At 56.8% G+C, this 265,625-nt stretch overlaps 85 protein-coding genes across 85 annotated transcripts in view; 41 read left to right on the forward strand and 44 right to left on the reverse strand.

Annotated features, from left to right (window-relative positions):
• The window catches only part of PHYSODRAFT_330607 (hypothetical protein), a gene marked incomplete at both ends in the record, with an annotated part of 3,068 nt that extends 1,968 nt beyond the window's left edge, over positions 1-1,100 (forward strand). Inside the window, 2 exons of the mRNA XM_009527305.1 lie at positions 1-438; positions 510-1,100. The exon at positions 1-438 is cut by the window's left edge and continues 267 nt beyond it. Coding sequence (XP_009525600.1) covers positions 1-438; positions 510-1,100 — 1,029 coding nt within the window. The remainder of the gene's footprint in view (positions 439-509) is intronic.
• Positions 1,101-8,548: 7,448 nt separating this feature from the next.
• Positions 8,549-10,939, reverse strand: PHYSODRAFT_262546 (hypothetical protein; the record flags this gene model as incomplete). The annotated part of the gene is made up of 4 exons (XM_009527306.1): positions 8,549-10,200; positions 10,221-10,353; positions 10,426-10,545; positions 10,568-10,939. The coding sequence occupies 4 exons, from the start codon at positions 10,937-10,939 to the stop codon at positions 8,549-8,551; spliced, it is 2,277 nt and encodes a 758-aa protein (XP_009525601.1).
• Positions 10,940-20,157: 9,218 nt separating this feature from the next.
• On the forward strand, positions 20,158-20,481 carry PHYSODRAFT_330609 (hypothetical protein; the record flags this gene model as incomplete). Its single annotated transcript, XM_009527307.1, has 1 exon — positions 20,158-20,481. One exon carries the CDS (start codon positions 20,158-20,160, stop codon positions 20,479-20,481), a length of 324 nt encoding a protein of 107 aa, XP_009525602.1.
• Positions 20,482-28,748: 8,267 nt separating this feature from the next.
• On the reverse strand, positions 28,749-29,078 carry PHYSODRAFT_503652 (hypothetical protein; the record flags this gene model as incomplete). Its single annotated transcript, XM_009527308.1, has 1 exon — positions 28,749-29,078. A coding segment is annotated over one exon (330 nt), but the record flags the coding sequence as incomplete, so codon positions are not given.
• A 1,576-nt stretch (positions 29,079-30,654) lies between these two features.
• Positions 30,655-32,518, reverse strand: PHYSODRAFT_350997 (hypothetical protein; the record flags this gene model as incomplete). The annotated part of the gene is made up of 1 exon (XM_009527309.1): positions 30,655-32,518. One exon carries the CDS (start codon positions 32,516-32,518, stop codon positions 30,800-30,802), a length of 1,719 nt encoding a protein of 572 aa, XP_009525604.1. The 3' UTR covers positions 30,655-30,799.
• Positions 32,519-34,395: 1,877 nt separating this feature from the next.
• PHYSODRAFT_299966 (hypothetical protein) lies at positions 34,396-36,813 on the forward strand (the record flags this gene model as incomplete). The annotated part of the gene is made up of 1 exon (XM_009527310.1): positions 34,396-36,813. The coding sequence occupies one exon, from the start codon at positions 34,396-34,398 to the stop codon at positions 36,811-36,813; it is 2,418 nt and encodes an 805-aa protein (XP_009525605.1).
• Positions 36,814-37,457: 644 nt separating this feature from the next.
• Positions 37,458-37,793, reverse strand: PHYSODRAFT_415493 (hypothetical protein; the record flags this gene model as incomplete). Its single annotated transcript, XM_009527311.1, has 1 exon — positions 37,458-37,793. A coding segment is annotated over one exon (336 nt), but the record flags the coding sequence as incomplete, so codon positions are not given.
• Positions 37,794-39,851: 2,058 nt separating this feature from the next.
• PHYSODRAFT_345951 (hypothetical protein) lies at positions 39,852-42,430 on the forward strand (the record flags this gene model as incomplete). Its single annotated transcript, XM_009527312.1, has 3 exons — positions 39,852-40,401; positions 40,484-40,652; positions 40,723-42,430. 3 exons carry the CDS (start codon positions 39,852-39,854, stop codon positions 42,428-42,430), a joined length of 2,427 nt encoding a protein of 808 aa, XP_009525607.1.
• Positions 42,431-42,592: 162 nt separating this feature from the next.
• Positions 42,593-44,409, forward strand: PHYSODRAFT_254571 (hypothetical protein; the record flags this gene model as incomplete). The annotated part of the gene is made up of 5 exons (XM_009527313.1): positions 42,593-42,631; positions 42,733-43,055; positions 43,159-43,304; positions 43,378-43,550; positions 43,621-44,409. The coding sequence occupies 5 exons, from the start codon at positions 42,593-42,595 to the stop codon at positions 44,407-44,409; spliced, it is 1,470 nt and encodes a 489-aa protein (XP_009525608.1).
• Positions 44,410-44,915: 506 nt separating this feature from the next.
• PHYSODRAFT_502527 (hypothetical protein) lies at positions 44,916-45,701 on the forward strand (the record flags this gene model as incomplete). The annotated part of the gene is made up of 1 exon (XM_009527314.1): positions 44,916-45,701. One exon carries the CDS (start codon positions 44,916-44,918, stop codon positions 45,699-45,701), a length of 786 nt encoding a protein of 261 aa, XP_009525609.1.
• A 1,286-nt stretch (positions 45,702-46,987) lies between these two features.
• Positions 46,988-48,781, forward strand: PHYSODRAFT_498898 (hypothetical protein; the record flags this gene model as incomplete). Its single annotated transcript, XM_009527315.1, has 1 exon — positions 46,988-48,781. One exon carries the CDS (start codon positions 46,988-46,990, stop codon positions 48,779-48,781), a length of 1,794 nt encoding a protein of 597 aa, XP_009525610.1.
• A 1,120-nt stretch (positions 48,782-49,901) lies between these two features.
• On the forward strand, positions 49,902-50,870 carry PHYSODRAFT_501566 (hypothetical protein; the record flags this gene model as incomplete). Its single annotated transcript, XM_009527316.1, has 1 exon — positions 49,902-50,870. One exon carries the CDS (start codon positions 49,902-49,904, stop codon positions 50,868-50,870), a length of 969 nt encoding a protein of 322 aa, XP_009525611.1.
• Positions 50,871-51,334: 464 nt separating this feature from the next.
• Positions 51,335-52,714, reverse strand: PHYSODRAFT_360329 (hypothetical protein; the record flags this gene model as incomplete). Its single annotated transcript, XM_009527317.1, has 4 exons — positions 52,442-52,714; positions 52,276-52,365; positions 51,603-52,195; positions 51,335-51,527 (listed from the first exon to the last, which is right to left on the reverse strand). Exons 1-4 carry the CDS (start codon positions 52,688-52,690, stop codon positions 51,335-51,337), a joined length of 1,125 nt encoding a protein of 374 aa, XP_009525612.1. The 5' UTR covers positions 52,691-52,714.
• Positions 52,715-52,866: 152 nt separating this feature from the next.
• On the reverse strand, positions 52,867-55,386 carry PHYSODRAFT_504275 (hypothetical protein; the record flags this gene model as incomplete). The annotated part of the gene is made up of 1 exon (XM_009527318.1): positions 52,867-55,386. One exon carries the CDS (start codon positions 55,384-55,386, stop codon positions 52,867-52,869), a length of 2,520 nt encoding a protein of 839 aa, XP_009525613.1.
• Positions 55,387-56,260: 874 nt separating this feature from the next.
• On the reverse strand, positions 56,261-58,828 carry PHYSODRAFT_330624 (hypothetical protein; the record flags this gene model as incomplete). The annotated part of the gene is made up of 4 exons (XM_009527319.1): positions 56,261-56,635; positions 56,725-57,490; positions 57,543-57,690; positions 57,766-58,828. 4 exons carry the CDS (start codon positions 58,826-58,828, stop codon positions 56,261-56,263), a joined length of 2,352 nt encoding a protein of 783 aa, XP_009525614.1.
• Positions 58,829-59,060: 232 nt separating this feature from the next.
• PHYSODRAFT_502044 (hypothetical protein) lies at positions 59,061-59,981 on the forward strand (the record flags this gene model as incomplete). The annotated part of the gene is made up of 3 exons (XM_009527320.1): positions 59,061-59,457; positions 59,587-59,678; positions 59,793-59,981. The coding sequence occupies 3 exons, from the start codon at positions 59,061-59,063 to the stop codon at positions 59,979-59,981; spliced, it is 678 nt and encodes a 225-aa protein (XP_009525615.1).
• A 173-nt stretch (positions 59,982-60,154) lies between these two features.
• Positions 60,155-61,386, reverse strand: PHYSODRAFT_559103 (hypothetical protein; the record flags this gene model as incomplete). Its single annotated transcript, XM_009527321.1, has 1 exon — positions 60,155-61,386. One exon carries the CDS (start codon positions 61,384-61,386, stop codon positions 60,205-60,207), a length of 1,182 nt encoding a protein of 393 aa, XP_009525616.1. The 3' UTR covers positions 60,155-60,204.
• Positions 61,387-61,831: 445 nt separating this feature from the next.
• PHYSODRAFT_544024 (hypothetical protein) lies at positions 61,832-64,135 on the forward strand (the record flags this gene model as incomplete). The annotated part of the gene is made up of 3 exons (XM_009527322.1): positions 61,832-61,934; positions 62,014-63,035; positions 63,096-64,135. 3 exons carry the CDS (start codon positions 61,832-61,834, stop codon positions 64,065-64,067), a joined length of 2,097 nt encoding a protein of 698 aa, XP_009525617.1. The 3' UTR covers positions 64,068-64,135.
• On the reverse strand, positions 64,129-67,380 carry PHYSODRAFT_314310 (hypothetical protein; the record flags this gene model as incomplete). The annotated part of the gene is made up of 4 exons (XM_009527323.1): positions 64,129-66,753; positions 66,843-67,057; positions 67,134-67,290; positions 67,321-67,380. 4 exons carry the CDS (start codon positions 67,378-67,380, stop codon positions 64,129-64,131), a joined length of 3,057 nt encoding a protein of 1,018 aa, XP_009525618.1.
• A 347-nt stretch (positions 67,381-67,727) lies between these two features.
• On the forward strand, positions 67,728-67,889 carry PHYSODRAFT_497982 (hypothetical protein; the record flags this gene model as incomplete). Its single annotated transcript, XM_009527324.1, has 1 exon — positions 67,728-67,889. The coding sequence occupies one exon, from the start codon at positions 67,728-67,730 to the stop codon at positions 67,887-67,889; it is 162 nt and encodes a 53-aa protein (XP_009525619.1).
• A 375-nt stretch (positions 67,890-68,264) lies between these two features.
• PHYSODRAFT_413881 (hypothetical protein) lies at positions 68,265-68,588 on the forward strand (the record flags this gene model as incomplete). The annotated part of the gene is made up of 1 exon (XM_009527325.1): positions 68,265-68,588. A coding segment is annotated over one exon (324 nt), but the record flags the coding sequence as incomplete, so codon positions are not given.
• Positions 68,589-70,227: 1,639 nt separating this feature from the next.
• Positions 70,228-70,533, reverse strand: PHYSODRAFT_419098 (hypothetical protein; the record flags this gene model as incomplete). The annotated part of the gene is made up of 1 exon (XM_009527326.1): positions 70,228-70,533. A coding segment is annotated over one exon (306 nt), but the record flags the coding sequence as incomplete, so codon positions are not given.
• A 1,195-nt stretch (positions 70,534-71,728) lies between these two features.
• Positions 71,729-75,481, forward strand: PHYSODRAFT_354494 (hypothetical protein). Its single transcript, XM_009527327.1, has one exon. It carries the CDS (start codon positions 71,745-71,747, stop codon positions 74,202-74,204), a length of 2,460 nt encoding a protein of 819 aa, XP_009525622.1. The 5' UTR covers positions 71,729-71,744; the 3' UTR covers positions 74,205-75,481.
• Positions 75,482-75,735: 254 nt separating this feature from the next.
• Positions 75,736-76,121, forward strand: PHYSODRAFT_314314 (hypothetical protein; the record flags this gene model as incomplete). The annotated part of the gene is made up of 3 exons (XM_009527328.1): positions 75,736-75,838; positions 75,939-75,982; positions 76,050-76,121. 3 exons carry the CDS (start codon positions 75,736-75,738, stop codon positions 76,119-76,121), a joined length of 219 nt encoding a protein of 72 aa, XP_009525623.1.
• A 1,545-nt stretch (positions 76,122-77,666) lies between these two features.
• PHYSODRAFT_500569 (hypothetical protein) lies at positions 77,667-78,011 on the forward strand (the record flags this gene model as incomplete). The annotated part of the gene is made up of 1 exon (XM_009527329.1): positions 77,667-78,011. A coding segment is annotated over one exon (345 nt), but the record flags the coding sequence as incomplete, so codon positions are not given.
• Positions 78,012-78,697: 686 nt separating this feature from the next.
• PHYSODRAFT_499952 (hypothetical protein) lies at positions 78,698-80,113 on the reverse strand (the record flags this gene model as incomplete). The annotated part of the gene is made up of 5 exons (XM_009527330.1): positions 78,698-78,880; positions 79,003-79,168; positions 79,302-79,372; positions 79,434-79,953; positions 80,025-80,113. The coding sequence occupies 5 exons, from the start codon at positions 80,111-80,113 to the stop codon at positions 78,698-78,700; spliced, it is 1,029 nt and encodes a 342-aa protein (XP_009525625.1).
• Positions 80,114-80,307: 194 nt separating this feature from the next.
• PHYSODRAFT_351006 (hypothetical protein) lies at positions 80,308-82,201 on the reverse strand (the record flags this gene model as incomplete). Its single annotated transcript, XM_009527331.1, has 3 exons — positions 80,308-80,801; positions 80,884-81,823; positions 81,896-82,201. 3 exons carry the CDS (start codon positions 82,199-82,201, stop codon positions 80,482-80,484), a joined length of 1,566 nt encoding a protein of 521 aa, XP_009525626.1. The 3' UTR covers positions 80,308-80,481.
• A 1,992-nt stretch (positions 82,202-84,193) lies between these two features.
• On the reverse strand, positions 84,194-86,497 carry PHYSODRAFT_498697 (hypothetical protein; the record flags this gene model as incomplete). The annotated part of the gene is made up of 5 exons (XM_009527332.1): positions 84,194-85,505; positions 85,588-85,772; positions 85,856-86,070; positions 86,139-86,196; positions 86,276-86,497. Coding segments are annotated over 5 exons (1,992 nt in total), but the record flags the coding sequence as incomplete, so codon positions are not given.
• A 253-nt stretch (positions 86,498-86,750) lies between these two features.
• Positions 86,751-87,858, forward strand: PHYSODRAFT_254554 (hypothetical protein; the record flags this gene model as incomplete). The annotated part of the gene is made up of 2 exons (XM_009527333.1): positions 86,751-87,796; positions 87,828-87,858. 2 exons carry the CDS (start codon positions 86,751-86,753, stop codon positions 87,856-87,858), a joined length of 1,077 nt encoding a protein of 358 aa, XP_009525628.1.
• A 149-nt stretch (positions 87,859-88,007) lies between these two features.
• Positions 88,008-88,769, forward strand: PHYSODRAFT_500752 (hypothetical protein; the record flags this gene model as incomplete). Its single annotated transcript, XM_009527334.1, has 2 exons — positions 88,008-88,437; positions 88,504-88,769. 2 exons carry the CDS (start codon positions 88,008-88,010, stop codon positions 88,767-88,769), a joined length of 696 nt encoding a protein of 231 aa, XP_009525629.1.
• A 79-nt stretch (positions 88,770-88,848) lies between these two features.
• Positions 88,849-91,240, reverse strand: PHYSODRAFT_502117 (phosphatidylinositol 3 and 4-kinase-like protein; the record flags this gene model as incomplete). The annotated part of the gene is made up of 4 exons (XM_009527335.1): positions 88,849-90,225; positions 90,312-90,383; positions 90,465-90,635; positions 90,713-91,240. 4 exons carry the CDS (start codon positions 91,238-91,240, stop codon positions 88,849-88,851), a joined length of 2,148 nt encoding a protein of 715 aa, XP_009525630.1.
• A 5,272-nt stretch (positions 91,241-96,512) lies between these two features.
• On the forward strand, positions 96,513-108,535 carry PHYSODRAFT_330639 (hypothetical protein; the record flags this gene model as incomplete). The annotated part of the gene is made up of 24 exons (XM_009527336.1): positions 96,513-96,762; positions 97,498-97,508; positions 97,605-97,860; positions 98,596-98,606; positions 98,703-98,958; positions 99,653-99,663; positions 99,760-100,015; positions 100,202-100,426; positions 101,111-101,121; positions 101,218-101,473; positions 102,168-102,178; positions 102,275-102,530; positions 103,225-103,235; positions 103,332-103,587; positions 104,282-104,292; positions 104,389-104,644; positions 104,894-104,904; positions 105,001-105,256; positions 105,992-106,002; positions 106,099-106,354; positions 107,090-107,100; positions 107,197-107,452; positions 108,147-108,157; positions 108,254-108,535. The coding sequence occupies 24 exons, from the start codon at positions 96,513-96,515 to the stop codon at positions 108,533-108,535; spliced, it is 3,438 nt and encodes a 1,145-aa protein (XP_009525631.1).
• A 750-nt stretch (positions 108,536-109,285) lies between these two features.
• Positions 109,286-117,416, reverse strand: PHYSODRAFT_330640 (hypothetical protein; the record flags this gene model as incomplete). The annotated part of the gene is made up of 11 exons (XM_009527337.1): positions 109,286-109,447; positions 110,315-110,538; positions 110,858-111,113; positions 111,210-111,220; positions 111,915-112,170; positions 112,267-112,277; positions 112,972-113,227; positions 113,989-114,243; positions 115,005-115,259; positions 116,152-116,406; positions 117,168-117,416. 11 exons carry the CDS (start codon positions 117,414-117,416, stop codon positions 109,286-109,288), a joined length of 2,190 nt encoding a protein of 729 aa, XP_009525632.1.
• Positions 117,417-117,855: 439 nt separating this feature from the next.
• On the reverse strand, positions 117,856-118,971 carry PHYSODRAFT_330641 (hypothetical protein; the record flags this gene model as incomplete). Its single annotated transcript, XM_009527338.1, has 1 exon — positions 117,856-118,971. One exon carries the CDS (start codon positions 118,969-118,971, stop codon positions 117,856-117,858), a length of 1,116 nt encoding a protein of 371 aa, XP_009525633.1.
• A 4,530-nt stretch (positions 118,972-123,501) lies between these two features.
• On the forward strand, positions 123,502-125,086 carry PHYSODRAFT_314320 (hypothetical protein; the record flags this gene model as incomplete). The annotated part of the gene is given in 6 exon segments (XM_009527339.1): positions 123,502-123,552; positions 123,812-123,898; positions 123,956-124,123; positions 124,143-124,229; positions 124,299-124,748; positions 124,922-125,086. The coding sequence occupies 6 exon segments, from the start codon at positions 123,502-123,504 to the stop codon at positions 125,084-125,086; spliced, it is 1,008 nt and encodes a 335-aa protein (XP_009525634.1).
• Positions 125,087-128,234: 3,148 nt separating this feature from the next.
• PHYSODRAFT_501344 (hypothetical protein) lies at positions 128,235-128,609 on the forward strand (the record flags this gene model as incomplete). Its single annotated transcript, XM_009527340.1, has 2 exons — positions 128,235-128,258; positions 128,289-128,609. The coding sequence occupies 2 exons, from the start codon at positions 128,235-128,237 to the stop codon at positions 128,607-128,609; spliced, it is 345 nt and encodes a 114-aa protein (XP_009525635.1).
• A 109-nt stretch (positions 128,610-128,718) lies between these two features.
• PHYSODRAFT_500678 (pleiotropic drug resistance protein ABC superfamily) lies at positions 128,719-132,957 on the reverse strand (the record flags this gene model as incomplete). Its single annotated transcript, XM_009527341.1, has 1 exon — positions 128,719-132,957. One exon carries the CDS (start codon positions 132,955-132,957, stop codon positions 128,719-128,721), a length of 4,239 nt encoding a protein of 1,412 aa, XP_009525636.1.
• Positions 132,958-133,674: 717 nt separating this feature from the next.
• On the reverse strand, positions 133,675-137,979 carry PHYSODRAFT_247974 (pleiotropic drug resistance protein ABC superfamily; the record flags this gene model as incomplete). The annotated part of the gene is made up of 1 exon (XM_009527342.1): positions 133,675-137,979. The coding sequence occupies one exon, from the start codon at positions 137,977-137,979 to the stop codon at positions 133,675-133,677; it is 4,305 nt and encodes a 1,434-aa protein (XP_009525637.1).
• Positions 137,980-139,703: 1,724 nt separating this feature from the next.
• On the reverse strand, positions 139,704-142,298 carry PHYSODRAFT_502566 (hypothetical protein; the record flags this gene model as incomplete). The annotated part of the gene is made up of 4 exons (XM_009527343.1): positions 139,704-139,823; positions 139,974-140,662; positions 140,708-140,789; positions 140,850-142,298. 4 exons carry the CDS (start codon positions 142,296-142,298, stop codon positions 139,704-139,706), a joined length of 2,340 nt encoding a protein of 779 aa, XP_009525638.1.
• Positions 142,299-143,195: 897 nt separating this feature from the next.
• PHYSODRAFT_314323 (hypothetical protein) lies at positions 143,196-144,288 on the forward strand (the record flags this gene model as incomplete). Its single annotated transcript, XM_009527344.1, has 3 exons — positions 143,196-143,422; positions 143,493-143,626; positions 143,705-144,288. The coding sequence occupies 3 exons, from the start codon at positions 143,196-143,198 to the stop codon at positions 144,286-144,288; spliced, it is 945 nt and encodes a 314-aa protein (XP_009525639.1).
• A 1,610-nt stretch (positions 144,289-145,898) lies between these two features.
• Positions 145,899-150,107, forward strand: PHYSODRAFT_248007 (hypothetical protein; the record flags this gene model as incomplete). The annotated part of the gene is made up of 7 exons (XM_009527345.1): positions 145,899-146,414; positions 146,505-147,043; positions 147,131-147,245; positions 147,308-147,731; positions 148,141-149,016; positions 149,526-149,903; positions 150,100-150,107. The coding sequence occupies 7 exons, from the start codon at positions 145,899-145,901 to the stop codon at positions 150,105-150,107; spliced, it is 2,856 nt and encodes a 951-aa protein (XP_009525640.1).
• A 527-nt stretch (positions 150,108-150,634) lies between these two features.
• Positions 150,635-150,853, forward strand: PHYSODRAFT_285803 (hypothetical protein; the record flags this gene model as incomplete). Its single annotated transcript, XM_009527346.1, has 1 exon — positions 150,635-150,853. One exon carries the CDS (start codon positions 150,635-150,637, stop codon positions 150,851-150,853), a length of 219 nt encoding a protein of 72 aa, XP_009525641.1.
• Positions 150,854-152,787: 1,934 nt separating this feature from the next.
• On the forward strand, positions 152,788-155,679 carry PHYSODRAFT_351007 (hypothetical protein; the record flags this gene model as incomplete). The annotated part of the gene is made up of 2 exons (XM_009527347.1): positions 152,788-152,824; positions 153,077-155,679. 2 exons carry the CDS (start codon positions 152,788-152,790, stop codon positions 155,677-155,679), a joined length of 2,640 nt encoding a protein of 879 aa, XP_009525642.1.
• A 63-nt stretch (positions 155,680-155,742) lies between these two features.
• PHYSODRAFT_502616 (hypothetical protein) lies at positions 155,743-157,149 on the reverse strand (the record flags this gene model as incomplete). The annotated part of the gene is made up of 1 exon (XM_009527348.1): positions 155,743-157,149. One exon carries the CDS (start codon positions 157,147-157,149, stop codon positions 155,743-155,745), a length of 1,407 nt encoding a protein of 468 aa, XP_009525643.1.
• Positions 157,150-157,816: 667 nt separating this feature from the next.
• PHYSODRAFT_299990 (hypothetical protein) lies at positions 157,817-158,992 on the forward strand (the record flags this gene model as incomplete). The annotated part of the gene is made up of 1 exon (XM_009527349.1): positions 157,817-158,992. One exon carries the CDS (start codon positions 157,817-157,819, stop codon positions 158,990-158,992), a length of 1,176 nt encoding a protein of 391 aa, XP_009525644.1.
• Positions 158,993-159,239: 247 nt separating this feature from the next.
• Positions 159,240-159,827, forward strand: PHYSODRAFT_299991 (hypothetical protein; the record flags this gene model as incomplete). Its single annotated transcript, XM_009527350.1, has 1 exon — positions 159,240-159,827. The coding sequence occupies one exon, from the start codon at positions 159,240-159,242 to the stop codon at positions 159,825-159,827; it is 588 nt and encodes a 195-aa protein (XP_009525645.1).
• Positions 159,828-159,866: 39 nt separating this feature from the next.
• PHYSODRAFT_500602 (hypothetical protein) lies at positions 159,867-161,864 on the reverse strand (the record flags this gene model as incomplete). The annotated part of the gene is made up of 3 exons (XM_009527351.1): positions 159,867-161,140; positions 161,208-161,406; positions 161,490-161,864. The coding sequence occupies 3 exons, from the start codon at positions 161,862-161,864 to the stop codon at positions 159,867-159,869; spliced, it is 1,848 nt and encodes a 615-aa protein (XP_009525646.1).
• Positions 161,865-162,282: 418 nt separating this feature from the next.
• Positions 162,283-162,507, reverse strand: PHYSODRAFT_429688 (hypothetical protein; the record flags this gene model as incomplete). The annotated part of the gene is made up of 1 exon (XM_009527352.1): positions 162,283-162,507. A coding segment is annotated over one exon (225 nt), but the record flags the coding sequence as incomplete, so codon positions are not given.
• Positions 162,508-163,145: 638 nt separating this feature from the next.
• Positions 163,146-167,308, reverse strand: PHYSODRAFT_330654 (pleiotropic drug resistance protein ABC superfamily; the record flags this gene model as incomplete). The annotated part of the gene is made up of 8 exons (XM_009527353.1): positions 163,146-163,776; positions 163,818-164,211; positions 164,274-165,478; positions 165,573-165,895; positions 165,958-166,072; positions 166,160-166,344; positions 166,416-166,736; positions 166,787-167,308. 8 exons carry the CDS (start codon positions 167,306-167,308, stop codon positions 163,146-163,148), a joined length of 3,696 nt encoding a protein of 1,231 aa, XP_009525648.1.
• A 542-nt stretch (positions 167,309-167,850) lies between these two features.
• Positions 167,851-169,268, reverse strand: PHYSODRAFT_345961 (hypothetical protein; the record flags this gene model as incomplete). The annotated part of the gene is made up of 5 exons (XM_009527354.1): positions 169,033-169,268; positions 168,840-168,964; positions 168,684-168,751; positions 168,539-168,605; positions 167,851-168,459 (listed from the first exon to the last, which is right to left on the reverse strand). Exons 1-5 carry the CDS (start codon positions 169,250-169,252, stop codon positions 167,851-167,853), a joined length of 1,089 nt encoding a protein of 362 aa, XP_009525649.1. The 5' UTR covers positions 169,253-169,268.
• Positions 169,269-169,463: 195 nt separating this feature from the next.
• PHYSODRAFT_502845 (hypothetical protein) lies at positions 169,464-170,500 on the forward strand (the record flags this gene model as incomplete). The annotated part of the gene is made up of 2 exons (XM_009527355.1): positions 169,464-170,063; positions 170,174-170,500. 2 exons carry the CDS (start codon positions 169,464-169,466, stop codon positions 170,498-170,500), a joined length of 927 nt encoding a protein of 308 aa, XP_009525650.1.
• Positions 170,501-170,814: 314 nt separating this feature from the next.
• Positions 170,815-171,744, reverse strand: PHYSODRAFT_500955 (hypothetical protein; the record flags this gene model as incomplete). Its single annotated transcript, XM_009527356.1, has 1 exon — positions 170,815-171,744. The coding sequence occupies one exon, from the start codon at positions 171,742-171,744 to the stop codon at positions 170,815-170,817; it is 930 nt and encodes a 309-aa protein (XP_009525651.1).
• A 656-nt stretch (positions 171,745-172,400) lies between these two features.
• On the forward strand, positions 172,401-174,395 carry PHYSODRAFT_544052 (hypothetical protein; the record flags this gene model as incomplete). Its single annotated transcript, XM_009527357.1, has 3 exons — positions 172,401-172,553; positions 172,680-172,687; positions 174,174-174,395. The coding sequence occupies 3 exons, from the start codon at positions 172,401-172,403 to the stop codon at positions 174,334-174,336; spliced, it is 324 nt and encodes a 107-aa protein (XP_009525652.1). The 3' UTR covers positions 174,337-174,395.
• A 439-nt stretch (positions 174,396-174,834) lies between these two features.
• On the forward strand, positions 174,835-176,604 carry PHYSODRAFT_497929 (hypothetical protein; the record flags this gene model as incomplete). Its single annotated transcript, XM_009527358.1, has 1 exon — positions 174,835-176,604. The coding sequence occupies one exon, from the start codon at positions 174,835-174,837 to the stop codon at positions 176,602-176,604; it is 1,770 nt and encodes a 589-aa protein (XP_009525653.1).
• Positions 176,605-176,693: 89 nt separating this feature from the next.
• PHYSODRAFT_285806 (hypothetical protein) lies at positions 176,694-177,157 on the reverse strand. The gene has a single exon (XM_009527359.1). It carries the CDS (start codon positions 177,099-177,101, stop codon positions 176,781-176,783), a length of 321 nt encoding a protein of 106 aa, XP_009525654.1. The 5' UTR covers positions 177,102-177,157; the 3' UTR covers positions 176,694-176,780.
• A 1,629-nt stretch (positions 177,158-178,786) lies between these two features.
• On the forward strand, positions 178,787-179,275 carry PHYSODRAFT_285807 (hypothetical protein). The gene has a single exon (XM_009527360.1). The coding sequence runs from the start codon at positions 178,845-178,847 to the stop codon at positions 179,163-179,165; it is 321 nt and encodes a 106-aa protein (XP_009525655.1). The 5' UTR covers positions 178,787-178,844; the 3' UTR covers positions 179,166-179,275.
• Positions 179,276-179,384: 109 nt separating this feature from the next.
• Positions 179,385-180,842, reverse strand: PHYSODRAFT_500991 (hypothetical protein; the record flags this gene model as incomplete). Its single annotated transcript, XM_009527361.1, has 1 exon — positions 179,385-180,842. The coding sequence occupies one exon, from the start codon at positions 180,840-180,842 to the stop codon at positions 179,385-179,387; it is 1,458 nt and encodes a 485-aa protein (XP_009525656.1).
• Positions 180,843-181,199: 357 nt separating this feature from the next.
• PHYSODRAFT_285809 (hypothetical protein) lies at positions 181,200-181,685 on the reverse strand. The gene has a single exon (XM_009527362.1). It carries the CDS (start codon positions 181,627-181,629, stop codon positions 181,309-181,311), a length of 321 nt encoding a protein of 106 aa, XP_009525657.1. The 5' UTR covers positions 181,630-181,685; the 3' UTR covers positions 181,200-181,308.
• A 1,687-nt stretch (positions 181,686-183,372) lies between these two features.
• On the forward strand, positions 183,373-183,693 carry PHYSODRAFT_502260 (hypothetical protein; the record flags this gene model as incomplete). Its single annotated transcript, XM_009527363.1, has 1 exon — positions 183,373-183,693. The coding sequence occupies one exon, from the start codon at positions 183,373-183,375 to the stop codon at positions 183,691-183,693; it is 321 nt and encodes a 106-aa protein (XP_009525658.1).
• A 361-nt stretch (positions 183,694-184,054) lies between these two features.
• Positions 184,055-186,439, reverse strand: PHYSODRAFT_499526 (putative endo-1,3-beta-glucanase; the record flags this gene model as incomplete). The annotated part of the gene is made up of 1 exon (XM_009527364.1): positions 184,055-186,439. One exon carries the CDS (start codon positions 186,437-186,439, stop codon positions 184,055-184,057), a length of 2,385 nt encoding a protein of 794 aa, XP_009525659.1.
• A 1,463-nt stretch (positions 186,440-187,902) lies between these two features.
• On the reverse strand, positions 187,903-188,490 carry PHYSODRAFT_330667 (hypothetical protein; the record flags this gene model as incomplete). Its single annotated transcript, XM_009527365.1, has 1 exon — positions 187,903-188,490. One exon carries the CDS (start codon positions 188,488-188,490, stop codon positions 187,903-187,905), a length of 588 nt encoding a protein of 195 aa, XP_009525660.1.
• Positions 188,491-188,899: 409 nt separating this feature from the next.
• On the forward strand, positions 188,900-189,922 carry PHYSODRAFT_502568 (hypothetical protein; the record flags this gene model as incomplete). The annotated part of the gene is made up of 2 exons (XM_009527366.1): positions 188,900-189,356; positions 189,474-189,922. 2 exons carry the CDS (start codon positions 188,900-188,902, stop codon positions 189,920-189,922), a joined length of 906 nt encoding a protein of 301 aa, XP_009525661.1.
• Positions 189,923-190,110: 188 nt separating this feature from the next.
• PHYSODRAFT_443322 (hypothetical protein) lies at positions 190,111-190,380 on the reverse strand (the record flags this gene model as incomplete). The annotated part of the gene is made up of 1 exon (XM_009527367.1): positions 190,111-190,380. A coding segment is annotated over one exon (270 nt), but the record flags the coding sequence as incomplete, so codon positions are not given.
• Positions 190,381-193,998: 3,618 nt separating this feature from the next.
• Positions 193,999-195,447, reverse strand: PHYSODRAFT_300002 (hypothetical protein; the record flags this gene model as incomplete). Its single annotated transcript, XM_009527368.1, has 2 exons — positions 193,999-195,029; positions 195,105-195,447. 2 exons carry the CDS (start codon positions 195,445-195,447, stop codon positions 193,999-194,001), a joined length of 1,374 nt encoding a protein of 457 aa, XP_009525663.1.
• Positions 195,448-195,723: 276 nt separating this feature from the next.
• On the reverse strand, positions 195,724-197,181 carry PHYSODRAFT_501147 (hypothetical protein; the record flags this gene model as incomplete). The annotated part of the gene is made up of 1 exon (XM_009527369.1): positions 195,724-197,181. The coding sequence occupies one exon, from the start codon at positions 197,179-197,181 to the stop codon at positions 195,724-195,726; it is 1,458 nt and encodes a 485-aa protein (XP_009525664.1).
• A 321-nt stretch (positions 197,182-197,502) lies between these two features.
• On the reverse strand, positions 197,503-199,092 carry PHYSODRAFT_500204 (hypothetical protein; the record flags this gene model as incomplete). The annotated part of the gene is made up of 2 exons (XM_009527370.1): positions 197,503-198,184; positions 198,251-199,092. 2 exons carry the CDS (start codon positions 199,090-199,092, stop codon positions 197,503-197,505), a joined length of 1,524 nt encoding a protein of 507 aa, XP_009525665.1.
• A 293-nt stretch (positions 199,093-199,385) lies between these two features.
• On the reverse strand, positions 199,386-199,664 carry PHYSODRAFT_498081 (hypothetical protein; the record flags this gene model as incomplete). Its single annotated transcript, XM_009527371.1, has 1 exon — positions 199,386-199,664. The coding sequence occupies one exon, from the start codon at positions 199,662-199,664 to the stop codon at positions 199,386-199,388; it is 279 nt and encodes a 92-aa protein (XP_009525666.1).
• A 288-nt stretch (positions 199,665-199,952) lies between these two features.
• On the reverse strand, positions 199,953-203,938 carry PHYSODRAFT_345966 (hypothetical protein; the record flags this gene model as incomplete). The annotated part of the gene is made up of 2 exons (XM_009527372.1): positions 199,953-200,256; positions 200,328-203,938. 2 exons carry the CDS (start codon positions 203,936-203,938, stop codon positions 199,953-199,955), a joined length of 3,915 nt encoding a protein of 1,304 aa, XP_009525667.1.
• Positions 203,939-204,461: 523 nt separating this feature from the next.
• Positions 204,462-206,445, forward strand: PHYSODRAFT_559143 (hypothetical protein). Its single transcript, XM_009527373.1, has 3 exons — positions 204,462-205,252; positions 205,325-205,819; positions 205,904-206,445. Exons 1-3 carry the CDS (start codon positions 204,524-204,526, stop codon positions 206,390-206,392), a joined length of 1,713 nt encoding a protein of 570 aa, XP_009525668.1. The 5' UTR covers positions 204,462-204,523; the 3' UTR covers positions 206,393-206,445.
• On the reverse strand, positions 206,417-207,704 carry PHYSODRAFT_285812 (hypothetical protein; the record flags this gene model as incomplete). Its single annotated transcript, XM_009527374.1, has 1 exon — positions 206,417-207,704. One exon carries the CDS (start codon positions 207,699-207,701, stop codon positions 206,685-206,687), a length of 1,017 nt encoding a protein of 338 aa, XP_009525669.1. The 3' UTR covers positions 206,417-206,684.
• A 1,350-nt stretch (positions 207,705-209,054) lies between these two features.
• PHYSODRAFT_500600 (hypothetical protein) lies at positions 209,055-210,448 on the forward strand (the record flags this gene model as incomplete). Its single annotated transcript, XM_009527375.1, has 5 exons — positions 209,055-209,270; positions 209,362-209,433; positions 209,504-209,739; positions 209,830-209,875; positions 209,969-210,448. The coding sequence occupies 5 exons, from the start codon at positions 209,055-209,057 to the stop codon at positions 210,446-210,448; spliced, it is 1,050 nt and encodes a 349-aa protein (XP_009525670.1).
• Positions 210,449-210,559: 111 nt separating this feature from the next.
• Positions 210,560-212,886, reverse strand: PHYSODRAFT_314340 (hypothetical protein; the record flags this gene model as incomplete). Its single annotated transcript, XM_009527376.1, has 2 exons — positions 210,560-210,818; positions 210,884-212,886. 2 exons carry the CDS (start codon positions 212,884-212,886, stop codon positions 210,560-210,562), a joined length of 2,262 nt encoding a protein of 753 aa, XP_009525671.1.
• A 1,313-nt stretch (positions 212,887-214,199) lies between these two features.
• PHYSODRAFT_559151 (hypothetical protein) lies at positions 214,200-215,120 on the forward strand (the record flags this gene model as incomplete). The annotated part of the gene is made up of 1 exon (XM_009527377.1): positions 214,200-215,120. The coding sequence occupies one exon, from the start codon at positions 214,200-214,202 to the stop codon at positions 215,118-215,120; it is 921 nt and encodes a 306-aa protein (XP_009525672.1).
• A 25-nt stretch (positions 215,121-215,145) lies between these two features.
• On the reverse strand, positions 215,146-217,446 carry PHYSODRAFT_544074 (hypothetical protein). The gene is made up of 2 exons (XM_009527378.1): positions 217,207-217,446; positions 215,146-217,127 (listed from the first exon to the last, which is right to left on the reverse strand). The coding sequence occupies exons 1-2, from the start codon at positions 217,360-217,362 to the stop codon at positions 215,265-215,267; spliced, it is 2,019 nt and encodes a 672-aa protein (XP_009525673.1). The 5' UTR covers positions 217,363-217,446; the 3' UTR covers positions 215,146-215,264.
• A 562-nt stretch (positions 217,447-218,008) lies between these two features.
• Positions 218,009-219,019, forward strand: PHYSODRAFT_285813 (hypothetical protein). The gene is made up of 2 exons (XM_009527379.1): positions 218,009-218,031; positions 218,396-219,019. Exons 1-2 carry the CDS (start codon positions 218,029-218,031, stop codon positions 218,726-218,728), a joined length of 336 nt encoding a protein of 111 aa, XP_009525674.1. The 5' UTR covers positions 218,009-218,028; the 3' UTR covers positions 218,729-219,019.
• A 59-nt stretch (positions 219,020-219,078) lies between these two features.
• Positions 219,079-220,029, reverse strand: PHYSODRAFT_504174 (hypothetical protein; the record flags this gene model as incomplete). Its single annotated transcript, XM_009527380.1, has 2 exons — positions 219,079-219,607; positions 219,680-220,029. 2 exons carry the CDS (start codon positions 220,027-220,029, stop codon positions 219,079-219,081), a joined length of 879 nt encoding a protein of 292 aa, XP_009525675.1.
• Positions 220,030-220,106: 77 nt separating this feature from the next.
• On the reverse strand, positions 220,107-220,613 carry PHYSODRAFT_314345 (hypothetical protein; the record flags this gene model as incomplete). The annotated part of the gene is made up of 2 exons (XM_009527381.1): positions 220,107-220,132; positions 220,178-220,613. 2 exons carry the CDS (start codon positions 220,611-220,613, stop codon positions 220,107-220,109), a joined length of 462 nt encoding a protein of 153 aa, XP_009525676.1.
• A 239-nt stretch (positions 220,614-220,852) lies between these two features.
• On the forward strand, positions 220,853-222,203 carry PHYSODRAFT_559159 (hypothetical protein; the record flags this gene model as incomplete). Its single annotated transcript, XM_009527382.1, has 4 exons — positions 220,853-221,086; positions 221,185-221,661; positions 221,736-221,831; positions 221,892-222,203. Exons 1-4 carry the CDS (start codon positions 220,859-220,861, stop codon positions 222,201-222,203), a joined length of 1,113 nt encoding a protein of 370 aa, XP_009525677.1. The 5' UTR covers positions 220,853-220,858.
• An 880-nt stretch (positions 222,204-223,083) lies between these two features.
• Positions 223,084-223,554, reverse strand: PHYSODRAFT_330682 (hypothetical protein; the record flags this gene model as incomplete). The annotated part of the gene is made up of 3 exons (XM_009527383.1): positions 223,084-223,213; positions 223,257-223,315; positions 223,354-223,554. The coding sequence occupies 3 exons, from the start codon at positions 223,552-223,554 to the stop codon at positions 223,084-223,086; spliced, it is 390 nt and encodes a 129-aa protein (XP_009525678.1).
• A 33,144-nt stretch (positions 223,555-256,698) lies between these two features.
• Positions 256,699-257,424, reverse strand: PHYSODRAFT_433731 (hypothetical protein; the record flags this gene model as incomplete). The annotated part of the gene is made up of 1 exon (XM_009527384.1): positions 256,699-257,424. A coding segment is annotated over one exon (726 nt), but the record flags the coding sequence as incomplete, so codon positions are not given.
• A 381-nt stretch (positions 257,425-257,805) lies between these two features.
• Positions 257,806-258,498, forward strand: PHYSODRAFT_354502 (hypothetical protein). The gene has a single exon (XM_009527385.1). The coding sequence runs from the start codon at positions 257,834-257,836 to the stop codon at positions 258,419-258,421; it is 588 nt and encodes a 195-aa protein (XP_009525680.1). The 5' UTR covers positions 257,806-257,833; the 3' UTR covers positions 258,422-258,498.
• A 122-nt stretch (positions 258,499-258,620) lies between these two features.
• PHYSODRAFT_285815 (hypothetical protein) lies at positions 258,621-258,926 on the reverse strand (the record flags this gene model as incomplete). The annotated part of the gene is made up of 1 exon (XM_009527386.1): positions 258,621-258,926. One exon carries the CDS (start codon positions 258,924-258,926, stop codon positions 258,621-258,623), a length of 306 nt encoding a protein of 101 aa, XP_009525681.1.
• Positions 258,927-259,740: 814 nt separating this feature from the next.
• On the forward strand, positions 259,741-260,601 carry PHYSODRAFT_330687 (hypothetical protein; the record flags this gene model as incomplete). Its single annotated transcript, XM_009527387.1, has 3 exons — positions 259,741-259,845; positions 259,917-260,390; positions 260,425-260,601. 3 exons carry the CDS (start codon positions 259,741-259,743, stop codon positions 260,599-260,601), a joined length of 756 nt encoding a protein of 251 aa, XP_009525682.1.
• Positions 260,602-263,799: 3,198 nt separating this feature from the next.
• PHYSODRAFT_498345 (hypothetical protein) lies at positions 263,800-264,699 on the forward strand (the record flags this gene model as incomplete). Its single annotated transcript, XM_009527388.1, has 1 exon — positions 263,800-264,699. The coding sequence occupies one exon, from the start codon at positions 263,800-263,802 to the stop codon at positions 264,697-264,699; it is 900 nt and encodes a 299-aa protein (XP_009525683.1).
• Positions 264,700-265,145: 446 nt separating this feature from the next.
• The window catches only part of PHYSODRAFT_544496 (hypothetical protein), a gene marked incomplete at its 5' end in the record, with an annotated part of 1,765 nt that continues 1,285 nt past the window's right edge, over positions 265,146-265,625 (forward strand). Inside the window, 3 exons of the mRNA XM_009527389.1 lie at positions 265,146-265,336; positions 265,405-265,451; positions 265,503-265,625. The exon at positions 265,503-265,625 is cut by the window's right edge and continues 1,285 nt beyond it. Of these exons, the coding sequence (XP_009525684.1) occupies positions 265,146-265,336; positions 265,405-265,451; positions 265,503-265,625 (361 nt within the window). The remainder of the gene's footprint in view (positions 265,337-265,404; positions 265,452-265,502) is intronic.

Here is a 265,625-nt window from a genome sequence, read left to right on the forward strand (position 1 = left end):
GGTACAGCCGGCGTCGGCCGTGCCCCTCGAGAATCGGCTGCTGGGGTCACCGAGGGCTCTGGCGGCCCGCCAGACCGTCCACCTAGCGGTGAGTCGCCTCATGAGTCCGAGACTTCCGAGGACCGCGCAGCGTTGTTCCTGGAGATGTTCGGCCCCGACGAAAGAGAGGAAACCTCGGTGGCGCAACCTGTCGCTCCTTCGGAGGCTCCTTCTCCTCTGGTTGCCGCGACCGGGGTTCCTGTAGCTTCACAAGCGGCCACCGTGCCAATCCCGAGTCGACTCCACACTCGGTCGGCCTCTGTTCACGCTCGGGCGATGGTAACAGCAACGGTGACAGCTTCACCGAGAGCTGGACCTGCGTCGATTGCCCCAGCAGTCGTTGACGCTTCCGACGTAGCTCCTGGATCGCGTAAGCTCAGTGGTCTTGCTACCCGCCGGGTTTCACGGCACCCGGAGCGTCGGAATGCTGGCATCTCATCCAAAACGCCAGTGTCCCCCTCGTCTTCGAGGACGACTTGGTCGCCCCCAGTTCAGTGGATGGAATCGTGGAGTTTGGCTTGTGGACGGATCCTGCTCACCCCTTCCAAGTGTTGCGCCAGCTTTTCCCAGACGAGCCTTGTTTGATCGATACGACGGGTTTTCCATCCTCGGTGGCTATATCCCGTCGTGCAACTGGTCGGACTCTTCTCGTTCGCCTATGGCGGCAGTTCCAGGGGTACTCCTACCACTCCACCGAGAGGGGCGACCTTGGTTTCACCTTGTGGGAGCGTCGCCACTGGATTAGGGGTAATGCTGTCAAGGCGTATATCGACAACCTCGCCAGCACCCTCGGTCAGCGCAACGTGCAAGTCCTAGCGCTTCGACAAGCGTGGTCCAAGTACCACCGAGAGCGCAGTTATCGTGCAGATCGCTTGCGAGACCAGATGCTCCACAAGGTGTGGAATGGGGCCAATACGTACGACGGACAACCTCCACAGCACCGCACCGAGGTTTTGCTGGAGCCGTCGTACCTGCAATACTCGTTCAAGGTGATGGAGTGGGTCCCCACTACCGACGACTGGGTCTCCGAGGTGGCGGACGTGGATGCCCGCGAGCCGTGACGTAACTGTTGGTTCCAAGCGCCAGCAGACCACCCCTACAACACGGCTTTCGCCCCTTGCAACGACGTCCCGTTGTTTGTCCCCAACGGATCGACTCGGGAAACCGTGGCGTCGTCGGTCGTGGTCGAATCTTCTCTGCGGACTTCGATGGTGGTCGCTCCATGGGTGGCCAAATTCGCAAACGCTCGTCGTTCTCGCTCTCCAAGCCCCGATGAGGAGACGAAGGAGTCGGGTGAAGCTTCTTCCGCCGCCGGGTCAAGTCTGGGCGTGTTGGCTCAGGCTGTGATGGAGATTTAGCCTCGTCAGGCCCCGCTCCAGCTTCACCGTTTCGTTCACGTTCTTTTCCAATGTCGACCGAGTTCCGTGGCGCTTTAGGCGACGCTGCATGTGCTATCCCAATCCAAAATAACGTCATGTTGTTCGTTCCATTTCATAATCTTTTCTCGCGTCAACGCACATCGCATTCAATACTCGGTCGCGGTTCCCAGAGCTTCTTCTCTGCCCTCGACCGCTGTGGCTGCCTCAAACCAGGCTTGGATCGTAGCTGCGGCAGCCGGGCTTCGTCTTGTCTCCCTGCAAGAAGATCGGGCTTATGCTCGTTGAAGACCGGACTTGATTCGCGGGAGACCGGGCGTACTTACGCTAGCTCCGTTGCGGGTATGTTTTCGCATGACAGCCCAATTTTGACAACTGTACACCCGGTCTGCTGCGGGTATCCGGTGTCGACAGCTTGCATACCCATTTCATCATCAACTCCATACTCAACCACGAAGTCGAGCGCACTTGTTCGTGCTACTTCCATGGCAATCACTGCGTCTGAAGCCTCGGTCGCCCTCCCATTTGCTTCATCATCACTTGTTTCGTCTGTTGAGGGTTTGACCGAGGCTTGATTGCGTCTTCCGTTGTCCCTGGCTCCATTTCGATATCTCCATTCCATCGTGACTCGTTCACTTAACACGTAACATGCAGATTCCAGTAACTTTCTTCGTCTGTCACTGCGAGCTGGATAGCCCTCGCAGGCAGTTCAATCATCATCTCCAGTAGCCTCGTTCGTCTGACATCGCGGGCTGGATTGCCCCCGCGAGCAGTTCAATCCTCGTTGGGGCGCAGAATTACTCCTCGTCGGCCACCTGGACCATTTGCAAACGTCGGTCGCTTCGCTTCCGGCTTAGGTAATCGTACAGGAGTCCACCGCACGAGAGATTGGACGCTGGTTCCCACGTCGGCTCGTCATAGCCGACCCACTTCACCTTGAACTCTCGGACGGCCCGGTGAGTGCTCGTTGACAACGGTGTCCGGTCATCGAGGATAGCCTCGACTTCATACTCGCCGTCCAGGCGGTCCGGCTCAAAACTGTCCTCAGGCAGTAATTCCTCGTCGATGTCCAGACGAGTGTCTTCGGTGACCTCACGAGCCAAACGAACCCTCGGTCGGCCTTCGAACTCGTCCACTGACTTGAGTCGTGAAACATGTACCACCGGGTAGAACCGGTATCCACTTCGGTTGGGTAATTCCAACTCATACGCAAATTCGTCGACCTTCTTCTTCACGCGAAACGGTCCGTGCCACCGATGGGCTAGTGTCTTGGTCAGTCCTGGTCGAACCCGCTCCATGTACAGCCACACTCTGCTCCCGGGCTGCAAAGAAAACCTCGTCCTCGTCACTGCAGCTCTACTATGGTCAGGGGAACTCGGTGCCCGGTCGACCGAGGTTCTATTCTCGTTGACGCCTGCCATGGCTTCCTTCTCCTTCCTGCCAAGCGACGCATTGTGCTCTTCAGCTCTCCGAGCCTTTTCCGCGGCTTGGTACTCCTTGGCCATCCTCAGGGCGATTTCCTGCTATCGGTTGACCTCTCGGCGCCATGCTAGCGCGTCAGTTTGGCTACCGAAGCCTCGTTTGAGCGACGAGGACATTGCCTTGAGCGTCAACTGTGCATCGCACCCATGAACGAGGTAAAACGGAGTTTCCTTCCTCGTCGTATCACGGGAGCTATTGATGGCGAAGAGCAGTCTTTCGGCGATCTCGTCCCGATCCTGCTGTAGTGGGTCTTCAGCGTATACGCGGACTGACTGCATGATCGTCTTCACCGATCTCTCCTGCTGGCCGTTGGCCTGCGGGCGGTAGCTCAGGGTCGCTCTCGACCGAGACTGCATCATTTCCGCGAAGGCTTGGAAGACCTCGCTCATAAATCGAGGATCTCGGTCATGACCGATCAAGGACGGTGCTCCAAAACGTCGGTAGACACACTCCTCGAAAGCTTGCGCAACGAGTAAGGCGGTAGTGTCAGACATGGCTTTGCCCATCACGAATCCCGTGAACGAGCATTTGAAGAGCAGGATAGCCGTGTTGCCACGGCGACTCTTCGGTAGCGGTATCACGAAGTCCATAGAGACTAGTTGGAAGGGTCTCTCGGCTAGGATGTTCCCTGGCGAGTACCCGCGGAACTGAGGTCGGCTCTTACTTGAACTGCAGTCAGGGCACGACTTAACGTGTTTCTCCACATCGGCATACTGGCCGATCCAGTAATAGTCTCTCGCCGCTCGATGTAGCGTACGGGTAATACCTTGATGACCGCCTTCAAGTGAGTCATGACAGCATTGCAGGACCTCTTGGATCATCGTTGTGGGCACCACGAGTCTCATCTTCAACTCGGCTTGCTCGCCGTCACTTGAACGACGGCTCGTTCTTGCGTAATATAACACATCGTCCTCGCTCAACACAAATTGGTCCGCCATTTTCCATGCATCTCGTGCTGCTCTGTATCCAATCTTCGCATCATCTCCCGGAGCACTGCCTTCAGATTCGACCACCGTAACTCTTCATCTTGAGCGGAGGCGATTCTCCTTCGGCGTTCTTCCTGTACTACCAGCGGGTCAATGTCTTCTGCGTTCGGTTGGGCTGGTGACGTCTCGGCACGCAGCGGTGAAGCTTCTGCTTCATTCTGAGACTCGTTCGGCACACCATTGGCTTCTACTCGGTGAGATGCGTCTCCCTGATCGGTGACCGAGACTTCATCTGCAAACCGGACGTGTTTCTCCTTTGCTCTCGTTTGACGTCTGGTCATCACAGCTACGTGTCCGGGTTCAGTCTCGTTCTGCCGTCTGCGGTCGGTTTCTCTTCGCACAAAATCGACAAAATTCTTGCTACGAGGTTTGGCAGAAGCTACCACGGCCCATACTGTGTTGGCCGAGGGTATGTCCTCGACGACGCAACCGTCAGCAGCCTCGTAGATGACTTCAGCGATATCATCAGCTCTAATACTCGGTCGTCCGAGGATACTACCGTAGACTCCTTGCACTCGAGAGTCTCGCTTGCCAGAGAGTCGGCCGCAGCGTTAAACTCTCTCACCACATGCAGGTACTTCACCGACCGAAGCTTGGCCGTGAGTTCTTGGTGGTGGCTGAGTTGTTGCAGCAATGACTCCTTCCGACAGGCTATCACCCCTAGGGCTTGCTGGATCGCGAGCCTCGAGTCGCCAACGACAACTAGATCGTCGGCTCCATGCTGTAATGCAGCAGAGACGCCGTTGTTCATCCCGGTGTACTCAGCGAGGTTGACCGTGGTGTTCTCGAGGTAAGCGCTCGCAGCAAGCACTACTGTCCACTCTGGTAGCTTCCATAGTATCCACGAGCAACTGCCGTATCCACCGTTCTTCTCGGTCTTCGCAGACCCGTCAAACGACATAACGACGCCTCGGTAGGACCGCGGTAGGCGTGCGTAGAGCAGATGCGGGTCCAAACGAGCAGTTGGTGGCCCTCGTGTCCGGGGTGTGACCAACGCCAGTGACTTATCCAAGTCAACGAAGTTCGTCAAGCCGGCTTGAAGTAGCTGAGCAAACGAACAGTCGGTTTCTTTGACTCGTTCGACCAACAGGTGCCACGGCGACAGCAAGACGGCGAACTGGGTAGCCCGACCGAACAATGTCTTGGACTTGTGGACCCAGTCGAGTGTCGAAAACCGAGTGTAGACCCGGATTCGCTGTCCAACGAGTTGAGTATAACACACCTTCAGTATCAGCAAAAGCGCGAGGACCTCTTTCTCGGCCGGGTGATAATTCATCTCAGCATCCTTCAAAACACGTCCGCAGAAGCGAACGGGGTGTAGTTTGCCCTCGTGCTCTTGCATCAACGTGGAACTTAGAGCCCACGCGTTGGCGAACAACATGACATGCACCTCCTTCTTCCGGTCGAAGTGTCGTAGTATCGGTGCTGCCGAAACCTTCTGTTGGAGCATCGCGAAGCTGTGCTTGGCCGCGGTGAGGTCACCCCCGGGCTGGAAGTCCTCGTCCTTAAGCTGGTACAGCGCTGCTCCATAGACCGCGAAGTCTTGGATGAAGCGACTGAAATAGTTGAGTGCCCCAAGGAAGGACTGCATTCCTTTCCTCGTTGACGGGAACGGAAGCTCGGCCACCCCAGCCAGCTTCTTAGCGTCCGGTCGGATACCTTCTGTCGAGACTTCGTGGGACAGGAAGTCTACCTTGGACTGCACAAAGATGCTCTTCGTGAAGCTGATACTAATACGGCACTCTTCAAACCGTGCCAGCAATCGGCCTAGCGTCGCCAAGCACGACTCGAAAGTCTCGGCACCGAAACAGATATCATCCACGAATGACCGGCGACTGAATACTGGTGTCAACGAGGAGTCATCGGGCTCCCCGTTGGCGAACATGTCGGTGATAGGGCTGTTGACCAGTTCGGCTACAGCTCCCTTACCAAGCGAGTTGTCTCGGTCGGCCTCGAACTTGGTCCGGAATGGCTTTGCCGTGCCAGTCGAAGCCTCGTTCACCCCAGCATGAGCTTCCTTGTCATGTTCTTCAGCTAGACGCATGCGCTCCGAGAATTTAAACCATCCTCCCGTCGGTTGGACGAAGCCCCAAAGCGCGTTGTCAATCATGCATTGATAGATCATCGGTGCGTTCTTCAGGCCGAAAGGCATACGCAACCATTCGAAGTGCCCCAGTGCGCAGACGAAAGCAGAGATCTTCCGAGCTCGTTCGGTAATCATAATGGCCCAGAAGCCGCTAGCGGCGTCAAGCGAGCAAAACCACAAGTACGCCTCCATGTCCGTCAGCAAGTCATCCACCAGGGGCATGGCGTACTCCATAATCTCGGTGATCGCATTAACGAGTTTGTAGTCGATACACAGGCGGATATCCACCCCATTCTTCTTCAGGACGATGACGATTGGCGACGCCCATGGGCTGTCCGAGAAGGAGATAAGCCCGGCCTTCAACAGACCCTTCAGCAATTCGTACAGCTTACCGAGGAAGCGAAGCGGGGTCCGCCGAGCCTTCTGCTTGATTGGCGCGTGCCCCTGTACATTTATGTCACACACGACCCCGTAGGCTGGAGGCGGCAGGGCGTTACCGCTCGCAATCATGATCTTCTCGTGGCTCTTCAGCACATCGACCAGGGCCGTCTGCTGCTTCACGCTGAGTTCGTCACTCTGGACGTTTTGCCCCGAGTAGTCCAGCGTCGTCTCCGACGCTTCGGTTAGGTCCGGCAAGAACGCCAGCTCTTGCGCGTAGTCGGTAAGCTCAATCTCGTTCGCGACGTGCTCCGAAACATCGTTCACGGTGTCGTCACCTTCGCCAGACCCTTCTGCAACCATGGCATGCATGACCGATATATAGGTCGCCTCCAGTAGCTGCTCGGGGTCGTCGATCGCACTTAGATCCGAATCATGGAATTCAGTGTCGGCGTCAGCGGTGGAGGTTCCGGCTTCAGTAGGAACGTCGTTAGGCCCTGGGTCGTGTTCACCCCAGTCGACTTCGCTACTACACACCGCAGCCGTCGTTTCCTCTGGCTCCAGGCTGGACGCAGCGGTCCCTGTTGGCAGGACATCCCATGTAGTTGTCTCGGCCACTGCTACCACGTCGCGGTCATCCTCCGAACCGTCGTTCTTCACGCTGTCACCATCACTCAGCTCATCACTGGCTTCCGATGCCTCAACCGAGGCGGATGTCGCTCCCTGGCCGGTGGAGTCAGCACCACTGTTCGGATTCACGGGCAGGCAACCCGCTCGGCTAGGCGGCGAGTCTCCGGGTACGTCCGAGTCATACGACGCGCTGGCCTCGTCGTCCGAACCATCGTTCGACTCACCAGCACGATCCACATCGGTTGTATCAGCTCGAGCGACATCGACCGAGCCTTCACTGACCCTGGGGTCGTCGTCGTAGCCATGTACATCGGGTGACGAGTACTCATCATCCAACGGAGCTTGTTGATGTCCTTCTGGCCATGGCGGTGCATCCGGTGGCCTCGGCAGGATCTTTCGCGGCGTCGGGTAAGTTCGGCGCTCGACCGCAGGCGGCTGTTCAGCCAACCATTGCTCGTAGAGACGACGTTCTCGTCCTTGCAGAGTCTCATCACGACTCGTTGAATAGGCCAACACCTGCCACTCTTTGTACTTGTTAGAGTCCAACCTCGCGTAGCCGGTTTCTCGCGGTGGTTCACTATGCGGTACCCACAGCACCACGGAGTCATGCTTGGCGCAGTGTCGTAATATTGGTGAGCCGTATCCACGTCGGCTGCCCCCGTCGAAACCTCGTTATGGTCGGCACGAGCTTGCCCGTGCGTCGTACCCACACATCGTACTCCGAACGAGGTAGCCGCTGGCGCGGCAGTCGAAACTCTCGCCACTCGCGACCGGGTACGTATAAATCCTCGATCGGCCCACACGAAGGCTGCGTGCCGTAAGGTTCGTCATCTTCAGCACTCTGCGACTTTAGCAGTGGTACCATGACCTCGTCCGGAAGGCGTGCGGTGCCATGAAATAGATCCAGCCGGATTCCAGCCGGGATCATGAAGTCCATCCCAAGGATCACATCCACCCCGGCACTGTGATCCATTATCCACATTTCAAATTCGTAGACCTGCTCCCACCCGAGGGTGATCTTGACGAGCGCCCGTCGCCGGGTCTCCATCACCCCTGGGTTGATGCAGCGGACTTCGAGACTTCGTCCGTGGTCCCGGACTTCTCGCACACGTAGCCGCTTGGCGAAGCTGGCAGAAATCACACTAACATTCGCTCCAGTGTCAAGGAGTATCCTCGTTCGCGCGTCGTCCACTGCACCATTGACCAAAGCCCTCATTCGCTTCCTCTTGTCGTATCGTTGGGACGACCACCACCCCGTCTCTCACCGGGCAGTAATTTCACCGCCCAAACGAGGTTCCGAGGTGGCCCCCTTATCTGGGCTAAACTTGTGATCAAAGCCTCGGTCGGGTGTCCATCACGTTCATCATCATCATCTTCATCAATACCAATCGCAACGAGACTTGCGTCCCGGTTCTCTCCATTTTCCGTCGGTTTCACACGTTCATTGTTCTTCAGGGCGTCAGGCCGTTTGCTTTCGCCCGTGAACGCGAACAGATAGTCCGCATCAACAGCAGGCTCAGCTAACTGTGGCAGCCCGATTGGGACCAACCCAGTTTCAGTTGGCGGGCTGTCTAGTTTAAATGGCTTCCATCCACCAGGCTTTGCAGCTCTGGTGACAGATCCTTCTTGTCGACCTTGGACTTCAGGAGCTTGGTGAGCTCGTGGAGTGCTTCACACTTCCCAGCGTCGTGCACCTGTTTGCACAGTTTGCACCGCCGGCAGCAGAAGTGCACCGAGTGGGACGGGCTTCCGCACGCGGCACACGGCCCATAGCGTCGACCATCTCGTCCACGGTTGGACGGGCCTCCTTCGTTCCTGAAGCGTCGGTTATCAGACCGAGCGAACGTTCCTTCGGCTGCGGCCCTGCGCTCAGCATCGTTAGCAGCAGCGACATGTCCGGTAGACCCATCCGAGTCGTAATCAGCGTCTGAATCCTGGTCCGAGCGTTGGTCGGCCGAGTATTGGCGCTCATCCTCGAAGTAATCCTCGTTCGCCTCAGCATCACGTCGGGGGGCGTATGGAGCCTCGTTGCGTGCACCGACCGAGCCTCCGACGTTCCATTCCGCCATCACATCGGCCAGCGCGTCAACCAAAGTGACTCGGGACTGGTACGGCGATCCATCGCGTCGGTCACGGCGACGGTCGTCTTCACTGTGGTCGTTGCTGCGGTCGCTGTCACGGCGACGTCGTTCGCTACGGTCTTCGTCGTGGTAGCGTTGTTCGCGGCGGTAGCCACCACGAGAATCCTCGTTCGACCTCGCATCGCGTCGACGTCCATCATCTTGACTCCGAGAGCGGCGGAACGACTCTCGGTTCGATTTGCGGTCACGGTGACGCAGGATGTCGTTGATCATGTCTTCGAGGTCATGGATGCTCTTGACCCGGACGTGGCACAGACGGTCTTCTAAGTTTCGGTCGTCACACGTGACCAAGAAGTGGTCCACGTGGTCCTTCGCGTCACGACCACCGTCGTTGCGAGCGTAGCCGTTGAGCCGGTTGAGGTAGTCACAAACGTGTTCATTGTCTTCCCGCTTGGCCGAGTAGTACCGAGCCTTCGCGGACTGGGAAAACTTCGAGCAATAGTACTTGATGAACGCCTCGCTCAGCAACTTCCACGTGCGTCTTGTCTTGCGTGGGAGCTGGCGACACCCGTGCATGGCTCCATCCCTGAGCTTAAGTTCGATCGGCATACACCACCCGTTGGGTGGTGCATGCGTTCCCTTCATCTCATAGATGAACGTTCGGAGCCACTGCATGGAGTGCTCGCTCTTGTCGCGCGTTCCGTAGAACGGCTTGATGTTGGCGAGAGGCAAATGCGTGGCGATCTCGAGCGTTGGGGTTGAGCTCTGGTTGTCGGTCGCCCTTAGCTCGCGCACCTGACGTGCCCATTCGCTCGGTAGGTCCCCTTCGTAGTAGTCGGGCCCGTGGTCGTCGTCGCTGTCCGACGAATCATCTTGGAGGTCGTAACGTCGGCCGGACCGACGACCGGTCGCTCCGCGCGTGCCAGGCGTGGCGAATGAAGCCTCGTTCTCCCTAGCCAGACGTTCACTACGGTCCGTAGATCGTGGAGTTACCATGTGCGCGTCTTGCATGTACGGCGAAGCCTCGCCCTTGACTGCGAAGACTCCGTCATCCGTGGCTGCCTTCCGAGGGGTCGCTGGTAGCGGGACCTTGGCGGGGTCAACCGCTCCCGGGACCGAACGAAGCTTCGTTGAGCCTCGGTCTGCCACCCCAAGGCCTCACTTAACTTCTTCCTCCACTTGGTAAGAGCCTTAGCGCCGGTGGTTGGCGTCCAGCTCGCGAGAGCAGCTTCCGTCGGGAGGATCTGAGGTTCGCACCCCATCGCCCGCAGGAGGTCCACAGTGTTCTGAGCGACCTGCCGAGTACTCGTTGAGTAGATCGGTGTTGCCAAAGCCCCTCCGAGGTCCATTCAGATGGCCTGGCGGACCTGCTTCGGGGAGAACAACTGCATCCACTCGCTCTTGGTCTTCATCAGCTCCAGGCATCGGCCTAGAACCTTGTTGGCCGCCGGGGTATCGCCGTTGATGGGAGGACGAGTGCCAACCGGCTTGGAGGTTGCCTATCGTCACCGAGGCTCTGAAACCCTCGGTCGCACCGTCATCCGCGTCATAGGCGGGCTCGGGGCCCGGCATGTCGTTGAACGTTTCGGAGAGGTCGCGGGTGATCGACCTCGATCCTCCACTGCGGCACGCCGACACAACCGCAGCTTCCGAAGTCTCGGACGTCACAGTCCTGACATCCCAGTCATCGTCTTCATCATCTTCCTTGGCGTCCGAGGAATCAATCGCCGTGTCGTAGCTCACCGAGCGCTCGTCGATCGACTCAATCCGATCCGTCGCTGGGGTCGAGAACGAACTCCCGGAGAACATCGAAGCCTCGTTGCGCGTTCCACTCGACTTCACCGGCGTCGCTGGTACCGCTGACTTGACTCCTTTCGCCATCTTCACACGTCTTCTTCATCTCTTCTCTTCTCTTCTTCTTCTCCTCTTTGCTTGTTGGGGTAAGACCTACAACAACCCAGACACACCGAAGGTCGCACCAATCCCGGGTCGCGGCACCAGTTGTGGTGTGGTAATTCCACTAAAATTCTCCTCTACCAAAAGGCATTAGAGACACCAACAACACGCTAACCCGCAAAGGTAAGCGCTTATTGGATCAAAACCTGAAGACCAGGACCGATCCCTTACACCGGGTCGGTTGCAAGCGCCTCTGTGCACCTTAGGTTGTCTTCGGTCAACCCAAAAAAACCTGTACCACTAGCCACGAGCTTAGGCTAGGATACTATGTAGCGCTTTCGCGCAACCCCACTACAGTCCCTCAGAAAGGAAGGGTACCGGCGTGTTAGGCCTTAAACAGGGGGACCAAGGTAAAACCTCGGTAGGTAGGCTAATACACTCAGGGACACTCTAATCCCACAAATATATACTGAACGATACTCTAATACCGTTCCTGCCTCTCCGGCCACGCCAACTCTTGGCGCTGCCAAGGAAACTCTCGGTCAATGCACGATAAGCTCATCCACACGCAGCCGAGCGTGTCCAGGCACTACAATATGCTAGCTACACTTACCAAAGTCGGACTTGACCCTTGTTGGCTTTGGGGGAAGACTGTCTTTTTATTACTGAGTTTTCTGAGGCCCTGGGGGCCTCGTTCTGGCCATCCTATGATGAGTCCTATGTCCCTATACAAATATCTAGTGTGAACGATCGCAATAAGGCGATTCCGGACACATCAAATGACGACCGCGGCTACACTAATAAGTGCGGCCGAAGTACGTAACTAAATGCATCTGTACCTAAAAGTGGGTACCATGAAGCCTCGTTCGGGGTTCTATTAGGACCCGACGAGGCTTCGGCCACTGCCTGTCACTCTACCGAGGATAATGTCATCATCCAATCAGATGCAGCCATCTCCGTCTCTCGCCTTGATCGCCCCTTGATTGAACTTGATTGTCGGGCTGGCGGGTCAACGGCATTGGAAACTGCCACTTTCCAAATACCACATTCCGTCAAACATCCTTCGCGAACGAGTCAATCCACATCGCATGGACTTCTCTGAGAACTCACATGATCTCACGCCATAAAGCGTTTTGGTTTTTCGGCCGCAAACAGCCTCCCGCACGATCCGCCTCGGAGCTTCGCTCTTCTGCACTGCGTGCCTCTGACTGCTCGCGAGCGCCGGCGCCCGCGCGCACACCCTCGACGCCTTCCAGGCTCCCGGTGTCTGAGTACTTCGCGGCACATCGCCTGAAGCACAGGGAGAAAGTGCATCATAAAGATTGCGAAAAATCAACAAGCGAGATACCCCCATCCCCATCCAAACCACTATCATCTGCATGTGTGTGCACATTCTGAGTGACATGAAACTAGCACATAAGCACTGTGGTTTCAGGTAGCACAGCAGCACACGCGCTTGTCAGCATTTATTATGACAAAGTCAGGCTTGAAGCGGACCTGAAACTCGCTAAAAATCACACGCTTCAGAAACCCTAGACACCACCAGATGTCGACGCATCTACGCTGAGATGCGCAGTAGTAAACAATTGATAAGAATCGACCAGCACAATCCGAGATACCCGCAACAAAAAACAGGATACTTCTGCTTCACCGCACCATGCGTACTATCCAAATGAACCAAAGCAGTGAGATCATAATCATTAGCCAATACGAAAAGAATCCACCTCCGATCCTGTCCCCAACAATGGTAGCCTAATGCCGTCCTCATCATTCGAATCACAAAACACGAGCACATACACAGGGGATCAACTTAAACCTTCACGATCGTACATTGAGCGCATACAAATCTCCATGACTGGAGCCATGCTGTCCGGCTTGTTTACGCACACCACGACTTCACATTGTTTTGCACCTTCTCGAGATCTGGAGCTGACCCTGCGATTCGGTGCTTACAAACCTCGCGTGACACAAAGCAGTATGCTAATTGAGCCACCATAGATGGCATTTCCTCAAGCTTAGCATTTAAATACTCCTTCATAGCCGTAGAAAACTTGGTGCTAACCGGAGACGGTGGCGCATCGTCAGCCATTGTATGCTCCTATTGCAAAAATAAAATCTTAAAATCCACGACCTGGACCTCTGGAATTCCCTGGCATTCGAGGGCCTTGTAGCAGCAGGAACAGGCTTCACCGGACGTCTCACTGCGCTTGGATTTCAGTTGGTCATCCAGCACCACATATCATGGCGTGTTAAAGCCAGCGAGCCTTCATCACGGTCGACTGGTTCATCGTACAGCGCACTAGATTTTTTTTTGGTAAACGTTGGTAAGCCCGCCTCAAACTCTTCGTAGGGGGTGGCGGCCCCTGTACGCCGGAGCTCGAGCTCGAGCCAAGGACACTGCTCTCGCCGGCCCTGTGTACTCTTTGCCATGGTGGTGGCAAAAAAGCGGCGGATATCGAGATACTTAGCCCTATCTTATTTATTATTGGAATCTTATTGATATGGCATTAGTGATACGTTAATTTCAGTATTGTTGTAATCCACGGCTTTGGTGACAAGTGAAGTATAATATAATAACAGTGCCCACCGCCTATTTTTATGTAAGCGTACTGTATCTCGGGATTGGTGCAAACTACCCTAATTATTAGTGCGTGCTTCCATCAGAAATTACTCCACTCCCATATGCCCGGCGTTTTGTGAGGTCCTCAGGGTGGGTTAAGTCGTCACTAAACTTCGCAAGCGATTGTTAGCAGAGCTCCAATCTGTCGGGTCTCTGCTCATGGACCACGCGTTTGTATCTAGTGTTATTAGCGATTGCAGGCTCGAAAGTATTCCGCGTCAAGCTCGATCCCTGTTTTTTATCTTTGGGCTCTTTCGGAGTGCACGCGGAGAAGATACATGGGCAGATTTTTTTCTACTATCGGTCAGTGGGTCGTGAATCTTGGAAATGACCCAGCACCCTTCGAATGTGCTGGGGTTGGATTTACGGGTGATTCGTTTGTCAAACGGCCCATGGATGTCGTCTTCAAAATGAAGGGGTCCGGATTCACGACGCAGAAAATGATAGTTCATCTCAAGGGAATCCTAGCCGGTGTGCCTCACGACAAAACCAAGCTTTCACACGCAGATACGGTTTTGCAAAATGGTTTCGCGACTTCTAAGCTTCGCGTTTACTGCCACGTGGACCCGAATTGCAAGAAGGATCCTAGGTCTTATTCCTCTGATACGTTGGAGTTCAGACAGCTTGCCACGTGAAAACAAACAACCGACATGTCTGTTTCAAGGCGGAGGATACGTGGAATGCGAAGAATGGCCTTACTCGCTTGACGGGGTCAGAACGCAGTGTACGAGTCCAGCGAACGGAGCGTGCAGTGGAGAAAATGCGAAAAAAATCGCTCCAGTAAACGCGTCGGTACAAAAAGGGTAAAGAATGAGAGAATTCGTGTTCTCGAGATGATGATGGGCGCGAGCGCAGCCTCTGCTTGTTGCCCTATGATCGCTGAACGACGCGTCTACTCCTTATTAGACAAAAGCCAAGGCAAAACTCACCCCTCTTTTTATGCCCCCCCCCCCCCTCAAGCATATCACCAGTTAGGCACCTACATACTTGATTCTTTTTCCTTATTGGCATAATGCAACATTCCAGCAGAGCTTGTTGAGACCTCTTTTAGAAACTTACGGAATCATTTTGACATGTCTCATGAGACAAGTCAACTATGGTGATTTGTAAGAGGCCCTGCAGTGCACATCACTTCATATTGGTAGGTTAAATTATAACATGATGACTACTCGATGTACTTTTATTTAGTACACATGAACGTACATTCTATGTTGAACCTATGTGAAAGAGCGCTGAGAACATTTTTTCAGGTGAGATGCACCCATAGTGTTTTGTAAAAAGCAAAAAAAGTGTCTCTACAGCACAAGGTAACCAGATCCTCTCTTTCCTGGAGCGGGAAAGAGCGGGTCGCGCGTACAACGATGTCAGCGTGTATGGTTCGGACTTGTGAGCATAAAATGACTTTAAACGCAACAAACCCTCTGCTCCATTGACAACAACGACTGTTAATCATGCAGTTTATTACTACGCCAGGAAGGATCGATATCTCAACGTAAAAGCTACCACTGTGCTTTCTCACTTTCTAGGGTTGATCCATTCTACCGTTGATACTGAAAGTAGAGGAGCTCCTCTTCAGCTTCGACGTCTGCCGTCTTGCTTCTCCTCTGCGTCTTGATCCACTGTCATAGAGCTAGGATTGAGGATGGAAGTGATGATATCCTTACCGATCGATTTGCGAAGCTCCACAGTTGCCCACGCGGCTATGTAGTTGGGGATACCTCATTCTTCTATCGAGTAGAACCCGCACCTCCCATGATGAAAGTATCGTCATGCGCTTGCGATGATAAATTTGAATTGGCTGACTGGATCTGATGACGTAACCCAGACTGAGCGATGTTGAAAACCATAGCGTAGTCGATTTACCGCAGGCAACCTTGAACCTGTTATGACTAATGAACTGCCACGGCACCGCCGACACCAACTGCGGCACCGACTCTAACCAAGCACCAACATAGTTCTAACCGCTAGCACCACCCTTGATGATGCACCTGATTACAGTGGAAGGCTCTCGACCAGGCTACGTGACATCATAGCAGACCACAAGGAACGCCGGTTGAACAAGGTAGCTCGAGTAAAGTTGCGATTCCAGCGAGGTGCATCTTCTCCGGGCAGTGTGGCGGTGAAAATGGCGATGAAGCTTCGCAAGACCATGAATGGAAGTTCAAGAGGTGTTTTGCGGAGAAGATTGCGAATGCCATGGTGGAGCCGATCGCGAGAAAGCTTCGCAACAGAATCAAGAGCAATCTTCAGAGGCGATTCTCGCATAAGAACGGCTGTGTTAAGTCGTCACTAAACTTCGCAAGCGATTGTTAGCAGAGCTCCAATCTGTCGGGTCTCTGCTCATGGACCACGCGTTTGTGGTGTTGCTGCATCTAGTGTTATTAGCGATTGCAGGCTCGAAAGTATTCCGCGTCAAGCTCGATCCCTGTTTTTTATCTTTGGGCTCTTTCGGAGTGCACGCGGAGAAGATACATGGGCAGATTTTTTTCTACTATCGGTCAGTGGGTCGTGAATCTTGGAAATGACCCAGCACCCTTCGAATGTGCTGGGGTTGGATTTACGGGTGATTCGTTTGTCAAACAGCCCATGGATGTCGTCTTCAAAATGAAGGGGTCCGGCTTCACGACGCAGAAAATGATAGTTCATCTCAAGGGAATCCTAGCCGGTGTGCCTCACGACAAAACCAAGCTTTCACACGCAGATACGGTTTTGCAAAATGGTTTCGCGACTTCTAAGCTTCGCGTTTACTGCCACGTGGACCCGAATTGCAAGAAGGATCCTAGGTCTTATTCCTCTGATACGTTGGAGTTCAGACAGCTTGCCACGTGAAAACAAACAACCGACATGTCTGTTTCAAGGCGGAGGATACGTGGAATGCGAAGAATGGCCTTACTCGCTTGACGGGGTCAGAACGCAGTGTACGAGTCCAGCGAACGGAGCGTGCAGTGGAGAAAATGCGAAAAAAATCGCTCCAGTAAACGCGTCGGTACAAAAAGGGTAAAGAATGAGAGAATTCGTGTTCTCGAGATGATGATGGGCGCGAGCGCAGCCTCTGCTTGCTGCCCTATGATCGCTGAACGACGCGTCTACTCCTTATTAGACAAAGGCCAAGGCAAAACTCACCCCTCTTTTTATGTCAGAAATCCAGCCCTGTTTATTTTCGATACGACATCCATGAGCCGTTTGACGAAAGACTCGCATAGGCTTGGTACCCTTGATAAGCACTAGGCTATCTCACGACACCAACCCGCGAAAGAACGGCTGCGTCGGCATGACGAACAGGACCGTTCGCCAAACGCTGCTCGCATTATGGGGGTCGGCGAAATACAGGTCCGTCTTGAAGCTCATAACATTGTCTATCTTGTTTCGCTTCTTAATCTAAAATTTCAAATAGAAATAACGTTAATAGGCACGATCTTAGTGGTTTCTGCGGCCGGACTCATTTCTTGTACCAGTACAATCATGCAAAGCCAACATGTCCTTACATCTTCCTTATTTTGTTGAACGCCAGCGAATTGCCATTCTTTGTCTGCTTAGCACAAGGCGCTCGAAATTACTCCTCTACTTTCAGTATCAACGGTAGAATGGATCAACCCTAGAAAGTGAGAAAGCACAGTGGTAGCTTTTACGTTGAGATATCGATCCTTCCTGGCGTAGTAATAAACTGCATGATTAACAGCCGTTGTTGTCAATGGAGCAGAGGGTTTGTTGCGTTTAAAGTCATTTTATGCTCACAAGTCCGAACCATACACGCTGACATCGTTGTACGCGCGACCCGCTCTTTCCCGCTCCAGGAAAGAGAGGATCTGGTTACCTTGTGCTGTAGAGACACTTTTTTTGCTTTTTACAAAACACTATGGGTGCATCTCACCTGAAAAAATGTTCTCAGCGCTCTTTCACATAGGTTCAACATAGAATGTACGTTCATGTGTACTAAATAAAAGTACATCGAGTAGTCATATATAATAATAAATTCGAAGTCCGTGAGTGTGTCACGCTTTTTAGCTCTTTGATTTGATTTGTATCACATATCAGGACTAACCTAAATTTCCGAAAATAATAATCCGGGCACTACTTAATAGTATCCTCCCATTTTGAAACAATATCAGATACTTTATGGATATTACACAGTTTTTCATGTGTAAATACGCTTTCGTAGTCGGAGTGCTGGCTGACGACGTGGCTAATGAGGTTCGTATAGCTACGTTTGGCATCTTGCTTGCGCTGGACACCGCACCGGAACCGGTAGTAGCCCACGACAAAATCATAAAATACATACTTGATATTTGTATTGATGTAACCATGTAACCCTGGAAGGCACCTATGGTTACGTTTTAGAGGGTACTATACGGGTAAGCGGTATTATTCAGGAATTCCCGTTAGTTAGTCATTTTTGGCCGCCCCAAATTATGTTTTCGGCTGGCTCCGCCGATGTACATGTCGCATCGTGATTTTACGAGAAAAAGTAGATATAGAGTGGAAGTATGGCATTCCTGGCCAGTTCGTAATAATTTCACGTGTTTCGACTTGTGCTCTGGATTTGCATGCAGTCAGCGCTTTTAGTTATCCGGTTAGTTAGAAGTTAGGTTAATGTTCTCTGGATTTTATCCAGAGTCCATGGGCCACTGAGGTGCCATTATTCTGACATCAAATACCTGGTCAATATGATTTTGATTTGGGCTCACATATGCAGTTGAAGTGCCTGCTTTACTAAACTAGGGCGCCGGGGATAGCTGGATTTTGGTATAAACCTCCTCTTTATTTTTATTAATTACTTTTCATATTAGCTACCGTCATCTCCTGCGCCTGCTTCGCAGCCGCAGCATCTGCCCGGAAATTGGTCTTAAAACTGTAGATGCCAGATATCAACCGGGAATGCTTTACAAAATTAAAAATGCGAACCTTGGCTGAGATCTGTTTGCTGCTTGAAGAAAATTTCGACTTGAAAATGCAAATACTTATCTCTAGTGCTATTACAGTCCGCTTCAAGCGTTCTCTCTACTTCGATTCGTCTCTCCGTACCTTGCTCAATATATGTACTGATTCATACCAGTATCGTCGGTAGTACACCGGTTCAGTCTGCTCACGCATATACTTAAGTAAACCTTTTGGAGGACCCAGTGCGGCACCAGAATCGTACCGGTTTCAAGAAAATGTACCGGTTAGATGATAAGACGGGTCATCGTTTGACTTGATGTACCACGGATATAATCCTATTTGGTCTGCGATAGCAGCACTAACATTGCTTCCTATCCCAGTATAACCGGTTACCTAATCAATTTATGCTGCTATGCTGACCCATCCGGTTGAGATTAAGACAAATTACCTATTATATTTGATACTCCCTAATCAAGTATATATACCTGCGACATCTAATTTGTCTGCCACTCAAGCAACATCCGTTGGATTTTTTTCGCTCGGTCAACATGCTGACGGGATCCCGCCTTGAAGGCGATGATTTCGACATCGCTTCAGACTAAGTGTAGTTGATCGAGGATTTACAGACAGAACACCAGCGTGGGCGCTGGAACGCCCAAAGCCACCAACTTTTACTATGATAGTGGAGTTTATGCTCTTCTGTGTGAATCTAATATTGAGCTCTCCTCTGAGCCTTGCCTGCCATGTATTGGGCAGTCCAGGAAGACTGGGGAGCCAGTGAAGCTTGAGAACTAGGGTAAGGGCCATAGGGCCGAAACCCACTACATTGTCCCCAAAGCTTCACATGGCGACGTTGTGGCTCGCAAGTCGCCTTGTCGCTCGCGCGTTTGGTCGCCTTGCTCCTCGATCAGCGAAGCAGCGTACTCCCAGTGTCGGCTCGCCGCTCTCCGGGAGCTGCGCGGCGAAAACGTGATGGAGGTGCTGGTCGCGGCGCTCCATAATCTGATAATGGTGATCAAGCCCTCTTTCTGCGAGCTAAAACCGCAAGCGTGCGAAGACAAGAGTCGCAGAGGCTGGACAGTCTCCAAGTGGCGGTCAATGACGTTCTCGCCGTTCAAATCATTCTCGTAAGGACCGTGGTCAGCACGACTAGCTTTCTTGCGGAGAAATGCAGTCGCTGTCGGTGACCGAGACGACATGAGCGGTGATACAAGCTTCGGGGGCAGTGTAGTGAATTATAGGTCCAGCTTGATGTCACCGCAGCATTACCCAACCTACGATCACCCAAGTGAGTCAGCAGCATTGACTGATGACAATGGATGATCTCTTCGAATGATTACTCTCGACGCTGAGGTGTCTTACGGCGTAAACAGGTCGAGCAGTTGCGTGGCTCGCTGGACTGAAGTGTCCAGTCAAGCTACACGAGGATTTAGTAGGCTCAAGTACAAGTTTATTCTGTGTATCCACTTCTTCGAGCAGCAGCTGCCTTCTAGACGCTTCTAGAAGCTAGATTCTCTCGTTAGAAGACTGGTGAGACCACGGGCTATTATCATCAGACCCAGTGCCTCACCCACTTCATCAACCCCCTCTCCAAGCGCAAAGACCCAAGTTCCTCACAATAACCAGGCTGTTGGACCTGGTTATTGTCGGAGTGCGCGGGCCTCCAATTAGATCTCGCATCCGCTTCACGCACGTCCTAGCTGCCATGGACCCGAAGCTGATGTTCAAGCTGGTCGTCGAGAAGGCGAACGAACACGAGCGGCAGCTCATCCGCCTCAAGCAGAAGAAGCCAGAGCCCGCTGAACGAGACCAAGACAAGTCAAAGAAAACCCAGCCAGCCAAGCCGAAGAAAGACTGGAACTACAACCACCTCGCAAAGCAGACTGAGGCTGTTAGCGCTAAAGCGAGATCTAATTGGAGGCCCGCGCACTCCGACAATAACCAGGTCCAACAGCCTGGTTATTGTGAGGAACTTGGGTCTTTGCGCTTGGAGAGGGGGTTGATGAAGTGGGTGAGGCACTGGGTCTGATGATAATAGCCCGTGGTCTCGCCAGTCTTCTAACGAGAGAATCTAGCTTCTAGAAGCGTCTAGAAGGCAGCTGCTGCTCGAAGAAGTGGATACACAGAATAAACTTGTACTTGAGCCTACTAAATCCTCGTGTAGCTTGACTGGACACTTCAGTCCAGCGAGCCACGCAACTGCTCGACCTGTTTACGCCGTAAGACACCTCAGCGTCGAGAGTAATCATTCGAAGAGATCATCCATTGTCATCAGTCAATGCTGCTGACTCACTTGGGTGATCGTAGGTTGGGTAATGCTGCGGTGACATCAAGCTGGACCTATAATTCACTACACTGCCCCCGAAGCTTGTATCACCGCTCATGTCGTCTCGGTCACCGACAGCGACTGCATTTCTCCGCAAGAAAGCTAGTCGTGCTGACCACGGTCCTTACGAGAATGATTTGAACGGCGAGAACGTCATTGACCGCCACTTGGAGACTGTCCAGCCTCTGCGACTCTTGTCTTCGCACGCTTGCGGTTTTAGCTCGCAGAAAGAGGGCTTGATCACCATTATCAGATTATGGAGCGCCGCGACCAGCACCTCCATCACGTTTTCGCCGCGCAGCTCCCGGAGAGCGGCGAGCCGACACTGGGAGTACGCTGCTTCGCTGATCGAGGAGCAAGGCGACCAAACGCGCGAGCGACAAGGCGACTTGCGAGCCACAACGTCGCCATGTGAAGCTTTGGGGACAATGTAGTGGGTTTCGGCCCTATGGCCCTTACCCTAGTTCTCAAGCTTCACTGGCTCCCCAGTCTTCCTGGACTGCCCAATACATGGCAGGCAAGGCTCAGAGGAGAGCTCAATATTAGATTCACACAGAAGAGCATAAACTCCACTATCATAGTAAAAGTTGGTGGCTTTGGGCGTTCCAGCGCCCACGCTGGTGTTCTGTCTGTAAATCCTCGATCAACTACACTTAGTCTGAAGCGATGTCGAAATCATCGCCTTCAAGGCGGGATCCCGTCAGCATGTTGACCGAGCGAAAAAAATCCAACGGATGTTGCTTGAGTGGCAGACAAATTAGATGTCGCAGGTATATATACTTGATTAGGGAGTATCAAATATAATAGGTAATTTGTCTTAATCTCAACCGGATGGGTCAGCATAGCAGCATAAATTGATTAGGTAACCGGTTATACTGGGATAGGAAGCAATGTTAGTGCTGCTATCGCAGACCAAATAGGATTATATCCGTGGTACATCAAGTCAAACGATGACCCGTCTTATCATCTAACCGGTACATTTTCTTGAAACCGGTACGATTCTGGTGCCGCACTGGGTCCTCCAAAAGGTTTACTTAAGTATATGCGTGAGCAGACTGAACCGGTGTACTACCGACGATACTGGTATGAATCAGTACATATATTGAGCAAGGTACGGAGAGACGAATCGAAGTAGAGAGAACGCTTGAAGCGGACTGTAATAGCACTAGAGATAAGTATTTGCATTTTCAAGTCGAAATTTTCTTCAAGCAGCAAACAGATCTCAGCCAAGGTTCGCATTTTTAATTTTGTAAAGCATTCCCGGTTGATATCTGGCATCTACAGTTTTAAGACCAATTTCCGGGCAGATGCTGCGGCTGCGAAGCAGGCGCAGGAGATGACGGTAGCTAATATGAAAAGTAATTAATAAAAATAAAGAGGAGGTTTATACCAAAATCCAGCTATCCCCGGCGCCCTAGTTTAGTAAAGCAGGCACTTCAACTGCATATGTGAGCCCAAATCAAAATCATATTGACCAGGTATTTGATGTCAGAATAATGGCACCTCAGTGGCCCATGGACTCTGGATAAAATCCAGAGAACATTAACCTAACTTCTAACTAACTTACTAAGACCCATTTTGTTATCAGCCTCACTTTGCCGGCCTCCGCTACCGAGGTCCGAATTTACCCGATTTGGGCTGCCTAGCAGCATGACCAATAGGTCACTGTCATCCCAGTATAATACCAGCGCAAGTTTACAATGTAAGATATGGTTCTCGTATACTTACCGGTGACTACAAGACAAAACGATGAACACGTGTGTTCGCTTTGTACCCTTATGTATTTGATGAAGCCGGTTTCTGTAGTTTTTGTCATCTTTGGCGGTAAGGCCCCTTGCGATGAGTCCGTTTTCACTATTGTGGCGGACATTTCACTCAAATGCATGCACCTGAACGAGGTACGGTACCCTGCCACCGAATCGTTCGGTCTAAACAGACCCCAAATGTAACTTTCGAAGCTAGACGAAATTTCATTTAACTGTAAGGCTGCAAAACTATCATTTCTACTTGGTCACCGCGATTAAAGCATGATTACGGTAAATGACACTTTGTTCGACCTTAAGCCGTTTAGCAACCGCATTGGTGCACTGCTGTCACTTCAGCGGTGCAGATTATAATCCAGTCTTGAAGGTGAGAGTGTTGGAATCTTGGTTGTGATGGAGAGAGCTCAAATAATTTGGTCAATACAGGATACTGCGATATCATCTGTATTAACACTTTGGTGCAGGTTGACATTCAATACAGTTAGGTTGTCGTTCTGCTGGCTACCTTGCATTCGGTGCGGCTAACTTTGTGTAAAACTTGATCAATCCATTTTGGGCCACGGAGGGGTCTCGATCGAGTGCATTCCGAAATCATGGCTGGGGCTGAGCGCGCGGTCCTGGTGCTTGCGGTGTCTCTTCCTCGCGTACAGCGCCACCCCAGCAATGCCGACGACTGCCACGACGCAGGCGATGACTACTAACAGCACCCCCTCCGTCCCAGTAGAGGAGCTCGTACTCTGAGAGCTGGCAAGAGACACTGCCTCGGTGCTATCCTCCGCACTGTACGACGTTGCTTCACTCGTACCTGCGGCGGCAGTTTGCGCAACCTGCTGGGCTTGTCCGTACGGTCCTTGCTGGCCTTGGTTGTACAGAGGCCTCGTCGTTGTTGGCGTTGGCGTCTTCGGCTTCCTAGTCGTCGGCGTTGGCGTCGGCGTCTTTGGCTTTTTCGTAGTAGGGGTTGGCGTGGGCGGCTTTGGCTGTTTGCGCAACCTGCTGGGCTTGTCCGTACGGTCCTTGCTGGCCTTGGTTGTACAGAGGCCTCGTCGTTGTTGGCGTTGGCGTCTTCGGCTTCCTAGTCGTCGGCGTTGGCGTCGGCGTCTTTGGCTTTTTCGTAGTAGGGGTTGGCGTGGGCGGCTTTGGCTTTTTTGTGGTAGGTGTCGGCGTGGGTGGTTTCGGCTTCTTTGTTGTTGGTGCGGGGGTCGGCTCGGGAGTGACGGGCTCCGCGGTCGTAGGCTGCGGCGTCACGGGCTCAGGGCTCGTAGGCTGCGGCGTCACGGGCTCAGCCGTGGTCGGCTCGGGCGTGACGGGCTCAGGAGTCGTAGGCTGCGGCGTCACGGGCTCAGCCGTGGTCGGCTCGGGCGTGACGGGCTCCGCGGTCGTAGGCTGCGGCGTCACAGGCTCAGCCGTGGTCGGCTCGGGCGTGACGGGCTCCGCGGTCGTAGGCTGCGGCGTCACGGGCTCAGCCGTGGTCGGCTCGGGCGTGACGGGCTCAGCCGTGGTCGGGTCGGGCGTGACGGGCTCAGGAGTCGTAGGCTGCGGCGTCACGGGCTCAGCCGTGGTCGGCTCGGGCGTGACGGGCTCCGCGGTCGTAGGCTGCGGCGTCACAGGGTCAGCCGTGGTCGGCTCGGGCGTGACGGGCTCAGAAGTCGTAGGCTGCGGCGTCACGGGCTCAGCCGTGGTCGGCTCGGGCGTGACGGGCTCCGCGGTCGTAGGCTGCGGCGTCACAGGCTCAGCCGTGGTCGGGTCGGGCGTCACGGGCTCCGCAGTCGTAGGCTGCGGCGTCACAGGCTCAGCCGTGGTCGGCTCGGGCGTGACGGGCTCCGCGGTCGTAGGCTGCGGCGTCACGGGCTCAGCCGTGGTCGGCTCGGGCGTGACGGGCTCAGCCGTGGTCGGGTCGGGCGTGACGGGCTCAGGAGTCGTAGGCTGCGGCGTCACGGGCTCAGCCGTGGTCGGCTCGGGCGTGACGGGCTCCGCGGTCGTAGGCTGCGGCGTCACAGGGTCAGCCGTGGTCGGCTCGGGCGTGACGGGCTCCGCGGTCGTAGGCTGCGGCGTCACAGGCTCAGGAGTCGTAGGCTGCGGCGTCACGGGCTCAGCCGTGGTCGGCTCGGGCGTGACGGGCTCAGCCGTGGTCGGCTCGGGCGTGACGGGCTCCGCGGTCGTAGGCTGCGGCGTCACAGGCTCAGCCGTGGTCGGCTCGGGCGTGACGGGCTCAGCCGTCGTCGGCTCGGGCGTGACGGGCTCCGCGGTCGTAGGCTGCGGCGTCACGGGCTCAGCTGTGGTCGGCTCGGGCGTGACGGGCTCAGCCGTGGTCGGGTCGGGCGTGACGGGCTCAGCCGTCGTCGGCTCGGGCGTGACGGGCTCCGCGGTCGTAGGCTGCGGCGTCACGGGCTCAGCTGTGGTCGGCTCGGGCGTGACGGGCTCCGCGGTCGTAGGCTGCGGCGTCACGGGCTCAGCCGTGGTCGGCTCGGGCGTGACGGGCTCCGCGGTCGTAGGCTGCGGCGTCACAGGCTCAGCCGTGGTCGGCTCGGGCGTGACGGGCTCAGGAGTCGTAGGCTGCGGCGTCACGGGCTCAGCCGTGGTCGGCTCGGGCGTGACGGGCTCAGCCGTGGTCGGGTCGGGCGTCACGGGCTCCGCAGTCGTAGGCTGCGGCGTCACGGGCTCAGCCGTGGTCGGCTCGGGCGTGACGGGCTCCGCGGTCGTAGGCTGCGGCGTCACAGGCTCAGCCGTGGTCGGCTCGGGCGTGACGGGCTCCGCGGTCGTAGGCTGCGGCGTCACGGGCTCAGCCGTGGTCGGCTCGGGCGTGACGGGCTCAGCCGTGGTCGGGTCGGGCGTGACGGGCTCAGGAGTCGTAGGCTGCGGCGTCACGGGCTCAGCTGTGGTCGGCTCGGGCGTGACGGGCTCCGCGGTCGTAGGCTGCGGCGTCACGGGCTCAGCCGTGGTCGGCTCGGGCGTGACGGGCTCAGCCGTGGTCGGGTCGGGCGTGACGGGCTCAGGAGTCGTAGGCTGCGGCGTCACGGGCTCAGCCGTGGTCGGCTCGGGCGTGACGGGCTCCGCGGTCGTAGGCTGCGGCGTCACAGGCTCAGCCGTGGTCGGCTCGGGCGTGACGGGCTCAGGAGTCGTAGGCTGCGGCGTCACGGGCTCAGCCGTGGTCGGCTCGGGCGTGACGGGCTCAGCCGTGGTCGGGTCGGGCGTCACGGGCTCCGCAGTCGTAGGCTGCGGCGTCACGGGCTCAGCCGTGGTCGGCTCGGGCGTGACGGGCTCCGCGGTCGTAGGCTGCGGCGTCACAGGCTCAGCCGTGGTCGGCTCGGGCGTGACGGGCTCCGCGGTCGTAGGCTGCGGCGTCACGGGCTCAGCCGTGGTCGGCTCGGGCGTGACGGGCTCAGCCGTGGTCGGGTCGGGCGTGACGGGCTCAGGAGTCGTAGGCTGCGGCGTCACGGGCTCAGCCGTGGTCGGCTCGGGCGTGACGGGCTCCGCGGTCGTAGGCTGCGGCGTCACGGGCTCAGCCGTGGTCGGCTCGGGCGTGACGGGCTCCGCGGTCGTAGGCTGCGGCGTCACAGGCTCAGCCGTGGTCGGCTCGGGCGTGACGGGCTCAGGAGTCGTAGGCTGCGGCGTCACAGGCTCAGCCGTGGTCGGCTCGGGCGTGACGGGCTCAGGAGTCGTAGGCTGCGGCGTCACGGGCTCAGCCGTGGTCGGCTCGGGCGTGACGGGCTCAGCCGTGGTCGGGTCGGGCGTCACGGGCTCCGCAGTCGTAGGCTGCGGCGTCACGGGCTCAGCCGTGGTCGGCTCGGGCGTGACGGGCTCCGCGGTCGTAGGCTGCGGCGTCACAGGCTCAGCCGTGGTCGGCTCGGGCGTGACGGGCTCCGCGGTCGTAGGCTGCGGCGTCACGGGCTCAGCCGTGGTCGGCTCGGGCGTGACGGGCTCAGCCGTGGTCGGGTCGGGCGTGACGGGCTCAGGAGTCGTAGGCTGCGGCGTCACGGGCTCAGCTGTGGTCGGCTCGGGCGTGACGGGCTCCGCGGTCGTAGGCTGCGGCGTCACGGGCTCAGCCGTGGTCGGCTCGGGCGTGACGGGCTCAGCCGTGGTCGGGTCGGGCGTGACGGGCTCAGGAGTCGTAGGCTGCGGCGTCACGGGCTCAGCCGTGGTCGGCTCGGGCGTGACGGGCTCCGCGGTCGTAGGCTGCGGCGTCACAGGCTCAGCCGTGGTCGGCTCGGGCGTGACGGGCTCAGGAGTCGTAGGCTGCGGCGTCACGGGCTCAGCCGTGGTCGGCTCGGGCGTGACGGGCTCAGCCGTGGTCGGGTCGGGCGTCACGGGCTCCGCAGTCGTAGGCTGCGGCGTCACGGGCTCAGCCGTGGTCGGCTCGGGCGTGACGGGCTCCGCGGTCGTAGGCTGCGGCGTCACAGGCTCAGCCGTGGTCGGCTCGGGCGTGACGGGCTCCGCGGTCGTAGGCTGCGGCGTCACGGGCTCAGCCGTGGTCGGCTCGGGCGTGACGGGCTCAGCCGTGGTCGGGTCGGGCGTGACGGGCTCAGGAGTCGTAGGCTGCGGCGTCACGGGCTCAGCCGTGGTCGGCTCGGGCGTGACGGGCTCCGCGGTCGTAGGCTGCGGCGTCACGGGCTCAGCCGTGGTCGGCTCGGGCGTGACGGGCTCCGCGGTCGTAGGCTGCGGCGTCACAGGCTCAGCCGTGGTCGGCTCGGGCGTGACGGGCTCAGGAGTCGTAGGCTGCGGCGTCACGGGCTCAGCCGTGGTCGGCTCGGGCGTGACGGGCTCAGCCGTGGTCGGGTCGGGCGTCACGGGCTCCGCAGTCGTAGGCTGCGGCGTGACGGGCTCAGCCGTGGTCGGGTCGGGCGTGACGGGCTCAGAAGTCGTAGGCTGCGGCGTCACGGGCTCAGCCGTGGTCGGCTCGGGCGTGACGGGCTCCGCGGTCGTAGGCTGCGGCGTCACAGGCTCAGCCGTGGTCGGCTCGGGCGTGACGGGCTCCGCGGTCGTAGGCTGCGGCGTCACGGGCTCCGCAGTCGTAGGCTGCGGCGTGACGGGCTCAGCCGTGGTCGGGTCGGGCGTGACGGGCTCAGAAGTCGTAGGCTGCGGCGTCACGGGCTCAGCCGTGGTCGGCTCGGGCGTGACGGGCTCCGCGGTCGTAGGCTGCGGCGTCACAGGCTCAGCCGTGGTCGGCTCGGGCGTGACGGGCTCCGCGGTCGTAGGCTGCGGCGTCACGGGCTCAGCCGTGGTCGGCTCGGGCGTGACGGGCTCAGCCGTGGTCGGGTCGGGCGTGACGGGCTCAGAAGTCGTAGGCTGCGGCGTCACGGGCTCAGCCGTGGTCGGCTCGGGCGTCACGGGCTCAGGAGTAGTAGGCTCGGGCGTGGTTGTAGCTGGCGTCGTCGTGGAAGGCATCGTCGTGGAAGGCGTGGTCGTGGAAGGCGTCGTCGTGGAAGGCGTCGTCGTGGAAGGCGTTGTCGTAGCTGGCGTGGTTGTAGATGGCGTCGTCGTAGCTGGCGTGGTTGTAGCTGGCGTCGTCGGGGAAGGCGTCGTCGTGGAAGGCGTCGTCGTGGAAGGCGTTGTCGTAGCTGGCGTCGTTGTAGCTGGCGTCGTCGTAGCTGGCGTGGTTGTAGCAGGCGTCGTCGTGGAAGGCGTCGTCGTAGTTGGCGTGGTTGTAGCTGGCGTGGTTGTAGCTGGCGTCGTCGTAGCCGGCGTGGTTGTAGCTGGCGTCGTCGTTGAAGGCGACTCCGTCACCGGCGACTCAGTTACCGGGGTCTCAGTCGTCGGTGATTCGGTCACTGGGGAATCCGTCGTAGGGGCTTCCGTCGTCGGAGTCTCCGTTGCAGGTGACAGTGTCACCGGAGACCCGGTCGCCGGACTCTCTGTTGCCGGCGATTCGGTCACCTCCGGGGATTCGGTAGCCGGATTCTCGGTCGTGGGGGCTTCCGTTGAGGGAGACTGCGTTGTCGCGGGGGGCTGTGTAGCAGGAGACGCTGTTGTCGGTGACTCGGTCTGCGGTGCATTGGTTGTCGGCGCCTCCGTCGTGGCCGGCACCTCTCCGCAATCGTACAGCTCCGTCAGCGTCGTGGTCTGCGAGAACCAGCTCTCGTCATAGTCCTCGTTGCCGTCGAACGCGGAGCTCGTGTCGATGCTCTCCACGACGTCGTCCTCTCCGTCGTACTCCCATGTCGGGCAGGTATTGTCGTCCTCCTCCGTCGGCACGGTAGCTGCCGGGGTCGCTGCCGGCGTGCCGCTGCCGCTGTCACCGCAGCCAATAGACGGCAACACACAACCCCAGGTGGATCCTGTGACGATCCGGCACTCGGCGTCCTCGGGCGCCACGCAGGAGGACCCTTCTACGAAGGACGGGAGGTAGTCGTGGCAGTCGGCCACCGCTACGTCGCCCCGCAGGGGGCAGGCCGTGCCCTCCGGCGCGGCGCCCGCGCCAGAGCACAGTGCGCCGCGGGCCTCCGACAGCGAGTAGGTGGCATCGCCGCACACGCTCACGTCCGCAGCGGTGGCGCATGCTGCGCCCAGCGCCGCGAGGCTGAGCACGAGCGCGAGTCGCATGCCGCCGGATTTCGAGGATTCCGCGGCCGAGTGGCAGCTACGCGTCTGAAAGGGAAGTGGTGGCGTCGAAGCGACTGGCACGCTTCCATCACGACGAACATGTGGGCATCGTTTACTGTGACTGCAAAAAAGGGAGATGAGCGCTCGAACGGCCAGCTGACCTGAGACCTTATACTGCTGAGTCGGGCCTTGAAACGTGGAAGTACGGGCTTAGGCTTTTGAGACTTGATATCGTGTCGTTATAGATATCAAGGTATTGCACCATTTTAGACAGGTATGTAGAGGCGACTACGTTATGCGCATAATGCGGTAAACTTTGCAGCGACATAGCGGGGTCGAAGCGGAGCTCCATGCTGGCCCAGGAAGATCGCGACCATTTTCGGGGCTTGCCGAGTGACCCGACCGCTAATTACGTGGTTGCACCGGGAAGCTGCCGCGCTTGTTGACCCAACAATGTTGGGTCGGTATCGGGCAGCCATGGCCACGGAAATCTGGCAATTGCACGGGCCGTGCTCGGCACGGGTGTGATATCTGAGTTTCTGTCGGCATGATCAGTCCGATCAGTCAGTCAATTGACGGGGCACTTGACAGGCATGACAGGGAGGTGTCTATGGGTACAGTCTAGCAATACTGCCACGCTGGACCACGGCAAGATCCAGCCAAGTTGAGCAGGAACTCGTCTCTGATCGGATGCATCGGTTCGGAGGCGCTGGACGGGAAGCGTTGGGACAAATGCCCCCCAGCTGGACGCCTTGGCCACAAGGTGAGACTGTCCTTTTGATGAAATGACTGGCCCCGCCGCGACAACGAAATGGTCACTTGCCGACCCGGCAGTAATGAGACCAATGGCTAAAGTAGCCTTCAACGAATGATGAAAGATAAGCCATTCGTGATGCCCCCCCCCCCACACACACACTCTTGAATGCAACTTCAACTCGAGTTGTGGGGGTCCACCTTGTCCTTCAATGAAGGACCTCCTTCATGCATCGCGTGTGAATCTGTCACCGTGCGTGTTATGCTGCTCATCAGTAGTGGGCGCACATTTGTGGTGCGGCAGCTTCTCGATTCATATCGACAGTCTCTTACTTGAACACAGGTGTGCCAATTCCGCTTTCAACCCTCGAAGCTTTCCAGCCTGGAATACAGGAAGGCGATTGTAGGCTATAAATTGAAGCAAAAGACTCGGGGCGTCCAAGCTGGTCTCAACGATTCGAGATGTTGGTACGTGTCCAGGACCAAATCTTGAGCCCGTAGTGAAGGCCGTCCCTTTCATCCGTCCGCGTTTTCATTATTGCGTGCGTGCCGAACTCGGGATATCGTACGTATCGTCTTCGCTTACGACGCCACCGACAACTGCAACAAGACTACACAATCCGCACCTCTTCCTTCCGATTGAATTGGTAGTGCTTCGGGACTGGCGAGGAAGTCCCCGCTACACCGTGTAATTCTAGGTAAGTACTTATTGTACTTCGAAGTACACCCGAATGGTGCTGCAAGGCAATTTGTTTCGCTTGGTGTCAATAGTAATGCAGAACAATCAAACAGTTCCGGGTCAAGATATGCAAAGTGGTTTTCTATCATGGACCAAACGTAGCGGATGTGTATTGTATATACGATAAAGGACTCTTGTCTGAACTCTTAGTTGAACGGCTTCTTACAGGTACCAGCTCAAATGCCCCAACGCATGAGCAAGATGAGCCGGTGGGTGCTCCGACTTCCGCTTACTCAGGAATATCGTTCAAGATGGACGAGATGGAGCCGCGCCTACCGTTGCGGTGGGTAGTGGTCGACGGTCTTACGCATGCGACCCCAGCGCCCGTATCTCGTCCCCGTCCGTATCGTCGATCCCCACGCAAACGTCTCTCAGGCACGCTTTGGCTGCGCAGGCGGCTCATGGACGGCAGCTCCTCGTGGCGAGGGATCTTAATGGGAGGCGGTTGGTGTGCGTGCAGCCCGAATGACGGCTTGCGCTTCTTTGACCGAGAGCTCTGCTTCGCGCCAGACACCTCGTCCTCTGGGTCTTTTGCAGCTTCGGTCTTGGCAGCGGCCTTGGATTTCTTGGACCTCGTCTTTCTGGTGGTGGTGGTAGTGGTAGTAGTGGTGGCCCGAACTTCGTTTGAAGCGGCGTCAACAACGTCGTCAGCAGAATCGTTATCCTTGGCGTCTTTTTTGCCATGGTCACTGATCTTGTCATTGTCGGACGGTATCTCGGCCGGCCCCACCATCGTATCGGTGATCTGAGCAATGGGGAACTCGTCCCTGACGCCGTTGAGCATCAGCGGCTCCATCTTGATGGGGATCTTGGTGTCCGTCTGAGCCTTGCGACTCTTCTCGTTCGGGTTCTGGATCACAGCCGATAGCTCCTCACGCAAACCGGCAATCTGCGCTTGGAAGCGCTTGCGCTCAGCTCCAGCTGCGTTCCCCACTAGAACTTGGAGCGACGTGATGCGGTTTACCAGACTGCGAATGCGTCGGTGCGGCCACCGCACGAGTCCATTGCGGCGGCAGATCTTCTTCATCAGAGTAATGCATACTCCCAATTCCTTGGCCACCACCGCCATCGGCTTATTGAAGTGCGGACGCAGCTCATTGAGCGTCAGCTCCTTCACGTTCACAACACCCCCGGTGTGCGGCATCGGCGGCATCATGTGCTGCTTCACCAGGCTCGTCGGACTACCGCTCGGCGCCAGGTACAGACTCGGATCTCCCGAGATCATAAGGTCACTGAGACTCACTGCTGTGGGCGTCGTGGGGTAGCCACCAGCGCCGTTTGGGGACTGCTGCATCATCATCTGATGAGGACTTATCGCCATGGGCGCTCCCGACATGTACAGCGACGACAGTCCGGCGCCGTGGATGGGGGACATTTGCAGGGGGAGGCCGTGCTCCAGTTGTTGCTCCAGTTGCTGTTGTTGCTGCTGCAAGTGGAGGTGCTGCTGATGCTGCGCTTGGAGCTGCATGTACGGCGTCACGAGCCCCGTCGCGCCGCCGCCCAGAGGGTCCAGCTGGCTCGTCGGCTGCGTCAGCAGCGCGTACATGTTCTGCGGGGCTTCGTAGGACCAGGCGTCCGAGATGAACCGTGAGTCGAACTGCAGGTCCTTCATGACGGTGGGCGACACGGGCGAGACCGAGTCGCAGCTCATGTTGGGCATGGGCAGGCCGTCGCTGGGCTTGGGCAGCCCGGCGTCCTCGAGGCCCGCGCCGAGGCTGCTGGTCTGCACCACGGTGGGCGCCGTCTCCACCTTGAGGCTGGAGCCGCCGGGCGTCGTGGGCTTGGTCCGCAGCGGCTGCATACTCGGGTCCGGCCACGGTCTCGAGACGTCCACGGGCGCGGGCTTGCTCTCCTCCGGGGCCTTGGACGCCGACTCGACGCGCGGGCTGCTCTCGGGCTCGGGCACCTCCAGCTCGGGCGCGCGCTGCTGCTGCATCTGGGCCGCCATGGGGCTTCTGGTCTCTGTCTACCTCCTCGCACGTAGCAGTGGACGCGATGAATGGCGCATTTCCATCGCTAGCCTGCGCCGCAATAGGAGAGAAGAGGAGAAAATAGAAGGAAATCTTTTTCCGGCCGATGTCGGTGGCAGCAGTCCGATTGTGGTTGCTATCCCCGAAAGCGAACTCGCCCCTTTCATTTGACTTGGTGTTTGTACTGCGCATTGCATAGATGCGCCGGTCGGGTCCGTGTACAAACAAGGTCACAGACTGCACACAGGTTGAACCTGCGACCCTTCAGGGCACGCAAGCTGATTGGCCGACGACGGTCCAGAGATCTTTTCAAAGATCGCGGCGGCCAGATGGCTTCACCCGCTCGCATCGCCTCGAGGCACGCTTGGCTATGGCGGCGTGCACGACCGCCATAGCGCTATTATACCGTGCCTGCAAAGCTGCGCGCCGCACGCTGCACGCAGACGCCGCCGTTCGTCTGCAGTCTCGGGGCGCGTTCATAGATCGTGCGCGGCGGGGCTGTCCTTCAAAGATATATGGCTTCAAGCCGACGACGACTAGCTAGAGCGCGCTCCATGGCGACTGGAGCTCTGAAACGCTCGGCTCTCTTGGTGAACGGCGCAGTGGCGAATGCCGCATCGGATAAGTGCGTACAGTCCGCCTGTACTCTGCTGCCATTGCGAGCGCTACAGCTTTCGTCGTAGGTCAATCGTGTCTGAACCAGCTCGTAGGTGGAGGAGGACCACCAGAACTGTGGAGAAGCTCGGATTCGAGTTGGCCGTGGGCACAGCAGGCGCAGTCTCCGCTTCTGCGGTTCACGATGGTCCGCTGGAAGCAGCTGTGGCCGCACAATATGGCGTCACGTGCCAGACATGGACTCCATGGTCGAGGGCTGGATTTTGGTCCGCTCCCGTCCTCGGGCCTGGGCGCCCCGAGTTCCGCGCGCTACGTGGGAACAGAGTATCGACAAGCGGGGCGTGGATATTGGCCGGCATCAGTTCAGCGGTCTGCTTCTTGCAAGCCCAAGGGTTCGTGGCCACGGGATCCCCTGGCCAAAGTTTCAAATGCTGCTGCTCAGCTGAGGGCGGACCGACTCGGTCCGCCGTGCAGTTGACCTGCATCTGCAAGGCTGTGCTCCGAACGTGCTCGGCGCTGCCATGTTTGTCCTCGGCGCGGGGGCACGCCGGGGCATTTGACCCATTAGTTTGCAACGGCCGCTTGAGAAAATCGGCCATGCGATGGCTACGAACTCCCGAGACCGGATGGCGGTGTCGTCTACAGAGCGGTCTCCAAGTGTCCACAGTGGCACGCTGGTTCAGTGGAGCCATCCACGTCAATGTGGACTCGGAGCAACGGAGATCTCAGCGAGTGCCGGGCTCCGCAACGCGGTAGATGCAACAACTTGTAGCAGGAGACCAAAGTGGGAACGTTCTTGACTTTGTGGGGAAGTTATACACTGCGACACGCTCGCCGCGAGCAAGCTCGCTCAAATCACCTCTGGCGACAGTTCAGCACCAATGGTGTGCACTGCGCGGCTCGCTCCGGGCGGAGCCGCGGCCTTCCCCCTTCGCCCACGGCCGAGTCGCGCGTGGCGCTTGGCGGCCAAGCTCTCGACTCGAGGCGGCGCTTCCTTCCAGAAAACTTTGATGTCGTGGCTGGGCAGGAGCTCCAACTTCGGAGCTCGGAGCGAGCTGCACTTGTCGTAGCAGAAACGAGTCGCCACCTGCTCGCTCTATGCCGATGTACATACATCTGATTGACCCCGTCCCCGCCGGCGCGGCAGTTGGGGCTCGGCTCGGAGCGGTAGCCACTGACTCCTTGCCGGCCCTCAACTCAATTGCCAACCTGCTCCGTGCACCACACGGAGGCCCATGCCATGCCCAGCGGCGTCAGTGCAGGCAGCTCCTCCTTGCCCTCGTCCTTCTCGTCCAGCGAGCACAAGAGCGACTCGAGCTCCGTCAACAGCCAAGTGCTGCTGCCGCAACCGTCGAGCGCAATCCCGCCGGCGACAGCCGACCAAGTGATCGAGCTCTCCGTGTCGTCCGAGGAGCTCGCGAACTGGAGACGCAGACACCAGCAAGCTCAAGCGGAACCCATGCCATGGCCCGGTCGCACGCGCAGCGTCTTGCGTCGGTACTCGCCGTTGGTCCCACCTGCGGCGTTGCTCATCGCGTTGGTGGTGCTGCTGGTGCAAGACCTCGCGAACGCTGACTCATCGGATTTGCCTCGTGATAGCTCCACCGTAACGGTGATGCACTGGAGCACGTGCGAGCTGGACAACGTCGTCGCCAATGCCTACAACCTATCGGCGCAGTGCGCAACAGTGACGCTGCCGCTGTGCTACGAGGGCGTCTGCGAGACTGAAGACAGCAACGCCAACATCAGCGTGTCCTTCAAGCGGATTCCTGCTATCGGAGCTAGCGCCACCAGCGTTAGCGCGCAAACCGTTTGGTATCTCGCTGATCGACCGGACCTGCAAACCCGCGAAGAGGCCGAGTTGCAGATGACGCTCCTGTACGAGGAGCTCCGCGGCGAGGTGGACATTTACACGCTGTACTTACGGGGAACAGGGAACAGCACTGCGTTGAGTTGCAACGCATCGGATGGATTGCCGTTGCAGTCGGCCATTTTTGCGAGGAATGGCGGCGTCTTGGATTCCAGCGACGTCCAGGACTGCGTCAGTCGGCTACAAGAACTAGGGTACACAGTTCTCGGCGCGTTTTCGCTTGCCTGTGCTTCTCGAGATGTCGAGGAGATCATCACCCAGTTTCAGCCCGATGCAGAAGCCGTGGTCTACGCTCTTGGTTATGGCACACTTGTAGCCCAGCAGCTCATGCAACGTGGAGTCTCGCAGATCGTTGGCTACGCTGTAGACGGAGCACTAGGAACATCCGCAGCAACTTCGCCATCTTACCAAGTGTCCAGAAGTGATGAAGCCTTTGGAGAGGTGGCCGCCGATTTCATCACATGGTGTCAATCTGACGCAAATTGCTCCAGTATGTTTTCCGACGTAAGCGCTACCACGACGCTCGACACCACACTTGTAGAGGTGTATACTCGCCTTGACGCTGATCCCGCCTCCCTGTGCTCCAGAGTTCTACTGGATGCGGATACAAGTGGAAACACAAACTCCGCTACGAACAGCACGACGCCGCCATCTTTACTGCTGCGCCAATTGCTCGGACTGATGATGGAAAGCACGACTCTATGGCCGTTTATACCAGTAATGGCATACCGCTTCCACCGGTGCGGATCTGAAGACCTCGCAGTGCTTACGGAGTTTGTAAACAACACATTTGAGACCGACGACGGCAACGAAGACACACCAGATCTGCTATATGCCATCCAGGCTTTCAGCGAGCTGTGGGAAGCACCGTCACCGAACCAGGGAGAGCTCACGGAGCGGTTCGCTGGCGCAACGATCAGTTCCGGTCGGGTGTATACGCAATTGCAGGCCTACTGCTTATTCACCGGTGATAATTCATCCGATGCCTGCTCAAACGCCTTAGCTTCAGCGTCGAATTCCTCGGTGGTCGGAGACACGCTCTCGTACACGACGACTAACTTGACGAACGCCAGCGCAACCGCGATTTCCCCCGACTCAAGTGTACTTATACTCAGCGGAGGGCTTGACGTGATTTCACCTCCCAAGTACGCAACTGCGGTTTTTGATGCGCTTCAGACAGATAGCAAGGCCCTGCTTGTGGTCCCCAATGGCACGCATGACGTGATCCAGACGGCCCTGCTATCGAACGGCACTGCATGCGCCCGCCGCGTATTGGCATCCTACGTGCGGAGTTCGGGTAACTTAAGCGCATACGATGCGTCTTGCATGGCCGACCTGCCCGTGTCGAGCCTGGCGATCTCCAACACGTCGAGTCTGCTGGTGCTCGGCGTGGAGGACGCGTACGATGGCGTTCTCGTGGCCACAAACAGCAGCAGCAGTAGTACCAGTGGCGGAAGCAACGGCAGCAGCGGAAGTTTGGAAAGTGCCGGATCCTCGGGCTCAGCTCTTGATGAGCTAAACCGACGTATCTCGGCGCTGGAAAGCTCCCGAGATCGCTACAAGATGACGCTTATCGTGGTGGCGAGTGTGCTGGGGGCTTTGATCATCGGCAGTGCGGTTACTATGATTTGCCGGCGTCACCGCAAGCAACAGCTCGCCAGTGAGGAGGCCATGCTGAGACGTATGCGTGGCGACGAGGAGGACGAGGTGGAGCTGATGCGCAGTATTTACCTGCTCTCCAGCTCCCCCAGCAGCGGCAGACGGACGGAGGCCGCGCTACCACAATGAGGTACGACCCGGACGCGGACTCTTGACTGTACGAAGGTACTAGTATTTAACATAGAGATAGAGACTGGAACAGTAGTTTAGCCTTAGTAGTGTACAATATGCAATACATTTGCGAGGAAGGTTTTTGCCAGTTGCAGGTTAGCCGCTTGGTCATGGACCCTGCAAATCTACTCAACACGCACGATTACGCACTAAAACTTCAGAATTGAAGTGCGCTAATTGAGGCCCTTGTTCAGGTGCCAGTACACGTTCTTAGTGTTTCCCGGGCTAGGGTTTCTAGTTTGGACCAAGCATTTTCAGGACGTGTGCTACGGCTTGTCCAAGTGGGTCGTCTCCTGGACTAACGCCGCAATAGCGAGATTCGGGCACCTTGGAGATGGTAATCCACCGCTCCCGCAGCACACGTACCGTATTTCGCATGTAGAAAGCTGCACATGATGTTCACAACAGAAAACATACCTTTAAAAAACGATGTGCATCAAAATATGTATTGTAGAAGAAAGCTACACCACAGCTTCGTCAAGAATGACATTGCGGTCGAAGTCTTGAGTTTGGTCGACCGCCTTGGCCACTGGCCCTACTAGCGATAGGTTCTGCAGCTCTGCCACCAGCGACGCGGCGGCGAGGCACTCCTCGTTGAGGTGTAAGTCGCATTTCTTGTATCCATTCGCGATGGTGTCGGAGCTCAGGCTCTCCCAACTAGCGCGAATCCAATGGCACATCCCGGCGCGGCCTGGTGGAGTCAGCTTAAACTTGGCTTCCGCGTCGCGCGGCTGCATCAGTTGCCGCTGGATGTCCTCGAGCCAAAACCTGCGCAGCCAAGTCTTGAACGGATGATTCCATGCTACGTCTGCAGGCTGGCAAATAGACGTAGCATGGGGAGGCACCTTCAGCAGCACCACCCTGATAGATGCAGCGTAGACCAGCACTTCAGCGGTCCAGTGGCCGCTGAAGTCATCCCAGAGGAGCAGCACGGGCTCTGCATGCGACGTGCGGTGACCAACGTGAAAATGTAGGAACCTTAGCGAAAGATCACTGTTCCACCAGCCTAAAAAGAAAAACAATAATAATACAAGAAAATGAGATAAATCCTTTTGAGCAAGTAAAAAAAAGAATGGTAGTTATCAAAGTGCATCTCATATGCCGGTGCAGCTTTCTACATGCGAATACGGTATCCTGCCAAGCATTGATTGGCCAGGGCAGAAGGAAATCGCCTCGTCCTTGCTCATTGATTCCTAGCACAAATGTGCCAGCGCTGGAACACCAGATTTTAGTGTTCTGAAAAGTGGTGTTCTTGGAACAAAAGGGTACATTGTACCGGTTTTTGTTAGCCAATCAAATGCCTCAGCAATTGGAGCTTAGTACATGTGCCAGCACTTGAACCAGGGCCTGAAGGTCCAGGATACAGTTCGGCGCATTGTGCCCGGTGTCGGTCGGGCAAGACGCACGCACGTGCCGGCAATACCCGACTCGGCATGCTGTCTGCCTGCTTCGCTGACAGCACTTTCGAGTTGGGCGTCCGCCAAACGCGTGGCGATGATTGAGATTACTGGAGGTACAGTAGAAGGATCTTTACTGCGGGTTGAGTTGAATGGCGCAACTCTAATCGTGTGCACGGATACTCTCCCTCTCCGATTGCATGATGCAAGGCCTGCATGCATCAGCGCCGTCGAGCGATGTTCCATGTGCTGCATTCAGCTCGAGGACTGGAATTGGGTCGCTGCATCACCAGAAAAACACGCCGACCAGAGATCATCCCCGTCGCGTTACTGCAGGGATCGACAAGCCATCCCCACAGATCGGCAGCGCGAATAACTGCACATGAAACTCATCAAAATGCGAACATGAGTCTCAAAGTCGCGTTGGTGGCGGAGGGCAGCAACGGCGGCTTGCCCGCGAGCGAGCCGCGGGGAAATGTTCGGTGATCCCCGACGTTGACGGTCTCCTTTGGCACATCTGGCGCGGGAACACACTTGGCTTTCGTATGGAGCGTTCCCTCCTGGCTGTTTTACAGGGGCCCATAGACTGGCAGTCTGCCACCGCCCCCATCACAATGGTGGGCACGCCCGGGAGGGAGCGAGCATGCTGCTCACACTGAGCGAGCTCTTCAGGCTGAAGTCCGAACCATCAACTGCCGCTTGTCGAGGCTAGGCCCAGCGCGTTCTGTGAGTGCAGTGAGGCTCCATGCTGGCAGTGATCCCGCTGGAAAATCGCAAAACTGAAGCCATGTATGGTACGCGCATACACCTGTCATATCCGATATGAGAATGGGTACTGTAGCCATGTCGAAAAAGTGCAGGGCTTGACTCCCTTTACTTTTTTCCGGTGTAGGCGCGCGAGCCTCGACTAGGGCTACAACCGACAGCTGCAACACGTAGTGGGTGCATTTTACCGCTCAATGGTTAAGCTCCTTGATACTGTTCCTTTAAGAAGTTAAACGGGAATTCTGCCTAATAGTTTCTCTTCGTTTTATCAGCTCCGAAACTAAGCGGAAGTACAATTCGATGCAACCAAAGACTTGTCGTCCACCACTCACGACTTCCGCGAGTATTACTTGCATATGTTAAGTTAATATACCAGTGAAAGTGATCCCCTTTCGGCGCAGACTGGCGCGTAGCGGAGATCTTAGCTGTTCAGTTAACATGAGGCCTTAAAATTAAACCAAAAACTGCGCAGTTTATTGAGACCCGATGGATAGCGGAGACTTTGGCCAAGCAGCTCAGTTCGGCGGCAAAATGCCGTGCACCTGGTAAGGCCTAACGCACCGGAAACGCGCTGTCCCCAGCTCAAGTCAAAAGGCAAAAACCGGCTGGCAGATTTAGGGTCTCAATTTTTGGGTCGTGCGCCTGGCCGTGTGCGCCCCTTTCTCCGCTTGATACAGATCGCCTCGGCGAATTACTTTGCCTCCCCAATCACTTCAGAAACTACGAGGAGAGCAGCAAGCGCCGGCTTCCGTGAGCCCATCGCCGCGCCGACCCCTGCATCCTCCTCCTGCTCCTTCTCCTCCTCGCTCCCTCCCATCCGCCCTTCCGCCCACCATGATGGCCTGGCCGGAAGAGCCGCAGCCGCGCAACGGCAACGGCGGCGGCGACTGGCCCGACGCCGAGCTGCTCGAGTCCGCCAACTTCTACCCGGTGGACGGCGGCGACGAGCGCGCGCAGCACGGCGCCAACAACTTCCTGAGCGCTGCCCAGGGCCAAGGCGTTCCGCAGGCCGGACTCACGTACTCGGCGTCCTGTCCGTCCTTCTCGGGGCTGGACGACGCCGACGACCTCATGGGCGGCGCGAACGCCGGCAACGGGCTCATGTCCTTCCCCTTCGGCTCGCAGGAGCCGCTCATGGATGCCATGGGGCCCGTGGAAGACGCGCCGTTCCCCGGGGACAAGAGCTTCGACATGCTGCTGCAGTTCCAACAGGACTACCAGGACGCGTCGCAGCGCCAGTTCCCGCACCAGCAAGTGATGGGGCCGCCCATGGACATGGTGCAGCAGCAGCCGCAGCCCATGGCCGGAGGACGACGCGGATTCCACGGCTCCCAGTCGTTCACCAGCTTGTCCAGTATGGAGTCCGAGTACAACCGCATGAACGGTGCGTGTACATCTACTGTGCACTGAGATGCAATGCCACTGTTGATGCAGAGCTAATAATTTTGTATTTGTGGTGGATGCAGCCAATAGTAAGCGGAAGAAGGGCTCCGAGCGCTGGATGAAGCTGCAACGCCACAAGTCGTTTGACTCCACCACGCCCATTTCCGAGCCTTTCAACTTCGACCCGAATGCGACCTTTGGTGCCGCTGCTTTGAGCTCGTCGAACCCCACACCTGACCAGCTTCTGCAAGAGTGCGCTCAAGTGATAAACTATATTCTAGGTGATGTTGCCGCTTTACTAACGCTGTTATTATGCTTGCAGACCGCCCGACAGCGACATGATCGGATTCTCTATCGACGAATTCTCAATGCCATCCGATGACCCGAACTGGCCCCCGGTCGCTTACGGCTCGGCGCCGAGCGCAATCGGTGGGAGCTACATGCAGCAGGCCCACCAGAAACGTCACCAGCAGCAACAGCAGCAGCAGCTTCAACAAGCTTCATTGCAGTCGATTACTGACACCAGTGCCGATAACTCGGTCTCCTCGTCGGCGGAGGTTGAACCGGCATCTGAGCTGGACATGCTCCTATCAGAGAACGAGCGCGCGAATCTGTTCGATGCTATCCGTGATTTCGAGTCGCCTGGTGCTACGATTGACCCCATCGACGCGCAGCCTTCGCCCGAGCAACCACCTCAGCAACCAAACCAGGTGCCGCCACCGATCGAAACGAAGGGACAGAGCGGTACTCCATCGATCAGCAAGAAGAAGACGACGGCTAGCCCTCCACTATATCCTGGCACCCAGAAGAAAAGCCCGCATGGAGCACCGCGGCAGCTCTCATTGGACTCGTCATCTTCAGCTCCTCCCGCGGGTATGCCGCCGTCTGGATGCGTCCCCATGCGAACACGTTTGCACCAGATTTTGATTCATTCCGTGCAAAACTCGGACGCCGGATCGTCGCTATCGTCTTACGAGCGTAACTACCTGATGCAGTCGCCGTTGTTTTTCCCAGCCAAAGCTCCCGAAACCGCGGGATCACTGTGGCTGCTGCTGCATTCTGCGCAGTGCGAAAGCGGATGTGAGATTAATGGTTGCAGCGTTATGCGTCGCGTCTTGAATCACTGTCTGGGATGCGAGTTGATGGTGGGCAAGTGCAAGCAGCCGTGCAACGACGCGAAGGCGATGCTACTGCACTACGGCTCCTGCAACAGCAAGGGCAGTATGCACGGCCGGTCATGCTCAGTGTGCTGGAACCTGTTGGAGATTGATTATTCCCACCAAGCGCTTAACAACGGCAATGGCGGACGCTCCGGTGGACACACTCCGATGAACACGCCGTCTTCGTTCGTGTCGACGTCGCCCTCCCCGCACATGGGTACTTCGCCACTCGTGCCGATGCCCATGAGCGGATCCCCCGCGTATCGGTCGCCATCGAGACGGTCGACAAGTAGCTCTGGCTCATCGACCAAGCACGTGCCCATCCAGCCCAACCCGCTCCCGACGGCATCGAACCCGATGGGACTCATGGGCGCCCTGCCTCCCCACTTCGGGTACTCGCTTTCGTTGTACTTGGAGCAGACGTCGGCCCCGTTCCGCGCGGAGGTCAAGTCCCGTGTCGAGAAGCGCGTGACGGCTGCTGCAGGCCAAGACTTGCTGCAGCACATGCAGAAGAAGACGCGGCTGCGTAGTCTGGACGACCTCCGCTCGGAGGCGCGGACGATCGTGCTGGGCGAGATGGAGCGGGAGCTGCACCTCCACATGCAGGCGTACAACTGGGCCAACTCAACCGCCGGCGGCAGCTTGCCCGAGGGGGCCTCGCAACTCCCTCCGTACCTGCTCAACTTCTCGGTGGCAGGATTCGGCGCGTTCCAAGCGCAGCAGGCGGCGTTCCAGGCAGCCGTGGCCTCGGGGTCGTCGCTGCCACCTGCTGCGCCTTCAACTTCGCCGCCGGTGGCAGCTCGGCGATCCGGGTCCTCGAAGCTGGCGCCAAGCGGTAGTCCGCCCAAGGTTCCTGCGTGCGACAAGTAACTGAGTGACGGGGTTTTAGAACTGCCATTGTTGTTGCTGTGATGTAAGAGGTAGGTAGGTAGGTAAGGTGGGGGTGACCATTTTTTAACGGAGTCCATGCAGCTAATTTATTCCGATCTAAAAAGTTTTTTCTCGCTCATTGGATTAAAAACCTATTCTCTCATGCCCCCATTGGAAGAAAATAGTCTTCAGCCAGATACCGTATCGCTCGCTATCTGCGGCAGTTCAAGATGCTGCGGACAAAGCTGATCTCGCATGCGCCTCGCCTGGCGCGCGCCCTGAGCGCCTCCCGCGCGCTGCAGACGGAGTACGACTACCTGGTGATTGGTGCCGGCAGTGGTGGAATGGCCAGCGCGCGTCGTGCTGCCAGCTACCCGGGAACGCGCGTGGCAGTTGTGGAGCAGTCGCGGCTGGGCGGCACCTGCGTCAACGTGGGCTGCGTGCCCAAGAAGCTCATGTTCATCGCCGCGGACATGAGCCACAAACTGCACCACGACTTTTTGCACTATGGATTCGAGGACGAGGAGACCGGGGGCCACTTGGGGCAGCGGACGCACTTCGACTGGCCCAAGCTCAAGGCTCGTCGTGACGCCTACGTGCTGCGCCTAAATGGAATTTACGAAAGGTGGGGAGCAGCACCGAGGGGTTGCTGAAGTAGCAAAGGCTATGGACAAACCGTGTTGATGGAGTGGGGGACTCATGATAAGTTTCTTTTTGCTTGGTTGCAGGAACCTGGCGAATTCCAAGGTGGCCCTGATCCGCGGCTCGGCCAAGTTCAACGACAAGGGGAATGTGGAGGTGGACGGCAAGGAAATCCTGGCAAAGAATGTGATGATTGCTGTTGGAGGCAAGCCGCTGATCCCCGACATTCCAGGTGCGTGGTTACTCGAGAGGCTGGGGATTTATTTAGTCGTCAGTTGGTTAACGTGGACATGGTGCTTGGACAGGCAAGGAGCTGTGCATCGACTCGGACGGGTTCTTTGAGCTGGAGACGCTGCCGAAAAAGGTGGCAGTCGTGGGCGCTGGTTACATTGCTGTTGAGCTGGCTGGCGTGCTCAACGCGCTCGGCTCGGACACGTCTATCTTTTGTCGCAAGGAGGGCGTGCTTCGCTCGTTTGATGTAAGTTCAATGCACGCGTGCGTGGCGCAATCGTGCACCCCAGGCTTCTTACCTTCCTTCGTGATTCTAGGACATTGTGCGCACCACGCTGGAAGACGCCATGGCAAAGGATGGTGTTCACTTGCGGCCTCACAGCAATATTGCCCGGGTCGAGAAGGCGGACGATGGCACCAAGACCTTGGTGTTGGCCGACGGTTCGGAGTACAGCGGTTATGATGTTGTGATCTACGCTGCTGGTCGTGTGCCGCTGACGTCGAACCTGCAGCTCGACAAGGCAGGCGTCGACACGGACAAGAATGGTTTCATCCAAGTGAACGAATTTCAGGAGACGTCCAACAGCAAGGTGCTCGCCGTGGGTGACGTCTGCGGCACTCCTGCGCTGACCCCCGTCGCCATCGCCGCTGGACGGAGGCTCTCCGACCGCCTGTTTGGCGGCATGAAGGACGCCAAGGTCTCGTACGAGAACATCCCGACGGTCGTGTTCAGCCACCCTCCCATCGGCACGATCGGCCTGACCGAGGAGCAGGCTCGGCGCAAGTACGGTGACGATGAGATCAAGGTGTACACGAGCCGCTTCGTGAACATGTACTATGGCCTGATCAACGAGATGGACGAGGCGACGGGCGAGCCGAAGGACAAGCCCAAGACGGCCATGAAGCTCGTCTGCGCCGGCAAGGAGGAGAAGGTCGTGGGCCTGCACATGATTGGCATGGCCGCCGACGAGATCCTGCAGGGCTTCGGCGTGGCTGTCAAGATGGGCGCCACCAAGGCCGACTTCGACAACTGCGTCGCGATCCACCCCACGGCCGGCGAGGAGCTCGTGACCCTGGCGCCTTGGGGCCTCAGCGGGCGCGGCTGACGTTGAAGCAAGCTGCTTCAAGCGACCGACCGCCTAAGCAAACTGCGACGCGGATAGAGGACCGGAAACTGTGAATCTAACTCGGCCGAGAGATTCCGCTGACGTGTTGTAGTTGAAGTGTCCGGTCGTTTTTTTGGAGTTGCATTCGTGAATCTCTTTTTCTTTCGGCTCGCTACTACAGTAGTTATTATGAGGCGGGTCGTGCGGGGCGATGACCAAAGGATGGCACCTGCAGCAGGGAGCAGGGCAGGGTGCAGCCATGTCGTTACGCGGTCGTGGTGACGTCGCCTGCAGCGACATACCATATTGCGATCGCCGACGGCGGTTTGGCCCCTACCCCAGAGAACGATTCTCAGATGATACTTTCGGTTCGTACACTTGGTTTTTGTATGTGCGCTTCAACTTGCATGCACCCGACACGTCACTGCATCTGACTCCTCGGACTCCATCGTCATTCCCCCATTGAGCTCCTCCCCCGCAGCCCCCAGCACTTCGACCCCGCCGCCATGGCAAGCGACAAGCGCCCGATCCTCTCCGGCAAGCGCGCGCGCAGCCGCAGGAAACGCGCGGCGCTGCGGGCCGCCAACCGCGCCACCATGTCGCCCACGCCTGAGTGCGACAGCGACGAGGACGCCAAGCGCAAGCTCCAGGAGCGCAGAGACTCCAGCAGGAGCAGCAGCAGTGGCAAGGCCACCTCGCAGAGCGAGACCGAGGACGACGGTCTCGTGTTCGTGTGCCGCCCCACGATGCCCGACTTCTGCTCCGTCTTCCTGCCGCGAGGCGAGGAGCCGGCCCACAGCCGCGCGCGCAAGCTGCAGCTGCAGCCGTCGGACTGCAAGACGTTCACGGTGCACATCCCGACCTTCCAGGAGACGTGCGAGGGGTTTGTCACTTACACGCTGGAACTGACGACGTGCGACCAGCCGCACCACACTTTCCAGCTCGAGCGCCGCTTCTCCGAGTTCGTGGCGTGCGCGGCGGAGGTCAACGCGCAGCTCGCGAGTGGCTTTGGAGTGCGCTGCTGCGCCGAGCTGGAAGATGACGAAGAGAGCAAGGACGCAGACGACGCCTTCCAGTGGGAGCTGCCGGCCAAGACGTGGTTCCGCGTGACCCAGCACAGCGCTCTAGAAGAGCGGCATGCACAACTCGAGCGGTCGCTGGAGACGCTGCTGCTGCAGCGAAATCGTCGCATCTGCAACCTGCCCGTGCTGCGCGACTTCCTCATGCTCGACATCTTTGGCGTGCAGGTGGCGGAGCAGAAGAACCTCGAAGCGGCGGCCCAGTTCGAGTGATGAAGCCGACCGCTGCAATGAACGCTAGTCACCAACACAAATTCAAGCGCAAGCGCTACCAGAACGACAAGAAGCGAACCAGCGAGCATTGCGAGTCGGACGCAGCCAGCCAGCCAACCTGCTTGGTCTTTTCATATTTTATTCACGCCGGTCCGGTCCAGGCCGAGACGACCGAGACCAACTCTCAACTCCTAGACGAGAAAAATAGCATACACACGTAGAAACTCACCCCCAGCGTGCTCACGAGGCATCAGAGTTTGCCAGCGGGGCACCCATTATAAAAAAATGTTCACCAAATACAATACAGCAGGGTAGGCTTTTGAAGTATCCTGTACTGCAGTGCAAAGCAAATAGCTCGACGAGATACGAAAGCATTTTGCAGCTTAAACGGAGCATGAACATGAGGAGTACTGTACGCCTCTGCTGACATCACGTCAAGCACACGTGATTGTTTTCATTTTCAAGCGGTCTGTGTCGCTCGGCAATTTCTATTCACGAGTGCATTTTGTTTTTCTCGCCTACATGTTCCTATAATACTCCAGGGTATGAAAGCCACTGCTTGCAGAAGATGAATACATCGCCGCGCACAACTCTTAGGGACAAGTATCGTCACCCTCTTGTGCGAACGCCGACGCTTGCCATTCACGCAAACCGCCATCAACTACCGATCCAGAATCCTTATCAACTGTGTAGGTTGGTGTCTGCAACTTGCAGCCTGCAGGACGAAAAGACTAATCGATTACATGTAACCGCGTGACGAATTCGAACTGCATCTCTACCTGATGGCCGAAGCCACTTGCCGCGTGGATACTCCCGAGCACCAACCATTGTCGATCCTGTAGCTGATCCCCAACATCAACCATCGTATCGTGGATATCCTGTAGGTGATCCTCACATTCCGAATCCGGTTTTTCGGGCAGTTCCTGCTTGAAGCTGCATCCGGCTGTCCAACGAATTGGCACAAGACAGTCGCGACGATCGCGTGCAGCACGACCAGGACCATCAAGTGAAAAGTGAAGCTACCCAGCCAGCAAGTGCATTGCATGCAATTGTGCAGCGGTAAACTATTGTTTAGATGCCTTTCAACACGCCCATGAGAAAATTCCGGTGTCCGGCGCCAAGTGTCTCCCTTTTCTGATCTTCATATGGATACGAGTATGGAATCGCGTCTTCCGTCCGGAAGCAACCGCCCCATGAAACAGCAACACGCGATTTGTTTGCCCGCGGTTTTCACTGGATGCCAAGTGCGTCATTCCCCAATTCCTCGCCCAAGCAGCCGCGCACTAATGGCCTCGACGTCGTCCCCGTGGGTGGTGCTCAAGTTCGGCGGCACGAGCGTGTCCACCGCCGCGCGCTGGCGCTGCATCTGCGAGCAGATCCGCTCGCACCTCGAGGCGCCGTCGGCCCCGCGCGTGTGGGTCACCATCTCGGCGCTGTCCCAGATCACCAACAAGCTCACGCGCGCGCTGGCGCTGGCCAGTGAGCGCGGCAGCGACCACATGGAGCTGGCCACCAACATCGCGCTGCAGCACTTCGCGCTGGCCTACGAGGTGGGGCTCCTGCCGGCGCTGGAGGGCGTCGAGGGCAGCGTGGAGCTGCACGACCGCTGGCAGCAGCTCTGGCTGGACAGCGTGCTGAGCCACGGCGACGACGGCTCGAGCTTCTCCACGTCCCCCATCGACCCGCTGCTGCCCAAGGAGCTGCACCCGCTGCTGGAGGAGCTCAAGAACCTCGTGCGCGTGCTGGAGGGCATCAAGCTCACGGAGGAGGCATCGCCCCGCATCCAGGCGCGCGTGCTGGCCTTCGGAGAGCTGCTGTCGACCCACCTGGGCCGCTGCATCATGGCCCACAACGGCCTCACGTCCGTGGAGAGGGTGGACGCCAGAGACCTGCTCGTGAGCGATCCCTCCAGCGCCAAGTCCGAGGAGGACCGGTACCTGCAGGCCGAGGTAAACCCCCGTCTGGACCGCGAACAGGCCGAGAACGCCGCGCACGGCAAGCGCGTGGTGCTCACGCAGGGATTTATTGCCAGCACGAGCACGGGAGCCACCTGCGTGCTCGGCCGCGGAGGCAGCGACACGTCGGGCTCGCTCTTCGCGGCGCTGCTGGGCGCCGAGAAGTACGAGATCTGGACGGACGTGCACGGCATGTTCACGACCGACCCGCGCTACGTGCCCAACGCGCGGCTGATCAAGAGCCTGGATTACCGTGAGGCGCAGGAGCTGGCGGCCATGGGTGCCAAGGTGCTGCACCCGCGCTGCATCATCCCGGCGCAGTGGGGTAAGGTGCCGCTTGAGATCCGCAATACGAACGACCCGACCGGCGCCAAGACGGTGATCCACCCGGCCACTGAGTCCGACAAGGCCCAGCACGGCAGCCCCAAAATCCTGGCTGTGGTCAAGCGCCAGAACATGACGACGCTCAGCATCACGGCCTTCGACATGTACAACACGTCGGGCTTCCTGGCCAAGGTGTTCACGCCGTTCGAGGCGTGCGGCATCTCCGTTGACCTTATCGCGACGTCGCAGTTTTCCGTGACGGTGACGCTGGACCACATCCCCGGCGGCGTCGAGGGCGCTCCGTTCCAGCAGCTTCTGGAGGCATTGAACGAGCACTCGAAGGTGCGCGTGTTCGAGGACTGCTCGGTCGTCTCGATCGTGGGTCGCGGACTGCGCAAGGCCCTCGCGGAGCTCGGCTGCGTCTTCAACGTGCTCGAGAACTACGACGTGTTGCTGCTTAGCGAGTCTGCGGAAGACTTGAACCTGTCCTTCGTGCTGCAGCAGAAGGAGGCGGACGAGGTCGTCGCTCGCATGCACGGCTTCTTCTTCCCCGGCGACGACCAGGTGTCGCCTACTGCTGCGAAGGCTACATCGACGGCAGGAGGTCTGCCGCCGCTTCCTCCTCACCCGACCACACCTACTGCTGCGTCTAATGGCGAGGCAAGTGCTGCTGTGCCGCCTGCTCCGATCAACACCGTTTTCCAGCAGGCAACCATCCGTCGGTCGCCTTCGCGCGACTTGCTGTTCGGCCCCACGTGGCAGAACTTGCTCGATGCTACACAGTCGAACAAATCAGCTTAAGCAAAGGCTGGCCGGTGGACCCGCAACGTATACCTGGTCGGTTGTATTTCATGTACGTAGATAGAAGCCCCTCGACTGCTCTCGAAAGCACCATTCGCGTGGCAATAGAAAACATACACAATGCATCTCAATATGTTTCCTCTCTCACGATTCGCAAGTAAGCTTAACACTCTACGCGTCACTGTCGCTCTCGTCGTAGTCATCGTCCTCTTCAACCTGTAATGCCTGCGCGTTCAGTGTTGTTGGCATTGGCTTGTCTTCGCTACGGCTTTCAGCTTCGGCGCCGTCGTTTTGTATCCGTCCCTTATCAGCGAGCTCCGTTTTCTTAGTTGTAGAAGACGCTGTTGCTGTTGCCTTTGTTGCTTTAGTTGTCCTCGCTTTCTTGGTCGTTGGCCTGGACACAGCAAAGAATTATCAGCAACAACTTCCGACGATGCACTTGCAATTGACGCAACTCACTTTTTGGCTGCTGTCTTCTGTGTCCGCCTCTTGCCGCGAGCGGGTTTGTGGTACTTCGCGTCGCTCTCGTCAATTGCATTCACCTTTTCGTGCAAGAAGTTGAGCTCTCCGCTCGCCAGCACGCTCTTCTTCCTGTTGTATGCAAGTCATTGAGCAAAAGCCACCTCTCCACTTCAACAACAAACACACGCGCACACGTACAGCTCCACAGGAGTGAGCCCGACTCCGTCCACCGCGTGTTTCTGCATCTTGCTCGCCAAGTCCCGCACGAAAACTTGCACGGCCGAAGCTGTTCGCACCAAGAAGTACACCATGAGTGCATCGAATTCCGTCCGACATGGCTACATTCCCGACAACTCACTGCAGCTGAGCACGGCGGCGTCCGCCACTTGGCCCATGTCCTTCTGGTCTTTCAGCAGCCGCTTCACGCGGCCCTACAATATCATATACGTAGTAGGTCAGCGCAATGTATCCACCCGCCCATCGCCCACGTCCGCTGTGCTGTCGCCACCTTCATCGGATCGCGCTGCTTCATCTTGTGCCGCTACGGAATGTGAACTGTTGGTCCCAACTGTCTGCAGCAACGACTAAACGGTACACCGTACCATTTGTTCAGGTTCGTCATTTCAGCCGCAGACGTCCATCCTGGTCAAGTCAAACGATGCTTCCAAGAAGCTCGTGGCGACAGCAGATCCGCGCGCTGCAGCGCCACGCCCAGCGCCGCCACGCGCGCGCGCCATTGGCCACGTCTCGCGCGTTGTCCTCCGCCCCTTCGGGTGCTAGCGGTGACGCGGAGTTCGCGCTGGGCGTCAAGTACCTGCTGGGCAAAGCCGACGGCGCGGGCGAAGTGGGCAGCGCCGCGTCGGTGCACGGCGCCGTGCTGCACTGGACGAATGCGGCGGAGCTGGGCCACGTGCGCGCGCAGGGCGCGCTGGGCAGCCTGTACCTCAAGGGCCACGCCGGCATCCCGCGCAACGTGGCGCTGGCCACGCAGTTCCTGCAGCAGGCGGCCGACGCCGGCCACGACGGCAGCTGCCACGAGATCGGCAAGCTGCTGTTCCAGGGCAGCGACGAGGTGCCGCAGGACTTGGAGCGCGCGCTGCACTACTGGACGCGCGCGGCGGAGAGCGGCCACATGGCGGCCAGCTACGACCTGGGCTACATGTACGCGCAGGGGCTGCACGTGGGCCAGGACGACGAGAAGGCCGTGCAGCTCTACCGCCAGGCGGCCAAGCAAAACATGCCCGAGGCGCACCGCGCGCTCGGCGCTGCTTGTCTGCACGGACGCGGCGTGGAGCAGAGCGCGGAGCAGGCCGTGACGCACTTCCGTCGCGCGGCGGAGGCTGGCAACGCGCTGGCGCAGTTCGACCTGGGCGCGTGCTACATGCTGGGACGCGGTATCGAGCAGGACCACTCCAAGGCGGCGCAGTTCTTCTTCCTCGCTGCCGAGGGCGGCGTCCCGCAGGCACAGCTGTGCTTGGCGCAGTTGTTCGAGAACGGCCAGGGGATCCCGGCCGATCGCGAGAAGGCGGTGCAGTACTACCAGTTGGCGGCGCAGGGCGGACTGCAGGAAGCCACGCAGGCTCTGGATCGTCTTGGAGCACCTCACGAGCCGGAGAAGGAGATGTAGACACATGCACACCGTAAAACATATTCACGAACACAATACCGACCACGTACGTTGCAGCTAAACTCGCTTGACAACAAGACCCATAGACACTGGTTTGGAGTGTGCTGTTGAATTGAACGATATCGTGGTCTTCGTCCGAACCCCGTTGGCTCCTGTGTGCCTCGCAAAAAAAATCTGCCAGGCCCAGGCCCGCGCGAATAACGAAACGTCGGGTGCAGCAGGCGTCGAGTGCAGGTGCGCTGAGCAGAGGTCGAGTTGGGGCGGTGGCGTGGACGGCGAACGGCGCGGCTGGTCAATACTTTATCTAGAGGCTGGTAAAATATAACACAACAAGACAAGCAAACGTGTTGTAAGTTGAGGAACAGTCACAGAAGCAGCAACAGCAGCCGCGAGACACACGCACACAGATAAAGCCACGCCCCAACGGGAGCGCTGCTAGAGCCCGCGGCTTGTGGCTTACGCTTTTAGAACGAATTCCGCGACCCAGTACCTGGCTTTTTCTTCTGCTTGATTTCCGCCTCGGCCACGCTGTGCAGCCGAATGACGCTCGGCTGGCTCTGGTTGTACTTCTCCGCGCCCATGGACCAGTCGTAAGACAACGTGTAGGCGAAGATATCTCCGCGCGCATTGAACTTGCCCGTCGTGATCGACTGGTTGCTGCAATTACACAGCATCTTGGTTAGCAACGCAGCCTTCACATAACATCACCCAACAATTATTACCACAGCGTACCATTTGTTGAAAGTTTTGAGCTTCTGGCGAGCGTCCTTGTCCCAGAAGCAGAACGTGCCGTCTCCGCCCGTGGTGGCGAATGTACCGAACGGGTGGAACGCGATGCTGCTCACCGGGTAAATATCCGATCCGTCGCGGTGGCACTTGAATGCGAAGTCGTTCCTGAGATCGCAACACAAAGCGATGTTAGTATCACCAACTGATAACAAATAAAAAGTTGCCGCAGGAAAGAACCTCTTGTCCTTGTCTTCAACGTGCTGGATGGCACAGCGTCCCTCGATCGATCCGATAGCGAAACCCGAAGCATCCGGGAAGCACGCAATCGTCCGCGTCAGGAACTTGAGGTTCGACTGGATGGACTTGTAGATCTGCGAAGGTTTGCGGATGTCGAACACGTGCACCTGGCGGTCGGCCGTCGCCACGACCAGCAGCGGGTGCTTGACGTCCATGGCGTAGCAGCGCTCCGAGAGCTGCACCGAGGCCATGGGCGTGGGCGACCGGGTGTCCCAGTATTTGATCGTCTTATCCCAACTGCCCGTGGCCACGCAGTTGGCCTCCTGAATCGCTGCAATGCTGCGGATCGGCGCGTCGTGCTGCAGCAATAATAATAACATCAACAGACAGTGTCAGGTCCTGTCACCTCGTGCATCAACGCCCCAATTGATCTCCGTACCGCGGCGATCTGCTGGCCCTGCGCGGGGCCGTTCAGCGTCCACATCTTGGCCGTCTTGTCACATGATCCAGAGAACACCGTGCTGCCGTCCTAATAATTGGGATAAAACATCACGTAAGTTGCTGTGGACCATAATAATATAGTAAAGTTATTGCCGCGCGCGCACCCCGCTGAAGGCCGTGCAGAGCACCGGCCCCTCGTGCGCGATCTGCGCCTTGGCGACTGCGTTGAACTGCGTGCCTTGCTGCTGCACCTCCCAGCAGCGCACGTAGTTGTCCCAGCTGCCGGACACCAGCACGTTGCTCGTGGGGCTCCACGCCAGGTCCTGGATGCCGTCGTTGATGGTCTCGCCGATGGTGTAGTCATTGTTCGGGTTCAGGTACCCGCCGGCCTGCGCGGGCTGGCCGAACGACATGCTGGACGCTGCTCTCCCTGCTGCGGCTCAAGTGGAATGCGTGGGTGGCTTCGCGCGCGGCAATCAGCGTTGTCTATTGGCTGAAAATACATTGGTTAAACCACCAATCCAAATCCAACTAATTTCACATGAAATATTGCGGTTGGATTGTATTGTGATATTGTTACGCTAACGTATTATTGTTCGTTGCAGTTGACTGCAAGCAGACATTTGCCATCCCACCGCTGTAAGTAGTAGCGGCTGATGTCTCGGCCGATGTCTCTCCACGCGAGCCACTCCATCTGCTCGTCCGTCGTGAGATTCGGGAACAGATCCACTTGCATGTCGTGGTCGGCGTCAATGTGGTGCAGCAGCAGCGAGTCGCTCACCCTGTCGTACTGCAGTCGCTGGTGGCCGCGCACGACCGACATCTTGCGCGCCGGGTTGTTGCTGAACACGACGTGCTGGCCGAACGGGACCTTGCGCTTGAGCGACCGACCGACGCCGTCCTGCACGAAGCCGCCCTCGGGCACGCCCGTGATGTCGGCCAGAGTGTTGAGGAAGTCGTAGTGCTCCGCGACGTCGTCGATCATGAGCCCCACGGAATCCCCGAGTCGCCCCTCGGCGATGATCGTCGTGGGCACGCGCGTGACCGACACGTCCCGCAGGTCGCTGTTGTAGACCTCGGGTCCGCGTCCGTGGTCGCCGAAGATGACGACGATGGTGTCGTTCAGGACCCCCTCGGCCTCCATTCGGTCCATGAACTTGCCCAGCTCCACGTCGGTGAAGTAGCGCATCTCGAGGTAGTCTTTGACCTTGTCGGCGCGATCGAGGCCTTCGTAGAGTGGGGAGAAGTCGGGCTTCTCGGCCTCGTCGTACCAGGTTGGACGCGCGTAGAACGGCTCGTGGCTCGAGGTGCTGTACTCCATGAGGAACATGGGCTTCTTGGGCTCGCCCCGAGCCAAACGCTCGCGCTGCTCCCTGGTCCGATTGATCATGAGGTCGCCGAGAAGCAGGAAGTTGACGTCGTCGTGGACACCCCACGGGTAGCTGCGCTTCTCCTCGTTGTACCATTGGTCGTGGGTGAAGCCGTAGTCGCGCTCGGCCAAGGTCATGACGTCGTAGCAGCTGAACACCGTGTCGAACCCGTGCGTGGGGAGGAACTCGTCCCAGCTATCGTAGTTGAGCAGGGAGCCCGTGTGGAAGTACGTCTCGTACCCCTTGGCCGAGAAGAGGTGCGGGACTCCGAAGAGTTTCGTGTCGTTCCTGCCCCCTGCGATCCCGGTCTTGGCCACGTTGTCGTACGGGACCTGCGCGAACAGGACGCTCTCCAGCGAGCGGCTCGAGGGGCTGCTCGACCACATGTTGCGGAAACTCACGCCGCGCTTGGCCCAGCGGTCGAAGTTCGGCGTGACTGTGATGTTGGACCCGTTGAACAGGTTGGACGGGTCCTCCTCTCCGACGATGTAGCGCGAGTCGTGGTGCCGGAAGGACTCAACCGAGAAGAAGATGACGTTGGGAGGGTTCTCCGGGTCGATGTCCACGTCGAAGGCGAGCTCTCCGCGGAAGCCCTTGGTGAGTCGGTAGAGCGAATTGGCGTCGAATAGCTCGTGGTCCTCGGTCTGATAATGGATGTACGTTTCCGCCCACGCCTCGAGGAATTTTGAGTCGAACTCCTGCCGAGTGATCACTTCCGGTGCGGGTACCAAGGCTTGAGTGAATAGCTGGTCGAGAGCTGCGTTCAGAGCCGAGTACGCGACGAGAGCCGAGCACGAGCTGCTAATTCCCAGCACGAACATGGGGAAGACGATCAGCGCCGTGATCACTACGCCAGTCTGTGACAGTCGCAGGTAGACGTCGGGTTCGTTGTCGAAGCTTGCGTCCAGCGACTTGGCCACATCCGAGCAGTCAGGGACTTCTTCCTTAGCAAGTTTGTCGTATGCAGATCGGTCTCCGGACGCAATTCCTCGTGACACGGCGAAGTTGACCACCAAGTGTGTGGGGTTCCAGCTCGCTACGTCGGCCCAACGAGCTCTCGCGCGCACCGTAGCAAAGAACGCAGCGACGATGACCATGATAGCTCCGTGGAGGTAGCCCTCGTGGAACTCCTCGGCCGATATCGGGGCCGCGCTGATGTACTGGATGTTGTTGTAGGCCAAGATGAAGATCTCGACTGTGAACCGCAGCTCGCGGAGGCGGACGAGGAGCATGTCGGAGACAAACGGCCCCATCATGAGCACGAAGAGAGTCCACGATACCAAGAACGTTGCGATCTTGCTGACCAGGCGGGCGATGCGCTTCCGCTTCACGAAGTCCGCGTGCTGTCTGCCACCCTGGTGTCGGCACTGCTCGCTGGCTGCTTGCTTGACGATGTCGAACAACCACAGCGCGCAGACGAAGTACGTGGCGCACACGCAGTCTTCAAGTAGCCCGAGTGCGAGTACACTAGCCTTGACTTCGAGAGTGCAGTCGGCGGAGGTGCCGTACATCGTGATCAGAGCGTCGAGCGTCTTGAACCGGTAGATGGAGAAGAAGAGCAGCACGACGGCGTAGGCGAACAGCCACCCGAACCACGGCCTGGCCCATCCGGTCACGGGGCGTTTGGTCTTGGACAGAACGTGCTTCTCCTCCGGCTCGACTTCTTCGCAGTCCGCGATAGCCACCTCGAGGAGGTTGCTCTGCTCTTCGGCATCTTGGATCAAGTCACGCCTCTTCATCTCCCAGTCTCCACTCTCCACCGGAAGCTTGGGTCGTTGGAAGGGGATTGGGAAGTGACCTTAGCGACTTGCCTGCTGCGTTGGATTCCCTAGCCGTTTTACGGAAATTGTTATGGTTGTATGGTTTCCATGCTTTGGTCCGAGGGTTGTCCATAGAGTTGGTAACGGTGCGGGCGTCGTTTGCCTGTCGCGCCCGTTTGCTTGGCGTCGGCTCCCTAGATCACACCTTCTGTCTACTTCAAAAGTGGGCTCCCCCTAAAACGAGAGCCAAAAGTCGCACAAAATGGGCTCCCTCATGGTAAGTACGAGATCAAGGAGCCCTCCCCATTGGCTCCCCTCCAGGGCTCCCCAAATCGATGCGCCACGCTAGAAGATCGAGCTCAAAGATCGCCACACTAGCCCTTAACGAGGGCTCACAGTTCTGGAGGGCTCCTTTCACTTAACCTATTGAACTCAAGAGCCCAGGAGCCCGAGCTCGCGACTTTTTGGGTTCACCCAAGAGCCCAGGAGCCCGAGCTCGCGACTTTTTGGGTTCACCCAAGAGCCCAGGAGCCCCAGGGCTCGTAGAAGGTGTGCCCTAGATCATTGCGGGGTGGCAGCTCTGGCGATTCTGGGTCAAGCCGTCGCTCCAAAGCGGCTAAGCCGACCCTATCGCCAACGACCGTCTCCACAAGCCTCGGTCGCAAGCTCACACACTGGACTTTAGAGCTCACGTAGGATCAAGTGTTGCCACTGCAGGAAGTGCGCACTTCCCGCAGTGAAACGGTTTCGCCTTTCGCTGAGTGAAGCTTTTGGGGCCCCCACTAGTGCTTTGTACAGGGTCATTACCATTGTTCTTGAGGGTCAAACAAACTGGAGTGCGTGCCGTAGTCCACTAGCTGTCCGTGCGGTCGACGGCAAGCAGGCACTTGCCATCCCACCGCTGCACGTAGTATCGACTAACATCACGGCCGATGTCTCGCCACGCCAGCCACTGCGTCTGCTCGTCGGTCGTCAAGTTCGGAAACAGATCCACTTGCATGTCGTGGTCCGAGTTGGCATTGTGCAGCAGCACGGAGTCGCCCACGCGGTCGTACTGCAACCGCTGGTGGCCGCGCACGACCGACATCTTGCGAGTCGGGTTGTTGCCGAATACCACGCGCTCACCGAACGGGATCTTGCGCTTGAGCGATCGTCCAACGCCGTCCTGTAGGAAACCTCTGTCTGGCACGCCGGTGATGTCGGCCAGGGTGTTGAGCAGGTCGTAGTGCTCGACGGCGTCGTCAATCATAAGGCCAACAGAGTCCCCCAGTCGACCTTCGGCAATGATTATCGCCGGTACTCGCGTGATGGATACACCTCGAGTGTCGCTGTTGGGAACCTCGGGACCCCGGCCGTGGTCGCCACGATAACGACGATGGTGTCGTTGAGAACACCCCCCGCCTCCATGCGGTCCAAGAACTTCCCCAGCTCCATGTCCGTGAAGTACCGCATCTCCAGGTAATTCTTAACGACATTGGCGCGCTCCAGACCTTCATAAAGAGCAGAGAAGTCTGGCTTCTCGGACTCGGCGTACCAAGTTGGACGAGCGTAGAACGGCTCGTGGCTGGAGATGGTGTAGTGCGTGATGAACGTTGGCTGCTTGCGCTCTCCTCGAGCCACGCGCTCATTTTGTTGCCTTGTCTTGTTCAGCAGTAGATCTCCCACGAGCTGGAAACTCACGTCGTCGTGCACTCCCCAGCCAAACCGGCGCTTCTCGGGGCCATCCCATTGATCGGGTTTAATCCCCATGTCCGTCTCCGCTAGATCCCACATCTGCACACGCCCCCAAACGTTATCGTAGCCGTGCGAAGAGAAGAATACGTCCCATCCGTCGTAGTTCAACGCGCAGCCAGTGGTGAAGTACGTCTCGTATCCCTTCGCCGCGAAGAACTGCGGCATCCCAGAGAGCTCCGTGTTCTCCTTGCCGCCCGCTATGCCCGTCGTCACGCTGTCGTACGGGACCTGAGCGAACAGGATGCTCTCCAACGAGCGGCTCGTGGGAGTACTTGACCACATATTGCGGAAACTCACGCCTCGCTTCGCCCACCGGTCGAAGTTGGGCGTGACAGTGATGTTGGAGCCCCTGAACAGGTTTGATGGGTCTTCTTGTCCGACGAGGTAGCGTGAGTAACGACTCGACCGCCAGCACCATAACGTTGGGCGGGTTTACCGGGTCTACAGCGACGTCGAAGGCGAGATCTCCATGAAAACCCGTGGTGCGTCGGAAGAGAGAGTTGTCGTCGAAGAGCTGGTGGTCTTCAGTCTGGTAGTGGATAAACGTCTCTGCTCAAGCCTTAGGACGTGTGGCGTCGAACTCGGCTCGCTTGAATTCTTCGTGGGAAGGCAACAGGATCCGACTGAATAGCTGATCAAGTGTTGCGTTTAGAGCAGAGTACGCGACGAGAGCGGAGCTTGAGCTGATCACTCCGACGACGAACATAGGGAAAACCACGAGACCCATGAGAAGGACGGCGGATTGAGACACACCGCGATAGAGCATCGCCTCGACGGGCGCGTTGGTGTTCAGGGATTTCAACCCTTCCGTTGTGGTTCGGCCTTCATCTAGAGTGAGTTTGTCGTACTTATATCCGCGGCGTGAGCCTTTATCACCGCTCGGTCGACGCGGTGCTGTTGAGATCAGCTGGAACGCGGCATCAACCACCGCGTTTGTTGGATCCCAGCGAGCCAAGTCAGTCCACCGCAGTTGCGCCCGCGCGGTTGCGAACAAGGTGGCCACAATGATGACGATCCCTGCATTTACGTAGCCCGCGTTGAACTCCTCGGTGGCGATCGGAGCAGCACTGATGTACTCACTCTCGTTGATGGCCATGACAACGAGGTCGAGCGAGAACCGCATTTGTCGGAGTCGCACCAGCAGCATATCAGCGACGAACGGCACCACCGCCGCGACGAAAAGCAGCCACGACGCCAAGAACGTAGCGATTTTGGTGCTGATTCGAGCAATGTGCCGTCGCTTCTGGATGGCAGCGCGCTGGTTGCCGCCTGGGCGTCTGCAGCGTACAGTGACAGCTTGCCTCACAAGGTCGAAGATCCACAGCGCGCACACGAAGTACGTGGTGCACACGACGTCTTCCATGACGCCAAACAGCAGCACCTTTACCCGCAGACCGAGAGTCAAGTCCTTGGCACTTCCGTACATGGCAATGAGATCCTCCAGCGCCGACCACCGATAGACGGAGAAGAAGAGGAGCATGAGCGCGCAGGTGAAGCTCCACCCCATCCACGGCTTCGTCCAGAAGTCGGCATCGACCACGAGGTGCAGGAGCTTGAACTTTGTCTGGAGCTGGACAGGGTCCTCCTCCGGGTCCACTTCTCCATTGGCGATGATGGAGACCTCCAGGAGCTCGCTCCGTTCGTCCGCAGCCTCCTCTTGAAAGGAGTCACCATCCACTGCCCTCATGTTCCCAAGAAGACTCGATCGTGGCAAAGGAAGTTGAAGAATGAGCACTAGGAGCTTGCACCTAGATTCCCAAGCGCACGTCCATTGAGAGGAGCACGTATCTGGGGCGGAGGAGGCGCGCACCGGAGACGCAGCACCCGTAGGGTACCTGCAGTTACATGTCCACTGGTGCTTGCTTAGTCTTTTAGCAATTAATTGGCCGAAAATAGGTTTCATTCCAGTATTGACGACCATGGCGGAGGAGCCCAAGCGCAAGGACACCCGGACGCACCTGACGCTGCAGCAGAAGGCCCAGCTGCGCGCCTTCCTGGCGGCCAACCCCAAGCTGCCGCGCTTCGCCGTGGCCGACTGGGTGCGCGAGCACTTCCACGTGCGGCTGGGGCGCACCACGCTCTACCGCATCCAGCACACGCCCGAGGCGGCGTTCGCGACGGGCAACCTCAGCCGCAAGAAGCTGCGGCGCGTCAAGTTCCCGGACTTCGAGCGCCGCCTGCTCGCCTTCTACGAGGACAGGCGCCAGCGCCGGGAGGACGTGTCCGACGACGAGCTGCTGCGCCAGGCGGCCGAGTGCCGCGCCGCGTGCGGCATCAGCGACACGGAGCTCAAGCTCTCGAACGGCTGGCTCTACCGTTTCAAGATCCGGCACCAGCTCACGAACACGCCCCCGCAGCTTCGAGAGACCGAGGCGGGGGTGACGGAGGACAGGCCGGTGCAACTAGAGCTGCCTCAAGTGGACGCACAGGTCGCTATGGCTGCAGAGGACGTGACGCTGTCGGCGCGAGCGCTGACGACGGTGCAAGCCCCCGGGTTCTTCAACTGGGAGCCCGTGGGGGACGTTCCGCAGGACGAGGTTGCAATCGTCGAGGACGGCGTGTTGCTCCTGCAGCCAGGAGTGTTCGAGCTCAGTGTACACGTACGACACAGCGCGCCGCCGACGGGAGTGCCGGCAACCCGCATCTTCAAGGTCTATTGCGGCGACCGCGTGGCGGGGCAGTGCGATACGCCGACACAAGTAGAGAGCGACGTGGCTAGTAGTATCTGGGTGGGGGCTAATTTGCTGGCAGGGGCTCAGGAGATGCTGAAGGTGGAGTTCCTCGCTCAAGGCTACGCCTTCTCCGATAGCAGCCTCGTGCTGCGGCGCAGGATACAGTGAGCGAAGGGATCTAAGCAAGTGATAATATATTTGGTATGCGTACCGTTGCGTTTCAAATCTCCAACATGCTCGTGAACGTGGGTCCTCATCGCTGTTCATTCTTCAACTGTTACCTCAAGATACCTGGAGCTAGCTGAAGCTGGAAAGCCGATGGCGAACAACCTACGACCACGAAACGTCCACGTGCGAGGATAATGCTTGCAAGCGTGGCAATGGGACTGAGTTACTCATTTAACAACCGGAGCACTAGCCGACTACCGCTATGAACGACACCTGCCCCATGATACTCGACTCGAATCACTGTCTGCGCCGGTAACGTGCACCCAAGCTGCAGCACGCTCAAGGCTTGGTCGTCTGCCCATCGAATAGAGGATTCACACTGACCCAGTAACTCGACCCCAGCCCACACTTTGAAGATGATTGGCGAGCTGTCGCTCGGAAGCGCACTATGCTGCAGCTCTACATTGAGCTGAACCATCGCGTTGGTTAAAACGGCAACACCGTCGTCGTCCACTGAGAAATACTCGGCGTGAGCCATCCCGCTGTTCAGTTTCCACCTAACAAACCCCACCGCCGTGGCGGGGTCTACTGAGACTGCTGACAGGTATGTAAGTGGTCGAATGACAGCAGGAACGCTAGCTGGTTCAGATATCACGGATGCCTCCAGCGTAGTAGCTGAGATGTCGCTATTAGCCTCGAGGGCCTCCTGAATGGCGACGCTCGCTTCCACAACGCTATCTTCATCTTCTTCATCATCATCTCCAGTTTCAGAACCGTCAGAGACGTCATTGGTCTCCACTGCGTCAACTGCATCGGCCATAACAACGCCGGCGTCAACCTTCCGTTGAGTAGCTCTTGGCTTCCGCTTGGGCTTCCCGCTGTCCATAGCATCGGACGCGGCCTGCGTTGCATCTCCATTATCAGTCGATGTCTGTGCGGACTCCACCTCTTCCCCTGCTGCTGCCTGCGGGGTGACACGCAGCGCGTGCCTCTCCTTGAACCGATGCAGCCAGCCGTTGCTCAGCTTGAGCTCCGTCTCGGAGATGCCGTGGCGCGCGCGGAGCTCCGCGGCCGCGCGCAGCAGCGCGTCGTCGGACAGCGCGGCCCCGCTGCTCTCATTGGCCCGGCGGCTCTCCTCGCAGAAGGCCAGGATGTCCCTCTCCAGCTCCGGGAACTTGACGCGCCGGCCCTTCTTCTGCTGCGCGTTGCCCGCGAAGGCGTCGGCGGGCGCGTGGTAGATGCGGTAGAGCGTGGCGCGGCCCACGGACACGCCGAAGCGCTCGCGCACCCAGTCCACGACGGCCAGCAGCTGCAGGTCCGGGTGCTCGCTCCAGAAGGCCTTGAGCTCCAGCTTCTGCGCGTTGGTGAGGAACGTCCGCTGCGGCGGCGGCCGCTTGGGCGGCATTGTTCGAGGCGGTTGGTTGATTTGCCAAAAAGCGGCCGGAACGTTGGGGATCAGATTTCGGCCGTTACGCTAAAACGCTAAAAGCTGACCGCGCCGAAATCGCCTTGTGCTGGTTATAGAGCGTGTATATTCGTGGGCGGAAACGCTGGGCTTTGCATCAGCGAGTTGAAGGCGAGCCCTAATGTCGCTGACGCCTTGAAGGAGTGACGTGGCCACTTTTACGCATGGGATTCTATCCATTTATAACCTTCCGTATTGGTTCTATCGATAGTAAGAGGGCTATCCATTCACACTATCTAAAGATGCGTAATCGCATACCTGTGAATATCGATATTATTAAGTAGATCAGCTTTAGTCGCTGCCTCCACTTCAGAAACCAACTCGCGGAGTAGGCGAGCGCACTTGGGAGCTGCCCTCCGCCTCGCTCTTCCTCCTCTTCGCGGGCATGCGCCGCTCCTTCCATCGCGCGCTGGCGGCCGCCGTGCTGGCGGTCGCGCTCTCCTGCGCCCCCGCGGCGAGCTCCGACGTCTCCGAGGCGCGCGCGTCCGGTACAGCCCCCGCTTCATCTCCATCTTCGTCTTCGCTCATTCCCTCGCTCTCTCTGACCCCACTCTCCCCTGTCTGCAGACTCCATTGCGCCGCCGTCTCCTCTCGCGGAGGCGCTGCGACGCGTGCAGACCGACAACGCGGCGGTGCGCGGCCTGAGCGACGCCGCGCTGTCCCCGCTCGTGCCCCGCGCCGAGCGCCGCGACGCGCTGGTGCAGCTGGGCGACATGTACTTCTACGGCAACAGCTCGCTGGACACGAGCGTGAACGGCACGCTGGCCATGAGGCTGTACGCCGAGGCGGCGGCTCTGGGCGCGCCGCGCGCGCAGTTCCACGTGGGCGTGGCCAAGAGCTACGGGCTCTGGGGCTTCCCGCCGGACGAAGCGGGCGCCATGACGCACTACTACTTCGCGGCGCTGGGCGGGGACATGGGCGCGGTGATGGCGCTCGGACACAAGCATCTGCTGGGGCTCGGCGCCCCGAAGAAGTGCGAGTCGGCCGTGCGCTACTACGAAGTGGCGGCCAACGAGGCCGTCGCGCGCCGCGAGCAGAACGTCAGTCACCCGGCCATCTACGACCTGCCGCACCGCCGCCTCAAGACGCTGGCCGAGACCCAGCACAAGAAGAACCTGCCCGGAGACAGCGCCATTGTGGACTACTATCAGTTCTCGGCGGACAAGGGCGACCCCGACGCCACGCTGAACCTGGCCACACTCTACTACTACGGCGCGCGCGGACTCGCACAGGACTTGGAGCGCGCCGCGGCGCTCTTCCAGAAAGCCTACAACCTCGGAGCGAGCGGCGGAGCGTACCACCTGGGACACATCTACAGTCTGGGCATTGGCGTCCCGCAGAACAATGCCACGGCGTTCAAGTATCTGCAGGAGGCGGTGAACGAGGGCAACACTGCAGCGCAGAACGAGCTGGCGCACATGTATTTGCAGGGGAAGGGCACGCAACCGGACGAGGAGCAGGCAGTGGCGCTCTTCAAGTCGGCAGCTAAGCAGGGCAGCATGGAGGCGTTCTACAACCTTGGCGTCCTACACATGCGGGGCGGAGGCTCAAAGGGCATGGTGCTCGCCTCGGGGCACCCAGAATACGAGGTCGCTCACGGATATTTCCAGCTCGCAGCTCACCAGGGCCACACGATCTCTAGCCACAAGCTCGGCCACATGAGTCTGCACGGTATCGGCACTACTCGATCCTGCAGAAATGCGGTCGAGTCGTTCAAGATGGTGGCGGAGCGTGGCGAGTGTGATCGAGTGCTCTCCCAGGCGTACAAGGACTTCAAGCGCCAGGACTACGAGGCGGCCTTCATGAAGTACGCTGTCATGGCGCAGCAGGGCTACGAGGTCGCCCAGCACAACGCCGCGTACTTGTTGGATTACGACTTCTTGACGCCGTCGCCATTCTCGCCCATGCTGTCGCTGATGCCCTCGGCAATTGAGCTGGACGAGGACACTGTGGCCTCGACTGCTGTCATGCTGTACAGGCTGGCCGCGCAGCAGGGCAATGTGGACGCCAACCTAAAGATCGGCGACTACTACTACTATGGAAAAGGCGGCCACTCCGTGGACTTTGTCAAGGCGAGCGCGCACTATTCGCTCGCAAGTAAGCGCTCGAACGCACAGGCAATGTTCAACCTGGCGCTCATGTACGAGCACGGAATTGGCGTGGAGCAGGACTTCTACCTGGCCAAGCGCTTCTTTGACAAGGCGCGTGTAGCACATAGCGACGCTAATGTGCCGGTGACTCTTGCACTCTGGAAGCTGCGGGCGCACAAATCGCTTCGGGCGTGGAAGAGGTGGTGGGACGAACTCGTGGGCAATGTCCCGCCATCTAAGAAGATTTCTGCTCCCCCCGCTGCTTCGTCGGGCGGCGTATCTAGCAGCGTGGCTGGAGCGACATCGAACGCGGAGTCGTCGTTCCTGTCTCGGCTGGAAAAGTGGTGGCCCGGTGACGCCGACAAGAGCACAGAGGCGCTGCTGCGAGATTTGTTCAGTAACTGGCGCGAGGTTTTGCAGTCTGACAACTTCCTCATCTTTGTATTGACGATCGCCCTCGGTGTCGTCCTTTACATCCGCTCCGAGCGCCAATATTTACAAGCACCGCCCGTGCAGCAGCAGCCACTGTAGTCAAGTCAGTAGAGGGAATGACCACCGAGGTGGACAAGACTAAGCTGCAACATCGGTATGATTATTGCATCACTGCTTGCTGTTCTACAAGTCCCTTGTCTGTTTTGCTGTCCGGCGAGTCTCCGAGTTGTTGCTGCCCTCGCAGAAGCATTTCCTGTTGGCTCTTGAGCATGCGTTTGAGCTCGACCATCTCGGACTCAAGCTGCAGGAGCCGAGTCTCGCTGTCGTCTGCGCGTTGTTGCTCTCGCTTGAGAGCTTCGACGACGACGGGAACCAACCGCGCGTATGCCACGTACTTGAATCCGTCAGCTGCAGTGGACACAACTTGGGGCACGACTCGCTCAACTTCCTGGGCGATGAATCCCAATTCTCGCCGACCGTCGTGCGGGAATTTGTTCGGGAACTCGTCTGAGTTGTACGCGTACTCAACGCCACGGAGCTGCGAGACAATTTCCGAGGCGTTGCTGATCTGGTGGACGTTTGTCTTGAAGCGCTGGTCCGAAGCATCCACGTAGGCCCCTGAGCCCATGACCTGGCCGTCCACGGTCACACTGGCCCCGAAAAAGGCCTCGTCCTCGACGAATAGCCCCCCCTGCACTTCAACCATCTCGATAGCTGTCATGTTGACGTTGCTGATGTGGCCGCCGATGATGTCGACGCCGCGCAGCTCGCTCTCGCTCATGTCGATGGAGCCGCGCATGCGCTGAGCCTCGATTCTCTCGGCAGTGAGCGTGCCTGAAGCAGCTTCGAAGCGGAGACTGTCGTGCTGCTCCAGAACACCGCCCTTGCCGTACACGGCGACGAACCCGGCGCGTTGGCCAGCGACTTGAACAGACTGCACCGACAGCGTGACCTCGCCTAGGTTGAGGTCATTCGCAGCCTCAAAGGTTTTCACCCCCGTGAGCGACGATGTATCAAAGACTGCAGCAGTCAACGGACGCCATACACCGCCATCGAAGACGAATATCGCTGCTGCGCCGGCCGCTACGTTGAGATCGCCACCTAAAGGTTGCTCGTCGTCGTTCTGGATGACCAGAAGTTGGCCAGCATACGCATGTTCACGGTCAATTCGTGCGGTGTTGGGGGATGAAACACCGTCGCTTGTGATCTGAACGTAGCTGTTTGTGCTAGGAATGACGAGGTGCTCCGAAGCGCGAAGCTGCACACTGGAAAACACGGCCTGGGCCTGCGAGACAAGCGCACCGTTGGCAATAACCCGCCCGCCGCTTGTTGTCGAGATATCTCCACGAGTCTCCAAATTGCCTAGTGAATCTACGGAAAACGTGGCCTCCGTTTGTGCTCCGTAGTCGCCGAGATCAATGGGCTTTACAGCTTCAATAAGGTGGAAAGGGGGCCTCTCTCGGTGTTGGCGCGATACATCAAAGCTCAACAACGCCCCTGCAAAGTTCGGGTTGGTCGAAGCCACTTCAAGTGACTTGCCGTTCACTTCGTCCGTGTGAACTGTAAGCCCGCCGTCTTCGATGGCGAAACCATCCTTTGTTGTGAGACTTCCAGATTCGATATGCACCCCGCCAGCCTCCACACGCAAGCCGCCGGAAGTGATCGTCTGGCCTCCAGACGCGATAGTCACGCCGCCTGCAAGCACGTGCAGTCCACCACCATGGACGAATGTAGCACCCGTGTCCTGGACTTCAAAGACCTTGCTGTCGCTGCTTCTGCTTCCCCTCGCTTCAATCAACGGGCTAGATGGCGATGCACCTTCATTGTTGTCGCGCTGCAGTAACAGCACAGGACCAGAGGGCGCAGCTAGAGTTGTCTGGCCGTTCTTAAGACTCAGCGTGCCAGAGCGTACAGCCAAGTTTCCACTTTGCACATCAAGTCCCCCACTCATGACCTTGATTCCGTCAGAAAGCACCTGAATACCGCCACGCTCCAGCCTCAGACCACCCTTTAGGATCTCTAGGCCGCCGCCGTAGATGACAGTCTGGCCTGCGCCGTTCACTCGCAAAATGGGACCTTTAGGTTGTGAGATTCGGAGGAAATCTGGCAACGTCGACAACTCCGAGGTAGATGCAGGACTAAGTCTCTCAATATTGAGCAGAGCGGCACCGGAGGAGCCAGTGGCGCTTTGTAGCTGCAAATGGAGAGGCGTATCTTCCAGCCGTGCGCGTCCATCTTTCATCTCGAAGGAGCCATCTTTTTGCATCTGAAAGACTCCTCCACCGCTCATGTACAGGCCGCCTTCGCGCAGTTGGAGTGAACCGTGGTGCCATGTAGTGTCTCCGCGGCCATTCATCGTAAACAAAGCTTGGCCACCGGCGTCAGCTCGCATGAAGTGAAACTCGGACGACAACCCGCGCGTTGCCGACAAACGCAGTACGTTCCCCTTGAAAAACGGTCCCAGTGCCGGCCCAACCAGCACGTCTTCATCATCCTTGTTGTTGCCGCAGTGATCTCCGTAAAACCCCTCGTGACACGCGCAGATCCCTGTGTCAGTGTTGCAATCGCCGTGCCCACTGCACTCTTCGTAGGACTTCACATCCGAATCCGTGATACTTTCGAACACGCACTGCACTGAGCCTGAGGGCGACGAAAGCTGAACATTGGCTGCGTCGCACCGGAACTCGGACGCTGGTGGGTTGCCATCGTGGTAGTACAGGTTGTTCATGATGGGGAACGTAGGGAACGTGCGCAGCGTGATCTCGAATGTTGCCGCAGCAGACGTCTCGAAAGCCACTCGTTCACACGTCTGCGCGATGAAGATATGGGTTAGTATCGATAACATGAAGAGCAAAAAGCAGCTATGTCACTTACCAGGTCTCCGAGGTTTTGGAAACGGCGGAAAATGGAGGTGCAAACGTCACTCGACACCTGTGCGAGTGGCAGGTCAAACTCGACTGTATGCGCTTGGAACGTCAACGTCAGAGCCCCGCCGGTAGCTTCAGCACCTCTTGTAGCTGTGATGCGCAGCCGAATCTTCTTGTCGTTCTGCTGGGTCGACGTGGGGTTCGATCCATGCGGGCACATCTCTGCCAGATCAGGAAAACACCCACACGGGTTCGCATTAGCAGGCCATAGTGGTTAAACACGATTAGCTGCACGCACTCCTTGAGCAGCCTGGCGAGTTGTATCCCCACTGGCAATTGCACACGTGCTCCCCGTGCCGATTGATCGCGCATGTGCCGTGGTGCGAGCACTGGCTTCCTTCGCCTGGGCAGTGCGTCCCCTTCAGCTCAATTGCGTGCGCGAGTCCACCTCCAGCCTGGTGAAGAGCAGCAAGAGCGAGGCACACGAAGCAGAGCAATGCAACGCCTCGCGCCCGACCATAATGCTCGCAGATAAGCTTAGCCATGAGAGCAAGCGCGATGACAAGCCACGTTGGCCAGGAAGCTGCAAGGGACGAAATGGCTGCAGGAAGATCGCAATAGGCTTGACAAGGATAACGCCCTTTCACAAGATACGTTCGGTGACAGAAGACCAGCTGAAGAGGCATTCGGTGGTGGGACTGTACGCCTAAAAATGGCTACACATTGCAGTTGACCGGCCAATTGATGCGCAGGACATCGCTCTGTCTCAGGCCATTCGCCATCTCGCTCCGCTACAGTTTCCAAGATGCAGCTCCACTGCCTGCTCGTGCTCGGCCTCCTAGCCTGTGGAGCCTCCAAGCTCAGCGACGCGCACCGTTTCAACTGCGAGATCATGTACTGCCCCGACGAGTACGACCCCGTGTGCGGCACAGACGGCTACAAGTACCCCAACGTGTGTGAGCTCATACTCGAGGCGTGCAGGGACAAAACGAAGAAGCTTGAAGTCGCCTACAACGCCACTTGCGATAAGTCGGCAACCGGGAAGACCAGCTAATATTGAATGACTTCACGCTTCAGACTTCCCTTCTTCTAAGCTCAAAAATGACACCGATCTGAACAACACATTTCGTTCCACTTAGACACGTGAAGGTTTGTCGTATACCTTGGGTTCTTCCGGTATGTCCGCAGGCTTGAGCGTAGCCAGGAAATTCGACGGCTCCGATAACAACAGGACATCGGTGAAGATCGTTGACTTCTTTGTTGGAGTGCTTGCATCGCCTGCCACCTCTTTCGCGCCAGAGTTTTCTTCCTGGACAGGGCTGCCGTGGTGGCGAGTCGCCACTGGCGACTGGGTGGGCTCCGCGCCAATGGGGGACAGTCCACATCTCGATAGGCGAAGGATAGTGCACAATACAGTACAGTAGACGCAATGCGGAGACTTGCGCTGGTGCTTGCAGCGCTGGCAGCGACCTCGCAGGCCGTCGAGGTTAGCGTCTGCGGCGACGCCACGTACGACTTGCCCGAGGACCGAGGAGTGGTCTGCGCGTCGGCCGATCCGATACCCCCGGGCACGGCGTGTCCGCTGAAGGGCGACAAGGCGAGCGCCGACTGCTTCGAGAACCTGCCGTCGTACGCTAGCGGCGCTTGCGTAGCGCCCGAAGACGCAGTGTGTGCTTTAGTGACAGACTCGACGTGGGGATGCGTGCTACTGTCCGTGGGGTGCGGTGGGAAGACACTTACGACGGCAGCCCCGGAAATTCAAGAGAAGGTGTGCGAGACCTGGGACTACGACGAAGACGACTCGGCGGCGAGTGTCGACATGGACGCGCTGTTTGACGGGAACGAGGACTACGACGAGAGCTGGTTCGTGAAGGTGATTAAAGTGACGGAATTATTCGCGTGCGGTGCGGACAAGTCCACGCCGGCACCGACCTCAGACGCAGACACGTCGAGTTTCGATGATACCCCAGCGCAGGCAGGCAGCACGGACGCATCGGCATCGGCATCGGAGCCGACACCAGCGCCATCGGATGCCACAGACGCGTCTTCAGCCGATACAGCCGATTCGTCTACATCTGACGCAACGCCAGCGCCGACAGAAACTACGGAACCATCGGACAGCGCCGAGAGTTCGTCGGTTGATACAACTGAGTCGTCGGCAGCATCGTCAACACCAGCACCGACAGACACTGCGGACTCATCGGAGTCAACCCCACGCAAGCGGACACTGAAGAGAGTTCGGAAACCGACACCTCCGCGTCATCGGCCGCGTCGCCAACGCCGGCGCCTACAGACTCGTCAGAATCGAAGCCTACACAGTCAGACAGCGCCGAGAGTTCGTCATCCGATACAACAGAATCGTCAGCAGCGTCGCCAACTCCAGCACCGACGGACGCTACGGACGCATCGGAGTCAACCCCAACGCAATCGGACATCAAGAGAGCTCGTAAACCGACACCTCCGAGTCCTCAGCAGCATCGCCAACGCCAGCGCCGACAGACACTGAGGATTCATCGGAATCAAGCCCTACGCAGTCGGACATTGAAGAGAGCTCGGTATCTGACACATCAGATTCATCGGAGGCGGCGCCCACACCAGCGCCGACATCAGATTCGGAGGGTTCAACTACCGAGCAATCACCGCCAGACACCGCCGACTCGTCAACGCCCGAAGTGACTCCCGCCGCAACAAAACCCGAGGCAAACCAAGAGGACACGGGATCGGTTGATGCCGAGTAGACCGCCGTCTCTGCATGAACCCACGTCTCTTCTTGACAAGCCATCGCGCGGGCGGACCAGCCTGCTGGATCCCGAGAAGCAGGCGTCTCGGTGAGTGGCTGACTGAGCCAGGTGGTCACACCGCGATGAGCTGGAGATGACCGCAGAGGCGAGTCGAGTCAAACTTTGACCGAAAAAATGCTCATCAGCTCTACAGTGTACGTCACGCACGGGAACGCTGAGCGAAAGCACCTGGACGGTGTTGCCTTCACTGTCAGCGAGAGCAGGGGTAAGGCTCCCAACGGAGCAGGATTCGTAGTTGATTTATCGTTGTAATTGTACCAGTAGTTACGGTGGCTTTGACAGCTATCCGAGGCCTCGAAAATGGTACAACAGTTCTTGCCGAACTGCTGCTGTCTACGTGGTTGATTGTACGCACGTTGGTTGCGGTGGACACGGCTCCGTGGCGCACTGGGAGCGCAGCAGCTTGCAGACTTGGCCCTTGTTGCAGCTCACGTTGGCGCACGTATTGGCGCAGAACTTGTCGGTGTCGGACTCCAGCTCCATCATGCACTTCTGCGAGCTCTTGCAGAGCGTGCCGAGGCCACAAGTCCGGCGTAACGTGCTGATCTGCGAGCACGATTTGTAGTCGACTACCCAGAGGTTCCCGCCGGCCTTGCACCTGGCTGCATTGAATTGGCACGGGTTCGTGTACGTCACGTCGTCCGAAGCGCACACCTGGAGCCGATTGTTGGTGCAGGTGTTGTCGCAAGAATACTCGGAGGTGGAGGTCGATGTGACGGTGCCGAACAGACTGGGGCTGCTCTTGGACTCGGGGACGTAGCCTTCGCACGCATCGGTAGACTTGAGCGACAGCGTTTTGTCGCGGCAGGCGGCGTTCATGTACACACAGAAGTTGCGGTATGTGACGCCGTTCGTGCCGCACACGGGCGAGTCTTCGTCGTTGCAGTAGCCTTCGCAGGGGTTCGAGTAGCTCTCCACGGACGGCAGGAGACCGTGGAGCAGCAGCAACATCGTCAGCGTCAGCGCCGAGCGCAGTGGCATGGTGCAAGCCATGTTTTGCAGCAGGTCAATACTTGTCTTGGCAGGTTGAGCAGTCGATCTAATTCGTGTGTGTCTTTAGGCGGCGTTTGAAGACGAAGACGCAGCGCCACGGACCGCTCGCTAAAATAAAACGCGTCTTATCTTTCGTCTCGGTAGCTTGCGTTCCTACGCTTCCGACGCTACGCTTGCAACTGCAAAGACGTCGCAATGTGGAAGCAAATTCTGACGCATCGACACTGACCTGAGCCATCGCCGTCCGGGTCAACTTGCTGAGGTGAACTTCCTGCATCGCCGCCGTCGAGCAAACCCACTTCAACTTGCTTGCTTGATGTGTATGGTGTACGATACACCATCTAACCGGTACTACCGGTAGTGTATCTACCCTATTCAGTTTAGCAAGTTTTGTTGGCACACACTTGAGCCGCAAAGCTCGACTTGACCTCATGCTGCGTCACGTGCTGGCCGCTTCGCGGGGACCCGCGCGGGCGCGCGCCCAGCGCCTCCGCCACGGTATCAGCCGCAGCCTCTCGTCCGTGCCGATTCTGGAGCGCGGCGACGGCTGCAAGGCTCTGCAGGTGGGCGAGACGTACCACAACTTCACGCTGGAGCGGGTGGCCTCTGTGCCCGAGTACGGCGTGGACGCGCTGGAGCTGCGCCACGAGCGCACGCAGGCCAAGTACCTGCACCTGGACGCCAAGGATCCGAACAACGTCTTCGCCGTCATGTTCCGCACGCCGCCCAGCGACTCGACGGGCGTGGCGCACATTCTGGAGCACACGGCGCTGTGCGGCTCCAAGCGCTTCCCCGTGCGCGACCCGTTCTTCAACATGATCAAGCGCAGCCTCAACACGTACATGAACGCGCTCACGGGCTCGGACCACACCATGTACCCGTTCTCCACGACCAACGCCAAGGACTGGCGCAACCTCATGAGCGTGTACCTGGACGCGGCCTTCTTCCCCAACCTGAGCAAGCTCGACTTCCTGCAGGAGGGCCACCGTCTCGAGATCAACGAGGAGAAGGACGGCGAGGGCGAGCTCATCTACAAGGGCGTCGTGCTCAATGAGATGAAGGGCGTGCTCTCCGACAGCAACAACCTCTTCGGCACGAGGCTGCAGCAGGAACTCATGCGCGGCACCATCTACGAGCACGTGAGCGGCGGCGACCCCAAGCAAATCCCGTCGCTGACGTACGAGCAGTTGCGCGCCTTCCACGCCAAGAACTACCACCCGTCCAACTGCTGCTTCTACTCGTACGGAGACTTGCCGCTCACGGACCACCTCGCGTATCTGGACCAGGAGATCCTCAACAACTTCGAGTACCGCACGGACTCGGCGGCCACGCGCGTGAACACGGAAGGCTTCAGTGTGCTTAGGAAGACGAAGGAAGACCCAGAGCTCATCGTCATTCGGGGCCCCAGCAGCAACATGAGCGGCGAGGCGGCCGACCCGAACACCAAGTTCTGCATGAGCAAGTTCGTTGACGTCAGCTCCACGGATCCGTTCCCGACCTTTGTGCTGCGCATTGTGGGCTACTTGCTTACGCACGGCCCGGCGTCTCCTTTGTTCAAGGCGCTGATCGACTCCAACCTCGCCCAGGATTTCTCTGTGGGCACGGGCTTTGATACATCGACGTACTACCCTACTTTCGGTGTCGGTGTTGAGGGAATTGAAGGCGGAGAAACCGCTGTGCCGGCCATTCGCAAGGCCGTGCATGATGCTTTGGAGAAGGTGGTGGCGGAGGGCTTCGAGAAGGAGCGCGTGGCCGGACTGCTGCACCAGTTGGAGCTGAGTCTTAAGCACATCACCGGTAACTTCGGTCTTCAAATGATGCACGGTATCAGCTCGGTTTGGGCTCATGGCGGAGATCTGATCAAGAACCTGCAGCTAAACCCGCTGCTCGAACGCTTGAACGAAGAGATGGCGCGAAACCCGAAGTTCCTGGAGAGCTACGTTCGCGACTACCTTATGCGCGACGACCTGCGCGAGGTTCAGATGCTGATGCTGCCTTCTGAAGACTTTGTCCGTGATCAAGAACGTCGCGAGCGCGAGAATCTGGCCGCTAAGCTTATTGAGCAGTCCAATTCGGATCTGGATCGTATCGCTCGCACGACCGAGAAGCTCGAGCGTCACCAGCAAAAGGAGCAGCCTCTGGAATGTCTACCCACGCTTACCCTGGACGACATTCCAAGGGTCGAGGAAGGCAACTTCGACCACATCGACAAGACGCAGCTCAACTCGACGTCCGCAGAGTTCGTGCGCGTGCCGTCCACTAACGAGATCTCGTACTTGCGTCTCCTCTTCGACATGTCGGCGCTTCCTCAGGCGTACCACCAGTACATGAACGTGTTCACGACGGTGTTCGGATCCCTGGGTACGTCGCGCTACGCGTACGACGAGCTCCCGACGGTGATTGCGAATTGCAGCGGCGGTGTGTCGTGCTCGGCTATGACGGCGCCATCGCTGACAGACGTGCATGGCGAGCCCAGCAAGCAGTCGATGCTCCTGGGCACGATGTGTCTGCCGCACAAGGTGGACGAGACGCTGAGCTTGCTGCACAAGTTGCTAACTGACACCCAGTTCCTGAGCGAGGAGAATCTGCGTCAGCTGCGTCTCATTTTGCAGAGCAGCGCTTCCACCGCTAGTAGCAGCATCTCGTCCTCTGGCGCCGGGCTTGCTGGCACGCGCTCGCGTGTCGGCCTCACACCTGCTGGTATGTACGACGAGCTGTACAGTGGCCTCACGCAAATCGAGCAGCTCCAGAAGTGGGCACAGTGCTCTGACGACGAGCTGCGTCGGATTGCTCGTGTGCTGCAGGATATTGCGCGCGTGGTGTTTTCGCCCGACAACCTTCGCCTCTCTGTCGTTACGGAGGACAAGCTGCGGTCTCAAGTGGAGCAATCCCTCAAGTCCAAGCTGCTGGAGCCGCTGGCGGGGTCTTGGTCGCTGCCAGACGCTTCGTCTCTCACGCTTGCGAAGGAGGAGCTGAAGCTGCCTGCTGTGTCGCCCAAGAACTACTTTGCGTTCCCAGTGTCCGTGAACTTTGTGGTGGAGACGCAGCCGTCGGTGTCGTTCACGCACGAGGATCACGTGCCGCTTACCGTCTTAGCTCAGATCATGTCGTCCTGCTATCTGCACCAGCAGGTGCGTGAACAAGGCGGAGCATACGGCTCGGGCGTCTCCCAGAACGAGGGCTCCTTCTCGATGAGCTCTCACTACGACCCCAACACATTCAAGACGCTCAACGCGTACGCTGGCGCTCGTCAGTGGGCGGCCAGTGGAGAGTTCTCGGATCGGGATCTTCAGGAAGCGCTGTTGTCGGTGTTCGCTAGCGTTGACGCGCCCAAGACGCCGTCCATGAAGGGCCGTATGAGCTTCCTTCGCGGCATCACGAACGACATGCGCCAGCGCCGTCGCGAGCAGTACCTCTCGTTGAAGCGCCAGGACCTCGTGGACGTCGCGCGCAAGTACTTCAGCGAGGACGCGCCCGAGAAGCGCACCGTCATCATCGGCAAAGACGGCGACGACCTGCACGAGTTCTCGGACAAGGGCTTCGACGTGCAGCGCTTCTCGTCGCCGGAGCAGTAGACAAACCACGCATGCTGGCGTGGTCTCTTAGAGCACTAGAAGAGCTTGGAACTCACTGGTTACAACACGATTTCAAGCATAACTATATATTTCGTTGCGGCGCCACGCCTCGCCTCGCCTCACCTCGCCTTCCTTGGGTCACGGTGGTGCACGTGCACATTCAGTCTTCATCTGCCTGGCTGCGTCAGTAGTGGTAATTGTTGTTCTCCTCCTCGCCCGAGATCGTGCGGCAAATGGGGCAGTCGAAGCGGGTGCGGTACCATTCGTTGATGCAGTGCTCGTGGAAGAAGTGTCCGCACGGAGAGAGCACGAGCCGGTTGCCGTCCAGCTCGGCCCACTCGCAGAGGCAGATCGGGCACGAGTCCGAGTCCACCTGCACGTCGCGCGGATCCACGTACTTGAGCTGGCGGATGGATCGGACGTGCTGCTGCTCGTGCTCGATCGGGAACTGCAGGAACTCCTTGACCATGAACCTTGTGGACGCGATCTCGCTGCAGGCCTCCACCTCCTGCTCCGCGGCCAGGTACTCGCACAGGGCGATGATGAACTCCTCGAGTCCGGCGGTGCGGCGCCCCACGAGCGCCGACGGGTCCTTGAACATGACGATGCGACGAGGGAAGCCGACGTCCTTGAGCTGGTCGCGCACGGCGCCGCACACGGAGCAGCCTCGGTGCTTCTTGTGCGCCGCGAGCCGCGCGAGCAGCCGCTTGCGCAGGCGGTAGAACTCGGAGTAGCGCTTGCACACGACCCACTTCTGCTTGTAGTAGTCGCTCGTGATCTCGAGGTGGTACACGTAGTAGTTGCCCGAGGCGCCGCGCACGAGCACGGCCTGGCAGCGCATGGCCAGCTGCGTCATGGACTCCTGGTGGATGCGGTGGATGAGCACGCGCTTGGCAGCCATGCCCTGGTCGGCCACGAGGCCGATGGGCATGTCCTGGAAGCGCTGCTGGCCCACCGATTTGGCCGGCAGCCGGTAGTGCGTGGCCTCGGGCTGCGGCGCGAACTGCGCGCCGTAGAACGACGTCATGTCGCCCTCCACGTCCTCCACGTCGACCGACTCGGCGGCCGACACGGCGGGCGGCCGCTGCTGCCGCTGGTTGTCCTCGGCCCGCCAGCGCGCGGCGGCGCCGCCCTTGGCGTTCGGGCTGCTGCTGAACATGCTGCTGATGTCGTCGTTGGAGCGCGGGCTGTCCTCCAGCTCGCTGTCTAGCCACTCCACGTCCTCGTGCGCCATGGTGTCGCCTGCGTCGGGTACTTGTGTCGGTGTGCGAGCGCTCGAACTCGCTTCTGTCTGCGGGTCGGAAAAAAATTGACGGCGCGAGCGGCATACAAAGATCAAGTGTTTGCCTCTTCCGTGTGGAAAAAACGATGTGGCGCTGCGTGCGTCAGCGGATTGGCCGGGAGCGTCGGAGATCGCGCGCGCGATTGGATGAAAAGGACGGCGCCGATAACGGACGACGGCAATCACTGCCGAGCCGCACAAACACCTTGACCCGTATCAATCAATCGGACCGAGTATCAGCGCCGAGCCATGCCCAACAAGGAGTGCCTCACGTGTAAGCCGGGCGACGACACGCACCACCAGAGCGCCGTGGAGAGCACGGGCTGCGAGGAGAGCTACCTGCGCGTGGACGGTGAGTGGCCGTTGCCGTTATGGCGCCCGTTGCGCGGCTGGTCGTCGACACTCGGGCTCTCTTTCTCTCTGCTGACGCCTGTTCCCGTTGTGATTGCCAGCCTGCATGAAGCTCAACAACGGCCGCGTCTCGGCCTGCACCGAGGTGAGCCCATGAGCGCGTCGGAATTGGCCCCGCCGCCCCAGTACTAACGATGCGTTTTGGCGTGCAGGAGTGGGAGAAGTTCCGCCAGTGCCACGACCAGGGTAAGCCCGTGTCCAAGCGCGGCGGCGCCAGCCAGTGAGGAGGATATATAGGCAAGCGGCAGCCATGCCTGCTACATGATCTTGATCAGACCTAAGCTAACTCGCACAATAGACAGCATTTTTTCTCGCGGGCTCCGCGCTCCAACGTGCGTCGCCTGCAGACTCGAAACGCCGGCTTGCGACTAGCTGCTTCGGGCGAGAAGGAGCCGTTGTGGCAGCAACGCCGGGGTCCGTGCGTTGGGTGGCTGCAGGAGCTCCGCTCCGCCGAGCAGGTTGCGTTGCCTGTCAGCAACATGAATGCTGAGCGCAGCGAGCTCGCTTTGAATCAGCAGCTCCACGCGTCGGAACGCAGATATCAGCAGCGGCGCTGTAGGCAATGGTGGGTGGACGGCTGGGACACCGCTGCATTGCTGCACTGCAAGCCACTGCGCGCGTTCCGGTCTTGCTCCAGTAGACTGCCGCGCGCGCCCCCGTCCAGTCAAGCATGGCGGGCGCTGTAGGCAGCGGTGAGTGTATTCGGAGCACGTTGAAGCGGTCTGGCCCTGGAGGCTCAGCTGCTGCTGAGCCCGGCGGCTCCAATTTCGCTGGTGCCGCCGTCGCCGCGGTCCTGTCCTCGGGCGTAATCGCGGCAGACACGAACAGCGATGGCCCGAGCGCTGCCCTCTGCGGAGCCCCGGATACCGGTACTGCAAACGGCGACACTGCTCCGCGGCGGACATGTGTGCATGCACCCGAAGGGAGCTGGGCGTTGTGGGACATCTGCCAGCTGGGATCCCCGCGAGACCAGGGCGGACCGATGTCCCAGGCACTGCCTGGCAGGCAGGCAGGGCAGCGCCCCGCAGCGAGCGTGACAGCATTCGGTCAAGCAGACGGCCAGCCGGGCGGCTTGATTCCTGCCGGCGTTCAACTGCGCCAACCCGCTTCAACCGCGGCAGCTTCGCCTTCCTTCAAGCTCGCTCGAATCAAATCCGGCGCCGCGTGCCCGTATATCGCTGGGTGTATTATCGACAGGCTCTGCTGCCGCAGTCGCTGCGGATCCAAATGCCGCCGCCGGTCTCCTCTACGCCGACCAGCCGATCGAAGAGCGCCGCTGCAGCTGGCGGGCGGCTGGTCAGTGCCGCGAGGTCGTCCGGCGTCCGGAGGTAGATAGCGAGCAGCTACATGGCGAGCTCGGCTTCGACGCTGGAAGATTTCTGTCGAGCGGCGGCGCTGGCGCAGAGGGAAACGGAGCAAGCAAGTGGCGAGCAGCGCTCGGCCCAAGCAGCTCGGCCAGCAGGAGCTCAGCCGTCGCCTTGAAGCTGCCGTCTGTTTCTGCGCCTGTTCGTGGTGTTTACGCAAGAGCTGCGCGGGCTAGGGGCGCCGCGACGCTTTGCTTGCGGCTTTGGCCCGGCCAGCCAATCAGTGGGCGGCAAGTAGGCATTTGCTCGAATTTTGGGCGGCGTCCAGGGTTGAGCGATCACAATTGAATCGGAGCCGGACCCGCAGCATTCTCATCCAGCGATCCGTTCCGGTGCACCCGCGACGGAGGAGGACACTCTCAGAGACAGACAGAGCCGCACAGGAAGGCTAGGCCCCCGCCCGCCCCGCGACGACGGAGCCCCTCACAGCAGCAGACAGACGCCATCCGGCCCGGCAGCAGCATGATCGTGGTATTCGGCAGCTCGAACGCCTTCGGACGCGACGTGAGCGAGATGGAGATGATGGTGCTGGCCGGCACGGTCTTCGTGGTCTCGGTGCTGCTCGTGCTCGTGTACAAGCTGGCGCGCGGCTGGGACGACCTGGACAAGGACGACTTCGGCGCCAGCGTGCTGCCGCTGCACGCGCCGCGCGCCACGAACCGCTGGGTCAGCAGCCGCAAGACGCACTTCGGCCGCCTCGGCACGATCAAGGAGAACGAGGTCTTCTCCTTCAGCTCCAAGATGCGGTGATCGGCGCGGCCGCGGGAGGAGGATCAGCAGCGGCGGCGGCAGCAGCAGCAGCAGCAACAACCACAGACAGGAGGACGGCGCTGCGTCCGCCTTGGAGTCAGGCCGGCGCACGCGGTCGAAGGGTGCGCTGGCCCGTGTAGATTTAGATGACAGCCAGTATTTAAGCCTCGCCGCACCGGACGGGTCTGGACGGCGCGGGGGGGCTGGCGGCGCTCCAGCCACCATAGATGTCATATTTATCAAGACAAGACGTTTCTCGTTTCTTAACCCCGGTTTTCTCGCGCTCCCCCCGTCGGTTTAACGCCGCCGAATCCAGCGCATGGTGTCGCCATGGGCTCACTGCCGCCGTTTCGGCGCACGTGCGCACAACGCGCGTGTGGATGAATATCCAGGCGCGTCGCCGCGTTCGCGCCATTCACATCTGGCGCGGCATCTGGAGCGACGACAGCGTGTCGGCACCATCTTCAGCAGCTCCTGCGCTGTCGTCGCCAATTGCGCTGCCATCTCGTTATGTCGTCAGAGAAGGGGGCCGAGTGATCAAGCTCGGGCTTTGACGCGGAGGTGATCAAGAGCGGCGAAAGTGCCCTGAAGCCGCCACATCAGAAAGACCGAGCAAGGAGGAGACGCAGGAAACATGGAGGAGCCAACGCATTTAACTTTTAAAAATTATCCGAAAAAACTGTAACCTATGGCACGCCACTCCTGGGCGGCAGAGTGAGCAGTGCGCGTAAGCTCTCCTTGGGCTGCGCCACGTTACCGTATGCCTTGAAGGCGCTGTCGTGGTACGCGCTAAAGAGCTTCGCCTTCTTCATCTCGGCCTCCATGATCAACCGGTTCACGGTCAGCATGGACGCGTCCAGGAGCGTCAGCTGCAGCATCCAAATCGACGTGGCAGGAACCCATAGCAACGACGCCAAGGCCAAGGTCAACAAACGAGGGTCAGTTGAATATCATCGGGCCGCGGGAAAAGATCAAAGATGCCGGCATGTACCTGCTCCGTGGTTGAACCTAACTGCTGAAGTGCCGAGCGCTGGAGGGCCTCGACGCTCTGTGTGACCTTCAACTCGCACGGCATCTTCTCCTGCTGCTCATGGCCTTCTACCCCAGCCTCCCCTGGGGAGGAACCGTCGCTTTCAGCTTCACCCTGTGCGGACGACCTGTCAGCCTCCAACGTCGCCTTCATGTCTAGCCACTGCTTCTCTTCCTCCTCCAAGCTGTAGGCAAAGAGAGAAAGCACAGGGTCAGCTTCGAGCTTCACGAAGGCGGCACCACTGCAATGCGCACACCCACCTCTTAATCCGCTGCTCGTACGTCTCGATTGTTGCGCGCATCCGTGCGTTTTCCGGGTTCGGTATCTTGATCTGCGATTTAAACAGCGCTGTTAGATACCGAGTAGCTCGCTGACCTCGATTGGCGTCGTACCGCAACGTTCCCTGGCGGATGCTCTGCCATAAAGGTGATCAGCTGCTGCTTCATGGCCTGCAAGCTCGTTTCGCTCAGTTGCATGATGTCCCGCCGAGCGGCCGACGTGAGGAACTCCTTCCTCACTTTACGGAGCTCGCGCTTCACCTGCCGCTGCACCATGTGATAGAGCGAGACCTGGTCGGCCGACAGCTTCTTGTGCTTCATCGCCTCCTCGTTGTCCGCCTCGCGCGCCGCCTCCTCGCGCTTCTTCTGGCGCACGAGCCGCCTCATTTCAGCCCTCGCTGCCTTCTCCTGCTTGGCGCGCAACGCCGCCGATGCAGCGGCCGCGTCCACAGCGTGCTGCTTCCCCACGTCCTTCTCGTCGTCCTTTCGCACGCGGAAGACGAACGTGTTGTCCTTGGCGGGCGTGCCAGGCTTCCTCTTGCCCACGGGCGTGGCCTCAACGGGCGCCTCGCTGGCATCCTCGTCCTTCTTGTCGCTGAACTTGAAGCCTCGTCGGGGCCTCCGCCGGGCGTCGCTGCGACACAAGAAACAAATGATCAGTCAGCGCCGTCCACTGAGCGCGAAGAAGACGCGGGGAAGACGCACCTCGGGTCGGCAGCCTTCCTCCTCCTGCGCTTCTCGCGGCGGACGACCAGCGGGGCGGACGGCGCAGCGGCGAACGGAGGCGCCACCATGACACGGAGCAGCTCCCCGGCGTCAACTTTCGCGCCTTTGCGCGCTCTTTTTGAATGTTCAAACCACCCGATTGGCCAGAGAAGGAGAAAAATCAGGGACGAAGCCGATTGGTGGGAAATCGGAATTAGCGGGGTGGTACCAAGGTGTTGAAGTCAAGTTGCAGTCCGCAAGAAGATCGCAGCGATGGCAAAATGGGGCGATAAAGTACACTTACTATCGTATTGCTTAGCGTTCACTAGGTAGCTTTGTGGGCTCGTATCAATAAATACATGGGACGGCGGCGGGCTCGCACGCTGCGTCGGCGTAGCCCACGCACGCAACGACACTCGGACATCCAACATCCATCAGCTTCGTCCGTCCACCACGTTTAGGCCGCCTCCGCTTGAGCGGCGGCGCGCGGCGGGGTGAAGTGCAGCACGTCGATCGTGATGTCGTCGTGGTAGTCCCTCCGGTTTCCAGGCAAGACGTTCTCCAGGTCTGCCGCGGTCGTGCCGTAAATCTCGGCGATGCGCTCCAGCACGGCCTCACGCAGAGCCTGGCTCACGTTCTGCACCCCTTCGTCACGGAAGCGCCCCACGAGCTGCACGATCTCTTCGTTCTTCAGCTCCCCGAATAGTCCATCCGACCCGAGCACAACGAACTCCGGCTTGCGGTCTCTTAGGTCGACCTGGAAAATGTCCGGAACGGCTGCAGGTTTTCAAAAATGCACACAACCAAGTCAGACATAATTCACACAAACCATATAAACCCAATACGATCAGGAACTCACCAGAGATGTAAGGCCGGCGGAAACTGCCGCGGATGCGAAGACCACGCGGCATTGGGGAGCGGTTCACATCCTTCACCTTCATGTAAGTGTCGCCAATGGACCGAGTGGGCTGAAGCCGGCCCTTGACGTAGAAGTTTTTCTGTCCGATCTCGCACACGATGTCGTAGTCCTCAGGATACAGCACGCGCAGGCGCCGCTGCTCGCGCTCCTCGTTCGCGGAATGATCGAACGTTATCTGCTCCACGCTGAGGGATCCGTCCGCCTCGCGATACGCCATGATGGCACGACAGTCGCCGCAGCTCGCAACGTACAGCTTCTTCTCGATCACAAGAGCCATCACCGCGCAGGCACCCACAGAGCAGGACGACCACGATCCGCGCTCGAACTTGATCTGGCTGCGGCGCTTGAACTCTTCCTCTGTATCCTTGAAGCCTGTGATGATGGAGTGAGCCACTGGTTCGTCGTTCTCCGTCAGATGGCTGCGGATGTTGGCGTAAAGCTTCTTCTGGACAAAATCGACCGCCTCTTCACCGCCGTGGCCGTCATAGCACCCGCAAAAGAACACGGGCGTCTCGGAGCTTCTGCCTGGTCGCATGATGGAGTCCACGACGTACTGGGATCTGTCTTCGTTCTTGCAGTTGGCTGCGTAGCTGTCCATGTCGTAGCGCCAAAATAGGGCGGCGTCATTGCTGGGGAGCACTTCTGAGACCTGCGGCGGCACGGACGTGATCGGGATCTCTTCGAGGGGCATCTCGTCGAAGTCGATCTTCTCCTTGGTCCATTCGGGCTGGATCATGGCAAACAGCGCGATAAGCATTGCGCTCCACGACGACTCGGGCGGCTGCGGCTTGTCCGATCGGTTTGGAGCGTCCTTTAGCGGCAGGGAGCTCGTAACTGGGTCCTTCGGCGTGGTGGCGGCCATCAACGCGCCAGTTGTGGGCTGGGTCAAGCGCGAAGGCGCCAGCGCCGTGGCGTTTGTGCTATCCTCGCTCGAAGACGCGGCGGCCGCAGCCGTGGCGGCAGCTACCGCGCCCATGGACGACGAGGAGTCGGGCGCGGCGCTGGCCGAGTGGATGGCCGTCGTCTTGGCCAGCGACTGCGTGGCCCTGGCCTGCTTGGCGAGCGCCACGACGGCGCTGGAGGTGGTGGGCGTGACGAGCATCCTGCTGGGCGTGGAGGAGGCGCGCTTAAGGCGGCTCTGCTGTTGCTGCTGGAGCTGGCGGTGCTGGTGCTGGTGGTGGCGACGAGCCACCGCGCGCTGGGCGCTTCGGTACCAGAGCAGCGAGCGGTGGCGGCGCGAGCAGCTCAGCAGAGACATCTCCCACTGCCACGGGTTCAGCTCTTCGAAGTCGGTGGTGAGCTCAATTGTGCCGAGGTCCCGAGCTGCAGCGGTCGTGACTCCCCGGCTGGCGAAAGCGCGTGTGGCGGCTTGAGCTTTTTGGGTTCTTGCAGCTCGGGCGCGAGACTCAAAGACAAGAGGAAGGCGAAAGAAATGCGAATCCGACAGTGGGACTGCGGGCCCATACTCTCTTCCATACTAAACGTAGAAGCCGATGAACGACTATGACAGGGATTACGAGGGTTTCATTTGCGACGACTGCGACTGATAGGTGGTGAGCTGCAAGGTCGAGCTGTCTGCAGCCTCCTGCTGTTCAGCAACACAGCGACGACAGGCTACTGTTCGACATACTTGTTGGCAGGCCCCGGTCAACGCCTCGTACCAAAGGAGGACGGCAGAGCTCGCGGCCGATTGGGCGAAGTGGACCATTTGGGGGTGGCTCAATTGAGCATACTCAAACCAAGTATGCACGTCAAGTTGAAGTTGCTCATGGAAAGTACTTAGATTGACCAATCACAGCGCTCGCAGCGGCGGGACGATCTCAACACACGAGCATGCACGTCAAGCGCCGCTGGCCGCGGGCTTGCTGCTCTTGCTGCGCTTGGGGCGCGACTGCGGCTGCGCCGACGGCTTCGTCTCGCCAGCGCACTTGTCGTTGGCGGCGGCGGGCTTCTGCTGCCCGCTTTTCTTCCTGCCGCTGGGCCTGGCGGACGAGCTGACAGTAGCAGCAGCAGCACTAGCCGGGCCCGTGGCAAACGTCTCGCCCGCCGCCTTCCTCGCGGCCTTGCGCTCCTTGGCCTTCTTCTGCTTGTTCTGCTTGCTTTGGCTGTCCCCGGCGCCATCACCAGCTGCAGCTGCCGATGCGCCACCACTAGCGACGGCACTGCTCGGCTTCCGTGCACGCCTGTTGCCCCCTGGCGCTCTGCTGCTGTCCTTCGTTTTGGGCCGGCGACCGCCAGAGCCTGCTGCCGATGCCGCTGCTGCAGCGGCCGCTCGGGCCTTGGCCGCTTGCTCGCGCTCGATCTCCGCCAGAATCTGGCGCTGCTGCTCCAGGAACTCCTGCTCCTCCTGCAGCTTCTGGACGTCCGCGAGGGAAACATGGTCGGGAGGTCGGAACAGGCCCCAGCTATTCACCGTCGACTGCCGAGCAGGAGCCACGCCGCCTCCAAGACGCGCCTTGGCCTCGCGCTCGCGTGCAGCTGCGGCCTCTTCCTCTTGCTGGATCTCCTTCAGTGTCTTCGACTTGGGCTCGGTGCCGACCGTAGATTCTGTCGCCGGGCTGCTCCAAGTCGGAGCAGCAGGGGCTGCGACCTTCCCGCGAGCGCCACGACGCGCGGGCTGCTTGAGGAACGCATCGAGCGAGAACGCGGTCACTTGTTCGTGTTCGACGCCGTCGTAGCCCAGCATGTGCTTGCCCGAGACCGGCAGCGGCGAGAAGGTCAGCCGCGGACTTGCCGACGGATGGCTGCCGATGCTCATCTTGCGCTGCCTCTGCGAAGCTCCGTCGAAGCTGCTCTTACGCAGAGAAGACGCCGGTAGGGGAAACGCATCTGGGAATGCAGTCGCAGCGGGGATAAACACCGGAGACGTAGGGGGTGCGCACTTGCTCTGGGATGCCGATGGTTTCTTCTCTTCCAAGACTACGGGGGAGACTTGGAGGCCCCACGGGGCATCAGCAACACGTGCGGGTACTACCACAGGCTTTTTCTCCATAAACGACGTCAGCGGGACGAACTTGCTGTTCTTGCTCTTCCGCCGTCCACTTGGCTTACTCGGCGTCACGGGAGTCTTACCGGAAGAGTTTTCCGCGCGAGACGCCGCTACCATCACGTCCTCTCGCGCATCCTTCCGAGCCTCAGCTATCGCTGCAGTGGCCTCATTAGCTGTCGTGTTCTTGCTCGACGACGGCTGCTTCCCCATTCTGTTATCATTGGCAGGCTTTTGGGCCACCTCGACCGGGGCGGTAGCGCAGGCCTTCTCTTCAGGCTCCGGTTCATCCATTGGTGGCAGCATGATCTCAAAGAGCGTCTCCATCCGGTCTCGACCCACGCCGTCCAGCACAGCGTCCCAATTGTTTCGCATGTAGCCCAGGCAGTATTCTTGCAAACGGAACGCAGCATAGCGCTCAGCGTACTGCCACACCAGCACACAATTCGCCACGTCAACATGTGCCGCGATCTTACGCTCCACCAGCTCCACCAAAGAGGGCACCGCGTCCTGGGCCGCGACGTGGGGTGCCGAGTCGAAGTCCGGGAGGACGGGAGCTACGAGCACTGCCGTGTGTTGGTGGCCCGCTGCAACCGCCACCGCCTTCTTCACACCAGACACACGCTTCGGACTCGGCTGCCACGTGTTGCCTCGCCCGTGGCCGAGTACACCTTGCTGGCCGCAGCCCCAAGTCACGAGATCACCTTCTCGCGTGACGACGGCGCAATGGTCCTGAGAAGCACAGACACTTGCCACGGGACCCGCCTTGGTTAGCTCCACTTTCTGCGGAGCACTGGGCGATAGAGTTGTTGATGCATTATGTCCCGGCGTACCGGCGCTGGGCTGGTGCGAGAGTGCTGGAACATTGTGCCCCCAAGTGAAAACAGCGCCACTAGCACTCAACGCGATCGAGTGGTTCTGCGCGCACGATACGTCCACAACGTCCATGCCACGCTGCTTGCACGTGGGGACCCATGCGTCACACATAATTGCACCAGCGCCGCTGCCACTAGCAGCAGCATCAAACGGGATGTTCACACGGCTTGGACGGTACGATCCATAGCCGAACTGCCACACCTGACCAAGGCTGCGACCATTGTGAGAGCAGCGCAGCACAACGCACGTGTGCCAATCCGAGAGTGCCAGTTTCTCTGCCTGCACAGAATCATAGTCACCGTACACGACGCACATCGGATGGCGCGGACGCAGTGCATCAACACTGCGCGGAGTCGCGTCAGCCTGGTCCGTGCCACATCCTTCTTTACGTCCGAGCTGGCCTCGACGATTGCTGCCCCAGGTGTACACAGCACCGTCCTCGGCGTCAATTGCTGCAGAATGACAACCAGACGCCGCAATGTCCTTCATCTCGTGGAAGCGGAAAGCGTCAACACGTTTTGGTGTTAGTCGACTCTGCGACGAACTTGATTTCCCTGGGTGTCCAAGCTGACCGAAGCTATTGGAGCCCCATGAGAAAACTTGACCTGAACGAGAGAGCGCCAAGGTGTGGTTCTCGCCTGCTGCCACCTTCTTCATGGGCGTGGTTTCCAGCGACACCAATCGTGTCGGCTCAATTCGGCTATCGATGCGGAGGTGACACGCAAAGTGGCGGTTAGCAACACTCTCAGTAGGTAGAGCAACGCTACAGACTGCATACGTACTCAAACTCATTCCCAGTGCCTAGGCGGCCACCCTTGCCAAAGCCCCACACGAAGCACTCGCCCGCTGCATTGAGCGCGATTGTGTGGTACTTGCTAGCACTCAGTTGAACAATGGGTGAGGCGGCAGGAAGCTCCACGAGCCGCGGCGTGACTTGCACGTCCGCGTTTGGCAAATGATAGCCCAGCTATCGATCACCACAGTCATTACAGTAGCGCAGGGTCAGCATCACACGGCGGTGAAGGCAAACAAAGTACTTGTCGCCAGTACCTGGTAGTCTCGCTTTCCAAAGGTGTAAACTAGGCCACCGTCACACGCCTCCGTGGTGGTCGCAACTTCTCGGTCTGGTTGTCGTTGGTGCTGCAGTCTCGTAGACAGCAGCTGCATGGGGCTCTGCTGGGCATGATCACGTGTTTCGTGCAGGTATTTCCGAGCAAATTTCTTGCCGAAGCGGGTCTGCGCGTGGCGTAAGAGTAGCAGCGTTGCTGGAGAGGGAACAACGATCCGTCAGCCCGAGAAGCAGCCACAGCCTTGATAGAGCAGAGGAAATCACACTCACTGGACAAATGCTGGTGATACACACTGCGGTGCAAAGGCGTCCAGCCAGACTCCTGCTCGGCACGAAGAAGAGGTCAGTCAGTCCTCCCTCTCTCCTCCAGTCTCCGCTAGACGCTGTCTAACGCAACACACCCAGTCCGCTGCCAGGAGGTCTGCCCCATGACGCAACAGCAGCTGCACTGCTTCGTCGTTGCCGCGCGCCGCCGCCACGTGCAGCGCCGTCTCGCCCAGGTCGTTGCGGTCGTCGGGGGGCGCCGCGTCTCGCAACAGACGCGCTAGGGCCGGCGTCGCCTCGAGCGTCCGCGCGCAGGCCCACAGGTCCACTGGCTCGTCGTCACGAGCTGGCAGTTGCATGGTTGGATCCGTCGTACAGTAAAGTGTATTGTTGGTTGGCGATCTTCTCTCCTCTCTTCTCCTCTCCCTCTCCTCCGTCTCCGCCCCCTTTAGGCCGCCATTGTGGTCACCATTTTGAGGATTTCTACCACTGACGCCGTCCGTCGAAGGGACACAATAGTTTGAAAAGTCATGTGCACCACCCAGTACTTACCCTCCATGTTGATGTTGAAGTGAAAAAATAGTTGCCGTGCCTCCATCAGGCCACAGCCATATGACGCACGCCGCGCCGCGCTCCCCAGCGCCCAGGCCCGCGCGAGCGACCGATGGCAGCACCGTCGAAGCGGAGGCCCCCGCCTTCTCCCCGTCGAGCTCCTTGTCCGCGGCCGCGCCTCGCCACGCGCGGCCTCGAGAGCCGCCGCCACTCGAGCGCGCCGTCGTCTCGCGCACGCGGTTCCACATCACGCTGCCGTCGCCCCCGTCGCCGTCCAAAGCGGCAGCTGGAGGGGGCGAGGCCGACCAGCGAGGCTGGAGCAGCCCGCACGGCGAGCCCTACCGCCCGCTGGGCCGCCCAGAGCTCAAGCTCAAGTTCTCGCCGCAGCTTGTGTACGGAGTCAGCCCCATGATGCAGAACGCGCACCGCATGCGCGCCATCGAAGGCTCTGGAGGAGCTGGGGGCAGCAATATGGGAGGATCAGCCAACTCCGGCTCGGAGAAGGACAAGGAGCTGCGCGAGCCGTCGTCCTGTACGACCACTGGCGGCACGGGGGCGCCCCTCACGACTCTGGTGGACCAGTTTGTCACGTCACTAACCAGCAGGAGGCGGCCACTGGATGAGCGACAAGTCAAACTTGCCCATCGACTTCAAGCCAACGTGGGCGGCTTCTCACCCGAGAAGGTCCGCGGGCTGCACCGACGTAAGCCGCAACTTCAAGAGCAGGATCACGAACCCACCGGCGGCGAGCACAGCTATTACAACAGTCCGCGAGGCGACACGTCCTACCAGCTTCTGCGCGAAGCCATTGATGAAGGCACGAGTCGGCTGCGCTCCTCACGTAATGGGACGAGCTTTCTGCAGAAGCTACCTCCGTCCGACCTGCACGGACTCCAGGAGCTACAGGAGCAGTACCTGCGCGCGAGGACGAAGACGGCACAGTTACTGAGTCGCGGCAGCGGTGGAGGGACGAGAACCAGTCCTCGGGTGCTGGTCGGATCCAAGACGTACAATGATGAAGCCACGACCACGCACAGAGCCCAAGTCAATCGGAACGATGGCACCTCCCAAGGACACAGCGAAAGCGAAGATGGTGGGGCCCCCTGGTACTTGCCATACACGACTCGGCAACTTCAGCGCTCACCTCACCGACGTCTACCGTCGCTAGAGGAGTTCCGAGTCCGGATAAAAGACGAGAAGCAGCCCTCAAGACCCTTTCGAGCATCGACCAATATCAAACCAAACCAATTTCCTGCTAGGGTGCAAGCCAGCTCAGCACGATCCAACCTTGCATCCGTGACATCAAGGCGAAGCTCCATGGGCACCACCGTCGGGGTGTTTCATGCTGTCGGGGAGAATAGTGACGATCACACCCAAGACTCCAGCACCGGTATCAAGGGCGCTTCCTCTCCATTTTCAATTGTTACTGCCTCCCCGCCCCCTGTAGCGGTGACACCACTGCACAGCATCGAAAAGCTGCAAGCTGCACTAGACGCTCTGGAAGCCACTAAGTCCCAGCAATCGGCCAGGCTGGTCACGGCGCTAGAAGTACTCGAGCAGGATCGCCACGAATGCCTGGCCGGGAAATTTCGTAGCTTGCATGTTCGCTGCGATGCTGCTGAGGACCTACGGCGAATGCGGGAGCGCTCAGAGCGTTACCGCGGACAACGAGCGCTCGCGGTGCTATCCAAAACTGCAGACTGGTATCCGGAACTGTTGCGACGTCTGCTGGCCCGAGAAGTAGCTAGTGCGTCTAGTACTGGAACAACAACGGCAAATGCTGGCGGGCTCACAGCACCTCTGCATGCTGCAGAGCTGTTTATCATTCAAGGTGTGCGTCGATTCACCAACGATGGATGCGAATTCCAGGCGACACAGCTCTTCCAGGTAATATTGCACTTGCATCACGATGATCTGGAACTCCTGCACGTGCAACAACTGCTCGTATATCTCCGCAATGCATTGCACATCAACCGCGACGAGTGGTTGCAAGTTTTTGCCGCACACGATCTACCAGCGCCCAACGACGACATTGCAGAGGACCGCAAAGACCCACCAGAGCAACCGCGACACGGGTAGCTCTCGTGCTGCACCGCTTGAATCAAGCGCAAGCACGACTCAGGGAAGCTGGAAGGAGCGGGGGAATGATTCTCGTTTTTTAGTCCCGGACGGGGATTTTGTCTGCTAATCTGTCGCGGCTGTGGCATTCGGCATGCTGCCTCCGCTTCTGCTCCTCTAATTGCCGTCTCTTCGCCGCCTCAACCTTCTCGTCAAGCAAGCGGCCCAAGATGCTCAGGAAGAGATTCTCGTCTTGCACGTCATCATCCAGTGCATCATTCAGGACTTCAAACTCGTCCTTGCCGTCTTCGGCTCCGATGAAGGAGGATGTAGGAGATCGAGCACCGTTGTGCTCCATCGAAGCCTTGTGGCCATTGGAGGGCGCACTCACGGGAGTAGCGATCGACCCGGTGTATCCATTCTCTACGTGTTGGACAGAATCCGATAGAGCGCTTGATGCCATATCGTCCCAATTCAGTGAGAAGCGCGGCTTGTCGCCCCCATTTAGCTCTGAATGTCTCCCCATGCCATTCGAAGTGGGGAACTTCGGACAATCTTCATCTTCTTCATCTGAGCTGAACGGAGCGTAACTTGCCCAGAATCCAGGCGGAGATCGTGCACCACTTCCAACAGGAGAGCGCCCGAATGCAGAAGATTCCTGAAGTGAAGGAGGGCCGATTGACACGCGCAAATTTCGGAATGCCGCTCGAGGAGACGATGGTATTGCGATCGGTGCAGTGCCTTGTCCTTCTTCTGCTGCAATGGACTCGTTCGCCTTGATGACTGGTGTGATCGTTGGCTGCAAATGGGCGTGCTGGAAGAGAGCGTCATTTTGCTTGCGCTGCTTCACAACCTGCAGCTGATGGAAAGCCTCGATGCACAGCTGCTCTAAGATGGAGGGCGTGTCCAGATCTTCACGACACATGATCCGAGCAATCTCGTAGAGTACCAGGTCGGCGCGTACACCCTTCTGCAGCACCATGCTCGCGATAATCATGTTTCGCCGACATGCGCGTCGCAAAGGAATTCTTCTCGCCAACCGATCCGCGTCTTCCTGGGCAGATAGTGACAGCACATAAGCCCGGTCCTCTGCGCTCAGTGGCTTCTGAAGCTGCGGCCAATTGTACCAGCACCAGTCGCACCAAGCAATCTCCAGGAACTGCGGTAAGCAGTAACCATGGTCAATCGGTATTAACTCGTACTCTGCGTGCCCTGTAGTCGGCGACCGCCGTTTGCGTACGAGAATATTGGCGTCGTTGCGGTCTGTGTTCAAGAGCCGCATGTCCAGAAGCACAATCTTGTGCACTTGGTGGGTCGAGAACTGGTTAGGAGCCAAGTCGCTCACCACGTCATCGTGTCGGACAAACTCCTGCAGTGATCCAACCTTGAAATGCAACGCGCCCGCACTACCAGCATAGTTAAACACAGGATGTCGCGACTCCACGAGAGACGTAGCTGGAACTCCCGCAAAGTGGTCCTGTGGGTGACAAAAAATAATAACCCGTTATTTTCACTACCGCTCTGAACGAGCAACCATTAATGACTTGCCAAACTTGTCATTACCTTGTCCAGCAGGTACGCGGCCAGCTCGCGTTCACATGCTTCTCCCGACAGAATTCCTCTTCGAAGCCCACTCTATCGAACAGGTTGCACAGATTGAGGGGACAATATCAGACAACTATGCCAAGACAGCGAAAGTATTAACACGCGACAAACCTGGCCCAATTGACCCACAAGTCCGCGCGGATTGTTAGGCCCGAACGGCTCCTCGTCCTGAGGCTTGAAGCACCCCACGTTTCGGTGGGACGGGTCCTTGAAAAAATACGTACCGCCGGTACCATCCATAGCCAGCACCGGTGCAAGTCCGAGTGCGAGACCTTGTAGCGCCTTCATGCCACGGATCGGACACAATCGGTCATACCTACATCCCCATCAAAGACAGCAATAGCAGCGCTGCAACATACCTGATGCGTGATCTTCATCAGCGCCACGGGCAGCAGATGCGCGCCGTAAGGGTGGATGTTCACGACGGGCATCTGCTCGGGGCGCAGGTTCTGGGACGTCTTGCCGTTCACTCGAGCAGACACGGCGCTCTTCGCTCCGCTGCCTTCACCGCTGTTCCTGCCGCTGCTCGCATTGCTCCCGCGCTCGTCGTCGCACTCGCGCGTGTAGGTCATCGCGAGGTTCTGCGGCCTCCGCGCCACAAAGTCCACCACGGCGTTGTCCTGGTAGATGCCGCACTGCTGCAGGTTGTGCGCGTTCTTGAGCTCGCGTCCCTGGTAGAAGAGCTTCTGCGCGTTGGACGGCACGTTGAAAACGACCTGCAGCTGGTCCTTGACGTCCTTGATGCTGGCCCACGGCCGCAGCATGAGCTTCTTGCGGCGCTCCAGCGGGTCGCGGAAGTCCTTGACGAACACCACCACGGCCCCGTGGCCGCTCTCCAGCCAGCCGCCCGGCAGCGAGCGCGACATCTTCGCCTCGTCCTTCTGCATCGCTGGCCACTCGGTCGTGGACGTCCGACAGTAGATTCCCAGCTACACGGGGGAAGACAGCTCCGGGCGGTGAAGCACTCGGGGGCGGAGTGACGCAGAACTAGAGTAAGCACGCCGTGGCAAGCAGGGCTTTACGTGACGAACCACAAGAAAGTTTTTATGGCCAATGAGCGTCGCGGAAACAGAGTCGGCGTTTGATTGGTTAAAATATTGGGTCCAATTTTTTAGCCCTCCAAATCCAGGACAAAAATATGTAAAAGTTATTTTTTGCACGCGGTTTAAAAACCGTGTTCGACTTGTACACACCATTCGGGCTCGATTAAAAAAGGACTGCTTCCGACCCAATTGTTGGTTTGGGAGGCACGTAGAAAAGGCAGGCTTATCCAGCCCGGTTAGCCTAGGCCCGAATTTCAAACGGTATATGCAGCATCAAGGAACTTGATGCATTTGGTTTGAGAGGCTTTCGTCTCGCTATCCAGTTAACCATAAACGAATTTATGCGCGGTTTTCTCGTCTTGTTATGGCTGTCAAGATATCGCATGACGAGCAATAGGGGGGTCAGAATTAGCTTTTTCGCCGACATTTTTTGGCCGAAATGGTCACCATAAGAAATATGGTCAGCCGACATATCCATTTCGCGAAATGGTTCACCTGTTTGGCCGAACCATTTCTGAAATGGTCAGACATTTTCCGAAATGGTTGACCATTTTTCGACTTATGGTGACCTTCACTCTGTTTATCTTGCTAAATGTATTTACGTCGATTTACACAAATGTCGAGCACGTGCGTTGCGATGCACCAGCGCGCGGAGCGAACCGGCGGCGGCAGCGGCGGCGCTCTTCTGGACGCTCCTGCGCCGCGCACATCGCGGCTAGGAGCTAGCGCGAGCTCACGCGCGTGCACTGTGGTGCTGCATGGCGCCATGGGCTGCTCCCTTGTAGCGCCGCAACGGGAAGGATGGAGCATGCCCAGGGGCGGAGCCAGGGCCAAAATGGGGGGGGGGGCGCATGCCCCCCCCCATTTTTCGGCGAAGGCGTTTCGATTTTTTAGACTTTTTTTTATTTAGACGGCACATGCATGAAGTTCACACTGTTCCTCCGCTTAGTTGATAATAACATGGAAGGAAAGAGGAAGCAGCCGGCAATCACGACCTTCTTTGTGAAGAAGCCCCGTCAAGAGCCCGAAGACTTTGACAAGGCCCGCAGTATTGAATCAGATCCTGGGCCACGACCCCAACCTGTAACGCTGCGCGAAAAACAAGAGCAAGCAGCGTTGGAATGGTGTTCGCTCAACAAAATTCCTGATAGAGCCGAAGAATGTTCCGCTGGAGACTTTGTTAGGCGGGATCCTGCTCACAGACCACCAAATTTATTTTTCGTTAAGCAACTGATTGCCGATCCTCAGCCACTGCGTGACGTTATACTATCCTACGTTCACCTCGGTCCTTACCAACCGCAACTCAAGCAATATCCAGCCCGTGACATCGGTGGATGCATGCGTGCTCTTCGGGCCCAGTGGTTTGAATACAATTATGGCTCGAATACTCTCCTTCGACGGACGCGGTGTATTGCTTATGCTGCTACCTCAGCCGAGAAGTAATGACGCAGCAAAGCGAGCTCACAGTGTATGCACAACCTACAACGGGCTATAGGAACTGGAAAAAGACCACTACAAAAGACGGATTTGCAAGGCTCTGAATTCTCAAAAGATTGGTGAACGACAACAAAACCGGGAGCGCCTGACTTTTATTCTGGATATCTGCCTTCTCCTAGCAAAACACGAAATTGCATTTCGGGGCAGCGACGAAAAGATATACGAGCGGTTTAATTTTTATGTAAGAAATGACAACACTGGACTAACGTTTTTTTACTATGCACAGGATACGTCACAAAATAAAGGCAATTTTCTTGAGATTGTTCAGTTCATGGCACAGCACGCGCCATCGTTTTCTCGCGCAATGTCCTTAGCTGGGGAAAACGCTGTGTACACATCGCCACAAATTCAATGTGAACTGATCAAATGTGCGGCTGATGTTGTTCGAAAGCATATTATGGAGGTCGAGATTGCAGATGGATATTTTCCTGTTCTGGTGGATGAAGCAAGCTGCATGGCGAAGAAAGAGCACATGGCTATCGTAATTCGTTTTGTGTGCGCTGCAACGGGGACTATTAGAGAAAGATTTTTTGGTACTGTCCATGTTCGCGATACGAATGCGGAGACACTGTACGATGGTTTGATAACGCAGTTAGAGAAGTGGGGATTGCTTTTGGCGAATTGTAGAGGTCAGGGATATGATGGTGCGTCCAACATGTCGGGTGATTTTACTGGTCTTCAGCGACGTCTACGCTCTCAGTGTCCTTATGCCTACTATGTTCACTGTTTCGCGCATCGACTTAATCTCGTCCTAGTTTCAGTGACTATGAACACGGTCTCGGTGGTGCAATGCTTCGACACCGTGCAAGGGATTCACACTACTGTAAGTGCTTCGTGTAAAAGGAAAGATCAACTTCTTGACGAAGCCGCTGTGGAATTGGAAAAAATGCTTGATCAAGGACATCTAGAATCTGGTAGAGGTTTAAATCAACCAACTTCTACCGAGGGTCTTAGCAAAACAAGGTGGAATTGCCACATTCGCGCGTTAAGAAAAGTCAAGATGCTTTGGGCCTCAATTACAAGTGTATTAGAGCGTGTAGTGGTCGATGGTGTGAACCCCCACAAACGCGCTGAGGCGTCAGGAATTTTAGAGAAGATGTGGACTTTCGACTTCGTATTTCATATGGAGGTTCTCACAGCAGTTTTGGGGAAAACATATCGGCTGTCCCAATTTTTGCAGAAAGATGACGTCGATATCGTGTCAGCTGTGAATATGACGAAGCAGGTATCCAAAGAACTAAAAAAATGCTCGATGATAGTTCTATGACTGGGAACTCGCCAAGTTTTGAATCGATTTGGGACTCATCGGTGAATTTTTGCAAATCAATACAAGTTGACGATACCCCTCTCATTCCTGACAAAAATGACTCGTGGAAACGACGCGGAATGAGAAGTCGGGTGTGTGGCAGGACTGGAATTCCAGGAGCGGACTCCTCCAGGGATGGTATCCAGTCTACAAAAGAAGCTCACTATCGTGACGAAGTATATAACTGTATCCTTCGTGACCTGCTTTCTGAAATGGATTCACGATTTAGTGGAGAAGTCCTTAGTCTCATGGAATTGTGCGGATCGCTCAGTCCACGTGATAATTTCAAGAATTGGAGCGCTACTAAAATTGTTGAGCTGGCTAAAACATTTTATCCCGATGATTTCACCGATGAGCTGGACGACCTTCGAGAAGAGGCCACTCGGTTTCGCAATTTGGCAAAGATCGACAAAAGGTTCCAAAAATTGAAGACAACGCAGCAACTATGCATCCAACTCGTCGGGACCGATAACAACGAGCTGTTCCCGACCTTGCACCGAATTATTAACGTGGTGTGTGTGCTGCCTGTAACAACTGCTACTACGGAGAGGTCTTTCTCAGCCATGAAAAGAATTAAGACGCGGCTCAGAACAACAATGGGAGATCTTTGGATGTCAAACCTGATGGTTTTGGCTATCGAGCGTGATCTTACAAACAGCATCGACAAAGACTCGGTCCTCGAAAAGTTTAAAGGGATGACAAAAAGGAGAATCGAAATGTAGGTTGTGGATTTTACAAAAAAAAATCTATGCCCCCCATTTTTTTTAAGGCTGGCTCCGCCTCTGAGCATGCCACCCTCGTGTCGTCCGCGGTGTGCTGCGCCTTCAGGCAAGCGCATGGCAGACCGGTTAGCGGCGCTAATGTTCCTACGTGCGTCCTCTACGCAGCGCTCCTATCGCAGGGCAGGGGGCTCATCGGCTGCAGCTTGCTGCACGAGCTGCCAGGCACGCGCAGCAAGCTGCAGCCTTGCATGTGCACATGAAGTAGATAAGCTACATTCTAAAAAATGACCGGTCATTTCATATCTGACCGGGGTGATATTTTGGAAATGGTTTGGACATTTTTGGGGGCTCTCAAGTGGTGATATTTTTTGCACCATTTGTCAATTCTGACCCCCCCTAATAGGACCGGAGTGCGATTCGTATGATATAAGAAAAAAAGTACACGGTTGGAATTTGTTTTTTTGTTTCCGTAAATGTATTTTCATCTCAACGATTTTCCAAAACTACTTTCAGTGTTTTGGAAGAATCTGTTTTATTTTTATGCAATGCTTTAGTGGGCTATATACTGTACTATATACCGTACTTCATAAAATAAATGCTTAACAAAAAACAGCGGCTTTGAAGCGTTCTTCGGATGGTTTTGAATTAAATTTACGTTTTGTCCAATCAGAATGCAGTATTGTGCAAAGTCTTAACACGAAAACCGCAGTTTTAGGAAAAATCGGGGCGTTTTAACGTTAAGATGAGTGCAGTTTTAACCCTATCGCGAACCGTCTTACATTTGTATAGCATACAATGCTCTCCATTTTTTTTTGCAAATGGGCTCACCATGAGCCTATTGCCAAAAGAGAGGTACTTGAGATATTGGACCTTTACTATGTAAGAGATACAATAGTGGTATGCGGTAGTTTTTTTCCAATTATAATTGTATAGTACTTTATAGTATGACACTACAAATAATCTTTCAAAATAAGTATACAAAGTACTGGTGTCACGAGTCCATAAGCTGTAACATCTAGAGGATTCGATATGCAACGTCGAAGAACTTGATGCATTTGATTTGATCGGTTTTTACCTCACTATCCAGTTATTGTAGGCTACTGTAAGCGTATTAATGCGCAGATCTATCTATCGTCTTCTTATGACCTTTAAGATACCACATGACGAGCAATTGAAAACTGAGTGCGATTCGTATTATGATAAGAACAAATGCACTGTTGAAATATGCTTGGCTCGGTAAATGTATTTTCATCTCAACGATTTACCAGAATTACTTTCAGTATTTAGGGATAATCTGTTAAGGTTTTTGAAGTGCTTTCGGCTAGTGGGCTATATACCAGCGCCGCTTTGTAGCGATGGGACAGCCAATACGCAAAAAGTACCATTTGATTTTCGGCCAATGCCATGTCTCTCACGGGACGTACGTTCGTCACAAGTCACACACTTCTTCAACATGACCGCTTGTGATGGTGCGCTAGCGCGTTGGCCGGTATGCATGTGCCTTGCATACTTCGATAAAAAGAAAATACACTCAAATTCTCGATCAGATTTACGTTCATTTCAGAATTTTCCTCGATCGTGCAAGGCGGTCATGCAGCGCTCAAGCGACGCCACAGCAGCAGACCAAGCCAGGTCGGCGAAAAGGAGCCTGACCTTCCCGTCTGTCTCCATCGGGAAGTACATCTTCTCCAGCGAGAAGCTGCGCCACGTCAACATGCGCTCCTGCAACGATCGAAGCGGAGACCGGGTTGTGGCCTACATCTGCGACCAGTATTGTGCAGAAGTGCACTGGTCGAAAGTGACAGGCACAAAGCGCTACAAGATGACCGAGCAAGTCCAAGGTAATTTTTGGAGCGCAACAAGATGACCGAGCAAGTCCAAGGTAATTTTTGGAGCGCTACAAGATGACCGAGCAAGTCCAGGTGATTTTTGGCCAGTTTAGTAAAATATTTTAATTATCATAAAATATTAACAAAACTTTTGAAACTGATTTATTTGTATCATAAGTGCCCCACAATTATAATTGTATAGTACTTTATAGTATGACACTACAAATAATCTTTCAAAATAAGTATACAAAGTACTGGTGTCACGAGTCCATAAGCTGTAACATCTAGAGGATTCGATATGCAACGTCGAAGAACTTGATGCATTTGATTTGATCGGTTTTTACCTCACTATCCAGTTATTGTAGGCTACTGTAAGCGTATTAATGCGCAGATCTATCTATCGTCTTCTTATGACCTTTAAGATACCACATGACGAGCAATTGAAAACTGAGTGCGATTCGTATTATGATAAGAACAAATGCACTGTTGAAATATGCTTGGCTCGGTAAATGTATTTTCATCTCAACGATTTACCAGAATTACTTTCAGTATTTAGGGATAATCTGTTAAGGTTTTTGAAGTGCTTTCGGCTAGTGGGCTATATACCAGCGCCGCTTTGTAGCGATGGGACAGCCAATACGCAAAAAGTACCATTTGATTTTCGGCCAATGCCATGTCTCTCACGGGACGTACGTTCGTCACAAGTCACACACTTCTTCAACATGACCGCTTGTGATGGTGCGCTAGCGCGTTGGCCGGTATGCATGTGCCTTGCATACTTCGATAAAAAGAAAATACACTCAAATTCTCGATCAGATTTACGTTCATTTCAGAATTTTCCTCGATCGTGCAAGGCGGTCATGCAGCGCTCAAGCGACGCCACAGCAGCAGACCAAGCCAGGTCGGCGAAAAGGAGCCTGACCTTCCCGTCTGTCTCCATCGGGAAGTACATCTTCTCCAGCGAGAAGCTGCGCCACGTCAACATGCGCTCCTGCAACGATCGAAGCGGAAACCGGGTTGTGGCCTACATCTGCGACCAGTATTGTGCAGAAGTGCACTGGTCGAAAGTGACAGGCACAAAGCGCTACAAGATGACCGAGCAAGTCCAAGGTAATTTTTGGAGCGCTACAAGATGACCGAGCAAGTCCAAGGTAATTTTTGGAGCGCTACAAGATGACCGAGCAAGTCCAGGTGATTTTTGGCCAGTTTAGTAAAATATTTTAATTATCATAAAATATTAACAAAACTTTTGAAACTGATTTATTTGTATCATAAGTGCCCCACAATTATAATTGTATAGTACTTTATAGTATGACACTACAAATAATCTTTCAAAATAAGTATACAAAGTACTGGTGTCACGAGTCCATAAGCTGTAACATCTAGAGGATTCGATATGCAACGTCGAAGAACTTGATGCATTTGATTTGATCGGTTTTTACCTCACTATCCAGTTATTGTAGGCTACTGTAAGCGTATTAATGCGCAGATCTATCTATCGTCTTCTTATGACCTTTAAGATACCACATGACGAGCAATTGAAAACTGAGTGCGATTCGTATTATGATAAGAACAAATGCACTGTTGAAATATGCTTGGCTCGGTAAATGTATTTTCATCTCAACGATTTACCAGTATTACTTTCAGTATTTAGGGATAATCTGTTAAGGTTTTTGAAGTGCTTTCGGCTAGTGGGCTATATACCAGCGCCGCTTTGTAGCGATGGGACAGCCAATACGCAAAAAGTACCATTTGATTTTCGGCCAATGCCATGTCTCTCACGGGACGTACGTTCGTCACAAGTCACACACTTCTTCAACATGACCGCTTGTGATGGTGCGCTAGCGCGTTGGCCGGTATGCATGTGCCTTGCATACTTCGATAAAAAGAAAATACACTCAAATTCTCGATCAGATTTACGTTCATTTCAGAATTTTCCTCGATCGTGCAAGGCGGTCATGCAGCGCTCAAGCGACGCCACAGCAGCAGACCAAGCCAGGTCGGCGAAAAGGAGCCTGACCTTCCCGTCTGTCTCCATCGGGAAGTACATCTTCTCCAGCGAGAAGCTGCGCCACGTCAACATGCGCTCCTGCAACGATCGAAGCGGAGACCGGGTTGTGGCCTACATCTGCGACCAGTATTGTGCAGAAGTGCACTGGTCGAAAGTGACAGGCACAAAGCGCTACAAGATGACCGAGCAAGTCCAAGGTAATTTTTGGAGCGCTACAAGATGACCGAGCAAGTCCAGGTGATTTTTGGCCAGTTTAGTAAAATATTTTAATTATCATAAAATATTAACAAAACTTTTGAAACTGATTTATTTGTATCATAAGTGCCCCACAATTATAATTGTATAGTACTTTATAGTATGACACTACAAATAATCTTTCAAAATAAGTATACAAAGTACTGGTGTCACGAGTCCATAAGCTGTAACATCTAGAGGATTCGATATGCAACGTCGAAGAACTTGATGCATTTGATTTGATCGGTTTTTACCTCACTATCCAGTTATTGTAGGCTACTGTAAGCGTATTAATGCGCAGATCTATCTATCGTCTTCTTATGACCTTTAAGATACCACACGACGAGCAATTGAAAACTGAGTGCGATTCGTATTATGATAAGAACAAATGCACTGTTGAAATATGCTTGGCTCGGTAAATGTATTTTCATCTCAACGATTTACCAGAATTACTTTCAGTATTTAGGGATAATCTGTTAAGGTTTTTGAAGTGCTTTCGGCTAGTGGGCTATATACCAGCGCCGCTTTGTAGCGATGGGACAGCCAATACGCAAAAAGTACCATTTGATTTTCGGCCAATGCCATGTCTCTCACGGGACGTACGTTCGTCACAAGTCACACACTTCTTCAACATGACCGCTTGTGATGGTGCGCTAGCGCGTTGGCCGGTATGCATGTGCCTTGCATACTTCGATAAAAAGAAAATACACTCAAATTCTCGATCAGATTTACGTTCATTTCAGAATTTTCCTCGATCGTGCAAGGCGGTCATGCAGCGCTCAAGCGACGCCACAGCAGCAGACCAAGCCAGGTCGGCGAAAAGGAGCCTGACCTTCCCGTCTGTCTCCATCGGGAAGTACATCTTCTCCAGCGAGAAGCTGCGCCACGTCAACATGCGCTCCTGCAACGATCGAAGCGGAGACCGGGTTGTGGCCTACATCTGCGACCAGTATTGTGCAGAAGTGCACTGGTCGAAAGTGACAGGCACAAAGCGCTACAAGATGACCGAGCAAGTCCAAGGTAATTTTTGGAGCGCTACAAGATGACCGAGCAAGTCCAGGTGATTTTTGGCCAGTTTAGTAAAATATTTTAATTATCATAAAATATTAACAAAACTTTTGAAACTGATTTATTTGTATCATAAGTGCCCCACAATTATAATTGTATAGTGCAAGGCGATCATGCAGCGCTCAAGCGACGCCACAGCAGCAGACCAAGCCAGGTCGGCGAAAAGGAGCCTGACCTTCCCGTCTGTCTCCATCGGGAAGTACATCTTCTCCAGCGAGAAGCTGCGCCACGTCAACATGCGCTCCTGCAACGATCGAAGCGGAGACCGGGTTGTGGCCTACATCTGCGACCAGTATTGTGCAGAAGTGCACTGGTCGAAAGTGACAGGCACAAAGCGCTACAAGATGACCGAGCAAGTCCAAGGTAATTTTTGGAGCGCTACAAGATGACCGAGCAAGTCCAGGTGATTTTTGGCCAGTTTAGTAAAATATTTTAATTATCATAAAATATTAACAAAACTTTTGAAACTGATTTATTTGTATCATAAGTGCCCCACAATTATAATTGTATAGTACTTTATAGTATGACACTACAAATAATCTTTCAAAATAAGTATACAAAGTACTGGTGTCACGAGTCCATAAGCTGTAACATCTAGAGGATTCGATATGCAACGTCGAAGAACTTGATGCATTTGATTTGATCGGTTTTTACCTCACTATCCAGTTATTGTAGGCGTATTAATGCGCAGATCTATCTATCGTCTTCTTATGACCTTTAAGATACCACATGACGAGCAATTGAAAACTGAGTGCGATTCGTATTATGATAAGAACAAATGCACTGTTGAAATATGCTTGGCTCGGTAAATGTATTTTCATCTCAACGATTTACCAGAATTACTTTCAGTATTTAGGGATAATCTGTTAAGGTTTTTGAAGTGCTTTCGGCTAGTGGGCTATATACCAGCGCCGCTTTGTAGCGATGGGACAGCCAATACGCAAAAAGTACCATTTGATTTTCGGCCAATGCCATGTCTCTCACGGGACGTACGTTCGTCACAAGTCACACACTTCTTCAACATGACCGCTTGTGATGGTGCGCTAGCGCGTTGGCCGGTATGCATGTGCCTTGCATACTTCGATAAAAAGAAAATACACTCAAATTCTCGATCAGATTTACGTTCATTTCAGAATTTTCCTCGATCGTGCAAGGCGGTCATGCAGCGCTCAAGGGACGCCACAGCAGCAGACCAAGCCAGGTCGGCGAAAAGGAGCCTGACCTTCCCGTCTGTCTCCATCCGGAAGTACATCTTCTCCAGCGAGAAGCTGCGCCACGTCAACATGCGCTCCTGCAACGATCGAAGCGGAGACCGGGTTGTGGCCTACATCTGCGACCAGTATTGTGCAGAAGTGCACTGGTCGAAAGTGACAGGCACAAAGCGCTACAAGATGACCGAGCAAGTCCAAGGTAATTTTTGGAGCGCTACAAGATGACCGAGCAAGTCCAGGTGATTTTTGGCCAGTTTAGTAAAATATTTTAATTATCATAAAATATTAACAAAACTTTTGAAACTGATTTATTTGTATCATAAGTGCCCCACAATTATAATTGTATAGTACTTTATAGTATGACACTACAAATAATCTTTCAAAATAAGTATACAAAGTACTGGTGTCACGAGTCCATAAGCTGTAACATCTAGAGGATTCGATATGCAACGTCGAAGAACTTGATGCATTTGATTTGATCGGTTTTTACCTCACTATCCAGTTATTGTAGGCTACTGTAAGCGTATTAATGCGCAGATCTATCTATCGTCTTCTTATGACCTTTAAGATACCACATGACGAGCAATTGAAAACTGAGTGCGATTCGTATTATGATAAGAACAAATGCACTGTTGAAATATGCTTGGCTCGGTAAATGTATTTTCATCTCAACGATTTACCAGAATTACTTTCAGTATTTAGGGATAATCTGTTAAGGTTTTTGAAGTGCTTTCGGCTAGTGGGCTATATACCAGCGCCGCTTTGTAGCGATGGGACAGCCAATACGCAAAAAGTACCATTTGATTTTCGGCCAATGCCATGTCTCTCACGGGACGTACGTTCGTCACAAGTCACACACTTCTTCAACATGACCGCTTGTGATGGTGCGCTAGCGCGTTGGCCGGTATGCATGTGCCTTGCATACTTCGATAAAAAGAAAATACACTCAAATTCTCGATCAGATTTACGTTCATTTCAGAATTTTCCTCGATCGTGCAAGGCGGTCATGCAGCACTCAAGCGACGCCACAGCAGCAGACCAAGCCAGGTCGGCGAAAAGGAGCCTGACCTTCCCGTCTGTCTCCATCGGGAAGTACATCTTCTCCAGCGAGAAGCTGCGCCACGTCAACATGCGCTCCTGCAACGATCGAAGCGGAGACCGGGTTGTGGCCTACATCTGCGACCAGTATTGTGCAGAAGTGCACTGGTCGAAAGTGACAGGCACAAAGCGCTACAAGATGACCGAGCAAGTCCAAGGTAATTTTTGGAGCGCTACAAGATGACCGAGCAAGTCCAGGTGATTTTTGGCCAGTTTAGTAAAATATTTTAATTATCATAAAATATTAACAAAACTTTTGAAACTGATTTATTTGTATCATAAGTACCCCACAATTATAATTGTATAGTACTTTATAGTATGACACTACAAATAATCTTTCAAAATAAGTATACAAAGTACTGGTGTCACGAGTCCATAAGCTGTAACATCTAGAGGATTCGATATGCAACGTCGAAGAACTTGATGCATTTGATTTGATCGGTTTTTACCTCACTATCCAGTTATTGTAGGCTACTGTAAGCGTATTAATGCGCAGATCTATCTATCGTCTTCTTATGACCTTTAAGATACCACATGACGAGCAATTGAAAACTGAGTGCGATTCGTATTATGATAAGAACAAATGCACTGTTGAAATATGCTTGGCTCGGTAAATGTATTTTCATCTCAACGATTTACCAGAATTACTTTCAGTATTTAGGGATAATCTGTTAAGGTTTTTGAAGTGCTTTCGGCTAGTGGGCTATATACCAGCGCCGCTTTGTAGCGATGGGACAGCCAATACGCAAAAAGTACCATTTGATTTTCGGCCAATGCCATGTCTCTCAAGGGACGTACGTTCGTCACAAGTCACACACTTCTTCAACATGACCGCTTGTGATGGTGCGCTAGCGCGTTGGCCGGTATGCATGTGCCTTGCATACTTCGATAAAAAGAAAATACACTCAAATTCTCGATCAGATTTACGTTCATTTCAGAATTTTCCTCGATCGTGCAAGGCGGTCATGCAGCGCTCAAGCGACGCCACAGCAGCAGACCAAGCCAGGTCGGCGAAAAGGAGCCTGACCTTCCCGTCTGTCTCCATCGGGAAGTACATCTTCTCCAGCGAGAAGCTGCGCCACGTCAACATGCGCTCCTGCAACGATCGAAGCGGAGACCGGGTTGTGGCCTACATCTGCGACCAGTATTGTGCAGAAGTGCACTGGTCGAAAGTGACAGGCACAAAGCGCTACAAGATGACCGAGCAAGTCCAAGGTAATTTTTGGAGCGCTACAAGATGACCGAGCAAGTCCAGGTGATTTTTGGCCAGTTTAGTAAAATATTTTAATTATCATAAAATATTAACAAAACTTTTGAAACTGATTTATTTGTATCATAAGTGCCCCACAATTATAATTGTATAGTACTTTATAGTATGACACTACAAATAATCTTTCAAAATAAGTATACAAAGTACTGGTGTCACGAGTCCATAAGCTGTAACATCTAGAGGATTCGATATGCAACGTCGAAGAACTTGATGCATTTGATTTGATCGGTTTTTACCTCACTATCCAGTTATTGTAGGCTACTGTAAGCGTATTAATGCGCAGATCTATCTATCGTCTTCTTATGACCTTTAAGATACCACATGACGAGCAATTGAAAACTGAGTGCGATTCGTATTATGATAAGAACAAATGCACTGTTGAAATATGCTTGGCTCGGTAAATGTATTTTCATCTCAACGATTTACCAGAATTACTTTCAGTATTTAGGGATAATCTGTTAAGGTTTTTGAAGTGCTTTCGGCTAGTGGGCTATATACCAGCGCCGCTTTGTAGCGATGGGACAGCCAATACGCAAAAAGTACCATTTGATTTTCGGCCAATGCCATGTCTCTCACGGGACGTACGTTCGTCACAAGTCACACACTTCTCCAACATGACCGCTTGTGATGGTGCGCTAGCGCGTTGGCCGGTATGCATGTGCCTTGCATACTTCGATAAAAAGAAAATACACTCAAATTCTCGATCAGATTTACGTTCATTTCAGAATTTTCCTCGATCGTGCAAGGCGGTCATGCAGCGCTCAAGCGACGCCACAGCAGCAGACCAAGCCAGGTCGGCGAAAAGGAGCCTGACCTTCCCGTCTGTCTCCATCGGGAAGTACATCTTCTCCAGCGAGAAGCTGCGCCACGTCAACATGCGCTCCTGCAACGATCGAAGCGGAGACCGGGTTGTGGCCTACATCTGCGACCAGTATTGTGCAGAAGTGCACTGGTCGAAAGTGACAGGCACAAAGCGCTACAAGATGACCGAGCAAGTCCAAGGTAATTTTTGGAGCGCTACAAGATGACCGAGCAAGTCCAGGTGATTTTTGGCCAGTTTAGTAAAATATTTTAATTATCATAAAATATTAAGGCTAGTGGGCTATATACCAGCGCCGCTTTGTAGCGATGGGACAGCCAATACGCAAAAAGTACCATTTGATTTTCGGCCAATGCCATGTCTCTCAAGGGACGTACGTTCGTCACAAGTCACACACTTCTTCAACATGACCGCTTGTGATGGTGCGCTAGCGCGTTGGCCGGTATGCATGTGCCTTGCATACTTCGATAAAAAGAAAATACACTCAAATTCTCGATCAGATTTACGTTCATTTCAGAATTTTCCTCGATCGTGCAAGGCGGTCATGCAGCGCTCAAGCGACGCCACAGCAGCAGACCAAGCCAGGTCGGCGAAAAGGAGCCTGACCTTCCCGTCTGTCTCCATCGGGAAGTACATCTTCTCCAGCGAGAAGCTGCGCCACGTCAACATGCGCTCCTGCAACGATCGAAGCGGAGACCGGGTTGTGGCCTACATCTGCGACCAGTATTGTGCAGAAGTGCACTGGTCGAAAGTGACAGGCACAAAGCGCTACAAGATGACCGAGCAAGTCCAAGGTAATTTTTGGAGCGCAACAAGATGACCGAGCAAGTCCAAGGTAATTTTTGGAGCGCTACAAGATGACCGAGCAAGTCCAGGTGATTTTTGGCCAGTTTAGTAAAATATTTTAATTATCATAAAATATTAACAAAACTTTTGAAACTGATTTATTTGTATCATAAGTGCCCCACAATTATAATTGTATAGTACTTTATAGTATGACACTACAAATAATCTTTCAAAATAAGTATACAAAGTACTGGTGTCACGAGTCCATAAGCTGTAACATCTAGAGGATTCGATATGCAACGTCGAAGAACTTGATGCATTTGATTTGATCGGTTTTTACCTCACTATCCAGTTATTGTAGGCTACTGTAAGCGTATTAATGCGCAGATCTATCTATCGTCTTCTTATGACCTTTAAGATACCACATGACGAGCAATTGAAAACTGAGTGCGATTCGTATTATGATAAGAACAAATGCACTGTTGAAATATGCTTGGCTCGGTAAATGTATTTTCATCTCAACGATTTACCAGAATTACTTTCAGTATTTAGGGATAATCTGTTAAGGTTTTTGAAGTGCTTTCGGCTAGTGGGCTATATACCAGCGCCGCTTTGTAGCGATGGGACAGCCAATACGCAAAAAGTACCATTTGATTTTCGGCCAATGCCATGTCTCTCAAGGGACGTACGTTCGTCACAAGTCACACACTTCTTCAACATGACCGCTTGTGATGGTGCGCTAGCGCGTTGGCCGGTATGCATGTGCCTTGCATACTTCGATAAAAAGAAAATACACTCAAATTCTCGATCAGATTTACGTTCATTTCAGAATTTTCCTCGATCGTGCAAGGCGATCATGCAGCGCTCAAGCGACGCCACAGCAGCAGACCAAGCCAGGTCGGCGAAAAGGAGCCTGACCTTCCCGTCTGTCTCCATCGGGAAGTACATCTTCTCCAGCGAGAAGCTGCGCCACGTCAACATGCGCTCCTGCAACGATCGAAGCGGAGACCGGGTTGTGGCCTACATCTGCGACCAGTATTGTGCAGAAGTGCACTGGTCGAAAGTGACAGGCACAAAGCGCTACAAGATGACCGAGCAAGTCCAAGGTAATTTTTGGAGCGCTACAAGATGACCGAGCAAGTCCAAGGTAATTTTTGGAGCGCTACAAGATGACCGAGCAAGTCCAGGTGATTTTTGGCCAGTTTAGTAAAATATTTTAATTATCATAAAATATTAACAAAACTTTTGAAACTGATTTATTTGTATCATAAGTGCCCCACAATTATAATTGTATAGTACTTTATAGTATGACACTACAAATAATCTTTCAAAATAAGTATACAAAGTACTGGTGTCACGAGTCCATAAGCTGTAACATCTAGAGGATTCGATATGCAACGTCGAAGAACTTGATGCATTTGATTTGATCGGTTTTTACCTCACTATCCAGTTATTGTAGGCTACTGTAAGCGTATTAATGCGCAGATCTATCTATCGTCTTCTTATGACCTTTAAGATACCACATGACGAGCAATTGAAAACTGAGTGCGATTCGTATTATGATAAGAACAAATGCACTGTTGAAATATGCTTGGCTCGGTAAATGTATTTTCATCTCAACGATTTACCAGAATTACTTTCAGTATTTAGGGATAATCTGTTAAGGTTTTTGAAGTGCTTTCGGCTAGTGGGCTATATACCAGCGCCGCTTTGTAGCGATGGGACAGCCAATACGCAAAAAGTACCATTTGATTTTCGGCCAATGCCATGTCTCTCAAGGGACGTACGTTCGTCACAAGTCACACACTTCTTCAACATGACCGCTTGTGATGGTGCGCTAGCGCGTTGGCCGGTATGCATGTGCCTTGCATACTTCGATAAAAAGAAAATACACTCAAATTCTCGATCAGATTTACGTTCATTTCAGAATTTTCCTCGATCGTGCAAGGCGATCATGCAGCGCTCAAGCGACGCCACAGCAGCAGACCAAGCCAGGTCGGCGAAAAGGAGCCTGACCTTCCCGTCTGTCTCCATCGGGAAGTACATCTTCTCCAGCGAGAAGCTGCGCCACGTCAACATGCGCTCCTGCAACGATCGAAGCGGAGACCGGGTTGTGGCCTACATCTGCGACCAGTATTGTGCAGAAGTGCACTGGTCGAAAGTGACAGGCACAAAGCGCTACAAGATGACCGAGCAAGTCCAAGGTAATTTTTGGAGCGCTACAAGATGACCGAGCAAGTCCAGGTGATTTTTGGCCAGTTTAGTAAAATATTTTAATTATCATAAAATATTAACAAAACTTTTGAAACTGATTTATTTGTATCATAAGTGCCCCACAATTATAATTGTATAGTACTTTATAGTATGACACTACAAATAATCTTTCAAAATAAGTATACAAAGTACTGGTGTCACGAGTCCATAAGCTGTAACATCTAGAGGATTCGATATGCAACGTCGAAGAACTTGATGCATTTGATTTGATCGGTTTTTACCTCACTATCCAGTTATTGTAGGCTACTGTAAGCGTATTAATGCGCAGATCTATCTATCGTCTTCTTATGACCTTTAAGATACCACATGACGAGCAATTGAAAACTGAGTGCGATTCGTATTATGATAAGAACAAATGTACTGTTGAAATATGCTTGGCTCGGTAAATGTATTTTCATCTCAACGATTTACCAGAATTACTTTCAGTATTTAGGGATAATCTGTTAAGGTTTTTGAAGTGCTTTCGGCTAGTGGGCTATATACCAGCGCCGCTTTGTAGCGATGGGACAGCCAATACGCAAAAAGTACCATTTGATTTTCGGCCAATGCCATGTCTCTCATGGGACGTACGTTCGTCACAAGTCACACACTTCTTCAACATGACCGCTTGTGATGGTGCGCTAGCGCGTTGGCCGGTATGCATGTGCCTTGCATACTTCGATAAAAAGAAAATACACTCAAATTCTCGATCAGATTTACGTTCATTTCAGAATTTTCCTCGATCGTGCAAGGCGATCATGCAGCGCTCAAGCGACGCCACAGCAGCAGACCAAGCCAGGTCGGCGAAAAGGAGCCTGACCTTCCCGTCTGTCTCCATCGGGAAGTACATCTTCTCCAGCGAGAAGCTGCGCCACATCAACATGCGCTCCTGCAACGATCGAAGCGGAGACCGGGTTGTGGCCTACATCTGCGACCAGTATTGTGCAGAAGTGCACTGGTCGAAAGTGACAGGCACAAAGCGCTACAAGATGACCGAGCAAGTCCAAGGTAATTTTTGGAGCGCTACAAGATGACCGAGCAAGTCCAGGTGATTTTTGGCCAGTTTAGTAAAATATTTTAATTATCATAAAATATTAACAAAACTTTTGAAACTGATTTATTTGTATCATAAGTGCCCCACAATTATAATTGTATAGTACTTTATAGTATGACACTACAAATAATCTTTCAAAATAAGTATACAAAGTACTGGTGTCACGAGTCCATAAGCTGTAACATCTAGAGGATTCGATATGCAACGTCGAAGAACTTGATGCATTTGATTTGATCGGTTTTTACCTCACTATCCAGTTATTGTAGGCTACTGTAAGCGTATTAATGCGCAGATCTATCTATCGTCTTCTTATGACCTTTAAGATACCACATGACGAGCAATTGAAAACTGAGTGCGATTCGTATTATGATAAGAACAAATGTACTGTTGAAATATGCTTGGCTCGGTAAATGTATTTTCATCTCAACGATTTACCAGAATTACTTTCAGTATTTAGGGATAATCTGTTAAGGTTTTTGAAGTGCTTTCGGCTAGTGGGCTATATACCAGCGCCGCTTTGTAGCGATGGGACAGCCAATACGCAAAAAGTACCATTTGATTTTCGGCCAATGCCATGTCTCTCATGGGACGTACGTTCGTCACAAGTCACACACTTCTTCAACATGACCGCTTGTGATGGTGCGCTAGCGCGTTGGCCGGTATGCATGTGCCTTGCATACTTCGATAAAAAGAAAATACACTCAAATTCTCGATCAGATTTACGTTCATTTCAGAATTTTCCTCGATCGTGCAAGGCGGTCATGCAGCGCTCAAGCGACGCCACAGCAGCAGACCAAGCCAGGTCGGCGAAAAGGAGCCTGACCTTCCCGTCTGTCTCCATCGGGAAGTACATCTTCTCCAGCGAGAAGCTGCGCCACGTCAACATGCGCTCCTGCAACGATCGAAGCGGAGACCGGGTTGTGGCCTACATCTGCGACCAGTATTGTGCAGAAGTGCACTGGTCGAAAGTGACAGGCACAAAGCGCTACAAGATGACCGAGCAAGTCCAAGGTAATTTTCTGAAATGAACGTAAATCTGATCGAGAATTTGAGTGTATTTTCTTTTTATCGAAGTATGCAAGGCACATGCATACCGGCCAACGCGCTAGCGCACCATCACAAGCGGTCATGTTGAAGAAGTGTGTGACTTGTGACGAACGTACGTCCCATGAGAGACATGGCATTGGCCGAAAATCAAATGGTACTTTTTGCGTATTGGCTGTCCCATCGCTACAAAGCGGCGCTGGTATATAGCCCACTAGCCGAAAGCACTTCAAAAACCTTAACAGATTATCCCTAAATACTGAAAGTAATTCTGGTAAATCGTTGAGATGAAAATACATTTACCGAGCCAAGCATATTTCAACAGTGCATTTGTTCTTATCATAATACGAATCGCACTCAGTTTTCAATTGCTCGTCATGTGGTATCTTAAAGGTCATAAGAAGACGATAGATAGATCTGCGCATTAATACGCTTACAGTAGCCTACAATAACTGGATAGTGAGGTAAAAACCGATCAAATCAAATGCATCAAGTTCTTCGACGTTGCATATCGAATCCTCTAGATGTTACAGCTTATGGACTCGTGACACCAGTACTTTGTATACTTATTTTGAAAGATTATTTGTAGTGTCATACTATAAAGTACTATACAATTATAATTGTGGGGCACTTATGATACAAATAAATCAGTTTCAAAAGTTTTGTTAATATTTTATGATAATTAAAATATTTTACTAAACTGGCCAAAAATCACCTGGACTTGCTCGGTCATCTTGTAGCGCTTTGTGCCTGTCACTTTCGACCAGTGCACTTCTGCACAATACTGGTCGCAGATGTAGGCCACAACCCGGTCTCCGCTTCGATCGTTGCAGGAGCGCATGTTGATGTGGCGCAGCTTCTCGCTGGAGAAGATGTACTTCCCGATGGAGACAGACGGGAAGGTCAGGCTCCTTTTCGCCGACCTGGCTTGGTCTGCTGCTGTGGCGTCGCTTGAGCGCTGCATGACCGCCTTGCACGATCGAGGAAAATTCCAGCTTATGGACTCGTGACACCAGTACTTTGTATACTTATTTTGAAAGATTATTTGTAGTGTCATACTATAAAGTACTATACAATTATAATTGTGGGGCACTTATGATACAAATAAATCAGTTTCAAAAGTTTTGTTAATATTTTATGATAATTAAAATATTTTACTAAACTGGCCAAAAATCACCTGGACTTGCTCGGTCATCTTGTAGCGCTCCAAAAATTACCTTGGACTTGCTCGGTCATCTTGTAGCGCTCCAAAAATTACCTTGGACTTGCTCGGTCATCTTGTAGCGCTTTGTGCCTGTCACTTTCGACCAGTGCACTTCTGCACAATACTGGTCGCAGATGTAGGCCACAACCCGGTCTCCGCTTCGATCGTTGCAGGAGCGCATGTTGACGTGGCGCAGCTTCTCGCTGGAGAAGATGTACTTCCCGATGGAGACAGACGGGAAGGTCAGGCTCCTTTTCGCCGACCTGGCTTGGTCTGCTGCTGTGGCGTCGCTTGAGCGCTGCATGATCGCCTTGCACGATCGAGGAAAATTCTGAAATGAACGTAAATCTGATCGAGAATTTGAGTGTATTTTCTTTTTATCGAAGTATGCAAGGCACATGCATACCGGCCAACGCGCTAGCGCACCATCACAAGCGGTCATGTTGAAGAAGTGTGTGACTTGTGACGAACGTACGTCCCGTGAGAGACATGGCATTGGCCGAAAATCAAATGGTACTTTTTGCGTATTGGCTGTCCCATCGCTACAAAGCGGCGCTGGTATATAGCCCACTAGCCGAAAGCACTTCAAAAACCTTAACAGATTATCCCTAAATACTGAAAGTAATTCTGGTAAATCGTTGAGATGAAAATACATTTACCGAGCCAAGCATATTTCAACAGTGCATTTGTTCTTATCATAATACGAATCGCACTCAGTTTTCAATTGCTCGTCATGTGGTATCTTAAAGGTCATAAGAAGACGATAGATAGATCTGCGCATTAATACGCTTACAGTAGCCTACAATAACTGGATAGTGAGGTAAAAACCGATCAAATCAAATGCATCAAGTTCTTCGACGTTGCATATCGAATCCTCTAGATGTTACAGCTTATGGACTCGTGACACCAGTACTTTGTATACTTATTTTGAAAGATTATTTGTAGTGTCATACTATAAAGTACTATACAATTATAATTGTGGGGCACTTATGATACAAATAAATCAGTTTCAAAAGTTTTGTTAATATTTTATGATAATTAAAATATTTTACTAAACTGGCCAAAAATCACCTGGACTTGCTCGGTCATCTTGTAGCGCTCCAAAAATTACCTTGGACTTGCTCGGTCATCTTGTAGCGCTTTGTGCCTGTCACTTTCGACCAGTGCACTTCTGCACAATACTGGTCGCAGATGTAGGCCACAACCCGGTCTCCGCTTCGATCGTTGCAGGAGCGCATGTTGATGTGGCGCAGCTTCTCGCTGGAGAAGATGTACTTCCCGATGGAGACAGACGGGAAGGTCAGGCTCCTTTTCGCCGACCTGGCTTGGTCTGCTGCTGTGGCGTCGCTTGAGCGCTGCATGACCGCCTTGCACGATCGAGGAAAATTCTGAAATGAACGTAAATCTGATCGAGAATTTGAGTGTATTTTCTTTTTATCGAAGTATGCAAGGCACATGCATACCGGCCAACGCGCTAGCGCACCATCACAAGCGGTCATGTTGAAGAAGTGTGTGACTTGTGACGAACGTACGTCCCGTGAGAGACATGGCATTGGCCGAAAATCAAATGGTACTTTTTGCGTATTGGCTGTCCCATCGCTACAAAGCGGCGCTGGTATATAGCTCACTAGCCGAAAGCACTTCAAAAACCTTAACAGATTATCCCTAAATACTGAAAGTAATTCTGGTAAATCGTTGAGATGAAAATACATTTACCGAGCCAAGCATATTTCAACAGTGCATTTGTTCTTATCATAATACGAATCGCACTCAGTTTTCAATTGCTCGTCATGTGGTATCTTAAAGGTCATAAGAAGACGATAGATAGATCTGCGCATTAATACGCTTACAGTAGCCTACAATAACTGGATAGTGAGGTAAAAACCGATCAAATCAAATGCATCAAGTTCTTCGACGTTGCATATCGAATCCTCTAGATGTTACAGCTTATGGACTCGTGACACCAGTACTTTGTATACTTATTTTGAAAGATTATTTGTAGTGTCATACTATAAAGTACTATACAATTATAATTGTGGGGCACTTATGATACAAATAAATCAGTTTCAAAAGTTTTGTTAATATTTTATGATAATTAAAATATTTTACTAAACTGGCCAAAAATCACCTGGACTTGCTCGGTCATCTTGTAGCGCTCCAAAAATTACCTTGGACTTGCTCGGTCATCTTGTAGCGCTTTGTGCCTGTCACTTTCGACCAGTGCACTTCTGCACAATACTGGTCGCAGATGTAGGCCACAACCCGGTTTCCGCTTCGATCGTTGCAGGAGCGCATGTTGATGTGGCGCAGCTTCTCGCTGGAGAAGATGTACTTCCCGATGGAGACAGACGGGAAGGTCAGGCTCCTTTTCGCCGACCTGGCTTGGTCTGCTGCTGTGGCGTCGCTTGAGTGCTGCATGACCGCCTTGCACGATCGAGGAAAATTCTGAAATGAACGTAAATCTGATCGAGAATTTGAGTGTATTTTCTTTTTATCGAAGTATGCAAGGCACATGCATACCGGCCAACGCGCTAGCGCACCATCACAAGCGGTCATGTTGAAGAAGTGTGTGACTTGTGACGAACGTACGTCCCGTGAGAGACATGGCATTGGCCGAAAATCAAATGGTACTTTTTGCGTATTGGCTGTCCCATCGCTACAAAGCGGCGCTGGTATATAGCCCACTAGCCGAAAGCACTTCAAAAACCTTAACAGATTATCCCTAAATACTGAAAGTAATTCTGGTAAATCGTTGAGATGAAAATACATTTACCGAGCCAAGCATATTTCAACAGTGCATTTGTTCTTATCATAATACGAATCGCACTCAGTTTTCAATTGCTCGTCATGTGGTATCTTAAAGGTCATAAGAAGACGATAGATAGATCTGCGCATTAATACGCTTACAGTAGCCTACAATAACTGGATAGTGAGGTAAAAACCGATCAAATCAAATGCATCAAGTTCTTCGACGTTGCATATCGAATCCTCTAGATGTTACAGCTTATGGACTCGTGACACCAGTACTTTGTATACTTATTTTGAAAGATTATTTGTAGTGTCATACTATAAAGTACTATACAATTATAATTGTGGGGCACTTATGATACAAATAAATCAGTTTCAAAAGTTTTGTTAATATTTTATGATAATTAAAATATTTTACTTAACTGGCCAAAAATCACCTGGACTTGCTCGGTCATCTTGTAGCGCTTTGTGCCTGTCACTTTCGACCAGTGCACTTCTGCACAATACTGGTCGCAGATGTAGGCCACAACCCGGTCTCCGCTTCGATCGTTGCAGGAGCGCATGTTGACGTGGCGCAGCTTCTCGCTGGAGAAGATGTACTTCCCGATGGAGACAGACGGGAAGGTCAGGCTCCTTTTCGCCGACCTGGCTTGGTCTGCTGCTGTGGCGTCGCTTGAGCGCTGCATGACCGCCTTGCACGATCGAGGAAAATTCTGAAATGAACGTAAATCTGATCGAGAATTTGAGTGTATTTTCTTTTTATCGAAGTATGCAAGGCACATGCATACCGGCCAACGCGCTAGCGCACCATCACAAGCGGTCATGTTGGAGAAGTGTGTGACTTGTGACGAACGTACGTCCCGTGAGAGACATGGCATTGGCCGAAAATCAAATGGTACTTTTTGCGTATTGGCTGTCCCATCGCTACAAAGCGGCGCTGGTATATAGCCCACTAGCCGAAAGCACTTCAAAAACCTTAACAGATTATCCCTAAATACTGAAAGTAATTCTGGTAAATCGTTGAGATGAAAATACATTTACCGAGCCAAGCATATTTCAACAGTGCATTTGTTCTTATCATAATACGAATCGCACTCAGTTTTCAATTGCTCGTCATGTGGTATCTTAAAGGTCATAAGAAGACGATAGATAGATCTGCGCATTAATACGCTTACAGTAGCCTACAATAACTGGATAGTGAGGTAAAAACCGATCAAATCAAATGCATCAAGTTCTTCGACGTTGCATATCGAATCCTCTAGATGTTACAGCTTATGGACTCGTGACACCAGTACTTTGTATACTTATTTTGAAAGATTATTTGTAGTGTCATACTATAAAGTACTATACAATTATAATTGTGGGGCACTTATGATACAAATAAATCAGTTTCAAAAGTTTTGTTAATATTTTATGATAATTAAAATATTTTACTAAACTGGCCAAAAATCACCTGGACTTGCTCGGTCATCTTGTAGCGCTTTGTGCCTGTCACTTTCGACCAGTGCACTTCTGCACAATACTGGTCGCAGATGTAGGCCACAACCCGGTCTCCGCTTCGATCGTTGCAGGAGCGCATGTTGACGTGGCGCAGCTTCTCGCTGGAGAAGATGTACTTCCCGATGGAGACAGACGGGAAGGTCAGGCTCCTTTTCGCCGACCTGGCTTGGTCTGCTGCTGTGGCGTCGCTTGAGCGCTGCATGATCGCCTTGCACGATCGAGGAAAATTCTGAAATGAACGTAAATCTGATCGAGAATTTGAGTGTATTTTCTTTTTATCGAAGTATGCAAGGCACATGCATACCGGCCAACGCGCTAGCGCACCATCACAAGCGGTCATGTTGAAGAAGTGTGTGAATTCTGAAATGAACGTAAATCTGATCGAGAATTTGAGTGTATTTTCTTTTTATCGAAGTATGCAAGGCACATGCATACCGGCCAACGCGCTAGCGCACCATCACAAGCGGTCATGTTGAAGAAGTGTGTGACTTGTGACGAACGTACGTCCCGTGAGAGACATGGCATTGGCCGAAAATCAAATGGTACTTTTTGCGTATTGGCTGTCCCATCGCTACAAAGCGGCGCTGGTATATAGCCCACTAGCCGAAAGCACTTCAAAAACCTTAACAGATTATCCCTAAATACTGAAAGTAATTCTGGTAAATCGTTGAGATGAAAATACATTTACCGAGCCAAGCATATTTCAACAGTGCATTTGTTCTTATCATAATACGAATTGCACTCAGTTTTCAATTGCTCGTCATGTGGTATCTTAAAGGTCATAAGAAGACGATAGATAGATCTGCGCATTAATACGCTTACAGTAGCCTACAATAACTGGATAGTGAGGTAAAAACCGATCAAATCAAATGCATCAAGTTCTTCGACGTTGCATATCGAATCCTCTAGATGTTACAGCTTATGGACTCGTGACACCAGTACTTTGTATACTTATTTTGAAAGATTATTTGTAGTGTCATACTATAAAGTACTATACAATTATAATTGTGGGGCACTTATGATACAAATAAATCAGTTTCAAAAGTTTTGTTAATATTTTATGATAATTAAAATATTTTACTAAACTGGCCAAAAATCACCTGGACTTGCTCGGTCATCTTGTAGCGCTTTGTGCCTGTCACTTTCGACCAGTGCACTTCTGCACAATACTGGTCGCAGATGTAGGCCACAACCCGGTCTCCGCTTCGATCGTTGCAGGAGCGCATGTTGACGTGGCGCAGCTTCTCGCTGGAGAAGATGTACTTCCCGATGGAGACAGACGGGAAGGTCAGGCTCCTTTTCGCCGACCTGGCTTGGTCTGCTGCTGTGGCGTCGCTTGAGCGCTGCATGACCGCCTTGCACGATCGAGGAAAATTCTGAAATGAACGTAAATCTGATCGAGAATTTGAGTGTATTTTCTTTTTATCGAAGTATGCAAGGCACATGCATACCGGCCAACGCGCTAGCGCACCATCACAAGCGGTCATGTTGAAGAAGTGTGTGACTTGTGACGAACGTACGTCCCGTGAGAGACATGGCATTGGCCGAAAATCAAATGGTACTTTTTGCGTATTGGCTGTCCCATCGCTACAAAGCGGCGCTGGTATATAGCCCACTAGCCGAAAGCACTTCAAAAACCTTAACAGATTATCCCTAAATACTGAAAGTAATTCTGGTAAATCGTTGAGATGAAAATACATTTACCGAGCCAAGCATATTTCAACAGTGCATTTGTTCTTATCATAATACGAATCGCACTCAGTTTTCAATTGCTCGTCATGTGGTATCTTAAAGGTCATAAGAAGACGATAGATAGATCTGCGCATTAATACGCTTACAGTAGCCTACAATAACTGGATAGTGAGGTAAAAACCGATCAAATCAAATGCATCAAGTTCTTCGACGTTGCATATCGAATCCTCTAGATGTTACAGCTTATGGACTCGTGACACCAGTACTTTGTATACTTATTTTGAAAGATTATTTGTAGTGTCATACTATAAAGTACTATACAATTATAATTGTGGGGCACTTATGATACAAATAAATCAGTTTCAAAAGTTTTGTTAATATTTTATGATAATTAAAATATTTTACTAAACTGGCCAAAAATCACCTGGACTTGCTCGGTCATCTTGTAGCGCTTTGTGCCTGTCACTTTCGACCAGTGCACTTCTGCACAATACTGGTCGCAGATGTAGGCCACAACCCGGTCTCCGCTTCGATCGTTGCAGGAGCGCATGTTGACGTGGCGCAGCTTCTCGCTGGAGAAGATGTACTTCCCGATGGAGACAGACGGGAAGGTCAGGCTCCTTTTCGCCGACCTGGCTTGGTCTGCTGCTGTGGCGTCGCTTGAGCGCTGCATGACCGCCTTGCACGATCGAGGAAAATTCTGAAATGAACGTAAATCTGATCGAGAATTTGAGTGTATTTTCTTTTTATCGAAGTATGCAAGGCACATGCATACCGGCCAACGCGCTAGCGCACCATCACAAGCGGTCATGTTGAAGAAGTGTGTGACTTGTGACGAACGTACGTCCCATGAGAGACATGGCATTGGCCGAAAATCAAATGGTACTTTTTGCGTATTGGCTGTCCCATCGCTACAAAGCGGCGCTGGTATATAGCCCACTAGCCGAAAGCACTTCAAAAACCTTAACAGATTATCCCTAAATACTGAAAGTAATTCTGGTAAATCGTTGAGATGAAAATACATTTACCGAGCCAAGCATATTTCAACAGTACATTTGTTCTTATCATAATACGAATCGCACTCAGTTTTCAATTGCTCGTCATGTGGTATCTTAAAGGTCATAAGAAGACGATAGATAGATCTGCGCATTAATACGGGTCGTAGGCTGCGGCGTCACAGGCTCAGCCGTGGTCGGCTCGGGCGTGACGGGCTCCGCGGTCGTAGGCTGCGGCGTCACGGGCTCAGCCGTGGTCGGCTCGGGCGTGACGGGCTCAGCCGTGGTCGGGTCGGGCGTGACGGGCTCAGGAGTCGTAGGCTGCGGCGTCACGGGCTCAGCCGTGGTCGGCTCGGGCGTGACGGGCTCCGCGGTCGTAGGCTGCGGCGTCACAGGGTCAGCCGTGGTCGGCTCGGGCGTGACGGGCTCAGAAGTCGTAGGCTGCGGCGTCACGGGCTCAGCCGTGGTCGGCTCGGGCGTGACGGGCTCCGCGGTCGTAGGCTGCGGCGTCACAGGCTCAGCCGTGGTCGGGTCGGGCGTCACGGGCTCCGCAGTCGTAGGCTGCGGCGTCACGGGCTCAGCCGTGGTCGGCTCGGGCGTGACGGGCTCCGCGGTCGTAGGCTGCGGCGTCACAGGCTCAGGAGTCGTAGGCTGCGGCGTCACGGGCTCAGCCGTGGTCGGCTCGGGCGTGACGGGCTCAGCCGTGGTCGGCTCGGGCGTGACGGGCTCCGCGGTCGTAGGCTGCGGCGTCACAGGCTCAGCCGTGGTCGGCTCGGGCGTGACGGGCTCAGCCGTCGTCGGCTCGGGCGTGACGGGCTCCGCGGTCGTAGGCTGCGGCGTCACGGGCTCAGCTGTGGTCGGCTCGGGCGTGACGGGCTCAGCCGTGGTCGGGTCGGGCGTGACGGGCTCAGCCGTCGTCGGCTCGGGCGTGACGGGCTCCGCGGTCGTAGGCTGCGGCGTCACGGGCTCAGCTGTGGTCGGCTCGGGCGTGACGGGCTCCGCGGTCGTAGGCTGCGGCGTCACGGGCTCAGCCGTGGTCGGCTCGGGCGTGACGGGCTCCGCGGTCGTAGGCTGCGGCGTCACAGGCTCAGCCGTGGTCGGCTCGGGCGTGACGGGCTCAGGAGTCGTAGGCTGCGGCGTCACGGGCTCAGCCGTGGTCGGCTCGGGCGTGACGGGCTCAGCCGTGGTCGGGTCCGCTTGTGATGGTGCGCTAGCGCGTTGGCCGGTATGCATGTGCCTTGCATACGTCGATAAAAAGAAAATACACTCAAATTCTCGATCAGATTTACGTTCATTTCAGAATTTTCCTCGATCGTGCAAGGCGGTCATGCAGCGCTCAAGCGACGCCACAGCAGCAGACCAAGCCAGGTCGGCGAAAAGGAGCCTGACCTTCCCGTCTGTCTCCATCGGGAAGTACATCTTCTCCAGCGAGAAGCTGCGCCACGTCAACATGCGCTCCTGCAACGATCGAAGCGGAGACCGGGTTGTGGCCTACATCTGCGACCAGTATTGTGCAGAAGTGCACTGGTCGAAAGTGACAGGCACAAAGCGCTACAAGATGACCGAGCAAGTCCAAGGTAATTTTTGGAGCGCTACAAGATGACCGAGCAAGTCCAGGTGATTTTTGGCCAGTTTAGTAAAATATTTTAATTATCATAAAATATTAACAAAACTTTTGAAACTGATTTATTTGTATCATAAGTGCCCCACAATTATAATTGTATAGTACTTTATAGTATGACACTACAAATAATCTTTCAAAATAAGTATACAAAGTACTGGTGTCACGAGTCCATAAGCTGTAACATCTAGAGGATTCGATATGCAACGTCGAAGAACTTGATGCATTTGATTTGATCGGTTTTTACCTCACTATCCAGTTATTGTAGGCTACTGTAAGCGTATTAATGCGCAGATCTATCTATCGTCTTCTTATGACCTTTAAGATACCACATGACGAGCAATTGAAAACTGAGTGCGATTCGTATTATGATAAGAACAAATGCACTGTTGAAATATGCTTGGCTCGGTAAATGTATTTTCATCTCAACGATTTACCAGAATTACTTTCAGTATTTAGGGATAATCTGTTAAGGTTTTTGAAGTGCTTTCGGCTAGTGAGCTATATACCAGCGCCGCTTTGTAGCGATGGGACAGCCAATACGCAAAAAGTACCATTTGATTTTCGGCCAATGCCATGTCTCTCACGGGACGTACGTTCGTCACAAGTCACACACTTCTTCAACATGACCGCTTGTGATGGTGCGCTAGCGCGTTGGCCGGTATGCATGTGCCTTGCATACTTCGATAAAAAGAAAATACACTCAAATTCTCGATCAGATTTACGTTCATTTCAGAATTTTCCTCGATCGTGCAAGGCGATCATGCAGCGCTCAAGCGACGCCACAGCAGCAGACCAAGCCAGGTCGGCGAAAAGGAGCCTGACCTTCCCGTCTGTCTCCATCGGGAAGTACATCTTCTCCAGCGAGAAGCTGCGCCACGTCAACATGCGCTCCTGCAACGATCGAAGCGGAGACCGGGTTGTGGCCTACATCTGCGACCAGTATTGTGCAGAAGTGCACTGGTCGAAAGTGACAGGCACAAAGCGCTACAAGATGACCGAGCAAGTCCAAGGTAATTTTTGGAGCGCTACAAGATGACCGAGCAAGTCCAGGTGATTTTTGGCCAGTTTAGTAAAATATTTTAATTATCATAAAATATTAACAAAACTTTTGAAACTGATTTATTTGTATCATAAGTGCCCCACAATTATAATTGTATAGTACTTTATAGTATGACACTACAAATAATCTTTCAAAATAAGTATACAAAGTACTGGTGTCACGAGTCCATAAGCTGTAACATCTAGAGGATTCGATATGCAACGTCGAAGAACTTGATGCATTTGATTTGATCGGTTTTTACCTCACTATCCAGTTATTGTAGGCTACTGTAAGCGTATTAATGCGCAGATCTATCTATCGTCTTCTTATGACCTTTAAGATACCACATGACGAGCAATTGAAAACTGAGTGCGATTCGTATTATGATAAGAACAAATGCACTGTTGAAATATGCTTGGCTCGGTAAATGTATTTTCATCTCAACGATTTACCAGAATTACTTTCAGTATTTAGGGATAATCTGTTAAGGTTTTTGAAGTGCTTTCGGCTAGTGGGCTATATACCAGCGCCGCTTTGTAGCGATGGGACAGCCAATACGCAAAAAGTACCATTTGATTTTCGGCCAATGCCATGTCTCTCATGGGACGTACGTTCGTCACAAGTCACACACTTCTTCAACATGACCGCTTGTGATGGTGCGCTAGCGCGTTGGCCGGTATGCATGTGCCTTGCATACTTCGATAAAAAGAAAATACACTCAAATTCTCGATCAGATTTACGTTCATTTCAGAATTTTCCTCGATCGTGCAAGGCGATCATGCAGCGCTCAAGCGACGCCACAGCAGCAGACCAAGCCAGGTCGGCGAAAAGGAGCCTGACCTTCCCGTCTGTCTCCATCGGGAAGTACATCTTCTCCAGCGAGAAGCTGCGCCACGTCAACATGCGCTCCTGCAACGATCGAAGCGGAGACCGGGTTGTGGCCTACATCTGCGACCAGTATTGTGCAGAAGTGCACTGGTCGAAAGTGACAGGCACAAAGCGCTACAAGATGACCGAGCAAGTCCAAGGTAATTTTTGGAGCGCTACAAGATGACCGAGCAAGTCCAGGTGATTTTTGGCCAGTTTAGTAAAATATTTTAATTATCATAAAATATTAACAAAACTTTTGAAACTGATTTATTTGTATCATAAGTGCCCCACAATTATAATTGTATAGTACTTTATAGTATGACACTACAAATAATCTTTCAAAATAAGTATACAAAGTACTGGTGTCACGAGTCCATAAGCTGTAACATCTAGAGGATTCGATATGCAACGTCGAAGAACTTGATGCATTTGATTTGATCGGTTTTTACCTCACTATCCAGTTATTGTAGGCTACTGTAAGCGTATTAATGCGCAGATCTATCTATCGTCTTCTTATGACCTTTAAGATACCACATGACGAGCAATTGAAAACTGAGTGCGATTCGTATTATGATAAGAACAAATGCACTGTTGAAATATGCTTGGCTCGGTAAATGTATTTTCATCTCAACGATTTACCAGAATTACTTTCAGTATTTAGGGATAATCTGTTAAGGTTTTTGAAGTGCTTTCGGCTAGTGGGCTATATACCAGCGCCGCTTTGTAGCGATGGGACAGCCAATACGCAAAAAGTACCATTTGATTTTCGGCCAATGCCATGTCTCTCAAGGGACGTACGTTCGTCACAAGTCACACACTTCTTCAACATGACCGCTTGTGATGGTGCGCTAGCGCGTTGGCCGGTATGCATGTGCCTTGCATACTTCGATAAAAAGAAAATACACTCAAATTCTCGATCAGATTTACGTTCATTTCAGAATTTTCCTCGATCGTGCAAGGCGGTCATGCAGCGCTCAAGCGACGCCACAGCAGCAGACCAAGCCAGGTCGGCGAAAAGGAGCCTGACCTTCCCGTCTGTCTCCATCGGGAAGTACATCTTCTCCAGCGAGAAGCTGCGCCACGTCAACATGCGCTCCTGCAACGATCGAAGCGGAGACCGGGTTGTGGCCTACATCTGCGACCAGTATTGTGCAGAAGTGCACTGGTCGAAAGTGACAGGCACAAAGCGCTACAAGATGACCGAGCAAGTCCAAGGTAATTTTTGGAGCGCTACAAGATGACCGAGCAAGTCCAAGGTAATTTTTGGAGCGCTACAAGATGACCGAGCAAGTCCAGGTGATTTTTGGCCAGTTTAGTAAAATATTTTAATTATCATAAAATATTAACAAAACTTTTGAAACTGATTTATTTGTATCATAAGTGCCCCACAATTATAATTGTATAGTACTTTATAGTATGACACTACAAATAATCTTTCAAAATAAGTATACAAAGTACTGGTGTCACGAGTCCATAAGCTGTAACATCTAGAGGATTCGATATGCAACGTCGAAGAACTTGATGCATTTGATTTGATCGGTTTTTACCTCACTATCCAGTTATTGTAGGCTACTGTAAGCGTATTAATGCGCAGATCTATCTATCGTCTTCTTATGACCTTTAAGATACCACATGACGAGCAATTGAAAACTGAGTGCGATTCGTATTATGATAAGAACAAATGCACTGTTGAAATATGCTTGGCTCGGTAAATGTATTTTCATCTCAACGATTTACCAGAATTACTTTCAGTATTTAGGGATAATCTGTTAAGGTTTTTGAAGTGCTTTCGGCTAGTGGGCTATATACCAGCGCCGCTTTGTAGCGATGGGACAGCCAATACGCAAAAAGTACCATTTGATTTTCGGCCAATGCCATGTCTCTCAAGGGACGTACGTTCGTCACAAGTCACAATATGATACAGGCGGAAAACAACACACTGAAAGTCGAGAAAGAGCAGCTCGCGGTATTGCTTGTTGAAAAATATTGTACAGTGTATTTATTTCTAACTGTTGATATGATGCCACAGGAGGAAATTCACATTCTGAGAGCCGAGAATGAACATCTCGCGGTAATATTTGCTGAAAAAAATTCTACAGCTTCTGTTTACTAACTCTAGATATGATACAGGAGAAATATCGCGAGCTAAGTGATAAGTTCGAGCAGATCACGAGCGCTGAGGTAATATTGTTGAACTTCTTGCAGCTTACGTATTTTACTTACCGCCAGTATGATCCAGGCGGAGAAATGCAACCAGGTTGAGCAGCTCGCAGGCTTTCAGGTAATTTATTCGTTGAAAATCTGTACCCTTTATTTTATTTCTAACCGTAGATGTCTTATACAGGAGGCAATGATATCCCAGAACGAGCAATTCGCGGTACTGATTGTTGAAAATGCTCTACTTTTTCTTTTTACTAACTGTATGATATGATACAGGAGCAAAATCGTGTTCTGAAAGAGCAGCTCGCAGACGCTCAGGTACTAGATGTTGGAAAAATTGTACGGTTTCATAGTTTACTAACCGTAATATTTGATATCAGTACAACCTGAACGAGAAAGTCAAGCAAGTCGCAGAACTTCAACACAAAACCCAGGAAATTCGCAAATCGAGTCACAACACGATCCAGGTAATGTTTTCTGCAACCTGGATTTATTTATTTTACTTACCGTAAAAATGTTTTCAGGAACTTCGAGGGAATGTTCGGGTCGTGGTTCGAGCCCGGCCAGCTCAAGGTTCAGGTGGCATCCTGTCATTTGGAAGCGACGGGGCCCGTTTGACCTTGAGCGAGGGCGATCAGGGCCAGTCGTACGAGTTCGACCGGGTTTTTAGCCCTTCATCGACCCAAGACCAAGTGTTTGAAGGTTGAAGAGCTTGAAGGGCTGGTCCAATCCGCCATCGACGGGTATAACGTCGCCCTCTTCGCCTATGGACAGACAGGGGCTGGAAAAACCCACACGGTAAATTTGTATGCATGATTTATTATATTGTCACCAAATGTTCTAAACCCAGTTTGTGTATCAATGTAGATGCTTGGATCTGACACCGGTCAACAGCGCGGGGTAATTCCGCGTGCGCTGGAGAAGATTTTTCAAGAGACTTCGGTTTTGACCGAAACTGGCTGGACGTTCAAGGTTCAAGTGTCCGCCGTCCAAGTTTTCAAGGAGGAGGTGCACGACTTGCTCTGCACCGGCGAGCTTGTGAATCTGAGGCTGATCGAGAGCAAGACCAGCCACCAAGTCGCTGTCCAGGGGTTAACCACCTCGCAGGTACGTTCCAGTGTGGAGGCCCTAGATCTGCTCACTCGAGCAACCGGGCGCCGCAACACTGCGAGCACGGCGATGAATCAGTCATCGTCGCGCTTGCACTTCGTTTTCATGGTGCGAGCCGTGGGGTCAAACCCCGACCGCCATGACAGCGTTGATGGGCTGCTCTATCTGGTCGACCTCGCGGGCAGCGAAAACGCTGGCCGCTTCCAGGTCTCCGGTGAGCGGCTTAAGGAAACGAAGGCAATCAACAAAAGCCTTTGTGCCCTCAGCAGTTTTCAACGCCATCGCCCATGGCCAGCAACATGTACGTGCATCTCATTTTTTATTTTACTGACTTCGGCTGAATTTCTAATCCGTGTTTTGTATGTTTACTTCTACTGTAGGTTCCTTATCGGAACTCGAGGTTGACGCGCCTGCTGGAACCGTGCCTCTCGAATGGAGGCAAGGTGCAACTGGTTGTCAACCTCTCAGCAGATGCTGAGTCTGCTCGCGAGACCTCGCAGTCTCTGCGCTTCGCGGCAACCGCCAAGTCCTGCGCCCTCGGGTAGTCGAGGAAGCGCCGTCACCATGAAGCGTAGTCGTAGCAACAAGAAACTAGCTAGCCAAGCAACAAGAGCAATCAAATTATATGTTTCCATTCATTACTTCAAGTTTTACCCCTCTTGACCTTGACGGAATCGTGTCGCGGGACTTGCGCGCAGTCTTCAGCGAGTCAAACGCGATGTGGGCGACATCGCCCGTCCAAGCGGTACCGATTCCGGGCATGCTGCAATATTTGCACAACGAATCTGCGCTCGAGCAGATTCCAGCTGGTGTTCTCGTCAAGGCAGCGGAGAATGGGCACTTGGATGTGGTGCGCTGGGTTATTGACTGTGACTGGGACGAAGAGGAAAACGAGGAAGATGGCGGTGACGAGGACTATTTCGATACGCCGTACCTGACTTCGCTCGGTGGTGAAGCAAGTCTTGCCATTCACGCTGCGGCAACGAACGGCCATCTTGATGTTGCGAAGTACCTCCACGCTCGAGTTGAGTTGACTGGCCGATGGATTACAAGGAACAAGAGCTGAGTTCCAAGCGTCAGACCATCAGCCTCGAAGCAGGTACTCGGCGACGACCACCCAGCGGCGCCAATTTCGAGCGACACGATGCTGACAGCCGTGAGAAAGGGGTTGGCGGAGGTGGTGAAGTGACTCTGCCTTGAGTTTAGCTGCAACGACACGATTGATCTCTTCCTGCCATCGCATGGAAATGGTTCAGCGATACATGTGATGGACGAAGCTGCAGCCTACGGACATTTGGAGATCGTGAAACACTTTCACGAAATTGCATCAGCGCTCAAGGCCGAGTTCTCAAGGAGCGAGCGGATACTGCAGCGGAAAAGGTGACGGGTGCGATGTTTGAGCAGAAGCGCAATCGCCACGGCATTCAATGCACGACAGCAGCGATGGATGGAGCAGCAGCCAACAATCACCTGGAAGTCGTCAAGTGGCTGCACGAAAATCGGTCCGAGGGATCCACAACCGATGCGCTGGACCGCGCAGCTGGAAATGGCCACATCGAGGTGGTCCAGTGGCTGCACGCTCATCGGGCTGAGGGTTGCACCACAATTGCCATGGATGCAGCGGCCATCTTGGCGTCGTGAAGTGGCTCCATGAGCACGCAACTGAAGGGTGCCCTACACAAGCGATGGACACCGCAGCGGCGTCCGGTCACCTGAGGTTGGTCAAGTGGTTGCAAGACAACAGGCTGCACGAAGGACGCAATGAATGGTGCAGCTGAGAACGGGTTGTAAAGTGGCTCCACGAGAATCGCAGTGAAGGGTGCACGGAAGCGGCTATGAATTTAGCCGCAGGAAGTGGAAAGCTTGAGTGGTGAAATTTCTCCATCGGTATCGAAGCGAGGGCTGTACAGTACACAGGACGCTATGATTGGGGCTGCGAGAGGTGACCACGTTCGAGTCATTGAATGGCTGCATGTGAATTGCCCCGACGATTGTTCAGGTCCAGCTATTGATGAGGTCACTGCACGGCGCTTGAGGCTACGCTGTTCCTCCACCTGGTTCGGAATGAAACGATGAGCCCAGAGGTCATCTCGAATTCCATGGTGAAACATCACCTGGGCATTGGCCACTTCATTGTGGATAACATGCCATGATCGGTGGTATAACTCGAGCTGGATACGGTTCTTTTTAAGCGATGGGGACACTCAGAAAGCTAACGGATATCTACTATATTTTATTCTTGTTGCGGTACAAGGTTCGCAACGTCGCAATGTTTGAATGAAGCAATTCGCGCTGCATGAATTGCCGAGACGAAACTTGATTGAATCGATACACTTACCAGATTCTTTCAGCTTTGAAACTAAGCTGAAGTAGCAGCGGACCAACCAGATGTCGAGCAGTGAAGTGCCAAGCCGCTTGAGTCCTGTTGAGTCGAATTGAGAACTGATTGATTGAATGAAGTTACTCCTGGCATCTCCTAGCAGCTAGACTACTCATGTAGCGCCTTGAAGACACCCTGTGTACCCAAAGCAAGGGTTCAAACGAACCCAGAACGAAACTCAGATGAAGTCAACCCTTACGCCAGGGAGAACAGGCGCTAGTGTCGACAGGGTGCAGAAGGAGTTGTCAGAAGACTGTGGTCGCCATGACACGGCGGCCCACCTCCGGCAATACCCGCGTGCTTTCGTTTCCGCTCGTGCCTTCCAGTTGCTTGCTATAGACTATAGCCATGACTTGATAAGGTTTTGCTGTCCAGTCAGGAGCTGCAGTGCCGACTAGCGTCGTGGGCAGTCCCTTAAAGATGTCACGAGTCCGAAGGAGGACCAGAGCAACCGTCATCCGCTGCATTGAGCTGCTGCGGGCTCTTCGAAAAAGCAGAGCCGAAGACTACGCGCAGATGGCGAAGGCAGCTAGAAGGTTACTTCTGGTTCGATATCGTTTTGGCATTTCGGTTCGCGTGGAAACACTGAATGTCCGGTATCCCGCTCGAACGTGAAGGACTGCGAACAGCGCTAGCCTTACCAGCAAGTGTCACCGTAGTATATCGGCGTAATGGACTGCTAGGAGCTCGTGGCGTTGTTTGGCCAGCAATCCCTGCTGCAGGACCACCAGTAGGTGCGTTCACGAGTAAATTACGTAATATATGAGTCTATGTTCAGATGTGTGATGAAATTTACGCCGAATTCTTCCACCAAGTAGGAAGAATCTTCCTGGAAGATGGAGCGGCGCGGCGTGGGCAAGCGGCTCACCGACGGCCAGCGCGTGGAGATCCTCAAGCTGCTCGACAGCGGCGCCCTCGTGAGCGAGGCCGACGTGGCGCGGCGCTACGGGGTCACGCGCTCGGCCATCTGGCGCTTGCGGCGATCAGGCCGCCGCATTCTCGAGCGCTACCAAGAGGGCGACCTCCAATCTCGGAACGAGCGGCGCCGCGGCTCCAGGCCCAACCACAGCAGCGGCAGCAGCAGCGACGCCCAGTCAATGCAAGCGCTCGGGGCGGCCGGGCCAGCGCCAGTGCCAATAGCAGCAGCAGCAGCAGCAGCAGCGCCCGCGATGCATCCAGCCAGCTCGATCCGGCCGATCCCGGCCCCCGCCCAAGTGACGGCCGACTGCCGGCCACAGCCACAGCAGACGCCGCGACATCAGCAGCAGCAGCAACCGGTCCAGAGTCTGGAGTCCATGGCGCCGCTCGTGTTCATGGCGGCCAAGGCCATCGGCAGCGTCCAGTCGCCCGGCGTCGTCAACTGGGAGCGCGTCAGCGGCCACGAGGACGAGGACTTCTTCGAGGTCGTGAACGACGGCGTCTCCGTGCTGCAGCCGGGCACGTACCAGATCAACGTGGACCTGCAGCACAGCCAGCCGAGGGTGAACTACAAGTTCGTCTTCAAGGTCTGGCACGGTAAGACGCTGCTGGGCCAGTGCTCGACCCCGCTGAGGACCAAGAAGGAGGTCTCACTGAGCCTGCTGGAGATGAGGTGTCAGCTGCCGGCGCTGGCCAAGCTGCGCGTGGAGTTCCTGGCGCCCGGGTTCGCCTTCCACGACAGTCGCATCGTGCTGCGCCTTGTGCAGTAGCTCCAGAGGCTGTCGACGGTGGTCAAGTGCCCGAAGGTGAGTGTGGTGCAACGCATTTTTTATTGTGTTGATGTATGTGAATGTAACGGGAATTGACGCGCTAACGGGTTTACCGCTGCTGGTGGTTGATGTAGCGCATGGCCAGCGCCGTGAGCACGCGGAAGAACACGATCATCCCGACCATGATGCCGAAATACTGGGCCACGTGCGCGTTCTTGATGCCGAAGACAGCCTCGACGTACGTCTGCACTGGGATCTCTCCGACTGTGGCAGGCGCGTTCTGCACGATCTGGCAGCCGTGCGGGTAGTCGGACATGTCGAGCGGCGCGATGCCGCCCGGACTGGCGCTTGCCACCATGATGTTCACGAGCTGCTTGTTGGAGCACTTGCCGAAGGCGATGGCTGCGAGCGCAGAGAACGAGTAGCGCAACGGCGCGATCGCGTAGAGCCACTTGTAGCCCTGAGGGATCTGCATCGCCGGAGGGTTGAAGCCCATGACCAGGAGGCAGATGGCGTTGAACAAGATGCCGATCACTGCGGCGACCTCGATGCTGGGCAGCGCGAAGACCAGCAGTTGGCCCATGTACGCTTGGAAGAGGATCATCAGAGCCACGTTGATCCAGTACACGACTCCGTTGACGAAGCCCTCCAGCCCAACCATGGGGTAGTAGATGACCGTGAACAGCGCGGCGCCGACGAACACGTACGGGAGCTCGACGATCGTGAAGCTGACGAAGTACCAGAGAGCAGAGTAAGTTTGTGATGCGCGCTCTCGATAGAATGCGGCTCGCTCCTCGAACGCCATAGGCAGAATGCTGATGAAGGACACCCCAATGAAGACCGTCGAAATGAAGACCATGCCAAGCCCGCTATTGATGCCCTGGTAGGTTTTGAACTCTGCGCTGATGTACACCAAGCCGAAGACCAAGCCGAGGAAGATTGAGATGCAGAGCCGAGTCAAGTTGTACGATGGAGTGTGCCAGTACATGGTGAAGAAGCGATCAAGAAGGAAGCGGAGCTGCGTGGCGCTGGACGCCGCACGCTTCTTGGAGTAGCTCACCGGCTTTAAGTGGTCGGACGACTGGAACAGACCAGCTTCGGTCATCTTGCCATCGAGAGACTTCTTGTTTGCGCTGGCATGGAAATACTTGACGAAATCAATGGGCTGCTGGTCTTCATTTGCCTGGCCGACTTGGCGTTGGCTTGCGACACCTGCACCGATGACTTCCAGCATCCATGTGGCGGGGTTGTATCCGTCCGTGATTCGCTGCACACTCGGAATGGCTTCAAAATAGTTGATTAGGGCACTGCATTCGTGCCCCAGGTCGCCGAAGTACACCGTCTCGCCGCCGCGCTTGAGGAGCAGAAGACTATCGAACAAGTGGAACACATCGGTAGACGGCTGATGGATGGTGCACAGCACCGTACGTCCCGAGTCTGCCACCTTTCGGACTCCGTCCATGATGACCTTGGCAGATCTCGCGTCAAGTCCACTGGTGGGTTCGTCCAAGAAGAGGATACTCGGCTGCGCAGCCATCTCGACACCGATCGTGAGGCGCTTCATTTTCTCCATGGAGCTGCCTCGGATCATCTGGTCCGCGATTTCTTCAAGGCCAAGCAGCTCGAGACACTCATCAACAGTGTCGAATTTGCGGCTGTCGGGGACGTCCGAGCCCTGACGAAGGAAAGCTGAGAAGGTGATGGCTTCGCGAAACGTTGAGCCGGTCGAATGGATGTCGTTCTGCTCACAGTAGCCTGTGCAGCGACGAACGCTCAGGTCGGAGGCCTCGAAACCATTCAGCAGGATCTTGCCCTTGATTGTTCCCTCGGTCTTGCGTCCAGCAATCACGTCGATCAACGTCGTCTTGCCGGCGCCAGTCGAGCCCATCAAGGCAGTGATTTTTCCAGGGGGGGCGTATCCAGTAATACCCTTCAGCAAGTCGAGCGACTGTACCGGTTGACCAGGTCCAGCAGGAGCTTGCACGGTGTACCAGAGGTCTTTGAAGGCGACTGAAACAGGATCCACATTTCTCTCGGGGTGTGAGCTGTTCACACGAAGCACCACGTCCCCGCTGCTCGGAGTGTCCGTCCGTGGAGACTTCATCAAGCCGTAGCCTTCCTCGTCATCGGTGGAAGCAGTCTCCTTCTCTTCGTGTGGCAGCGCGATATGCTCTGGTCGTTCGTAGCGGTGGTACTCGAGCGCAAAGTACGACATCATCATGAAGAACACGTAGGCGCCTGCCATGAAGAGGATGCCGTACCCCACCCAGCTCTTCTCCGAGGGCACGTCGAAGAGGCTGAGGGCATATTGACCCATGGTCATGTTGTACGCCGCGCAGTAGTCCACGCTCTCGTAGACGCAGACATCCAGCTCGCTGCTGCGGTACTGGCTCACGACGGCGCTGCGCACGGTCCAAGCCACGGGGTCGATCCCGTAGAGCCAAATTAGCCAGTCGGGGAGGCTGTTCTTGGCCACGACGTAGCCGCCGAAAAGAATGAAGATCATCAAGTTGACCATTGCGACGGGCTTGGCGATGCTCAAGTTCGGCGTCGCTGCGACGAGGAAGAAGAACAGCGCCAGGAACACCAAGATGACGAGCATGAGGAAGAGCTCGAACAGCAAGTACGCGCCCGCTTCGTTCACGAACCCGCCCACCCAGTAGACGAGCGAACCGAACATGAGACTCTCCAACAACGCCAACGGGATCTGGCTGATTGACGACGCCAGCACGAAGGACGAGGTGCGGTAGAAGTTGGCGGCGCGTTGCTTGTAGAAGACGTTGCGCGAGTCGTAGAACGTCGACAGCATTGCAGCTTGGCCCAGCCCCAGGAAGAGCATGGCGGCGAAGATGACGCCCATCGTGACTTGGGTGTCCGCCATGTCCATTTGGTAGAAGAGACTCGCGAAGATGAGCCCCATGATGATCACAAGCATCGCGCGGCCGATGAGGAACGCGTGGTTGCGCTTCGTCAGGATGAACTGGCGCTTCATCAGCGTCCACGTGCTCGGCCAGAAGCTCTGATGGAACTCGCGCACTGGTTTCATGAAGTTCGCAGCGTCGACGGAGTCTTTTAGGGCTGCAGCTCGCGCATCGTCCTCACTCTCAAGCACTTGGTAGAGCGAAGAGTTGACCCACAGATCGGCGAACTCGCTTGCAAGCATCGGGTGGGTGGGATGCTCCTGAGGGGGTCGACCTTGCTGGTACTGGATCTGCTGGGGCGTGGCGAGGTCGCACAGGAAGTCGGCGATGTCTCTCCTCGGCGGACAGATGAAGCCAAGTGACTCGAAGTAATGCTGCACCTGAGACGTGGGTCCATGGTACAACACGCGGCCCTCGTTAAGGAGCAGGACGCTGTCAAACAGCTCAAACACCTCAGGCGACGGCTGCAGGAGCGAAATGACCACCGTCTTGTGGAAGCGCTGGGCCATACTACGCTGCGCCGCGATAATGTCGAACGCCGCAGCGCTGTCAAGTCCCGTCGTGATCTCGTCCATGAGCGTGACGTACTTCATGCCGAACTCCATTTCGCCGGTCGTCATGCGCTTCTTCTCGCCACCGGAGATGCCGCGGTGAAGCGCATTGCCCACGATCATGTGCTGGCAGTCTTCTAGTCCGAGCGTCTGGAGGACGATCTCCGGGTAGTGCTTGAAGACGCTGCTGGCGGCTTGCAGAGCAGACGCGTTTTCCGCTGGCAAGCCACGCGAGAGGAGCTCCGACGTCCGCTTGTCCAGGTGCGGGCCGCAGCACTCGTGCGCGAACTCGAACGTCTCGCGGACGGTCATGGTCGGCATGTGAGTGTCATTTTGAGTCACGTAGTTGACGAGTTGCGGTAGGCGCTTCAGCAGTTTCTCGCGGGGGACGCCGCTATACGTCATCTCGCCCTCGACGGAGATCTCTTTCTTCATCGGGAACCGTCCGCTCAGCAGCTTCATGAGGGCCGACTTGCCGGCGCCGGACTGACCGAGGATAAGTGTGACCGTTCCTGGGCGGAAGGAGCCTGTGACGTCGTGCAGGATGTGCTTGCGCACCGAGTGCTTCTTGGCGGAGACCGCGGCGACCTTCTTCATGACGTGGTTGGGCAGCGTCGGCAGTTCGTTACGCGGGTCGGCGATCTCCTGGTCGTTGGCGTCCAGGCGCCGACGATGCCGCGGGTCGTGGACAGCCACGAGGTCGGCTGCCAACGACACGTGCTTGAAGTGCACCTCCATCTGGGCCATCGCGCGCCCGAGCGCGGTCTCCACCTTGGCGGAGATGTCTTCGTGCAGTGCGTACGGACCGCGTGCCATCATTTCCTGGCCGGTGTTGTACCCGACTGGCGGCTCGGGGGTTCTTGGCTCGGCCACCATGGCGCCCAGGGTGAACAAGGTTGAATGTGGCTTGTGGCTTGAGTGGATTTGCTTTCGACTGGTAAGTTGAGGAATGAGGGAGCGAGTATGGCAACTGCAGTCGAGTCTACCGAGCTTGCAGAGGCTGGATCACGCCCCGAACCATGGGCCGTCATCGCCTGTGTGGTACGGCGCGGTGCGTAAGCGGGCGCGATATTTACCGCTGAGAAATGATGACGGCCGCGCATCTTTTTCGCCAAATCGTGCCGTTTCGCGGGCACTTCAACCTGCTTCAGACTCGACGACTGCAGTTCGAGCTGAGGTTCATAATTCTGGGGGAAGATTGCTGAGTACGTTGAGCGTCCATGGTGACGCGCACCTGAAGGTGGTGACCAACAAAGACGTGTGGCTCTGCCTTGCCGTTGGCTGGCGATGTGGTGAAGCGAGGCGTTATGTTGCTTTGGTATCAATACCTTTCGCACCAAGGGGGCTGCTTTCAGTTGGGTGGAGAAAGCGTTTGAATTGGTGTCTTCCTGCGTCCAGTTCGGTCCATGAAGTACGACTACTACGCAGGACCTTGAAGCTCAATTCTGAAGTTTGAACGAATCGTGAACCACCCAAGCTGGGCTCTTTAGATCTGGGTTTTATTACGACCAGCGGTGCTCGCGCATCTTTTTTTCGACGAGTACGCGGTAATCACATTGAACTGAGCGGGGTTAAGAAGAACACACACTTGGCCTAGCGCTGTTGGTGGTTGCTGTACCGCATGGCGATCAAGGCGAGAATGCTGAGCAGCCCGATCATCCCGAGGAAGATGCCGAACGACCGCACCGTCTCGTCGTAGACAACGCCGAATACCTGGTCCACGTAGGTTTGAATGGGGATGGAACCGATCTCGGGCGGGGCGTTCTGCAGTATCTGACAGCCGAGCGGGTACTTGGACATATCGATCGAGGCCAAACTGCTCGCGCTGGCTGCAGATGCCAGGCTAGACGAAGACAGCGAGGCACCGGATACAGTGGCAGCGGTGGCAGGTGATGAAGCGCTCGTAGCCGCACCAGTCGCCGCTGCCGCCGCATTGGCAGCGGATTCACTGGCCACGGATGGGGTAGCGAGCTGGATCTCGGCCAGCTGCTCATCGGAGCACTCACTGAAGACCGTGCCCACAAGCGCCGCGAACGAATACCTGTGTGGAGAGATCGTGTAGAGCCACTTGTAGCCTGACGGGATCTGGTTCGCTGGCGGATTGAAGCCCATGAGCATGAACGAGATGGCGTTGATCTGCATCCCGATGATCGACGCCACCTCAATGCTAGGCGCCGCGAAGATGCAGACCTGCCCCAGGTACGACTCGAAAATGATCATGAGTGCCACGTTGATCCAGTAGAAGACGGCGTGAGTGAACCCTGAGAAGCCCACCATAGGGTAAAAGACGGCGGTGAACAGCATGGCACAGACGAACACGTTTGGAATCTCCACAACGGTGAAGCTGACGAAGTACCAAAGCGTATTGTATGTTTGCGATGAGCGCTCGCGGTAGAACGTAGCACGCTCCTCAAACGCCAGTGGTAGGACACTGATGAGAGCGACCAGACCGACGAAGACCGTGGAGAGGAAAATCAAGCCGAGGCCGCTGTTGATTCCCTGGTAGGTCGTGTAGTCCGCATCGGAGAACAGCAAGCCGAAGACCAGTCCGAGGAGAACCGAAATACCGAGACGAGTCAAGTTGTAGGAGGGTGTGCGCCAGTACGTGATGAGGAAGCGGTGCAGCAAGAAGCGGAGTTGAGTGATGTTCCGGGCCGCGCGCTTCTTGCCGTAGGTGACGGGTTGGTACTGCTCCGAGGGCTGGAAGAGACCAGGCTCCGTCAACTTGGAGTCGAGGAGCATCTTGCTGGCACTCCTATTGAAGACGTCGACAAAGTCGATGTCCTCTGTCGGCTGCTTCTCGCCGCGCTCAGCTACACCAGCACCAATGACCTCCAGCATCCACGTCGCCGGATTATATCCGCGTTTGATTCGCGGCACGCTCGGAATGGACTGGAAGTAGTCGACTATCGCTCGTGCTTCGCTGCCAAGCTCTCCAAAGTACACGGTCTCACCGCCCTTCTTGAGCAGCAGCAGACTGTCGAACAAGTGGAAAACGTCCGAGGACGGCTGGTGGATGGTGCACAGTACCGTTCGTCCGGAGTCAGCGACCTTGCGTACGCCGTCCATGATCACTTTCGCGGACCGTGCGTCGAGTCCGCTGGTGGGTTCGTCGAGGAAGAGGACGCTCGGCTGCGCTGCCATCTCGACACCGATCGTAAGACGCTTCATCTTCTCCATGGAGCTGCCTCGGATCATCTGGTCTGCGATTTCATCCAGGTCGAGCAGCTCCAAGCACTCGTCGACGGTGTCGTACTTCTCACTGTCGGGGACGTCGGCTCCTTGTCGCAGGAACGCCGAGAACGTGAGCGCCTCGCGGAAGGTCGAAGCTTTCGAGTGAATGTCCGTTTGCTCGCAGTACCCGGTGCAGCGTCGAACGCTGAGGTCCGAGGCTTCGAACCCGTTGAGCAGAATCTGGCCGCGAATGGTGCCTCCAGTCTTCCGTCCAGCAATTACGTCCATCAAGGTCGTCTTGCCCGCACCCGTCGAGCCCATGAGCGCTGTAATCGATCCAGGAAGTGCATACCCAGTGATACCTTTCAAGAGATCGAGTGCGTGGGCTGGTTGGCCGGGACCACCGGGGACTGAAACAGTGTACCACAAGTCCTTGAAGGCCACCGTCACCGGTTCCACCTTCTTCTTGCGGGCGATTCTATCCATGCGGAGGACGGTCTCCGTGCGTGCGTCGCTGTCCAAGATGTGGACGTCGGATGTGTAAGGCGACGCCATCTGATTGAAGGCGTTGTCTTTGGCCTCATCGGTCTTCGCCTTGCGGTCTTTCGGTTCCACGGGCAGCGCGACGTTCTCCGGGCGATCGAATCGGTAGTACTCGAGGACGAAATACGCCAGTAACGTGAACCCGAGGAAGATCAGCAGCAAGAAGACGATGCCGTAGCCGATCCAGTATTCCTCCGAGGGAACGTCAAAGAGGCCGAGCGAGAACTCGCCCATTGTCTGGTTGTACATGGCGCAGTAGTCGAACGCGCCGTAGACGCACACGTCGAGCTCCGGGTGGCGGTACTGGCTCACAGCGACGGCGCGTACGGTCCAGGCGACGGGGTCGAGCCAGTAAAGCCAAAGCAGCCACTCGGGGATCTGGTTCTTGGATACAACGAATCCAGCGAACAGAACGTACAAGAGCACGCAGACCATGGCGGCAGGCTCGGCGATGCTCAGGTTCGGCGACGCAGCAGCGAGGAAGAAGACGAGCGACAGGAAGACCACCAGAATGAGCAGGAGGAAGAGCTCGAACATGAGGAAGGCCCCCAGCTCGTACACGAAGCCTCCGACCCAGTACACAAGCGACCCGAACACGACGGTCTCCATGACCGCCAACGGGAACTGCACCAGCATTGTCGCCACCACGTAGGACGAGGTGCGGAAGAAGTTGGCAGCTCGCTGCTTGTAGAAGACGACGCGCGCGTCGTAGAAGGTGACGATCCAGGCCACCTGCCCCAGTCCCTGCGATAGCACGGACGCGTAGATGACCCCCATGGTCATTTGCGTGTCGTCCAGACCGAACTGGTAGAAGAGACTCGCGAACAAGAGCCCGACGACGATGACGAGCATCGCGCGGCCTTGAAGACACGCCGGGTCTCTCTTCATGAGAATCATTTGCCGCTTGGTCAGCGCCCACGTGCTGGCCCAGAACCCCTGGTGGAATTCCGAGACGGCCGCCATGAAGGCCTCAGCGTTGGCAGCCATCTCCTTGGACTCTCTCGCGTCCGCCTCCGCCTCGAGCTGCTGGAAGAGTGGGGAGCGGACCCAGAGATCGGCGAAGTCGCTGGCGTTTCGGGGGTGCACTTTGCGGCCTCCGAGAGGAACCCCCAGTTCGTATTGAGCCTGCTGCGGTGTAGCGAGGTCGCACAGGAAGTCGGCGAGGTCTCGTTCCGGGGGACAAATGAACCCCAGAGACTCGAAGTAGCCCTGCACTTCGCGCGTGGAGCCGTGGTAGATGACGCGCCCTTCGTTGAGCACCACGACGTCGTCGAAGAGCGCGAAGATCTCGGGCGACGGCTGCAGCAGCGAGATGACCACCGTCTTGTTCATCTGCTTGGCCAACTTGCGCTGCGCCGCGATGATGTCGAAGGCGGCGGCGCTGTCGAGCCCCGTGCTGATCTCGTCCATGAGCGTCACGTACTTCATGCCGAACTCCATCTCGCCCGTCGTCACGCGCCGCTTCTCGCCGCCAGAGATGCCGCGATGCATGCCATTGCCCACAATGGTGTGCTGGCAGTTGTCTAGCCCAAGCGTTCGCAGAACCACGTCCGGATAGTGCACCTCAGCGCTGCCTGCAGGGACGGCGTTCTCCGCGGGAGACCCGCAGCACTCGTGAGCGAACTCGAACGTCTCGCGCACGGTCAGCGTCGGCAGGTGCGTCTCTGTCTGCGTCACGTAGTTGACGAACTGCGGCAGACGCTTCAGCAGCTTCTCGTGGGGCACTCCGTTGTAGGACATTGTGCCCTCCACGGTGATCTCGTGGTGCATGGGGAACCTCCCGCTCAGCAGCTTCATGAAGGCCGACTTGCCCGAGCCCGACTGGCCCAGAAGGAGCGTGACGGCACCCGGACGGAAGGAGCCCGAGATGTCCTGCAGAATGTGCTTGCGCACCGAGTGCTTCATCCCGAGCATCTTCTTGACCACGTTGTTGCTGGACTCCTTGGATTGACTCCAGTCGTCGTTGGTGGAGCCCAGGTCGGCCGTGAGCGACAGGTGCTTGAAGCGCACCTCGATCTGCTGCAGGTCGCTCTGCATGCTCATCGTCTTCCGCCGGATCGCAGTGTCTCCCACCATAGTCACCGAGCTACGACCGACACCGAAGCTCGCTGTCCGCTTCTCGCGCGTCGGCGTCGGCGTTATCACGTACGAAGCCTTGTCGACTTTCTCCAACACGCCCATGGTTTGCTACTGGTACTCTCGAGGTGGGGCGGTTGGCGGGGTTGTCTTGCGCTGAGCAAGTTGGGGAATGAGGCTGAGAGAGGACAAAGGGCGTGGATTTGTTCGCCTTCAGGTTGTCGAATCGGCTCGAACGAAAGCTGAGCTAAAGGTGTGCACGAGCACAATACTTTAAACTACGCGCTTGAAAGCCATGTAGATGTGGCCACTTCTCTCCGTCCTGGGTCCTTTCTGAACCAAAGGGAATGGCTACTGCTGGCGTCACATACTTCAGCGTCCGGCGACTGGAAAGACACTCATGGCAATTTGTCTCCGGATCTCGAAAACCGAGGGGTTCTTTTTGTCGCGTTCACAGGGCAGTAGCGCCATCTCACCGCACGACCCCCTGCAGTGTCAAGTCGTTTAGTCGTGTCCGGTTGATCTCTGTTGGAACTGCACTTGAAGTCAAGTGTTCTAAGCCGCAGCTTAATGTCAACTTTTGCCCCGTAGGAGCTCTGTATCCTTCTTCTAGTAGAAGCGGACCCCTTCAGCGCCACTAGTCCAAGATAGACCCAACGCTCCATGACACGGCCATGATCGATCTGTCTAACTGTTATTCGAACAAAGTAGCGCTGGCTTGATCATGGACGTGGTAATATTAACGAAGCTTTTAGTCCTGCTCGCGAGGTTATCGCTCCATGCTGCATGCATTGGTACTTTAAGGTGAGGATTCAATTGGCACAGTGCCTCATACTGTAGTAATCGACAAAGGATCACACACTACAGGAAGGTACCCACCGCTCTTCTCTCTCGCAGCAAAGTGGCCAGCATACTTGAGTCTCGACGTCATGTTGCGACCACTTAGCAAATACAGCCACCGAAATCAAGGCAGGAGGCCCAGTGAGGTCTCTTTGCCCCTGCGACTGAAGTTCAGTTAAACATTGCCATCGCCATCGAGTTGCGTTCTTCGAGTTGCGTACTTCTCACGATCGAATAAGGTCCGCTCCCTGTGTGATGTGCGCAATGCTGTACTCACTCGAGCACTCACCAAAGATATTAGCGCTCCTCGTCCTCCTCCTCGACAAGTGACGGCTTCTGAAATCAAGCGCTTCAGCAAAGGATACAAACGAGCACTCGACTGTGCTTTTCGGCATTACTGCTTACCAGATTGCGATTTGGATGGTCGACGATATCAATGCTGCAGGCTTCATTTGCGGACAATGAAAGAGCCTGTTCGACAGCGTTAGAAGTGCCCTCACGCCATGCGTACTGCGAGGCATACACACGCGGTGGGCCCGATAGGCAACAGACGATGGAGCCGACAGGCAATGGACGTTGGACAGAACCAACTTGAGAAATTGACAGACTTGGGCTTCGAACACTGAAAAGGTAACCAAGCTGTTTGGAAATCCACAGTGCGCCAACGGTGGTCGACGTGCGGTTCGATTTCAGCAGTTGCCTAACTAGCGCAATGAAGTGAGTCTCGTGGCCAGGGCCTTCCTCCACGTGACGCCCACCGACGCACTGCCGCGGTTGGGGATAAGAAGTCTGCAACGCAGCGACTTCCTGCTACATCAGGTCTGTTCGCTTAGGCTGCTAGCGTAACGAGTTTGCTGACTCAAGAGAACCGGAGCTAGCTGGAATTTCGGCCCAGAATCGACCAGAGAAACGGAGACGACGCTCGCAACAGCAAACGAAGCACCATACAACGTAGCAGCACCGAAGCAATCATCGAAAGTCTATAGCCATTACAGTACGATAGCACTGGAGTCGAGACGTTCGCTGAAGAAGGCGTCCAGCTTGGCAGCAAGAGGCATGAATGCGTCTGGGTTCAAGTAGCAGGCGACCGCCGCGAGGGCCTCGAGAAACTCAGCCAGAGTCAATACAACGCTCTCATCGTGTTGTCCAGCCTTTGCCTTGCTCTTAGACCCAACACTCCTCGCCTCTGTCACACTGTCACCCGTGGTCGGTAGTGTGTCCGAGGCTCCAGTTGGCACTCTAGCCAAGTCGAAGTGGACACTGTCGCGCTCAAGCTGCAGCGTCTCGGCCAGAATGTGCTGGACGTCGTCGAAGTGCAGCAAGTTGTCGCGAAAGAGGTCGAAGTGCTGGCAGCAGTTGACAAACCCGTTCGCAGACAGCATCTTAGCTGTGCCCCGGAGCCCGGTACTGTCCTGACTAGCAAAGCGCCTCTCGGTCTTCGTCTCACTCAACACAAAGTGCGAGTACATCGATCGAAGTTTCTTGTGGTGCGTGGTGAAGACCTCCCGACACTCGAACGTCAGCAGCTGCGGTCGGAACGCGTTGCTCTTCTCGTCAGAGTGCATGGCGTTCGGGAAAATAATCTCCTCTAGAAACTTACGGAAGCGTAGTGCTAGCGGTAGAGTGAGCGTAGTATCCGCCCCTTGTTTCCACTGCACCCGATCACTACGGACGATGTGTACCAGAGCCTCCACGAACTCTGCTGGGGTCATCTCCCTTCCGTTGGTCCCACCCGATTCTTTGGACGGAGCGGACAGTATGTGCGTGAGTGGTAAAGTTGAGGTGGCGGCCCCCATTGAGGCTGCGACGTCGGGACTCACCTTCTCGAACACGCTCTGGAGCAAGTCGTACGGGAAGCACTGAGCTCTGCCGAAGACTTCGCACTCTTTGAGGAACGCATAGAACTCTGCCAACGACATACACGCCGAGATCTTGTAGAAGAACCGAGCTTCGTCCACGGGGCTGCCCCCAGTAGAGCTGCGATGGGATCGACTGCTGTCGATGTTGGCGTAGAAGCGGTAGATCCGGCGCAGATGCTCGTAGTGCTCGCCCAGCACTTCTTCGACCCGTTGCAGCTCGTCTGTGAGCTCTTCCGGCGTCTGCTTGCTGTCGTTTTGGCTCGTGAACGCCTGGACAAGCTTCGGGATGTGCAGCGTAGTGAGCATGTACTTCTCGCGCCATACTCTCCGATCGACCAGTTCAAACGGAGCTTGCTCGCGCCCTCGGCGTGCGAGAAGACGGAGCGCGTCTTGCTGGACACGGCGTTGCAGACATCCCCACACCCTCATGGCGATACTGCGCTTAGAACATGCGTACTGCACCGTGTTGACTGCATTCTGTAGCACAATGCTAGCCTTCGCCAGTAATTGCGGGGGCGACGTCACTTCCGGGGGTGCCTTTGTCGCCTCCAACACGTCGAATGGGGTGTGGAGCTCTCTCCATTGCGACCTCACGGAGTTCCAGACCTCACGAGCTTCATTCAGAGCCACTTGAGCCTCGCACCATGGGTACTTATTGGTAGAGTTTGATGTCTGCACAGTCGTAACTTGCTGCTGAGTACTGAGGCTCGGATGTTCACAGACCAGGAAGCTGAACAAGCAGAACACCAAGTCGCTCGCTATTTCGCTGCTCAATACGTGGTCGCTTAAGAACGCTGGGCACGCCGGGTTCAGCTGCTCAGCCAACGCAGCGCGCAGCTCCTCCCGAGTCGGAAAGGGGGTTTGCCTTGACGAAGCACTAGCAGCAGCAACACTGTCAGCCGCAGCTCGTGACAGAAGCATGAACGCGCTCTGCATTCTTGCAGCTCTTGGAGGGGTCCGTCGCCTTTTACACATCAACACCCGATCAAGAATATGGCGAAGCGCGTAGTAGTTGTGCATGTCGGAGGAGAAGTTCTGAATCAAGCCCGCGTTGAATGGGGAGAGGTATTTGAATGAGCCCCCGCACTGTTCGAGCTGAAAGTTGATCCATCGCAGCACCAACAGCTCGGAGGGTAAGCGGAGGAGGTCGTTCTCGTCCTCGCCTTTCATGACCAGCACGCCCATATCGACGTAGTCCTCCACGGAGACAGCGTCCAACATGTTTTGCAAGTAGTCGCACTCGCAGTCCACGAAGGCGAAGCAGAGCTTCCCCCACTGGTTGGAGATCGTCTGCAGTTTGCGCTCCTGGCTCTGTCGAACGCGCAGTTCCAGTTGAGTGAGCAGTTCTTCGAGCGACAGCGTGTGTCGTTTAGCCAGGTCGAGGTGTTCGCGGTGGGCTTTCATCTCGACTTTGGCGCCTTCAATCTGCACTTGCAGCCTGCCGATGAGCTCCTGGTAGTCGTGCTTGTTGTCGCGGTAGAGCTGGATCTGCTCGTGGGACTTGCGCACTTTTTCGGCGACGGCGTAGTCGCTCCAGCGCCGGAACAGCTTCATGAGCCGCTGCTTGGTCCAGCGCCAGCGCGTCTTCTCCAGCAGAACGCGCGTGTACTTCTTGCGGATGATGATCTTCTTCCAGTCCGCTAGCGTTTGGCGCATCACGAGACGACCCCATCGGTTGGCGACGCGGTCGACCATGAGCTCGTTGTTACGCAGTCGCTTGAGCATGAAGTCGTTCAGCGAGTCCAAGCGGGAGCTACATGTTGTAGACCAGTGTATCAGTAGATGAACGTAACTACTTGGGAATAATGAGGAGAAACACTCACAGACGTTGCTCTAGAGCCTCTTTCTCCGCCAGAACCTCCTTGAGCTCGGTAAAGTAGGCGCGACGCGCTAGTGCCCCCTTCAATGCCTCGGGGGCGAAGCCCGCGGTGGACTCCAAGGTTGAAATATTGTTTGGTTCCTCTTCTCTGTGTGAAGGATCCTTCATGTACGTGGACTTCTCGAGCTCGACTCGTGTAATCTGCGTGAGGTTCTGGAATCGCGGGAACTTGGAGCTGAGTTTTGAGAGAACATCGAAGCAAATCGCTGTACGCAGCGGATTTGGGACGCCCAAGTGTTCGGTTGACTGTAGTGCCTTGGAGAAATCGTACTCGAAGCGAGAGGCTGCGGTTTTGGGCACACCCTTCTGTCAGATCAACTACATTTTGTCGCTATCAAGTACAATTGGCGCCACCTTGCTGCTCGAAATTCAGCTCTTCCGACCCGCACTTGGCCCTCCACGTCTCGATGTTCCGCAGTCGCTGCGTCTTGAAGTAAGATTCGACTTGTTCATGTTTCAGCGGGGCCAGAGTGTTGTCGTTGGCCTTCGCTGGTCCGTTCGTCACCTCCTGATTGCCCGCTCCAGCTCCATCTTCAGATTGCATCGCGAACTCGGCCCAGCGACCTTCTCGTGGGACGTTGCCAAGATATCGACCGATCGATCGGTGATCGTTTCGCTCAGCCCAAGTTGGCGCCAGCGCTGCTATTCCTGACGATTGATCGTTTGGGGGGGTGGAGTTCATTCATGGCTCCCTTTCATCACTGCAGGCACAGATAATTTGGCCGTATACCCAGCAGCCACCAATGACCGACTACGTGCCGTGCGCGACGCCCCCTGCCCCTGCCAAGGGCTTCTTCTCGAGCATGAACCCGCTTTCGCTTTTCGATGATGTGGAGACGCTCACGCCGCACGAATTTCTCCGCGATTTCTACACGCGTCAAGGCCTGTACGACAAGTTGGAAGACGTGGACGCGTTGGTGGAGACGTACGGCCACCAAATGCACATCCTGTACGCCGAGCTCGACAAGAAGTGCGCAACGAAACTTTTGAGTATTTTCAACCACCCTCCGGGTCTATCAACTAATCTGCTTTGCATGTAGGTACGGCACCTCATTTTGTACCAACCCTCCACCTGTGGCGTCTGAAACCCGCATCGCGGAGCCCGTCACACCGTCATACACGTACGCTGCTCCCACGACCCCCAAAAGTCCCGGTAAAGCTCCGGTCAACAAAAGTACGGCTCTAATTACACGTATTTCAACGCATAGTAACTGAGCTAACTTAACGTGACGTGACTTTGACAATACCTCAGTTGTCCTGTTGGGGAACTCCGGAGTGGGGAAGACCAACTTGATCAGTCGCCTGCACAAGGGCGAGTTCAATGAGGAGTTCGCGTCTACGATCGGTGTCGAGTTCCTCACCCACGTGGTGAAGGTCGACAACGCGGACGTGAAGGCCCAGATCTGGGACACCGCAGGACAGGAGCGGTTCCACGCCATGATGTCGACCTACTACCGCAAGGCTGCAGGAGCGCTGCTGGTGTTTGATGTCGGGAACCGCGCGAGTTTGCAAGACGTCGAGCGGTGGCTCGATCAGCTGCTGAATGTCGCTGAGCCCGGACTGCACGCCACACTCGTCGGCAACAAGTGCGACCTGCCCGCCGACAAACGAGCGGTGACAGCAGAGGAAGCCCGACAGTTTGCAGCGGCCCACCACATGGCCTACGTTGAGACGTCCGCCAAGACGGGCCTCAACGTCGAGGAGGCTTTCCGTGGCCTGGTTGCAGCCATCCACAGGGCGAGACTGGCGGACATTCAAGAAGCCACTCTCGCTACAGTCGAACTCAGCGGCAAGAAGAGTAGCTCCAACTCGCTCTTCGACTGCAAATTCTTCTAAACACTTTCGCTAAACACAAAATATGAACTTGATCCAATTCCTCAGTATTTTCAAACGATTAGATCCTTCATCGCTGCTGCTACTCTGTTGTACCGCACTGGGCTGCGAAACTTATCAGATCTGCGAGTTGCTCGTAGATTTCTTGTCCACCGACTCGATCATTTGGCTTACACGAGATGATAACTTCGATATACTATTCAGATAACCAGGAAACGTCAGAAATTTAACAGTGGATGAAGACAAAAGCGGTTGACTTGCGTACCTCTAGCAGCGAGCGCTTGGTCTCGTCGTAGCGGCGTTCCAACTCTGAAGAAGAACAGGATTAGTAAGTCTGAATAATATCGACTTTCATTTGAGATGCAGGACACTTACCTCGAACTTGTTGCGTTTCTTCCTTCAGTATCCTCGCGAACTCTGCCGTTTTCACTCCAGGGGCGCTGGGTCTTGGAGATGTTCGAGGTCGGTCCTCAGGTCGGCTCTTAGCTTTCGCTTTGGTGCTCAGCTCGGAGTTTTCAAGCAGTGACGCCGGACCTGCCGACATGACTGGGCGCTCCACCACCCGATTCCGAGGCAGGCCGTACCAGCGACGCAGCTTGGACGACGACGTGGGTTTTCGAGGATCGTATTCCTTCATGTGGCCCTGCTGCTGGATCTGCATCTCACTCCGGTTCAAGGCGACGCGCAGCGCCTGCATCTCTTGCGTGTCCATTAACCTCGGAGTGTACGGGCGGTAGTCAGAGGTCACTTCCAGCTCGGAGACGCCCTCTTCGAACCAAGTTTCGCTCTCGTCGTTTTCCCAGGCTTGTCCGTCGCTGTCGCGCTCGCAGTCGTCTTGGCCTTCGTGTTGGTTCATCCTGGGCTGGTACTACTCCGCACTTGCGAGATCGATGGCGATAAACAACACAGTTAGACGAGAGTTCTCCACCTATTCTCCACCTATTTTCGGCACGCGATAGCAGGCAGATCGCTGGTTTCTCTCGAGGTGCACCCGAGACACTGTGAGCGAAAGCTCAGAGAGGATGTACGTGGGCGAGGAGGTCTTCGGAAGGCAAGTACACCAGAGAGTTGATCTACTATTAATAATATTAATTTAATATTAGTAAAGGAGAAATATTGATGGATCTGCAGAGTTGTATCGGACGTTGGTGCTGACTGATCGGTTGTCTCAATCATGACCGCAGCAGTTGTTCACACGTGAGTACAAAGATTTTGACGAGGGCTTTGGAAATGTCCTGTGTTCGCTGCTACTGTCCACGTATAACCTTGCTCGGCAAGTGTATGCTCCAAGCTTCTGCTCGCACACCGTCGCAGCGCATGACAACCACCTCGCTATAGCACTCGACGCCAGCCTGTCAACGTGACAAATAGCTCGCGCATAACCAGCAGCGATGAGCGATTGTGCCACATGGCTGGAACCACAATCAAACCTCGCAAAAGTTGACGGCAGGGGGCATGAACCGCAAGCGTTTGCACCGCATTATGGCTCGAATTCCCAGCCGCAATTCTTCGACTCGTTGCCCCTGAAGCAGGCTAAGCCATCGTTCATTTTCTGATTCCCCGGCGACCAACACCTACAACGCTGTCCCCACCGCCCGCCCACGTCGGCTACAATGCCAACCCCGGAGGTCGTGTACACTTCGGGCAAGGAGATGCTGGGGCATGGGCCCATGGAGCTGCACCAGGACATCGCCACCAAGATCGAGGCCGCTCTCGGGGAACCGTTTCCTCGGATGGGAGTTCGCTTCAAGCACGTGTCGCTCTCCGCCGACCTGGTGGCGTTGACAACCAAGGACCCACAAACAGCCGATGAGCTACCGACGCTCACCAACGAAGTCCTGAAAGCTTTCGCGTCGCGGTCGTCCAAGACGCGCGCAGTACGGAAACCCATTCTGCAGGACGTCACGGGGTCCTTCCGACCGGGCACCATCACGCTCGTGCTCGGTCAGCCTGGCTCGGGCAAGTCGGCTCTCATGAAGCTGCTCAGTGGACGCTTCCCCATGGGCAAAGCCGTCACTCTGGAGGGTGAAATGACCTACAACGGCGTGGCTCGCGAGACGCTATTAAAGCGCCTGCCGCAGCTCGTCAACTACGTGACCCAGACGGTCACGCACTTGCCCACGCTGACTGTGCGTGAGACGCTCGAGTTCGCCTACGAGTGCTGCGGCTCCAAGCTCAGCGCGTGAGCGGAGGCTCATCTAGCTTACGGATCCCCGGAGGAAAACGCTCGTGCTGTTGACGCGGCGCGCGGCGTCTTCCAGTACTACCCGGACATCACTCTACAGTCTCTCGGGCTCACCGATTGCCAGAACACGATCGTGGGCAACGAAATGTATCGAGGCATCTCCGGAGGCGAGAAGCGACGCATGACCACAGGCGAGATGGAGTTCGGGCTCAAGTACGTGACGTTCATGGACGAGATCAGCACGGGGCTCGACAGCGCCGCTGCCTTCGACATTGTCGCTGCCCAACGCAGTATCGCCAAGAAGCTCCATCGCATTGTGGTGATCTCACTGTTCCAACCGTCACCGGAGATTTTCTCTCTGTTCGACGACGTCCTCCTTCTGAACGACGGTCGAGTGCTGTACCATGGACCCACGCAATCGGTCCAGAGCTACTTCGAGTCGTTGGGGCTGACTTGTCCGCCCGAAAAGGACATCGCCGACTTCCTCTGTGAACTCGCTACTCCCGACCAAAGCGTGTACGAGTCCGTGCAGTCGATTCCAGGTCGTATCGCACCTCCACGCACTGCTCACGAGTACGCGGACCGCTGGATGACGCCACCACTCTTCCAGCAACGAGAAGCCGAAGCGGACGCACAAGATTGACAAGTGAACGACCACAGCAACGTCACGAGGAGGTGCATGGCCGACGTAACGGAGTTCCAGCAGAGTCTCCTGGCCAGTTTGCGGACGCTTCTGAAGCGTGAAGCCATTCTGAGCAAGCGCAACGACGCGTTCGTAAAAGGCCGACTCACTCTCGTTCTCATCGTCGGCCTCATTTTCGGAAGTCTCTTCTTCAGATGGATCTGGCGGACGCTCAAGTCTCGATGGGCGTCATCTTCGCGGCGTCCCTCTTTCTTGGTCTCGGTCAAGACGCAAACCTCGTCGTATTCTACGACGCGCGTAGTGTCTTCTACAAGCAGCGAACCGCCAACTTCTACCGCACCGCTGCATATGTACTCGCGTGCTCGCTGATCGAGATTCCGCTGGCCCTAGCGGTGAGTCTCATCTTCGGGTCGCTGGTGTATTGGCTTGGAGGTTTGGTGCACGAGGTGGGGGCGTTCCTCCTCTTCGAGTTCTTCCTCACTCTCACCATCTTAGTGTTCGCAGCCATGTACTTCCTGTTGGCGGCAGTGTCACCGAATCTCAACATTGCCAAACCCGGACTGGTTGACGTGGCTCTATTGGCTCGACCCCGTGGCGTGGACTGTGCGCAGCATTGCAGTGAGTCAGTATCGCAGCAGCAAGCTCGACGTCCGCGTCTACAAGGGCGTGGACTACTGCTCGACCTACGGCCACACCATGGGCGAGTACTCGCTCGGTCTGTTCGATGTGCCCTCCGACAAGACGTGGGTGGTCTACGGCGTCGTCTACTTGGTCGCGACGTACGCCGCGATCATGACGATCTCGTACTTCGTTCTGGAGTATCACCGCTACGAGCGGCCCGAAAATGTGGCACTGCCTCACGACGAGTCTGTGGACGAGGTGCCAGCGGAAGCAGCGTACAATTTGCTAGCTTCACCGCACGCGAGTAAACCCGAGAAGAGCTTGGTATTGGCGATGATGACGTCGTTGTCAATATGAAGACTTCGACGCACCAAATCAAGATTCCGCCCCTGGTCGTCGCTCAAAGACTTGTGGCACACCGTCTCGGTGCCTGGCGGTCGAGGCCAGCCTGCGAAGAACGTCGACTTGCTCAAGGGGATCACCGGATACGCCTTGCCAGGGACGATGACAGCGCTCATGGGATCCACTGGAGCTGGCAAAACCACGCTCATGGACGTGATCGCGGGTCGGAAGACGGCAGGCATCATCAAGGGCGATATCCTGCTCAACGGGTTCCCGGCCACCGACTTGAGCATCCGCCGCTGCACCGGGTACTGCGAGCAGACCGACGTCCACTCCACCGCTTCGACGTTCCGCGAGGCGCTAACGTTCTCGGCGTTTCTCCGCCAGGACGCTACAGTCCCCGACAGCGTCAAGTACGACACGGTGGACGAGTGTCTGGAGCTGCTCGGGCTTGACGACGTCGCCGACCACATCATCCGTGCCAGCTCCATGGAGAAGATGAAGCGCCTCGCGATCGGCGTCGAGATGGCTGCGCAGCCGAGCGTGCTGTTCCTGGACGAGCCGACCAGCGGCCTGGACGCGCGCTCCGCCAAGTTGATCATGGGCGGCGTGCGTCGAGTGGCCGACTCGGGACGAACCGTGCTTTGCACGATCCACCAGCCGTCGTCGGACGTCTTCTCTCTCTTCGACAGCTTGCTGCTGCTCAAGCGAGGGGATGAGACGGTGTACTTTGGTGAATTAGGGCGTGGGGGCAGCTCGATCGTCCGGTACTTTGAGGCCATCCCGAGTGTCCCTCGCATCGAGAAAGGCTACAACCCGGCCACGTGGATGCTGGAAGTGATCGGAGCCGGTGTCGACAGCCACCGCAAGGCCGACCCAAGCGTAGCCACTACGCCAAACGGACCCCAGCAGGCGGGGATAGCGTCACCACCGACTTTGTGTCAGTCTTCAACGCGAGCTCCAACAAGGCGCTTCTGGACGCCAAACTCGCGGAGTCGGGGCTCTTCCAGCCGTCGACGGAGCTGCAGCCCCTGAACTACGCGGGCAAGCGCGCGGCCGGCAACGCCACGCAACTGCGCTTCCTGCTGCGGCGCTTCTTCACCACGTACTGGCGCACGCCGTCGTACAACCTGACGCGCCTCGGCATCTCGCTGCTGCTGGGCTTCATCTTTGGCTTCGTCTACCTGGGCGCCGAGTACGACACGTACCAGGGCATCAACAGCGGCCTCGGCATGGTCTACCTGTCCACCATGTTCGTCGCGCTGGTGTCCTTCATGAGCGGACTTCCGCTGGTGTACGAGGAGCGGTCGGTCTTTTACCGCGAGCGCGCGGCGCAGGCCTACAACAGCGTGTGGTCCTTCCTGAGCTTCAGCCTCGTGGAGATCCCGTACGTGCTGGCGGGCGCGGTGCTCTTCACGGCCGTGTACTACCCCATGGTGGGGCTCGGAGGCCTGGCCGAGGCCGCACTCTACTGGGTCAACCTCGCGCTGCTGATCCTGTTCGAGGCGTACCTGGCGCAGCTGGCCATGTTCTCGTCCCCGACCATGGAGCTCGCGACCATCCTCGGCGTCATGATCAACGCGTTCGGGCTCATGCTCACGGGCTTCAACCCTCCGGCGCTGCAGATCCCGGCGGGCTACAAGTGGATCTACGACGTCTGTCCGCACCGCTACAGCTTCTCCGTGCTGGTGGCCATCGTCTTCGGCGACTGCTCGGACGCGCAACTCGCCGAGATCGCGCTCGCCAGCGCCAATGACACGAGCGCGCTGGGCCTCTCGAGTGCTCACAGCGTTGGCCATGCGCTTCGTCAACCACCAGCGGCGTTAGGTACAAATAGATGCATCTACAAGTTGAAGTTGATATCATGTTCCACCAATCAGAGCTCCGTTATGTGAACAAAAAATGTGTTCACGAGTTCAAAGATGTTCACCTTGAGCAGATATAGAAGGCAACTAACCATTGCCCTTGCCTGCAACTCGCGAAGTAGGAGAGATTTTATTTTGTCTACTACGGTAGCCATTAGAATCCTAAAATCCACGGCGGCGGAAACACTAATACCAGCCCAATCTTTCTTCAAGCAGTCTGCAGCATCACTACCGGTAAGCTCCCGGCACCCAAAGTCTATGGGTCTCATAAAAATCGACTGCGCCTGTGGGTTAGTTGAATCGCGATTCGTACATGGTTGATTACATCACTTTGTTTAATCGCGATTCGTAGCTAAGTTGATGAGTACTATCAAGTACAGTACATGTACACAACCGTAGGTGGAGCAGCTTTACTGCATTAGCAGTGCTATTCTGGAATTAACAGCAAGCTTTGGCTGCTACGTGTACATGATATAGGCACGCGCTCGCGTCAGTTGCGACGGGCACAGCGGGGTATCTCTCGTCAGATAACTTGTTGAAGCGCTGGATTGTAAGGGAAAGCTGCAGGATCGGTTGTGCCCCTTCTTTCGAGTGTTTGCCAACTTGGCACTGCCAACGTCTGGGTGGCTCCAATTTGTCAATCGTCGACAACCAGCCTCTTTCTCACTTCCCAGAAAGCGCGCCCGGAGGACGATGCGGCGCTTTTTCCTCGTGTTGCTGGTTGTCGCCCTCTTCACGGTCGTCGATGCTGCTTTGACGACTTCGGTAAGGAAATTGACCACGCTAAGTACTGACCTCCCCGGCAAGAGGTTATTAAGAATTGAGACAAAGAGAGGGAAGGACAGTGGAGGAGGAGAAGAAGAAGGAGCGAGCGATCACTGCTCCTGGCCTGTCGAAGCTGTCAAAGGTTAAAGAGTGGTCGTCGAAGGTGAAAGAGTGGAGGCTGTCCAAAGTCAAGGAGTGACCTTGACAGATTCAAGGCCTGGTACGCCGATTACAAGCAGGTGAAAGCCTGGACGAAGGAGAAGAAGACGCCGGACGAAGTATTCAAGCTGCTGCAGCTCGACCAAAACATCGATACCGTTCTCAATAGCCCAAAGCTCACGACGTGGGCCAGGTTCCTGCTGTCCTACAACAAGAAGAGCGAGAATGATGTGACCTTGCTCGGAACGCTGACCAAGTTCTACGGCAACGAACCGTTGGCGAAGATTCTCGAACTGTCGAGATGGAAGTCGGATACGAGGCTACTTGCTAGCGGGCTGCAGAACGCGCAGTTGACTGGTTGGCAGGGCAACGGGCTGACCACGGACATCGTCTACAGTATGCTGAAGGTTGGCGATCAGAGCGTGGAGAAGCTGCTCGCGAACCCGGCGTTGCACGTCTGGACCTACGTCTCCTTTCGGAGGACCGCGCACGACCCAGAGAGTTACGTGTACATGGTCATAGTTGATGGCGTCGTACGACGAGATGGGACTAGCCAAGGCGATCCAGGTGGCGACCAAGGACAAGATGGTGACCGAGTTTATCTCCAAGCGACTGCCGACGGCGCAGTTCAAGTTGTGGAAAGAGGAAGGCCGGGCGCCGAAGGAAATCTTCAACATGCTCAGCCTGGACACGAACAAGTGGCCATATGACCCCAACGTGGAGGTCTACAGAGCATACAAGTTGTATCTATTGTAGGCATTTCGTGTTACTTGTTTTATGAAGCGATTCATGGTCTACCGCAACACATTTGTGGTGGCTCGCTTCAAGTGGTGCGATGCTTCGTCGCCACTTGTGGATGGTCAGTGGCGTGTTGCTGGAGCCAAACCATCTTGAATTCCAAGCTGGAACGTGAAGTGACCCACCTTGATTAACAGTTGAAGTTGTTAATATCATTTTCCACCAATCATCGACCGTCGTCCGCTCGACGGGCTCCGTTATGTGAGACTTGTGACTCAGGCGCACCGCTTCGTCGCTAAGAGCCTAAGTCCGCTCACTCGCTCGTTCGCCTGCGGTTGGACAGCAGCAGCCACGCGCGTCTTGGAGGAAGGCGGATCCTTCGCGGAGTGGAGTGATCGCCGTCGATATGGTACGAGCGAGAGTGCTGTCTACCTGCACTTGTGTGTAGCCATTGGGGCGACTGCAGCTTCAGATTCCGAGTGAACTTTGTTCTGACGTTGTGGCGACGACATGAATCGTAGGCATCCGATGCACAAGATCCGCAGCGCCGCGCTGCCTCGTCACAGCCGACTCCGCCGGAGCAGTTCTCCATCTTCCCAGCCTTCACGCCGGACCCCATTCGACTGGCGGAACTCGCGGGCTCGTCGCTCTACTCGCCGCCAGTTTCGTCCCGAGGGGCGGAGACGCGGGAGATCTTCGCCTCAGTCAGCAACGGTCAGGCGTTCTTTGAGCTGCTGGAGGCTCGCGGACTCTCGCTCGGTCCTGCAAGTGGTGGGGGCTCAGAGGGTGGGGACTCTACCGGGAATGGAAGGATCGACGTAGTTCGCTGCGAGGACGGGAGGAGGAGGACGCTGCTGCACCAGGCGTGTCGGTGCGGCAACGTGCAGGTGGCCAAGTGTCTGCTGTTCCATGGAGCCAACGCCTCGGCGCGGTGTCGAGATGGGAGGACGCCGTTCCACAATGCGGCGGCGTCGACGCGAGCGACGGCGCTGCAGCTACTGAAGCTGCTGTTCGAGCACGACCCGACAGGAATCACAGCGGTGGACGCGAATGGCTCGCATTTGCTGCACCTTGCTGCTATTCACGGCAATCTCGAAGTTATCCAGTGGTGTGCAGAGCTGACAACGCAGCCGACCGGCAAGAAAGATGCGTTGAGGAGCCCCAGGCCTCTCATATCTCGATACATGGTGCCGCTGGGGGTCACGTCCTTCAGCGGGCGGAGTATTCTCCACTATGCAGCGTACAATGGACGCTTGGATATACTGAAATGGCTTCTTGGTGAGGAGAACCCGCGTCGTGGTGAGCTGGCGTTGGGCGCGATGGACGCCAATGGGTATTCCGTTCTGCATTACGCAGCGATGGGGGCGCCGCTGGAAGTCTGTGAATGGCTCGTGCTCGAAGCCCCACCGCGGCATCAACTCAATCTGACAGCAAGAACCAGCGAGGGGAAGTCAGTTGTGGAACTTGCTGCAGCTCGGCCAGCTTCTATCCAGAAGTTCCTGGCTGAGGTGACCAGAGTGCCGAGTGTTCCTTCAGGTTTGCGTTGTTTAGGCGCAGACACGACTTCGTTGGGCGTGGGCTGGGACTTGGAGCCGGCCAGCACAGACACGCGCCTTTGGGAGACTCTGAAGCCCTTGTACTTCCACTTGGAGGTGTGCAAGAAGCCCGCGAGCTTATCCCATGCCAGTGGATTCCTCACAATGCTCATGTTAATGCCACCGGCATCGCCAGCGAGCCCGAGAGCATCGCCAGCTGTGTCTTCTGCGCTGCTGTCAGCAACATCCTTGTTGCACTGGGAACCGCTCGGCGTTCTACTACAGCCTGAGGCACGTGAACATTGGCTCTGTGGACTGGAGAAAGACACCGAGTATCTCGTGAGAATGCGCGCACGGAATCGCAATGGCTTCAGCGGATACTCGTTGCCGAATCTCTCTGGAGTATTCACGACTAGCGATGGTGGTCGACGCCGCAGCACCTCAAGTCTCCAACGGTTCTTTGGGGCCATTAAAGTGGATCCGCCGATGGAAGACATCGCTCTCTCGTTTATTGGAGACCTGCACTTCGAGCTGATAGAGGCTCGAGGTCTACCGCGTGCCAGCACGTCCACTCTGTTGGCATCACCAATGAGCCCGAAGTCCCAGAAAGCTTCTCAAGGGCGCTACTACGGAGTGGTAATCATTGAAACACCCGCAACACCGGACGTCGAATGCAGTGGAGACTCGCGCGCCAGCAACAGATTAATTTATTGCGTGCGGTCTCCGCTGGCATCGCTGCAGCAAGATCTGGTGCTATCCGGGAGCTCGCAGGTGTGGCGGCATCCTCGATTCGCACTCAGCACTGTGTTTCGTGTACCCGAGTCTCTCTCGAACACCCAAGTAACCATCGCCGTACACCACGAAACCCAAGGACAATGTGATTCAAGCTGCGTCGGTCGACTCACACTCTCCCTGCTCGATCTGGTGCAAGGGATGCCGGCTAAAATGCAGTGGCTGCCTCTGATTATTATGAACGACCAACAAGCCGATAGTAGGGTAGTTCTGCTGCGTACACTTTTCCTCCCGAACGGAATCTCGGAGCTACCGCATCCGACAGTGCCCGATATGTGGGGCTCTACGGCTGAGGAACTGCTCAGCACACCACAAGCGCTGACATCTGGAAAAGGAGATGAAATTGGAAGGGGTTCGCCTCCCAGTTCGTCGAGTTCGTCAGCGTCGACATCTTCCACCTCCTCGTGCTCAAGCTCGTCGCCGTTCTCACACTCCTCCTCGTGTGTAGATCGATTGGGTTTTGCAGTTTTTGATCCCGAGATGCAGCTACGGAATGGCGAGTGGTGTCCCCGCAGAGTCCCCTCTGGAGCTACGAGGTCCTACGCGTACTATCAACTCTTGGTCGATGCTCTGGAACGGCTACAGGAGACACGATGGCGAAGTCTCCGGTGCAAAGTTCATGCTGGGAAAACGAACGAAGTGCCTTCCGTCTGCTACGTTAAAGGTACGAACACTTCAACTGGCAAAAACTGCGACGACTTTTTCGGACCTGAACCGTGTTCCTTCGGCACGAGTGAGCGACGAGAAGTGCGGGAGCTGGTCTGGCGGGGGATACCCATGTCTCGTCGAGCCGAGTTGTATTCACAGATGAGCGGGGTGTCTACGACTCAGCACCAATTCCCGCGAAACTACTTCTTGGGCCTAACTCATCGACTCGAAGACCCGGCGGATGCGGTGCATTCTGGAGCGAAGAACTCGCGCTTCGCAGTCGCCAAGAAGCAGATCCAAGTGGACTTGAAGCGCACTTTTGCTGGTAATGACGAGTGCTGGCTCACGTCGGATGCAGGGCAGAAGTCGCTACAGCGCGTGCTACTCGCCTATGCGCTGCACAATGACGATCTGGGCTACTGCCAGTCCATGACGTTTGTCGTGGGGCGTCTGCTGTGTCTGTTCCACAGCCAAAGTTGCGATGGTGAGGCTGAACTACCGATTCAAGACGAGGAACGCGTGTTCTGGCTCCTTCACGTGCTCTGCGAGGACTTCTTCCCGTCCTACTACACGCAGGGAATGACTGGGTTGCAGGTGGACGGCGCCGTGCTGGAAAAGCTCATGCGGATGCGGCTCCCGAAGTTGTACCGGCACTTCCAGCAGCTGCACACGCCTCCGATGGGACTTGTACTCGTAACACAATGGCTGCTGCCGCTCTGCTGCGCCGTCTTCCCCAGCGAGACGACGTTCCGGTTCCTGGATGTGCTCTTCTACGAGGGATCCTCGGTTGTGTTTGCAGTGGCGATCGCGCTGCTACGCGTCTCACAGCACGAACTGCTGGCCGAGAATGTGGACTACACGCAGCTTTTCCGCTTTCTCCGCGCCCGAGACCAGCGCCTTCACGACGCACCATTGCTGATGGAGGTGGCGTTTGAAGAGCACCAGCTACTCGCGCCTCAAATCGGGTCTCTACGACAGCAAGCGGCTCGAGAACTAGGCATCGACCAGGACCAGCAAACGTCAAAGCCCGCACGCGCCAAGAAGATGTCCAAGCTTCCAGTCGACGAGTTGAGACCGGGAGACGTCGACATCAGCATCTGAGACCCCGCGAACTTCTACAGGAATTCAATGTTTATTAGCACAATACTGCAACAACCGTGCCTTTTACTCGGCCAGCGTGGCCGTTGTAGCGGCCTGGATGGCAGCTTTGACCGTCGTCTCGCGCTCGTCACCGCTGCCGCTGCTCTCCCCGTCACTAGATGATGCGTTCGTGTCGGAAGTGTCAGCCGTGATGTCGCTGCCGTCGTCGCTGGGAGCTGTGGTCGCAGCCAACGCCTTGGCCTTGGCTTTCTTCTCCTTCTTCTCCTTCTCCCTCTCCTCTCTGCGCTCCTTCTTCTGCTCCTGCACGCGGTCGATCGTCTGCAGCAACGTCGTCATGATGTGGACGGTCTCCTGCGGGTTCGAGATCCAGATCGTCGTGGCCGCGTCTCGCGAGCGCGTGTCGTTGCCTGTCCTAGTGAAGCGGTCGCCCACGTGGAGACACTCCTGGCCCTGGATGTTGCGCAGCTCCTCGCTGTCGCGCAGCTCCTTGGGCAGGAACCGGAAGACGTACTTCTGCAGCGCCTGGATGCCCAGCGCCTTGTGGCCAATGTCCACCCACACGTCGTTGCCTCCGTTGAACGCGCAGAAGGGCACGCTGAAGTGCCGCAGCTCGTGCTGCAGCGTGAGGCTGATCTCCTCGAGGTTCTCGTACAGAATGCGCTTGTCCGACGTGTTGATGATGCCGATGGCGCGCTCCTTGCGCAGGATCTTGGCCGACAGGTGCAGCGTCTTGACCGTCTCCTCCAGCACCTTCTCGGCCGCGTCCAGCAGCGCCGTGACCTCGTGCTCGGGCCAGCGCTCGCCGCGTCCGTCCTTCCAGACGGCGCCGTCGATCTCGCGCAGCCCCACGACGCCCGAGACCTTGTCCGTGTACGTCTCGAAGAGGTAGTTGCACTCTCCGCCCATGACCAGGAAGCGCGCACGCTCCTCCATCGTGAGCTGCTCGAGCGCGTCCAGGATGCCGCGCAGCCGCTGCTCGTAGCGCCCCGGGTTGCCCGGGTACCCGGCGGCCGTCACGAGGGACACGACGACGCCCCGGCGCAGCAGCTCGACGATGATCCGCACCATCCTGGACGCCTTGCTGATGCTGCCGCCGTCCTCGTAGATGGTGTCGTCGGCGTCGAACGTCACGAGCTTGAGCTTGCCGGCGATGGCGTTGGTCGTGGCCAGGTTCAAAATGTGGCGCACCTCCTTGAACGTGGGCGGCACGCGCTTGCGCGCCAGGAAGTGCGTGCGCGCGTCGTACTCGAGCGCGGCGCGCGTGAGGTCCAGCGGCAGGAAGATCTTCTTGAGCTTGGGCAGGAACTTGAGCAGGCGGCTGCGCTGCGGGCTCTCGACGTGCTCGGCGATGAGCTCGCTCATGAAGCGGAAGACCTCGAGCACCGACACGCGCAGCTCCGCGCCGTCGTCCACGGGCGACATGATCCACTCGCGCAGCAGCTCGATCATCGGGTCCTGCTCCTTCAGCATGGTGTATTGGCGGGCGTGGGCTCTTGGTCCTGGCCTGGTACTGGTCTAGGCGGTGAGGTCTGGTGGGTGAATTCGGAAGTGAGCTGAGCCTTGTGCCCCATTTTTTGCGGCTGAATGCGAATCGTGGGACCATTTTTGGTCAATTGGTGGTCCCGTCAGTATTCTCACTTGGCGTTTGTATGGAGCACTGAAGCGGGGAAAGATGGGCCGCGCAACGTCACCCTGCAACGTCATACGCTAGCTGTTGATGGCCCAGATGTGGCCCGATCGGCCATCATATCTATCATAGTCTCCGATACCCCCTACAGCTCTGGCAATGCTGCCGCTCCGAGCACTGCAAGTGTCTGGATAGCCCCCCGCGTCAAGCTGCCCGTGGTGGATCTTCTCAGCGTTTTTGCTTCTCTTCTCGGCTCTCTGCTTCTCGTCCAGTCGCGACTCGCGACGACCGCCGGCAACGCCTGCACCGTTGAAGCGTTGACCAAAGAGCAGAGCGTGCTGTTGTCGCCGTGGATTCTCGCCACGAACATTCGAGAGTAGAGAGCTGCTGCTTCGCACCGAACTCGGCGCCTATTTTGAGGCGATGGCCCCGACGTTCCACGCCCGCCACGCTGGACGCGAACCGCGAAGCGACGCGAAGCGCGCCTAAAGCTGGTCGACTGGAGGCCGCATGGCGTTCAAGCTGACCCCGACCGAGAGCCTGCGCGCGTGCGGCGTGCTGGAGGAGTCGCTGGAGAAGATGAGCTTCCTGGGCAGCATCACGCCCGACATCCTGCAGCACCGCGAGGAGCTGTCGCAGGTCGTGGGCGAGGAGATCTCGCGCATCATCCAGGAGCAGCGCCAGCTCGAGGGCAAGTACGAGAAGCTCATCGCCCAGCGCGCGGTGCTCAAAGGGCTGGCCAACAAGTCCAAGTTCAAGGAGAACCAGCGCGAGATCCAGGAGGTCAGTCGCCTGCTGCGCGAGTCCACCAAGAGCCTGTGCCGCAATCTCAAGGAGAACCCCAACTTTGCCGGGAACCTGCTCAAGATCCAGCAGGAGCGCGAAGGTTTGCTGGAGCTGCTCGGCCATACGCTGACGGAGATGAAGAAGCACGGCACGTTCGAGACGCTGCTGACGTTCGTGGCCGACGGCAAGAGCACGCAGGAGAAGGCCCACGAGATCCTCAAAAAGGAGCGAGAAGCAGTCGACGAGGTCAAGAGGCTCGGGGCGGAACTAGCGAGGGAGAAGCTCGAGCACCAGAAGGAGGTGGCGGAGCACAAGGCCGCGATCCTCCGCCTCAAGGAGCAGATCCTCGCTGTCAAGTCCAAGACGCAGATCGACATCCGCTACGCGCGGAACGAGGCCAAGGCCAAGCGCAGCAGCACGGCTCGAATGTACCACCAGCTGATGGAGGAGCAGCACGACCGAATCAAGGATCTGCAGGGCAAGTGCTCGACCGAGACCAAGGTGCACGACGAGACTGTGCACTTTCTCAAGGACCGTCACGAGCAACTTCAGACCGAGCTGGCCGAATGGAACGCTAAGTATCAACAGGACACGCAGGCAAAGCAGGCACAACTGCGAGAGCTACAGGAACGGAAGGCCGCGAACGCTCTGAGACTGGAGAATTTCCAGAAGAGGTGGCAGCAAGAGATGACCACCATTAAGCAGAAAGAGGAGGAGCGTCAGCGGCTGCTGGAGCTCGAGGCACTGCGCAAGGAAGAGCTCAAGGCTCAGAATACGGCTGCGAGGATCATCCAGGTCGCCTACCGCGCGTACATGGCTAAGAAAGAGGAGAAGCGCAAAGCTACTGAATCCGAGAAGAAGGCAGGGAAGAAAGGAGGCAAGAAGAAGGGCAAAAAGTAGCGTACACTATCGGCAAATACGAGCTCAGTACAACTTTATAATTCTAACGCGTTTGCGAGTATGGAAGTTGTCGCTGGATTTTGTACTTCCATCGTCCTCGGTCAGAATTGGAACCAGCTTAAGTTTAGGAATCTTATAGCAGCTCATTCTGCGAGGAATCTCTCTTGCCATGGTGCTCGGTAGTATTCCACGTTGATGCGATGCCAGTTCCTCAATTCGCTGATCAGTACCAAGTGCGCACACTGCGATGCCGAGTGATAAGCAATTCCTGTTGTGGTCCCTCCCGCTGGCACTGGTGGCGTTTCTGGCGGGTCCTCTGGCTGTGCTGCACTCCTTCGACTTGATAGCGCCAACTCCAGCAACGAATAATGCACCGCCAATCGACACCAGCGACTTTGGATTAGTCGCAAACAACAGTGCTGCTGCCAGTTTACCCGACACCATTCCGCTCATGTTCGAGGTGGCGAAATACCCGGCAATCGGTCGCCAAACGCTAGAAGTGCACCACCTCCGCTTGCTGAACTTGACGTCATTTGCCGAGATGGTGAGTCGATCAGCAGACGAGAGGGCTCCATCGACTGCGATCGTCGGGTATTTGTCAATGACTGAGGTCTTGAGGCACAAGAAGAGAAACCCTGGAAGCTACCCCGTCGGCGATCTGCTTCTCGTGACTGATGTCCACTTCACTGGCTTCGACGATGAAACTGGAGAGCGCGAGTCGTTGATCCTTGAAACCCAGCGAGTTCGACGCTTCCGACTCAAGAACGTGCAGTACGACGAATCCACTGAGCTGCTCTTTGGCCAAGTAGAGTGGATCGGAGAGCAGTCAGCATAGCAATTTGTAGAGCCCATTACTCCAATTAATCCTTTTATCTTAGAGCAGGAAGGTGTCCATTACGTGGTGGACGACGTCGATACCCGAGTCCAAGGGCTTGTCTGGGTTTGCTCGCTTGGCAATAATGTGCTCATGCGAGAAGATGCCTCCAAACAGGACATCAATGCGGCGCCACCCCACGCTCTGCACTGAGAGCAGCATGCCACGCAGCTCGTCTTGCTCGACGTCGGCAGTGAAGGCGTACGGCAGTTGGTCCAATATCACGTCGCCTGCCTCGAACGGCTCTGGTCGTGTGTCGGCTGAATGCTTTGACGGCGCACTGCCGACAGTTTTCCCACGATGACGATGGAAATGGTGTTTGCGTCTGCCACTGTCGCTGGAGTGCGAAGTCTTCCTGCCAGGGTCGGACGCGTGGCGCCGATTGCTTCTACTGCTGCTTGGAGTGCTGCTGGTGTTACTGATGCCGCTGCCTTCGACATCTTGGCCACTGCTCGACTGCTCCTCGTCATTTGAGGGAGAAGAAGCAGCCGCGTGATTCGGCGTCATGTACTTGAGGGCGAGACGCTTGACCTTGAGCGGAATCGTGTCGCGCAGCTTGCGTGCGCTCTTCAGCGAGTCGAACGCGATGTGGGTGTATATCGGCGACATCAGGAACTCCCTCCCGCTCAAGCGGTACGGATTGAACGCGCGTACAGCGGCGCACGTGTACGGCACCTGCATGTCGAAGAAGATGCTCGAGTACAGCGTGCGCGCCTTGAACATTTGTAGCGCCTGCATGAACTGACCCCGCGTCAAGCAGCTGAGCAGAGGGGGCGCAGTGGATTCACCGTGCTTGCTCTTCTTGACACTCTCACCAGACGTCACGCAGCGCACACCAAAGCTCGTGTTACTAAGCGCCACGAGCCATCTCCAGTCACGCTGAACGTCTTCCTCTGGGATGCGAAGCACGCAAAGGTTCGTCTCAATTGGCGTTGCGCCGGAAGACTCGGCAGTCCAACGGATCTGGATGTCGAAGTTGCCGAAGTCGTCGGTCTTCTCGTCTTCACCGTTTTGCCCCCATCCGATGAAGCTGGAGTAGTAGCTGGCGTCGTCGTCAATCTTCTTCCCATTGGGGAGCAGTACCTTTACGTCTGCGCACGAGAGATCAACCTCGAACTTCAACTTGCTCGCAACGCCGTCCTCTTTGTTCGCGAACACTTGCAGCTTCCGATCACTGAGAGCGCAGTCGTACAGCTCGAATGCTTCTTGATCATGGTGTGTCTTCGCACCACCTGGGAGGCTGACAAGCAGCGGCCCCTTCACATCCGACCAAGCTGCACAACACCGTCACAGTCAGCTCGATATCCCCAAGCAAATAACAGCTCCCTTAGGTTGCCGTACCTGGATGGAAGTCCTTGTCCATAAACGCCCTGGACGCATTGCTCAGCTCCTGTGTTTCTTCCGTTGCCTCGTCATTCAGAGTCAACTGGGCCCCCGTCCTGCTGAAGATCTTGGGCATCAGCGCATTGAACACGACGTTGGTCGCGCCGCGCCGAGGTCGCCGGATTCCGAGGTGCGGCGTCGCCAGCGTCACGAAGTTCTGCACCGCGTCCAATAAACCACAAACAAACCGGTAAGTCAACCTACACTCCTACAGCTATCTATACGTCGTCTGCACCCTACCATCGGCTCTACTTTGTCGAAGAACCCGCGGACCAGCAGCAGCCCGATGCAGTAGCGGTTGTAGAGTCCGCCGAGCGAGTGGCCGATCATCGAGAGCTTCTGCAGCTTAGGCATCTTCGCGGCCAGCTGCTGGATCTCGTCGGCCAGCCGCTCGCCGCCCTGGTCCACGCCGTCGTACGTCTGGAAGAAGCTCGCACCGTTGCTCTCGCCCGCGTGCAGGTACAGCTCGTCCGCCTGGAACTGCGCGCGGAAGATCTCCACGAAGCGCGCGAAGTCGTGCTTGCTGCCCAACAGCCCGTGCTGCAGCACCACCAGGTGCGTGGCGCGCTGCAGCTGCGCGGCGTCTTCGTGGGTGTCGCGGCGAGGCGAGCGCATCGTGCTGTGGGCTCCGAGGAGAATTGAGGAATGACGCACTTGGGCTTCCGCGTAGCTCCTGGTTTGATTATGGCGCGGGTGCAGCCATTTTCTCAGCGTGAACCGCGATTGGCTAAATAGATGAAAATCCATTTCCTGCGACGTGTGACGAGGTCAATTGTGCATGTTTTGGTGTTGATGCCGATGGGCATTTGGCCGCTGCCGGTGCGGTAAACATCGCTGCAGGGCGAATCGCCCTGGACGATCTATGGAGAGCGAACGAGTATTGGCTGGCGACTACGAGGCATTATCCTGGCCAGTGGCGGTCTGGACGTGCATCTGCGCCTGTCGTGGACGTTAGTTGAAGTGCCCAACAGTTAAGAGGATGAAGTACAGCTCATTCATTGGATATGCTGGTCTACTCTTCACTACGAGGCAGCTTGCACCACTCGACACCGAAGAATGCGGAGACGTCGAACGTAGGATCGGTCGGATCGATGTCGTCCAGGCGGCTTGTGAGCTTGCGGTAGCGGAGAGCCTTGCGCGCTATTTGACTGTTGCTGGAGTTGGTGTCGGCGCCCTGCAGCACGGAGTCTAGCAACTGCTGAGCTTTCGCGCAGTAGCGAGAGCGCTGGTCTTCGTCCTTGTATAGCAGACGCACCCGGGGCCTCACGAGGGAATTGCAAGTATGGTCGAGGTCCTCGTCCCACGAGAATCGTCCGTCTTGTGATGTTTCGGGTGTCCTCCGTCCTTTTGATACAGCGCAATAGGAAATACCTCCGCTGTATTGGTAGCGCAGGCGAGACGTTCGTATCGGGCTTGAAGCCATGAAGGGGGGTTGTTCTTCTACCGAGTAGAATGGAAAATGACGAAACGCGGCTGGAACACAACGACGACCAGTTGGAAGCGAGTACTCACTCGCACGTACCTGAAGTCCAGAGAGGCTCTGGTCGCTCCTAAGAGACCAGTAGTGGCTTCGTCAGAGTAACGTATACTTTGCTGGTCGTGCACTGCTCCTGGTAGGGATATTTGTGTTATCTGCCCTGAATCTACAAGTTACTCGTCGCTAAGAACATTGTGGGCAATCGCTATACAGCTACTGTAGTTATCAATGGTCAGTTAATAGCTACACTCGTCTGGTAGTTTATGAGCATCCAGCATCATCAAGCTGGTCTTGAGCACCGGTGGTAGACATCTATGAACTAGTGTGTGTGGAACGTAAATTCGTTTTTGTTCACATAACGGAGCTTTGATTGGTGGAACATGATATCAACTTCAACTTGTAGATGCACCTATGTGTCTCTAGCGCTGCTGGTGGTTGACGAAGCGCATGGCCAACGCTGTGAGCGCTCGAAAGACGAGCAGGATGGCCACGAAGACGCCAATGTACTCTCCAATGCGCTCGTGCTTGACTCCGAAGACCTCGTCCACGTATAGCTTGACTGGGATCTCGCCCACGCTCGCAGGCGCGTTCTGCACGACTCGACAGCCCAACGGGTAGCTCGAGAGGTCCAGCGCGCTGGTGTTATCAGCGCTGGCCAGCGCGATCTCGCCGAGTTGCGCGTCCGAGCAGTCGCCGAAGACGATGGCCACCAGCACGGAGAAGCTGTAGCGGTGCGGACAGACGTCGTAGATCCACTTGTAGCCCGCCGGGATCTGCAGCGCCGGAGGGTTGAAGCCCGTGAGCATGAGCCCGAACGCGTTGATCATGACGCCGAGGATGGTCGCGAGCTCCATGGTCGGGGACGAGAACATGGCCAGCTGCGCCAGGTACGCCTCGAACAGGATCAGCAGCGCGAGGTTGACCCAGTAGAGTGCGGCCTCGGCCAGGCCTCCGAGCCCCACCATGGGGTAGTACACGACCGTGAAGAGCAGCGCGCCAGCCAACACGTACGGGATCTCCACGAGGCTGAAGCTCAGGAAGAACCACACGCTGTTGTAGGCCTGCGCCGCGCGCTCGCGGTAAAGACCGACCGCTCCTCGTACACCAGCGGAAGTCCGCTCATGAAGGACACCAGCGCGACGAACATGGTGGACAGGTAGACCATGCCGAGGCCGCTGTTGATGCCCTGGTACGTGTCGTACTCGGCGCCCAGGTAGACGAAGCCAAAGATGAAGCCCAGCAGCAGCGAGATGCCGAGGCGCGTCAGGTTGTACGACGGCGTGCGCCAGTACGTGGTGAAGAAGCGCCGCAGCAGGAAGCGCAGTTGCGTGGCGTTGCCGGCCGCGCGCTTGCCCGCGTAGTTCAGGGGCTGCAGCTCCGTCGACGGCTGGAAGAGCCCCGACTCCGCGAGTTTGGCGTCCAGAAGCGCCTTGTTGGAGCTCGCGTTGAAGACTGACACAAAGTCGGTGGTGACGCTATCCCCGCCTGCTGGGGTCCGTTTGGCGTAGTGGCTACGCTTGGGTCGGCCTTGCGGTGGCTGTCGACACCGGCTCCGATCACTTCCAGCATCCACGTGGCCGGGTTGTAGCCTTTCTCGATGCGAGGGACACTCGGGATGGCCTCAAAGTACCGGACTATCGAGCTGCCCCCACGCCCTAATTCACCAAAGTACACCGTCTCACCCCCTCGTTTGAGCAGCAGCAAGCTGTCGAAGAGAGAGAAGACGTCCGACGACGGCTGGTGGATCGTGCACAGCACGGTTCGTCCCGAGTCGGCCACTCGACGCACGCCGCCCATGATCAACTTGGCGGAGCGCGCGTCCAGGCCGCTGGTCGGCTCGTCCAGGAACAGCACGCTCGGCTGCGCAGCCATCTCGACGCCGATCGCGAGGCGCTTCATCTTCTCCATGGAGCTGGCACGGATGATGTGGTCGGCGACGTCGTCAAGCCCGAGCAGCTCCAGACACTCGTCCACCGTGTCGTACTTGACGCTGTCGGGGACTGTAGCGTCCTGGCGGAGAAACGCCGAGAACGTTAGCGCCTCGCGGAACGTCGAAGCGGTGGAGTGGACGTCGGTCTGCTCGCAGTACCCGGTGCAGCGGCGGATGCTCAAGTCGGTGGCCGGGAACCCGTTGAGCAGGATATCGCCCTTGATGATGCCTGCCGTCTTCCGACCCGCGATCACGTCCATGAGCGTGGTTTTGCCAGCTCCAGTGGATCCCATGAGCGCTGTCATCGTCCCTGGCAAGGCGTATCCGGTGATCCCCTTGAGCAAGTCGACGTTCTTCGCAGGCTGGCCTCGACCGCCAGGCACCGAGACGGTGTGCCACAAGTCTTTGAACGCGACGACCACGGGCGGAATCTTGATTTGGTGCGTCGAAGTCTTCATATTGACAACGACGTCATCATCGCCAATACCAAGCTCGTTCTCGGGTTTACTCGCGTGCGGTGAAGCTAGCAAATTGTACGCTGCTTCCGCTGGCACCTCGTCCACAGACTCGTCGTGAGGCAGTGCCACATTTTCGGGCCGCTCGTAGCGGTGATACTCCAGAACGAAGTACGAGATCGTCATGATCGCGGCGTACGTCGCGACCAAGTAGACGACGCCGTAGACCACCCACGTCTTGTCGGAGGGCACATCGAACAGACCGAGCGAGTACTCGCCCATGGTGTGGCCGTAGGTCGAGCAGTAGTCCACGCCCTTGTAGACGCGGACGTCGAGCTTGCTGCTGCGATACTGACTCACTGCAATGCTGCGCACAGGCCACGCCACGGGGTCGAGCCAATAGAGCCACGTCAACCTGTCCGGGTTTGGCAATGTTGAGATTCGGTGACACTGCCGCCAACAGGAAGTACATGGCTGCGAACACTAAGATGGTGAGAGTGAGGAAGAACTCGAAGAGGAGGAACGCCCCCACCTCGTGCACCAAACCTCCAAGCCAATACACCAGCGACCCGAAGATGAGACTCACCGCTAGGGCCAGCGGAATCTGGATCAGCGAGCACGCGAGTACATATGCAGCGGTGCGGTAGAAGTTGGCGGTTCGCTGCTTGTAGAAGACACTACGCGCGTCGTAGAATACGACGAGGTTTGCGTCTTGACCGAGACCAAGAAAGAGGGACGCCGCGAAGATGACGCCCATCGAGACTTGAGCGTCCGCCAGATCCATCTGAAGAAGAGACTTCCGAAAATGAGGCCGACGATGAGAACGAGAGTGAGTCGGCCTTTTACGAACGCGTCGTTGCGCTTGCTCAGAATGGCTTCACGCTTCAGAAGCGTCCGCAAACTGGCCAGGAGACTCTGCTGGAACTCCGGTACGTCGGCCATGCACCTCCTCGTGACGTTGCTGTGGTCGTTCACTTGTCAATCTTGTGCGTCCGCTTCGGCTTCTCGTTGCTGGAAGAGTGGTGGCTTCATCCAGCGGTCCGCGTACTCGTGAGCAGTGCGTGGAGGTGCGATACGACCTGGAATCGACTGCACGGACTCGTACACGCTTTGGTCGGGAGTAGCGAGTTCACAGAGGAAGTCGGCGATGTCTTTCCCAGACGGACAGACTAACCCCAGCGACGCGAAGTAATCCTTCGCCGATGCTGTGGGTCCGTGATACAAGATTCGTCCCTCATTCATCAGGAGAACGTCGTCAAAAGTGCGAATATCTCGGGCGAAGGCTGAAGCAGTGAAATGACCACAGTTCGGTTCAGTGTCTTGCCGATACTTCGTTGAGCCGCAACAATGTCGAAGGTGGCGGCGCTATCGAGCCCCGTGCTGATTTCGTCCATGAGCGACACGTACTTGACACCGAACTCCATCTCGCCCGTTGTCGTTCGTCGCTTCTCTCCGCCCGAGATGCCGCGATACATGGCGTTGCCTACGATGGTGTTCTGGCACGATTCAAGACCGAGAGACCGCAGGACGATGTCGGGGAAGTGATGAATGACGCTGCGTGCCGCCTTAACCGCCAGTCCGTTCTCTTCCGGTGATCCATGAATGAGTTGCCGCTCCAGGTCTCGCTGAGCTCGGCCCCGCAGCATTCGTGCGCGAACTCGAACGTCTCGCGCACGGTCAAAGTGGGCAGATGCGTGTCGGTTTGGGTCACGTAGCCGACAAACTGGGGCAACCTCTTCAAGAGAACCTCGCGAGGGACCCCGTCGTACTCGATCTCGCCCTCAAGATTGATCTCTTTGTCCAAGGGGAAGCGCCCACTAAGCAGCTTCATGAGCGCCGACTTGCCCGACCCGGATTGCCCGAGCACGAGCGTGATAGTCCCGGGGCGAAATGATCCCGTGACGTCGCGCAGAATGTGCTTGCGCACCGTGTGCTTCTTGGCGGAGATGGCCGCGACGGATTTCATGACTTGGTTGGTGAGCGTTGGGAGTTCGCGTTGCGCGTTGGCAATGTGAGAGTCCGTGGGCTGGAGGCTAACGAGATCGGCCGACAGCGACACGTGCTTGAACCGAGTGCCCATTCGCGGGAAGGAGTCGCCGAGCGCGGTCTCAACTTTGCCGGCGATGTCTTGGTGGAACTTGGTGGGCCCAAGCGCCAGCATGTCCTTCCCGGAGGAGTACACAACTTCGGGCGCCATCGTTGCCATCGCGTGTGTATCCCTCACTGGCCGTTTGTTGATAAGTTGGTGCTGGTGGTGCTTGCGGATTGAAAAGTGAACGCCTAGGGCAACGACCGATGAGTACCGCAAAGTGTCAAACCAACCGATTGCGGTTTGCTGCGTGAGGCGTAACACTGCGCGATGACGACCCGGCAAAGGATCGACGGGGGGGGCAAGGAAACTGAAGTCCGTTGCAGATACTGTGCAAATCTTCAGCGCTGATTCTCGCACCGCACCGCTGCCATAATAGTCGCGCAATCTCTATACACAGCATTTGCAGCGTTGCCAGATTGAAAAGTGAGCTCAACGACCTTATCCTCCAACACACACGCAGCATGTAAGTTATGTACCTGTACAGGGCCATTTGGCTTGCTTGGTTGTAGAGTTTGTTGTTGATACCTCATACCGTCCGACATTAGGCTGCTGGTACCTGCCCACGTGTGCTACACGCGTAACGAATAACACCATGATAAACACGAGACGAGAACTTCTACTTTTTCACCGGTACCTCATCTTCCACTCTACTGCTGTTTGGACTCGGTGGCTGCCGTGTCTACAACGGTTGCCCCTCCGGTGGTGTCTGGTGCTGCCTTCCCTAGCATTTCCGCTGCAGCGGCAGCAGGCGACTCCGTGTGCGCGATTCGGGGCTTAAGCCCGATGCGCCGGCGGAAGTTGTTGTTGTCCATCGCGATGGTCTGAGCCATCGACGACCACGACGCCCCCAGCCAGTAGAAGAACACACCCTGCGGCAGATTCGCCATGAGCGGGATGGCAAAGATAGTGCCGTATTGCCCGAACTGGAGAACCTGCGTCCAGAAAGAACTCTTCTTGCGGATGGAGAGTTCCAGGTTGCCGTACGTCGATGCCGCTGCGATGATAGGTAGGATATACGTGCTATCCGTCTCCATCAGGTTTTTCCAGAAGAGCAGTCCGCCCGAATCGAAGCCCGCAAAGTTGCCGGAGCGCACCATGTCGCGCGCGCTGTACGCCATGAGGACGAAGATGGGGATGTAAGCAACAGAGCCCATGACCGTCTGCACGGGCCGCGTGTTGTACTTCTTCGTCACAGCCTTGACGCCTTTCCTTCCGAGTAAGATGGCGTCAAGATGTCCCTTGTGGTCCGAACCAGGCTGCACCACAACATCATCGTCAAGTCAGATCAATGCACCACAGCTACAGCAACAATAAATTCGCCAAAATTCCACCTACCGTGAACGTACGCGCGTACTTGTAGGCCGAGTACAGCTTGCTAAAGTCCGGCTTTGCCTGAACCAGCCTATGATCACCAAACAAAATCACTTCACTTGAGTGCACTGTACACCTCTATAATTGCCAGTCTAAAAGCTGTTTGCACCTCTGCATGGCCTGGATCTGGAACACGTAGAACGGGAAGATGGCGGCGCGCACCGTCACACCCGAGAGCTGCAGACAACGCACACAGCACAGCACAGCACCACAGCATTAGCCTTCTTCCACCTCTCATCAGTCGGCCAATAAACCTCCGTCCTACCATGAGCGTCGCCCACCAGGGCAGCCCCGTGGTGGTGTGCACCGCCTCCAGCACCGACTGCACGCCCTGCACGATGGCCCACGGCTCGCCGCCCGTGCCGCTGCCAGTGACCGCAGCTGCCACGTCTGCAAATGTATACGCTCCAGCATCAGTATCTGCTGTCACTTAGTGAGTAAACGCATTGGAGACGCACCTGTGAGCTGTCCGTCGGCCATCGTCAGCTCCAGCGTCGGCGGCGCCGCATCAGAGGTGGAGAAGTGGCGGTTGTCGAGCGACAGCGGCACTCCCAGCGCCGGGAAAGCGGCCTGCACGCTGCCCAGACGCAGCGGGTGCTGGGCTCCAGATAGCGGCGTGCGGCGCAGCCCCTGCGCCCCGCGACGCAGCGCCCCGAGCGCTCGTTGCTGTCCGCTCATCGTCGGCGGCGTCAAGTGCGCTTTGCTTTGCGGTCGCCGCTCATTGAGACGCTCGATTGGACAAAATGAGTCCAATTTCTACCAATTGAATAACCATCTAACACCGGTAGAATACCGATTTACCGGTTTTCACGACGGATCTTTGAAGTGACGTTGACGTGAACCTGCTTCAACTACGGCGCGTGACATCACTCCCCGATCCTTCGTCGCGATGCTACCCAAGCGCTGCTCCCCCTCGCTGCTGCGGACGCCGCTCGCGCGCGCCAAGAGCACGGCCAAGCCGCGCACGGCGCCCGTGCTGAGCACCATGCTGCCGCGCGGCACGTTCGACGGCAAGGTGGCGCTGGTCACGGGCGGCGGCACGGGGCTGGGCAAGGGCATCGCCACCAAGCTGTCGGACCTGGGCGCCACCGTGGCCATCATGAGCCGCAAGCGCGGCGTCGTGGAGGTGGCGGCCAAGGAGATCCAGGCGCTCACGGGCAACAGCGTGATCCCGCTCACGGGCGACGTGCGCGACGCCGAGCAGGTCAAGCAGGCGCTGGACGAGCTGGACGAGCTCGCGGGCGTGCCCACGGTCGTGGTCAACAACGCGGCGGGCAACTTCATCTCGCCCTTCGAGCGGCTCAACGCCAAGGGCTTCGGTACCATCGTGGACATCGTGCTCAAGGGCACGGCCAACGTGACGCTGGACGCGGGCAAGCGCATGATCCAGCACGAAAAGGGCGGCGTCTTCCTCAACATCACCACCACGTACGCCGAGACGGGCTCGGGCTACGTCGTGCCCTCCGCTGCGGCCAAGGCTGGCGTCAGCGTACGTTGCTGCCCGTGACTGCAGTTGGGGGCTTTAGTATTCGAGCTAAACTATTGTTGTTGCGGTTGCTGCAGGCCATGATCAAGTCGCTGGCGGTGGAGTGGGGCAAGTACGGCATCCGCTTCGTGGGCATCGCGCCGGGTCCGATCAAGACCAAGGGCGCGTTCGACCGCCTGGACCCCTCGGGCGCCTTCGAGGAGGTCATGCTGCAGAACAACCCGCTCAAGCGCTTCGGCGAGGTGGACGAGCTGGCCAACCTGGCGTCCTACATGACGAGCGACTACGCCAGCTGGCTCAACGGCGAGATCATCCGCTTCGACGGCGGTGAGACGGTCTCGAACGCCGGCGAGTTCAACATGTTTGGCTCCGTGTCCAAGGAGAAGTGGGACGACCTGGAGGCCACCATCCGCGATTCCAACGCCAAGAGCAAGAAGTAGTGTCGACAACACACAACTTGAATGATGCCGCTCCGACAGCGTCTCGCTACTTATATTGATACTACATCCAGAAAAACTAAAGAAACACCTGCCTTCCCATTGAATCGGTGTCGAGCACATGTTGAACGTTCGTTTACCAGCTCTTCTGCGATGAAATGAGATGAAAAGCTTCAAGTAGAGTGAGTAGGTGGATTATATACAGATCAAGGTTCTCCTCTGATGAAACACGAATAAAGTAGGTAAACCGATCGAGCGCTGCTTCCTTTGCTTGCTTGTGTACGTCACTGGGCGCTCGATCCGATCCCGCTCATAGATTACGACGCTGCCGTTGCGAGGTGGTACTTGGCCCGGAGCTGCTCGCGCTTCTCGGCGCGGCGGCGCATGCGGTCTTCCTGGAACGTGGCGCGGCGCTCCTCCATCTTCTGCAGGTTCTCCGACATCTTGCGGATCTCTTCGTTCTCCTTCTCGACCTGCTTCGCGCGCTTCTCGCGCTCTGCGGCCAGCATGGCTCCGCGCACCTGGCGCGCGCCTGCGATGGCCTCTACCCACTGCTGCCTCTTGAGCGCCGTAGTGGCGTCGAACCTGTGCTCCTGCGGGCCCACGGCGATGACGATGCCCACGTCGGCGTTGTCCTGACCCGCGTCCACCTCGCGCACGTCCGTGATGTCGTCGAGCGAGATGGCCTTGATGTCGCCCTCGTAGCTCCTCGACTCGGGGTCGAACTTCTGGTACTGCAGGATGTTCTTGGCGCGCACGAACTTGAGGTGCACGTGCCGCTTGCGCAGCAGCCCGTACTTGCTGAAGAGGTCGCCGCCCTCGAGCAGCGGCAGGAACTTCTCGTAGAAGACGTTCTCGGTCTGCGCCGTGCCCGCGCAGTTGTTGCAGAGCCGCACGGGCTCCACGAAGCCGAACTTGACCACGCGGTCGAAGTGCGCCGTGCAGCGGCCGCAGAACACGAGCCCGCAGCCGCGGCAGTGGTGCTTGCGCTTGAGCAGGTCGAACTCGACGCCGCACAGCACGCACGCCTCGATGAAGTCGTCCTTGACCCACCGCGGCGGCTCCTGGTAGTTGGGGAGGATGGCGTCGGCCGGGCTCTCGGCGTCCGCGGGCGATCGGCGCTTGGGCTTCTCCTGCAGCATGTACCGCGCCTCGTCCGTGGGCTCGGGCGTGTGCGCCGGCTGGAAGCAGCACGCTACCAGCGCGCACAGACCCGCCTTGGCCTTCTGCGGGAACGTGGCCACCATGGCTGTAGGAGCTGGAGGGGGCTGGTAGTCGGAACTGGGAGCTGGCAGAGGTGGCGATACACGCGCACGTATGGCGTTCTGCGCTCCGCCTGTTCAGGTCTGTCAGATGAAGGTACCCTATGCAAAAAGTATCGAATGATACACATCGGACTTAGCGGAGGGAACCTTCCCTTTGTGTGCCTTTGCCATGACTGCCTATTTACTGCAGGACGCTCGCAATGTGCCGATAGACGGCGGGATCTGGCCAACTATGGAGGCGAAAGGTGACGGTGGCACCAGAGGAAGCGATGCTGCGGAGCTGGTGCTCGACCTCTATTATAGGAATAAGAGTGTCTCGGTCGGAATCGACCGCTGATCCGATGGATTGAACGCTTGAAATTGCATCCAACGCCCAGGCTGTCGCAGCCACCCCGCTGTCTTACCCACTGCCGATGGTGCTGTACAAAGCTGGACTTGGATCGGTGGAAATGTACGTGTGCAAAAGTGAGCCCAGCGTAAACCGGGAGATTACCTTTGAAGCGCTCAAATGGGGCGTTGAAGGGTGAGGCCCGCCGCGGTTAAGCAGCTCCTGGCCCGCCGACATTGAGTTCATTCTCCAATTTGCCAGCCAGCCAGTCTCGCCTGACTCTCAATTCACAGCACAACTCCACCTCACTATGGTCGCCAAGGGAACCCGCGCTGCCAAGGGGCTGATCAACCTCTGGGCCACCGACCGCGGCACCTTTCCCGTCGTGATGCTAGTGGGCTTCGCCATGACCGCTGCGCTCGGCAACTGCGTCCGGCATCTCATGAGCAACCCGGACGTGTGCGTGACCAAGGCCAAGCGCGACAACTTTCTGCACTACAACGAGGAGCAGGGCGCCGAGTGGCAGTCCAAGCGCCGCAACCTCGCCAACCTCCAGAAGAACGTGATCAACCAGACTTTCGAGAACGAGGGTGACAAGTAAGTTTAAGGATCAACTGGACGCGTGCAGGCAATTAATACACGTCAGTGGGTTTGTCTCGATAGCAACGCGTGCCTGCAGTAAGTTACTTACTGTGCGTACTTACTTTTGCTGCGAATCACATCGATCTCGGTCTTGCTGTAGCAATCGGCCGCTGAGCAACTACATGAACATGGAGACTTGGGACTGTCAAGCTGTCGTGCACGTTGGCGCAGGAGGGTTCTTTTCCGGTGGGCACCGAAATGACTCAGCACTTATGCGTTGTGCTTGTGCGTACTTAACCAAGCGTAAAGCAAGGCTACCAAGCGTAAACTGCAAGTTTGTGCTCCCGAGTTGCAATTCCTGAGCTTGTCGTTGACGGCCCCAGTACGTGACAGCGCACGGTCAGGCGCTTGTGCCGGCGGTCAGGCTCGTGTCAGTCGTCTGCAACAAGCAATGCGTCTTCGCCTTCAATACTAAACTTACGCGTCAGGATTTGAATGCAGTGTCAAACGGTTCTCGCCCGAAGCTCATTGTGCAAGTTGCCAGCTTCAGGCGAAACTCGTCCCACTCCGCCTCACAACCAAGCCTCAGCTCATAATGGCCGTCAATGGAGCCCGTGCTGCCAAGTGAGTTCTCGATCTCTGGGTCACCGACCGCGGCACCTTCCCCGTCATTCTGCTCTGCGGCGTGGCCATGACCGCCGCCATCGGCAATGACTTCCGACACCTTATGAAGAATTCAGACGTGTGCGTGAGCAAGGACAAACGCAACTCGCTGCGCTACAGCGAGGAGCAAGGCACCGAGTGGCAGGCCAAGCGCTGCCTCGCCAAATCTCCAGGACAACGTGATTAACCAGACCTTTGCGCACGAGGCCGCCAGGAAATGAAGCCGGTGTAGATCCAGCATTGAGTCGTCTTGAAATGAGAACCATCAAATACATGTCGTTGTTGTTTTACTTCAAAAACCATTAGGCTTGCCGTAGAAGGCGTCTTGCTGCTGGGCATGTCGAACTAAATTCAAGGTTGAAAACGAGTTAGGGTCGACCGCCGCCGTGTGATCATAGCTCGCCCGCTGCAGTTGAATTATCCTCGAGGTCTCGAACCGCGCAATGTTCAGTTTGACCTGCGAAGTCACTGTGGCCGACCTGTCACAGCCACAACCTTTTGCCAATTTGTCAGTCACCAATGACGCATAATCTGCCGGGTCATCAATCACGGTTCTCGCGCTTTCTAAAGGGTGAGAGGATGCTGGAGTCGTCCGAGCTCACTCGGCAATTTGCCAGCTTCTGAGCACTCGCATCAACTTCACTCCACGCCTACAGCAGCAGGACTTCACTCCATCGACTCGCAATGGTCGTCGCCAAGGGAACGCGCGCTGCTAAGGGCTTGCTCAGCCTCTGGTCCACCGACAGCAGCACCTTCCCCGTCGTGTTCCTCGTCGGCATCGCCATGACGGCCGCCATCGGCATCGGCGCTCGCTACCTCATGAACAACCCGGACGTAGGTCCAAGCGCAACAACTTTATGCATTACAACGAGGACCAGGGCTCGGACTGGCGGGCTCGGCGCTTCCGCTTCGCCAACATCAAGAAGAACGCGATCAACCAGTCGCGCCAGTTCGACCCCGCCTTCGAGAAGGAGGAGAACAAGAGCGTCCACAGAGACTAGGATGCGGGTGAGCCTGGAAGGCGACACCCACCCTGCCAATATACGTATTATGTAGTCGTTCACCATTTATCCATGACCTCGCTCGCCTTCTCACGTTATGCTTCATGCAATAGCGGCCGACAGTCCTACCCAAGAGCGGGTAGACACGCGGCCAATTCCTGAACAATACCATACAAAGCAGCAGCGATCGCTGGCCCCACATTTTCCTAGGATACGCTTATTTAGATGTATGACTTCTGCTGTGCTTGCTCCCCAGTCCCAAGCTTCTGGCTTAAACATTTTCCAGTTATATCGCTGTTTCTGTCGATCCGCACTAACAACCAAGCTACACGGCAACACCAAGGCAACCACCACCAACTCGACTCGGTAGCTCTTCCGCACCGTAGACCAACTTCAACTATCCAGTAGTTCTATGTGGGACACACCACCCTGTCCTAAGAATGGCTACATCTCATGTGCTCTGAGCGAGCAGCCACGTAAAGAGTATTGAGGTGGACCATGCCGCAGCTCAAGGAGGAGGAGGAGGAGGAGCGCACGTCGACGACGACCGTGACGGAGGACGAGGAGGAGATGGAGCACATGGACGAGCACTCGTCGCTGCGGCAGGGCGCGCAGGGCGACGATCACTCGCCGCCCTCCAGCGTGCAGACCCAGCTCAAGAAGCCCAAGAAGTTGGCGCCCGACGCCACGAGCGACAAGGCGAATGGCACGTTGCGGCAGGGCTCGGCGCCTCGGCTGCTGTCCACCGAGAGTGTGGGACTCATCTCGCAGTACGCGGCCGTGGGGCTCGTCTACGGCGTGCTGCCCAGCACCATCACGCCCTTCCTCACGTACTACCTCAACATGGAGGGCACGGCCACCACGTCGGCGCGCGCGCTGATCTCCATCCCCTGGAGCTTCAAGGTCTTCATCGGCGTGCTGTCCGACTGCGTGCCGCTCTTCGGGTACCGGCGCCGGCCCTACATGGTGCTGGGCTGGTCCGTCACGGTGCTGTGTCTGCTGGCCATGGCGGCGTCGCCGCTGGAGGAGCCGTACTTCCCCGACCCGGAGCTGAGGAACGTCAAGCCCGCGGACTACTCCATCGAGATGGCGCAGTCGCTCAACAAGAGCGCGCCCAGCAGCGGCGCCAAGTACATTGTGCTCATGATGTTCGCCACGCTCGGATATCTCTTCGCCGACGTGGCAGCGGACGCGGTGGTGGTCGAGTACGCCCAGCGAGAGCCCGAGGAGACGCGCGGACGCACCCAGACGGCGATTTACACGGTGCGAACGCTGTTCAACGTCGTGGCGCAGGCCATCACGGGCTTCGGACTCAGCACGCCGGACTACGGCGGCAGTTTTGACTTCGGCATCTCGTTCCCGGACACGATGCTGCTCCTGGCGGTGTTTTGTCTGCCGGTGATCCCCATGACGTGGATGTTTGTGCGTGAGGAGCGTGTGAAGGACCAGCCGACGTTCAGGAAGTACATTGGGGACTTGTGGGGTGCCATCCAGAGTCGCGCGGTGTACCAGGTGATCGCGTACAGCTTCTTGTCGGGCGTGTTCAGCGGGTTCACGTACGTGGCGCAGGACCCCATGACGTCGTACTGGGTGCACGCCACGAGTTTCAACCTGAGTCTGAGCAGCATCTTCGGCAGCTTTGTGACAGTGGTCACGCTCACGCTGACAGGCAAGTACGGCCTGCACTGGAACTGGCGGACGATGCAAGTGGTCACGATGGTGAGTGTGATCGCGCTCGACGCCATGTGCACCATGCTGGTGACGTGGGACATCGTGCGGAAGCAGTGGTTCTGGCTGGGCGTCCCGATCGTCGAGGCCGTGCCGAACGCCGTGGGGTTCATCATCTCGACGTACGTCGTGGTCGAGCTCGCTGGCCAGGGCAACGAAGGAGCGATCTACGGTCTGCTGACCACGGTGAGCAACCTGGGCGGACCGTTCGCGCTCACGCTGACGAAGAACGTGAATGCGGCGTTCATGGTCTACAACGAAGACATCCTGAACGACACGCTGGAGGTGCGTCGCGACGTGACCATCACGATCCTGATCTCGTACGTGATGAAGCTGCTGGCGCTGCTCTTCCTGCCGCTGCTGCCTCGCCAGAAGGCCGAGGCGCAGGCGCTCAAGAGATCAGGCGGCAGCAGTCGACGCATGGGCGCCTTCACGATCGCGTATCTATCGTTCGCGCTCGTGTGGGCGATTTTGACCAACCTGCTGGGCATCTTCGAGAGCACTCGGTGCTGGGTCATCACCGGGGGCTGTAAAGAGTAAGCAATGATGTCTCGGGGGCACCAGCGACAACAGGGATATGTATGTGTAGCCATCAAAGAGAAGCAAATGAAAGGATAAACAAGCAGAACTGTGGATCAAAACCGAATAAATGTATGTGGTGTGTGTGACTTGTAGACCGACAGCTACGCGCTGTAGACCGAAGAGAGAAAGGCCGCTTATCTGGAGACGTTCTTGTTCTCCTCCTTGGCGAAGGCCGGGTCGAACTGGCGCGACTGGTTGATGGCGTTGCGGTGGATGTTGGCGAAGCGGAAGCGACGCGCGCGCCAGCCCGCGCCGTCCTCGGTCTGGTAGTGCATGGAGCTGTTGCGTTTGCTCTTGTCGAAGCACACGTCCGGGTTGTGCAGCAGGTAGCGGCTGGCCGAGGCGCCCGCGGCCACGGCGGCGAAGCTGCAGATGATGACGACCGGGAAGGTGCCGCTGTCCGTGGTCCAGAGCTTGAAGAGGCCCATGCTGGAGCGCGCTGCCTTGGCGGACATGATTGGCGGGGTGGTGGTGGTGGTGGTGGTGGGTGTCTGGAGAGACTGGAAGTGCTCGATGCAGTGCAAAATGTGCAATGAGCTTTGGGGCAGTCGGCTTTTGGTGATCCGATTCCTTTTCCGACGATGTTCAACGCTCACTGCAGGTTTTCGCTATAGATACGCGATTCGGTGCGTGTCTAAGCCAGGATCAGTGTCGGTGATTTGTGAAGTAACAAAAATTGTCTCGGCGATACCGTCCTGAGCGATACCATACCGGTTTATAGCGGTTCCCTGCGCATGTACTTCAACTAGCGGTGTGACGAAGGCTCTCTCGTCGTTGACAGCGCTGCAGACTGCAGACTGCGTACTTCGGCTTGCGCTGGAGGGGTCTGGAAGGCAAGAGTAGAGCCACTTCGGTGGTCGTTGCTATCTTCACTCCGTTAAAAGAATCGACGCGCCTCTTTGGAGTTAACGCTAGTCGAGCCTTGTTGGCAAAGACATGCCGGGGCTACATGTAAATTGTGTTTCCCAACGATGCGAATTGCCGAAACACGGCTGTGCGTGATCTCTATCTCCTGAACACGCACAAACTCGGCCCCGGCCAACGAAGTGACCGAAGTTCTTTCGTGCGGGAAGGCGACCTGAAGTGTTGCTGTGACTTCTCGCTTTTGGTTGACAGGCTGAGCGCGTGTCCATGCCTTATCATAGAAGCATCACCGGAACCGGATTTGCGCTTCACCTCGGCTTGGCCATTGCGGGCCGCTTCAGCACTTCCCTGCACCGCATTTCCCTGCGCGTCGAAGACGACAGCCACGTCTCCGCTAAGATTAGACTGACGAACACTTTGTAGCAATAGCGTTGGCGTGGGGTACTGTACTTCTAAAGCGCTCTTACACATCCAGAAATAGCGGTGTTGCTGAGCAGACCAGACCCCTGCGCAGCTACAGTACTAATAGAAGTAGTGCTTGGTGCGGTCTGCCGTCTGTCTGGTTGGTTGTGGTTGCCTTCTTTCGCCAATGGACCCCCATCGATGCACACAGGGAGGGAAACGCGAGGCACACGGGGATGACCGACCGTTTCCGGATGCCGTTGCAGACACCACCGCGCGCCACCGCTCCACACCCGCGCGAACCGATCGGCTCAAATACCCCGCAGTCACTATCTCATGCAGGTCCCAACCAACTGCATCTTGACTGGTACACTTCTGTCAATAAATATCTAGGTCAATGACAGGTAGCTATGGAAGCGTTTCAGGCTACCCGCCGCTGACTTGCGTCGAGCTGCTGGGCTCCAAGCAGGGCTGGCAAGCGCTCCACGCCGCTGCTGCTGGAAGTGCGCCACAGATACGCGGTTCCGTCGGTGCCACTCTGAAGTAACATTGGCAGTTGAATACCGGTTCGTGGACAGTTCAGCGCCATTGTTACTTCAGTGCTCGAAGAAACGCGTCCGTGCGTATCTCTAGACCCGCCTCGCGTTCATACAGTTTGTATGGGGCGAGTCCGGCGTAAGTTCTTACAGCGTGGGCATTCCTCCCGCCGACACCCGATCTCTGAAGTTAAACGCAAGGCCGGCCCCGCGTATCTCTTGCGTCGCCAACGTGTGGCCAGGCTGACGGAGGAGGAAGAGGGCCTTCATGGGCGACGGCACAACGGGCCGATAGCCCCATAGCCCCCCAAAAGCTCATTGCACATTTTGCACTGCATCGAGCACTTCCAGTCTCTCCAGACACCCACCACCACCACCACCACCACCCCGCCAATCATGTCCGCCAAGGCAGCGCGCTCCAGCATGGGCCTCTTCAAGCTCTGGACCACGGACAGCGGCACCTTCCCGGTCGTCATCATCTGCAGCTTCGCCGCCGTGGCCGCGGGCGCCTCGGCCAGCCGCTACCTGCTGCACAACCCGGACGTGTGCTTCGACAAGAGCAAACGCAACAGCTCCATGCACTACCAGACCGAGGACGGCGCGGGCTGGCGCGCGCGTCGCTTCCGCTTCGCCAACATCCACCGCAACGCCATCAACCAGTCGCGCCAGTTCGACCCGGCCTTCGCCAAGGAGGAGAACAAGAACGTCTCCAGATAAGCGTTGTTGCAGCGAGGACTATCTACAGTCAGCCAGTCTGTCGATAACTGAGGCGGGTGCTGTTGTTCGGCGCTCGCTTCTGTAAACATGTACTATTTTGCGAGTTATCTCGGTTGTTCGCGTTTGGATGCAGATTTCAAACTTGTCATGTTGCGTATGAATTCATACTACTAGTATAGATACAAGGGGATACTGTAGTAGTTGCTCCTCGTGGTGACTTCAGTTGAGCCCGATGCTGAACATGGCGAGCTGGTCCTCTTCGATTTCCTGCTGCTCCTCGCTGAGGTCCGCCCAACCCATCGAGAGGCAGTAGAATCGACGGCGCAGTGAGCCCAGCACCTGCTGGCGGAAGCGGCAGAACCACTTGAACTTGAGCAGCACAGGCTTGATCACTGCAGATTGACGGCGAGCAGTGTGGGCAACGAACGCAGCGCGGCACTCGTCAAGCAGCGTTCGGTGGAAGCGTCGCCGTCGCCAGGTCAGCGCTCGGAGCGATTCCCTGAACACGGGGTACAACCGGATCACGAACTTGTGACGCAGTGTCAGCTCGGCGTTCGTGATCAGCTGACGGAATCGCCTCCTCCAGACGAACCGACGCAAAGTCTCGCGGAAGACCGGGCGGGAGTTGTTGACACTGTGCAGCAGCGCGGACTGCCTCAGCTCCCAGAAGTCCTCGCCTGCAGCGCTCCGGAACGCGTTGAGCCACGACTCCCAGCAGTCGAACATCGTCATGTCAAAGGGGTCCACTGGGAGCAGCCTCCGCCGGTGGAGCCTCTTGATGCGCAGCTCGTCCGTCCAGCTCATGCCGAGTCCGCACACACACCAGACGCTGCTGCAGCCGTCGACCTTGACGAGCATCACGCGGCAGGAGCGGCACTCGACGATGTCTTCGTCGCCGATCTCTTCCTGGTCCTCCGTCTCGCACGGGCACGGCGCACTCCCGTCGCCCAGATACCGTTTGCAGTTGAAGCAGGCGGAGAAGCCGCAGCAGCGAGTCACGACGCGGCGGTGGACGCTGTGATACGCAAGCAGCAGCGTCGCGCGACGCTCTTCGTCCTGGATGAGCGGGAGCACCTTGTGGACGATGCAATGGGTCTTGGAGGCCGGGAAGTTGTCGGTGATGTGGCGGATCACATCGCGTGCAGTGGCCGTCTGACGGTGTCGACAGAATTGGCGGACGACGCGCCGAAGCTCAGGGATACAAGCCGCTTCACTCGGTCGAAGTGTAAGAGCTACAGCGTTGGCGAAGTCCAGACGGCCGTCCGTGTCTGTGTGGGAGCCCGGTAGCTGCGTGTAGTGCGGGTTATGGCAACCCGGACACGTGAAGCTGCAGGCAGCGTCGCATCGCTGCTTGTACTGCCGGAGCAGGGGCATCGTTGTCACGGCGTCGGGGCTCAGCCAGCGAGCCCACTGCTGTCTGTTCACGGGGACGAGACACACAGGGCAGCGGACCTTGGGCAACGCCCCAGCGTACGGGACGTGCATGGCCATTTGCAGGTGCTTTTCGAGGCACGGCGTGCAGAAGACGGCGGGGCAGACCGACGAGCAGAAGCGCGTGACGGGCTTGAGGGTTGTCTGGTCCTTCAACGTGAGCTCCTCCAGGCAGATCTGGCAGGTCACAGAGCTGGAGGCGGTGCAGATTGCCTCGCGAGTGTCCGACTGCGCATTAGGAGGCATGGTAGTTGGATGCGGACCGCGAAATGTGAAGTGAAGAGTTCTACTGCAGGCAGGACGCAACAAGTGTAGCCATCTGACAGTTCAGCCGACCTTCACCCGTGGTTTTCCCAGATGGCTACTTTCGGAGTGCTGGTCCTTGAAGTGCGTGCCAGCAGTGAGCACTTTACCTCTTGTATCCCCCCTCCTAGCCCTCGGGGTTGATAATCGCATGGCCCAGAGCGTGTAGTAAAGCCGTTGTTGCACTTAGCCAGTCTGTTATCGCACGCTACGAGCTGCCACCGGTGCAGTTAATACAGTATCGCGAAACACAGCTTGTGCAATGGAATGACCCACATAAAAACATCCAAACGACACCAACATAACTCGCAAAATAGTACATGTTTACAGAAGCGAGCGCCGAACAACAGCACCCGCCTCAGTTATCGACAGACTGGCTGACTGTAGATAGTCCTCGCTGCAACAACGCTTATCTGGAGACGTTCTTGTTCTCCTCCTTGGCGAAGGCCGGGTCGAACTGGCGCGACTGGTTGATGGCGTTGCGGTGGATGTTGGCGAAGCGGAAGCGACGCGCGCGCCAGCCCGCGCCGTCCTCGGTCTGGTAGTGCATGGAGCTGTTGCGTTTGCTCTTGTCGAAGCACACGTCCGGGTTGTGCAGCAGGTAGCGGCTGGCCGAGGCGCCCGCGGCCACGGCGGCGAAGCTGCAGATGATGACGACCGGGAAGGTGCCGCTGTCCGTGGTCCAGAGCTTGAAGAGGCCCATGCTGGAGCGCGCTGCCTTGGCGGACATGATTGGCGGGGTGGTGGTGGTGGTGGTGGTGGGTGTCTGGAGAGACTGGAAGTGCTCGATGCAGTGCAAAATGTGCAATGAGCTTTTGGGGGGCTATGGGGCTATCGGCCCGTTGTGCCGTCGCCCATGAAGGCCCTCTTCCTCCTCCGTCAGCCTGGCCACACGTTGGCGACGCAAGAGATACGCGGGGCCGGCCTTGCGTTTAACTTCAGAGATCGGGTGTCGGCGGGAGGAATGCCCACGCTGTAAGAACTTACGCCGGACTCGCCCCATACAAACTGTATGAACGCGAGGCGGGTCTAGAGATACGCACGGACGCGTTTCTTCGAGCACTGAAGTAACAATGGCGCTGAACTGTCCACGAACCGGTATTCAACTGCCAATGTTACTTCAGAGTGGCACCGACGGAACCGCGTATCTGTGGCGCACTTCCAGCAGCAGCGGCGTGGAGCGCTTGCCAGCCCTGCTTGGAGCCCAGCAGCTCGACGCAAGTCAGCGGCGGGTAGCCTGAAACGCTTCCATAGCTACCTGTCATTGACCTAGATATTTATTGACAGAAGTGTACCAGTCAAGATGCAGTTGGTTGGGACCTGCATGAGATAGTGACTGCGGGGTATTTGAGCCGATCGGTTCGCGCGGGTGTGGAGCGGTGGCGCGCGGTGGTGTCTGCAACGGCATCCGGAAACGGTCGGTCATCCCCGTGTGCCTCGCGTTTCCCTCCCTGTGTGCATCGATGGGGGTCCATTGGCGAAAGAAGGCAACCACAACCAACCAGACAGACGGCAGACCGCACCAAGCACTACTTCTATTAGTACTGTAGCTGCGCAGGGGTCTGGTCTGCTCAGCAACACCGCTATTTCTGGATGTGTAAGAGCGCTTTAGAAGTACAGTACCCCACGCCAACGCTATTGCTACAAAGTGTTCGTCAGTCTAATCTTAGCGGAGACGTGGCTGTCGTCTTCGACGCGCAGGGAAATGCGGTGCAGGGAAGTGCTGAAGCGGCCCGCAATGGCCAAGCCGAGGTGAAGCGCAAATCCGGTTCCGGTGATGCTTCTATGATAAGGCATGGACACGCGCTCAGCCTGTCAACCAAAAGCGAGAAGTCACAGCAACACTTCAGGTCGCCTTCCCGCACGAAAGAACTTCGGTCACTTCGTTGGCCGGGGCCGAGTTTGTGCGTGTTCAGGAGATAGAGATCACGCACAGCCGTGTTTCGGCAATTCGCATCGTTGGGAAACACAATTTACATGTAGCCCCGGCATGTCTTTGCCAACAAGGCTCGACTAGCGTTAACTCCAAAGAGGCGCGTCGATTCTTTTAACGGAGTGAAGATAGCAACGACCACCGAAGTGGCTCTACTCTTGCCTTCCAGACCCCTCCAGCGCAAGCCGAAGTACGCAGTCTGCAGTCTGCAGCGCTGTCAACGACGAGAGAGCCTTCGTCACACCGCTAGTTGAAGTACATGCGCAGGGAACCGCTATAAACCGGTATGGTATCGCTCAGGACGGTATCGCCGAGACAATTTTTGTTACTTCACAAATCACCGACACTGATCCTGGCTTAGACACGCACCGAATCGCGTATCTATAGCGAAAACCTGCAGTGAGCGTTGAACATCGTCGGAAAAGGAATCGGATCACCAAAAGCCGACTGCCCCAAAGCTCATTGCACATTTTGCACTGCATCGAGCACTTCCAGTCTCTCCAGACACCCACCACCACCACCACCACCACCCCGCCAATCATGTCCGCCAAGGCAGCGCGCTCCAGCATGGGCCTCTTCAAGCTCTGGACCACGGACAGCGGCACCTTCCCGGTCGTCATCATCTGCAGCTTCGCCGCCGTGGCCGCGGGCGCCTCGGCCAGCCGCTACCTGCTGCACAACCCGGACGTGTGCTTCGACAAGAGCAAACGCAACAGCTCCATGCACTACCAGACCGAGGACGGCGCGGGCTGGCGCGCGCGTCGCTTCCGCTTCGCCAACATCCACCGCAACGCCATCAACCAGTCGCGCCAGTTCGACCCGGCCTTCGCCAAGGAGGAGAACAAGAACGTCTCCAGATAAGCGTTGTTGCAGCGAGGACTATCTACAGTCAGCCAGTCTGTCGATAACTGAGGCGGGTGCTGTTGTTCGGCGCTCGCTTCTGTAAACATGTACTATTTTGCGAGTTATCTCGCCTTTGTGAGCTTAGAAACTTTTATCACTTCAATTACAACGAGTGGTACTATGTTATCGCTGATCCAGCGCTCTCGCTCACGCGGATGAAGAGTAGCCTACAGACGAGTTAAATTACCAAAGCGCTTTGTAGATACTGTAAGAAATGTACGATACGAATATTTGTTTTTCTATTTAGTTCGACTTGTACTCTACAAGGCAATGCCTTCCTTGCGTTGCCCTCATATCATAGTAAGTCGGCCGAGTTGATCTACGGCCGGGTGGCTGCGATGTACATGGCCCACGATCGGGAGAGCCCGTCGTCCATGGTCACGTTGCGCAGCTTCTCGAGCGCGAACTCCTTGTTGACGGTGGCGTAGTTCATGTAGAGCAGCGAGAGCCACGGGTTGGTCTGCTCGTCGTTCTGGACGATGGACTCGCGCGACAGGATCTGGTCCCATTCCTGCGAGACGAAGTCGCGCGTGCGCACGAACTCGGTCACGGCCGTGGCCGGCAGCATCTGGATGCCGTGGATCGCGTACTTCTCGCCGCTGAACCACGTGGCGTAGTTGACCTTGTTGTCGAAGAGGATGCCCATGACCTTGTTGTCGCGGTAGCGGTCCGGGTGCGCGCGGTTGCCGTCCTCGAGCAGGAAATACGTTTGAATAGCGCGGGCGTTGAGCTTGACCATGAGCTTGCCAACCGTCTCAAGGTGGGTGTCACCCGTGACCTTGCCCAACAGCGTCATGCCGTAGTAGAAGTTCATGTCCTCGGACGTGCTCTCCTCGTCCTTGCCGTCTCCCAGCGCCGTGATGCCGTGCGAGTACGAGTGGCCGCGGTACCAGTCGAGACTGCGGAACTTGGGGAAGTACGGGTCGGCGTCCGACGGGTTGGCGACGTCGCGGATCAAGAAGCCGGCCATGCGGTTGAGCGCGGGGATGCCCGACCAAGTGGGGTCCAGCTTGTTGATGATAGCGGCGGTGACGACCCAGTAGCCGTAGTGGTAGTGGTGGTCGTTGTACATGGTGTTGCCGAAGTCCACGTTCGGGTCGTGGAGGGTGAAGCCCTGCGAGCTTACCACGCCGCGGTAGATGGTGTCGTAGTTGAGCGGGTTGGTCCACGTGTTGTTGAGGAACGGCGCCAACATGCCCTCCAGCTTCTTGATACAGCGCGGGAGTAGCGTCGTGTCGTCTGCGCCCACAACGGATGCATCTCCAGCCATCAGACAGAGAGAAGCGTACTTCTGCGCGGCCTTGCCGTTGAAGTAGTAGCTCTGGCCCAGCGCGATGGACCACTCGGAGTCGATATCGGCGATAAGGTTCTTCTTCATCTCGTAGTTTGCGACGACGCTAGCGTCGGGCTTCCGAGGCGGGTAGAAGTCAATCGGGAAATCCACGGTCTCCACCATGCGCCACTCGGGCGGCGACGTCTTGGTCACCACGCCCTGCATGAGTCCGCGCGTCGTGGAGTGAGCAGCGACTCCCTCAGCCTCCACAGCGTATCTGCGGTCCAGAGTGTCGATGTGGTGCACCTGCGCGTAGTGCAGCATTCCGCTGGTGGCACAGTCGCCGCTGGTCTGCCACTTGTACGCGTACGCGTTCTCGTTGTGGGCCTCCACTCGGCCACCGTTGAGCACGCAGCTCGCCGTGTCGTCAAAGACCTTTTGCTCCTGCGCAGAGGCGTCCGGGATCAGCGCCACGCGGGACACGCCCGTGAACGGCTGCTTCATGTCGAGCGTCGAGTGGCCATCGAAGTATAGCGAGACTTGCGTGGAGAAGTAGAGCGTCCAGGTGGCGCCGTTGTCGAACTGCAGCACGTAGCGGGTGTTGGTAAGTGGGCGGTTGATTGACTCGGTGGCGTCGAGGCCGTTGATGGTCGAGATGTTGTACACCGTCTGGAAGCGCGGCGTGAGCCCCGAGTAGTGCACGGTGACGAAGGCCATGCCGCTCGCGAGCGTCGCCTCGAACTTCTTGGAGTTGTCGCGGCGGTCCATGAAACGCAGCTGCACGCTGAGGTCGTCCCAGTCGAAGACCTCGAAGACCGGGTGCGACGCGTTGGAGAACTCGGTGGCGGAGAAGGTGAACTCGGGCACTTGGCCGTGGAGGTAGTACATCTCGGCATCGCCGTTGCCGGTCAGGCCGCCGCCGAACTCGCGGGTCGTGAACGGGTAGTTCATCGTGAGGCCGAAGGGCTCCATGTAGATGGAGGGCGTGACGCTGTACGGGTTGGTCCAAACGGGGTACACAACGTCTTCCTCGGCGGTGGCGCCGATCATGTTGCCCCACCAGTCGTTGGTCGGGATGGGGCGCGAGCCCACGAGGCCCGGGGCCAGGTACTTGGGCGGTAGCAGCGTCTTGTGGGCGTCCGTGTGGTTGAAGAGGCTTTCAGGCGGGACCTCGGCGTTGAAGATGGGCGTGAACAGGTCGAACTTGGCATCGGGCGCCACGGTCGTCACGCTGCGCAGCGTCGACGGACTGGGCTTGAACACGCCGAAGACCGCGGCGCCGAACAGCAGCGTCGAGGTGACTGCGAGCACGCCCCAGCGACTGACGCGGTGGCTGGTCGGCGGCTGCTGCGTGAGCGGCACGGCGGCGTGCGTCTCGAGCAGCGGATGCACCTCGCCGCTATGGTTGGGCCTAGGACTGGGGGACAACATGGTTGAGCGAGCGACTGCAAGTGTCGGTGGCGAGGCTGTCGTTGTTGGTGTTGCTGTTGAAGTGGTAGGCAAATTGAAGAGTGAGCTTAGAAGCGGCGGACGGGTTTCGGGGCCTGCTGAAGTTCAGTGTCCGTCCGACCGACAGCCCCATGGGGCGCGCCGGCCGGCCGATCGCAGAGCAGGGCGTTGCGGTCACAGCAGCCACAAAGGCGCATATTTACGCCGGTGCGAAGCCATGAGCTGGAGCCGCGCCTGCGCCCGATGAGACGAAAGCGTGCTCTCGCTGTGGACGAGCCTGGCCGTTTTGCCGTAACAACCGTTAAATCGATACGCCCGCACACGATTGGCTGAAAAGTTGAAGCAGGAATACACCCACTATAACTAATATAATGTGATCAATGATATTCGTATCTTCATACGTGTACTAGTACAAGAATAAGAGGATTCTAATATTTAATTACCCTTGCAATCTACCGCTACTCCCGCAAGCGGCTCGATTAACTGGATCGTCAGTCGAAAACTGCACTTTCAATACTGAAGATTTGCACTGTCGACACCACTTCAACGTCGGCAGAAAACGGCTCAGCTCGGGCCAAGTGCAAGGTGGGCACGCCACAGTCTGGGCGCTCTGCATGCAAAATCTCCTCTCATCGAGCGCGAAACGTGAGGCGGAGGGATGCCTCTTGGCCAGCAGCGCGCTGGCCGGCCCAGTCAGATCTTGCCGCCGGGAGGTTTCGTCGCCGACCGTCATCGCTCAGCCCGCTGGGTGTCGCACCCGAAACGCAAATGGTGGCTGGGGAGTGTCAACCACTAAGACGATTAAAACAAATACTGTCGCGACCGGCTCAGCTCAGTCGAATCTGGTGGTGTCACTGACTGAGTCTTTCGCAACTGTGAAAGCCCATGGTACGAACTGCAGGGCGAACGCCAAGGCTGTCGGTTTGGTGTGGGTTCACTTGAAGCTGCAAAGGATCAGCGTGAAATCCAGCTCGATGTGTCCGTAGCGCGTTGTGGGGATCGTGTTCAGCGCATTGAAGTTGCGGGCACAACGCGGACGACCAAGCAACAATTGACACCAAAAGCTCGCAAAGACGAGCCCCGAACTCTCGCTGGAAGTCCGCGTCGATCGTGTCGATCATCGGTAGAGCACACCAAATGCCAAGCGCTCCGAGCAATCGTCACCCCGAACCGAGGCCGCCGATGTGACATGAGATGGGAGTACACTCGTGGGGTGGACTGCATGTCGCTCATAAGAATGTCCCCCTGCGGCCAACTTGCTGGCAGCTCTGGGCGGGGTGCTTATCTGTTTCAAAGATGGCTACATGTACATCTTGGCTCGACGTCAACGAAATAGTTTCATGTATTCGTACAAGCAAGCGGCTGCGCCGTTTGAGGCAACGCCAGCCTTATTCATTCTTGTGCAGTTGCTACAACTGGTGACCTACCACCAACCCCCTCAAGTGTCACGGTGCGTCCGACGCTACCGACCCATTGCTTCGCTCTGCGAACAGCGGCGACAGCGACTCCTCCGCGACTGAAACCTGAAGTTTCAGCGCCGAGAAGCCACTGAAGCAGTCGCGCAGAGTCGACTCCACGACTTCCTCTACCGTGTCGGGGGCTCGAAGGATCCGCTCGGACCCCACACGCTTCGGGTCCTCGACACTTTGGTTGCCCTTGCCTTTCTTCTTCTTCTGGCCCTTGTTGTTACCTCCGCTGAGCATGTCGGTCACGGCGCCCGTGATACCCCTCGACTTCAAGTTGTTCTCGTCGTAAGCGCGACCGGCGGCTGCCAAGTCGTTCATGACGTCGGACGTCGCGTTCATGGCGCTGCGAGCCACTGTGATCTCCGCCGTCGTGTCCTTCGCTGCGCGGATGTCGCCCCTCAGGAAGGCCTTGCTCGTGCTGATGAAGCGCAGGCCGTGGCGACTGTCGTAGTCGGCGATGTTGCCCTTGAGCATCTTGAGGCAGTTCACCGCGTCGTCCGCCGTCTGGACCAGCAGCATCTCCAGCTTGGAGAACTCTTGCTCGGTGGCGATGCGGTCGGTGGACATGCCCATGCTAAAAACACTGTCGAATTCGAAATGGGTTGACTCGAGGAAGGCCTACTGATGTCGGCACCGCAGCCAGCGTTGCACGAAATTGAAAAAAAAAATCGATAGTGGCTGACTAGCTGCGCGACAAATGAGAGACAAAGCGGCCCCGCCCATTGTTCGCAATGGCGAACTAACGGTATTCGCATCCGACTTGTATTAATCTTCGCTCTGGAAGACGGTCGATGGCTAGCGAAAGCTCGTCTCATACCGAAGTAGGCTGCCGCTGTTGAGGTTCCTTCTCGACCCCGGGTCCCAGTCATCTCTTCTTCAACCGCGCTCGAGCTCGCAATCTGCTTTGCCCATTTCAAAACTCGACCTCAAGCGCACAAGCCAACCAACACCGACAACAACACCCCCCAACTCGATCATGGGCAAGTCCACCGAGCACAACGTTACCCAGGAGGAGTTCTACAAGCTGGAGCAGGTGTTGAACCAGACCGTGGACGACGCGTCCAACTGCCTCAAGCTGCTCAAAAAGCACCTCTCCGACTACGACAGCCGCAATGGCAACCACTTTGTCAACACGGCCTCGCACTTCATGCGCGGCGACATCCGCACCGCCAAGGACACGGCCATGGACCTCAAGCACGTGGCGCACAAGATCAATAAAAGCCACAAGCCGTCCAAGGCGGAGGTGTCTTCGGCGCGCAACATGATGGACGCCACGTCCAAGGCCATGGACACGCTGAAGATCACGGCGCGCAACTACGACAAGGAGAACGGCCAGTCGATGGGGGTCAAGGGCAGAATCGACGCCGCAGTCGGTGGCCACCACGACCACGATAAGGAGAAGCATGAGCAGCAGCACGGGCTCCTCGGCAAGAGTGACAAGGATGAGAAGGACAAGCACGAAGGCTTCTTTGGGAAGGACGACAACGGCAAGGAGGGTGAAGGTGGGCTCTTCGGCAAGAGCGACAACGACAAGGAGCGTGAAGGAGGAGGTCTCTTCGGGAGGAGTGAGAAGGACAAGGAGCATGAGGGAGGCCTCTTCGGCAAGAGCGATAAGGAGAAGGAGCATGAGGGCGGAGGTCTCTTCGGCAAGAGTGACAAGGAGAAGGAGCACCGTGGAGGCATGCTCGACAACCCCGACAACAACGGTGGAGGTATCATGGGCAGCTCCGACACCGTCGAGACGTTGGTGAAGAAGACTCTGCGCGACAACTTCAGTCTCAACGCGCTGGACCAGCAAATCAAGGCTGCGGAGAAGTCCCTGTCGCCCTCCATCGCGGAGCGTGCGAAGCCCTCCATCGTGGACCGCGCGAAGGAAGCCATGCACGACGTCAAGGACAAGCTCAAGGGAGACAAGTCCAGCTCGGCCCACCATGAGAGCCACCCCCACGAAGGCCTCCACGACGAAGGCCACCACGCCCAGCACACGGCGATGCCGTAAGAGAGCTCTTCCCCGAGCTGAAAGACGATCGGCATCTAAGCTTCCACTTTGCACTTTGCACGTAGCTGATCAGGAGGGAACGTTCACAATCATTTAACATTGACACCAAACACGGCAAGCAGCTTTTTTATCAACCTTCGGGCCATGGTGATATCCGTGAAACTTTCCTCATTGCCTGCTCAGCTGTCCGAGATCTTGGTGGCGATCGTTGTGTGGGTCCACGGCTGGTCGAACACGCTAACGGAAAACCTGCGTGGGGACTTGCACGCACTGCTGCAGTCTCCTCCGCGCAGACCACGACAGCCGTCGATCTGGAATTCGTAGTTGGTCCCTGCGACCACTTGACTTCTCGCCGACAGGATCGAGTTCACGCAGACGCTCGTCTTGGACAAGGCCCGCACCAGGGCAGCGCGAGTGTCTGGTGTGACGGGGGCGGCGGACCAACCTCCCAGTATCAACGCGTCCGCGGTGGCGGCTCCAGTCAGGGCCAGCAGCAGCAAATACCCTAAGCTGAGCCTCAGCATCCACATTTTCTTCAGAAGAAGACTGTTCCGAAGTGAACACGTCCGATGGGTCTTGATCCTCATTAGTTTCTATCAGTCTATTTATTGTACTTTTCGCAAACTTTATTCACATCTCGCCGAATATGTCACGAGAGATCGGCTTCATCGGGGGCGGACGACCACCTTGACGCTGGTGCAACGGGACACTCGATACATTGGGCACCAGCGATTCGATGTCACCGTTGCTGCTAGCAGCAGAGCGCTGGAGAACTGAGACTTTCACGTTGCCAGCTGACCGACGCCCCGCCATCGTGCCTTGCTCTGGATCAGGTTCAATTGGCGCCGCGACACTCACCACGAACTGCCGAAGCGTTTCAATAGCGTCGTGCGGCAGCTTGTACCCCCACTGCTGCTCCTGGATGACGTCGGAGAGCACGTGGAATAGCGCGCTCCCGCCGCTGAGCGTCGACTGGGACCCCACCAGCAGCAGCTTCTGCTTCGCGCGCGTAAGTGCCACGTTGATGCGGCGCCAGTCCGTCAGCAGCTCCCCCACGTGCTTCTCCTCGTTGCAGCGAACGAACGAGACCAAAATCACGCCCTTGTCCTTGCCCTGGTACTTGTCGATGGTGCTTACTTCGACCGAATGGACCCATTCCGACCCGCCGGCTCGGCGGAATGCTGCGACAGCAGTGAGGTGCTGCTGGATCAGCGCGACCTGAGAACGAAAGGGAGAAATCACGGCGATCTCCTCGGCCGGTATCGATCCCAGCACCAGGAGCTCCACCAGTCCAGCAACCACCTTAGCCTCCACGACGTTCTCCATTAGCCGACGGCCGTTGTTGCCCATCTGCGCCGTGCTCGAGCTCTCCGCCGTAGGCCCACCCATCGTATCTGTGTCCAAGAACATGACGCCGTGGTTGTTGGTCAGCACTTGAATGGGCCACAACAACTTCTGTCCGAGAGTGTTCTGCCGCTGCCATTTCAACTTGAGGTGGTTCGATGCGACTTTATAAGAGCCACACTTCAGCTTGTCGCCGTACACCAGTCGATTCGCCAGCAGCATGATGTCTCGGTTCATTCGGTACTGGTAGGATAGCTGCTGAGTCGCTTCCGGGTGCGCCTCAGCCAGCCGGCGGAACAAGCTGACGTCCATGCCTTCTTTACGGGCCTGCGCGTTCGCCACTAGCGGTGGGAGCTGGTAATGGTCTCCCACGAGTACAAACGTATCTGCGCAACGCAGAGCGCTCAGGACGATAGGCTGCGTGATCTGGGTCGCTTCGTCGACGATGCAAAAATCAAATCTCCGCATGGCGAACAGGACGTGGCTGTTGACACTCAGACAAGTGCAGCCCACCAACTGCGCGTTAAACAGCTTCGCTTCCATCGCCTGCACGCTTGAAATACCCTCGCGCTCGGCTAGCCGGTCCAGTGTGAAGTCAGCAATTGACGGGTGCACTTGCGCGGTGTTGCCGATGCGAAGCATGGGAACTTGACACGCCAGCAGCTTCAGCAATAGGTTGTCCACGGCCGAATGCGTATAACTTGTCACCAGCACAGAGAATCCGAGAAACAGCAGCACCCGTACAGTGAAGGCGATTGTCGCCGTCTTACCGGTTCCCGGCATTCCTAAAACCAGCGCGTAGTCGAGAGAGCTCAGCACGCGCTGGACAGCCCGTTGCTGATCGATGTTCAATTCAAAGAACGCGTCCAGCAGAGCCCGACCATGAGCTGCCACGCTGCCATCGTAGTCGTCTTTGGCGCGTTCTCGGCACCGTTGTGTCACTAGGTCGGTCACCCGGCAAGGCTTGAAGTGCGGGCGAGCAAGATGTACAATTAGGTTGCGCCTCCTTGTGTCACCGACGCCTGGTGCTTCCTCGTTCCCGTCACCACCCGAAGTGACGATTGAGGCCATTCGAACCTGCAACTCTGGTCTGCTCGTCAAGGCCGTGCCAGCTGAAACAACCTCGGGAGGGGTTCCAATAAATAATCGCACGAGATTTTCCTTCGCGCGTCGTAAGCCGCTCATGATGGCATCCTTGTCTAATCTCCACGTATACTCCTTACCGACGGTAGACTGCCCGCTTATCACGATCGACGGAATAGATTGACGAGCCTCGATCGTGATGAGCCCGTGCTCAATTTTGCGGACAGTTGCCCGAGAAACGTGAACCAGCAAACTCTTCCCATCCAACGACTCCGCTGACAAAATGACACGCTCGTCTACTCGAAAGCGTACGCCTGCAAACGAAGTTGGTTGCACATAGCCTCCACCCCCGCTTTCCATGGGGATATCCTGTCGTTTCCGTCGATCACGAACGAACCTTAGAGTTCGCTTTGCCCCAGAGTCTGATGGTGCGGGTGTATCGGACACCAGCTTGAGGCTTGCTATGCAGGTGCTGCTCTCCTGCGCTTGCTCTCGCTTCCATCCAACCTGGAGCCACAGTGCACGAAGATTTCTCTCGGCGTGCTGCTGCTCCAGGTCGATGAGCCGATTCCATTGTCTAAAATAAGTTAAATCTGCTTCGCCAAGGTGCCTTGTCTTTTGCGTGAATAGCTCATCCAGCCCGCTAGATTCCTCCGTGCCGTTCTCCGTTGCCGCATGGTGCAAGACGCACTCGTGTAGCTGAAAGCAGCGCTGGCAATCTGTGCGATTTCGAATCATCGGCGGGAACACCTGCGCGGATGTGGAGCTTCCAATCGCTTTCACTTTGGCGATGGCGCTGGCGAAATTGTTGCGGGCCATGATGAGCCCACGGATATGCGTAGCCATTGCGGCAATGCGGTTGGTTTCGATGGGCGGGACGTAGATAAGCAAGCCATCCTGACAGCGTTGCCGATAGCGTTCATTCAGCAGCAGCGTGTACAGGATCACTTGGCCCTGGTGCTCGACCCCAGCATACTTTTTGCTCCCTGTCTTCAGCTCAAGGGGCAGAACTCCACTTCCAGCTTGCGCACCATTTGAAATCCCGGGATCATTGATAGTCCCTTCAACTGAGGCATCGGTGGCACCTTTCAGCCCCCATTTAATGGACCACATCATCTCCTCGGTCGCCAAAACTCGGCTAACGCGCACCCTCGATCCATTCTTGGGAGGTACCTCGTTTAGCGTCGTACCAGATCCAGCGATGGCCCCACCTACCCATGACCGATAGTCTTCGATAACTTTTTGTAGTTCCAATAACGCCTTTTCTTCGTTTAATCCGCACTCGACAAGCCCTAAAATGCTGCACGAATGGAAACAAGAGTTCGTTAGACAACTGGTATAAAGAACCCAAAAAATTGTCTTGAACTTCCAACATACTTTGAATGCACGATTCGCTTGGCCTCTTGGAAAAGACCCTCAGTATTGTACACACCATTGCGAACCGCATATTCGAAAAGATCGTGCTTTAATGTACCAAGGAAAGCCTTTTCCCCGGTCGTACCACTGACTGCTAGCGTTTCCTGAAGTACAGCGCGGCGTAAGCAGCCAAAACTTGTCGTAACTCTTGTGGGTGATACCTGGGGTAATAGAGAACAGAGGTAAATGCACAATCAGCACTATTACCATATCACCCTCACCGCAATGATCGATCATCGTACCAGAATATCAGGGTGGACGACCACGACGTTGTGCATGTTGTCGACCTGAATGCGAGTTGAGTGCCGCCCTGCCGGCACATTGCTGCATTCTTGCGAGAAGAATCCATTCCTATCCTGCTCAGTAAACACAATATTGATCGTATCGCCAGCCTCGACAAGCACGTCATACCAGTCTTCGGTCAGCAAAGCCTCCAGCTGCACGTCTTGATCATCTAAGAGGCGCAAAAGCAGCGAGCGGTTAACGACGTCGCGGTCCACTTCCAAAACTAAAAATCGCCTGAAGCTCTCGGGCCGATCAGGCTGTTGGGCTGCGCCGACGTCATGCATTGATCGCACCACTGGAGCCGGAACATTGGCTGGTGGCATCGGCGGAGGCTTCTTCGGTCCGTCAAACGCAGCCGACGGCATCGGCCGCGGCGTCAGCGCGAAGCTCTGAGACGACACGAGCTCCGTCTGCGACTGTGACTGCGTTTGGGTAGCGTCAACCATTGCTCGTTGGCTCACCAACTGATCCATCAGGTCCCAGGATTCGTCCGGCAGGTCGCCAAACGGATCCTCCTCCTCCACAACTACCGGCTTTGGCGGCGTTTTCACTGCCTCCTGCTCTTTGACTGGTGCGATAGCCCTGGCCGGTTCCTGGTTCCTGTTCAGCTCCTGAGTCTTCAACATTTCCTGTGTCCGTAGCGACCGAGGAGACAGCGTGCCGGTGGACGAATAGGTGGGAGCTGGGGTCGGCGTCAGGTTCATCTCCGTTGCTGCTGCTACTGCCGTAGTAGTGCTGGTCACTGCAGGCTGCTGATACAGCTGCCGCCTCCTGGGCGACGCCGGCCTTGACGCCGTCAGCGGCAGCGCCACGTCGGGGCTGGCATATTTCTGCTCAATCTTGTCCAGCACACTGAAGAGCTCGTCCTGCGAGTCCCCTCTCTCGGTGGATCGCCGTCTCGACGCCGTATTGGGCGTCCTCTGTGCGGCATCAGCTCCCTCTGCTCTCTCGGGGCTGAACATCAAGAGCCTCGAGGCGGCTGCATAGACCTTTAATTAGTCATAATACAATAATACACCCCCGATCAAGTATAATAATTATTTGAGGCCCCCACCTTTCTCCTCCTCAGCCGCCGCCTTCCGCCGCGCGCGCACGCGCTCTCGGGCCGGCGGCTTCTTCTGCTCTTCCTGGCTGGAGGGCGGCGACTGCTGGCTGGCGCGCGCCAGGCGCCCCACGAAGCCCTGCATCTCGCGCCGCACCGCCATCTTGCCCGTGCCCGAGACCTTGATCTGCTTGTCGGCGGGCGAGTCCTTCCACACGATCTTGGACTCGGCGCCGCCCGAGCCGGTCGTGCGGTTGGCCGAGGACGAAGAGGAGGCGCCCTTCTTGCCGCCACGTCGAGGCGTGGACGACTCGGCGCGGCGGCGCTTGCGCTTGGGCGAGCGAGACCGGTCCATTATTGGCGGAGGCGCTGGAAGTGCGCGCTATTTGTTGCACTTGTGAAAGCGCGCCAGTAGAATATTCGATTGGAGAGGGTTTTAGTCGGTTAAGTTCGGATCGAATTACGGCTAAGTTCGTGTCACTTCAACTTGGCGGATGAATCTTCGTCAAGCGGTTGACACCGAAGAGGCAAGGACGTATCAGGGCGTCTATCGGGCGAGCTTAGTTTACTTGTATTGAGGCGAGTGTAAGGATTACCTGGACTACGTAGCTATACATGTGATTGGCAGCGTTTAGTTGAGCCCGATGCTGAACATGGCGAGCTGGTCCTCTTCGACTTCCTGCTGCTCCTCACTGAGGCCCGCCCAACCCATCGAGAGGCAGTAGAATCGACGCCGTAGTGAGCCCAGCACCTGCCGGCGGAACCGGCAGAACCACATGAATTTGAGCAGCACAGGTCTGATCACTGCAGCTTGCCGACGGGTAGTGCGGGCAACAAATGCAACGCGGCACTCGTCAAGCAGTTTTCGGTGGAAGCGTCGTCGTCGCCAAGTCAGCGCTCGGAGCGATTCCCTGAATGCGGGGTGCAACCGGATCACAAACTTGTGGCGCAGCGTCAGCTCGGCGTTCGTGATCAGCTGACGGAATCGCCTCCTCCAGACGAACCGACGCAAAGTCTCGCGGAAGACCGGGCGGGAGTTGTTGACACTGTGCAGCAGCGCGGACTGCCTCAGCTCCCAGAAGTCCTCGCCTGCAGCGCTCCGGAACGCGTTGAGCCACGACTCCCAGCAGTCGAACATCGTCATGTCAAAGGGGTCCACTGGGAGCAGCCTCCGCCGGTGGAGCCTCTTGATGCGCAGCTCGTCCGTCCAGCTCATGCCGAGTCCGCACACACACCAGACGCTGCTGCAGCCGTCGACCTTGACGAGCATCACGCGGCAGGAGCGGCACTCGACGATGTCTTCGTCGCCGATCTCTTCCTGGTCCTCCGTCTCGCACGGGCACGGCGCACTCCCGTCGCCCAGATACCGTTTGCAGTTGAAGCAGGCGGAGAAGCCGCAGCAGCGAGTCACGACGCGGCGGTGGACGCTGTGATACGCAAGCAGCAGCGTCGCGCGACGCTCTTCGTCCTGGATGAGCGGGAGCACCTTGTGGACGATGCAATGGGTCTTGGAGGCCGGGAAGTTGTCGGTGATGTGGCGGATCACATCGCGTGCAGTGGCCGTCTGACGGTGTCGACAGAATTGGCGGACGACGCGCCGAAGCTCAGGGATACGAGCCGCTTCACTCGGTCGAAGTGTAAGAGCTACAGCGTTGGCGAAGTCCAGACGGCCGTCCGTGTCTGTGTGGGAGCCCGGTAGCTGCGTGTAGTGCGGGTTATGGCAACCCGGACACGTGAAGCTGCAGGCAGCGTCGCATCGCTGCTTGTACTGCCGGAGCAGGGGCATCGTTGTCACGGCGTCGGGGCTCAGCCAGCGAGCCCACTGCTGTCTGTTCACGGGGACGAGACACACAGGGCAGCGGACCTTGGGCAACGCCCCAGCGTACGGGACGTGCATGGCCATTTGCAGGTGCTTTTCGAGGCACGGCGTGCAGAAGACGGCGGGGCAGACCGACGAGCAGAAGCGCGTGACGGGCTTGAGGGTTGTCTGGTCCTTCAACGTGAGCTCCTCCAGGCAGATCTGGCAGGTCACAGAGCTGGAGGCGGTGCAGATTGCCTCGCGAGTGTCCGACTGCGCATTAGGAGGCATGGTAGTTGGATGCGGACCGCGAAATGTGAAGTGAAGAGTTCTACTGCAGGCAGGACGCAAAAAGTGTAGCCATCTGACAGTTCAGCTGACCTTCACTCGTGATTGTCTTCGGAGTGCTGGTCGTTGAAGTGCCATAAAATGGCTACACATATTGCATGCTTCCAGCAGTATAGTACTTCCTCGCTTTTAGCTTCAAGTAGATTGCACGTTGCCAGGATCCCGATCGAGAATGGTTGATACATGCACCCCCTTTAGTATATTTCTCGAAAAAGGCAACCAGCATCACGCAGCCCCAACGCTGCGCTACAGTAGCAGTTGCAGTTAGAAATCATACTCGTCTCCTCTCGGACTGGCGATCGACAGCTCTTCCTTTGCGGCAGCCCCCTCGGGATTTCCCTTCAAGTCCGCATCAGGGTTGGCAGACTTCTTCGAGCCGTGCTTCCACTCGCGGATCTCTTCGCGAAGTGTTTCGTCGCTCACAAGCTGCAGGAGCGTTAGAGGCTCCCCTGTTAGTGGGCAACGATTGCCAAAGTCGCGGAACCACGCCTCGATGACCTGGCGCTCGAACACTTGTCCGTACGGTGACCGCATCGGGTCTTTCATCAGTTTCAGCGACACTGCGCATTTGAACTCGGGCGGGGTATCTCGTGATCCCGACTTCTTTTTCTTCTTCCTGGAGGGGTCTCGCTGTTTCTTCTTGTGTTTCTCCTTGGGTGGTGAGTCAGCAGCAGGTGTCTTGGCGTCGGTGTCCTCTTCAGCTTCGTCGTCGCCATCGTCAACCGCATCGGCATCTTGAATGGTGATAGCGTTCAGGCTTGGCAAGTCTCCCAATAACTCATACTCTTCCTTGCGCGACAAAGGCGTAGCCTTCTTCGCTGGGGTCGGCTTGTCCTCAGGTTTCGGAGATGAGGGCGAGGCTGCAGCTTCGCTCGGTTTTGGCGGAGATGGAGACGGCGCAGTCGGTAGGTGTGACGCGATATCTTCCAGCATGGTGCGAATCTCGCTATGGATAGTGAGGTCTCTCGCAATAGAACCACGGTCAGTCTTGAGCAGCACGTCAGCGCCGTACACGACCAGCATCTTCACTATCGGCACACGAGAATGATATGCCGCCTCGTGTAACGCCGTCCAGCCGAGTTTGTTCGTCGCGTTCTTGTTGACTCCCCACTCTAGCAGCATTTTAACAGTAGGGCCATGGCCTTGACGAGCAGCTTCTGCGAGTGGAAATTGCCCGGGGAACGGGCACAACGCAAACTCGGGGCATATCACATCGTGCTTGGCACCGGCACGCAGCAGCTCCTGTGCAATTGTAGTGTACCCCCGATGGCAAGCGTCATAAAGCGGAGTCCATCCTACTGAGTTCATCGTATTTACATTGGCGCCAGCACGAATGAGCTTGATGGCCAGCGCCTCCAGTCCGTAGGCACAAGCGATGTGCAGTGCCGTCCAGCCGCACGAGAACGAACCGGGTCCACGACGCGTCACCAGGTTTAAGTCGGCCTTGCGCGCGACGAGCTCCTTGAGGATGGCGATGCCTGCCTCCTGCGCGTTGAGCATGTGGCAAGCAGAGTGCAGGGGCGTCCAGCCATCGTTGTTAGGCAAATGCAGAGTGGCCTTGTCCAGCACAATCTTGTCATTGCCGATGTAGACAACCAACTTGCTTTCTTCTTGAGCCTCGTCTACTATCGGTGGTTTGTCGCCCTTGTCGGCGGCAGGCTTGACCACTTCTCCGTTCTCGAGCATCAATTGCTGGAACTTGCCCTCTTGGTCAGGCGAATGCACGAGCAGCACCATGTTGCCGCCCTTGAAGCCGCGCGCTTGGTCTCGAGGGTTCTTGGGTCCGATGTGGAAGTCGTACAGTCGATACAAGTCCGGGAAGCGCACGAAGCGCGGATCCAGCCCCTGCACCATGGCATCCCCGAGGATCATGGTGCACGCCAGCATCTGCTCGAAGGACGCTTGCGTTGATGCCGCGCCCCCCATAGCTCCGTCACCTCTGGTTCACAATAAGTCGCTACAGGCCAAACAACTACAGCGCAGAAAGGTTAGTGGGAAGCTTCGCACGAAGGCGACCGTTCGGCGTGAAGATGTGGAGTACACAAGCACAATGGTCAAGCGAAGTCGGTTGCAATTTGGTCAACGGATCCTGCTTTGGATGGCAACCGTCTGGGGCTGCGGGTGCTTCATTCAGTTGCTGGAGATCACTATGGCGCTGGGGCCGCGATGACAGACGTGAGCTCGGTGGTGTTGGTCCATGGCTGGTCGAAAACTTTCACCAGGAAGCGGCTGACTTGGTTGTGCGAGGCGCTCGAGCCCTCCACCTCGAACTCGTAGTTGGTGCCCGCCACGACCTGCGAACGCACGGACAAAATGGTGGTCACGGTCAGGTCAGAGCCGACCAGCGCACGCTCCAAGGCGGCGCACGCCTCAGGCGTCACAACGCCGGTGGACCAGCCGCCGACGATCACGATGGTCTCCGACATCTTCTGCAGTGGGGGAAGCTTCAGCTCGTTGGATCCCGTTTCAGTTTTATGTTCCGCTGGATGCAAGCAAGGTTGTTAACCGAAATCACCAGCAAGAGAGCAGCAGGGATCAACACATTATACAGCTCACGAATCAACATGTAAACCCCATTCCGGTGCGGCTGGCACTAACGCTCGCCGTCTGCTGCTCTGCTGATCTACCGTTTTCAACACTGGAGGCCGGATCCCCGACTGACCCTGCACACTTGGGCCCACCATCCCCGCCTTAGTTTGTCATACCTCAGTTGCCTATTCGTCCTTCTTGAACATTTTCTTGAACATGCCTCCGATGCGCGACTTGCGGTGGCCATCGTCTGAGTACACACTGCTCCGGTTGAGACTGCCACGATCAGGAGGGCTAATTCCCTCGCCCTGAGGCGACACTCCTTGCGGCACCGGGTTGTTCATAATCGTATCTAGAGTCGCACGACGTTCGTTGCGCGTGGGGTTCGAGCCGACGGCCACCGACACTGGCACAGTTCCCAGCGAAGTCGCTGTGTCCGAGCGTTTATCGCGATACTCGCTTTCCCTTCCCGTCCTTGAGCTGGCAGTCCTGCATATCAACACAAAGTTACCAATTTGACATCAAGTCTTGACACGACAATATGCCATCAGGGAACTTACGAGGAGCGACGACCCGTAGGTGGACGAGTGTACTCGCTGCTACGCCTTCCGTTCTCATACGACGGCTTCGAGTCAACCGCCATTGCCCGCATGCGTTCCAGCAAGTCTTCGGAAACGCCGTCGGACTCCGCTAGGTTGATGATGTCCACCAGAACTTCCTGCTGCTGCACACGGGCCTTAAGCTCCGCCGAGTACACGGAGCGCTGCATGCGCAGGTCCTCCTTCAATTCTGCCACCTGCTTCTTGTACTTCTTCATCTTCTCCTCCTGGGACTTGATCAAAGCAGCGTGGGTGCTCATGAGCCGAAGGTTGGCCTTCGACTGCTGCTTGTTGTGCTGATTTAGCGCAGCGAAAGACGCGCCGGCTGCCGTGTACGCATCCTTAATCTTCTTGTTTTCCGCCTTCAGATTTTCATTCTCCTGGGACAACAGTTGAATGAGCTCACGGCCCTTGGTGACCTCCTTGCGCAAGTAATCGATCATGCGCTCCGAGTCATCAAGCAGCTTGCCGTCATCCATAGACTCGCGCTCTATCCTGCTTAACCGCATGCTGCTGTTTCGGAAATTAGGCGGTCCTTCGCTCTCATAAATGCTGCTGTCCGCGCTAGGTACAGAGGAACTCCGAACCTGGTTCAGCTCTTGCTGAAGCGATGAGTTCTCCGCCTCAATTTCCATGCGCGCACGCTTTTCATCTTCCAGGCGGTGCTTGAGCAGCTCAACTTCAGTTTCCATGGCATCCTGCTCTTTTCGTTCGGACAAAAGTTTGTGGTACTTGCCCACCTGCTTCTTCATCTTCAGCGTACTCTGGATCTTGATGACAGCATTGCGGAACGTTGCGTACTTCTTTTCGGAGAGGTACTTACGGTAAGCAGTCTGCACCTTAATCGCGCTCTTCTCCTTCATCAGCAAATACACGCGCTGACGTGAACGGACTCCACGCCACACGCTCTGCACAACAATGCACTTCCTGCGCTTCTCCAGGAACGAGCGTCGTTGCATCCGACAACGGTGAAGAGCCTGAATATTTGAGATCATAGTCCGGACCTTCTTGATCCTTCGCCGAGCCATCCACCGGCGAGCAGTCTGCTGAATCACAATCGCTCGCTCATGCACAAACGTAGTGCGCCTGTGCTCCAGGAACTCGAGAACGTCCTTACCGAAGTAGACCAGGCTCTTACCAACCACGAAAGTTGGCGTTCTGGAATGCTCGCTACCCTCTTGCGTTTTCGCAAAGTCGTCTCCACTCAGCAGTTCCTTGGCTAGCTGTTCGCATGCCTCAGTCACAGTCGTAGATGCTGGTGCAGCACTCGCATTCTTTTTGCTTCGCATCATCACGAATCGGCGCAAGAACTTCTCGTGCGCCATCTTGTTCGGGAACGCCGCTCGTGTAATACGAATAGCTTCAACAACACCAGCACACCGAAGCTGGCTCACAACTGCGTCGATTTCATAGCTGTTGGGGCTCTTCTCCGAGTTGGGCTTGATGCAGCGTACGTAGTGAACTTCAGTGCTGGAGATGTCGCTCATCAGCAGTGACAACTGCGCCTTGAACTTGTAGCTCACCGTTTCCTGCATGAACGTGGACGTCTTCCGACTGACAGTGCTACGCCGACCACCCTCCATCATGGTAGCGGCACGGACAGCCAGGTCTGCGTCCGTCATGAAAGCAGTGTTGTCGTCATCGCTGAATACCATCGACATCAAGCCGTTCGAGCTCGTGCCAAGCAGCTCCAGCAGATCAGTCTGGAGTGAGTCCTTGTTCTTCTCAACGAAGCCCTCTGCGTCGTACGTTACAGGTCCCGCGTAGTGGTGCAGCATGAAGTGCATCTGACTCAAGCGGGCTCGCTCAAGACGAGGATGTGACTCTCGTAGTGATACCAGCTTCGATACGAACGATAGATCGCTGCCCATGGGGCGGACACACTCTTCATTCAGCAGTGCCATCACGCCCATCGAGTTCTCCAGCAGGTCAAGCATATCTTGGTTATCGCGGTACTTGACAAACTCCCACGCGACACCCTCCTGCTGGTACTCTTCCTGAACCGTCTTGAACACATCCAATGTGAACTTCTGCTGCAGCTTTTCGTTGGCAAAGTTAATGCAGAACTGCTCGAAGCTGTTGTGCTTGAAGGACTCGAAGCCGAAGATATCCAGCAGGTCAATGTGCAGATACGACGGCGTCGACGCACCTCTGTCGGCCGAGTTCGAAATACTGTGGTTCACACGGCGCACCAAGTAGCCGAACACGCGCGCATAGATTTCCTTGGCCAGAGCATCACGGTTGTTGCCAGCATGCAGAGCCGACAGCGGCACGCAGTACACCTCCTGTCGCGCCTTGACCGTGCGACTGCAGAGCTGCTTGCTCAGTGCAGCAACCTCCACGCCCAGGAGCTTGGCGCACTGCTCGATTTCGATCTTCTGCTGGTCGATCTGCTCGGCTGAGACTGAGTCGGACGCCGAAGCGGCAGCAACGGCCTGGCTGGCGTCGTCCTTGTTGGACTCGAGCGGGACAAAGTCGAGCTGACCCAAACGCAAGATGCCGCACAGAGCGCTGAAGAGCTCGTTCTGCTCCTTGTCGCTGAGCCCGATAGTGGTCAGCGCGTCGCGGGTCACCTGGTAGCGCTCCAGGTCCGTCTGACCGTCCAGAATAAGCTTCTCGTCCTGCAGGTATCGGAACTCCTTGGCCGACGAGTCTTCCGTGAAGCCGAAGACGTCCTCCTTGGCGCTCACGAGCTGGTAGAAGATGTGGTAGTTGCGCTCGCCCGCCGCCTGGGCCACGACGCGGGACTTCTCGAGCAAGTAGTGCCTGCACTCGGCGCCCACGAGGCAGTAGTCGCTGTTGAACTGCAGCTGCGTGAACTTGCCGAAGCGACTCGAGTTGTCGTTGCGGATGGTCTTGGCGTTGCCGAAGGCTTCGAGCAGCGGGTTGCTCTTGAGCACCTTCTCCACCACGATGGTCTCGCCGCTCTCGGCGGGGTGCAGCCGCTTGGCGATGCCCATGGAGATGCTGGCCAGGTGCTCCATCATGATCTTGACGGTCTCGGTCTTGCCGGCGCCGCTCTCGCCGCTCACGAGGATGCTCTGCGGGATGCGGTGCTGCTTCATGTGGTGGAAGGCCTCGGCGCTCGTGGCGTACACGTGCGGCGGCATCTCGTCCCACGGCCGCTGCGTGTACAGGTCGCGCAGCTCCTCCGAGTAGTTCTCCTTGATCCACTGGTACGGGTTCACGGCCACGACGATCTTGCCCGTGTACGTGTACGGCTCCTTGGCGAAGAAGCGCTCGCGCACGTTGTACACGATGGCGGGCTCGTGCAGGTGGCCCAGCTCGCACATGTCCTCGGCGCCGACGCCCGCGTGCTTGGCCTTTGCGTCCTCCTCGTCGCCCTCGTGCGGGCCGTTCTGCAGCGGCAGCGAGTCGGGCATGCCGTCGTCGTTCAGGTCGATGGTGCGCTCCTCGGCGGGCGCGTCGGCCTCATAGTCCGAGGAGGAGGGGGAGGAGGCCAGCGGCTGCACACGCACGCAGAAGACCTTGCCGCTCGCGTCCACGGAGAGGACGGTGGCCGGCACCCACACGAGCTTCTCGTCCGGGATGAACACGCGGATGCCCTCCATGAGTGCGCACACAGGAGTGATGGTCAGGCAAGGAGCTCTCCCCTCTCGACTAGCTTTGAGCCCGAAGCCTTTTTGGCTTGGGCTCGAGGGAGCTGTTGCGTGACGTCGAGCAACACGATCGCTTTAAGGAGGGTTGTGGCCATTTTATGTGCTAATCACCTAGCTTTTGTATGGTGTCTTTGGGCAGGCAACTCACCCGCGCATAAGTGAATCTGCTCGATTTGGCGTGAGATAGGCTGCCTAGGATGGAGGCGCTCAGGCAAGGGGGCGATCTCCTGGTGGCCAATGGCGGCGGCGGCAAGCGCTGCAGCGTGTGTCTGTACGACGCGTAGAAGCTCGAGCTCGTTGTGGGCTTTGCCAAAGCCCAACGTAACGACGACGACATGGGTACCGTCTCCACCGAATTTTAGTGACCCACTCGACACAGTGACATGGCTACACTTTTCCGATTACCACTGCTATTTTTACGGGCGAGAGCATGAGGCCCATGGCCATGCATGCATCGAGCGTGCTCTTTGCCCCCAGCAAGGCTAAGGCTGCTGGTCTCGTGCATTTGTGCATATCGTCGTAGACGCACTGTGCGAAATGCCCGCCGTGCGCTTCCAGGAGCGCGACGACCGCTTCGAGTACGACGCGTTCACGACTGCGGAGCTGCTCGGCTCGCAGGAAGGGGACGACGAGACCCTCACCGGCCGGAGTGCAGGCACCGAAGGCAGCGAGCAACCTTCGGTGAGTGAAGAAGACGACGAGCAATCGCTGCTGAGCCAGCTGTCGACGCTGCAGTCCGTCGACCGGCCTCGGTCGGTGCGGTTCGACGACGAGCAGTCCGATGTTTCAGAGGAGCCACAGTGCTCGCGCGCCGTCGCGGCTGGAGTCACGTCCTCGTCGTCGCCTCCGCGGTCTCCGCTGCTCAAGAAGTTCGCTCCGGTCCAGGATCGACGCGTTAACACAATCATCCAAGAGGCATTGCACCTCACCGACATTTCCCGAGACGAGATCGGCCTGATCGAGCGATCGGTCAAGCGGCTCAATGACGCGATCCTGGGCTTTGTGTTGCTGGTAGACAAGCAGGTGAAGATCGTGGGCACTCCGACTCCCGAGGAGCGCGGCCGTATCAAAGCCGATATCGCGGATCTGTCCTGCCAGTTGAAGGCCTCGAACGGTTTGATAGAGAGCACCTGCGCGCGAATGAAGAAGCACTTGGTAGCGGGGAGGAACCAGCTCAGCGCGCACAAACGCAGACTCTTCACGGAGCAAGCCGATGTAGACAATTCAGCCAGCGAAGTGTCGGAGTGCACGTCGCCACGCTGTAGCGTCAATGATCAACAGCAACAACAGCACTATTTGTACCAGCCACAGCATCAACTGCCGCAGTGTCGACCTCAGACGGCTGGGCAGACTGGAATTCGCTTCAACCGATCGCCTCCACGGCCTACAGTTGCACCAAACATCCCGTACGGCTGCAGGGGCCTGGCAACGAGGAGCGGGCTGTCGCCTATGAAGGGCGGCGCTTCTCCTGGCAGGAGAAGTAGCTCCGGGTCAGGCCCTCGAACGCCGCGAGCGTCGAAAGTGCCGCTGATGTGGATCCTCAAGCCCCGTCCGGCTCACGACAATGACGAAGATGACGAAGATGAGCGCTCTCCCACGGGCATCGTCTCACCTGACCTGCTCTCGTCGGTGCTCGACGCAGTGGGGCTTCAAGACAAGGAGTTCCTGGAAATGAGGGACCTGCGGACGTTCCTGCACGGCGTGCTCGCCTTCTTCATCGCGCGGAACCCGGCGCTGCGGTTCCTGGACAAGGCCTACCACCGGCGCCTCATGCCCGAGTACGTCAACGAGCTGGCCGACGCGCTGGTGATGGACATGCAGCTTATCCCGCAGGTGAGCTGCTCAGTCGCTTTACCTCCCATCCTTGGGATAGATTCGTCACTAACTTCACCTTGTGCGATGCAATGCAATACGTAGCTCTCGGGCAGGTCAGTCATCGTAACTCCGACCAGCACGCTGGAGGAGTATGTGTGTACGGAGCCCTTCCGCTTCGACCGCCTGCTGCACCGCGTCCACGTGAACCCGAGCGACAGCTCCGTCAAGGACCCGTCACCCAACGGCTTCTTCACGCCGCCGCCGTTCGCAGACGCCGCGGCGGAGGCGGCGGCCAAGACGTTCCCCACGAGCCCGTTCAAGGAGCAGATGACTCGCAACGGAGGCATCATGAATGGGGGCAAGGTCGTGGAGCTCGTCGTGACCAAGCCGCGCGAGCCCGAGCTGATCGAGACCGCGGAGCAGACGCTCGGCATGGCCAAGCTGCTGCACGAGCTGGCCACGGCCGAGTGTGAGGCGCGCAACGGCAACCGCATGTCGATCCGCGCGCCCGTGCCGCACACCAAGGAGTTCTCGCGCGCCTACATCGCCTCGTCCAAGGAGCTGATGCTGCAGGAGACGAGCTTCCTATGAAGAGGATGGATCGATCGGTCGGTTCAAATAAAATAACGGGTTGAGTTCGTGTTCATGCAGTAGACGGAAGCCAACATGCTGCACGCCATACTGCTCGCTAGTCGCCGTGGCGCTCGACTACTCGTTTACACACGCACGACCACTTAACCACTACCTATTGTCACACCCTTGCTCGGCCGCTGGCGTCCCCACTGTTGCTGTTGTCTCCGTCCCTCACTGCTTCCCTGACTGCTTCACGTTCAATACTACACGGTGCTTGAAGAAAAAAAAATCGATCCACTGCTCGACGCGCTCAATACTCCACCATCCGCGTCGAGTGGTTGCTTGCGCTGCTGTTGCGCCGGTACTGTTGTGCCCGCCGCTTGCGCTCGCGCTGCTCCTCCTCGGGGTTGAGCGTCGGCACGCTGTACTCGCAGAGCGAGACGTAAGATGAGCCGCGCTCCCGAATAGCACAGGGTGCGACACTCAGGAACTTCTGCATGGCGAACGACTCTCTGAGGAAGGCCATTTGCTGCACGGCACGCAGCAGCTCCTGGAAGCTGTCGCACCTCGACTGCAGGTGCGATCGGTCGTGTCGTTTCCAGAACGTCAGGAAGCCCGCGTGGGGTAGCGAGGGCAGCGCGAACGCCATGATGGCGCGCTCGAGCTTGTCCTCCTGGGTCATGGCGTCGGCGGGCACGGGGGCCACGCCCCTGGCCAGTCTGGACAGCGCCTTGCTGCGGTAGTAGGCCTGCCGGTTCTCGAGGATCTCGGTGAGCTGGCTGTGCAGGTCCTTGAAGTCCGAGTAGCTGCGCCGGATGGTGTACGTCTGCAGGGGCGCGTCGTGGTCCACCACGTCGATGTGGTACATGACCTTCTTCTCGCGCCCGCGCATGGAGAAGCCCGAGAGCACGAGGTCCGTGCAGCCGCCCGACGACGACGCCGTGGACCGGCGACTGGACGCGGTCGACTGGCCGAGCTCCTGCTCTCTGATCTGTTGGTGCTGGTGCTGCTGCTGGTGCTGCTGGTGCTGCTGCTGTTGCCGGGCCGCCTGCTTCTCGAGCTCGAGCTCGTCGTCCGCGCAGGTCATGGTGGCGTTGGACGGGGGCTCCCGCGGCTTGAGCAGGTCGTCCTCGTCCAGGGGCTGCGCCTTGTCCTCGGTCTCACATACGGGCCCCAGCGCCGCGTAGAAGCTCGAGCTCAGCCCCAGCGCGTCGCTCTGGATGGGCGACTGCTGCAGCACCTGCGCCGCCGCCGCGAAGTACCAATCGGGCAGGCGGTCCACCGCCGCCTCCAGCTGCTCGCCGCGCGATACAATAGGCTCCGCCATCCACCGCGCGAATTCACTTGTGACTTGAGCAGCGCAGAAACGGCGGCCATGCAGCTGTGCGGGGAACGCCCGAGCAGCGCATCCACGGGAACCTGTCGGGGCTATGCTCGCCGGCACGGGCAGTTGTCAAAGCTGGATCGAATCTCTTGAGTTGAGACCGTGGCGGATCTGCCCGTAAACGCGAAAACTTATACAATACCCAGGGGTATCACGGCGATTTCGGGTCAACTTAGGGGAACCTCTGCAAGCGATAATGCACAATGTATGCGCGCTTGACCGGGGCTGCTGCTGTTTGAGCACTGCAGCGCGCAGCTGTTGTGCATGATCCAGCGCTTCGGCGCAACCAGGAGGCCAAGTCTTGGCGAGCTGCTGTGCCTTGAAAATACGGTGCCTCGCCCATGTGTCGGCGCGGGAGCTTGAACCATTTGTATTAATCCAGGCCGAGCAAACCACCACGCCGCTGCCAGACGCAGGCAATGGCAATGCTCACGACGCTGTTTGCAGGCTCTGGGATGTGGATCAGCCATTTGAGTTGCTGGAAGTGAAATACGCAGGATAAGACAAGTTGTAAATATTGCTCGACGTTCGACGTCGCGATCCTTAACTGCGAAAAGTCAGCGAGAGAGAGCGCTTATTCTTCGAGATCCTCGCGATCCGGCCCCTGCGAGACTTATAAAGCTGCAGTACAGTACTCTCGGTTGGCCGTGCTGCATTGGTTCATCGCAGAGGGATACCTGAGCCTGATCGCCGCCGCCGAGCCGCTTTTTGTGTGTGCGCAAGCCATGCAAAGGTTTTACAGCAAAACGCGATTCAAAACGACAAGTGTCTTCTGCCAGAATGATGGTCGGATCAGTTGAAGTAGTCGCACACCGAGCCTGAGGCCGCCGAGATCCGATCATTTAGGCTAAAGGGCCCCTTGCAAAGTTTCTTGCTTCGCCAGCATGCCACCACCGCGGTGGTTCTCCCCTGCACTGCAAGGGAGACTGCACACTGCGTACGAACTCAAATCCCCGGCGTGGTGCAGAGCGTGGCCCAGATAGATGGATAAATATCCATTTGGGCTGTACGCTCAGCACCGGCGAAACGCTACGTTCTCTCTTGGTTGCCGGCTCCGACTCCTTCCGGCTCCGCGCAGCGCCTTGCTTGGTCTCGCTTCTTCCACTACTCAACGACTCGGGGCGCATTATTCGCCAGACAAGCCAGGCTCGCTCGATCCAGGAATACCCCGTATTAATAGTCATAGAGCGCTGGCTTGCCTCTCCTGGAGGCCTTCACTGCAGCCTCCATCGGCGTCGCGAGTGTGATCCGTCCAGCTGGCGTCTGGATTCGTCTACTTCGCCAACCAACGCCAGCATGACGCTACAGAGATCTCCACGGTCCGATGCCGACCGCCGTCGCGAGCGGGAGATGCAGCACGAGCTGCTCAAGTTCCACCGAGAGCAGGACGACCCGATCGCCACCAACCTCACCAAGAAGCGCGTGCGCGAGCCGCGCGTGGAAGTCGAGACCAATCCGTTCTGCGTGGAGCGCCAACTGGCCGACAGCTACCAGCAGTTAAACTTCAACAAGGTGAGTGACAAGTGTTCGCGCTGACCCCACGCTGACTCACCGCAGACGTTGCGTGGCCCTGACTGCTGTTTATTGTGCCACTTCAACCCAGAATCCGCGCTTCTACCAGGTCTCGGTGCAGGACGGCGCGCGCGCCGGACAGAACCCGCGGAACCACTCGAGCGTAAGGATTCACGGTGAAACCTGGATCCTATTGAAGTGTATCTTACATCTACGTCCACGCCTTCTGTTAGTTCATCAACCAGTCGGCCGACCTCGCGGCCAGTTCGCGCGTGGATCTCCGAGCACGGCCCGAGTTCTCCACGCTGCCACCCGCCACGTCGTACACGCCAGCAGTAGCGCACTTCGCGACGCCAAAGGTTTTCAGTGTGGACTCGAGCGATCTACGACAAGAGCGCAACTGTAAATGCAGCGGGGATGCCAAAGCTAGTGCCCGACGGTTGTTCCCGCCAGGTCACGATCAGTACGGGTATGTGATCCTCTCGAATCATACTTTCGACGGCTCAAACGTTCAGAACTCACGCTCGAAACTATGATTTTGGGTATCGTTTTACCTCAGAGCACAGCTGACGTCCCAAAGCGTGACATTCGGCCACCGTCCTAGCGTACGAACAACCCAAACTTGATCAGAAGATGCAAGGTAGCATTGCCACCTCATTGACTTACGAGCATCCTCTTGTGCTTCTGTTCAATTTCAGTCTGCCGCAAGGATGTTCGATCATTTGAGCAACACGGTCAGCGGCACCAGCAGTCCTCGCAACCAACGAAGTACCAAGAGTTCGTCTCGCAGAGCCACTTCGACTCCAGTGAGGACGGGAATGAGCGTCATGGAGCTGGCGCAACTGTTGACTCCAGCAAAATCCGCACAGTCCTCGTCACTAGCTAGCAAAAGCTCGAGCAAAACCCTGCAACGCTGGAAACCGGGTTCGACAAAAAGCTCGCCTGACCCGTGCGAAGCTTTCTCTCTGGATGAAGAAGTGGACGACGAGCTCAGACGACAAGATGCGGACAGGAAGAAGAAGGCGCGCGAGATGAAACTGGAGAAAGGCTTCATCAACTACGTCTACAACCCGCCGCGAGAGCTCAAGCCCGGCCAGTTCCCACCTCCAGACCAAACGACTGCGCAGCTTATTGATAAGTACCGTAAACTCGCTGTCGGCAAAATGCCCGACTTCTAATCGTACAAGTACATCAGTAGTTTCCTACTGTAGCCCTTCTCCAGGCTTAGTGATCCTCCTTTTCTGACAACAAAGTAACTAAATATGCGTTGTATTATCTTGAACACTGGTCTAGAAGTCCGGGTCCCAGTCACATTCAAGACCAGGATCCTCGATTTCGTGGCGAAAGTCCTCGAAGTTGGACGTGTCGAAGTCGTCACGGACCTGGGGCACGATGGGGGGCTTGATGCTCTTGTTCCGCAGACTGTCCCACTGGAAGCCCGAGAACCAGCGGTGGTTGATGATATCCTTGATCCCGTGCTTCATGTTGCCAAGCCGCCGTACCGGATTCTGACATAGCAGTTTCTGCACTAGGTCGACAACAGCTCGTCTGTACATCAAGTATCGAAGTTAGTGCAAATTCGAGACCACAGTCAACAATCAAAGCTAACTAACCCCATGTACGTTGGGAACTTGACGTTTCCTTGGATAATGAGAGCGTAGATCTGCATCGGGTCTTGAGCGTAGAACGGGGCTGATCCAGTCATGAGCTCATAGATGAGGATACCCAACGCCCAGTAGTCGACGGCCTTGTCGTGGCCCTTGTTCAGGATAATCTCCGGTGCGAGGTAGTCGGGCGTGCCACAAAGCGTCCAAGTGCGGTCGGTCACGAGCTTGGCCAGCCCGAAGTCGGCCAGCTTCATGAAGCCTTCGTTGTCGAGCAGAATGTTCTCGGGCTTGAGGTCCCGGTATATAATACTCTTGGAGTGCATGTGCTGGAAAACCAGCACAACACTGGCGATGTAGAACCGCGCGACGGGCTCCTCGAAGTGGTCCCTCCGGCGCAAATACGTGAAGAGTTCGCCTCCCAATGCAAGCTCCACAAGGAAATACAAGTGTGTGCGGTCCTTGAAGGTCGTGTAGAGCTTGAGGATGAACGGGTGATCAAGCGCGAGCATCACGCGCTTCTCGTTCAATACGTGCTCCTTAAGGTTATTCTCCACAATGTGCGACTTGATAAGGCACTTCAGTGCGTACGCGCGGTTTGAAGCTGCGTGGCGTACAAGGCGGACACGTCCGAACGCCCCACGTCCCAAAGTCTGCAGCACCTCCAGCTCTTCGCGTGGGATCTGCATGTAGTACTTGTAGTCTGCAGGATCCACTAGCGCCTCCGTTGAAGTCCGCCGAGTCGCGAGGTCCTTCGCCTCGAGATGGGCTGGTTCTCGGTCCATGAGCTCCTGCAGCGTTCCGAGCATGGCGATAAATTGAGCGCGTTCGAGCGTGATGCACTGCACTCTCGTCACGGCGGTGCACGTGGCCGACCTCATTTCATCCTTGAACAGCGCCATTTCTCCAAAGTGATCGGACTCCTTCAGCCTTCGGATGATGTTTTCCTCGCCCGTGTTGGCGTCCACCTGGGTGACCACGATCTCGCCCTTGTTGATGATGTAGAACTTCTCGCCCACCTCGCCCTGCCGCACAATTACCGCTTTCTCTTCGAATTCCTCCCAGTCCATCGCTGCAGCGACTTGCTGTAGCTCTGATGATGTCAATTTGCTCAGTAGCGCGATCTTCCCGAGAACTTCCAGCGTCCGGTTGAGTCGATTGAGTTTGTGCGAAGCCAGGATTTCTCGGAAAGTGTTTCGCTCCAGAGCCCACAGCTCGCCGTCCGTCACGGCACGAATCGTGGCTGCTCGAGGCATGTTGTACAGCAACGCCAGCTCGCCAAAGCCCAGTCCGGGGCCTAGATATCCGTACCGAATAGGCGGAGCCCCTCCCATCGACACGAGAATCTCGAGCTGGCCTGACTCAACGGCGTAGAAATTGTCGCCCTGCGCTCCTTGTTTGATCACAGTCTGGCCAGGCGTGACGTGCATGGGGAAGAACGCGTCCAAGCAGTCGCGAAGTTCGCCATGCGATTGGCCTTTGAACAGCACGTTGGACTGCAGGACTTTGAGCAGAAGCTCTCGTGATCGTTCACTCTTCGGGTAGACCACGCGTTCCTTGGTGGCCATGATCTTGCGGCTCGGCATGACCTCGGCACTCACCTCGATACGTCTCAGTTTACCCTTGGAGCCATTGGGACCAGCACTGAAGGAGCCGTCGAGTCCTCTAGCCTCAGCTGCGGCACTGTATTGGTTTGGTGCGTCGCTGTCGGGCAGGTCGATGCTGTCTCCGAGCAGCTCCTTGGCTTCGTGCAGCAACGTAAACCGCGAGCTGAAGCTGGCACCTTTCTGCAGCGTCAGCTCTGCGTTCGACACTCGGGATTCCTTCACCTTGGGCAAGGCTGCAGCTGTAGCCGCTCGGTCGGGCGGCACTTTGTTGTCCCCTCCAGTCTGGGCCGGGCCAAGGTACGCGGTGCTTTCCAGTCGCTCTTGCAAGGTCCGGATGACCTGGTCCTTCACTACCAGCTCCTTGCGGATGCGCTCATACTCCGTCTTGGACACGCCGCCGCCCATCGTTAAGCAGTCGACAGCGAGAGAACTCTTTCGTTAGGCGTGGGGCATCCCCGAGGGCCCGCTCAAGTATGAAGTGGAGATAGGAAGTCTGGCTGTCTCACAGTCAGCGGTGAGAACTTCGCTCGCTTGTCGTCGATGTGAATGCTCTTGGTGGTCCACGCGCGACCAAGGCGAGAGCGTCTATTCTGTTCTTGGTCGGCAGCGCGGGGCTGGCTCAGACCAGGTCAAGCGGGCAAAAATAGCGGCCTCGGCTGGGTGGTGGTTCTCGATATACTTATCACGAAAACAGACGCGCCGATGGAAATGCTTTCGACCCGCCCGCATTCGCGCACATGGCTCGCTTCAACGTGGCGGTGGATTAGAATATCGATACGTGTGCCAAATCCCCGACGGGCTCCGCAAAGTCGAAAGTGAAGTAAAGTTGAAGCAATTGCGCACTTCCGACATGGCTACATTCTGGACCGGCTTCCCGTCTGACTACAGAATTGGCCGACAAATCCTGAAGGGACGCAATGGGGCAAGACAACTGCAGCCGGCGTGATGGCAGCTTCGCGCCGAATGCTGCTGTCTCAGCCTTCCCATCACGTTGACGAGACGGGGGTCGCGCGCTGCCCGGTCGCCGGCGCGAACGAAACCTGCCAAAACGCCAAGTGGCCACTGAATGGAACGCTGTCGTGCGCGCTTTGCGGAGTCGGCGGCGCCCAGGAAGGTGCAGGTTGCCAGCGAACGCCGCACCACGTGGTGGGCATTTAACGATCGCTGCGCTTCCGGCGCGCTCATGAAAAATTCAATGGCTTGTTCTTGCGGCTCCAAGTCTCCATCGCCGGTGTTAGTGCTCTCGGGCGGGATAGAGCGCAGCCGAGTTGCCCTGAAATCCAACACGCGCCAATAACCTGGCGGTTCCGTAAAGAAAGAGAGCGAGTAACCGCAGCGAATGCATTGCGATACTCCGGCAGCCCAGGCACCAAACAGTGTCATTCGCCAACCGACCGAGCAGCCCCGCGGACGCGTCTTCCCGATACCGACGGCGCCCTGCCTGGAGCTGACAGCTCTAGGGTTACCAAGCCTTCCCCCAGTTGCTAACGCTGCACAAGCAGCAGGTACGTCCACAGCAGCGCTCGTTGCCTAACTATTTTCCGGTACTCACGGCGGATGTGCGACTGGGACAGCAAACAACCGGCCCAAAGACACACCAACCCAAGGCGGAGCTCAGCCAGCCGACGAGTGGGAACCCAGATTGCTCTTTACCACTCCGCCTTCATTCCGCGATCGGCCGAGCGTCGAGCAAGCAAGTGAAGTGAGAAGAAGCCCTCATGCGGGTCGTCGCTCCCCCCTCTCTGCGCTACAGCGAGTCGGCGCTGCCCGAGCGCCTGGACCCAGCGTTCCCGCTGCCGCCGAGCAACAACCGCAGCAGCCTGGCGGCGCTCGACAAGCCGCACGCGGCGGGCCTGGGCGACCCCTTCGCGCTGCGCGACAGCTACACGAGCGAGGCCAGCGGCTTCGACGTCTTCCAGTTCTGGAACGCCGAGACGGACCACGACGCGTCTGCGAGCCAGCTGCTGACCCCCACGGGGCTGCTGGACCCGTACCAGGGCGTGACCATTGAGGTCAACAACCACTCCATCAACAACCAGGGCGTCGTCATGTACCACGTGGACATCAAGGGCCCGGACGGCATCCTGTCCACCTACACGATCCGCCGCCGCTTCCGCGCCTTCAAGAACCTGCACACGGAGCTCAGCCGCCTGCTGCTCGAGTACCAGAACGCGCGCGCGCAGCAGGAGGCTCTGGCCGACGGCCCGGAGAACCACATCCCGCTGAGCCCGCACAGCGCCGCGGCGCTCGAGAAGGCGCCGCCGCTGTCCAACACCAACTACCGCACGGTTGCGCTGCCTTCGCTGCCCAGCGCGGGCGTCTGGAGCTATCTCAAGCGCCACGACGTGCGGCTCGTGGAGCAGCGCAAGAAGCGCTTCCAGGAGATCCTGCGCCTTGCCATCCGCCACCCGGCCACCAAGACGAGCAGCGTGCTGGACGAGTTCTTGAGCGTCGCGCCCAGCGAGATCTCGCAGCGGGGCTCGTCCTACGTGTCGCTGCAGGACTACAGCGTGCCCGTGTTCGACCGCCAGCGCGAGTCCATCGAGCGGCGGCAGAGGAAGATGCGGGTGCTGGAAGATCGACGGCTCCGAGCAGGCTCCGACAGTCAGTTCGGGGAGAGACCGCAGTACCAGGTATAGCTGCAATGGTGGGTGGGTAGGTAGTACAGTAGCTGTATCGATAGTAATGAACGTTTTCGTGACGGGAAAAATCACGGTCCTCCAACGTCCGCCTTGTGTGTTGCAAGTCCGTCGTCGTCGTCCTTCTCCTCCTCCTCCTCCACCCTAGAACTGCGAGCGCAGTCCTCCTTTGCTCTTGCCGATGTGCACGGGCAGCTTGGACTTGGCGTCTTGGCCTGAGCGCTTCGGCTTTCGGAACAGGATGCGGCCATCGGCGCCGGTAGCTGCTCGAGGAGGAGTGTCGGGCTCCTTGGCGGTTTTCTGCTTCTTGTTCTTTGACACTGTCGATGACGGAGCGGACGGTAACCCCAGCGCTCCAGAGCTGCCCGATATCGCTCCGCTCACTTCCTTGGCACGGTAGAAATCGGGTGCGAGATCCACGAGCCAACGCGGATCAATGCGGGACACGTCGCGCACGAACTCCTCCGTGGTGAGCACGCTCTGGTGGAACAGGATCCAGTCGGGCAGCGTGCCCATGTGGTAGTACACGGACGTCGGGTGGAGCTGCACCGGTCGCTGGTCGCGCAGGGTGCGGTACACTCCGTCCGCGTGCAGCTTAGCAGCATTCGCAAAGTAGCCACTGACCAGGCACTTGCGGATGACGGCACTGCGAGCCTTGTCGTCTTCGTCGTTGCCACTGCCAAGGCTCACATAGTCTTCCTCGCCGCCGTTGCCATTTCCAAGCGACTTGAAGCGAGTCACGTACCGCTTGAGATGCCGCCGAATCTCCGTAGCTCGCAACAGTGCGCGATGGCTCAGCAAGTACTCGTCACACCACGAGCGGCTTTTGTTGTTGTCCACGAACTCGTCGTATATCGCCAGGTACATCATGTGGTCACCATCCGGATGAGCAAAATGCTCCATGGCCTCCGCGATTTTCTCCTGTCGCTCTCTGGAACCGCGTGAAGCCAGGAAAACATCTCCAACTGATAAGACACTGGCAATGCTCAGTATCTCGCGTGTACAGTCGAAGCGGAACGACGACAACAGCACCTTGGCGAGCGCTGGAGCCACTGGAAACTCGGCCATTTGTGTGCCCAGTGGATCTACGAGACGGCAGTCCGTGTCGATGGCTCCAAGCGAGAACAACAGCTCCAGAGCGCGGATCAGAGCTTCTGGCGACGGAGACGACACGAAATCGAAGTGTGCCAGGTCCTGAATGCCCATGCTCAGCAAGTACAACGCCACGGTTGCCAGATTCGTCCGCTGCATCTGCGGGATGGTTTCCTTGGCGAGTTTGGTCCGGAAGTGCTCTTGTGTGCAGAGGCGAAAGCACTTCCCGGGGCGTGACCGACCTGCGCGTCCAGCTCGTTGCTTTGCCGAAGCCTTAGATACAGGCGCTGTAAGCAACGCCTCCACTCCTGTGAGCGGGTTGAAAAACGCAAGCTTGGTGAAGCACCCGTCCACCACGAAGACGACACCCTCGATAGTCACGGACGTCTCGGCGATAGTGGTCGCCACGATCACCTTGCGTCGCACTCCTCGAGGCGCCGGCAAGAATGCGTTCTGCTGCATGTGCAGTGGCAGCGTCCCGTACAGAGGCACAGGCAGCATATGAGTTGGGGCTCTGTCGTTGAGCGCTCTGACGACGAAATCGATCTCTTCTTGGCCAGGTAGGAACACCAGTACGTCACCTTCCCCTTCACGCTCGTCAATTGCCAGCACTGTGTCGATAGCTTTCTGCAGATAATCGCCACACGGTTCCTGGAGGTACTCAATGTCCACGGGAAACTGTCGTCCTTCCACTGACACTGCAACGACGTCCTTCAGCACCGGCGACGACTTGGTTGACCCAGTTTCACCGTTCTGCCCCATATCCTTCCTCTTTGAGCGGAAGAACCGCACGAAAGTGTCCACTTGCAACGTCGCCGATGCGATAATCACCCGCAGATCCGGCCGCTTCCTTTGGATCTTCTTGATCAGCCCGAGCAGCAAGTCCGTCTCCAAATTCCGCTCATGAGCCTCGTCCTAGAATCAAACGAAAAGAACCCTCAGTTAGTACATCACTTATATCTTAAATCCTGGCCACACACGGTTGCCAACATACCAGCATCACGACTGAGTAGCGCGACAGCAGCGGGTCCCGCATGGTCTCTCTCAGCAGCAGTCCGTCCGTGACGAACTTGATCTTGGTGCGCTCCGGGTCCCACTTCTCCTCGAACCGGACGGCGTAGCCCACCTCCTCCCCGACCCGACAGCCCATTTCCTGGGCCACGCGACCCGCGATCGTCACGGCAGCGACGCGCCGCGGCTGCGTGCACACGATGACCCTGTTTCTCGGGGTTTCTGCATTAAATTGGGCCCTTCTCGGCTGAGACGCCGCCCATCCAGCCTCCAGCAGGTACTGCGGCACCTGCGTCGTCTTGCCGGAGCCCGTGGCGCCCACGAGGATCGTCGTGGTGTGCGTCTCCACCGCGTAGAGGATCTCCTCGCGGTGTTTGGACACCGGCAGCCGCGCTCTCTGCGCGCGCAGCGAGAGCCCGTGCAGCGGGTTGAACTGCACCGCCGGCACCTCCGCGTCCTTGGGCAGGTCTCGAGCCGCTTCAGCCTCGGCTCCCGAGCCCTGCAGCGTCGAGCCAGGTCGCCAGAACGCAGCCATCCTTGCAGATACACTTGCCTTGCAGGTGCAGGTTGCAGTCCGCTGTAACATCACTATTTCGAGGGAGTGACCGATTTTCGCTGTCACTGTTTCGAGAGAGTGACAGTTTCGAGCGGTTCAGTGACCGGGCTGCGCGTTTTAACCGGTTAACCCTCGTCCTGGAAATCGGGACCGCCGAGGCCGATCGGATGGCTGGCCTCGGCCTTTCGGCGCCGAAAATCCCAATACGGCAGCACTAGCTATTAAACAGGGAGCGTAGTACAAGTCACCATGGTAAGCCTGCCTGCCTCTACACCAACATGATAGCCTGAGTATGAGCCTCCGGACGCGACGGAGCTGCTACTGCTGCGGGTGCTAGCGCTGGTGCATTCAATTCCGACGTGGCGGCGGCAATGCAGCGCAAAGGAAGCGGAGGATTGGACGAACGGAGCGAACAATAAATACAGGGACAACACAGGATCAATGCACTCAGGCGCCAATACAGCAGCAGCAGCTCCAGCTCCAGCTCCAGCTCAATGGGCAGACAGCGACCAATACCACTACAGGCTTCATTCTGTAGATGGAGAGCAGTATGAAGAAGATGGTGCATTGGTGCTAACGCCTTGTTCGCGTTTGTGTTGCTGATGCCGCCGTGCAGCCGCCGAAGACTCAGCAGAAGACCAAGGAGCAGAAGATGGCCGCCGCCATGGCCGGTGGCAAGGGCAAGGGCAAGAAGAAATGGTCCAAGGGCAAGGTCCGCGAGAAAGTCGCCAACAAGGTTCTGTACGACCAGGAGACGTACGAGCGCCTGCTGGTGGAGGTCCCCAAGATGAAGCTGATCACCGCCTCGGCCATCGTGGAGCGCCTCAAGGTGAACGCCGCGCTTGCCCGCGCCTCGATCCACGAGCTGGAGGAGAACGGCACCATCTCGAAGGTGCTGGCCCACCACGCTCAGCTCATCTACACTCGCGCTGTTGCCGCCGAGGAGTAAGAAGTTGCTCAAGTTCGATGATGGCCGCCACATTGAAAGCTCCGATTGCCCGCCAACTGCCTCTTCTAGGGGGGAAACGTCGTTGAAGAATGGATCTACGCGATTGCTGCTCGATGGCGAGGACAGGCGAGCGGAGCAGGCACAATGTGTCCCGTGTGGCGAAAACACCGCGCTCCTAGTAGTAGAGTGAGGACGTGGCTCCTTTGCCGTCTCCTGTCGTCGTGGTAACCCCGCAGCAAAAGAGCGAAAATGGAACACGTCCCTCCCTGTTTAACTTACTGGTCCTCCTCTATCGGCTCTGTGCGTCTTCCCATCCATTGCGTTGCTGTGTGTGTGTGCCTGTTGTAGTGCTACTTGTCAAAGAGGTTCGCGAAGGCGTTCTGCTGCTTCTTGCGGAGCTGCGTCCTGGCTGCTTGAGCGCGCGTCAACGCAGATCGGAACAACTTGTTGTCCGGCTCAAGCTCGCGCAGCTTGGTGAGATCAGCCACCGCTAGTTCAAACTCCTTGGACGACACATAAGCCTGACTGCGACGGTAGCGAGCCTTAACGTGCGAGGCATCCAGGTCCAGCGCGCTCGACGCCGCAGCGATGCAGCGATCCACGTCTCCGTCGCCGTCCAGCTTCGAATAGCATGTAGCCATGTTGGCGTAGCACGCGACAGCCACAGGGTTCACGAGCTGCAGCTCCTCCACCGAGTACTCGACCTTCGCGTCCAGAGTGGCGTCCGACCGCAAGATCGGCGGCTCGAGCCACGCCAACGCTCGCTTGTAGAGCCGCACGGCCGCGCTGTAGTGCTCCTGCTTGAAGGCCTCGTTCCCGCGCGCTCGGTACTCCCCCGCCCGCGCCAACTTCCACGAGAACCATCCACCTTCCTGTTCGCTTACTGCAGTCTCCGCTTCAGGCTGCACGTCCAGCTCCAGCTTGCAAAAAAGCATAGTCTTGGCCTCCAACCCCAATTCTGCAGCCCTGGAGCCTAAAGTGAGATCTCCCACGGCGACGGGGACCGCGTCGTTGCCTAAGTACATTGAAGCTTCATTGCTGTCACTCCTGACACCTTGTTCCCGGTCCAGAAGGCACTGCAGACGCTGCTGGAGCTCCGGAACGAGCTGAATCCCAGTCGAATCCAGCGCGAAAAGCGTCGAGTTTGCAGCGCTGTCAGGAGAGTTCGGGAGCGTTTGAGGCTGCGCACACCGCACCTGATCAACAGGGAGGCTTCCGCTCAACAAACAAGCTGTCTCCGAGCACGCCGCGTCTCGGTAGAGCGACCAACGGATGCATCCAGCGCCGCGATCCGTGGTCATCTTCGGTGGTGATTTGCTAAATAGAGTGTAACCTCAATGTATCCATTCACGTAACCATTAGCAAGTATCTACGAGCGCTATACCAGCCAAGACGCAGCGAGCGCTAGCGCCGTTATAGCTACACTAAGTGATGCACGAGAGCTCACACATGGATACAGATGGTCCCATTCGTAGCGCAGGCAGTTGAAGTCTTCGAGCTGGCAGCCCCAGTGGCCGCATTCGCTCAGATGGGTACACAGCAGGCGAGCGGAGCTCTCGAGGCAGAAGTCGTGCCTCACGAACGTGTCAGCAGACACCTCAGTGCACGTACAGCGCGATAGAGACAGTGCCTTCCTGTGCAGTTCGTCGCTACGGAGACACTCGTCCGAGCACATGGCCGAGAAGAGATCCGCCTGCGGCACGGGTCCGTACCACCCAGCTCGAGCGTTCTTGAGGTACACGATACGCGACTCGCACATTGTAGCCTGGATGAAGATGTCTTGGCCGTCCTCGGACTCGATGAAGTTGTTGTAGATGTCCAGGTCGCACCCCAGTCCTTCTACCAGCCGTCGAGTTGCTGCATCGCTGGCGTTGGACGACGCCATCGACAGCGCCGTCACGTTTGAAGCCGCAGCCATTGCGTGAAGCGGTAGCGAGGCTTGGATTGTACAGCATAACCATACTAATAAAAGGGAACACCTTACTGCTGTACGTGTACCAAGCAATGTTTCTCCCATGTCGTTCGTGCTAGACGTGCGCGATCCTGATGCCCGTTGCGTCGTTTCGCCTAAGTTCGCTTTAGATTCGTGTTAAGTGCGAGGTCACATTGGCGTTGGTGGTCATCGCCAGGATGGAGGAGTTCCTGCTGCACCACTGCGTCACGTCGGACGCGCCCAAGTCCGGGGACGATGCCGAATCTCAAGCTTCGCCTTCAATCTGGCGGTCCTCGGGGCGAGCGGAGTGCGTCCTGGTGCAAGAAAACCGCCACGCGCATGGCGCGTCTCGTGTGATCCTGTCGGCCATGCTGAAGCTCTTGCTGCAGTCCGCCAAGACGTCCAACGTGCTGCTGCTGACGCTGGTACGGCGTACGAAGTCTCCGTGGCTGGTGTTGCAAGCAAGTAGAATGGTGCTGACTGTTGTTATACCGATGAATTGCTTTGTATTAACGGCGTGCAGGATTCGCCTCACGTGGCTCAAGGAGTTGAAGCCTCAAACAAGTTCACGCACGTCGACTACTCTGCCGACGCTAGCAACTTCCAGTCGTCCATTGCAGGCTCTCAACTAGTATCTACATTGATGCGTGATATTGAGAGTGTTGAAGCGAAAGTCCGCCTGAAGGGAGCGACCTCTGCACGGCCGATGGTCGTGGTGCTGGACTCGCTGAACGTGCTGTTGCAGCAGACGTCACTGCAACAAGTGCTGCTGTTTCTGCGTCAACTGCGCAGCCACGCGGTCATTGGGTCGGTGATCGCGCGTTTGAATGCCGGTGCGGAGTCTTCTGAAGTCGCGCTAGCGCTTGCGGCTCAGGCGACAGCGTCGGTGTTGGTGGAAACACGTTCGTCGCTACGATCTTACCCGGTCCTAGCGAAGGAGCGAAGGCGCGAGATTCCCCAGGGTATGCACGGGTTTGTGCTGCTGGTCCGACAGAAGAAGGTAATTGACTCCGCTAGTGGCTGTAGTCTAGTCCTCCCCTCTAACAATTTAATGTGCTGCTCTTGCTCCCCCAGAATGGTCGAAGCAGCGAAACTCTCGAGTACGTTCATGTGCTCGGTAAACAGATCGAGTTCGTTGCTGCCGGTGACGTCGACAGCCAGTCTGCCGCGGTGGATTCTGCTCCCAAGCAAAAGGAAGCCGGCACGAAGGCATCGCTGGCAGGCGCCAAGATGTCAGAGTTTAAGCGGAAATCTCAACCTGAAGCAAATCCCATCACGCCCGAAAACTCTGGCCAAGCCCCACTCCCCGTTCGGCAGGAAGAGGTGAGCTTCAACTTGTCCATCAGCGCTGTGGAGCAACGCGCGAAAAGCCAAGTCCAACTGCCGTACATGCACCAAGGCTCTGGTGGTGCTAGCAGCGGGCCAAATGCAAACAATTTTGGCAGCAATGGCCCTGCTGGAGCGAACAACGCACTTTTCTTCATTGATGAGGACGACCCGGATTGGGACGACGATGATCTCGATGACGACTTGGACATTTAGACGTTTAAATTAAAAGTAAACGGACCCGCACATCATCATCTTGCTTTTGTAGGTAGCTCGTACAAACTTCTGTCTCGAAGTATAATATCTTTTTGTCGCGTGTCTGCGTCGTCAAAGAAGCTCTTCAGCGAGCACCGACATGCTTGCGCCAACTGAAAACTTTTCGTCAATTTATCACGATAGTGTAGTCTCTACTGTATATCGAGATGGAGAAGAACGTGTAGCGTCTCGAGATGGAGTTCGTTCAAACATGGATGGCAGGGTCTCTCTACTCCTGTACAATTCCTCAATGCAGCGCTACAAGCGCCAAGGAGGGGGGAGTGGCCTCGCGCGTCTCCTTTTCGCGTTGAAAGAACGACGATCCTTTTTGTAGTGATAGCCTCGCATTTTTATCACTATTCAGAGGCATAGATGTACCATATTGGCGGTACAGCCGAAAAGGTGGCCGCGAACTTACATACATGTGAGGATAAGATCGCGCCCTTTCGGACGTTTTCGCTGCAGAAAACGAGCGGTCTTTCCGATACGTTTCCGTAAGTTCGCGGCCACCTTTTCGGCGAGTATGGAACGTAAAGTACCAATTTTTGGCCCTCGATTCTTGGTCTCTTGAAGTTTGTAGCTTGCAGCTACAAAACAGGTTTCTTACCTTAACTGAAGTCGTATCAGTTTATACATCCCTAATATCGGTTTTGAAGTTCCCGCAGAACACGGCGATGAGCAGGAGCGGCCGAAGGTGTCGAAGTTGTATGTAGGTCCGCCCGCAGTGTATGCGGCGACGACAGCTTGTGCTGGCCGCTGAAGCTCACGTCCAAGTTGTTGAACACAAGTTTCCCCGTAGTGCAGAAGACCACGACCATGTCGAATAATCGCTCCGTGCTGCTCAGATAGATGCAGCCCCAAGAGCATGGATGAACTGGATGGCCAAGCGACCGAAGCCTGCATTGCCAATGACACCGACGCGGTCGCGAGCCTTGACGTTCTGGCGCTTCAGCGGAGAGAACACGGTCGCACTAGCGCACAGCAGTGGAGCAGCAACGTCCGACAGAGGCGAACGCGCTCGGCATGCGCACGTAGTCGGCGTAGCCGCCGTAGGCCATGACGCCGTCGTCGTACTTGAAATCGTGCGTGAGCACAGCTCGGTTAACTGGACCTTGTCGGCGCAGTTGACGCACGGCTTGGGAGGGAAAGAGTGCCACAGGACAGCTACAAGAACATCGGAGGGAAGCGGTAATCGAGGGAACGCGTCGAAGCCTCGTGTCGAGGGGTTTTCAAGGACATTCCTCACGACGAGCATAAGAGGAATGAGGAACCAGCTCGCGGTCTCCTCGTGCTCATTCAGCAGCCCCTCCATGAGCACACGCTGCTGCTATGAGGACTCGGGAAATCGAGAACTGAAGCGGGGCTCGGGCGTCTGAAAACCATGAACGAGAGGGACGAGAGCGATCTGGCCACGCATCAGCTCTGCGACTTTTGTTCACGGACTGTGGATCTTCTTCAGCTCACCGTGCAGGGGTAATGGATGGCACTCATTGAGTCACATGCACAGCTGCAGTCTTACCACAAATGTGCGGCACGTCGGCGCGCTACCTAAGAGCCCTGGGCACGAAGGAGACCAGCCATTCTTGCCCAGGCCCCTAATACCAGCTTCGTGTTTGTGTGGATAACGAGACGCCGGTTGGCTGAAGCTCAACGCGGGGCTGGAAGCTGCACTTTATGACTGTCGAGACCGCCAAGTGATGATACTCAAGCGACGAGACTTTCGGAGCTCGACACGGACACGCCGCGCTCTATTCGAAGCGGGTGACGTACACCGAAAATCTCGCTGGTCGACGAGTTGTACCCATATCTTGAAGAGACACATGTGTGGCACACAAAAAGATACGAGGCAACCGGCCGGGCAGCGTAGCCCTCTCACCAAGAGACCTCGCCGCGCAGGACACACTCAACGAGAGATGCGGCACGTCGTGACAGCCGCATGGGTGGCGCTCGGCGCCGTGCACGCCGCGTACGCCGCCGTGTCGGTGCCGTCGGCCCCGCTGAACGTGGCGCTGGATGTGCTGGGGCCCGACGCGCTGGCCGTGGCCTGGGAACCGCCCGCGACGGACGGCGGCTCGCCGGTGTCGGCGTACCTGGTAGAATGGGACCCGGACCCGGGCGTGCGCGAGGTGCAGGTGGTGCAAACGAGCGCCAACACGGGCGCCAACGAGGTGCAGACCGTGCAGACGTACGCCGGCCTGGTCAAGGAGCAGCAGCGCGTGACGACGAGCGCCACGCCGACGCCCGAAGTACAGACGATCACGACGAGTGCAGCACCCGGGGAGACGCTGGGAGGAGTCTTCACAGTGCAGCTCGACACCACAGCAACCGGAGGCAGTGTGCAGCGCTCCGGCGTGATCGGATTCAACGCGCAGGAGTCTGGAGATCGGTCAGGCGTGATGGAGATCCTCAATTCGATGGCAAATATTGGACCGACAGGTGTGCAGAGTGTGCAGAAGTCGACGGCCGACGCGCAGGGGGGCATCACGTGGAAGATCACGTTTAGCACGGCGCTGGGCAACGTGCCACAGCTGACGCTCTCGAGCAACTTTCTCACAGGTAGTGGCGCGAACGTGGTGCTGAGCACACCAACACAAGGCAACGTGATTGCCGGAGGCACGTTCACGCTGGGCTTTCTCGGGAGCGTCACGAAAAGCCTCGCGCCAGATATTACGGATGCCGGTATGCAGCAGGCGCTTGAAACGCTCGACACCATCGAGTCTGTGGACGTCACGAGAGTTGGCCCAGACGCACAGAACGGCTACTACTGGGACATCACGTTCACGGGAGAGTCGAACTCGGGCAACCTACCGCTCCTGACGGTGCCGTCCAAGTCGCTGACCGCTGTAGGCGCAAATGTGGTGGTCACAGAGCGGTCCGCAGGTAACCAGCTCAAGGGTTCGTTCAAACTGAGCTACAACTCGGCTTGGACAGCGGATTTACCTTACAACTGCGACGCTGCAACGATGAAGAGCGCATTGGAAGCGCTGGGATCAGTCGGCACGCTGGATGTCGTGCGCTCGGCCAAGCCAGATCTGCAAGGCGGGTACACCTGGACCATTTCGTTCCTTACGGAGAAAGGGTCACTCCTTCAGCTGGGAAAAGATATCACGAACCTTGGCGAGACGCGTACCGATGGCGCAACATCATCTGTGGGGCTGCTCGTCACGCGGACACGACCCGGGACCGTTCAAGAAGTGCAGACTATTCAAGTGACCACGGCAAATACCAATGTAAAACCGACGACATCTTTCCAGCTCCAGACGACCTTCGCGGGGCAGACGACCACCACAGGACCGATCTTCGCCAACCCCTTAGGCGGCGGAACGTGCATGCCGACGCAGCCTGAAGTCCAGCAAATCGCCGTCACTACTGTAGACACGACGGGCATCGGAGGAGACGCAATCGTGTCCAAGCAGACTGCGATTCATCTGATCTACACGAGTAACACAGAGGGCGGGGCCATCTCGAAGACTGGACCGATTTATGTTGATCAAGCAGGCGATGGAGACTGTACGAAGGGCGCTACTTCGATAGCTGCCGAGCTGAGCAAGCTCCCTGGCATTGCCGGCCCTGTGACTGTGAGCTCAAGTGCTTATGTTGCTACGCACGCGTGTACGTGGCTAGTGACGTTCGCCAACCAGCCGGGCAACGTCGTTCAAATGAAGGCAATGCCAGCTTCGAGTGGCGCGGGACCTGCGACTACCGTCACGATTGGAGACGATACCATCTCGCTCTCTACCGTCACGGACGGCACCATCAACATCATCAAAACGGAGCTAGAGCGTCTGACGAACGTCGCCCAAGTCACCGTCACGGCCACGCCTGGAGCGAAGCAGACGTGTACGTGGAGTGTCACCTTTGACGGCAACGCGGGCAACCTGCTGCCGATGACTGTCTCCATAGACGGAGGCGTCACCTTTGGCGCTACTGGAACGGTGAGTGGGGACACGATTTCCGTCCCTGTCGCTGCAGTCACGGACGGCACTTCTTCTGTACTCGGGGGCGTCTTCGCGCTGGAGTTTGAGGGCCAGCGCACGGGCTACATGCCGTTCGACGCGAGTGCCGCAGTGATGAAAACGCAGCTTGAGATGCTCTCTACAATCGGCAGCGTGGCTGTCACGAGGTCAAGTGCGGATCCTAATAAAGGCTACGCGTGGACTGTGTCCTTCTTGGATAACCTCGGCGATCTGCCAGCTTTCCAACCAGACGCACTTGCCCTCACCGGCACAACACCGAAGATCGACGTGACGGAAGCTACGAAAGGCGTGCTCCCGCCTTTCAACAGCAAGGACCGAGTCACCGGACTCAGCTTCGACAGCCTCGTGGTGACCGACCTCAGTGACTTGTCCGTGACAGCGTACCATGTCGACGAGAACGTCCCGTTCTACTTCCGCGTGTCGGCGATCAACGCCGCGGGGGTAGGACCCTACTCTTTCTCGACACCGCAGTTCGGCGTGCCTACCGCTCAAGTTCCCAGCGTCCCGACGAATGTCTCTCTAACTTCTGTGGACGGAACTACCATCGCGGTGAGCTTAAGCTCCCCAGAGAATGACGGTGGAGCGACGCTCGACTCGTACCGAGTCGAGTACGGCTCGAACCCCATCGTGGACGAGGTGCAGCAGGTCCGCTTGGTTGTTCCAGTGACGAACGAAGTCCAAACAGTTTCCACAACGACGGCCACCATGGGCGAAGTCCAGCTCGTGCGCTTGACGAACACCTACACCGGCTCACCGACCAGCGAGATCCAGCAGGTGAACTGCGACGCCGACAGCACCACAGGCACCTTCTCCTTCAACTTCCTGGGGGAAACGACGGCTCCCATCCAGTCGAGTGAGACGTCGAAGGCAAAGATCAAAGCTGTGCTGGAGGAGCTCAAGTCGATCACCACCGTATCAGTGGTGTTCTATGGCGGACAGACGACGGCTTGTAGTCCCTGTCTTGCTTTGGGCTGTACGTCCGGCTTCAAGGTTACGTTTACAGCAGTCGTGGGCTATCAGGGAGACATGCCGATGCTCACAGCCAACACGTACGACCTCGTCGGCAACCGTCGAATCGATATCACCGAGGCTACTAAGGGACAAGCGCCTGTCAGCGGCACGTTCAAGCTGACGTACCTGAGAGGCAAAGACGCAGACACCGTGCCACTTCAGTACAATGTCGGCGTGGATACCATGAAAGCGGCCTTGGCCACGCTAGATGCCTCGATGACCATTGTAGTGACGGACGGAACGACCGCGTTACCGCAAGCCAACAGAGACAGGGGCGAGCGGTTGTGGCGGGTCACCTTCCAGAACAGTGGGTATGTCCCCCCAATGCTCCTCCGACCGGCGAACAACCTCCTCCAGGGCAACGGGGCCGGCATTATCGTGTACACGAAGGGCACGACGCCGTTCTCCGGTGTTCCGGCGTCGGAGCCTGGCAATCGAGTCTCGGGTTACTTCAAACTGACGCTGGGCGGACACACGACCGACCGGATCGACCACGACGCGTCCGACACGACCATGAAGAGCAAGCTCGAAGCGCTGCCCAACATCGGGACGGTGGCGGTGACGCGCTCAGCGCCCTCACTGAAGAATGAATACTCGTGGACTATCACCTTCACCTCGAACCCGGGCAGTTCCCCGCTTGGCGCGGGCAATATCGACACTTTGGTGCCAGACTCGACGTTGCTGAAAGGAACGAGCAGCCTAGCGTCCGTGGTGGTGACTCAGCAGGGATCTTTGCCTTTGGATGGCACCTTTCAGCTAGCGTACACAGTAGGCTCAGTTACCCAGACTACTGCCAACTTGTCGCCCTATGACGCCGGTCCAGGGATTCAACAAGCGCTGCAGACCCTCCCTTCAATTGGAGGTGTACGTATCTCGCGCCAGACGAATGCGGACGGCTACTCGTGGTTCGTCACCTTCAGCGGGTGCAGGCAAAACCCAGCGATATGCAACATCGGCGACGTCAGCATGCTCTCGGGGGTGACCCCCACCAATCTGATCGGAGGGCTTGGAGGTGCGGTGCCGACTGTAGTGGTGACGGAGGTTGTCAAGGGTGTCGCGCCAGCGAGCACGGTTCTCGTGACGGATTTATCAGGAGGAGACCCGTTCCAAACGGTAATTTCCAGCCTGACCTACGGTACCAAGTACTTCACGCGCGTCTACTTCCACAACTCCGTGAGCTTCGGAGACCGCGCGCTGTCTGTACCAGAGTTTGTGAGGACAAGGAACCTGCCGCCTGGCGCGCCTTGGCCTGTGACGCTCGTCTCGTCAACCGCGACGTCCATTACCGTGGCGTGGGAGGCCCCGACAGTGAATGGAGGTGCCACCGTGAGCGGGTACGAGCTGTGGATCTCGGAGTGGGCCGAGTCGTCCTACCGGAAGGTCTACGACCGCCCCAACGACGCCGTCAGCCTCCAGACGACTCTGCAGACGACCGCGGACAATGTGATTGAATCGGGACACAAGTATCTGTTCAAGGTGCGCGCAGTGAACTTCTGTTCGTCGGAGAACACCAACGCGGCGTGCTACGGCGCCTTCAGTGAGTCTGTCGAGTACACCGTGCGAGCACCCGTGGTTCCGGATCCTCCTGCGTCTTTGACGCGAGACTCTCGAACCACGATCAACACCAATATAGCGAATGACGGCATCGCTTACGTCAACTGGGAACCTCCGGCGGACAATGGTGGGTCTCCCGTGACAAGCTACAAGCTGTACATGGACGACGGAACAACTGGTTGGGTGCAACAAACGCCGCTGACGGACACGTATTCGCATCAGGTGACTGGGCTGACAGAGGGCAAAGTCTACCGCTTTTACGTGATTGCAGTCAACTCTGTGGGCCCTTCGGGACGCAGTCCGGTACTGGCGCTGGTGCTGGCCAACGTGCCGTCGGCCCCCAACGCTCCGACGATCACGGACGTGTCAGCGACGGCGATAAGCGTGGCGTGGCAGCCACCGGCCACTTGCACGTCGACACTCACCGGCTGCAATGGAACACCGTTGCTCGGCTATAGGCTGTGGCAGTTTGCAGGCGTGACAGCGAGCTACACGGCGTCCGGGTCTCCAGTCAACGTGGAGATTCAGCGCATCCAGACGACGGTGAGCAACCCGGTAACCGAGATTCAGACCGTGACAGTGCTCGGCGCTTCTGGCAAGTTCAAACTCTACGTGGGCTCGCAGCCCACGCCGCTTCTGTCGGTGACTGCGTCCGATCTCGAGGTGCAGACGGCCTTGGCCACCTGCGGAGTCAACCCGACGAGTGTGACGCATACGTCGCCGGCTACAGGGAGAGCCTGGACCATCACGTTCGCGCTGACGGACGGCCCCCTCGCTCCCATGGTGATGAATTCTGACCTGCTAACCAACACAGTCGCAGCCGTAGCGTACACGACGTCGGTGACTCGAGTGCAGCCAGGCACCACTGCGCTTGGAGGGGACTTCACCGTCTCCTTCCGAGGCTATGAAACGGGGCACCTGTCGGTGACGACGTCTGGCCCAGACATGAAGAGGTATCTGGAGAACCTGCCCTCGATCGGCGTGGTGCAAGTGACGCCTACGACGGGGACGAACAACGCGATGATTTGGGACGTGACGTTCGTGACGGAGCTCGGGGACCTCCCGCTCATGAAGGTGACGAGTGGCCGACTGACCGGCGGCAATCCTACCATCCAAGTGACCACTAGGCAAGAAGGAACACCAGGGCGAGTGGTCTACGATGGAGCGACTTCGCCTGAGATCCTGTCCTTCACGTCGACGAACTTGGTGCCGGACACGTTGTACGCGTTTGTTGCTGTGGCCATCAACGCTGCTGGAGAAGGCTACAGCGGAATCTCGACGCCTGCAGTTGCTGCATCGCCCGGAGCCTCGAGTAGCTACACCGAAGCGTACGGAGCTGCGCTACTACAAGGAATGGCTGGCATCGTGTACGAAGTGCAGAGTGTGAAGACGGTGAACCTGGCGACCAACACGTTCACTCTGCAGTGGGGCTCGTCAGCACCAACGTCTGCTATTAGTACGTCCAGCACTGCCAGTGACCTCGAGGCCCTCCTCACCCCAAGTCTCGGAGCTGTTTACGTCTCACGTGTCGATATCAATGGCGCTGACTGCGTGTGGTACGTCACCTTCACATCAATTGTCGGTGACGTTCCGCTGCTGGTTGCCAGTGACACAACGCGCGTCAAGGTCGAAGAGTTCGTCAAGGGCGAAGCGAATGAGTTTACCATTGCGCCCCGGAAAGCCTCAGGCGGCGTGGTGACGTACGCCACGCTGCCCGCCAATTTCCAGGGGAAGGATCGATTCTGGACGGAACTGTGGTCAACCCCTCCCTCCGTCATTGACGGCACGCACGAATTGGTGTCTGAGGGCGGCCTAGCAGTGTACAACCCCGTCGTGTACGAGATCCAGACGCTGAAGTTCAACGCCGCAACAGGCACCTTCCGACTGACGTTGGACACCACCACTTCCCGTCTTGGCGGCGTGTTATCGACAAGCACTGCAGCGGTGGATGCCGCCATCCTGGCAGCTGCAAGTGACGCGAAGGCTGCAGACCTGCTCAAGACCAACATCGAGACGCTCGCCAACGTCGAAAGCGTGCTGGTCTCGCGAGTCACCAACACTGGGCCGGCGTCATGGACGTACTCCGTCACGTTCGTGACCGATCTGTGTGATCTACCGCCACTACAGCTTGTCGGAGACCCAACCTTCGTGGCCGCTGCCACGACACTCACCATCAAGGAGCTTCAGAACGGAGTGTGCGACGTGCAGACCGTGACGACCTCAGCGAGTGTCGAATCTACCGCCGAGGTGCAGTCCATTTCGACGTGGCTGGACGTCACGGGGTCTACGACGTCGTTGGGTGGGTCCTTCTCGCTGACTTTCGCAGGCATGGGTAGTATTACGGTGCCCTACAATGCCGACGCCACGACGATGGAGAACTTGCTCGAGTCGCTCAATGGGATCGATGACGTGACAGTGACGGTGAAGAGTACCAACTACGCGGCGCCTTCACCGTCGACAGCAACGACCACCGGGCTGCAGACGTGGACCGTGACCTTCAACGAGATCCTGGGTAGCGTGCCGGACATCACTGTGAACTTGCCGACTGCTCTCACTGGAAGCTCCGCTACTGTCACCATCCAGGAAGTGAAACGCATGGGCTTATCGCTAGGCGGCACCTTCGTGCTGAACTTCATGGGCGGCACGACGCACAACTTGCCGTTCGACATCGACGCCGCAGAGTTGAAGCAGGAACTGAAGGCGTCACTGAGCAACGTGCGGGAGGTGGACGTCCGCAAGGAAGAGCGCTACAATGGCAACCGCTGGACCATTTCGTTCACCAAGAACTTGGGCGATCTGCCGCAGCTGGAGGCGTATCCGCTGGCGTACGAGATCCAGGAGGTCACGACACTGGGAGGGTCTCCCACGCCACTGGAAGGAACGTTCACTCTGTCGTTCCTAAACGAGGTCACGGCTCCGATCGCGTACGACGCAAGTGACGTGGTCATGAAGTTAGCTCTGCAGTCCTTGCCCTCAGTTGGGCTGGTAGACGTCACGCGGTCAAGTAAGCTCGACGCAGGCAACCGCTTCGCATGGCAGGTGACATTTCGGACTCAACTGGGCAACATCGGGATGTTGGTGGCTGACGCTTCTGGGCTCACGGGGAGCTTCCCCTCCGTCAGCGTGGTCGAAAAACAGGCTGGCAACAAGCAGTCACTGACGGGCCAATTCCCGCAACTTGCAGTCTTCAAGAAGCAGAGTGGGCTGCCAAGCTACACTGGTCGATACATCCCGTACGAGGCGGCAGACAACTACACCGTCTCAGTGCAGCAGCTTCTCTCCGGTGGTCTGCTGGCGCTGTACTTCGACAACTACTGGCTGCAGGACGAGCCTGTGATCATGCGCGTGGACCCGCAGCTAAGCTTCGACTGGGGCCAGGGTGCTATCACCAACTACGGCAGGGACTACATCAGCACCCGCTGGTTCGGTAAGCTCGCCGTGCCAGCCACTGATACCTATGTGTTCTACGTGTCGTCTAGCGAGGGAGTGCGAGTCTGGCTGAATCACCAGCTGCGTGTGGACACGTGGGAGGACGGCGAAGACGACGGAGGAACTGTTGAAAACTTCAACGAGCCGCTGAAGGCAGGAACGTTTTACGATCTACGCGTCGAGTACCACGAGGCGACAGGAGTCGCTGCGTTCAAGCTGTCCTGGAGCTCGTCGTACCTTCCGATTGCGCCGATACCCAGCAGCGCTCTATTCCACGGCGAGCACATCGCTGGCAGTCCGTACTCGATCTCTGTCACCCCTGGAGCGACGGATTTCCCCTACACGACTGCGTTCGGCGACGGCCTCACGACTGCCACAGCGGGAGTAACGGCGCAGTTCACGATCCAAGCCAAGGACCAAAACGACAACAACAAGACCATCGACGGGGACGTCTTTGATGTGGAGATCAAGGGGACGAGCACTGGTACAGCGGCGGGAGTGCAGCTAGCGCCGTTCGAAGAGCCTAAGTACATCGGACAAGGCCAGTATCTGGTCAGGTACTTGCCCTCTGTGAGCGGGACCTACACGATATCAGTGCAGACAGTCAACGGCATCGACATTTACTGCGGGCTGGGCAAGCTTCACAAGTGCAGTCCGTTCTCCTTGACGGTCCTCCCTGGTCCAGCCACACCTCACACCAGCCAGGCTCTCGGCAACGCTGCTGCCACCGCGTATGGAGTCATTGATGGGCTCATCGAAGCAGTGGCTGGACTCGTATCAAACTTTGCCATCCAAGCGCGCGACACGTATGCCAACGCTGCAGACGCCGACGACGTGTTCGAGACGAAGATGGTGCTTCAAGCTGACCGAAGCGTGCAATACCGCAGCAACGTCCTCATTCCTGGCCAACTGGGTCTCTACTCAGTGGAGTATTCCGTGCCGCGCGCCGGTCTGTACGACATCCAGACGTACTTGAACGGCATCCCCATCCTCATGTGTCCAGGAGGTGGCGCGTGCTTAACGCTCAACACGCCGGCGACGCTGACGGTCGTGCACAGCTTTCTTCATGGTCCGAGTTGTACGGTGGACGACACAGCTACCGGCGCGTTGAGATCCGCCACGAGTGGGCACCAAACCAGCTTTAAAATCTACGCGCGCGACACTTTCGGTAACTTGCGCAAGGGAGATCGAACGACCCACTCGCTGACAACGGGGGACGGCAGATCCGACGCTTTCCTCGTTACATTCAGCGGCAAGGGCGAGGAGTTCCGCACGTCGACTGCCGTCCAGACGCTTACGAGTACCGGTACTGCCGGGTATTTCAAGCTATCGTACGGCAAGTTCAGGCAGCAGCTCTGTCCTCTCTGCGTGACGACTCTGGCGGGAGACGTGCTCACTATGACCACGAATCTCGTGGGGATTTTGCTGCAGGGCACAAAGTTCGTGGTGCAGGAGTGCATCTTCACTGCTGCAAGTGTGACGACGGCAACAGTCGGCGGAGTGACGACGTCTACGGTGACAGTGGTCACGAACCACGGCTGCGCGGCCTTCAGCTCGAAAAAATTTGCTCTTCAAGTGGCGGCGTCATCGACGGCAGCTTCTGCGGCGCTGACCCCGTTGATTCCGCATGATGTGAGTGCGTCGGGGCTGCGATCAATCCTTCAGGACCTGCATAAGGGAGCGCAAGTGGCAGTCACGCGCACGGCATCAGGCACCGGCTACCAGTGGGGAGTGACGTTCCTGTCGCATTTGCTCGAGTGGAGTGAAGCTCACCTCGCGGTGGAGTACACGAACGGATACGCGCTCAGCTTGTACGCGAACCCTCTGCAGGTAGCGTACACGGCGGCTGCAGGCGAGTACCCCGTGAAGTACACGCCTCACTACGCTGGCTCGTACTCGGTTGCAGTCACGACTTGGGATAAAGCGATCCACGTCAAGGGGAGCCCCTTCACAGTGCTCGTAGCCGACGACGTGACCGACGGCCCAAGCTCTCTATCTGCCACTGGCGACTGGCGCACCGAAAACTACAGCGTTGCTGCCCAGAATATGGTGATTGAGGCGGGAAAGCCCATGTTCTTCCAGGTACAGCTGAAGGATGCTCGCCGTCTTGAAGAGCAGGCGATTCGACTACGAGCAGTGGTCTTAGCTCCGGTGCAGGAGGTGCAGCGCGTGCTCGTGACGGCCGCCCCGTTCAAATTGAGCTTCCGTGGATCCCCCAATACGGCTCAACTGACCACCAGCAGCTCCTTTAACGATATCAAGACTGCTCTGGAAGCTCTGAGCACCATCTCGACTGGCGGCGTCACGGTAACTCCGGAGAATGCCGCCGACACGTCCGTTGTAGTGACCCACGCGTTCCTCGTCACGTTCACGAAAGCCTTGGGCAGTTTGCCGCTAATGACAAGTTCTACCGGCGGAGTAACAGTGACCCACGCCACGACTGGCGCTGTGTCCGTGCGACAGGAGACTCAAACCTTGAAATGTACCTCGGCTGTGGCCATCGGGTCGGCTGGATCCTTGGCTGTGTCGTATAAAGGGGGTGCGCCGGTGGATGTCACCGCCACAACTACACTGACAGCTCTCGCTGGAAGACTTACCACACTGGTGGGCTCTACTGTGACGGTAGTCGCGGAGGATGGAGCTCAAACAACAGTTTGCGCGCAGACTACGTCGTCTCGGCTCTTCATTACGTTCCCTCAACTGCTGGGGGATGTAGCGCCGCTGACGTATTCAAAGCCCAATGGACCCCAGCTAACCCTGGTGAGCGAAGACAACACGGACAACTCAGTGAGCGGCATCTATCCGGCCTGGGGCACGTTCAAGCTCTCGTTACCCGGGAGTAGCGAATCGACTGTAGCGCTGCCGTTCAACGCGTTGGCGTCCGACGTTGAGACCGCGCTGGAGGCTTTGTCGCTGGTGGATCAAGTGACGGTGACTCGAGATCGGTTCGACATAACCACAGAGCCGGCGGCGGCGAAACTTGTCACGCTCGTGCAGTGGACGGTGGCGTTTGTCAGCCACTCGGGCAATGTGCCGGAGCTTGTGCCGGACTTTTCGGGGATCTTCATGCACGACGACGGCCAGCACACCCCGTTTGTGGAGACTGTGGAGCTGGTGCGGGGATCCGTGGGGAACAACCGCTCCTTGACCACAAGCGACACCACGGTGACTATGACTACGACGCTGCAGTACCCAGGCGTGCAGGAAGTCCAGAAGCTTTTGTGTCGCGGGAGCAAGCCGTTCACGCTCGGAAATATTGCTGTGATCCAACCGGACAGTTCGCTCAGCGAGCTCGAATCGAGTTTGAACTCGGTATTACTAGCTGGAGTTCGAGTTTACGCAGTGTCAGAGGTGGACGGAGTGCGTCGGCCAGCTGCAGAGCTGTCAACAGCAGCCATGTTCACCCCCGTGTGCAGTGTCGCCTCTCCTCGCTGGATTGACATTGTGTTCCAGACTCCAGCGGACGTTCCGATGATCGCGTGGAGCTCGACGACTAACGATATCTACATCACCGAGGCCGTGAAGGGCGTTGTTCCCAGTGCGACGCCCATCAGGATCTCCAACACGGAGGTCCAAAAGCTGGTGTGCCAAGTCACTGCTGCCGCGGCAGCTACCGCTTTGTTCGACCTGGTGTTTGCAGGGGAGCGGATCACGGTGGGGGCCAATACGGCGCCAAGTGCACTCCAGACGCAGCTCAACGGTATGAAGAGCATCACTCGGGCGGGCGGTGTCGTTGTCGCGAATACGCCAGCTCAAGTCTGCTCGACCACGACGCCTCTGACCGCTGTGGCAATTACCTTCAACAAAGTAGGCGATCAACCGCTGATAGCAGTATCCCAAGTGCGCGACGGCATCGTGGTGGCACAAGTGACCGAGGCTACGAAGGGTCTGACGTCGCTGGTCTACGATGGCTCGCGTAAGGGGCTGTTTAACGTGACGGCCACACCGATCATTAGCGGGACGTATGCTCTGGGCGTGACGGTGGTAGGTCAGCCAACGTTCTGCCCTCCGACGTTCCAGGTGCAGCCGACGCTAGCGAGTGGAGCGACAAGTACACACACAGCTCCGACTGTCGTAACGCAGGGCGTCACCGAGTGGTTCACGGTTCAAGCCATCGACAAGTTCAACAACCTCCTCGAATCGAGCACCGAATTGGGTCCAGACGCCTTCGTCGCAAAGCTAACTGGTCCTCCAATTGGAGACCCACCCGCAGTTCAGGATGAAGCGTACCCCGTAACGATTACGGAGCGCCAACCGAACACCAACGGCGTCTTCTCTCTAAGTTTCCTGCCACAACGCGCCGGGCTGTACACGTTGTCACTGGTTCGACGACAGGCGGGAGGACTCTGGGCGACGTATTTCTCTACGGCTGACTTTGCAGACGTCTATTTGAGTCGCCAAGACGTGATGGTAGCGTTCAACTGGGGAGAGACGTCCCCACTGGGCGATCCGTTCCCCAACAAGAACTATTCCATCCGCTGGAAGGGTGAGCTACGCGCTGCCGTCTCTGGTCAACACACGTTTACGCTTCGGGCGGATAATGCCGTGGTGCTGGTCGTGGATGGACAAGTGCTACTCGATCTGTTCGCTAGCCCGGTTGTGTCTTCAAGCATGAACAAGTTCGAATCGCTAACTATCGACCTAGAAGAGGGGGAGTTCTACAACGTGGAGATCAGCTATCGCACTAAGGACGCCCAGTCGTTCGTGAAGCTCGAGTGGAGCTGCTTAGAAGCAGGCTTGACCCGTTCCGTCGTGCCTTCGGGTTCGCTGTTCACGTCCACAGCTTTGGTGAATACGCCGTTCGCCATCCAGGCCTACCCAGGAGTGATCAACGCGACCCAAGTGCGCAACTCGTTGGACGGTCTGACGTCGACAAACATAAGCGACAAGCCCATCGTGGTGAACGCGCTGGACACGATGACATTCCAGCTCGAAGCGCACGATACATTTGGGAACCGCCGCTTCCAGAGCGGCAGCGATTCGTTCGAGGTGTCGATGGTCGGCGTTGGCGGCTGGGCGCTGAGTGGACGCGTCAATGATGTGACTTACGGATCCGCTGTCCAGCTCGACCCCACCTTCATCTGCAAGGCGTGTGCAGTCAGCTTCGTCGCGAGTACGCGCACGCTGACCTTGAATGTGGACGTCGCGAGTCGTCTGGAAGCTGGGGTGCGATTCCGAGTGGTTAACGCCAACAGCGGCACATTGGCGCGCGATCGAGACTGCTTCTTCGTTACCGAGAGCGTTGTGGGGCCGTACGATGCAGTGGCCGCAGCTGTCGCAGTCGTTGTGGTGTCAGCAAACGGCTGCGATCCCTTCTCAGGCTCCCAGTTCGACCTTTCCGCTATCGCACCGACAGACTGGAACTACCTCGGGACTTGCTCTGTCGTGCAGAACTCCAGTGCGCTCACAGCTTGTAGCAGTAATTTCCCGCTGAAGCGAGGTGACCAGATTGCTGTCGGGCGCGAACTTCACCGGGTGCACTACACTTCGGGACTGTTTGACGCCATGGACGTGCCACTGCAAGACCCGTATCGAGGAGCCACCGCCGATTTAGTGCCCGTCTTCAAGGCTGGAGATACAACGAGCCGCCATACGGTTGCGATGGTGCCGTACGTGAAAGGGTCGTATCGACTGAGCGTGCGATTGCCAGCTATCAACGCAGTTCACGCGGTCATTGCGCAAGCAGATTCTGCGCTTGGAGGCTCCTTTTACTTGTCCGTGGCAGGACAGAAAACCACCGCGCTGAGTTACAACGTGCAAGCGGCTAACCTCGTGACGGCGCTGGGGGCTCTCTCCACGGTTGGGGTCGGTAACGTGGCTGCGTCACTCTCCTGCGTCAGTGGAGCTGCTGCGCAGGGCTGTCGGTGGCTGGTAACGTTCAAGCAGTTATCAGAGGCCGTGGCTCTCAGTCTTACGGCCTCCTACACCAGTACGCTGACAGGAAACAACGCTCAGGTGATTGTGCGAACGCTCACTCAACCGCGGGCGGCGCAGATGGTCAACGGGTTCCCGAAGACCATTAAAGTGAGCCCTGGCACCATGAATCCGAGCGTGAGCACAGCGTTCGGTGCTGGACTGTATGCTGCTACATCGGGTGTTCTGGCCTCGTTCTTCGTGCAAATGAAGGACACGCACGGGAACAACCAGGAGAGCGACAACAACGCGCTGCAGGTGCAGATTTTCCCAGCAGGGACGACGTACGTGAGCTCTCAAGTGGCAAAGGTGTCGAGTGTTGACTACGTGTCGGAAGGCCTGTACAACATCTCGTACACGCCCGTGTTGTCGGGCCCTCACACGGTGGTGGTAACCGCGCAGACTGCGCCGGAAGTGCACAAGGTTTCGTCCGCGTTCGTATCTCCAGGCACGAGCCGCGGAGGGACATTCGCTCTGCGTTTGTTCGGCCAAACGACCGCGTCGCTGGTGTTTGAAGCCAATGCGACGGACGTGCAGCGCGCGCTGCTGAGTCTGCCTGTGTTTGCGGCCACTGACCAGAACTCAACAGCGCAGACCACCGCCATCAGCGTGACGAGAGTCGTCAACACGCAAAACGGGTTCGACTACATGATCACGTACACGAGACTGCCGCCGTCGTTGGAGCTGGAGCTGGTGCAGACCGTCAACAATCTCTACAGCGGTAATGGAGCTGGTGGCGCGACTGTGACGGCCACCGTGGAGACCCCACAGTCCCGTGAACACATCAAGACTTCTGTGACTCAAGGGAAACCCATTGTCAATGAGCAGCAACAGGTGACGTTAACCTCGACCGCTGCACTGACCGGCGGGTCGTTCCAGCTGCAGTTCGGCGCCGACGTGACGAACTTGATCCCGTACAACGCGCCACCGGCTACGCTTGAGAGCTTGTTGAACCTGTTACCGTCCATTGGTGCGAATGGCGTCAGCGTCAGCCAAGCGACAGTAACGTCAAAGCTGCGTCAGTGGGCTGTCACGTTTGTAGGAGCGACAGCAGGAACCGCTCAGACTGCGTTCTGGAACTCGGCCTTGTACACGCCCGGACGGATCGTGCGCCACGCGAGACTCGTCGGCGACATCCCAGTGCTGGCGCCTGTGCTGTCGAACACGCTCGTTGCCGGCGCTACTCCCGATGGCCAAATAGCTGTGACCGTCACGCTGAATGGTCTCAGCCCGTTCGTCACGATCGTTGCCCACGGCGCGCTCGTTCCAGCCAAATGTACCGCTGTGGATGGCAGCACGCCCTTCACGCCGGGGTCGGTCAATGCTGTCGGACAGGACGGACTGCATTCAGGTCGATTCCACTCGCGCTCGAGCTTCATCATCGAGGCGCGCGACATCAATGGGAATCTGCTGGATGGGACTGGGGGAGGAGTCACGGGATCTCCGCTGCAGGAGCTTCAAATCGTCGAGACGAGTAGCAGTGCTGGACCTACGACCAAGCTCACGGGTACATTCACTTTGGCTTTGAATGGGATGAAGACAGCGACGTTGCCGTGGAATGCGGGACTCCAGGTGGTTGAGGCCGCACTGGAAGCCCTGAGTGCTCTCAGTGGATTCGTTACAGTCGACACGCCCGACGTGCTAACGCCGGTGGCGACGGGAACTGTCATAGCCACAAAGACGTCCAATGTCCTGACGACCTCGACGAGCTTCCTAACGCTCCCCGATTTCGTAGTGGGCGACTGGATTCGCGTCGGATCTACTAGCGGACCTGTCTTCTCTATCACCGCGATCACAGCGACCAGTATCACGCTCTCCGGAATTTACCAAGGCGCCTCGAACAACGCGGCGACTGTATACAAGCAAAGCAACGCGGGCGCCGGCTACACGTACCGGATTCAGTTTGCGGCCGAGCTTGGCGACTTGCCAGCGCTCGTCGCGGACACTTCGCAGCTAAGCGGTAGCGCCAAGGTCACAGCGTGCGATTACCTTCGAACGCAGCAGCTCCAGAGCACTGCAGCGTCGCAGATCAGTGGCACGTTCTCGCTTTCGTTCCGTGACAGCGTGACGCCGATGCTGCCTTGGAACGTCGGCGCGGGTGCACTGAAAAATGCTCTAGAAGCTTTGGACGGAATCCTCACAGCGAGTGTGAGTACTCCGGTATCAGGACTGAACGGTGGATACAGCTGGCAGATCACTCTCGTGTCGACGGAAGCCCAAGATGGCAAGGATCTCGACTTGCTCTACGCGGAAGGCTATCTGCTCGTCGGGGACCAGGTGCGCATCCAAGTCACGCCGACATGCCCGAGTACAACGACAAGAGAAGCCGTGAAGGTTCAATCTGTCGGCGGACGCGAAGGCCACTCGTTTGTCCCGGTGCTGCGTGGCGCCTCTACTGTGGTGGCCGATGTCAGTTATCTGGGCGGCGCGACGTACCAGGCTATCTACGACACTCCGCGAGAGGCGACCTATTCCCTCGACGTTCGGTACGTCGCGCCTCGAGGGCTATTGGGCAGCTACTTCGACAACCGCTGGTTGTACGGCACGCCGACGCTGGAGCGCGTGGATTCCCAGATCGATTTCGCGTGGCAGGAAGACCGGATCACCCCGACGAGCCGAGAGCACGTGAGTGTGCGATGGCAGGGCTACATCAAGCCTTCGTTCAGCGAGGACTACACCTTTTTCGTTCAAGTGAACGACGGCGCGCGGCTCTGGATCGAGAACCAGCTTGTGATCGATCAGTACGACTATGACGTCGAGTCTTCGACTGCGGTGGAGTTCCCAGCCAACACATCGGTGAGCTTGGTGAAGGATCGACTGACGGAGGTGACGCTGGAGTATCGAGAGAACGCGGGCGTGGCCTCCATCTCCCTCTTGTGGCAGTCTCACACGCAGCCCAAGGGCATTGTGCCAAGTGCCCGACTGTTCCATCGGTCGGATGCGATCATGCAGAGTCCGTTCACCGTCACGACACACGGATCCAAACCGTCACCGCCTACCAACATCAGTCTAACGATTAGCGCCGTCAACGCGCTTACAGTTCACTTCTACGCCCCAGACGATGACGGCGGCGCGCCTGTTACTAAGTACCAAGTCGAATGGTGGACGTATGGAGCGTACGGCTCACCGGAGGTGCAAGTCGTGAAGATCGCAACAACCAACACGGGAGGCACGTTCACGCTCACGCTTGGGACTCAAACCACGGGCCCACTACCTCTTAACGCTCTGTATACTGACGTGGAGGCGGCGCTCCAGGCACTCGATGGAGCAGGGGATGTGACGGTGACTTCAACTCTCAACGCGAACTCTCGAGACTACACCATCGCCTTTTACTCGATTGTTGGAACTGTTCCGAGCATCACGGTCGGCGTCTCTCAGCTCGTGGGCACGAAAGCGTACATGGTGTGCTCCAAAGGAGCGGTTCAGGCCCTGGCTAACGGCGTGCAGTGTACCGCAGGCGAGAGCACCACGAGTTCTGTAAGTCTATTCAGCACGCCTGCTCAGTTCTCGCCTCCTGATGTACCGAAGCGTGGCGATCCGTATGAGTTTCTCATAACGGGGCTTACCCAGACTGCGGCGACTACTGCACCGAACGCGGCTGGCGACGTGGGCGGCACGAATGGCCCGGGCTTCTCTGTAAGAGTGTTGGCTCAGAACTCTGCGGGTTTTGGGCTTCCGAGCGCAACGGCTTCGTTAAAGCCGATGGCTGTTCCTGCAGCTCCGCTGAACGTCGAGTTGCGGCTGGTTGCGGGGTTGTCTACCAGTCTGCGATTGTGGTGGGATGCCCCAGTGACCAATAACGCGGCTATCATCACATTCTACGTCGTAGAGTGGCGGCGACTGGATCAACCGGGCAGTACATCGAATTCGGCTGCTTTCAGTAGCTTCCGTGAAACCCCGGCGTTCTTCCTCGCAGCACACCCGACCTCTCTGAGGTACAAGTACACAGTCGACAGTCTTGTACCTGGCGCCGCCTATGTTGTGCAAGTTCGAGCGGAAAATATCATGGGCGTTGGGCCCATCGGACAGCCGGTGCCATCCTTCGAGGTGCCACGCAGTAAGGCAGCTCCGTTACCTGCGGGATCTGGCGTCGCTTTGAGTGTGCGACCCGCGTCTTCGGCCCTACCAACATCGGCGTCATGCACCAGCCTGCTTCTGTCATGGGTCAGTGTCGCTCAAGCGGACACCCACGGCGCCGCCGTGACGAGCTACGTGGTCGACTGGTTCCAGCCGCAAAGCCCCGACACGTCGCCGTTCGAGGTCCAAATACTGCAGATCTTCGGCAAGGACGCAGCGGACGTGGTCAAGGGCACGTTCCGAGTCCAGTACAACGGGGTTTACACCGAGCCGCTTCCTGTTGATGTGAGCGAGGCAGAGCTGGAAGACAGTCTGGAAGGTTTACCAGCTCTGCGCAGTGTGGAGGTAGAGCGGACATCTTTCGCATCGCGCGGAGGGTATCAGTGGGCTGTGACGTTCCTGTCCGAAGCCCCAGCCGTGTCGGGGATGACGCTGACACTTGATTCGACCAAGCTCTCAGCAACGATTCTCACTACAGATGTAGGAGCGCAGCTATCTACGGCAGTCGGCGCTAGTGCCGTCACGGTGACAGCGGTGCAGGGATCGGCTCAGGTGACGAGCACGAACGCCGCAGCTACGAGTGCAGTCGTGGACATGTACGTCTCCATCTCTCAGCCTGGTGTCGTCGTCGGATTCTGGCGGGTGATTGCAGTGTCGGTCACCGCGGGTACAGCAACATTGACGCTGTCTGCCAACTTCCCCGGTGCGGGTGGGAACTACCCCGCGCAGCTCGGGTGGACTGTCCCGGGAGTGGTACCAGGAGGCTATCACTCGAAGGTCGTGCCAGCCACTGCTTTGAATGCCACAGACCTGACGTATTCGCTGGTGCTCGACGCGTTGCCCCCCGGGACGGCGTACTCGGCGCGCGTGAGCGCGTGCAACTCGATCGGATGCAATGCTCCAACAATGGCGACGCCGTTGACGCTGGCCCCGCCGAAGCAGAAGCCCGCGCAGCCTCGCGACGTCGCGCTCTTTGCCGATAGTGCGTCTACTCTTCGAGTCCGGTGGCGACACCCGTCGAGCGATGGAGGAGACGTGATCACGCACTACCGTATTGAATGGGACCCACAGCCTACGTTCGACTCGGGAGACGACGCAACTGGAGAAACCTCTTGGGGAAGCTCGCTCGGCTATGAGCGGAAGCCGGTGGTAAACCCTGGCGTTGACTGTCTGCTGACTCCGTGTGAAGCCGTCATCGGGACGCTTGAGCGCGGTACGCCGTACTACGTCCGCGTCTACGCCTACAACTCGTTTGGCTACTCGCGGGAGGCGGCTTATCCTGTCATGCCAGGCTTCGGGGTGCCCACGACCCTTCCTGACCCTCCAGTCGAAGTGTTAGTGCTGCCTTCCATGGATCGAGGACTCGTCGTGTCTTTCAACACCTCAAGCGACAGCTTCGACGACGGCGGCGCCGACGTCACGCAATACCAGATTGAATGGGACGCGATGGACATCGATGCAGTGGTCCCGGGAATGCTGGACGGCGTCTCGAAAGGGTGGACGGCCGCCGTGATCTCGACTAATGTGATCAACCAAGTGCTATTTGCTGAGTACACGACGCAACTGCTGCTACTATCTGCGACTGCCTACGACGTCCTCGGATCTTTCCGCTTAGCCTTCCTGGACTCTGTCACGCCTAGCTTGCCGTGGGATATCTCGGCTGGCGCTTTGACCGATGCACTGGAGGCGCTGCCGACTGTAGGCCAAGTGAACGTGCGTCGGGTCGCTGCTGGCTTCGGCTTCGCGTGGTTCGTGACGTTCCTGACGGCGCCTTTCAGGGCTGATACTTCCATTGGAGGCGGAGTCTTTGGTAGCGTTCCTCTGCTCCAAGTCTCAGTTGACAGCAGCCAGCTCCTGTCACAGTTCAGTGCGTCTCAAACGGCGACTGCATCCACGTCGTTGACAGGAACAGGAGCCACCCTCGCGTCCGCGACTGTCATCCAGGCGTTCAACGGCTTCGAGCAACAAGTGGTGAAGGTGTTCACGACTGCAGGGACACTAGGCGGCTTCTTCCGACTTGAGTACGACCACCAACAGACTGGCCCTCTACCAGCCAATGCCACCGCCACAACGGTCAAGCAGGCCCTGGTGCAGATCAATGACGAGGACGACTTGGTCGGAGACATTGACGTGTACAAGCGTCAAAGCGCCACACCCGTGGGGTTTGTCTACACGATCGTGTACAAGTCGCGTCTGGGCTCAAACCTGCCGCCGGTGACCTGTATCGGTACCGACCTCACGAGCTCCGTCACGACCGCGACGACGTCGTGCACGAACACGCGCGCTCATGGCGGCGGTCTTCCTGCTATGAACAGCGACTTGTACGGCGTTGCGGTCGTAAACACGACTGACCTGACTATTGATGGCGACGGAATGACGCACTACGACGTGCTGGACCTGCAGCCTGGTATCGGCTACCACGTGCGTGTTTCAGCGTGGAATGGAGTGGGTAACGTGTTCGGTGAGACTCGAGCTTCGACGCCAGCTCGGTACGTGGTTCAAATCCCCCCGAACGTGCCTCGAAATGTGAACGTTGAGCCCCGGTCTCCCAGCGCGTTGCTGGTATCGTGGACCCAGCCGCTCAGCACAGGAGGGTCTCCAATCTCGAGCTACACCGTTCAGTTTGCTGCGCGCCGAGGTATAGCGGAGCAGCAACTCATCAAGGCCGACAGCTCTCTGGGCGATTTATCGCAGCGGCGACTGCAGTTGACACTTCGAATTGGGGACAAAACGGGATCAGCTTCGGTGCGTGGCAACGCTTCAAGCGACGACCTGCGCAACGCCCTCTCTTCTGCACTGAGCGCCCCCGGAGTGATCGCTGGTGTGAGTCGTAACAGCGTCGGCATCTTCGATGGATATGGCTACGAGTGGGTCGTCACCTTTAGCGACTCAATCGGCGACGTACCTCTCATTACGATTGTTGAGCAGCAGTATGACAGCTCGAATCGGTCTCCTGAGTTTGTGTCGGCTGTAGCTCTGAGCGTGACCGAGTTGGTGCAAGGCAGTGTCGACGGCAGCAGCATGACGTCGGACGCTATCACTACTGTGGTGGTTGTGCCGCAGCATGAGGTCCAGCGTGTTTTCATCTACACCGGATCACCTGTTGATCTAGGCGGATCGGTGATGCTGAGAGTTGGTGGCGAGTCGACTCCAGCGATTGCGGTCGACGCTACAGCAGACGATGTGCGCGTTGCGCTGGAGGGGCTGTCGACAGTCGGTGAGGTGCTTGTGACGGTGACAGGGGAGATTATCGAGCGATCGACCTATCCGGCAATGCGGTACGGAGTGTATTGGGACGTGACGTTCGTCAGCTTAGCGGAAGATTTGCCTCTGCTGGCCGTGAGAACCGACTCGACTCTTCCGTTCACTCCCAGTGCGTGTGGTGGATCGTTGTCAGGCATCACGCCATGTGTGGAGGTGGTAGAGCTCGTGCAGGGCGGGCTGCCCACGCAAACCATACTGAGTGGACTTAGCAATACCACGAACTATATCGTGCGCATTGCAGCGTCTAACGAGAAGTTCACCAGCCCATTTGTGACTGCGCCTGGAGCTGTGCAGCCGGCTGCGAGGACTCCATTGGAGGTCCAAAGTGCTCTGGTAGCGCCTCTATCCGCCACGACGCTCGGTGCTTCCTGGAAGGCGCCCCTCTTCAATGGGGAAGCGCGTGTGGTGCACTACAAGGTTCAATGGGACGTGAGTGCGAGTTTCGACCTCCAGAGTATCTTCGCGGGCTCGGATGTCGTACTGGCGGACGATGGAGACACGTCTTTTGACTATACGATCACGGGGCTAAGCTCAACCATGGACTATTTTGTGTCTGTTGTGGCTTACAACGCGCGCGGCTACGGTGTTCCAGTGACAGCGGCGCCAGTGGATGTCCACGAACGCGTCACACACATCACAGTACAGGGAACTTCCCTGGTCGAGTCGACTTTGGCTACCGAGACTTTCACGCTCGCCTTTGCCAATTATCCTACCAAGGCAACCACGTCCATCGCGGTGATCGCAAGTGCGCTGGAGATGCAGCGCGCGTTGCAGCGCCTTGCCGTTGTTGGAGTGCTGTCGGTGAAGCGGTCGGACTATTCAAAGGGCCCTACGGCCACACCATACGACGACAGTGGGGTGAACACGCAGAACAACTTTGTGCTGGTGTGGAGTATCACATTCCGATCGGCGTCGATCGATGGAGTGCGCGCCAGTCAACTGGGTGCGCTGACAGCGACACACACTGGACCAAGCACACTCACTATTGCAGATGTGGTGACGCCCATTGAAGATGGTTCATTGTCGATTCGCCCGCGGTTTGTGTCGGCTACGGGCCCGCGAGACGTACGCGTTTCAATAGTTCAGGCTGCGTCACTTGGTGTGAGTTGGCTGCCGTCTTCGGCGCCTTCGACTACGAAGTATCTCGTGGAATGGAGCTCAGCGCCTGATTTCGCGTCATGCCGTGCAGGGTCCATTAGCAGTGGCGGTACGAGGACGGACTACGCCACCGCTGCAGCGAACTCGCAGGTCGTAGCTGCTTCCTCTATCGGCGCGGACGGCCGAATAGCGTATACGATTGGAAGCTTGCCTGCTAATACCAAGCAGTACGTCCGCGTATCGGCTTACAACGGCAACTACGGTTCCCCGATACTCGGACAAATCTTGACGGTGAGTACGCCTGCAACGCCGGAGGATGCGGCAGTGGTGTCTGTAGCAGCAGGCGTTAAGAGCGTGAGCCCACGGGCGCTACCTCCATACCGACCGACGTCCGTGACGATGCAAGTGAGCTCTGTCGATCAGCCGACGCTGCTCGAAGTGAACTTTGTCCAGCCGACGAAGGACGCGTTGGGGTTCACGGCAGACAACGGTGGCGCTGCGATCACGCACTACCGTCTGAGTTGGTGGGAGGCCTCGGCGAGTCCGAATGCTCAGTCGGTGACTTCCTACGACGTGCGGATGGTGGACCCAACTGGAGGTCCGCTGACGTGCTCGTCGGCAGCGTGTATGTTCCGGCTAGGAGCTGAAGTGCAGTCGCTGTCGTTGACTACCCCGTCGACTGGGTCCTTCCGGTTGGTGCTATCAAACTCGGCGTTCACGCAGTCGGTTTGTGCTGGATGTTCGCTGTCCTTCGCTTTCCCAGCCGGAAACAGCGGCACCATCGACTACACCGGTTCGGCTACGAATTTGCAGTCGGTGCTGGGCACGAACACCCGCTTCATGGTGGACAAGCCCAATGCTGGCTGCGTGTTCGAAGTAGCGGCAGCAAGTACGCTGCCGACCAACAAGCTGCCGGTGTGGTTCGTGTCTGCTGCAAATGGCGCAACCACTTGTCCTCTGGGAACGGGTTCGTACTCGGTTCATGTCGAGCCGATGACAGCGTGCATTCCAGCTACGACGAACGCGGCAGCGTTGGCCTCTGCGGTATCGGTCTTGGTGAATAATGATGGTGTCGCCGTCTCCCTCGACGTCGAAGCTGGCAGCATCAACCACTTCCGTATTACCTTCACCGGCTCGAGCGCTACCGGAGCGTCAGGTAGCTCCGCTGCTCACGTAGCTGACGTCGCTCAGCTCGAAGTCGTCGCGACAGATGCCACTGGAGGGTGCGCGGATGTTTCAGGCAACGTTTGGACGAGCACAGAGCTGAACGGGGGCATGCTCAAGCCCGGCGTGCCATACGCAGTGCAGGTTGCAGCACTTAACTCTGTGGGCCTTGGGGCTCCACTTCGTGCCACTGCGTTGTGCCACGACGTACCGTGCGCTGCTGGCACTGCGGCTCTAGCTCCTGCAGCACCACCGCTTGCACCCATCGCCGTGACGGTGGCGAGCGATCGCGCCGATCGTACGGCGCTGAATGTTGTCTGGAAAGCCCCGACTTCTTCCAATGGAGCTCCTATCACGCAGTATCTTGTGGAGTACTCAACTGCAGCATTTGGATCGCAACCGTTGCTGTGCTCGGGCTGCGTGACGGCGCTCACAGCTGGAACAGCCACGCTGCCACCGACACTCACGCTCAACTCGAACACTGTTGTTTTGACGAGCGGACAATTGGTGGTGCTCAGCAGTGTGTCCCCTTCGTGCATCCTCACAGTGAGTACGGATCCAACGACGTTCATCAACACGGCGTGGACTGGAAGTCGAATGGTTTACAACCTGGAGAGACGTCATGGCTGCGACGCTTTCTCCGCCCAGGCCGTTAACCTGAAGGCGTTGTATGACTCCACTTCGGACGGATCTGTCGTGGTCTTACCAAGCGCTGACGGAAGCGATCCGCAGACGACGAAGCTCAGGTCTCTGACTGCAAATACTCAGTACACCGTTCGCGTTCGAGCCCAGAACCGTGAAGGCTACGGCGCGACTCAAATCGCTACTTTCATCTGCGAATCGGGTATCGAGGCTTGTAAAGCCGCGGGGACGGTGGCAGTCACGCGACAACTGCCTGTGGCTCCGACGCTCACAGTGCCGACTCAACTGCTGGGGGCAGGTGTCGTTGGAGCGACCTCCAACGCGTTGGGGTTCACGAAAGACACGCTGACTGTGGCGTTCAGCGACCCGAACGGCTGGTCGGGCCTGGAGATTGTCGACTGGTTCCGGGTCGAATGGGACGCACGCGCGGACTTCTTGTCGTCGAGCAAACAGATCGCAATCGTGACGCCGTCAGCCACTAAGACTCCTTCACTCTGGTTAACCCGTCAACTTTGCTCGAGCTGCATCACTGACCTAGTGACTGCGACGAACGTCCTCTCTGTCAGAGGAGGCGTGGGGCTTACACTGGGTCTCGCTGCGGATGACTGGGTCATGGTCGGCGCTGGATCAATCTCTTGCCAGTTCCAGATCGCGTCCACGGCGCCTACAGCATCGACAATCACGGTTGCAGCGGGCCACGGGTGTGCGGACTTCACTGGTAAAACGCTGGCACTCGCCGCGCAGGAGACGTACGTCCACCGACTCACTACAGGTCTCACAATGGGAGTCACGACGCACGTGAGGGTGACAGCGCACAACTCTCTGGGCTACGGCCAACCGAGTGACAGCGTCGCGCTCGCTCCAATCACTTCAAGCGACCCGCCGCCATATCCCAGTGTCATCTTGTCCGCTTTAACTCGCGCGGATGAGGACGACCCAGACACGCGCGTAAGCGCACTCCGAGTGCGGTTCCCTCCTCCGACGATATCTCTCCCGACCGATGTGAACGGCGACGGCGGGTCGCCTGTGACACGGTATCTCGTCGAGTGGATCGACACGACCGAGTTCGCCAACACAGTCCCTCAGATCCAAACGGTCAGCACGGCGTCGGACTCGAGCGGCAGTGTGGCAGGCTCGTTCCGACTCACGCTGGACACGACAACCTGCTTGAACTGCCAGATCCAAGGCGCATTCAGCACCTCGGCCTTGAGCGCGTCGATTTCCGACACCGACATGGCGCAAGAGCTCCGCAACCTGCCTAACGTCGGTGACGTGGCCGTCACGCGCGACAACTGCGCGACCAAGAACCAGTGCACGTGGTCGATCACGTTCTTGAGCGAATTGGGCGCTGTGCCGGCGTTGACGTACACGAGTCGGCTTTACGCCGCGGGTGGGAAGGTGACAGTCACTGTGACGGCAGGAACTCCGGTCCCGAGTCTGTCTGGAGCGACGTACTGCCCTACGACAACGGGGAGCGGCAGGACGTTCTGTGGGAAGATCAACAACGTCGATGCGACCACGCCGGTCCCGTACGAGTATGTTATCAAGGGGCTCGCTCCTGGTACGACGTACTACGTTCGAGTAGCAGCCTACAACGCGCTGGGGTACGGATCTCGGCGAGTTACGGCTCCAACAGCATTTACTGTGCCTTACGAATCTCCTACACCCCCAAGATCCCCCTTCAACGTTGCGGCTGCTCCCATTCTAACCCTTGCTGGGCCTACGTCTCTCCTCGTGAGCTACGCTCCTCCTGAATTCGATGGAGGGGCTCAAGTCACGGGGTATGTCATCGAGTGGGATCTGTCTCCAGAGTTCGACAGCGGAGCGAACGGTGACGCGCTCGGACAAGTGACAATAGCTGCTGGTCCGTTGGAGGCGGCAAGCGATGGAGCCTTCCGCTATACCATCAGCGGATTGGTCACGGGTCAGTGGACCTACGTTCGCCTGTTTGCGTTGAATGGCAAGGTCGGCACTGGTGAGCCAGTGCTGACCCAGCCTGCGCGCGAAATGCCACGCCGGAAGCCCGCTGCCCCGAGTGCAATCACCGCTGCCAACGACCCTGCCGCTCAACCTCCGGGCACGGCGCTGTTGGTCTCCTGGCCGGAAGCGGCTGTCGATGTCTTTGAGTACCACGTGGAATGGTACCAGCAAGCGGTAACAGAGCCGCTGTTCGGAGCACCGGTGGTCCAGACTGTGTCAACTACAGGTTCGATCACTGCAGGGTTCTTCTCCTTGTCGTTTGGCGACGGCAGCGACTTGTATCCATGGAGGCTTCTGCCTGGCACTGTGAGCGTGGAGCATGGCGCTGCATACCTCAAGACAAGTGAAGACCTGACCGGACTTCTTGTAGCAGGCGACGTGGTGTATCTCAACAGCCAAGCTTACTTGGTGTCGGCGACAGGAACCTTTACTGCGTCTCAGCTGCCTCTAGCCGACGCAACGGGATTCCAAAGCGTTGGGATATTAGCGAGTGCGCTCGGTTCGACCGCGGCAACGTACGCAGGAGACACGGTGACGGGAGTGCAGCTATATACCCAATGGCGCACGACGCCGTTGCCGATGGACGTCACTCCGTCCAGTATGCAGGAGGCGCTGGAGCTGCTGCCGAGCGTCGGGTTGGTCCGCGTCGAGCGCATGTCGACTGGCACTGCCAACAACTACGTGTGGACCATCACCTTCACTTCGCAGGTGCCACGATCAAGTCCCGCCTTCCCGTTGCTCGTGGCAAACGACCGGCTACTCACCAGTACGAATGCTGATGCCAATGCTGCTGTCGCGAGTATCTCCGCTGGCCAGGCTCCCGTGGCTTTCGGCTCTGCGGTTGTGAATGTAACCGATACGTCAGTCGACGACGGCCTCCTCAAGTACAGCATCCGGCGCCTCGACACCGGGACGATCTACTTTGTCCGCGTAGCTGCTGTGAACGAACGCGGGGTGGGCGCCTTCACCTCAGCGTCCGCGTTAGGTGTCGCGCCCACGAGGTCTCCGCTCGCGCTGAATAATGCCGTGGTCGGCGCATTATCCCCTCAGCTACTGGATCTGTCGTTTGACCAGGTGGACACTTCAGGCGGACTAGGAGTGGACGGATACCGCGTCGAAGCAGCACTCAGCCCTAAGTTTGCAGACTCCTCTATGGTCGTCCAGGATTTACCACCGACCACGAAGTACGCGCGCGTGACGACTGCAGCCCATACTGGCCCGTTCACGGCTGGGAGCACGTTCACACTCGCGGCTGTGGACGCCAAGTCCTTCCACGGCTCCATGGTCAACCAAATCGACGCGTTGGCATCCGCACAAGCGCTTGAGGCTGGCGCCGCCTTCCTCGTGCGACTCAAGCCAGACAGTACGCAGGGCTACGGAGCTGACCAGCTGCATTGGAAGTTTTCTCGTGGAGAGCTGGTGCGGATCCGCAACGAGAGAGCGAGCGTGTGTCTCGACGGTAGCGTGGCTTGGCAACTGCGAGACACGACGACGGGGCTCAATAGCGTTGCGTATGATCCCACCACCCCGACCATCACGCTGTCTACGGCGCTTACTGGGAACCTGCTCACGGCAATTGTCGCGGGCACGCAGATCTCGGTTGGAGCCGCTGCTAACGGACCCTCGCACCCTGCCGCCTGCCACGCAGTGGTGACCAAAGTGCACGCAGACAAGCTGAATCTGGACATCGCGCACTCATGCCTCAATCCAGGCACCAAGCTAGGCAGCAGACTCGCAGTCTTCGTGGTCAAGGGGGTGGCGGCTATCACCAGCACTGCATTCGATGCCAATACCAACACCATCACGCTGTCTGCACCGCTTGCCAACCGCCTGGTTGATGTGGTCGTCACAGACACCCAAATCTCGGTCGGCAGCACGCCGGAAGACGCTGGTTCCTGCCGTGCCAAGGTGAACGCAGCGACGACTACGACGCTGCAGCTGATGACCCCCCTCTGCGCCGAAGCGGCAGCCAAGCTCAATGCTGGTAAACCCATTTACCTGCACCGCGGACCAGCGCTGCTTCCGCTATGCGAGCCCAATGATCCTTGGACTCCGCTCAGCGCGTCAAGCATCGCAGCTTTGGTCGCTAGGCTGGATGCATCTGGAGGTCGCGAGCCTTTGCCGCTCTTCCGCAGTGATTCGGCTGTGAGTGTCGCGACGGAGCTTGGCACCGTTGGGAACAGCGCAGAGGTGACGCTCGTGACTCCGATGACTATTAGCTGTGGAGACTACGTCCGACTAGGCCGCGTCTCGAGCGCTGATGGAGTTGGCGATGAAGAGCTCGAGGCGCTCGCTACCTTCCGCGTGCGAGGCAAGTGTGGTTCCAGCAGTTGTGACTGTGTGCGGGCTTCTGCTACTTCGCGGTTGCAGCTCGGAAGTCTTGCTGACCCTACCATCGCTGTCAGCCTATCTCCGAGACTAGATCTACTGCACGGAGGCGCTACCCGCGAGATCCAGCGCATTGTATTGACCGTGACGGGGGCTACTGTCGCGTACAACGTCGGCGGCTTCCGCATCCAATTCGGGGACGAAGTGAGCTCGCTGACGCTTGGTACAGGCGGGGACGGCGGAGCTTCGCTCAACGACGACGTCGGCTGCCTCGTGTGGGCGTCAGGTCCGTTGTCAAGCGATGCCTCTCGGGACATGCTGACGCTCGAGCGTGAGCTCGAGAACTTTGCTGCAATCGATGACGTCCGCGTCAAGCAGACGCTTACCGTGACTGCTGGCGTCCGAGTGACTGTCGAGTACACGGTGGAGTTCATGGGCGTGCAAGTGCGCGGCAAGATGCCCAGACTTCAGATTCTGGACGTGGGTACGAACGGCTGCAGCGCGTTCGTCGGCGGTACGGCTAATGCTCAGCCCGTGACGCGGGACCAGGACAGCTTTGTGACTGTGTACCAGGCGCCCACAACACCTCCAATCCCATTCGACGCCAGCGACGAAGACGTCAAAGCTGCGCTCGAGACGTTGAGCGTTGTGAGCAATGCGGACGTGGATCGGCAGGTGAACAAACACGGCTACGACTGGCGCGTGACGTTCGTGGAGTTCCCAGCGCCTTCGAGGCAGATGGAAGCAAGCGTCTTCCCTGCGTTGGCAGTGAATGGCTACGCGTTGCAGGCTGTGCAGTCGCCGCAGGTCAGCGTCACTCCCTTCCAGCGTATCGAGCTTGACACGAAGTCACTCGCGAGTGGAGGTGGAGTGTCGATCTACACGCGCGTGCGCGCCCATAACGCTATTGGATGGGGAGTTGCGTCGATCCCTACGCCCGCATCGCTTCAGCTAGCGGAACAGCCGCCGGACCCTGTGCGACTTGCTCGAGCGGACGTGTTATCAGCGTCGCAGGTGCTTGTGCAATGGGACGCCCCCGCTCACGACGGCGGAGAACCGGTGACCGAGTTCCGCGTCGAGTGGTGGCTGCACACTGCGAGCCCAACCGCTGCCAAGACGTTTGCTGTGGTTCATGCGCTTGAAGCGGCTTCACAAAGCGTGACGGATGATGTTGCTACCATTACCGTATCTGCTCCGACAGTGGGGACGAATACGTACCTGTCTGGCACATTCCGAGTGGGTTTCGACGGCCAGTGGAGTGACGAGCTGCCGTACGACGTATCAACTGTGGACATGCGCACGGCAATCGCTGCGTTGCCAACGATTGAGGACGTTCTTGTGAGCCGCGAGTTGACGGCAGGGGGCTACACTTGGCTCGTGACCTTCTTGCAGCGGAGATACGGCGGCAACCAGCACAAGCGATGGCGATCAGCTCTCGCTACGCAGTCTCCCTTCGGCTACAAGCTCGAGGTTTTGGGAACAAATCTGCTAGCCTGCACGAGCGCAGAGCTGACTACGTGCGTGCCGCACCTCTCGACCACCATCGCAGCGCGTGCTGCTGTGGACTCCATCCCGGAGTTCCAGTCGCTGGTGTGTATCTCGACCGGCAACGCGGCAGTCACAGCTGCCATGACGTTCAAGCTTCAGCTGCTGGGAGCTCAAACCACGGTTATCCCGGGCACAGCGGACGCTAACGCGCTAGCAAGCGCGATCACGGCGCTCGGTGTTGTGGGAAAAGTTAACGTCCGCTTCCGAGACTCAACTCAAGCTACAGTGTGCTCCGCCAGTGCGACCGCAAAGGGTGTTACCATCGAGTTCATCACAGCTCAGGGAGACATTTCCCCGATCACTGTGGTGGCCCCCACCGGCGTTGGAGTCACGATCAAGGAGCAACGCAAGGGTCGAGCTCAGCTACACGTGGGTCGGCTACCATTCGCCTACGTGATCGACGGTCTCTCTGCTGGGACGTATCACGCGCGAGTCGCTGCGTACAACAGCGTCGGCTTCGGCCCGTTCCAGGAAGCCACAGACTCGAGCGGGTTGCTGTTAGTGTCACGTCCTCCCTTGGCGCCGCGGTCCCTCCGCGTGAAGGCAAAGATGATTGATTACTCGCATGGCATGCTGGTGGTTTGGACTGCGCCACGCAGCGCTGACGGCAACACGAACCAGTACCGAGTTGAATGGGACTTTGGTGCTGGGTTTTCGAGTCAATGTGGAGAGAACGTCGAGACGCAGACGGTGGTGGTGAGCAATGCGGCTGCGAATGCTGCCAACAACAAGTTCGCTCTGCTGACGGACAGTGCTGCGAACGGAGGGGCTGCGGTGGGTTGCGTAGCCCCGACGAGCCTGACAAGTACGCTGCTGACTCCGCTTCAAGCGCTCGGTGGAGCGTACACTGGCGCAACCGTTGCGGTGCAAGGCGACGACTCAGCCACGTACGATTACGGCCGAACGTTCACCATGACGTTCCCTCAAACGGTGACGACCCCGGCTGTAGGCTACGACGTTGTCGAGAACCAAGCTGTGGCGACGTCTCCGGTCGGTATCCCCTTGTTGTACTGGAACGCTGGCGACCAAAGCTGCACGGCCACTCCTCCCGATTCAGTAGTGGTCCAGCGCGCAACCTACGGACCGGGACTGGATGGGAAGCGTGGTCAGGGACGTATTGGAGTCGACGCCAACGGATTGGTGACCAGCAACGAGTGCGCGGCCGCGTTGGCAGCTCCAATCGCGAGACAAACGCTGAGCGCCTCGACTGCATTGGCCAACGCGCTCAGCCCCAGCATCCTGAATCTGGCGGCCATGAGCGGCGTGTTCGAGAGCTCCGACCTCGCAAGACCGGCGTTGTGCGAGTCGTGCGCGCAGAAGCTGACAGTCAGCGGAGTGTTGACAGCCACGATGCCGCTGTCATCGGTATTGAGCAGGGGAGACTACTTCGTTGTCGCCGACTCCCCCACGACAAGCACCACGACCTCGACACTTCGCTGCGTCATGAAGGTTGCGAATATCGTGGACGGAGCGTCGAGCAGCACGATCGACGTAGACGCCAACGACCCTGGTCGTGGCGCGTGCTTGCTTCCTGCGACCTATGAGGCCAAGGCCTGGCGTATCTCCAAGTTTGAGCTCCGAGCGCACACGATCCACGACCTGGTACCAGGACGAGAGTACGCCGTGCGGGTCGTCGCTAGCAGCAGCACTTTGGGAGAAGGCCCCGCACTTGCCACAGCCACCACGGTCACCGCAGCATAGAAGGTGATTGATTTCCCTGGTGGTTGTTTTTACGAAGTATTTGTTCTAGTGTTGTGTATTTGCATATTTCTCACAGTAGTATACGATTCTTTATTACTTCAGCTGCTTTCCACTACACCGCCTTCTCCAAAGCAGAACAGTAATTCTATCTCTTAATGAGGATAACCGAGCAACCAAGCGTGGATCAAAAGTGTTTGCTCCTTTCGAAGTATTACGTGCATTATCGGTCTCTAACTCTTGCAAATAAGTATTGCTTAGGTATTCACTTCCTCGTCATCAAGAACTTCGTGCTCGTCAGCGAGCAACGGCACGTCTGCGTTGCTCAAAAATCGATCATCGATTGTGTCGCGGCAACAACGGCAATCGATATACTCGGCCCCTTCTGAAGGTGCGCCAGTATGATGAACTCTGCAATAACGATCCTCGACGGCATTCTCATGCTCCATTCCCCGTCGCCGGGCGAAGAGCAGTGACGCATTTATAGGGACGACGTAATCCGCGACTAGCTCGCGAACGTGTGGCACCTCAAACTGGATCTGGACCTCACCTACATCGAATTCCGGAGCAGAAGGTGCTCCACTATCTTGCTTGGAAGTAGCATCGCTCCTGGTTTCACCACTGCAATGGTGGACAGCGATTGGAGTCTGGTGCAGCATTCGCAGCACAATGGCAACGTTCGCGACCTCCCAGCCGAAGTGGTGCATTACAACAGTTCGCCAAGAAGTCACGTCCACCGCCTCCATCTCACTCTGTGAAGCAGCAAAGGCACATAATACTCCGCGAACAATCATCAGTTCGGCCAAGAGTGTGCTGCACATGGCTACACTCTTCAGACACGAAATGCTCAACACCGGCAGTCTGGAAGAGCTCTTCTGTGACGATTCTTCACCATCCAACGCACTCCATTGATGCCGACGTCGATATCTCCACAGAAATTTGACTGCCTGTCCCCAGTACTTCAGCATCAGCAGTCCCAACGTCGTCCAGATCACCGCCGTGTAGCCAAAAGTCAACCACTGGGGCACCATTAACCCCCGAGCATCTCGCTCTGCCCTTCCAACAGCCACAAGAGTCACCAACGCCACAAGTGACATGCAGTAAGCCACAAATACAGCAGAGAGGATTCCATTATCGCCGCTTGATGTGGCTCCGGGCCACCGTCGTCGGAACACCAGACGCACTGCGAACAGCACAATGTAGCCATTTAGCGCCGCCACAGCGACACTGGGCATGTCGAGCAGCCAGAATGTAGCCACCTTAACCGGGATCTCCATTTTCTCCACGTCCTCCATTGCAGTTAGTGCGAAAAACGCCGCGCGGAGCAGCAGAAGTAGCCATGTTGCTCCGTACAGTGGGCGGTGGAATCCTCGACCCAGATTGAAGCTCCGAGGCTGCAGACGCGCGCGCCGCTCGAGCGCGCGCACTGCGAGCAGCCCCCGTCCTATGGGGACGCAGAGCTGAAGGCAGAGCGCCCCACAGCCCAGTTGCCAGAGCATCAGGAGCGAAGCGAAGAGGGGCGTCGAGGGGACGCGGCGATGAAGTGAAGAGCACTTTTCGAGGAATCGCGATTGATACCTTTGCTCCCATGAAAATGACTTGGCGTTTGTATCTACACCAGCTGTTCACTAAGTTGTATTTTCGCCAATGGTGGTACAGAATGATCGGGACCACTTCAACTTGCCGTTCATTTACAGTTAAAGAGTGTATCGAGCATCGAGAACACTCGATGCTGCCGTTGGAATTGGCCAGAAGCAGTGTTGGAGCTCGTGTCTCGTGTTACCGGGGCGACGGGGCTCAGAATCCCCAAGCTTTGGCCTCCTCTGTTGACTCCGCCCAGACTCATTCTCCAATTGACCAAGTCGAGAGCAACCGAGCAAGCGAGAACCAACCAAGACTGAGAGCGAGATGTTTTCTTCGTGGGATCTGGTGCGCCCGACGCTGTGGCACCCCATGTCGATGCTGGAGCTGTCAATGATGGACACCAACACACTGCCGCAGCTGTCGATGAGCATGCGCAACGTGCCCGGCGTGAGCTCGGACGAAGAGTTTTTCAAGGACCTCCCCACGACGGACCAGCAGCAGCAGCAGAAGAAGAAGAAGGAGGAAAAGGCGGCGGCGGAGGAGGAGAACCAACGCGCCTTCTCGTCCTACTCGTTCAGCAGCTCGTCGGTTGTGGACGAGGAAGGCCGCAAGGTCATGAGTACGCGCCGCCGCTACGAGGACTCGACCGGGCGACTGAAGGCAGAGCACGAGCGGGAGGTGCTCGGCAAGCGTCTAAAGACCATCTGGAACCGCAAGAACGCGCAGGACGATGGCGAACACCACACGATCTGCTCGCAGGGCACGCCCGACGAGTTTGAGAAGCTCTGGAGCCAGACGGCGTTCGGCAAGGCCCATGAGAAGAAGAGCAAGGAGCTCAAGCAGTCGGGCGAAGCCGAGCAGCAGCCGCAGCACAAGCAGGTGGAGAGCGCGCCCACGAGCAAGTCTGCCTGAGTTGACTATCAACAGTCCCAGTGGCGGCAAGCCCAAGGATGTGCGTGCGACTTTTCCTATTGAGTTTTGAGTCGACTGCAGCCTAGTAATGGTTCGGAGAATTCGGTAGTGGAGATACCTTCACGTAGCTGTAGTCGCGCCAACTAAACATGCCAGTAAAAACAAATACTTCTAATGAGTGTTGCCATTGCATTTAACGTTACTTGAGGATGTCCTTGACAACACCCTCCAGAAGCTTCTTGATGCTTGGCATGGCGATTTTCATCTTGAGCTTGAAGAGTTTGTCCTTCACCTTGGTCACCGCCGTCAGCATCGCGCGTTCCTCCGTTAGCGCTAGCTCCTTGTTCTGCGTCGACGCGTGACCTTTGTGAACTCGCAGAAACCTCTGCTCTCCGACGGCGGGGCCTGCCACGTTCAGCGAGTCGATGGAGTTCTTGACCTCGACAGCATTGGTGCTAGCAAGGAGAGTGACGATAGTCGCGAGAACGACACTGGAAAGCCGCATTGTGGTCCGAATCGGCGAATTGAGGAGTGAGGGAGATCGGCGGCGGGCGGAGTCTTTTGTCTCGACAACTTCGTTGGATGCAGATGGCGCGAGAGCCGTTTCTGCTGCAGACTTGCTGACTTGGCCAGACAGGTACCGTAAACGCTCAAGAGCATTTCAGGATCTGTTGACATGTGAGCAAATCGTTACTTCGTAGTGCAGTTACTGCCCTGCCCTGCAGTAACTGCACTACGAAATAACGATTGCCCTGCAGTAACCTAATCAGAAGTAGAAACCTTACCTGTACCTCCGTAACCTCAACCCACCTTCAGACCTCCCAACTTCCCCGACTCTCGGCCTAACCTGCGTAACTATCATGCTTTGCATAAATAGCCCATCTTTAAAGGTGCCGCGTACTGCGTACAGTACGCGGCGTTCATGCAGGCTCGCAGACCTCGCTCGGACGTCTAATCCAGAACTGGTCACCAGGAGCGATCTCTACAGCCGAATTTGCGCGATGAACGAGCACCGCCCCCCTGACGAAGTGCTGAATAGCGCCTCGCACACGCCGATGGCGTCTGTCCCTCAAAATCGCAGTCCACACACTATCGCCCGTGAGAGTTGGAACGCTACAGGATGTGATTTTCGCTGAGCTGTTTCTACCAACACGCGCCAAACAAAGAGAAGCCGAAGGTTAGACACCGTGTTCTCTTCCGATTCGGATGCCGCCAGTGAGTCGCAGGTTCAAGAGGTCCAGCAGCGCTCGGTACCCAGGGTTGACGCAACGCCTGCGCAACAAGCTTCGGACGGCGGTGATAGAGGTACTTTGGTCGCCATGACGCCTGCGCAACGAGCGGTGGACGTCGGTGCTAGCGGTAATTCGACTGCTACGACGCTAACAGCTCCTCCACCACTATGGCAGACCCCAGTCTACGAAACGGTAATGGCAGTACCGTCTCACAAACAGGTTGGCATGAGTAAATTAAAATTCGAAAGCCTGAACACTGGCAGTTTATTGTGCTTGTGGCTCACTACCGGTTCTGGAATATCGATGATAAAAACCTGAAGAACGAGCACACTGCGTATGCATATTGCACAAGGTGCAAACGATCGGTTCGATTCGGCAAGGGAAACAGCGGTGTTGAGAGGCACATGAGCAACTACCACGCAGCAGCGCTCGCAAATTACGGCAAAGAGGACGATGTGGATGAGAATAGCCTTGAGCCGCAGCCCGAAGTTCAATCCCGACAGCTTCGTGAAGTTAGCCCCGAGCAGCAGAAGGAGGTGTACGTGCTTCTTGCGCGTTGGATAGCAGCCCATTTTTGCCCGCTTCTCTTGGTTGAAGACAAAGGCTTTATTACGTTCATCAAGTTCATCACGAGCGCGTCGGTGAGCATCTCGACGTCCACGAGCGCTTCCGCGTCCTTCAGCACGTCCACGTCCTTGACCATCTCGATGTCCACGAGCGCGTTGGCGTCCACGAGCGTGTCGCCTTCTCGAGCACTTCGGCGTCCACGAGCGCTTCCGCGTCCGTCAGCAGGTCGACGTCCTTGAGCATCGCGACGTCCTCGAGCAGATCGGCTTTCTACAGCGAGTCGGCAGCTACGAGCGCGTCGGCGTTCACGTGCACGTCGACGTCCTGGTGTTCACGGGTGTTGGTGTCCAGGCGTTTGTGTGTTCGTGTAAGCTCATATAATTTTTATATGGAGTTTTGTATGTGGGAGGTTAGCGAGGTTAGTGAGGTGAGACCAACCTTACCTTAACCCGCGGGAGGTTGAAGGTGAGGAAGGTAAGGTTGACAGGACTAACCAGAAGCAAGACCACCAAGGTACGTAGAATTGTTCGGTGTTGGCATCACACAAAAATCTGCAAGTTCGCAAATACAGGAATAAGTATTCAGACTGCATTCCGAATACAGAGCAACATGTAAATCCGCCGTATCAGCTCTCTTCGCAGGTAACTTAGTCACTCTCTGCTTTCCTCCCAAACGCAAGGCCAAACGCTTGGCGATCCATCGAGATTGTGCAGAAAGCGTTTGCCATGATGAGACAGATTACATGGAAGTGCAAGAAAAGATGATGTTCTGTGAAGTGTCGATGATGCTCATGTCGGTGCCGGTCCAGTACCCACAACCTGGTGTTAACGAGAATTTGTTCGTTCTCGGACAGCACAGTTCTCGAAAAGTATGGCAGTGCATGTGCATTGAGTACATTGTTAAACAAACGTTTCGTGTTGTACGTGCCTTCATGGTCACGTCGCCGCACGCAGGAAAGGGTACGACGGCAGCAGATACCGACTCATTTCGTGAGCCGATAGAGCCTTTAGATCGGGTGCAATGCGCGCGAGCGAGGCACAGGACGGCCGCTTCTGCAGGATTGGACAGTGCTCCATAGCCTGCCGCACAATGCGCGAGTACACGAACAGCTGCGCTTCGTCGGAGTGCTGCAGTACTGTCACACACTGGTGCATTGAGGTTGCACCCGTGGTTTCCGCTTGGCAACACGGCACAGTATGTCCGACAAAGCGGCAAAGGAGTCCGCCCTCTTCATTCACCCGCTCCTCGCGTCGATTTCGAGTGAGATCGAAGTGGAAAAGGTGCCGGGATAAGCCGAACTGCTGCGCCAGATCCACTGCAAAACCCCATGTAGCTAGCATCAACATCGTGTACGGCTTGGTGGCGACGCCCGTTGGTACGAGTAGCTTCTCCTCTGGTGAGATCATCGTCATCAGTCGGCCTTGCATCGTCCCGAGGGTGAAACGCAACGCTTTCGAGTCGTTGAGGAACGCCCCCAACGCGGCCACCTGCACGTCGTACAACAACGCGAAGAGCCCAGGCGACCAGCGAAATGTATCGCGCGCGTACTCGGAGTGGAGACTGTCGAAGAGGTCTCGAGTCCATTGCACGACTTGGTCACTCAAGTCACCGTGGAGTACCCCGTCTTCCGAGGTGTTGGAGCTCGTGGTATTGAGCAATCGAATAGCATCCAGCAGCATAGGGACTACCGCTGTGTGTCGAATGCCCATGAGGGACCCTCGCGTCTTGCCGTCAGTGCTCGTAAGCAACTTCTGGTACGACGTGTCTGCGTATTCGAGCGTTGCCCGCATGGCACTCGTTGGATTGGCGCACCACGCTTCTAAGAACCTTGATGCCTTAAGAGCGTACTGCTTGTCACCCGTTATTCGCCACGCTAAGGACAGCGCAGTGGTGTTGTACGCCATCTCTCGAATTAAATCGCCGTCATTCAGCGGCCCATCCTTATGATCGAAGTAGTTCGCGAAAACCCGGGGGTCACGCTCTGAATCCAGGGACTCGTTACTGGTCACCGTCCAGGACTCCGATACCTCCATGGCACGATTGGCGTCGTCCAAAAGACTAGAAATGGCTTGCTTGCCTTCCTCGGTACTGGATTGCTGTGTGTAATTTTTTAGAAGAGCTTCGTCGTAAACGAGAAGATTGTCCGGGCTATAGTGGAAGAGCTCGAGCATCACGCGCTCCTCCAGCTTATCCAGCGCGTTGATCACGCCCTTTGCCCGGCGTATTTCACGGCCGTATCCTGCCTCGGCAGTGTTCGCCTCCATATCTGACTCCAGGCCAGAATACAAGCGGATCACGTACCCGGTACTGGGTACTGCATCAATTCCGGTAACGTCCCTGGATAGATTGGCAAAAGTGCGCTGCTGTTCCCACGAGCTCCACCCCCAGCCGTTCCACACACCACTCACCTGCAGTCTGATAAGCAGAGCCGCCTTGTCCCGCTGTCCATAGCGAAGCTGTTCGTCAAAGCGCTCGACGCTGTCGTTCCGGAAGATAATCTGCGGTTCCTCCCACGGATCAACCTTGAAACCAGGCGAGAAGATGACGTCGTTCTCCTCCGTCAGCCGATCCATGAACGACATGAAGTACTTTTGATCGGGTGCCGCGTTGTCGAGATCTCGTTTGATCTGCCCCCACGCCTCCTGGGTCAGGAAGCATGTCTGATCCCATGGCAGCAGCCACCTCGCTCCGCTCTGTCTAGCAATGTCCAGCATCACATTGCGCGCGACGTTGATGCCCAGCGCGTACCGGTTCTTGCTGGCGTAGATGGCGTTGATGTCCTGGTGCTTCGTCCACTCGTCGTCGTCCCTCGGGTCCTCGTGCACGCGGTCCACTCCGTGGTCCTCCACTACCACATTGAACGGAGCCTGCGCGTACTGCTCCAGCCGCAGCGGCAGCTCCGTGTACGGCGCGTCGAACTCCGCGAGCAGTTCGCGGAACTGCCGCGCCACGTGGTCATCCGCCAGGCGGTTGAGCACCCAGTGGGTCGCGACGTCCAGCTTCTCGTGCTCCAGGATGAAGCGCAGGTTCTGCAGCGCCCGCGAGGGGTCGTGGCGCGGCGGCAGCGCGTTGCCGATGGCGCGCACCAGCATGTACGTGGGGGGAGTCGCTCGCGGAGGCCGCGGACTGCGCAGCAACGGCCGCAGCGGGGCCTGCCCCAGCGACGACATGCGGTACGACAGCAGCCCCACGGACAGCACGCCCAGCGCCAGCAGCAGTGCCAGCCACCGGCGCACGCTGCACGCGCCACGCTCCGCCGCCAACATCCCCGACGCCGCCGCCGCCTTGAACCGCGGCATGGAAGTTTGCAATAATACTTATTTTAATATTAAAATATGGCTAACGTGGCTATGTCGTATGATGGGCCACTGGAACCTAGCCCTACTAAGATTCGACGTATGTGATTCGTCGAAAAAGATGTAGTATTATGTGCGGCACCTTAAAGATACCGACGAGATACTATCTTTTCGATACGATCTCTTGCTCGTCACTACACAGTACGATGTGGCAGCATTCCTGCATTCGCCGCGTCGCGCGCAGAGCTCGAGTTCCAAGCTCCCCCTCCGCTGCTACATCGCCATGAGCGCCAAGAAGTCGGTGATTGAGCTGCGCCACCCGTCGGGCTCGCGCGCCGAGGTGCAGCTGTACGGCGCGACCGTCACGGGCTTCTACGCGGCGCAGGAGCCCGAGCGCAACGTGCTGTTCCTGTCGCGCCAGGCGCTGCTGGACGGCAGCAAGCCCATCCGCGGCGGCATCCCGCTGGTCTTCCCCGTGTTCGGCGCCGCCGAGGGCTTCCCGAACCACGGCTTCGCGCGCGTGAACCACTGGAAGCTGAGCCAGCTGGACCAGACGGTGGGCGACGACCAGAGCCCCACGGTCGCCACCTTCGCGCTGGACGTGACGGAGGACATGAAGGCCATGTACCCGCACGACGTGGCGCTCGTGTACGAGGTCAAGCTGTTCGCCAACGCGCTGGCCACAGCGCTGCACGTGCAGAACAAGTCGGACCACGAGGTCGCCTTCCAGGCGCTGCTGCACACGTACCTGTCCGCGGACGACGTGCGCGACGGCGGCGTCGTGGTCGAGGGGCTCAAGGGCGTGGCGTACCACGACAAGGTGGCGGCCGCGCAGCAGACGGAGACGCGGGACGTGCTGGGCTTCGCCCAGGAGACGGACAGCGTCTACGCCAACGCGCCGTCGCCCGTTGTGGTCCGCATGAAGCGCGCGGGCGGCAAGGAGCAGGTCGTGACCGTGGAGAAGGAGGCCTTCATCAAGAGCGGCGCCTCGCAGGTCCCGCAGCCCAGCGACGTCGTGGTGTGGAACCCTTGGGTCGAGAAGAGCAAGGGCATGAGCGACTTCGCGGACGACGAGTACCCGACCATGCTCTGCGTCGAGCCCGGACGCGTCAGCGAGCAGCAGAAGCTGCCGGCCGGACAGACCTTCACGCTGCAGCAGGCCATCAAGCTGTCGGCACTCTAGGTCCGTGCTGTGTGGGACATGACGCGGGAGGCCACCTTGGTAGTGTAGCGCAGGGGCCTGCTATCGGAGCCGTCCACTTGCTTGCTTTTAACGGAGTTGATTGTCGTGAAGAAACGCGGTGTTGGAGTTGGTTCCTGCTGTCGGGTTTGGCCAGGATATGCGGGCTTCGACTGGGGGTTCTTCAAGCGAGGCTGATGAGGTATGTCACTGGGATTTGCAGTGTTGGTTGCAGTGTCTATTTCGGTGTGTCATTGTTCCCAGGTTCGCTTCAACTTGCTGACGAGCTACTTTTAGCGGAGCTCACAACTACGAAACCCCATGGGCAAGGCTTTCAAGGCTCTGATGGTATTTTTACTTGGCTCTGCTGGCACGTGCATCATTGCGGAAGAAGTGTGGATTGATAGCCATTGATAGACACCCCCCGCTACAAGAGCCTTGCTGCAGCCATGAGCTTGAGCGCGCGATCGCACTCGGCGTCGAGTCGGGGCTCGTCCAATAACCTGATCCATGGTGGCGGTGGTGGCTCTCGACGCTACCGTCGTGTTGCACATACGCCGCAGGTGGATGACACGCTCTTCGGTGAGAAGAACCAGCTACTCAAGAGCCGCAAGAATGACCGCACGCTCCAAGCTGGAAGGTAAGGACACGTACTTTGCGTTGTACCTATCTCCAAGTACTTGGTACTGACCATGACTCTTGTGGCAGGGACATTGTTGGAGCGCATCCAGGCGCTTCGTCGAACCAAGAAGGCGGTGGGCACGATGCAAAGTCGACTTTTGGAAGCCAGGTCGGAAGACGAGCAGGGAAGCGAGTAGTGACCAAGGCCCAACTCGTGGTGGTGCCTGAAGACGAACTCGAGCGCATCAGGGCCGAGACGAAAATCCTGACTCCGGCCGATATCGAGGCGCTGGAGGCCAAGCGAGAAG

Source organism: Phytophthora sojae (genome assembly GCF_000149755.1).
Source record: "Phytophthora sojae unplaced genomic scaffold PHYSOscaffold_4, whole genome shotgun sequence".
NCBI classification, from domain to species: domain Eukaryota; phylum Oomycota; class Peronosporomycetes; order Peronosporales; family Peronosporaceae; genus Phytophthora; species Phytophthora sojae.

Excerpts from the sequence above, each read along its gene's own strand:
- PHYSODRAFT_285807 (XM_009527360.1), top strand. The coding sequence starts at position 178,845 with ATGTCCGCCAAGGCAGCGCGCTCCAGCATGGGCCTCTTCAAGCTCTGG.
- PHYSODRAFT_354494 (XM_009527327.1), top strand. The coding sequence starts at position 71,745 with ATGCGCGGCACCATCTACGAGCACGTGAGCGGCGGCGACCCCAAGCAA.
- PHYSODRAFT_559143 (XM_009527373.1), top strand. The coding sequence starts at position 204,524 with ATGCCCGCCGTGCGCTTCCAGGAGCGCGACGACCGCTTCGAGTACGAC. Across the intron at positions 205,253-205,324 it reads GCACGTCGCCACGCTGTAGC|ACGGCTGGGCAGACTGGAAT; the intron begins GTCAATGATCAA and ends TGTCGACCTCAG. Across the intron at positions 205,820-205,903 it reads ACATGCAGCTTATCCCGCAG|CTCTCGGGCAGGTCAGTCAT; the intron begins GTGAGCTGCTCA and ends TGCAATACGTAG.
- PHYSODRAFT_354502 (XM_009527385.1), top strand. The coding sequence starts at position 257,834 with ATGTTTTCTTCGTGGGATCTGGTGCGCCCGACGCTGTGGCACCCCATG.
- PHYSODRAFT_544074 (XM_009527378.1), bottom strand. The coding sequence starts at position 217,362 with ATGGGCTGTCGGGTCGGGGAGGAGGTGGGCTACGCCGTCCGGTTCGAG. Across the intron at positions 217,128-217,206 it reads GCTACTCAGTCGTGATGCTG|GACGAGGCTCATGAGCGGAA; the intron begins GTATGTTGGCAA and ends GTTTGATTCTAG.
- PHYSODRAFT_285806 (XM_009527359.1), bottom strand. The coding sequence starts at position 177,101 with ATGTCCGCCAAGGCAGCGCGCTCCAGCATGGGCCTCTTCAAGCTCTGG.
- PHYSODRAFT_285809 (XM_009527362.1), bottom strand. The coding sequence starts at position 181,629 with ATGTCCGCCAAGGCAGCGCGCTCCAGCATGGGCCTCTTCAAGCTCTGG.